The 288,358-nt window shown below is 42.8% G+C and overlaps 3 protein-coding genes and 1 pseudogene across 9 annotated transcripts; 1 reads left to right on the top strand and 3 right to left on the bottom strand.

The window, feature by feature from the left end:
* Positions 1 to 65,993: 65,993 nt before the first annotated feature.
* Positions 65,994 to 187,907, bottom strand: LOC147639249 (phospholipase D gamma 3-like). Its single transcript, XM_086788923.1, has 10 exons — positions 185,767 to 187,907; positions 168,547 to 168,663; positions 167,916 to 168,113; positions 167,515 to 167,787; positions 127,862 to 127,930; positions 127,599 to 127,746; positions 120,605 to 120,753; positions 86,342 to 86,515; positions 68,009 to 68,206; positions 65,994 to 66,462 (listed from the first exon to the last, which is right to left on the bottom strand). Exons 1-10 carry the CDS (start codon positions 187,444 to 187,446, stop codon positions 66,169 to 66,171), a joined length of 3,300 nt encoding a protein of 1,099 aa, XP_086645049.1. The 5' UTR covers positions 187,447 to 187,907; the 3' UTR covers positions 65,994 to 66,168.
* A 29,874-nt stretch (positions 187,908 to 217,781) lies between these two features.
* LOC147639248 (25S ribosomal RNA) lies at positions 217,782 to 218,944 on the top strand (annotated as a pseudogene).
* A 20,639-nt stretch (positions 218,945 to 239,583) lies between these two features.
* Positions 239,584 to 242,143, bottom strand: LOC147639247 (uncharacterized). The gene is made up of 9 exons (XM_086788911.1): positions 242,030 to 242,143; positions 241,864 to 241,919; positions 241,588 to 241,673; positions 241,400 to 241,490; positions 241,133 to 241,290; positions 240,939 to 241,030; positions 240,690 to 240,866; positions 240,389 to 240,462; positions 239,584 to 240,301 (listed from the first exon to the last, which is right to left on the bottom strand). The coding sequence occupies exons 2-9, from the start codon at positions 241,899 to 241,901 to the stop codon at positions 240,226 to 240,228; spliced, it is 792 nt and encodes a 263-aa protein (XP_086645037.1). The 5' UTR covers positions 241,902 to 241,919; positions 242,030 to 242,143; the 3' UTR covers positions 239,584 to 240,225.
* Positions 242,144 to 260,552: 18,409 nt separating this feature from the next.
* Positions 260,553 to 283,806, bottom strand: LOC147639246 (uncharacterized). Of its 7 annotated transcripts, XM_086788874.1 has the most exons (17): positions 283,537 to 283,675; positions 283,145 to 283,189; positions 282,517 to 283,114; positions 282,281 to 282,410; positions 281,983 to 282,184; positions 281,725 to 281,811; positions 281,504 to 281,563; positions 281,279 to 281,365; positions 263,029 to 263,100; positions 262,863 to 262,918; positions 262,587 to 262,672; positions 262,386 to 262,476; positions 262,119 to 262,276; positions 261,925 to 262,016; positions 261,676 to 261,852; positions 261,386 to 261,459; positions 260,553 to 261,298 (listed from the first exon to the last, which is right to left on the bottom strand). In XM_086788874.1, exons 3-17 carry the CDS (start codon positions 283,058 to 283,060, stop codon positions 261,223 to 261,225), a joined length of 1,992 nt encoding a protein of 663 aa, XP_086645000.1. In that variant the 5' UTR covers positions 283,061 to 283,114; positions 283,145 to 283,189; positions 283,537 to 283,675; the 3' UTR covers positions 260,553 to 261,222. The 7 variants fall into 7 exon arrangements, with proteins under 7 accessions (XP_086645000.1, XP_086644990.1, XP_086645013.1 ...); XM_086788864.1 differs by having other exon boundaries at positions 282,517 to 283,189; positions 283,537 to 283,806; XM_086788887.1 differs by having other exon boundaries at positions 261,766 to 261,852; positions 282,517 to 283,189; positions 283,537 to 283,806.
* Between the last annotated feature and the right edge of the window lie 4,552 nt (positions 283,807 to 288,358).

The raw sequence follows: 288,358 nt of genomic DNA, 5'->3' as shown, positions 1-288,358 counted from the left end.
AATTCCGAGCTAGACTAGGGCCCAAGCCATACAGCCACTCCTTGCCTAGATATACGTCTGCTATGGCTAAGTGCATGACCTGAAAGTCAAGCGGAGCCTCGTAGTCCTGCATAGATAATGGGACTCCCAATACTACGATATTCCATACCGTTTTGTCATATCCGTTGGCTAGGCCAATAGTATACTCATGATCACTCCGGGTCTCAGTCAACCCCAACTTCTTGATTAACGAGTAGTTCAAGAAGTTGTGGCTAGCTCCATCATCAATAAAAACTGTGACTCTACGGCCACCTATGGTGCCATACATGCGCACCATGTCATGCGGACCTACAATAGGCTGCCACATCGCTGGTGTCACTGAACAAGCGTGATGCTCATCACAATGACACACTGTCACCTCTCTGAACTCTGCGGAACTGAGAGGGAGTCTCTGCACTGTATGCAACTGCCTAGAAGATTTACCATCTTTTTTGGACTCGTTGCCACTCGTGCTGGCTTTAGGCTTTGGACACTCAGCCTTCGTGTGCCCTACTTCATTGCAATTAAAGCAGCGATTTTCCTTTCGCGCTTTAATATATTGCTCTTTCTTTTGGATTTTGGTGTCTCTTTTCTTCCTCGATGGTCGCGGGTTTTTAGACCAATGACCACCCTGTCCTTCCTGGTCCGTCCTATCCCCTTGTTTATCACTGCGGAACCCTTTTCTTTTGAGGCCTGACCTCCTCTTTTCACTACCCTCGGCCCTGCTAGAACCACCACGCGCACTACGGCGCTTAATGTCATCAAATATCTATGCATATTTAATTGCCTCTGCTAAGTCTTTAGGCTGTAAGGGCTCTACGTACTCAAGGTAATCATCTTTGAGGCCTCTCTTAAAGCCTCGCAATGTCTAGAATGTATCGATTCCCTTTAGCTTGGGTACTATCTCCCTGTAGTCTGAGATGTACTGAGTTAGGGATTTGTTCTCCATTGAGCACTTATCCCATAACTCCCAGCTTCTCTCTGCCTCATTAACAGGCAAAAATTCTTTTCGAAACATCGTTTCAAATTCCGTCCAAGTGGCAGGGCGAGTTGTCAAACTCATCCACCACTTGTACGCTTTGCCGGTTAATGAGAGGCTAGCCTCTACGGGCTGTATCCGGCTAGGCTGCTGTCGCTCGCATCGCGTGCAAATCTGACCACTTCGCTAGAAACATATTGACCGAGTCCTTGTTTCTCTCCTTCTCCTCGCCACCAAAACTAAGCGGCTTTAAGTCTTTTAATAAGCTGTTGCTACGGACGGCCCCGCAGGCGCATCGGCCTGTACTCCTGCAACCACTGGCGAGGCTACGCTCACCCGTGCCGTAGGAGCTCAGCTACCACGAGGAGTCGGAGTACTAGCCGAGGCGGCTGTCAGTGCATCTAACCGTGTGGAGATGCTCTGTAGCATCATGACTAAATCAGCCTGGACTTTACCTATATTGTTCAGTTTGGCATTAAGATATTTAAACAGTCCACTAGAGAGCTCCGTCTCTGTCAGGACGTCAGAGCAGGGTCCAATAGGTCATAATCATCGTCGTCGTACTCCAAGAGGTCCTCCTCGGTCCCCTCGGCGACGTCGGTGTTCATGTCCTCTGGCTTATCGGCCAGAAAGGGGTCATCTGCTAATGCGACCGCTGCGGGCTCGCGGGGTCCTAAGGCGGGGTCAATAGACGAGGAGGGCGCTGGCGGATCACGCGTGATCGACGAGCGCACTCCGGACCGAACAACGGTCGGGCGTGTACGACCTGATAATTCGGTCAGGGTCAAACCCACGACCGAGGACAAGAGACCTGAAAAACCTAGAGAGAAGGCGGTGGGGACACACTACGTCTAGCAGACATCTTTAATTCTTGCAAAAAACAATGCGAGAACTCGAAAATTACTAAAAAAAACGCTAATAAAATGAGCAGTGGTGGAGAGAGAATAGTCACCCCCCTTTACGGTGGCCTGTCGATTTGTGTTTCCTGCGAGTCTCTACAAGCGTCGCTAGTCTGGGATGCTCCGATCCACGAGAAAAAAATGCCTTCCAAAAATGTCTTGGCCGCCTCCCTCCACACACTCCATTGTGGAGATAAGGGTGAGAAGATGAATGGTTGAAAACCATCGAGTGGGCCCCCGGTCACGCGCGGACTCTGACGACCCCATCGAACCACGCTCTGATACCAGTGTTAGATATCCGTAACGTCGCTATGGGCGTTACCACAGGAGGGGACGGCCTCTGGCTCACCACCCAGCCATAGAGGAAGAATGAGGATTTCCCCTCATCCCCCAGGCTATATAGTGTGTGGCCTGCCGTCCACACTAGCCTGGCTGCCCATGACTCCGCATGGGCGTCCTCTCCCACTGAACCCCGGACATGGCCATCCGGTCTGCCGTCGGTCAAACAGGCGTTACAGCCTACGTGACAATTGATTACTTTCAAGCACCATCACTAGCAATAACAAACAAAGCCCCAAAAGTAGCCTTCAAAACTGTTGAGAGATGTAATCGTGGTGTTGTGTGTATGTGGGAAAGCACCCTAGAGGTGCAAGATATTCTGGCAAGATAAGAATGCCACATGTAATATTGTATGGTGTGTGAGTGTTGACCAAAAGAGTGGAAAAGGGAGTGCCACATGGATGATGATGTGTAAAGCGGGATAAGGCTAGAAAGCCTATATCATGGTTCACTTGAGATAAAGCAATAGAATTGAGTGTTAAGTGCGCAATCTCTCTCTCTCTATCTCTCTCATGGAGTTTTTAGTGTGGTTTAATCCACCCTAATTATGTTGCTTAATCTATGTCTATCACCATGATCAATCCCATTTTTGGATTGTTAACATGGTATCAGAGCTTGGGTGAGCTCTTAATCATGGTGAATATTTATGTATAGTTTTTCTTGGTTATGAGTTCTTTGATTAAGCATTATTTTCAGTTATTATGAAAAAAAATTATGCACACTCATATTATCATTTGGATTTGCATTTGTGAGGATTTGAGAGGAGATTTGCAACAAGGAGGTTGCATAGAAGCTGCCCAAGGGAGTTGCAAATGGGAGTTTTGCAACATGGAAATCTTGCTCATCATCATGGAAGCTGAAAATGGAGATTTCAGCAAGTGTGAAGACTAGGGAGTCTTCGGTGTCATCAAGAAAGCTGCCAAGGAGATTTGAGAAGGTATTTTTGGTGATTTTGCCTCTCTAATTTGGTATTTGAGCATGGAAGAATGTTCATATATTTAAGAAGGGTTGCTGATTTGTGGGATGAGAAGATCCCATGGTTCTTTGCATTTGGGCAAAGAGTGTAAGAGGTGCAAGCTTGTCAACTTGGTGGCAAGCTATAATGGGTTGATTGCAGCTCATGTTGGAGCATGTTGAAAGGGCATGGCTCACAGAGTTGCTCATGGAAGATGGGCAACAATGGTGAAAGCACTTAATAGCTTTCACATGTTTGGCACCTAGAGATTTCTTGTGAGAAATCTAGTTGAAGAAGCACCCTTGGAATCTGTTGCATGTCAAGAGGAGGAACATGCAAGTTGGAGAGTGCTTTAACGAGAAGCACTATGTTGCTGCAAAATGTTGGTTGCTGTTTTTTGATGCTCATAAAGGGGTGAGCATATGGTGAATGCTTCATGGAAGGAAGCACAAAGTAGTGCACAACATGTTAGAAGCTTGGAAAGCAAGCATGAAGAAGAGAGAATGCCCTCAATTTGAACAACAAAATGAAGAAGCCATGTAGATGGCTGTGGAAACCTCTTTACCGAGAGGCTTGCAAAGGCAAAGCATTTGCAGCAAGAAGAGGCTATGAGGAAAGTTAAAAGAATGTTGAATCAATAGTTGAAAGCAACAAGTGTGTGACAAAGAAGGCAATGGATTAGTCCGGTTGAAACCATGGCGATGTGTCTTGGAGGTGCTGCAGTCCAAGGAGATCAAGGGATGGGTCTCGACCAAGTCAACAATGCAGCAACAGCTTGATACTGTAGCTGGTAGTGCAACAACTATTGAAGAAATATGTGATATTGAAGAAATAGGTGATGTGGAAGAATACGGAGCAATAGATGCAGGAGCTCTGCATCTGAGACTTGCGCTTATAGAAAAACCTTAAGGTGGAGTGTAGCCCGAGAGAGAGGTGCAGCAGCTTATGGAGTGGAGAGTTGAGGATGCAGTTTTTGCAGAGGGAAACACAACCGCCTATGCTGCTCAATTTCAACATCAACGAGAAACAAGACAGAGGCTGGAGCAAGAAGTCGTGCACACGACAAACATAAGTAAAGCAATAGATTGCAAGGTCGCCCATGGAACCTGTGGTACAATGAGAGAGAAGGCAAAGCCTATAGCTAGACTCTGGCGAGTTGCAGAGGAGTGGGTCTCGTAGAGCGAAGAACACCGTGTTGTGCATAGAAAGCCGCGTGGGTAGCTGCAGAGAAGGATAGTTGATTTTGGCGCGTTGCACCAGTCAGCAATGCAAAACAATTTAATTGTTGAAGTTTTGAAAACCTTTAACTAAGCATCCATTCACACAAGAGTTAAGGTTAACGCTTGTTCACACACACTTGGGTTCGCTGTTGCCCGGCTTTAGTCACCCAAAAGGCATTGTATTTGTTTCACCCATGATTATGAGATTGGTAACCGTACCCGAGCAAGCTCAAAATGGTCATTGTAATGTGTGCATGAGCGATGCACGTGTGAGGTGCATGCGCATGGGTTGGTTCCCACCCGAACTTCTATGTTCAAATCCTCAGACTCAGTGGTTCCGTTGTGAGCGAGTTGGCTCAAAACGGACTTGGTGTCTAACATGGTAGACACGCGCACACATGATTGGTTGATGGACACTCCAATGTATCATTGAGGGGGAGTGTTGAAAGGTAGCAATTGCGTTTGTGCAATGCTACATTGATATGGGTGATGGATGATGGGTGAGTTGTGGAACACCTCGATTAAGAGGGGGTGTTGAGAGATGTAATCGTGGTGTTGTGTGTATGTGGGAAAGCACCCTAGAGGTGCAAGATATTGTGGCAAGATAAGAATGCCACATGTAATATTGTATGGTGTGTGAGTGTTGACCAAAAGAGTGGAAAAGGGAGTGCCACATGGATGATGATGTGTAAAGTGGGATAAGGCTAGAAAGCCTATATCATTGTATGGTTCACTTGAGATAAAGCAATAGAATTGAGTGTTGAGTGTGCAATCTCTCTCTCTCTTGTTATGGAGTTCTTAGTGTGGTTTAATCCACCTTAATTATGTTGCTTAATCATTGTCTATCATCATGATCAATCCCATTTTAGGATTGTTAACAAAAAGAATCATAGGATCTCTCTACTCCTTAGTTCAAATTCAGACATAGCATCACTGCAAATAGAGTTGCACCTCTTTAATAGCAACCTTTCTCCCAAGGCAATGTGCAAGTAAAAATTTGTAACTAGGTTCATCTTTAACCTAATCTATTCTAGGTGCATGCACAACTGGCACAACAAGGTTCACAAGCGACCCATATGAGCAGGTAGTGACGTTACCCATGCTGGAGCTGAAGTAAAAGATGAGAAGCTACTAGCTACACACATGGTACTTTGGACAATGGGCTTTCAATTCATGGAAATATCAATCTTCAATGAATCTCCCCTCTTTCTTTATGTAATGTCTTGTCCCACCTGTTTAAATTACAGCAATGTGATGAGCTATGGTGGATCAAATACTAGAATCAACATCATTAACAAAGTGATTAGAAAATAATTAAGATGTGATTAGTGAGTAATTAACAAATAGCTTAATGTAGGCATGGATAATAAAAAACCAGCAAATTCTCATTAGGCCAATGCCTCAATTTATAGTGTTTACATCAAAGCATCTAATCCCAATTTATAGTGTTCATCAAAGCATCTAATCCCACTGATTTCTCCTTGATTCACTCCACCTCTTCACTTTTCCCAGAATATCTCCCAGAATATCTTCACACTTCCTAAATCTTCTCATGCTACCCTTTATTATCTCCCAATAGATTCTTCTCACCTTTTCATAGGTTCTTTCACGTTTACACATTCTCTTTTACAGCCTAAGGGTTTGTTCCCGCACACGCCCTATTCACTTGTATATTTCAACACCTCCCCCTCAAGTGAATACTCCTAGCACACCTGGACCCTATACCAAGTTTCTCTCTTACTTGATAGTCCGCGACCAGTGTCTAGCACTCCTCCCCTCAAGTTAACTTAGCACACCTGGACCCTGTACCAAGTTTCTCTCTTACTTGATAGCCCGCGACCAGTGCCTCAAGTCCCTAAACTCATAGTCCTTGACACACACTCTCTCTCTATGTGTCCAAGGCTACTACAAAGTGCCCGCGACCTTGACTAAAGTGCTCACACATACATCTATCTACCACGTGGCCTACATCATTGGTGGCTCAGAGGTGGTTTTACTTTGTTGGGGCACGTTACATTGGGTTGTGGGGTCTCTCTCTCTCTCTCTCTCTCTCAGAGATTTTCACATGGCTCCTCACTTCTTGGAGCCTCACATCTTCTCTTGTCTTCAGTCTTCTTGTTGTGGTAGCTTCTCTTCATGCGTCCATGTCTTCCTCTTCTTTCAGTCTTCTTGTGGCAGCTTCTCTTCTCGTGTCCATGTCTTCCTTCAATGCTTGCTTTAGATCTTCTTCTCGGTGTGGATCCTCTTCTTGGAAAGAGATGTTCTTCGTCTTTCATGGCTGGGGCCATGAGCTTGTTTGTCAGGTCTTCTTGCTCCATGTGAGCAACATGTTTAAATGTTTTGTTAACAGTTCTTTTGGGCTTTTGATGTTTATCTTGTATCATTATGCAATGCAAACCCAAATTTATGCGGGAGGTCTTACCTCTTGCCTTATTCTGGACAAGGGCAGTGTCTGATCTCATTTTTACACTAATGTAATGTGCCCAATACATAATGCGTATAGCATTCATTCTTATGCACATTCCCAAATGCAACTTTGGCTGTGATTAATCTTGATTTTGAGTGAGATTTACAGACATTAACCAAGGGTTAAATGCAAAATGATGATTACCACAAATTTATGAGCATATTTTTACCAGAAATTACATTTAAATCAAGGGTAACCAATTTGTACGGAATGGTTGGAGTATCAAACCAACTCCGAATTGTAATATGAAGTTATAGGGATCTGTATCAGATACCTAATGGTTAATTTGAACCCTCAAATGCACCAAAATATAGTGATTAGCATTGATTAATCATTGATTTAGCAAATTAATCCTCTGTTTTGTGTGCAGAAAATAGAGTATGCGGGGAGTCCAGATCTGGTGCCTTAGACTTCAAATGAGCTCAAATGCTTTCAAGGCCATCAATAGCAATGAGTCTAGTAGAGGATTAAGCCAATAAACACAAGATTTGACCAAATATTGAATGCTTAATCTTTGTTTTACCAAAGTCACCTCTGCAGATTTGATGAAGAGCTTGGATCTCACTGTAGACTTGATCAAATCAATTTCTGACTTCACCAACTTGTAGAGCATGTTTCAAAACCCCTGGAGCTATGAGGAATTAGAGCAATTTGATTGGATGAAGACAAGATCTGCAATCTTCTCAGAAAAAACTACGCCTGCTAAAATCGCGATTTCTCCTGCATCCGGCGGCGGTTTGCTGCGTTGTTTCGACTAGATGGAGCACAAGGGTATTGGGTATCTATGGCTAGAAGCAATGGGCCTAATTTGATGTGTGCAAGGAGCTAGAGCTCCTCCACCAGCTGGGGGTACAGAGGTGAGTTGAAAAATAACTAAAAATTTGATTAATTTCTAATTATCTACTAATCCTAATTAACTAGATAATGGGCTCATAAACTTGATGAATTCTAGGCTTGGCTCTGATACCATGTTGAAATTACAGCAATGTGATGAGCTATGGTGGATCAAATATTAGAATCAACATCATTAACAAAGTGATTAGTAAATAATTAAGATATGATTAGTGAGTAATTAACAAATAGCTTAATGTAGGCATGGATAATCAAAAACCAGCAAATTCTCATTAGGCCAATGCCTCAATTTATAGTGTTTACATCAAAGCATCTAATCCCGCTGATTTCTCCTTGATTCACTCCACCTCTTTTGCTTGATTCTCTCCACCTCTTCACTTTTCCCAGAATATCTCCACACTTCCTAAATCTTCTCATGCTACCCTTTATTCTCTCCCAGTAGATTCTTCTCACCTTTTCACAGGTTCTTTCATATTTACACATTCTCTTTTACAGCCTCTAACCAAGGGCTTGTTCCCGCACACACCCTATTCACTTGTATATTTCAACACCACCAACCTTCCCTTATTGAACTCCAAGAATTTGTCACATTTCTCAAGAGTGTTGGATAGTAATGCCATAATGTGGATGAAAAGGAGGTAGGCCAACCAAAGCATGACATAGGAGTTTGTAAAACACATGCATAGCTAAAGTCAAAGAACCATTGCTAGAAAAAATGAAAATTTTTTATTGACGGAGAGATAAAAGGAGGACAAGAAGTAGTAGTATGTGCAAAACCCAAGGGTGCAGGGGATGTATGGATAGTTTTGTGAGGCATAGCTCATGTGCCCCTCCCTCTCAGAGCTATGCGAGAACTAGTCCATCTTGCAAGTGTTGTGAGGAGTGTTGATTTTTGTGCTTATTAGATGGACAAGATAGCCCACCATCCATAGGATCGCTCATGGATGATGAATGGGTGGAGATTGTAAGTAACCTAAGGATATGTGGAATTAATCACAAGACCATTTGTCCAACCGGTCATGGGCCCTAAGAGGTGGAGTTTCTGCACAATCACAAAGAGTTTCTTCGCTATAGTAGCCAATCCAATGGAGATGAACATAATAAAATTAGGGGAAAATATTAATGCTCTCTCTCTCTCTCTCTCTCTCTCTCTCTCTCTCTCCTTGCTTAGTCTACAACTTTACTTGTTTGATGGTTTTCTATTTGCTTATTCTTTTGGTTATGTTGTATCTTGCACTTGCTCATTCATGGGTTCTCATGGGGTAGTGCATGAATGTTTAGCTATGCCAATTTTGGGGGCCAATTTGCCAGAAAGATGTATTGTTGTTGTAACTTAAGGTTGCATGAACAAGTAATCATCTAGGTACCACCATATCTTAGGGTAGTTTGCATGCTAGAATAGCTTGATGCCAATTGGGTACTGCCATGTCACATGAGTGCTAACAAAAGAAGGATTAATCTTGGATTAGTGCTAACATACATATCAAGCAGTATATCCAACATTGGCTTTGTCCCAAGCCTCAAGTCTTTGTCTAGGAGTGGACACATCACACTACCCTCGAGGCCATGGCAACATTTAAGACAAATTAGAGGAGCCACATGTGAGCTTCATTCTAGGTATACAGATAGCGAACCACATTTAAACACTTATTATGCTTTTGCAAAGTGAACCACATTTAGCATACATATCAAGCATTATCTCCAACACTGGCTTTCTCCCAAGGCTTTCTCCCAATCCTCAAGTCTTTGTCTAGGAATGGACACATCACACTACCCTCGAGGCCACGGTAACATTGAGGACAAACTAGAGGAATCACATTTAGCAAACATATCAAATAGGATCTCCAACATTTAGCATACATATCAAGTAGTATCTCCAACATTGGCTTTGTCCCAAGCCACAAGTCTTTGTGTAGGAGTGGACACATCACATTACCCTCAAACAAATTAGAGGAACCACACGTGAGCTTCATTCTGGTCTTTTTTATACAGAAGGTTGATCTACTTGCACTATTGGACTTCTTTACAAGTTTTGTCCCAAGCCTCAACAAGTATCATGCCATTGTGGGCTCCAACATTGGTTTGGTGTTTGCCATATATGACCTCCTGTCAGTTTCAAGCATCTAAAAGCAGTGTTGAGCCTGATCACTCACACCTCCTTTCCCCTTGAGAGTTGGATTTGCATTTGTCTTGTGTAGGATTTGAGGTTTTTAGGTTGAGAGATATGGCCACTATAGTGTCATCTTGATGCCTTTTAGGTGGCTTTGGAACTCATGGTGGAGGTAGAGATGAGAGATTCATGGTGTTACCATGCTACACCAAGACATGAGGGAAAAGAGGGGCATTGAGGTGTCTTGTTCCCAAGACATTTGGGGAAAATTGAGGTGTCTTGTTCCTGAGACATTGGAGGAAAATTGCTAAGGATTTAGGTAGCTAAGAGAGCACTCAACCCAAGGGCTGTTTTCTACCCTCAACTAGCCTTGTTGTGGAGGGGAGCCCGAGGGGAGGGGGAGTCAATGAACCTACATAGACAATTGGTCAATTCTAGCCCTCCATAAGTCCCCCATATGCCCATATCATACCTTTGCAAGATCCCATGCTTGTACATCTACCCAAGTATGTATGCCCAAGGTAGCTTACAAATAAGAAAATGCAAGTGGAGGCACATTGGGAACACAATGGGAACACAATGCATTGGTGTTCCTGCTACATTGGGAACATAATGCATTGGTGTTCATGTAACTATTTCTTTAACTAATTTGCTTATGGGCTATTGAACTTGGATGCAGTATTAGTAGTGGTGTTCATGTTTCTCTTTATGAGCTTTGCAATGCTAGGACCCAAGATGCATTGGTGTTCTGCAACTATTTACTTGACTAATTTGCTTATGGTTGTTGGACTGGGATGCAGTAGTAGTGGTGATCGTGTTTCTCTTAATAAGCTTTGCAATGCTAGGACCAAGCTAAGGTGCTTTACCTCTTGGAATGCGTGCTACATTATACAAGGTTAATGTGCCCTTAAATCCTTCACCATCTAGCTAGCTAGCATGCTTTAACTCTGCTAGGTTGGTTAGCACGGCATGGCATCCAAGGATTTCTCATCAAACTCCTATATGTGGAAAAAACAAGTGCTTTAATGCATTGATCATTAATTGTCATTGAATGGTTTAAAAATTGACAAAAAAATAAGTGCTTTAATGTCGTGATCATTGTGACTTACAGTACTATAGGTGCCCATTTGGCTGCCTCCTTGGAGTACAAGTTCCCCCCTCCTCCTGCATGATGTCCATGGTGGACTTGAGTGGAATTGACTTGGGGTGGGGGAAGGGGGATTGTAAGAAGTCCCATGGTGGACTTGACTAGAATGGACTCCACAATCTAAGTGTCGACATGCTGGAATGCCAACATGTGGACACTTAGATTGACTTAGGGTGGGGGAGGGGGGACTATAAGCAGTCTCATGGTGGACCCGAGTAGAGTGGACTCCACAATCTAAGTGTCCACATGCTAGGGTGCCAGCATTATAAAAAGCACATGGTAGATTTGGATGGATGTATGAAGGAGTATTTTATCTAAGTGTCCATGGGGTGGACTTGGGTGGATGTGTGGAGGACTATTTTCTCCAAAGGTTATTGTGTTTGGATGCCACTCTCTCCCCCCCAAAATGCCCCTTCGGTGTCTTGATCATGTTTCCGATATGGGAAACCTCCTCCTCTATTTTTCTTATAGTGTTACAAATTCGCCTCCTTTTGTGGTGTGGTTATACTAGCACTAATACATTGGATCCCATTAGAAATCCATAGTTAAGCATGCTTAATTCCAGAATAGTACTAGGATGGGTGACCTCTCAGATAGGACTCTTTTTGGGTCTTGACACTGCACCCCCCACTCTCCCGGGGAGCCATGCTATCACACCTCATAGCCCCCTACCCGAGTTGTGCCTTGACACCATCCTGCAACCCGTGCCATGCCATCATAGCCCCCCCCTCACTCCCTCGTGGAGCCAAAATAGTTCTAAGATGGGTGACCTCTTGCGAAGTCCTAGTGCTACACCCATTTTGGGCATGATCACTCACAATGTGTGTTTTCTATGGGTGTGTGTGTGTGTGTGTGTGTGTGTGAGAGAGAGAGAGAGAGAGAGAGAGAGAGAGAGAGAGAGAGAGAGAGAGAGAGAAGAAAGAAAGATTTTATTAACGTTTTTAAAAGTTTGTGTGTGTGTGTGTGTGTGTGTGTGTGTGTGAGAGAGAGAGAGAGAGAGAGAGAGAGAGAGAGAGAGAGAGAGAGAGAGAGAGAGAGAGAGAGAGAGAGATTTTATTAACGTCTTCCAAAAGACCGAACTCGGCCTATAAGACAAATCAGTGTACCTGTGTGGGGTATCCTCTGTCATCCCAACAAAATGAAAAAGTACTAAACTAAAAAGCTGAATCTGGGTGTGCAATAAGTACAATGAGTGGGGGAGGGGATGGAGCTCTACTACTAGGAGAATGCTAAGCTGTATGCATGGAGTATACAATCATGATATGCAATCTAGCTAGCTCCATCTTGTACCATACTGGGGGTATAAAATGGTATACATCAATGAAGGGGGTGTCCACAGCTCCCTGAAGAACATGCCTGGGTCTGCTCTGAAGCGAGCCAGTCGCTCCGCACCCTCTCTGTGAAACTGAGCTCTGATCTTTGTCATCTCTTTCGTATAGGCGTGGTGTTCGAAAGCCAGGTGTCCTCTGTCTCCTGCGGACTCTGAGTGTCTCTGCTCTCTGGAGAGTAATTCCCTACCGTGTAGGGGCTGGGAGTGGGGTGGATCTCTGAAAAAATATAGTAATTTGTGTCTGTCGTCCCCCCTCTGGAGCTGTTTGAGCTTGTAATTATGTCTCTCTGTGATGCTGTATGTCTAGAATGAATCTCCCCAGTATGCGCTAGTCTGCTGCCTCAAAGATCTAGCATAGGGAATGTGGCTCTCTAAATAAATGGGATATCTCTCTCTGATGGTTGTATATGCTCTGCATCTGCATACATAATGCTCCTCACTCTCCACCTCCTCTCTGCACAATCTGCATACCCTCTCCTCTCAGGGGATCCGTGCTGCTCTGCCAGTCTCTGGTTATGCAGGATGTCTAGGGCGATTCATTCTTATGGAAGTGGAGTTTATGGATGAAAAATTATGGCTTGTGGGCTTTTATGTGCCTAATGGTATTGCACGTCATCAGTTGCAGGTGTTACAAAAATTTTGAGGCCATGTAATCTCTGTTGGGGTGTTAGCTTAGGAGTGTTGTATGTTCAATATTCAAAAACTTGCTTGCTATTATGGGATTCATAATGCATCATATTTTAGGGAGAAGTTGTGGAACCTAGAATCATTGTTGGTTGATTTGAACCAGGTGGTTCAAGAGGACGGTTCTTGCCTTGACATCAGGATAGCTATTGATCGGTTGTCCCATCAGGTTTTTGCATTACACGAGAATCAATATGTGAGATATAAGCTAATGGCTTGAATGGATGCCCTAATAGATTCTAATTGTTAGTCACATACGTTCTTTTGCTCATTCGTAGAGCAAAAGCATGCACGTGAGAATATTGTCAGGATGCAAGATAGGCAAGGAGTATTGATTACTGATCCTACCTGTGTTCTAGATGTGTGTATGGACTTTTATTGCCATTTATTAGGTGTGTAGGAGGTCATATCTCATGATGTAATTACAGCTAGAGAGTCTTTGTTTCACTTGGTTTGTCACCAGGTATCAGATGTTTCTACAAATGAATTAGAAAGAGAGATTTCTACGAATGAGGTGGAAGATGTGTTGAAGAATTTGCCTAAAGGAAAAAGTCCAGGATGGGACGGGCTCCCAAATGAGCTTTTTACGAAGTATGTTGATGAGTTGAAGGTTCCTCTCGCTTCTATTTTTCAGGAGGTGTGGAATACAGGTATCATGCGTGTGCGAGTTGTAAGATTGGGCTTGCAAGTTTATTGCTGCCTAAAGTTCCATCCCTAGTTAATCTACATCAATAGAGACCAATCACATTGATATGGAGACCAATCACATTGATATGGGGACCATGTATAAGATATTTACAAAGGTCGTGGCCAATAGGTTGCAGTGATTTCTTCATACTTTGATTCATCCAAGGCAATATGGATTTATTAAAGGTCAGAATATTTTGCATAATATAATGAATATACAAATTATAATTGATTATGCAAGGGCTTCGAGGCAAGAGGTGGTTATGATTTAACTGGATATTGAAAAGGCTTATGATCACGTTAGTTGGACTTTTCTTTCATGCTTATGTAGGCTATAGGATTTGGCCCTCCCATGTCTTATTTGATTTATACTATTAGCCAATATGCAGTGGCTAGGCTTATGAATAATGGTGACTGAGCCCATTCATTTGATGAGATTGGTCACGCCGCAGGGATGCCCACTTAGTTCTCTCTTGTTTACAATTGTTACACATCCAATCTTATCTTGGCGACTGGATAACCTAGTGGAGGATGGTGAAGTTGTAGGGCTTACTCTTCCAAGCGGAGAGAAAATGGTCAGTCATGCATTGGTAGATGATTCTTTCATGTTACTCAAGGCTCAAAGAGATAATGTTCAGAAGGCTATGGCTGTTTGGGATGATTTTGGTCTTGCTTCAGGGTTATACATTAATATGTAAAAATATGCTCTAATAAGCTATACCGAGAGCAATTTGCTTGGTTTGGGATAGAATGGATAGGTCATACAAAGGGTATGCATCACATGCCACATGGGTTATTGGATTGGATTTGATGTTGTTTCAAAGGCTTTGTTGGCATGGATTTCTGCAAGGATAATGATAAGTTTGTGTATTGAAAATCTCAGGGTTGGCCTATGCATGTTCGGCTCAAAGTGGCACAATCCATTGTGATTAGCATGATATCTTTTTTCTTGCCTTTATTGCCATGGATGGGCAAAGCTTTGCATTAGACACAACAATCAATTAGATTTATGCTATGGAAAAGAGTAGGAAATAATCTAGGGCAGTCGTGGACTTCTTAGGAACATGTTACTACTCCGAGAGAAGAGGAGTGGAGGGGCAACCCTATCAGATGTCAAATTACATATGGTCGCTACTAGGAGATGACATTTATTGCAAGATATGTGTGTGTCTCAAGAGCCATGGGTGGTAATGGCTAAGGCCCTCATAGAGGAGGTCACACTTGTGCATGGTAATACCGGGATTGATGGTACATCGTGGGATGTAGTGGATGGTTCCCAACAGGTTCGAGTGGTGGCTTCAGCTCTCCTTTCTCATTTGATGATCTCATGGAAGGAGGTGTTGGCACACACTAAATGGAAGCCTTCAGATCAGCGGTTGTAGTTGAATTCTATGGGGCAGGTGAGGTGTTGGCTAGTTCACGACTTTTTGAGTGGCCTGACAAACTTGTTGAGCGGCCAAAATTCAATAGAATGGCTTGATTGGGACTAGTGAGAATTATGGATGCTTTGTTACGCATAGAGGTCGCTTTATTGTCTTTTAGAAAAATCCATCAATATTTTCGAGTTCCATGTGGATATGTACAATTATGGGAGAAGGTGAGGGCAACACCCACACCATTTGGTGATATTCCTCAGTTGGAGGATTAGCAACCTTGGTTAGATTGGGCATTTTGAAAGCCTTAGGATATTGTCCAGCATACAACAAATCAAGTGTACCATATGATGGTGGAAGATAAGCATTGGATCACTGAGAAGGTTAATAGGGTATGGAACATCAGGAAAAGTAGGGCGGTGTGGAAGGAAGTAATATTACAAGGCTGGTGGTCTAAGATTCCATATCAAGGGAAGGTGTTCCTATGGCACATGCTAGTTAGAGGCCTACCACATTGGGGGACCAATTACGAAAGTGGAAGATTGCTTTTGGTAGTTGTGTGTTTTGTACTACATGCTTGGAAACATGCCCACATCTTTTCATTTCATGTCCATTGGAAAAGAAGGTGTGGGATTTCCTTTCTTGCGTATGGATTCTGTTAACATATAGGCTCTTAAAGGTTAAAGAATTGATTTTGGCAAGATTTCGAATGGACTAGATAACCTAGAACATTCAGTTTTCTTTCATTTTTTCAGGGTGGATAGGTTTGTGGCATATCTAATTAACTAGGAATGCCTTCATATTTGATGAAAAAGTTGGTATTACAAATTACATAGGTTTTATAAAAGGGCTACTATTGTGGGAAGTCTCTTTCTTGTGGTCAACTCATTTGGTGGAGAATGACACGGCTATATATTGGATGAGGGTACTCCTAGCTACACCTGTGGTTTGGAGTAATTAGTGAGGGAAAGCTAGTACATCACCTGGCAGCCATGTAATTCCACTTTGGACAGCAAAGGCACATTTGGCTGGATTCAGGGTTAATCTAGAGAGTCTGCATTTGGCCAAGCATAGTTGTAGGTACATCAAATGTTGAGATGATTTGCCAAAAAGCACTGAAATCGTCAATGAATACCCACATGAAAGTGGTTAGAAAATCGACAAAAATTTCATTGACCATGCGCTGAAATGTAGTGGGAGCATTCTTGAGGCCAAAGGTCATGACGTGTGATGCAAAGGCTCCCCATTCTATGATAAAAGTTGTTTTCTGCCAATCTTCCGAGGCCATTTGAACTTGATTATATCCACTGAACCCATCTAGGAATGAGTACATCTCATGGCCTGCTACAACATCAAGAAAAGAATCCGAGAGAGAGAGATTACAAAGCTTAGTTCACAATGTGAAGTGTATGTGATTCCATATTGTCAAGAATACTAGAATAAGCTAAAGCACATCAAAACTAACTTATGTTGGCCAAAACATAAAATAATCCTTGGTTTTACTTGACTAGCTCCACTAGATCCTTTCCTATGATACAAGGAGTAAGTTTTACTTGACTAGCTCCTTTCCTATGATACATGGAGTAAGTTTTACTTGACTAGCTCCTTTCCTATGATACATGGAGTAAGTTTCACACTATGTTGGCCAAAACTTAAAATACTTCTTGGTTTCACTTAGGCTCCACTAGCTCTTTTCCTATGATACAATAAAGGCTATTGACGTTCCCATTAACATTTAATTTCAATGATGGGTTGCTTCAGTAGCATCACCATGTTACAAAAGATAATGGCACCCAAAAGTGGTGGGTAATGTTAAACTAGAATGGTTAACATTAGCATCGATACCCAATGCTGCCCATGGAATTTCAAAAAAGGATTTTAGATACTATTGGCTCATTTAAATGGGTTTCTTAATGGTCTAAAAACAAATATATATTATTAGTGCATTATAAGAATTTAAGGCTTTTTGTGAGGCTAATACATTTAGAAAAAAATTTCCCACTTCTACTTCTCACCCATTACAAGAATGTAGTGTCAAGCAAGCATTTTTGTGCTGAGGCTAATACACTTAGAAAAAAATTTCCCACTTCTACTTCTGTAAGAAGAAGACCCACTCATTACATGGAGTAGACAACAAGGGTGTAGGTCACCATCCTAGAATCTCATGAAGAGAGAAGCTCACCATGGAAGCTTGAGCCATAGGCATCAAGGTAGTTGTATTTGATATAAGAGTCAAGTTATCTAAAGGTTGTCAAAAGATACCTTACTATGAGCCATTTTCTTATATACCTTGGCCCATTTTACACTCACTTATTATGCCCATGCCCATAAGCCTAGGCCCCAAAGCCCAACATATGAACTCGTCCAAGAGCCCATGGCCTCCACCACATTACAAACCATCCCCACCCATATATGTTTCATCCTCAAAACATGCTTCTACTTCATTGATATGAGGATGATGCTTAAGAGCTTCAGAATCTCATGTGATGCTCCCCGAATAACCTCCAAAACATAGCACCACATAGTATACATTCCCCCCATGAAGTGCATATATCAATAACATCCCTATTGATGAGCATCATTTTGGCCTCCAAACAGGGAATTACAAAAAATTTCTAGTAGGCAAATTCACTGTTATGCCTCCTCATTCTCGACCCATTAAATGCACATAAGAGATAAAGACAACCATGTAATCCCCTGGGTCAAATGGAAATCCATGTACCTCTCACAACAAGAAGTTATGGAGGTGGAGAAGAAAGCCCACAAACTCACACTTACTCTCTCACTCACACACAAGAGATAGAGGAAAGAAGAAGAAGGAAGAGCTCTCAATTCCCACACAAGGTAAGTGTCCATTCTCATTAGATGAGTTATCATTTATACAAACTTATTAAGTGGCCAAGCACCTGGGCACGAGCAGCTAAGTAATTCTATCATCTAGTGTGTGCTAGACTACTAGTATACACGTGGACTCGATGCTTGAAATTACACTTAGCTCGGTCATCCCTTGTTTACATCGTGTGTAACTCATTAGAGAAGAAAAATCATAAGTTATGCATTAAGTGCAAGAAAACTGCTCGGGGGTGGACAAAATTACAAAGTGATTCACATTAATTGATGCTAATCACTTGTAATGACTCCGAACGCTTTGAAGAAATTCCAATAGGGCCCGTTGAAGCCATCTGCCTAGTTAACTGCCATAAATGGGATTAACGTCTCCCCCTGCGCGCCTGATGTAGGTCCATCCTCGGGCCTATGCAATTAAGTGCAAGTCAAGGGGTTGGTCATGTGTTGATGTAGAAGAAGCTATGGACATGGAAGTTTGACCTGAAAGATTGTCCATGTGTCGATGAAATGTGTCACGAACCTTTGATGCAACTAGATTGGTTGCTTGTAAATGTCAGCTTTTAAGATATTGATTTGTGAAGGTAGAGGGTTTGAACTTTGGATAATTAAAGATACAGTGAGGATTCATGTTCCTCTTATTTGTGAATTCCTTTAGCAATTTGCTTCTTTCAATCATAGTGAGAAAGTACTGATAATGAGATGCAACCCACAAATTATCTTCTACCCCAAAACCCATAAAACTTTGACAGGGGTTTGATTTAAAATTTGAAAATGTTCCCACTTTCGTGGGGAGTTCTTATGACCCTTTTCCCTTCTGATTAAAGGTAGTCAAAAATCTTGGGAGTTGGAGACTCACAAGATACCCCTCCCCTTGCCTAAACGTTTCACACTCTTCCATGAGTGTGGAAGCAAATTAGAAATAAAGATTTGAGGTTGGGATTTGAAAAGAAATTCTTATGGGAACAAGGATAGTTCCAGAGCAAGACGTCAGATGTAATTTTGGTCCACAAATGGTATTGTCTAAAAATAAACAGTCAAATTTTTTGCTGTAGAAACATGACCTCATTGGTTTTGGATATGAAATTCCAAATTATGCAAGAGTTTCCCAATGAGTATGAGCAAAAACTAATTGGTTTGGAAAAAAATAGTCAAATTTCCAATATTGACCCAAAAATATGCTGTTTGGGGTCTCAGCTACCTAGTGTAAGGTATGGCAGATGACCTTTAATGGGTATGAGATTTGGTAGGCCTCTGGAGGGTATCAAGACTTACATAAAATTGATTTAACTTTGTGACTAGCCCTCATCATTTGTGTTAAGCAGCTAATTCTGAATTTATGCAAAATAGTCTGATTTAGCATAAAATGCTAAAAATAGTCAATGAATGGTCTCAGATGGGGACTAGGTTTTGCATTCCTATGTGGAACATGATTATGGACTATCATTCCAAATATTGTCATTCTAGTCATGCATCACATAAAATTTTAAATTCCAGTGAATTTACAAGCTTTGCCGAAATTTGAAAAAGTTTGACAGAACCTCCCCATATTTGCTATACATTGTAATTATGATTGAAATATGTAAAAGTAGGATATACAAATTTCATAGACTTAACCTTTAATGACCAGCCATGAATTGAAAATAAAAAACAATGATTAATGCAATTCAACTTAATTTTTGGCTGAAAAAATATTTTTTTTCATAGAAATTTACAAAAAATAGTAAATCAAAGGCAACAACAGATTGAAAAGCATAAGCAAGGCTGAAAATATTTTGAGAATTGATAATTAATTTAGGTTTAGGTTAAGCCCAAAAAATTTGATTGAAATCAATTGAAAAATTCAATTTTATGAAAATATGCAAAAGAGAGCTTAAATCTAGTTAATCGGCTTACAAGGCCCATAGTTTGATGCTAATTAGCAAGTAGTTTTGCAATTCGGGGCTGAGGAGAGTGAAGAAGCAAATAAATTTTCTTTATGCAAGCTTCAAGTTTAAAATCTTCAAAATCAGAGTATGCAGGCATGCATAGTGTGCCGACATGCTAGGAGCATTCTGGGCTTAGTAGAGTGAAGAATTCAAGTGTTTGAGGGCAAAAAGTATGCAAAGAAGATTAGGTAGGGTGAAGGGAAGCACTAGACTCTTTATGGTTGTTTATTGAACAACTTTTGATAATTAACTAAACTCTCATGCAAAAATTATTTTTATGGCCAAAAATTTTAGTAAAATAGCAAGAATTGCTGAAAATAGCCAAAATAGCCCAAAAATCATCAAAATCAATCAAAAAGTGGGAAGTGAGAGAAGGCCATTAATTAAGCTTTAAAAATATTAATTACCATCATTAATCCCAAAGAATAGGCCATTAAATACGAAATATTGAGCTTACAGCCTTATAAAACGGGTCCCGCCTCTAGTGTCCGGAATTTGATGAGATTTGGCAAGATCATTGGTCATGTTGAATTGTTACGGGATTAAAAATCTTGTATCCATTTGACTCCATTAGCAACTTTAATTTACCAAGTGAAACATGGCCAGGTCGTGATTTGTAGATAATGTCTAGTGTGTCCAGGCAAGAATTGAGCAGCTTCAAGAATGCCCTATTTTTAGCAAGTGGCATGTGAGATTTTTTGTATTTTTAGGTTGTTGTATGGAAACTCCTCATACAAATTTGTAGAGTCATCTGGTGTATGCTAAGCCATTAACCACTTAAGTGTGAACATGGTTTTTGCTTCCTGGGGCGTTTTCTTTGTTATCCTCCAAAGCATACATGGTTTCACTGAATTACTATTTATAGTAGCCTTGGTTGGTCGAAATAGTCAAAGATTTGATACAGTGTAACTACAAGATGTCCGACACACTGCTGTGTCAGACCACATACCAAACTAACTCCATCTACATCCTCAAATGAGCAGGCGTGGACATCTGATGAGATAGTAGCATGTAATTTGCCAATCTATGCTCGGAGACTATATCAACAACAACCCCATTAAATAGGCCAGATATGTCCATTTGATTTGAGGCCTGATTTGTGGCTAGTCTGGTATATGAAGATCAGCAAGTTAGATGCCTGCAACAAATTGATATGTAGAAGGACTATTTTTTACCAATCGTTGGGGATAGGCACTTGGGCATGATGACCAGGCTTGGCCTTTTGCATGTACATAGTGCAAAAAATTCAGAACTGATGTGGTTGGCTAGATGAAACCACTCCGAAAGCCTTCAAATTTGATATGCTTGTAGGTTCTAGCATGTATGAGACCTATGAAGAAGTTTCTAATCATTTGAGTATTACAAGACCATTTCTAGGCTAGGTGTAAACAACTTTTTGGCTCTAAAGACAGTATGTGAAAACTGGGTTCTAGACCTACTTGGTATGCTGCCATATTTGTTCTAGATTTGAAATGCCTATAGGTTAGACATCAAACAATATGTGTACAAGCTCTAGTAGGATTCCGACATCTAGAAGACTGCTTTTTCACCAAGCGTGGAGAGATCACTGCTTGATGCCTATACGTTAGACATCAAACAATATGTTTACAAGCTCTAGTAGGATTCTGACATCTAGAAGGCTGCTTTTTCACCAGGCGTGGATAGATCATTGGCCTTGATGCCTAATTTTGTGCATAATCTTGAATACTATCGTATAAACCTACCATTGGTTGATATCTCTGTTTGTGAGCATCAGATTTGAGTAAGATTCAATATCATGCAAGTTTAGGATGTAATTCAAACCTGTGGAAAACCTTATCTAATTCTAGCTTCAATCAACTACTAAAAAAAGCAGTCGTAAATAACTTTTGGTTTGTCATGATGACTCAATGTTCTAATCTTTGCAGAGGGGGTACTTTGAGATGTTGAAAATTGTACTTACTCTTGTTTGTTTGATAAGATATTTGATTTTCTACAAGTTTAGACAGCTATAAATCAATGTATGAAGTCTTTCTGGCATCTTAGGTGCAAAAGGGCCTCTTTTGACCAGGCGTGGACATCTGTTTAGGCCTTGTGACATATTTTGTCAGAATCCACTCAGTAGTATTCACTTAGATGCCAATAAAAAATTGACATACATAGGGTTGTCCAAATTGGACAAGATTTGATATCCACATAGTATATATGATGTAGGAGGTATTTAGTTGTTTACAACACATACAAGTCATCAGGATGGTATAGCCCAATTTTGGAAAACTGTCCTTTTACTAGCTCAAAAACTATTTTTTTAAAAACATCTTACACTTGTCCAAATGACTCAAGCCCTGATTACTGGCTTCTATTTACTTGGTAGATTCCTTGTGTAAGATATTACCCAATTTGATCAGTATTAATGGTAGCAAACTGCCAGGTGGGAACATCTTTTTATCTGTTTTGATGACTGGCTAAAAATAGCATCAAAGCATATCCAATGTGACCAAAAACTGATATGTGGCATCTCCATGCATTGGGGAACATAACTTTGAAATCTCATGGAAAACTGTCCTTTTACTAGCTCAAAAACTATTTTTTTAAAACATCTTACACTTGTCCAAATGACTCAAGCCGCCCTGATTACTGGCTTCTATTTACTTGGTAGATTCCTTGTGTAAGATATTACCCAATTTGATCAGTATTAATGGTAGCAAACTGCTAGGTGGGAACATCTTTTTATCTGTTTTGATGACTGGCTAAAAATAGCATCAACCAATGTGACCAAAAACTGATATGTGGCATCTCCATGCATTGGGGAACATAACTTTGAAATCTCATGTGAAACTAACATGGGCCAAGCATAGAACCACATATTTCACTAATTTTAGACTCAATCGGCAAAATTTGGCTGTTAGTGTATGGGCTATTAGCACGTTGTCGTGCCATGGCACGTCTATGATGTGAAACCGTGCATGTGAGGCCGTCAAATACACATCCAGATGTATGGGGATAAGTGCCATGACGAATCATTATATGATGCTTGAGTATATATGTTCATACTGTAGATAAGGTTCAATAAGATGAGCTGAGGCTGAGCCAGGTTTTGAAGCCTTTGACAGTGTGGTGTGAATTGTGGAGGATTTTTTTATGCTTATGGAGAATTTTGGAGCTAGCAGATATATTGTGCCTTGATAGGACTGGATTTTGCTTGTGACATTAGCACTGAGACAGAGAACTTAATGGTGCATATTGGTCGGGATCTTGATCGTATGCTTTAAATGGCAAAATCATATGCACAATAAGGATGCTAAATGGAGCTAAGGCGTGAGAAAAACCTTTAGAAAGGTTATGGTATAAAGGTGAAAAAGAGTTGATTATATATATATATATATATATATATATATATATATATATAGGGTCAACACTCCATAACAATGAAAGAAAGGGAAACAATAGGTGCATTGAGGATTTTAACCTTAATGCTAAGGTTATGTTTTATAACCTTAGTGCTAAGGTTAACAAAGCATTGGGGAATTTCTGGAAAGAGCGCAGCTTTTAATGGTATATACAGCTGGCAAAAGCTGGCGGGTATGGGCACCGAAATCGCCGCGGGAAAGAGAAAAAACGCCGGAGCTTCACGGCGGGAACCAGTGTGGAAAAAAGAGGTATGCAGCGTTGAGGAACAGCGTCGTGGAGACCAGAGAATTTCAAGGGAATACTCTACCTTCTGTGCGTAGCTTTTAGGTGCTAGAAATGAAGAGAAATTCAAGTGCTACACAATGATGTGCCTTTTGGAAATTCAGAATTTTCAGTTAGCAGCAGAGGGCTCTGTTTCGCCATTTCTTCTTCCTCCGTGTACCGGCGCTGAAGCGGCCATCTTTGATTAATAAAAACAAAGGAAAAATCGACGTTTTCACCTTTCGCTTATTTCAGATAAGCATAATTTAAAACTTACCTTATTACTTAGAAAAAGGGCATGGTAAATAAGCCTTTAAAGGTTTTGGAATATATGGGCAAAGGTTGATGAACGAGATATAAATTTTGGAGAACTGAAGTTTGTAAAATCATGGAAGATGGCCTTGTGACTGCTTGACTGAGTTTTGGAAATTATGTATATGAAATAGCTATGCCGTATTCTATCTTTTGCTTGTGAAATGTTAGAATATTAAGGCAGGTTTTCAGGTGAAAAAGAGTATCATGATTTAATGGTTCTGAGGGCACTGGATGAAATGGATGTAGCTGGCCACATGTATATTGGAAAAATTAGAAAGCTTTATCATGCCCACATGTGAATGGTTCAAAGGGATTTTATGCAATTCTGTGCAATCATCTGAATGAATTCAAGGATGTATTGAGAGAAGTGGATACATGTATTTGTCATTGGAAATAATGATGTTCAATACTCCTTGGGAAATCTTGTACGTGAAATACCTTGTTGGATTTGACATTCACTCTCACAGCTAGAAGTTTCGTACTTTCCTGGCTGTACCGCACACTTCACGACATCTTTTGGTGAACCCGACGTGAAACTGCTGGGGTGAGAGTGTAGTGAAACATATAGGGAAGCTATGGCTGAGAATTCTGAGGGCCAGGGGGTTCATTTTGACCCTGGAGTTATGCAGATGTTCCAAATGTTTTCCATGTACATGCAACAGCAACAAGCTGCTGAGAGGGGACAGATTTCCATGACCAAAGCCTTACAATCAATTGTGAAAAAGGTAGATCAATTTGATGGGAAGGACATTACAAAGTATCTGCGCAATTATATAAAGGAGATGGAGCTAAATAGGGTGACCGAGGAGGATATGGTTCGAAGTTTCGAGTTGGTATGCGTTCCTGAAATAAGAGAGCGCATAAAAGGATTGCAGACAGCACAGGGTGGCAGAAATTGGGAAGAATTCAAACTTGCTTTAAAGGATGAATACTTCATGGAGGATTCTGAGCGAGTGACCAAACGAACTTTTTTGGAATGGGTCACAAAACCTAAAATGGGAATTTCTGCCACAGAATTGCTAAGGGAGTTTGAGAAGCGTTATGCCCAGTTGTCAAGAATAGAGCGTGCAACTTTGGACAGAGAAAAGACAGAGCTCTTCTTGCAGGCAGCTGGGAAAGATCTCCAGGAGACATTGGAAATCCTCCTTGAGGATAAAAATATAGAGCAAGGATTAAAGAGTGATTGGAATGATGTTGAGGATGCAGTCACTATGTTAGCAAAGCGGCAGCGGAGGAGGGATAAAATGGTGATGGGATCTGCAACCCCCATAGCTGCTGTTACCCCTGAGAGTTTATCCAAGCCAGCTGCCACAATTCCTAAGATAGATGGGCCGATGGATGAGCTTATCAAGGGTATGCGTGATTTAAAATTGAAGATGTCCAGGATCGAAGAAAAAGGTCTACCATTGGGGCAGGCTTCTATGCAAAGGCCTCAAATCAAAGAAGGGTTTACATATAGATGCATATGGTGTGATGACCCAGAGCATGCAAAGAAGGATTGTACCAGCTATAAAGAAGCTCTTAAAAATCAACTTGTGTTCTTCAAAGATGGGAAAATCCATCTTACAGAGACTGGTCTTCCGTTGAGTACAAACTTTGGGAAAGGAGGGATGAAAAAGCTGGTAGAGGATATGGTTGCTAGTAATGCCATTTCTATGGTCGAGGCAGCAACCTATGGATTAAAGGTTGGTCAACAAAAGCAGGGATTTGAGAATGATGAGGATTATGAGAATGAGAATTTTTGGCCGTCAACAATGGAATTAATTGCATCAAGGAAAGTGTCAAAGCAAGCTTTGCATGAGGCAGGTGATTGTATACGCCTTGAGACTGGCTGGGAGGAGCCTGTGGATTCTTTATCCATTCATGCCTATATTGCCAAATGCCAAAATAATGAGGCACAGGTAGAGGAGAAACGTAAAAGGGAAAATGAGGAAGGAGGGCCATCAAAAAGAGTTACACGTGGAAGTGAAAAGAAGGATCCTGGGCCATCACATATGCCTCCACAGCAAAGCAGACCTCCACATGATGTTTCAATGGAAGAAGTGCCAGTTAAAATGAAGGAGAAGGGTAAAGGGAAAAGTCCACTCTACAAGCTTCAATCTGATATTGAAGTTGCAACAGATCTCAAAAAGGTGCTTGAAGAGAGAATTCTAAACAGCAGGGTGGAATTCACACTAGGGGAAGTCTTGGGGATTGCAAAGAAAGAATTTCATGATGAGATAATTGATATTATACGAAGAAAAAGGCAGTCCATAATTGAATCTATTCCATCACAAGGGGAAGCAAGCACTTCTAAGACTCATGGTGTACAGGTACAGAAAAAGGAAGAGAGAGAAAATGTGGTGGAATGTAATCACTCTGCTGATGGGGCACGACAAGTGCGTTTTGTGGAAGAGGATGACGAAAAAGAAGTTCTTACAAAAAGTCATTACTCCAGGAGCCATTGGGCAAGAGCCACTACTGAAACCCTTGTCAAGATAGGTGATTTGGAAGAGCCATATGTCGCTCTAATTGATCATGGGTCTGAAATAAATCTTATGGCTAAAAATCTCTACAACAAATGTAAGTGGCCAATGGATGTGGATCATGGGTGGATGATTAAAGCAGCTAATAATTCATCTGGAGAGCTTTATGCAGCATGTCCAAATGTAAGGGTAACTATAGGGGATGTGAAGGATGATCAGAATTTCTTTGTTCAGGAGATGTCATCGTATCCCCTCATTCTTGGGCAACCCTACATTACAGCTGTAAGGATGGAAACAAAGGTTTTGGATGATGGTTCAGCTTATGCAAGAATAAGGAGTAAAGATGGCAAAAAGGCTGTTCAGTTTTTGACAGTTTGCATTAATCATGAAAGGAATCGTGAATTTCTTAGGGCACAGTCACTCCCAAAGATAAACAGAGAGTTTATGAATTACAGGGAGATGAGGGATTTTGGCCAGGTGCCATTGTAAAGCGGGATTCCAATGGTACAAGGGGAAATGAGTTCTCGCAGGACTCAATCAATGTAAATAGTTTTTCAGCAAATTTTCAGGGATTCTCCAGCTATGGGTCACTGGTTTTTGTAAAAAGCAAGGATTTAAAGCGTGGCATGCAAAAACATATACAAAATGAACAAAAAAGTTTTGAGCAGTGTGGTCTTTTGGAGAAGAATGAGTTTATTTCAGGGGTGCTTGATGAGGTGTCATTTATAGATACTATGGATGTACTTTTTGATATGAGAAGAGCATGCTTACAGGGTGGAAATGAAATGATAAAGGTGTCATCTGTGGAGATGTATGATATAATCCAGGAATTTGAGGGGGTGGAATGTAAAAACATGAATTGTGAGATGGATGCTCATGTTGATACAAAGTACAAAACGGTTGCAAAAAAGGTGAAGCCAGTTGCCTTGCCCTTGCCACCAGGAAGCAAGGAGAAGATAGATGAAGCTTCTATGCAGCCAAATCTTAGAGATCCGAAGAAAATTGGGCATAAATTTACTCTAGAAACTCTGAAAGAGCTGAATATTGGTGAGAGGGATTTTCTGTTGCCAGTTGAAAGGGAATGCTTTGAGGAGATGCTTGTAAAACATGGGAAAGCTTTTGCCTTTCAGCCGCATGAGATTGGTTGTGTTGATCCAAGTGTAACAGCACCAATGGTGATCTTTACTGTTCCACATGTGCCCTGGAACCTGCGGCCAATTCCAGTACCAAAGGCTCTCTTGCCAAAGTTGATGGAATTACTAAAGGAAAAGATCAGAATGGGAATCTTGGAGCCTTCATGTGCCCCATATTCCAACAGATGGTTTACTGTACCAAAGAAAAATGGGACATTGCGCTTTATTCAAGACATGCAACCTGTAAACAAAGTCACAATCAGGAATGTGGGAGCAGGTCCAATTGTGGATGAGTTTGCAGAAGCATTTGCAGGGAAAGCTATATACTCTATGGGTGATTTGTATTCGGGATATGATCAGTTCCAGCTGGATATGCAAAGCAGGGACTTGACCACAATGAGAACTCCTTTGGGATTAGTAAGGATGTGTACCTTACCACAGGGAGCCACTAACTCAGTGGCACATATGATGAATGGAATGAATAAAGTCTTACGGGACTTCATACCACAAAAAACTATGCCATTTTTGGATGATGTGCCAATAAAGGGTTGTGAGGAGAAAGACAAAGATGGGGATTTGGATTCAAAAGGGTGCCGCAAGTTTGTGGCAAATCATATAAAGGATTGTGACATGATTCTATCCAGGCTTGAAGAAGTGAATCTTACTTTATCTGGGCAGAAATCAGTGTTTGGGGTTGGTGAAGTGCTAATAGTGGGACATCTTTGTAGTACTAGTGGACGCCGTCCTTGTCCAGCCAAGATAGACGCAATACAAAGAATGAAGGAAATATGCATTAATGTTACAGAGCTGAGGAGATTTCTTGGAGCATGCGTCTTTTATGTTATTTGGATCCCACACTATGCACATGTAGCAGATCCTCTTTATCAGCTTTTGAGGAAAAATCAAAAATTTTTGTGGAGTGCAGTACATATTAAAGCTATGCGGAAGCTGAAATATTTGCTCCAATCATCACCCATTTTGAGAAAGGCAGATTATGAGTGTGGCAGGCCTGTGATTGTTACAGTTGATACTAGTCCTACTGGGATTGGATGGGCAGTAGGGCAAGATGATGAGGATGATCATAGGTATGTAATTAGATTTGGAGCAAAGGTATTAAGCTTTCGACAGCGAAAGTATCCACAGATCAAGAGAGAATTATGGGGGATAGTCACTGCTCTAAAATGTGAAAAAGAATATCTTATTGGGGCATCTGTACTTGTGGAGACTGATTGCTTGCCACTTCTTGGGATGATAGCAAGTTGTACCACTCCAGATATTGCTATGCTTAGGTGGATTGCTTATATCAAGTCACTAAATCCTGAGTTTGAGCATATTGCGGGAAAAGATAATCCAGTTGCAGATATGTTATCAAGAGCCAGGTATGAAGATGAGGAAGAGATGGTTAGTGACATTGATGATGTGGGTACAAAGTTTTATACTACAGCATATGTAAAGGGGGATCATATTTGCTTATCAAATGCACTTGAGTCTTTTATTGAGGAAATATATGAAGGGGATTGGTTGCTTATTGGTCAATATTTGAGCACTCTGACAAGGCAAGAGAATTGGTCTGACTCAGAATTTAAGAGGATCCGCAGAAAAGCATATGGTTACTTTCTAAAGGATGGGTATCTCTGGAAACATCCTAAACAGAGGAATGCTATGCCACAGAGAGTCATATGTGATAAAGAGACTCAAGGGAAGCTTGTGAAAGAATTCCATGAGAGTCTCTGGGCTGGGCATAGAAGTGTATGGGCCACCTTTACCAAAATAAAGGAAAAATATTGGTGGAGAGGAATGTACAAGGATATTTCCCAATATGTGGAAACATGCATAGTATGCCAAATGTACTCAAATGTGAGGCATCGTGATGGCTTGCAACCAACCTACCCACCTGCCATGCACTACAAGTGGGTAGTGGATCTAGTTACAATGCCTTTGGGAATTTGGCAGATGCGGTATATAGCACTTGCAAGAGAAGATTTGACAAATCAGGTAGAAGGGCGTGCTCTTAGAACAAAGAGTACGGAAGCAGTATGCAAATTTCTCTTGGAAGATGTGATCTGCCGATATGGTTGTGTTGGGAAAATAATAGCTGATAGGGGAGAGCTAGATGTTGAAGAAGCAAGGGAATTCTTCTCTAGAATTGGTATCAAACTGTCTCTAACATGTGCTTACAATCCTGAGGGCAATGGGAAAAGTGAGCGAGGACATCCTCCAATCATTAAAGCTTTGGCTAAGGCATGCAGAGAAAGGATGAGAGTGTGGCCAAAGCTGCTACCATATGCCTTGTGGGCTGACCGTACAACTCATAGCTCAGTGACAGGATACATGCCTGCTGAATTAATGTATGGTCAGAAGCCAGTGATGCCAGTTGAAGAAGTAATTCTAACTTGGAATGTATTGCCCTGGATGGAAGGATTGAGCAGAGATGACCTCCTTGCATTGAGAATAAGACAGTTGGAGAGGAGGCCTGAAGATGTAGAGCTTGCTAAAGCTCGCCTGAAAGATGCAAGGTTGAAAAATAAAGAAAGATTTGATAGTAGACACAGACTCCGGCCAAAACCTATTGAAGAAGGTGATTGGGTTCTAATGTATGATAGTAGCCTTGACAACCAATTCACTGTTCAAAGAAAATTTGCAAAAAGATGGTTTGGCCCTTACATTGTCAGGCATGTGCATGGAAATGCCACATATACTCTGTGTGAGCTTGATGGAACAGAAGTAAAGAATCTTGTGGCTGGCAAAAGAATCAAGATATTTAAAAGAAGGCATGATGGTGATCCTTTTGATTCACAAGAGATTCAGGATGAGAAGCTTGATAGTGAAAGTATGGATATGGTTGAAGAGGAAGAGGATGATCTTCCTGGAACTGCAGAAGATGAAGACGACATCCAGCTATATGTGGATCTTGATGATGATTTGGCACATACCAGAGGATGTGCAGGTTTAGAGGGGGTGGATGTCGTGCCATGGCACGTCTATGATGTGAAACCGTGCATGTGAGGCCGTCAAATACACATCCAGATGTATGGGGATAAGTGCCATGACGAATCATTATATGATGCTTGAGTATATATGTTCATACTGTAGATAAGGTTCAATAAGATGAGCTGAGGCTGAGCCAGGTTTTGAAGCCTTTGACAGTGTGGTGTGAATTGTGGAGGATTTTTTTATGCTTATGGAGAATTTTGGAGCTAGCAGATATATTGTGCCTTGATAGGACTGGATTTTGCTTGTGACATTAGCACTGAGACAGAGAACTTAATGGTGCATATTGGTCGGGATCTTGATCGTATGCTTTAAATGGCAAAATCATATGCACAATAAGGATGCTAAATGGAGCTAAGGCGTGAGAAAAACCTTTAGAAAGGTTATGGTATAAAGGTGAAAAAGAGTTGATTATATATATATATATATATATATATATATATATATATATATATATATATATATATATATATATATATATATAGGGTCAACACTCCATAACAATGGAAGAAAGGGAAACAATAGGTGCATTGAGGATTTTAACCTTAATGCTAAGGTTATGTTTTATAACCTTAGTGCTAAGGTTAACAAAGCATTGGGGAATTTCTGGAAAGAGCGCAGCTTTTAATGGTATATACAGCTGGCAAAAGCTGGCGGGTATGGGCACCGAAATCGCCGCGGGAAAGAGAAAAAACGCCGGAGCTTCACGGCGGGAACCAGTGTGGAAAAAAGAGGTATGCAGCGTTGAGGAACAGCGTCGTGGAGACCAGAGAATTTCAAGGGAATACTCTACCTTCTGTGCGTAGCTTTTAGGTGCTAGAAATGAAGAGAAATTCAAGTGCTACACAATGATGTGCCTTTTGGAAATTCAGAATTTTCAGTTAGCAGCAGAGGGCTCTGTTTCGCCATTTCTTCTTCCTCCGTGTACCGGCGCTGAAGCGGCCATCTTTGATTAATAAAAACAAAGGAAAAATCGACGTTTTCACCTTTCGCTTATTTCAGATAAGCATAATTTAAAACTTACCTTATTACTTAGAAAAAGGGCATGGTAAATAAGCCTTTAAAGGTTTTGGAATATATGGGCAAAGGTTGATGAACGAGATATAAATTTTGGAGAACTGAAGTTTGTAAAATCATGGAAGATGGCCTTGTGACTGCTTGACTGAGTTTTGGAAATTATGTATATGAAATAGCTATGCCGTATTCTATCTTTTGCTTGTGAAATGTTAGAATATTAAGGCAGGTTTTCAGGTGAAAAAGAGTATCATGATTTAATGGTTCTGAGGGCACTGGATGAAATGGATGTAGCTGGCCACATGTATATTGGAAAAATTAGAAAGCTTTATCATGCCCACATGTGAATGGTTCAAAGGGATTTTATGCAATTCTGTGCAATCATCTGAATGAATTCAAGGATGTATTGAGAGAAGTGGATACATGTATTTGTCATTGGAAATAATGATGTTCAATACTCCTTGGGAAATCTTGTACGTGAAATACCTTGTTGGATTTGACATTCACTCTCACAGCTAGAAGTTTCGTACTTTCCTGGCTGTACCGCACACTTCACGACAACGTACCCCAGAGTGTCCAATGAAGTTGATATTTGGCACAAGGCTAGTTCAAGTTGATATAAACTCACGTACTCACCTGCGTTTGATTTTGATATTGTTAAGGCCTTCTTTCTGCTAGGTGTGAACAACTTTTTACAAGGGAATGCATCTGGAGAAACATGGCTTCTCAACCTATTTGAACAGCTTGGAAAAATGGCATTATTTTCTTATATTGATTTAAGATTTGGCATGTGCCTAGCCTGGGGGTTTGTTTCCACACATGTGTAGGCATGCTGTCAACTGAGATCATCTTCCCCCTCTTTTCACCAGGCGTGGACAGACAATTGCTCTTGGGTGTTCTTGCATATAGGTTGTTGCCCGGAACATGTATTTTCACTTGTTGAATTGCCTAGGTTGCCCGTAAACTGCCAGAATTTGGTATACATGTAGTTCCACACTGTAGATGCACATATGTTTATGAGCAGGGTAGAAATTAACGACGGGAAGGTCATATTTTTACCAAGCATGGACATCTTCTACAAATTTAGCTCAACAGGTGTCTGGTGCCCAGTTCGACTACTCTAAAAACATGCTAAATTTATCTGAATTGGAATGGGATTTTGTATGCACCTAGAACAGATGTTTGGCAGCCGACATACCAGTTTGTGCATCAAACAAGGCAACGGAAGGCTGAATTTTTATTCAGGCGTGGACATTTGTTGGGGCTTGGTGTCTATTATGCCCGACCAGTGCTTAGAAGTTGTCCTAGCCTCCGTTGACTTGCTTACTTGAGTCGGAATGGTTTAAAACTTTATCTGCTTGTGAATTATGATTAGATTGTGGACTTTGCGGACTTTGCAAAAGCTTGCTAAAAATTGAATAATTAATGTCCATCAAATGTCCAGGTGTGAACATCTTTTTACCTTTTTTGACGTGTTTTTGCTCTAAGTCCCACATGTGACCTATTAGTGTAGCCATCTTTTTGCCTTTGCAAGATCAAGTTGTCTTCTCCCAACCGACCTGTAGCCTATTTTTCAGCAGCCACTTCCCTTATCACTTCTAATGTGATTCCTCTTTTATTGAATGTATATAACTAAGTATCTGTGGGTTTCCATGTAACTGCAGCTAACTTCCAAGTGGGCATCCACTTGAACATTGTTCCCCAATAGCTCTTGCTATTATTAGTGACATGTATAACTTTAGTTTGCTACCTCTTTTGATTTCTTTGAGGTTTCAAAAGAGGGCTCCATTTAAAAGAGCAAAGTAACCAGTGGTGGAGCAGAGTTACTTTGCTACCTCTTTTGATTTCTTTGAGGTTTCACTGCTAGAGGTCTCAATTGATCCTTTGTTGACAAGTGATGTACTTGTTTTTTGGAAACCCAAAAGTAAGTTTTATGCTTAGGCGAATATGGATTCACTAAATGTTTTTGTGCCACCCATCCGTATCCATTTACCATTGCATTGGGCATGTCTACATTTAGAAGAACTGAGACTTCAAGAGATTCATTAGCGGCGGGAACTGGAAAGGTTTCAGCTTCAAGGGGCAACAATGTCATCAAATCTGGCTCTGATCTGCTATACTTACTATAATCTTCCCTTCTGTATCTAACATGTCGTGCTTAGGTTCCCTTACTCTACTGAGCTGGACCATATTGTTGGCATATCATTAGTTAGATATATAGTTGTTACTCCCAAGGGGAGCATCATTCTCATGGTATGATCTTTCTAGTTAGGGTTGGATTTGAACTTTGCCATCCAGTTTTGGTTTCGGCTCAATATGATCTCTTCTGACATCTCACCTACATTGATAACATAAGATTACCCAAGAGAGATTGTGAGAGTGTCGGGTCAATCAACTTGGTGCAAATGGTGAGAGAATCCCCTAGAAGCAAATTGTGTTGCTCCTTGGCCCCCTTTGCTTCGATTTGTAACAAAAACCACTTTCTTGCAGGCTATGTACACAGGGTATCTCTACGAGCAGTCCCGAGCTTGTTGACTAGTATGGGCTCACATGCAGTGGTGGAAAACCCATAGCAACAAGGGAGATGAAGGGAATCAAGAAAAACGTTTTGTTTTGGCTCTCTGTAAGTGAGTTTTAGCAAATAAAAGCTCACTTTCATACATAAATAGCTTTTTATGTTTTAAAATAAGCAAAAATCTAAAAAAGCATGAAAAATGTCCAAAATAGCTAGAAAATCATCAAAAGTAATCCCAAAGCTAGAAATCATATTTGGTCGCTAATTAAGCTCAAGAAATAATTAATTATCCTAATTATTTTCAAAATTGTGCTAAATTTAACAGGCCACTAAATTTAGTTGAGATGGGTTGTCGGATACTAATGAGATTTCAGGTGTGCATAGCCCTTGATGAGTAGACTCCAGATATGAAATCTTGTAGCCATTGGAGATCTGTAACTAGCCCAAAACAGCAGCTTCCTCATCTGATAACTACTATGGACCAATAGTGAAAGATGAGTCCGATGGGCTATTGGCACATAGCCTGAAACTATGGTTAATTATTCCGTATGGGTCCAAGATTTGGTGTGTCAATGAAGTGTACATCAAATATGTATCAAATATGTACTGGACAAGATCATGTTCACTTTTAAGAACATATGAACCTTTTTCCAGGTACGCTAAATTTGGAGTCTGACTCATATTTACATCACGGCACTAAGTTGCTTGCCAAGCACTGTAATACTATTTTAAGTATGTAAATAGGGTCAGAATAGCTGGGGGTTTGACACAAGGCAAGTTCACAATACAATTCTTGCATGTGCAAGACCATGTTAGACTCTGACTACATCCGCCTGCCAAAAATAGCAAACGTGGACCCCTTCCTCATATATGTAGCATGCATATTGAAAAATTTGTTCGGGGCACACTTTGATTGCTTCAGAAACATTGGTGCATGTAGATTGAAAAAAATTGTTTAGGGCACACTTTGATTGCTTCAAAAACATTGGTGCATGTGTCGGATGGGAACAAGATTTAATATGCTTGTAGACCAGTGTACTAACTAGACATATACCAAGTCTTATCTGCATCTGAGGTCACAAAGCCCCCTTTTTTTCCAAATGTGGACCCCCTCTAGGCTAGTAGTGCTACAGTTTGCCAGATCACCTGTTTGAAGTAGGTTTGTCTGTTGGATGCACAAACAATGTCCGATGAGGTCAAAGTTTGATATGTAAGTGCTTTGGTATGTGATGAAGCTTTATGCATAGCCCCTGGAGTTTGGTCAATTCTAAGGTCATGCTTTTCCAAAATGTGGACCCCTATATGCTTATGTTTGGCATCATGTCAAATCTTTGCCCAGGAGCACTATAGACAAGATGATTTTGGTGCCAAACTTTCCCCTGGAATAGTATGGAGTTTGACATGCTTGTAGTCAGGGAAATTGACTACCTATGTATGAGAGTCTATAGAGCAAACAGAGGTCAATAAGGGCCCTGTAGAAGCAAATGTGGACCCCCTCTGGGGAGGACAACAACTGGTGGAAACAATGCCCTCGTGTATACGTGAAACCTTCCATAGGTGGTTTGACTTGGGTAGAATGATCAGAATGGATCAAAATTTGTAATGCTGGCCCTAACACCCTATTATCTGAATTTTACTTGTATTGAATCAATTGAGTAAGGTTACAGTGTGTTTTTAGCTAAAAATTACAGTTTGGCTTCCAAAAATAGAAGAATTTTACTTTTTCTATTTTGAGCATGGTCCCATGGGCCAAATGTCATAGGATGGAAACTAGGGATGGTTCTTGCCACCCTAAACAAGTGTACAAGATTTGGTTCAAATTGGGTGTCAGATCTAATGTTATCTTATGCGTTGATGTGAACAAGTTTTGTGCCAATCAATTACTAAAATAGACCTTCCATTGTCCCAATATTTACCAAACTTGGTACAGAGCATTAGGACACAGTTCATAATCCTCATGTGAAATCTCACTGAAAATGGACACGCATAAGGCCAATATCCAGAGTACTGCCCTTAATTAGAGCCCAGAACCAAATATTTGCATGTGAATAGGAACTTAAGAGAGCAACTCCAATTTGCACCTGGCCAAATACATTTCGGTCAATTTACAAGTATTTAGCCAAGGTACATAACATGTCGGGGCCCCAATTGGAATAGTCTGAAAACATAGCAAACATGATCAAATAGACTTAAGACCTGACATGTAGCAAGTCCAGTGAACAATTTGCACACTTACCAGAGGGCACTACTTAATGTTGATTAGAAGACCCTGTTTTGCGCAAACGTGGACCCCTGACCAGACCATCTGCAAATTGCCCAAAAATTGATGTTTTTACCTATTTATTGGCCTATTGTAGTAGCTAGGTAATCTGGAAGGGAACCATGCTTGATAGGCGCATGGAAGCCTATGTGCAATGCACATATCTGTAATGAGCATAGGGCAACCGGAGTAGACTACGGTCAAATTTTTACCAAACGTGAGCTTTTACTAAGCTGGGGCTGAAAATAATGTCTGGGGCCCTATTCGGCAGCTTAAAAAGGTCCTTCAGTTGACCAGAATAGTGTCTTGAGGGCAATGAGATATCCAAAAGGTTGTTCCAACTAGAACACCTTGATGAGACTAGACTTCATGCAACCTACTGGTTGTATGTTGAAAAGCTTTGAAGAAAGAAATGGTTTGAAAACCACTTAAGCAAAAAAGAATTCAAGGAAGGTGACTTAGTATTGATGTACGCTGTTAAAGAAACAAACGGAAACTCAAGATGTTGGGCATGGGTCCATTTAGAATTTGTGAGCTCACTAATTCTGGCTTGGCCACATTAGAAACCTTATATGGAATACCTTTTGACTCCTATGTAAATGGGAGAAAATTACGTAGGTTTTATGGACCACTTATGGAAACCATGCTCACAACAATCCATGAAGCTAAACAAAGGAAACAAGAGGAGATAGAGAAACAAAGGCTAGCTTGGCTAAAAGCTAAATCTCATGTGCCGAGAAGACTAAACAACAATCTAACATGTTATCAATTCAAACCAGCCACATGGCTAGCAATAACTGGGAAAATGATGATCATATACCATCAGGACAAGTGTACCTTGTATTCCTTGCCATGAACAAACTATCTCCTTCATCATATTTACTTGACACGGGAGTTGATTTAAGCCTTATGTCTTATGAAACTTGGGATAGAATGGGTAAACCAACACTTCAAGATTTGGGTCTAGCCTTGAGTTCGTTCAATGGTCGTGTGTCCAAGTGCCTCAGCTTGTTCAAAGTATCTTATTATATCAACAATGATCTTGTGGAAGGTATTTTTCATGTCATGAATGTAGGAGAAATGAAAGAAGAAGTCATACTATGTAGGAATTGGATGGCATGATATGTCTTAGACATTCCTTGGAGAGCTCTAAATGGGTTATCATAAACATCCCCATGACAAGTAAGTATTTCTCCCTTAATCCTAAGATTAATCTCTCATTCGTGTGGGCATGGCACTTATGTGAGCATTTCCTTGGTGAGTGGGAGGATAAGCTTAACATTGGCATCCTTTTCCCATTTTGAACAATAGCAAGTAGCTACTATAATGTACCTTTCTCAAGTGGACTTAGCTGCACAACTAATAGGTCCAACAAAATCCATTCCCCACTTTTGGAAGACTTGTAGAGAGTAGACTACAATCAAGGGCATACGATCCTTGCCATGAGTAATGGAAAATCTTTGGCATTCTTTACATCTCTTGACAAATTTTGAGGTATCACCAAATAGGGTTGGCCACCATAGGCCTGATTGAAGCGCTTTTTGTGAAGTAGTTTCTGTGGCAAAATGTCCACCGCGTAGTCCACTATGAGCTTCCTCAAGGATACTACATAGTCAGACTCTAGCATGCATTTATGAAGAACTCTGTCCTTGCCTAACCGATATAATTGTCCCGCAATTAGTTGATACCAATCATCTTGCTTGTTCTTCAGATAGTTCAGAGTTCATTGGTAGTCTAGTTGTTTAAAACTTTCACAATGTCAAAGCTCCTTTTAGGAACTATGTCTATTTGAAATAGATATGCACCAGGCAAGTCATCATCAACACCTATAGGAGGTTCATCATTAGTTACTCTGGATAGATGATCTGGAAGCACATGTGATGATCCTTTCCTCACAATGATAGAGAAGTTAAATTCCATGAGGATCAATAGCCACCTAGTGATCCTTGTAGGTGGTACAAGGTTTGTTAACCAAATAGAGAAGGGCTTGATGGTCTAGAATGAACACAAATTTGTTTGCCACCAACAAATTGTGTCTAAACTTCTTAATTGTATAAACCATACCTAAGCCTTCCCTTTATATGGTCCTATAGTTTTTCTCAGCCTCATTTAATTGTCTACTTGAAAAGCTTATAGGGAAATCCATTTTGTGTTCACCTGTTTGGGCAAGTATACATCCAATAGCATAGGCGGAGGCATCAATGTTGTGTACATGAAAAATCACATCCCAACAAGGATTCCGAAGAATAGGGACTGACGCAAGCGTCTTCTTCAATTTTTCATAAGATTCTTGGCATTCCTCAGTCCAGACAAAAACTATCAATAGTTTGTACAGTGGTCGGGTTATATCAGCATACATGACCCATAAAGCTTTGTACTCCTTTGGCATTTGTAGGAGGAGGTAGTTCTAGAATTACTTTGATCTTGATACCGTTAAAAGTAGAGATCTCTCTCTCTCTCTTAGATACAATATGTCCAAGGATTATGCCATGTTTGACCATAAACAGTGAATCGTATCGCTTTTCCTTCTCAAGTGACGATTCTTAGTTCTAGGAATTCATTCCTAACCAGGAAATCGAAACTTCCAAAAAAAGAAATAAAATGTCACAGGAATGCTTGAATCCTTTCCTTGAGATCCTTGGTGAATCCCCTCAAAAAACTCTGAGCAAACCAATGCCACGTGAATGGGGAAGAGTCCTAGAGGACACTACAATATTGAAAAGACACTACATGGCTTCCTTAAGCAAGCATGTGTGTATGGATGAAGCCTATAGGGTCTTTAATCTAGTACCTTGTGAAGGATCTTGCAATGTAAACCCCTTGAATCCCGTAGTTTTCAAGATCGAAAATCTAGATTTGGGATTCTATTTTAATAAAGACGTTTGGGAGAACATGTATCTTCCTTGTGAAGAACCTGAAATCGAGCAAGTCACGATTGAGCTTATAGCCAAAGCTCGTGAATTCTCAATTGTAAGTGACTCTGTGCCAACGAAATCAGGATTTGGTGAATCCTTACCTTGAAAAGTAAAGGTAAAGAAGTTGTGCAAGATGCACAATCCAAAGGCACCTGGAGTATTGGTGCAACCAGTGGATTTCCAGAGTTTACATATACTCCAGGACGAATCAACCCTGAGTATGCATCTGCACTGCCAGTTAGAAAAATGGTAAGAGAAGAGGGAATTCACATCGAGGAGAGAAGGGACCTATTCCATACTCTTATGTTCATAGAATAGTACCTCCTTTATCATATGGTGAGTTTACCTTTGCCCCTACCTTTGCAGCTAGCACAAGACTACCCACTACCACATTTGAACCAATCCATATGACTCAACCTATTGGGAGTGGGAATGTAGACCCATTATATGTTACCCCCCCAAGAGTTCACAGTACTCAAACTGGGGTGGTTTTTTAGACTGTGGATAAACATGCACGAGAGGGACTAGATGCACCAGTTTCACAGGGCAATAAAGCTCCTCCCGTAGGGATGCTATCAGTCGATGATGCTATCAGTCGATGATGCCATAAGAATGGCCGAAGCTATTGCTAGAGCAGTAGCAGGCAGTAGAGAACCAGCTGTCAAACTTTACTTGTGTGCTCCTTTACCTCGAGAACCTGAGTGAGATAGGACAATATCCAAGGTTTAGAGTGTGTCAAAATCAATTACCAAGTTTAGTGGCACGGGTGATGCCCATGGTCATATTAAAACTTTCAAGCAAGTAAGTGAAGCAAGTATAAATGATAATCCTACAAAGATGAGAGCGTTTGGCTTCACACTTGAACAAGGTGCAGCTAAATGGTTTCGAACTTTGGAACTAGAAAGCAAGGCTACCTATGAGGACTTGAAACAATCCTTCCTTATTGCTTATGCAAAAACTAGAGCCAAATGGAGTTCTGTTAATCAATTGAACACTTTGAAGAAAAAGGATAGTGAATCTGTAAGGAATACATCAACCGAGAAAAGTACTTTTATAACCGTTTGTGAGCTTGAGGAAAGGCTCAGCCAGACCCAGTTGATCTCTTTATTCCTAGAAGGTTTACAGAGCGATAAGCTTCATGATGCCCTCAATGCTTAAAGACATATGATGTTCAATGAATGTGACTTAGATGCCATTGATTATGATGATAATTTAATGGGACCTCCAAAGGAAATTAATGGTTCTGAAGCATCATTCAAGAATCCTTCTAGAAGTGGATCTCAAAGCCATAAAACTGATGAAAAGAAGGAGTATGCAAAGTTGGTGCGACGACTGATGAAGTAACTCAAGGATGAGTTTAAACTAGTTCCAAAAGAGACGGGCAATCCCATCTCTATCCGCGTAGGGAAATGGTTTGGTGTGCATACTGTAAAGCAAATCATATACGACTATAGAATGCCCACATCTCAAACCAAGAACTAACCTGTGGTGTGTATATTGTGCTCGCATGGGTAACCATGACACCAACGGGTGTTACCGACTCAATCCCACTTTAAGGATTAATCAAGCAGCTGGAGCTCCTACTTTACTAGCTCCACAAAGACCAATGGTGTTACCTACACCATAATTACAATCCCAGAGTCCAATGCAGGCAGGGGGAGGTACAAACCCTTTACCACCTCCAGTCTTGCCACCATAACCAATCCCTCCTAGGGTGACCCCAATGCATCAAATGGTGGCAGAGCCCAAAATTAACATGGAGAACTTTACCATGGAACCTAGCTATGATTCTCCTATTGAAATTTTAGAAAACAAGGAATACCTAGTCACACCTGGCTATACCATGGTTAACTCCAAGGAGTATACCGCCTTATTAAATATGATTATTATAGCCAACAAAATCAAGGACATCAACTCCCTCACTCGAAGAGCTCCACTCTCTTACTACGCTTGCTAGAGGTCCACATATAAAAGCCAAATGTCCTAACAGAGCATATAAGGATGCTCCTATAGTTGTTATTCTTACTCCTTTGGAGAGGTGGTGTCTAGGGTGTGGAGTAGATCACCTACTCAAGGATTTCCCCTACAAAACACAATAGTTTGCTAGTACTAGCAATCCTTTAGGGCAGACTACTAGATTGAATATGATGTGTGTACTATGAAATCGAGATGCTGAATAATTTTTTCTAAGTTCTGTCCATGCTGTGACTACAAGGGCTCAAGCCCAAAATGATAAATTTGGGAATATGGAAGCTTCGACTTCCAAGAGTGATAAGGGAAAGAAATCTACGATGGTTGGCAATGGAAAAGACAAAGTTAAAATTATAGATGGAACAAGTTCATCATCCATTGAGTCTCTTCCTTTGATCCCTGAGGATGAGGACTTGCAGTTTGTGAAAAAATCAATGGAGAATAGCTATGCAATTTGTGAAAAAATCAATGGAGAATATAGCTTTGAGGCTCACCCTCAAAAGTTTTCTAAGAAGCTTAAGCAATACATGAATCCTGTTAAGGAAAAAGAACAAATTGCTGTTAAGATGGTTCAAAATCCTTAACAAGAGTTAGAAAGTGTTTATGGACTAGTTAGCGCTCCAAAACCAATTCCTCCACCTTCACTGTCTATCATTCCCGAGTCAAGAAGTGAAGTCTTGCATAACTATGCAACGTTGATAGTTCCAGAATTTGAAGAGTTAAACCTCTTTGAACTGCCCAATGACGGCAATGCCGAAGAAATGCCATTGGGAAATACACAAGGACAATTAGAAAACTTGATAAACCCTATTCTCGATCATCAAGATCATCAAGATCAGCCAGAGTCTCATGATTTTTGGTTGAATCTTAGAAATAGATCTCCTCCAAGATCTAGAGTTCCCTCTATTATTAATGTCACTGAACCTCTTGAAGGGTTAGTAAAAGGATCTATTCCCATTCTTCCTAATTACCTAGAGAGTGGTGAGAACTCTGAGGATGGGTGTGGAAAAGAAAGATGATTCCCACAAGTAACTGCAAGATCTATGAGATTTCCAAGGCTTGCTAGAAAGGTGAGAACCACAAAATAGCCTAGGACATCTAACATGTTGCAATCCCTCTTGTCAACACCTATTAAGATGACATTGGGGGGATTTTTACAAGGCAATCCTACCTTGTGGGGGTCTGTAAAACATTGGTAAAAGAACAAATGCCCAATTGAGTTATTGGACATGGATTCTCAGGGAGAATTTAATATTGATAGGTATGATAATTCCGACTCGTGAGTGATGACCAAAGTATTCCTGAGGTACCCATCAACAAACTTGGGCAGTATCAATACTACGAAGGGGAGGATACTAATGCAACCATTCCTATTTCTATAAAGAAATTCAAGTCTCTACCATTCTTGATGGTGGAGTTGGTGTTAGTATCGCAACTAAAGCCTGTTGGATGAGATGGGGTGAACCTCCTTTAGAACCTATAGGTGTATCAGTCAAGATGGCTGATGGCTCTATTGACAAGCCTCTTTTAGTAAGATCAGTCGCATGACTATGGATGCCTATGGTATGCGCTTTTCCCATACATTTTTAATCATGGATTTCTAGCATCTTACCAAATAAAGCATAATATTGGGAAGGCCATTTATGAGGCAATTTACGAATGATGCATGACTAGGGTATGAACCATATTTACCTCCGAAAGAATGAAGAAATCATTCGGGTAGATTTGATGAGTCATAAAGCCCATCCACTGAGTCAAACTCCTTTGGAGCTGGACTGAGATACTACATCTCATACTGAAAAGTCTACAGAAAGAAGCATATGTATGGTGTGCAAGCATAAGGCTGCAAAACTAGAAAGTAGAATCTTTGTTGAAAAGGAAAAGCTCATTGACGAGGGAATAGACATTGGTCTAAGGAAAGTTGAAGTAAGAGTTTCACAACAGAAAGAGATTGCTTCTATTTCGGACCCCACTTACTGTGAGAACTAGGTGCAATTGTTGGCTACGATAGACATAGTTCCTAACAAGATGGGAACAAAATTTTTGAATGCCAATAATGAGGAGATATCTCTTTACATGCCAATAATGAGGAGATATCTCTTTACATGTTGACTGCTTCTTTGCAAGATGGTGATCCTATTGCTTTTTCCCTATTGGGACAAGTTCGGATGAGGAAATTTCTAAGTGAATTCGTAAAGCCAAGAAGAAGCTTAGAAAAATACAAAAAAGGCCAGTCACTATCAACCCTATACCCCAGAGCTAGAAAATGAAAAGCATTTCCTTCAGTATGTTGGGGACATGGTATCCTTTGATGAATTGACTGAAACCTTAGGTGATGAGCTGAACCAGCTCGTTCCAATTCATAAAATAGAGGCGGCACCTCTTAGTCTAATAGCTAGTTCTGAGTCTACACTTTTCTTGCTGCCTTTACTTGCAATACATAGAGATGTATACTAATCTGTGTAGATGTGTACTACTCCAATACATTTATAATCTTTGTTTGCAACAAGAAAGTGACAAGATTAGAAAGATTTGACCAAGAATCACTTAATGTTCTGTTTCTGCATCAAGATTTGATTTCAACACAATAAACTTTTGCATTTAATCTATAAACTGCTCTATTCTGCACTGTAGATCTGCAATTTAATTGTACTCTACATTATTCTTGAAAATTTGCACCAATCCTTGAAAATTTGTATCAACTGCACATAAAATCTTGAAATCCATACCAACATTCTACACACTTTCTTGAAACTGTATCAAATTTCTGCATACTTGCTTGCGAAAATGCGCCAAATTTCTACACAACAATCTGAAAACTTTACACAGCAACCTTGATTTTTTGCACCATAATCTTCTTCTTGTAATCTTTCTCCAAGAACTCAAAGATTTAGCAATCTAGGGTTTGATCTTGAAGAAATAAGGGCTTAAAGGATTGATATTTGAAACTGTAGGCTCTCTAATCAAGGCAATGCAAAAAAATCATTCAAAATTGGTTGCTAAAATCTCTGTAAACTCTAATTTCAAAAATCAAAAAAATTTCAAGAAATTAAGATCAAGAAGCTCAAGAAATTAAATAGTAAAGTGGATTAGGGTTTTGAAAATAGTGATAAATACAAATTAAAAAATAATTAACACAAATTTCATTGCTAATCTTATCAAAAGAAGAAATTAGCAAATTTAAAAACTATGTAAAAATTAATTTTGAAAATGATTAACACTAATCTTGATCAAGAAAATGCATTTCAAAAAAATTGGATTAATAATAATCCAAAAATAATTATCACTAATCAAGATCAAGAAAATATATTCTAAAATTTGGATTAAGCATAATTTAAAAATTATTATCACTAATCACTCCCTAAGTAAGGATCTAAGCCAAGAGCTTTGATACCAATTGAAATGGAGTGATCATAAAGCTCACATTAGGGACAAATCATCATGGATTAATACAAGATTAAGGATAATCTCATACAATTGCCATGATGCCTAAGTGAGTTAACCTCCCACTAAGAGGATGGCTATCAACCTTGCCATGAGCCCTAGACCATGAGTGGCCATCTCCAAGAAAGGAGCCAAGATGTCAAAAGGTTCAAAAAGATTTCAAAAGGTAAAAGGTACAATGATAGTCCATGAGCCCCCCTTTTATATTTGAGTCCATGACCAAGGCCCTAGACCTAAAGTAAAGGTGTTGCTTCATTACACCACATCACAATAATCATGCTAGGAGCACACCTACATTAGGCCAAGAGGGGTCAAGGTATTGGAGGACGAGTGCCTTTCTATGACATCCACACAATAATCCATAAACCTATATGGTACCTTCACAGGCTTCCACAAAAAAACAACACATGAATATAATGCCCAAACAATAATTTAAAGACATGGATTCAAGAAACATGGATCATATTCATATTTGAAACAATGTAAACCATTGAAATCTTGACAAGAAATCACAACTCTTCAATCAAAACTCCGAGCAAGTCGAATTTCTCCGGCTACATATATCCTGGCAAGGTCTTCTCAAGATTTTTCCCATTCTAGCTTCTCGAGATTATTCCAAAGAGAGTCTTCCTCGTACAATAAAGGTCTCTAAGGTCAACTGCTCATTTCTTGTATTTGTAAAACAGAAAATATGTTGAGATCTTTAAGAGTCTTATGGTGGTCACACTTCAGTGCACTTCTATTCACATAAACTAAGGAGGCATCTTTTACTTTGAATTTCCCAAAAATATCTTACCAATTTCAAATTTAGATTTTTCTTTTGATAAATAGCCCATGAAGGGCTCTTTTAAACCAAGTATAATGTAAAGAGATAAATTTTTTTTAATAAAAGAAAAGGAATTTTAGTTTTTTATGCGTCACTGTGTAGAAGGCAGAGTATGAAGCATCATGAAGCTATAGGTAAAACTAACCGGGCAATGGACATCAACGGCGCAGACGTCCAGCTCTGATACCATATTATCAAAATAATGTGCTTTACGCGCTAATCTAACCAAGGTGGATTATCAAGCATATTACTCATGATAAGATTGTAATCAAATATTAAGCATCCTAAGTTAGCACTTAATCATGGAGATGAAGCAAAGAGACACGATTACTAATAAGGATAAAAGGCTAAAGTAAAAATATGCCTCATCATTTGACTCTTAATGAGATAATGTGAGAATAACCTTAGGAGAACAAGCACATTTTAGAGCATTATTTCTAACTGCTTCATCCCCTCTTGTGTGCAACTTGTTTGCACTAATTTTATTAATAAAAAATTGGTTTCACTTGACTCTTAATGAGATAATGTGAGAATAACCTTAGGAGAACAAGCACATGTTTAGAGAATTATTTCTAACAGGTTCATCCCCTCTTGTGTGTAACTTGTTTTCACTAAGTTTATTGATAACAAATCGGTTTCACTTGAGTCTTATTTCTACTATAGTTTCTGTTCCGAAAAATTGGGTATATATTTGTACATCTTGGGGTAGATAATGTGCATCCAATGTCCTTAATTTATGGGGGTAATTAGGATTTTCTCACTCAAACTCTAGGATAATTATTGATTTAATCTACATTTAAAAATTAATTATCCAAGTTCCTCTAAAAATATTATTTTTGTTGCAATGGTTTATCTAAATTAAATGCTAATTCACTAATAAATCTACATGTGTATGTGTACTAGGGTTTTTATCTCTCTTTATAATGATTACTTCACACCTATGCTATCTCTCCTAATTTAAGGTAGGATTAGTTCTTTTAACCTAGGCTATCTCTCCTAATTTAAGGTAGGATTAGTTCTTTTAACCTAGTCTCTTAGATTAATCTAGGTAGACATAAATTTATATCATCCATGGTAAAAAAATTCTAATGTCCTTATTTGCTTTCTAGGATAAGGTGCAGAACCTTAGCTTATTCTAAAAATTCAAATAAATACCCAAACTTTATCTACTTCAATTTATTGACTGTTTCCACTTTTTGAGATGCTCAGTCCAAAGGTGAAGTGATCTTGGCATATTGAGGGATGAAATCCGATACCCTATTTAGCTTAAGAATCTAGATATTCAATAGGATTGGTGAAGAAGGTACACTTACTCTTTTTAGCAAAAAATTATGATTTCTGAGGGTTTCCATGACTTTACACACATGCTTCGCATGATTGACAACATTTTTGGAGTAGACTAGAATGTCATTAAGAAAGACCTACAAAATCATCCATATTCTCTTTTTTAAAGATCTCTTACATTAACTCATTGAAGGTAGCAAGGACCATTTTTTATCCGAATGGCAATATTGTAAATTCATTAAAGAAGACTTACAAAATCATCCAAATGCTTTTTGAAGATCTCTTGCATATTAATTAATTAAAGGTAGTAGGGGTATTTGTTAATCCAAATGGCATTACTATAAACTCATATCGAATATTAAAGATAGTCTTAGGAATACCGTGCTCTTTAATCCCTAATCTGATAGTACCATGACCTTAAGTCAATCTTTGTAAATATTTAGGCATCATGTAGTCAAGCTTAAAGCACATCTATCGTGGGAATATGATATTTACTCTTGATGGGTTACCTGATTCAATCCTCGATATGCAATGCAAAGCCTGAAATCTCTATCCTTCTTAAGTATGGGCACACCTCATGAGGATGCACTGGGTCAAAAAAAGCCCATATCCAAAAGTCACTTCAATTGTTCCTTGAGTTCAATTGCTTCTAGAATAGCCATCTTATACCCTCTTCTTACAATTGGTTAAGCTCTAGGTATCAACTTATCTAATGACTTGGGGGGATTTCACTCAAGTCCTCAAGAAATATGTCGGCATACTCACTTAACCATTTGAGTTTCTTAGTATATGTTATCTTGCCTACAAGATTTAGCTTAACAACATAAATTGCATGATTTTTTTTGAGTCCCTTTAATAATTTAGATGCCTTTAAAAATTTTAAGGTAGGAGCTCTAGTTACTCCAATCCCTTACACCTTATTCCCATGAAGATTCCTGAAGGAAATAGTCCCCTTGTATATGATGATGAATATTAGTCCGATTTTGAGTAAGCCAGCTCATCCCACAAATTCGTCATACGTGTCAAAGGAAAAAATTATGAACTTACATATGTGCCCTTTCCTAAAGTGAAAAAGGGAAATTTTGATGTCACCTAGGGGTAAGAATTTCATGTGGTCCACTGGCCTTAGAGCCTTGGCTTTGGTATTGTCCTCGACTCCTCTTTGGTTTAGGTAACGTGGAATTGGTTGGAGAAGGGGGTGATAAGGACTTTTGGTAGGCTCTAGTCCTGTCCCTAACTCCTCTTTGGTTTAGGTGACATGGAATTGGTTGGAGGAGGGGGTTGATAAGGACTTCTCGTAGGCTATTTACTTTGGAAAAGCTTGTGCAAAATCTTTATCCATAATCTTCTTATTGCTTCTACTATCGATGAGGGCTTCACATTCTTCACCAATCTATCTAATGGAGGATCCAAACTTTGGACAAATTGATGAAGAAGAGTTTCATAATCCATCAATAGGATCATAGATAACAAGAGTCGCATTAAGACTGATGGTCTGTTTCAATGGATTTCCCTACTTGAGATAATTTCAAGAATTCATTCATCTTTTCCTCCTAGAATACTAGGGGACAAAACCTTTATTGGAGGTATGCCTTCATATCGTCCCATCTGAGTTGATCTTGATTCAAATGTTTGGAGGTATGCCTTCATATCGTCCCATCTAAGTTGATCTTGATTCAAATGTTTGGACTTAATATGATTTCTCCAACTATTTTAGGTGATAACGATTATCTTGGGCCACGCAAGGGCCATCTTGATGTAGTTATTATACCTTGCTATGTCAAAGTATTTTTCCATGGAATCAGCCCAGTTCAAACCAATTCTCTCCGAGATTATTTCCTTCTCCTTGGAATGGCCCTAGTGGAGTGCGTCTTTGACATCATTATCTTGTTATAGTCATTATAACTTGCTATGTCAAAGTATTCGTCCATGGAATTAGCCCAGTTCAAATCCATTCTCTCCCCGAGATTATTTCCTTCTCCTCGGAATGGCCTTGGTGGAGTGCGTCTTTGACATCATTGTCCAATGCCTCTACTTTAGGTACAACGTCCTAGCTAAATATTCATCTAGGGTAAAGAGGCTTGTGCCATGAATCTTATATTCCTTCACAAAATTTAAACTTTCTATAATTATCTCTAAACTTAGATTTGAGGCATTTATATGAAAGATAGTCTTTATTTATCTCCATAGTAAATTTCTCTTTATCCTTATCCCGTTGATGTTGCCACATGAATATGAAATGATAAGGTTGCATGAAATAATATTCTCTACAATTAAGATAATAGGTTGCAACTATTACTATCACTAGTCATATGCTCAAATGGCCTCAAGATGCTAACATCTATTCGATGTGAATATTTCAAGATATTTATGCCTTTTCAAATCAATACACATGTCTACAAATCACTTCAGAGCACTTTTAATAATTGATGATATGACTAACTAACCTATCAATATTAATTGCAAAAAAGGACTTTAAAATTTGAAAAGAAAGAGATAAAACAAGATAAAATCATATATTATCATCAATAGACAACCACTTAAATGGGTAAGCCCATATTGGCTTATCATTCTTCTTTCAATTGGCTAACCAATGTAGCATCTGCTCCGTGTGTGAGTAAACATAATTACTCACCTCACCACATCAACATCCTTCTAAGTGCATCTCTGGATGGGGGGGCATGTGGCAAAATCCTAGTCAATGGTCCAATCCAATCACTTGGATTTCCCTTAAAAGGTGCAAGCATAATAAATTATTCTCACAGTGACACTCGTTTAAACATCACCAACAACGAACCCCTCTCTTCACCATAAAATCCCACATCTCTTGATGAGAAGCATACGATAACATAATTCTTTGATGCATCTCCAATGATTTTGACTTCAACAACTGCTACATCAAGAGTTTGCTTGACTCACTTTAATGCACTTCATTGTATATCTTCTAGTAAGAGCGTAAAATATATTTATACATAAAAAGAGAAAAAACACACATGATGAAGATGGGATGAAGATAGAAAGATAGGTCCTGGAAAAAGAGAGAAATTAATACCCAAGAATCTACGTTTGCATTGATTTAATGTATCAAATCAGGAACTGCAATTTACTCTCTTGTTTTGATGATTATGTTAATGTTCCTCTAGACCCCCCAATCCCTTCTCTCCATTGCTAACAAATCTTAGAATCACTGCTAACTTATTATTCTATGTAAACCTACTTGTGATTTTTTTAAAAATCACTCATCTCAGAAATCCCTACATGTTTACTAACTTCATCATTTACTAAGACTTCCCCATTTCTTCTATAGGAACATTCATGTAGCAATCATCAATAAAATAACTTCTCAATTTTTCCCACAAACAATGTATTATACTCTTGATTGTTCGCAAGGATGCAATATGGCATCTAGAAGGGGGGAATGTTAACCCATTTTAAGGTTAACAGGAGTTTCCACTATAATTCTACATCAAATAGCAAAGATGGAGACACCAAATAGGAGTTTTAGGCTTAACAAGAGTTTTTACTTTGCTCTACATTAAATAGCAAAGATGGAGACACCAAAAGCATGCATGATTATATGGAGTTTCCACTACAATTCTACATGAAATAGCAAAGATGGAGACACCAAAAGAGTGAATGATTAATATATGAAGTTATGGTTTCTAAATCTACAACTTGGACAGGCGCTCAAAAATAGTCTATTGAAATATTATGGCAATTGTTTGCTCCAAGAGCATGTGGCAAACAAGATAGAATGGATTCCATGTGAATTAACAAGATAGAATGGAGTCCATGTGAATTTACTTTATGTATTTATTATGAGATTAAGCATTGTATAAAAAATAGGCCACTTATGAGCTTTAGATGCTTGGTCGACCACCATAATTTAAGTATGTGTGAATACTTATGGCCTTGTATATAAGTCACTTTCTCTCAAAATGCAACATAATCTCCCATTATGCAATATACTTAAGGCCTTATATATAAGTTATTTTCTCTCATAATGTAATATAATCTCCCATTGTATATATGTCACTTTCTCTCATGATGCAATATACTCTCCCATTCTAGAGGAATAACGGCCATTGGACATTCATGCAACAAGCATCAATAAAATAACTACTCAAAGTTTCCCATAAACAAAGTATTCTACGCGATCATAAGGACATGATAGACATCAAGGAGGGGGGAGTGTTAACCTCTATAATTCCACATCAAGTAACAAAGATAGAGATACCAAAAGTATGTATGATCAATCTATGAAGCAATGATGTCCGAACATAAAACTTGGATAGGCACCTAGAAATAATTCGACAAAATACTTATGGGTGATTCTCGCTCTAAGAGCATATGTCAACTAGCCAGAATGGATTCCTTGTGAATGTGTTATGAGATTAAGCATTATGTAAATAATAAGCTAGTTATGAACCTTGGATGCTAAGTCGGCCACAATTTAAGGATGTGTACTTTATGCATGTGTTATGAGATTAAGCATTATGTAAATAATAAGCTAGTTATGAGCCTTGGATGCTAAGTCGGCCACAATTTAAGGATGTGTAAATACTTATGGCCTTGTATATAAGTCACTTCCTCTTATAATGTAATATACTCTCCCATTATGTAATAGAGTCTTGCTCTTACTAACCTTCTTGCTAATTACATTCTCTAATGCATGCTAGTGAGTGTGTATGAGTGATTCAAGGTGAGAGAAGGGACAATGACTCATAGTCCAAACGTGGCGACATAATAGCAGTCGCGAGAGATGATAAAAATTTCTACCACCCACGGAGGTGTGGAGTTCTTGAAGCTGTGTACTTTAAGAAAGATCCCCATAACGGTTATTGATCGTGAAGGTAAGCTCTTGTAGATGTGTTTCTAGGAGTGACTAGAACAAGCCATAACACATGGATGGCTCATGTTCCTAGATGTTCTGTTTTGTTCCTCCCACTTACCTCTGTGTTTCATCAGATTATTTCTTCACAAATCTCCTTGCTTCTTGAGGTAGATTCGAAAGAGTCTAGCATTCTAAAAATGGAGAACTCTAATTAAACATTGGTCATTTGCTAGGATAAAAGGCTTGGTAGGTTTGAGGAATCGTGAAATTGTAGTCCAACCAGTCACTATCGAACTTGGTTCTTGTTTAGGTTAAAATCTTGTTTTTCTTGATCCTAGAGGGTATTACATTTTTATGTTTCCTAAGCTTCTATTTCACTCATCATTTTTACTTCTCTCTTTATCCTTTTTTTGACTCTTGAAAGTGTTATGGTGGATATAGCTTCCTCTACTTCTCTTGTTTCTTTATGTTGGTAGTTGCAACTTGAATAGTTATATCTCATAACTAGGATAATATCTATGGCCTCTTTAATTTTGTGGTTGACATCTCTGTATATGCCACCTTAGGTATGATGTCTCTCTCCACATTCTCTAGATTTATGGAGGGTGTGATTATCAGTCTATTTTTTATTCTTAGAGTTAGATTGTCCTTTTCCCAATCATGTAAAAATTGGGCTATCAAAAGCCATGAACATTTAAGTAGCATTGGGTGTGATGTATCCACATCCATTATAATGAGTGTCACACAAAACTCCATCCCATCACTATTATTATTTGCTTAATCATCCCTAGGGGTTGTATTGGTTTGCCACCTTTACTTCAAAGGGAGATTTTCTTAATTCCTTTAATTTTAGCATCCTTTGAGTATATGCATTAAGAATATTCACCCTAATAGCACCATCAATAATGAATCCTTCTCTTTTATGTCCATTCTGTTGTGTATTGTGTGATAGTGGGAAGTACATAATCATGAATTGGGGTATATTTCCTTCTTTCTAACACCTCAGGGTTATCATATAAGATCTTCTCTATGCAAGGTCCTTTCTCTTTTCGAGCTATTTTGGGACCTTCTTCCTTGAGAACCTTCACTATTACCTCAATTTTTCTTTCTTTGGGTTCCCTCTTTCATTTCTAGGTGTTCTCTTTTTTTAACCTTTATGAGGGACCTACTCCTTGACTCCTCATACAAGCCATTTTGATGAGCTACTCCTTGTCTCCTTAGATATTCCAAACACCTTGAAGCCATTTTGATGAGTTGCCCAATTGTGATAGATAGCTTTAGGCTTTTGAACTGCTCCCAAGTAGCCTTATTTTGCATACCCCTTCATTTCCTTGATCCCTTCTTCTTCCTAGGTGATCACTCCTTGGTCTTTTTTTCTGTCAAGATGTCACTACTCTCCTCATCATTGCACTCAGTTTCATTACTCAAAGTTTTGAGGGCCATACTTTTGCTTGCATTCTTGGGGTTTCCTATGTTTTTCTATTTTCTTTTCCTATCAGTGGGTTTTACTCTTTTGAGATATCTTTGGGTGTCCTTGCGCCATGCTTTTACTTGAATTTTTGGGGCTTCTTATGTTTTTCTCTGTTTCTTCTCTTTTCATTGGGTGTTACTCTCTCTTTTGAGTTCTTTTTGGGTGTCCTTCCTCCTCCTTTATCTTTTACTTTTTCTTCTTAAATTTTGTGCCTTGGTGATTATGTATTATTTCCTTCTTCCTGCCCTCTCACTTTAGTGAGATCTGTTGTTGAAATTTTGCTATTTTTTAAAACTATATTTTAATTTAGTCCCCCCACCCATACCTCCTTTCTTGGTCTATATTTCCTCTTAGACTACCCACCCTTTTTTGTCAAGTTAGCTTATTTTTTAAAACTATATTTTAATTTAGCCCCCCACCCATACCTCCTTTCTTGGTCTAATATTTCCTCTTAGACTACCCATCCTTTTTTGTCAAGTTAGCTTATTCTTTTATCCTATCTTCTTTTATATTACTTGGGAATTCCTTCCATCTTGTCTCTTAGGCCATATTCATGTGCTTCCATTTATCTCTTTTCTATCATTGTCCTTAAGGTTTCTACTTGTCTCCCCCAATGTTATTACCTACTAGTTGTTGTCTGTTCACCTCTCTTCTTTAGAGTACCGATCCATCTCACCTTTACTACCTCCTTTTCCTCCCTTTGAATTATTGTATACATTGATTTCCTTTCTTGGCTAGCTTCCTCTGCTTATTTTATACATTTATTTCTTTAGCTAACTTCCTTTACTTTTCTTTTGTCTATGTTCTTTATTTTTGTCTCTTTTCCATTAGAGTTTGCTCCTTGTACTTTTCTTGGCTAACTTCCTCTACTCTTATTTTGTACATGTTCTTATTTTTGGTTTCTTTTTCCATCTTCCTTGTGCTTTTCTCACTTTCTTATTTCCTTCCTCCTCAGCATCTTTTGTCTTATCTCCAAGTGTGATTTTTCTACCCTTCCTTTTGTTAGCTCTATTCCTTCTTCTTGCACTTCCATATGGATTCCTTTGTTTCTTGTTGTTATTATTACTGCTTGATTTTTCTCCTCTACCCATCTTGGAAATGCTTTTTTCTCGGATGCCCTCACTTTCTTGGGTACGTGTTTGAGGCCTTGTTAATGCTCTTGTTTGGATATTTCTATGATGACTAGACTTACTCTAGGATCTTTAGCATGAGGGTTTTGTTCTTTTCCATGGATAGTCTACCTTAAAGTACCCTAGCTCCTCACGTTAAAAGAATCAGTGGTTTGTTTGATTGTTATCCCATGCATTACCTTAGTAGTTGTGGGTGGATTCCCACTTCCTAATCAACCATTGGTATATACACACTGTCTTGTCTTGCCACGATTTGGACATTGTGGTTGCTTTCTCTCTAACATTTTTTTAAATACCAAAATGCCCTTGTAGGGTGGCCTACTTTTATAATTGAGGTTACCACACCTATCTGTCCTCTTTTTTCACATATTTTACACCATCATTCACTTTCTTTTAGTGGGATCCTTCTTTTTCTTTTTCTTTTTAGTTCTTTACTTCTCATTTATCCCCTTAATGTTAAATTCTCGACCAAATTTTGTTTTCCTTTATGTCTTTACACTTTTAGCCTTCCTTTAAGTATTCCTTTAAACTAGATTCCTCACTATCATTGAGTTCTCTCTTCTATTTCACTTTCTTCTTTTGACTTATTTCTATATTCAAATCCACCCCCAGCTTTTTGGATGTTGTCTTGAGATTTCATGGAGACTTACAACATGGTACAAACCCAAGAGTCATGAAATCAAATCCATGATACACTTAAGGGACAAAAACAAAGCTTGAGCCATGCAAAATGTATCATCTATATCTGTAAATAATGAAAGTATTAATAAATACTTTTATAATCTAATATCTCTCACAAAAATATGTCTAGTACTCTCTCTCTCTCTCTCTCTCTCTCTCTCTCTCTCTCAAAGTATAAAGAACTACAATGACTTGACTGACATAATAAAAAAGAAACCTTTTTTCAAAATTGAAGGAGTTAGAGCTGTAAATACTGAAGCGATGAGCAGCTATGTGAGGGATGAAATATGTCCATGGATGTAGTGTAGATAGAGAGATATGGGTAGAGATAAAGAGAACAAAGCTCAAGAGAGAGATTGTATAGCACGTGCAATGTTATGCTATGATTAGATGTGTTAAAGTTTCACAAAGAGGCTCTCTTAGATTATATCACTTCTTATCTCAAGAAGGTATAATATCTAGATATTATCTAAATCACTCATAGGGAGTGTTCAAACATACTAACACTCATAGGGATTCACACAAAAGAGACTTTGAATCCCAACAATCCCCCCTTCACAAATACGGTGGTGTTATGAGGAATAACCTTCATATTTAAGGTGATTTGTGCTCACTGGCACCACATGACACAAAAAATCACAATGGCCATACCTGATGTGATACAACAAGTCACAGTTAAGCCTACAAATGGAGCTTGATCATTCATAGGATTCTTTAGCTTCCAGAACTACCTTCCATTGACTTCAACCATGGATAGTATAGGAATAAACCCTTTTATAAAATAAGGTGTTACAAACATATAAGAGAGAAAACAATACAAGGATTATTTAATGGGACATCCCTAGCAGAGAACCCTTGACTCAAACATAAAGATTCATGGAAAAATATTTTTTCTCGGTAAGAGAAAATCCTTTAGTACTTGGAGCCCGTAGAGGAAGTTAACATTGGTGGATCTGTAAATGGGGAAGTAGCAAGGCCAGGGCTGCTCTGGAGATGAGCAGTGTTGATGCCAAATCTTGGTGCCACCAAGATCATGCAAGGCAGTTCCACTGCCTCTGATATCCATATGGGTGGGTGACAATAACTGATGCAAGAAGCATCAAATTTGAGAGAAAATGTCAATTTTTGGGAAAGCCCCAAAAATCAAACATTATGGGCTCTTTAATTTTGATGTAGATGGCCAATTTTGGGAAAAGTTTGAAAATGTAAAAGGTGTAAACCCTTCAATTTTAGCTCAAGAGGAAAATTTGAGCAAAATCCCTAAATTTTAAGTTTTTACATACTTCAATTTCTGATGAAGAGAGCAATTTTTGTAAAAGCCCTAATTTTTCTCTGATATTGTATCTTCAATTTGATGTACAGAAATTAAAAATTTAAAAAAAACCCCAAATTTTAAGCATCAATCAGACGATTTTACAATCAACTTTGAAAAGCCCTAATTTTTTAAAATTTCTCTAATGCTCCATACTATGTGTGCCTTTGTGTGTAGGTCAGCCCCTTGGCTACATTTTTTTTGTATGTAGGTGACAATGGAACTAACTTACAAATAGCTACTATTACTACAGGTGATGCTGAACTAGCAATGGTAGACAAAGGAACCAAGCAAAGCTAATAGTGGTGGGATACAAGGTAGTGAAGGCGCAATGCCAATAAGGGCGACAGCCTCACGCACGCCTAAAACTTGAAGGTTGTAATAGGCATTAAAGCTATTTTAGCCTTCAAAAGGTGAAGGCTACCACTAAAAAGATGCTTGCAAATAGAGGTCATAAAAGTAAATTTTCCTTAATAGTGGCCTTCAAATGAAGGCCAAGATAGCAGCTAGGCCTTGAATTTTGAGATCTAGGATAGGGTTGCAAATTTTAGGCATGGAGACATGGATGGTTGTTACTAGCTAGCAATGAGCTAAGCAAATGGGAAAGAGTTGAGGTAGGCCACGTTGGGGAGCTATGTGGGATGAAAGATGTCCATGGATTTGGTGTAGATAGAGGGAGAGGGGTAGAGAGAGGAAGAGAACAAAGCTTAAGAGAGAGACTATATTGCACATACAATGTAATGTTATGATTAGATGTGTTAAATTTTCACAAAGTACAATGCGTTTATAGCCTTAGAGGCTCTGGATGATATACTTGCTTATGTCAAGAAAGTATAATATCTAGATATTATACTTGCTTATGTCAAGCAAGTATAATATCTGGATATTAACTAAATCACTCATAGGGAGTGTTCACACACAAGAGACTCTGAATCCCAATAAAAATGAATAACAAGGTCTTTATTTACAAAGCAGTTGGCGCTAATACTTCATGAAACGGACAATTGAATTGAAAAATAGATACAACTTCTAGGTCTTAATATGCAATAGTAAGAGAAAGAAAGGATGTTGTGAACAAAAAAAATAGTAGTGGAGAACCATAGCTAGAAATAATGTTGTGAACAAAAACACAATTATGAGTGAGGTTTGCTTCCGCACAACTCCTCACAATCAACTACTTATCCCTATTAACCATTAGTTCATGTTATATGTGTTTGAGAAAAAAGATTCATTTTCTTGATTTGTTAGCCTAAAGCTCCACAAATTCTAGCAAAGAGATCAATGATAATATTTATAGGATCCATGAAGGTGGAAAGTAACCACCTACAAAGGATACACATACATATCATAAACACAAATTTTTAACAAGTTATTATAGGATCCATGCAGTGAGAAACCACCAAGGATACAAACACACATTATAGACACACTTGTCTAATAAGTTATCACTATAGGATCCATGAAGCGGCATAAGCAACCATCTACAAAGGATACAAACACACATTATAAAAACACACTTTCTCCATAAAACAAGGCCTTGCCAATAACACATAACAATGCTCTTCTTGGCTACTATAAATGAGTTAGAATTGACTTCCCCTAGAAATTCTATCCATATATGGAACTTATTTTCCATTTTGATTAAAAAAAGTCCCATAATCAAATCAGTAATGTATAGAACTCCACCACATATACATCACATGCGTAATCAAAAGGTATTATTTTCATATGCATCACATGCACAATCAAAAGGCATTATTTTCATATACATATTTACACAAAGAAAGGAAATTTATGTAAATGTATATACTCAAAATTATGCACAAAATCATAAAGAAATATGAAATTTACTTATTGCCCTGATGTAGATAATAATACCTCTTCCTCACCCTCTTTACATGATTGGCATCAACCAAGATTTTGAGGGATACATATGTTTTTGGGGAAGTACTTTAGTAGGCCACATGTTTTTGGGGAAAAATTTAGTAGGCCACATGTTTTTGGGGAAATTCTTTAGCAGGCCACATGTAACAAACCAACATTTATATGGTATAAATTTGTTAGGAACTTGGTAAGAAATCGGCATCTATATGGTAGAAATTTTCTTATGAAATTGGTAGGAGATTCTAAAAGATAAGACAAGCCTTTGGATCTTTCCATTCCTTACTCTTTAAACTATCACTTAGGTGTACTAGCACTAGATTAAAGGGAGGGTGACAACAGTTCTACTACTATTATCTCATGTGACAATGATTCTATCTAATTCTACTCCTATTATCTCCTTCTAATTCCCAGTTATACCTACAGTATTTGATGGCTAGTCCATTGTCTTGGGGCCTTTTTACACTACCCAAATTCCATCTACTTGATTTCCTTATACTTATAGCTAAAGTGAACTAAGAACTGGAAGATATGAACACAAGTGTGAGTATGACTACAAGGTATTTGTGTTAGTGAAAGTATACAAGTGGCTAGAAGTAATAGTGTAAGAGGGAGTGCAAGTGAAAGTGCAAGATGGTTGCGAGTGTCAATGCAACAAGATGGTTACAAGCATGTGAAAATGCAAGTTTGTGTATGACTATAATTACAAGTGGGAGTGTGACTGCAAGTGTGAGTGAATGATGGTGAAAGTTGTGAATCAATCCAACTTAAGGAGAATAATGGCAAGCCTGCTTTACTCTCCTCCCTCCTCCTCCCTTGTCGGGATGCTATGCTACCTTTTATACATATTTCTTCTTTAATCCTTCTAGAAACACAAGGAAAAATGCAGTGGGAGATCTCTCTCCTAATGGAGTCTTCTAAGACTTCTTCCTACTCTTCCCTCCTTCTCCACACATTCTCTACTTGGCTTTTCTTCTCTCTTGTGATTCACTTCCTCTCATCTCCCATGTTTCATTCACTTCCCATCTCTAGGTCACTTCATCCTAATTTGAAACTTTAGCCCAAATTCACCCACTTAAGAGAATGTGTGGAAGCTTCCCACACTCTCATAAACTTTAATCTTCAACTTTTTTCCACTTCCCTCAACAAGCAAAACCTAGAACACACATAAGCTAGAATATAAACCTAGTTTCTCCATGAATAAGAAAGTACAAGCACCATAACATAAGCATGAAAATAAGAGCATGACCAAGAGGAAAGTAGAGAACTAGAGCTCTTCAAGTTGAAAATAGAATATAAAGGTCTATTAAGCTTTAGGATTTTAACTTATCTCTATAACTTACATTATGGGAATTCATACTTGTACACTACCTAAAAATCACTTATTCCATAGTCTAGTCTTTAGCTTCTTATGCTCCTAGCTTCTGAATATAAGAAATAATAGCAAAAGAACATTATTGGGCGTCATCACATGTGCCTAAAAATAAAGTGATTTGTTTCCTTGAAGCTCAAAGTAAAAAATGGCTTCTGGTTACATTGTGATGGATTACATTGGATATGCCACTTTCATATTCCGCTAGACATCCCTCTCTTGTATTATCCATATCCAAACTATCAGTAAGTCATTGGGTGTTCCAATCCTTAAGCATCTTTGGTTGATGTTGTAGACTTGTAATCCAATGTAAATGACCACCATGTGCAACCATCTCATGCATGCATCCATGAATTAGATGCAATCCTTTTGATAAGGCTCAAAATCTTACACCCATTTATCTTATGATCTCCTTGTATCCTTGGTACTTATACTGACCTTTGACTCTTGACTTAATCAATGTGTTGAGTGGGTAAACATCACCCCCTTCTTGGCTAACATCCAACTTCTTAGATGTGACACTTAGGGATACCAAGCCAAGTTATCTCAATGTTGATAGGACTATTGGCACTTGGCAACGGTAGACTTCATGTAATTATTCTCAGTGATGTGGCGACTTGTCCACTGATGAGACCAAGGTCCATATTCATGGAGACTTATCCACGTAAGAGAAGATGGATATATTATGTAGGTTTTCAATGATATCAAACAATCTCATTTAGATCTCGATTATGCGAATTGGTGAAGTGTCTCCAATTACTCTTCCTTGGTCTCAAATGGGATCATTAACTTCCATTAAATTCAACTGGGATCATTAACTTCAATTAAATTCAAGTGGCTCCAATGAAATGGAATACTTCCTTGAGACTCAGATTTCAACAGATAGAATAAATTTGTATAGGTTAAATTTATATCTTGTGTCTACAAAATGATGGTAGCATTAAAAGTTAGTTTAAAAATCTAAAAATATTATGATTTTAAAGAAGTATTTTGTTATGTATTAGAAAACAAATAAATACTCTTTTCTAGCGAGGTTGTTGATAATATGTCTGCAAAATAAAAAAATTTCTCGCCATGTAAAGTTTTCCATGCATTAATTTTATTAAATATAAATTTAACTTTTTTATTTCTAGTATGTATGTTGTCAATAGACTATTCAAATAATTATCATTTCAAATATTACAGACCGTTATATGTAAAGGAGATACGGGGGACAACATAAAGGCTTTATAGTCTTATCAAGTTGAGAATATGCATTTTTTTTAAAAAAGGCAACGCTTATTTACATTTATTTGTTGACCCAAAAATGTATATAAATAAATGAAAAGCGCAGGTGATATTCAACTACAATGCCAAATTCACATTTATGGAAAATCACGGTTGATTTTCAAGACAACATAAAGGCTTTATAGTCTTACTAACTGCAAAATATGCATTTTTATTAACTTTAAAAAATGTAAATAAATAAATTAAAATAAATAAATACAGAGTGCGTATCACTCGAATGTATTAATTTATTTTTCTGCATATAGCGTACAGAAATATACCATACAATATTTGTAGCCTTATTCAGTGGAACATAGACATTTTAAAAAAAAGGAACATTTGTTTATTGATTCACACATGTGGACAACCAACCGCATGCACATTTTTTAAAAATGTAAATAAATAAATCAAAATAAATAAATACAAAGTGCGTATCACTCGAATGCATTAATTTATTTTCCTGCATAGCCTGCATAGCAGACAGAAACATACCATACAATATTTGTAGCCTTATTAAGTGGAACTATTTTTGTAAACTGCAGGATCGACATATTCAGATAAGAAAGACAAAAATCCAGAGACATCCGAACCATCAGTTCACAAGATACCTGAATTCCCAACAGAGAAAAAAACAAGATTGTTTGAGGTGTTTGTGACTATAGGTATTGGGAATGGTGATATTAAATTGTCTTCCTAGGAACCATTAGAAGAATTCATTAGAATGGAATGCCTAAAAGGCCTTTTTGCTTTAAGAAAGGGTGCACATTGAATCGCTTACACTTTCAAATGGTGGCTAGTTTAATGGCACCATCGTTGATTAGCATAGACAAAACCATACAGAGGTACTTGGGTTGGGATCTGTTTAAGCCTAAAGGAGGCTTGGTGATGTGCAGAGGCCTTCGACAGATTAAGATGCACACACTAGAAGGAATGATAGGCCATTGTATGAAGGATTTGCACAAGCCACACTTTAAATTTTTCTCACACTAACATTTCAAGCAAAGAGATAACAAGAGGTAGACAGCTATATGCTTTGTATGGCCAGGCAAACTTAAAAAATAAGGTCTGCCTCTCGCTTGTAAACTTATTTGAGAGAGCCTACGTATATATGGACAACTACATAGCTAATAAATTAGTAGCCTCATTACAAAGCACACTTTTGAAGATGGTCGTAAGGGTAAATACTACTTGGCTGCTTCATGGGTCATTCCCAAAACCGGTTCCGGTTTCGGCATGAGTAGGCAAAGATTGGCTGCTGTTTGGAAAGTAATGAAACTCCCTCATCTCATTCAATGTATCGACATCGAAGAAATTTTCTTCTGCGAAGAACCCCATAAGATATTTCAACCAGATGAATCCAGCACCTCAAGCCCAACATGAAGATGAAGACAGTGACAACACTGAAGAAGAACAATATGTGAACAACAACGAACTGGGAACTCAAAACACAACAACCTGATTGTGGTTGATGATGATGATGTGCCAAAAAATCACAACAAGACTACAACACATCATTCCTTTTCGTGTGGGAAAGGACTGCAGACTTCAAAAGATGGACATAGTTTTGTACCTCTATCTCCTAAAGTATGTAAATACGTGGTCCTTAGTGAGGAAGATGGTTGTTTTCTGTAGCTCTCTGAGAAAAGTTAATTTCAAAGTATGCAATGTACAGTGCTCTGCTTGTAATTAAATCGTTCCACTTGATGTATAATACAAGTCAATTTTTTTCCAAATCTTGCTTTTCTTTTTATTATCGAATAGACTAATATTGTTCTACCTACGACCGGATTCCGATTACACTCTAAAACAACACAATCCCTTTGTTAAATTGTGGATAAACACCAAACTCCAAATCCTTACGAAACCTAAAGTAACTAACTTTCCTAACCTTAGAGAAACTAATGTTCTTTGCATTTCGTGCGCCGACATGCACCCACAAAAAAATTAATTAATAGTTTTGAGTGAATATGAATAGGGTAATGTTGAATCATCCCCTATTTTATAGCCCTGAACAATATCAAATCATTACATGTAACAACAGAATGGAATGTTTGGTTTAAAAACATGTCTATTGTCGACTGGGACCATGATGAAACAAACTTTGTGGTCTCTCGACCATACCTTTGACCATTCATAAAGATAATCTCCATTGAATATTCTAAGCAATAATTGGTAGAGATAATGTGCCTTAACCCAAACGTACCTCTCAAGCAGAACCTAGCACACGCATAAGCTAAAATAAAAACCTAGTTGCTCCATGAATAAGAGAGTACAAGAACCATAATTCATAAGCATGAACAAGAGGAAAGTAGAGAACTAGAGCTCTTTAAGTTGAAAATAGCATATAAAGGTCTATAAGCTTTATTTTTATCTATAGCTGGCGTTGTTTTACGAGCATTCATTCTTGTACACTACCTAAAAATCACTTATTCCATAGTCTAGTCTTTAGCTCCTTATGCTCCTAGCTTCTAAAATGGCATAAGAACATTATTGGTCATACTCTAAAAATCACTTATTCCATAGTCTAGTCTTTAGATCCATATGCTTCTTTAGATCCATATGCTTCTAGCTTCTAAATAAGAAATAATAGCATAAGAACATATTGGAAGAACATTATTGGGCATACCTAGTGCCATCCCATGTGCCTAAAATTAAAGTAATTTGTTTCCTTGAAGCTCAAAACCGAAAATGTTTTTTGGTCACATCGTCATGCATTACATTGGATATGCCACTTTCATATTCTGCTAGACATCCCACTTTTGTACTGTCTGCATATTGGTCGACTAGATTGTTAATACGTCATTGGGTGTTCCAATCCTTAGGAATCTTTGGTTGATGTTGCAGACTTGTAATCCAACTTGAATGAACACCATGTGCATCCATGAATTAGATACTATCCTTTTGATGATAAGGCTCCAAATCTTGCACCCATTTATCTTATGACCTCCTTGTATCCTTGGTACTTATACTAACCTTTGACTCTTGACCCGATCAATGTGTTGAGTGGGTAAACATCACCCCCTTCTTGGCTAACATCCAAATTCTTAGGTGTGACACTTAGGGATAGCAAGCCAAGTTACGTCAATGTAGACTTCATGTAATTATTTATAGTGATGTGGTCTAATGAGACCAAGGTTCATAATAATGAAGATTTATCCATCCAAGAGAAGATGGGTATGTTGTGTAGGTTTTTTGTGATATCAAGAAATCTCATTTAGGTCTCGATTATACGAATTGGTGAAGTGGCTCCAAATACTATTACTTGGTCTCAAAATGTAATCATTAACTTCAATTAAGGTCAAGTCACCCCATTGAAATGGAATACTTGAGACTATGGTTAACAGAAAGAATTAATTTGTATAGGTTGAATTTATATCGTGTGTCTATAAAATGACAATAGCACTAGGTTGATAATGTGTGCAAAATAAAATATATCTCGCCATGTAAAGTTATCCATGCATTAATTTTATTAAATAGGAATTTAAATTTTTAACTTCTAACTATAATATATATGTTGTCAATTTTAAATCAGAGATATGAAATTGCATCTTTGATTTAAACTTGACAAATTAAAAGTCGGAGCAGAAACCTTAGCTCTCATGCCACCCCTAAAAACTTCTTGATAAAAATATTGGGTTCTAAAATTGGCCTCCCTCAAGGTTTCCCTTGGGTATTTATATGTTTTTTTGTTTTCCATTTAAAAAAACTTTGTTCTCAAGCTATATTTACAATGTTTTTTCATCAAAAACAGCTATGCCATTTCGAAATTACAAGATAAATCCATTTTCATAACATTAGTCTACATCTAAGAACAATTCTCCAAACATCCTCATGTTTCAATTCATCTCCAAGATATTCAAATTTGAGTCTAAATGATTGGGTTCTTGGGTCTAGTTCTTGGATCTTGGCTCTTTTCTAACATCCATGCTAATCTTTGCCTTGAGCCCAAACAATTGCCATATAAACAAAGATTTGAGTCTAAATCTTTGAGTCCAAATATTTGGGCTCTTCATGGATATTGCCCTAGGTATCCTTAAGTGTCAAACTAGCTCGATAAGATTTGGATTCAAGTCTAAACCTTTGGGTTTCTTGAGTTTTCAACTATGAGAAATTAAATGTAATCTAGAACTGTGATGAAATAAATATATTATTATTGAACACATTTGGCTTCATTTCTAATTAATGCAGATGCCTAAGTGTGAAGGAGAAAAACTCAAGGATTCGAAAGATAAGCTAGCCAAAACAAAAAGAGTTGTTCTTTGATGGAGTCACAAAATCTAGAGAACATGGTTGGGAAGCATTTTTTTGTCAATTATAATCATTAGTTTAAATATTTTTTCTCCGTCTGTTTTCACTTACCCTTCAAAAATTTTACTAGTAAAAAACACCTTAATTTCATACTCATTTGTTAAATGATCTGATTGCACACTATTTAAAATGAGTCTTAAATATCTCCTCCATTTGGAATGGCAAGTCACACATACTAAGTTGGTCTTGTGCAATTAGTCCCTCCATTTGGAATGGTAAGTCACTCATACTAACTTCGTCTTGTGTAATTAGTCCCTCCATTTGGAATGGTAGGTCCCCCATACAAACTTGGTCTTGCATAATTATCCCTCACAAATATTTAACCTCATTAGAAAAACCATTTTAATTGTCCAATTGTACACTATTTAAAATGAGTCCTTAGATATCTCCTCCATTTGGAATGGTAAGTTCCCCATACAATCTTGGTCTTGTGTAATTAGCCCTTCATTTGGAAAGGTAAGTCCCCCATACATACTTGGTCTTGTGTAATTAGCCCTCATAATGATTTAACCTTATTAGCAAAACCATTTCGAGTGCCCAATCTTTTGAAAATGTGAACCCAAAACACTTGGAGTGCCTAGTCTCTTAACATAAGTTTTAAAAGCCCTCCTCCTTCTCCCTAACCCCACCCCCTTCATAATTAACTTTTCAGTTTATGTCCTACACCCACACAACTATTGGAATTAAACACGAAGTACTAAACCTCAATAAGTTTTAATTTATGTCTAACATCATTGGAGTGCTCAATCTATTGGAGTTTAACTTAAGTCCTAAATTTATGTCTAAAGTGCTCAATCTTTTAGAAATGAGCCTACGTATATATATATATATATACATATATATATATATATATATATATGTATACATATATACATATATGTATATATATATATATGTATATATATATTATATATATACATATATACATATATGTATATATATATATATGTATATATATATTATATGTATATATGTATACATATATATATATATGTATACATATATGTATATATATATATATATATATATATATACATATATGTATACATATATGTATATATGTATACATATATATATACACACACACACACACACACACACACACACACACACACAATACTCGCATCAATGTGAGCTTTGTTACGGAAAAGAAAAGAGACCAAATCATGCTGAAGCCACCACCTTATCATCCCATGATACAGCTTCGTGTGAAGATGGTAACTTCACATTCTTTACAATATACATGTGGAGGACACCTCTTAAACAAAACCTGGCTTAATCCCTTTCTAAGACGTGGTCACGATGTCAAATTATCTGGCAAATTTGTGCTAATACCAAGAATCTTCCCTCCCACATCAGGGAAGACCTCAAAGTTTGGTAATGAAACCACCTTTCCAGTCTTTTCCACTTTGATTGGATATGGCAAAAGGTGTCCTTTCATCTCTGTCACTTCCTCGGCACTGAATTGCTTCCAGTATCGCTCTGTTAGAGCTTGTACCTTCTTTACACATTCTGAACTCCATGGCTCCATAAAACAGCTCTCACTCGCTTGCAAGTGCTCGGCCCAAAGTGACATTCGGTAACCATGAACCTGATCACCACGATCACGCAACAAAAAAAACATGATGATAGGAATTAGTCAACTTGCAACACCATCACCGTAATGAACTTCTTACATCTTAACATGGTCTGCCTGACGTGTGTTGATACTTTTGGTGTCAATATTCTGCAAGCCCATCTGGGTTTTTGTACAAAAGATTGTAAACTACTTGAATGCAACTCATACAACCAATAGGTTTCATTGTGCAAGGTTAACCATAGATTGCTGCAGTCTTGAGACACGTGTGTGCATGTGTGCGCGCTTCTGCCTGTGTTTCTTGTATGTGTTTCTTAAGTAACCTTGGTCTCTCGCATTGTATCTGTACTTTGCTCTTTGCTCCAAAGAGAAGCACATGAAGGATTCAAAGCTCAAAGAAGGTGACTGAATGGATTAATCTGGAGATCCACAAGCAGCCCCTTTTAAGGGTTTTTCTAAGCTTGCACAGTAGTAGAGACCATTAAAGATAGAACCTCAGTGATGTACCTTTTTGGCTGGAGTTACCGATCAATTGGCACATGCATCCACTATTCCATGGGAGAAATTGGGCATCATGGCCCAAATTTGGTATCACCATTATATGAGATTGTAGATGATGAACACTTTCGGGAGGTGCTACTTCAGAGCAGATCATCTTGCATCAGTTTAAGAGGGGAACTAGAAAGAAGACATTGTAGCACCTGCTGAAGTTCAAGAGGTATCTGGTGCCTCATGCAATTTGATTTGAAAGAGCCAATTCACTACTGCCTCACTTGAGTTGCTGCAAGTTTATCAGAAAGCTACATGGGTGAGGTCACCTGTAAATGATGGTGGGAGTGTGACAGGCATCACACCTCAGAGTGCTCACACAGTGCAGTTCAGCCACTTACTAGGCATCTGAACACTAAATCAGGTTGCAGTAGAGGGAAGCCTTTACCAGGGGAAGGCTGCCCAAGAAAGAGTTGTGGGTATGTTCACACTCTGCAAAACAAGAGGTCAACGTGCAGGGCCGACAGGTAGTGGGCTGCAGCGCAGATAACTTGGACAGGTATAGCATGGGCGGCCATGGGCAAAAAACGGCTGTATGTCGAGAAGTAGCAAGTTCAAACACTCAGGCAAACCAGTATTATTGCTGGTTGTAGAAGAAATAAGGAAGACGACCAGCCTTGTGGGGTACGTAACAGACAATAAGCTATATACACATTGTTAGACCAGGCATCCCTTAATCTGTGTAACTTATCCAATGTTGAACTCTTTAATCTCTCAAGCTTTCCATGCTTTAGTCATAGAATTAAAAAATAATTACAACTTTCATGTATTTCAGGCACAGAAGAAGTAGCCACTAGAATTCAGGACTTTAAACTTAATAAACACGTGCAAACCCATCTCTGTACCTTCTACCTCTTGGAGGGTTGCAGTCTGCTCCCAAGCAGGCATTTCTTTTTCTACTAACGGAAATCTTGGGAAAAAATATTACTAGAACAAAAAAAATGTGCTCTTCACATATACAAGAGAGGGCTAGCTATTCTATTGTATGCAGCAAGCTTAAAAGAAGGTTCACCTGGCCTCTAGGAGGAGCATGAATGTGGGCCCATGTATGATAAGGCTGATAAGCACCCATAGCAATCTCTGTATCCCTTGACCCACCCATGGAACGCTGGTTGATATTGGCTGAGCCAATGATGACATATTCATCATCCACAATCATCCCTTTTGCATGGACATAAATCATGAAGCGTCTGCTCTTCAAAGCTTTGGCCTGGATGCAACAAAATCGGCATTATTTAAATTGCATTACATGCCCAAGTTATATGATGATGAAGGCAGCCTAATATGAAAACACAACTTTATCTGATGTTCGGAGTGGAAGTTCACAGAAACAACAACACGTACAGTAGCATGTATGCAGGAAATTACGAAGGTCTCACAACCCACCTACCCTCGAGCTTTCTTTCTTCATACTGGGTCTAAACCCAACCCTATAAACTACATTGCCTTGTTCGCTAAGCCCTCTAGGTTCTCTCTCAAACCAGCAGAGGTAACATGATGGGGGCTGCCCAAGTTATATGATGAAGACAGCCTAATCTGAAAACACAACTTTATTTGATGTTCAGAGTGGCAGTTCACAGAACATATACAACAGATGCAGAGCTTTGGCATGCTCGGTTTGGTCACCTAAACTTTGCTAGTCTTCTATGCCTGCAAAGGCATGCTGTGGTCTCTCCGTTGCCGGCACTCGATGCATATGTCAAACATGTTTGTGAGGGTTACATTTTAGGCAAAATGCATTGGGCACCATTTCCCAAGGATGGTTCAGTGAGGGCTGCTCAAAAATTGCAGCTCAAACAGTGGACACCATCCATTCGAGGTCATCTCTACTTCGTTATGTTCATGCATGAGCTTACCAGATTCAATTGGGTCTATGCTATGAAGCAGAAGTCAAAGGTATTTATGTGCTTTAAGCACTTTCAGCTCATGGCTGAAAATGTCTTTGGATGTAAGATTCGGATATTACGTATAGAGGGAGGGGGGGAATACATGTCCAAAGAGTTCAATGCATATTTGTCAGAAAGAGGCATTCAACATCAATGTACCGTGCCCTGTACACCTCAGCACAATGGTGTATCTGAGAAATAGGTCTCTCATGGAGATGGCAAGATGATGGTCAAAGGCCAAAGCTTGCCTCACAAGTTTTGGATGGAAGCTATCATGTGTGCAGCCTATGTTCTTACCAGACGTCCAACCAAGCTTTGCAGAACATCACTCCTTATGAAGCTTTCAGAGCACGAGATGGATTTCCACAAACATGCAGGCACACGGCTTTAGCCCAGCATTTGAGGACAGATTTGCAGCCAGTCTCTTGCATGCTCGGGATCATCTCACACCATCCCTTCAAGAGTCAGCTCTAGTAGCCTTTGAGGAGCGGCTCCGTCAGCCTCTAATCTGGAATCCCCTGGTCCATCTGCCTAGTGGTCACATGCTTGGAGCTCGCCCGCACGTATCATGGGGAGCTTTGAGCATGGGCCTCGCTAGGTCACTTGGAGATTGGCTTACATTCAGACAGATGCCCCCAAAGGCTCAGGAGAGAGGCCTTACTGGGATCCGGGGCAGAGACCGACTCAACCACAACATCGACGACTCCATCCCTCCACATTGGCTGGCCCCGATACCGGACCCTCCTCCGCAGTGGTTTGGGAGTGTTCTCACCAAGCACGATATACCCCTAGGAGTTGATGGCGCGGACGAGAGCTCCACCTTACTGACCTTCTCTATTGAGCTTCATGGTAGACTGGAGAGAGCAGAGACCCCCTTAGAGGACCTCAAGGGATGCACCTTGCACGGGGTGAGGGTGATTGTTTTTCATGCACATGAGTGGCACATCGACTCTCCACCAGCCAAGGTGGCCAGAGGGAGACTTTGGCGGTTATGGATTTGGGAGGGCCAGCCTCTCACGAGGTTCTAGTGGGACCTGGGAGAGTGGACATGGCAGAATCCAGAGGACAATGAGGAGACACCTAGCACCCCCTTCTTTGCTTACATTGCACAATTGGTCTGCAGGATACAAATGTCAGAGGTGGAGGGCACTCTAGCAGCAAGAGCACATTGGCAATCCCAAGGCCTCCTGCCACACACTCTCTCAAATTTATGGAAGTGGCTGTGAACCATGGAAGATCACTCTTTTCATGTGGCAGCTGGCACATAGGAGTTTAGTAGTTGGCACTTGGTTCGCTATTGGGGGTAGGCCAACATTATGTCAGAGGTGTGGTCATCCCCAGGAGTCTCAACGTCATTGTCTTTGGGATTGCCCGAAGGCTCAAGAAGTTTGGCAGAGGATCCTACACATTTTCACTGTGGATCAGGCTCCCACCCGTATTGTTACATAGGGCACAATTGCTTGGGCCACTGAGGCCGCAATCATCATGCCATATGAGGGGGAAGGTGGGGGACTAGCCCTTCAAGTCTCCCACCTTTGTATTTCTACAATGCCAGTTCCAGCTCCTCCTACAGATCGCTCGACTCTAGGTTCTAGCCAAAGATGAGAGATTTGTAGCAGTATAGCTACGTGGCATATATGGAGAGCTCCATGCAGCGAAGCCATTGAAGGCACCCTCACCCCGCCTGCAGAGTCTATCCCGAGTATCTGGCTCGATATCATTCATACCCTCCAAGGTCACTGGTGGGGGCAACTTCAAGGTGGCTCAGACTGCATGAGGAAGCGTTGGGAGGCCTTCCTGAGAGGATCTGGCGGCACGACCCATTTCTTACAGATAGTGGTGGTGAGCCCACTTGGCATTATAGACCACCAGTGTGGTTGTTGCCCCCTCCCCCCATTGTACGAGATAGCCTTCTTCTCCTAGAGCAACTAGCCGGAGGAGAAGTGCATCCTCCCTCTTTGTTCATCTTGACTCTCGTTTCCCATTTGGGGACGGATTTGTACTTAGCCATTTTGGCTGTTTTTTCTCAGTAACTAATAGAATTATCTTTTTCCTGGAAAAAAAAAGCATGGGTCCACATACACACACTCATAAGGAGTGTTCACACATACACTCATAGGGAATGTTCACATAGAAGCTCCGAATATCCATCATCCTATACAAAGTGCTAAACTCTTCGACGGAATCAACTATACATCTGAAATGCACCCTAAGGAAACCCACTATCATCTGAGCATGCAAAAAATAACTCTAGAACAAATGCCAACCAAAATTTGCTATGATCTTGGACGAGAGGACATACATGAGCCAATTCTGGAAAATCAAGTATAGGTCATTATCGTCATGCTGTATATATTACACATCTGCATAGCATGCCCCCCTTAGTTAAAATCTCTGGCACTAAAGCCCAGTACCCATCGAGCCCATAAGATAAACCAGAACTTAGGTCTATCCTCTATCATCCAGTCTCGAAAGGGAATATCTATTCTACAGAACCAAAATCTACACATTCTATAATTACCAGTAAAATCAGCAATAAACCTAGTGCACCTCAAGGAAAAAACACCTAGCACCATGGCCCATCCTCACTCACCATGCTGACAAAAAAAAAGTTAACCATGGTCATAGAGAACCCTTATCAGTGTAATTTTCTTGACAAAAGTCAAGAGAAGCTTTCCTCATGGGTCAAACTCATAAGAGTATCTAAAAGAATAACTACCCACATGAAGCCACACTGAACCCCCAATCTAAACTCTGTCAATCTCTGTTAGAAGATGATAATAAAACCACCCTCGAGATCCTGTGTAGTACATCCAAGAAATGTGCTGGATCAAATACATGATCTAAAGTTTTTTTTTTTTTTTTTCCGAGAAAAGATCCTTTCATTAGTTATGTAAAAAACGCCCGTAGGGCTACAAAGGAGATCTCTCCTGCTCCTAACAGAGAGAAGAGCAGTGAATACATCATGGCAGCCCGGGAGACTCTCCCTAGGTGCTGCAAAATACAAGCATCAGTCTAAAGGACTGAGCGGCTAAATCATACAATGGGGGGGGGAAAGAGCCAAACAGGTGGCCTGTAGTGCCAACGGGGGGATCCCGTGTGTAGGGTGTAGAACGGGCCGCAGCGCCAAGTGGTATGAAAGGCCTGGCGCCGTAAGATCGCCTCATCCGAGTCTCCCCGGATGCGGTCGTACTGTCCTCGCAGGGTGTGGATCAACTCCTGCCAAATCCCCCGAACAGTCTCTGCTGGTGGCTCTAATCTCCCCTCAAAGGCCGTAAAGCACCGGGCCCTCCAGGTGAACCAGATGGTGAGGCTGCTGAGGAGCTCCCATCGTAAATCCCTCTCCTGTGTCCAGCTGGCGGACGAGAAATCCGGTGCCGGAACCAGGCGAGGCTGGCCCCTAATAAATCTGATGGCCTGACTGCCCTGCTCCATCTCATAGCCCATAGCAGGCCCTGACGAAGTCGACCAAGCAGCGGCACCCCACGTAAACATACCCTCTGGAGAGAGGGGGGCCAGAATACGCAGCATCCGCAGCCAAATCTGCTGTGCCTGAGGGCAGTCCCAAAGGCAGTGTCTCTGTGTCTCCATAGGGTGGCCACATCGGACGCAGGCCGCCGGAAGACCGCTGTAAACAAGCCAAGTGCCAACTGCTGAGCCCCTGTGGGCGACCAGCCACTGAAAAGCCGAGATCCTGCGGTCCTGTCGACTAGCCCAGAGCCGAGCCCAGAAATCCTCCAGGAACTCCTGTGATAGTCCCTGCAATCGCCAATGCCCCGCTGCCGCTGGAGAAACCGTCCTCCTCGCCGTCAAAATATGCCGTCCCAGCCGAACAGTATACTGGAAAAATGTGATCTCTGTGGCCTCAAGGGATGCATAAGGATCATGCCACTCGTACTCTCCGGGGTCCCACTGTAGCCGGGCCAAGGGGCGCGCGGCATATGCCCAAATGCGCCAATCCGGGAGCACGTCAGCAGGGTTGGGGTCAATATGCCACTTCCGAGAAGCGGCAGCCACTACCCGAATCCTCTGAAAGGTGCACTCTGCAACCAAAGGCGACTCCACCTCCACTCTCTGGAGTCTGCCCTCATCCTGAATCTTATAGTAGAGGCATCTGCCATCCTCAGTGCTAGCTCTGACAGCAATCAGGATCTCCAACTGTGTAAAGGCTCCCATCCACCGTGGGGCCACTGGCTCGAGAGGTGTGAACCACTCCTCTGAAAGTGCCTCCTGAATATCATCCCTCATAATCAACCCCCCTCTGAAGTGACTCAGCCTCTCCACCTGGGTCTCCTCTGGTAGACTGCAGAAAGCCTGCCAGTCTCCAAAACTACGAGCTGGGCCTGCCGCTAAAGGTCCCCAGGCTAGACGAGGCCGAGAACCCAGCATATGACCCTGCTCTGTACGAACCGCTGGGCTCCAGATGAGCGGCTGCCTGGCCCGCTCCTCAACACAAGAAGGAGGCCGCTGAGAGAGCCCCGGTCTCAGCAGCTCCCAAGCTCTCAGGATACTCAAAGCAAATCTGTCCTCCCATCCTCTACTGAGGCCTGTCCTCCTCATCTCTATGAAGATCCAGCGAATCTCTGGTGCCCAAGTACCCCCTGCAGGAGGCGCCCAGGCCTGCAGTCGCTGCAAGAGGAGCTCTTTCCAAGGCTCAGCGCCTGGAAGCAACCCCCGAACAATAAGCTTCCCCAATAAGGCTCTACTCTGATCGACTGGATCTATAATGCCCAAACCGCCCCGAGCCAGCGGAAGTGTAATAACTGCCCATGCAACCTTTGCCCGAGCTGGCTGACCGTCCCGCCCAGACCACAGAAAGTTCCTGATCAGCCTCTGTACCTGGCTGATGCAGGAGCTCGAGAAAATCCAGCAAGACGTAATGTACCACATAGTCGCTAACAGCACCTGATTTGCCACCACCACCCTCCCAGCCAAGGATAGTCGAGCTGTACTCCAATACAATAGCTTCTTCCGAATGCTCAGAAGAAGCGGGGCAATCTGCTGCTCAGGTGACAAATCGAGGCCAATCTGGCATCCCAAATACCGCACTGCTGTGCCGGGAGGAATCCATCTAAAACCGGGGTCCGGACTCCATGCCGGAGTGGGAGCACTACTGATCCAAAAGGCCACTGTCTTGCGCCAATTGATCAATGCTCCCGAAGCTGCACTAAAAACCTGGAGCGACTGCTCTGCCCGAATAAGATTGGCCTCTTGGCCATGCAAAAATAAGCCCGTGTCGTCTGCAAACTCAGCATCAAGCAAATCCTCCCCCCGGACTGGGAGCTGAAGTCCTCTCAAACCAACCTCCTCTGCCGACAAATACATACTCATAGCCTCCGCAAAGAAGAGAAAAAGGAAAGGGGCGAGAGGACACCCCTGACGGACTGATCTGGTCAGCTCAAAACTCGGCCCCCGACCTCCTGCAATCAGCACCTGGCTGCGAGCTGTGGAATACAAAGCTGCCACCCCTCTGATCCATCCTGGCTCAAAGCCCAGGCGTAGCATAGTGCCCTCTAAGAATCCCCAATCAACTCTATCGTATGCCTTCTCAAAATCGAGAAGCATCACGACCAAGTCCTCGCCAAGAAACCTAGCTCGGGCCGTCGCCTCCCGGAAAGTAAAGATGTTGTCAAGGATACTGCGCTCCTTGACAAATCCTGTCTGAGTAGCATGAATCAACTCCCCCAGGAAGGGCTGGATCCTCAAACTCAAGGCCTTTGCCAAGACCTTATAGACAGTATTGAGGATCGTAATAGGCCTCCAATGCCGAATATCATCTGATACTCCCTCTCCCTTGGGGATAAGATAGATCAAGCCCTCTGAAAAGCTCTGCGGCATCACCCCAGTGTCCAAAACATGCTGAAAGCCCCTGCGGAGGCCTGGCCCCAAAAGGTCCCAATAGCGCATAAAAAAGGCCGGCGTCAGTCCGTCCTCCCCTGGGCAACTATGTCACGGCAGGACCCTCAAGGCCTCGGCAAGCTCAGTCTCTGACAGAGGCGCACCTAGAACTGTGCGCATATAGTCTGTGACCCTCCTCTGCACATGGGCCCACACAGTCTGTCTGCATACATCTCGATCCTCAGTGGCTGGCTCCGCTGAAAGCAAGTCACTATAAAAAGCAGTGGCAATGGCTCTGATCTCCCCGAGCTCAGTAGCTATCGATCCATCTGGTCTACCAAGCTGGCGAATCCCTGCTCGCGCATGACGGGGTCCAGTGATCTCAAAAAACTCCCCAGTCACTCTATCACCAAGCTGCGTCCACTGAGAGGCCTGACGACGATAGTAAAACTCATGTCTCTGCTCCTCTGCCTCTCTAACCTCCTGGCGGGCCTGGCTCAGCTGGGACGCCACCCACTCACATGCTGGCTGCTGCTCCTGAAGGCGCTGTAGCGAAGCAAGGCTGCGTCTCAGCCGTTGCTCCCGCTCGCGAATCTCTCCCAGTCGTGTCAAAGCTGCAGCGTGCAGAAAAGAGCTAAGATCAATGAGTCCCTGGGCACACTGGCCCGCTGCATCCTGGTCAGAGCACTGACTATCATGCCAGATCCTCTCAATGTCCTCAGCGAGACTGGGGTCTGCAAGTACCCGCTCTGGGATCCTCAACTGCAAGCTGGGCTCCCGTGTCCCCTCCTCCAAAGTCAATATAACTGGCGCATGATCTGAAAATGAGGTGCCAGCAAGAATGCCGACGGAGCCCCCTCGCTCCCCCAACCAATCGCCCACATAAAAGCGATCAATCCGAGATAGATTAGTCCCTCCCTGCCGGCGATCCGACCGAGAGAAACTTAGACTGTCCTGAGACCGGGAGAAAGCCCCATGCTGCCATGCATCAGTGATCCTCAGTGACATGCAAAACCGGTCCCAAGCTGCAAGCTCCGTGCCGTGCACTGTAACATGACTGCCTCCCACCCTATCTGCCGGGTCCTCAAGCATGTTGAAGTCTCCCCCAACACACCAATGTGCGGCCTCTGGCAATGCATCTGTAACCTGAGTCCAGAACTCTGCTCTGGCACTAGCATGATTGGGCGCATAGATGTTGAGCACACCCAATAGCTCATCATGCATCCGCAGAATGACATACTGTGCTCTACCAGGCACAATGATCCCTCGATCCACAATGGCCTGCCGCCATGCATCTGCAATAACCATGCATACTCCTCCCTGTCCACCCAAAGGACCAAACCCTGCAGACCAGAAAGTGTCCCATCTACCAGGCATCACCGAACCATATCTCCGGATCCTGCTCTCACCCAAGTGGTGCTCCTGCATCATCAGAATGTCAATGCTGCCACCAACCAGGCATCTCTGTAGCTCCTGCCTCAAGCAGCCTCGATAGCGTATAAAGTGTGCTCCGCCAAGGCCCTGTACATTCCATGAGATGATCCTCATGGATGTCCTACTGAGGTGGATGCTGTCTCAGCCGTGCGGCGAGCCTTCGCAAGCGGCTTGGATGGAGAGTAGTCCCCATCCGAACGGCTGCGAGTCTGCCCACCCGGTGTACTGCAAGAATCCCGGATCAGGCGCCAGTGGCTGTGACCCATGGCGACTGCCTCCTGCTCTGACATAGTAACCTCGTGGATACTCACATATCCTGGGTCGCGTGCCAAATCTGCAACTATGCGCACGACCAAATGCCGAATCCCGGATGTATCCACACTCCCGGGATCCAAGAAAAAATGAGCCAACTCCCAAAGTCGGCCTATCACATCTGTAACCTCCAAATCGCTCATGTGATGAGAAAACTCAACTGCCTGAGTCTTCAACGTGCTGTCCACTCCCGGTCACAAGGTCCACAGAGGGGGAACGAGAAGGCCACCGCTGAGTCTAGTGCCTCCTCCCCGCGGGCCGGAGGTATCACTACATGCACTCGGATGGGTGCTGGCTCATGGGGGCCCTCTGCTCCAAAAAGCCGTGTAAAGGTATAATCAAACGCCTCCGAGCGCTGTCGAATGCCGAGGCGACTCAGCCGACTGCGGATAGATGACATCCGTGAGGCCCTAATCGGCATAGGTCTCCTCTGTGATGCTCGAGCGAGGTCAGTGCTCAGCGCCCTCCGGACTGCAGGTGAGCGCCAGGGAACTGCCAGGACCTCCCGGGAAGGCGAGGCGGGCGGAGGGGGAGGAGGGGGAGGCGAGGGAGGAGGAGAGGGAGCCGCTGCCGAGACCGGAGCGGGGGCGGGAGGAGGCGATGGTGGACGCGAGGCGGTGGGAGGGGGTGGGTGTGGGGGAGGTGAAGGAGGGGGAGCTGGCATCTCCTGGTCCTCGGTCGCTGCAGGGGTCTCCTCCTGAAGGGGAGCAAATCTGTTCCTCACAGGAACCCAGTGAGGCTGAGACTGTGGCTGCTGCTGCAGCGGTATCTGGGCGCGCTGCTGTGGCTGTCTCCCTCGACGGCGCCCCTGTCCAGGCTGCCACTCCGAGGTCTCTGTGGCCTGAGCAGGTGTCCCTGAGGCAGCCTGCCGAGCCGAATCTGTGGTTGGACGGGCCATCCGTGGCCTGCTGCTGTGGTGAGGGTCGAGGTCTCCTGCGAGGGCAGGCCTTGGCCAAATGACCGACCTGCCTGCAAATGAAGCACTGGTTCGGGAGCCCCGAGAACTCCACTCTCTGATCTATCCACCCCCCCCCTATCCTAGGTAGCTGAATGACCTTAGGAAGGGAGGAGATGTCAGATACCAACACTCTGACCGAAGGTAGCCCAGCTGCTCTGGCCACCACTGAAGCTGCTGAGGGGCCCGTCTCAAGAACCGAGCCCACCAATGCTCCGAGCCTGGAGAGGAGCGGAAGATACTCCCGGCGGAGACTAGGGAAACAAACTGTAATATGGAAGAGGCGCTCTCCCTGCTCCGCCGCAGCTGGGTCAAATCCATGCTGCCAAGGCCTGAAGAAAGCCCGAGCACCCCTGATATCCAGAGGACTCATGGCAAGGACCTTGGCAACGCTCTGGGCGGCCTCGAACTCGATCTGATAATGTCCCCGGCCCAAGAGCTGTACATCCAGGATCTTGCCCACATCTGCAAGAAGGCGAGCCTGAAGTAGATCCCTGATCTCCCCTCTGCTGGGGCGAGTGCCGACTATACGGCAGATGGTGGAGTGAGCCTGAAGGCGTTCCACCTCTGCGGTGAGGCTCGCTTCCTCTTCCGGCGAAAGAGAAAGCCTGATGGGGATGACCTCGGGGGCGGGCGAGGGGGCTGCGGAAGAGTCCCTCTGAGGCGAGGCGGGAGGAGTCTCCATCAGAGTCTGAAGCTCAAGCGAAGGCGAGGCGAAAGCGGAAAACCTGCAAGAAGCGGCCTGCACACCAAGAGGTGGAAGGACGGATGACGATGAGGAAAAAAAACAAAAACACCCCCCAAGGGGTGAGAAGCAGCACGACAGAGGAGGGAGGGGGGGGGGGGGGGGGGAAACGGAGGAGAGGCCCAGAGGGGGGGGGCGGCGACAACGCGAGAAGGAGGGGGGCGGGGCGCTGCTGATGGGAGGCGGGCGTGAAGAGGCGAAGAGGCGGGGGGGCGAACTGGCGGCAGCGGGGAGGGAGGGCGAACAGGCGGCAGCGGGGAGGGAGGGCGAAATGGCGAAGAGGGGAGGGGGGGCGAACTGGCGAAGAGGGGGGGGAGGGCGCAGCAGCGAGGAAGGAGGGGGGGGGCGAAGCGGCGAGCAGAGGGGAGCAAGCGGGGGGCGGAAAGAAGAAAGGCTGCGAGGAGGGGGGGGGGAGCGATGGCGCGCAGAGCAGGGGGAGGCGGGAGCTTCAGCGAGCGGGCTCGGAACACTCTCTTTATCTACATGATCTAAAGTTACTCCAAGTAAACTCTACATAGGCAAGATAAATGATCATACATGAAAGTAATAAGTAACTACAAGTAGTCACCTATCTGGTCACTAGCACTCGGTTATGATATACACGGATTACAATCGTAGCAACTGCCCTGACGAAATTCCTTCGTCGAGGCGTCCTAATTGGAATTTATCTATCCAGAACTAACTGATGATATTCATGGATGCACGAAGGAACTAACGATCATGACAACTACCAACAAAATAAAACCAAGATAGTCCATAGCACCGTCCAAGTCATGCTATTGATCCTTCGCATCAACTCATGATGTATACTAGGTAGCTTGCAATCACAAGGATCCAAATATGTGTCCACCACCCTGTACCATTCAGGTCACAGAATAAGTATCAAAGCAACCCTAACACAGAGAGGCTGACAAGGCATTGATGTTGAGATTTCCAGGTATTTCTCTCATCATCTCTCTTTCCCTAAAATGAAATGGTATGTTGAAGTTTGGACAAGGATTTGTTGGCATCAAGGATTGCAAGTTGCTGTGTGTTAGAGAAATGGGAAAAAGCAGTGTTTGTATGTGTGTGTTTGGGCTTAGAGCGAGTACCCGAGAGAGGGCTGAGGGCAGAGAAGGCTGGGCAGCAGGCGCCTATGGGAAACCAAGTGTGGCTACCCTAGGCAGCCCTGCTATTGCCTTAGCCTAGCCATGCCGGCAGCAGCCAGCATACAGGCTGGAAAAAAGCCAGTGCACAGGCTGACTGTAGCCACCAGAACAGCCAAGAAGGGTGCAAATCCATGGCGGTGGAGAGCTCAGATGCTGTGTGCAGAGAAGCAGGGCTGTATGCAAAGAAAAAACAGCAGAAAGTAGGTGCAAGAAAGCAACATCAGATATGCACAGAAAGCAGGCTGCAAACGCTTTTTGCTAAAGATACTCGATGGTTGGTTTTAGACTTTAGAAAAAGCTTCATCATTTTTTTTTAAATGTGGAAAGCAGATTTTGGGAAGGTCTTTACAGTTGGTATCAAGATACATCCATCCATCACATGCTCAAATCTGCAAATCTGGTCATCTACAAGTTTGGCCATCATATCGAACTCATCACCCCACTCAAAATTTAGCCCGGAACTGAGCCTAAAATTCAGAACCTAAAATCGACTTATCCACAATCTTCCTCCCAATCCGCAGCCCTGTGAGGAACTCTTGTATCCTGCAGGCTGCAACTATAGCCCGCACCAACATGCTTTCCAGCAGATAGTCCATACGTGGCTCATACCCTTGCTTCTCTCTTGGCTTTGCACACCCACATGAAACTTGACCTACATGGCATCTTGCGCTAAGGTTCCCACATACAAAAAAAAAAGACAGCCATGGAACACAATTCTGCATACACCCTCTCTCCACGCGCTCTCTCTCTTTCCTAACTTCAGGCCACACGATTCAAACATGAGTGACAGAAAACTATAACAAAGCACCATACCTTTTCAACCGATATCAAAACCCCTAGATAGTGTCATGTCCTCGACTCATTTGACGTTACCCAACGATAAATCCATTGAGATACTTTATCATTTGTCCTTAGACCTCTGGTATCCCAAGAGGATGAAGTAAACCACCTTGCCTAAGGCAATCATCCTTATTCACTTGGCATTGGTTACACTTCTTTACATAATCCTCCACATATGACTGCATCTATGGCCAATAGAAATATCTCGTCTAACGCAAGAGTTCTTTGAATGCCTAGGTGGCCTGCACTTGGAACATCATGACACTCAAAGTGAATTCTCCTTGGTAGATCATTAGGCACATAGACCTTATCTTTTTGCATTAATAATCCATTGTGAATGGAATACTATTGAAACACCTTCCCTTCAGCATGGTTCATCTAGGTATCTCGACATCCCAGATCTCTTGAGCTGCCATCGGTCTAAACAAGCTGACAGATCTTTCCAAAGAAATGATCTCCTTGGCAAAGCCCCTAAAGAGAAAGATAGAGATCAGTCGGAATCTCAGCTACCAACAAGGCCTTAGGAATCCCACTAGGAACCTACCTAGCTTTGCGACCACACAAATCGCCTTGGTCACAAATGTATTTTAAGGAATGACGGTCAGTCCACATAACAAACTTGGAACCTGCATAGGAGGAAGCTCATGCACCATACCTTGCTTCTGCAAGCGTACAAGGGATGGGAAATTCAAGTGACCAAACCGAGCACGCCATAACTCAGTGTCACTCAAGACACAGAAGGTGGATGCAACCATAGCATCATGAGAATGAGTACTCATGTCATACATATCAAGCTTATACAAGCCACTGCATAATGTCCCAAAAAGCATAAGAGAAGCTCAATCTCTTCTGTCATACACTAAGCAACAATGGTCACAAAACTGAACCTAAATAATGTAAGGGCTGAAACAGAAATGAGATTCTTCTTAATGCCTGGTACATATAAAGTGTCACTAAGAGTAAAATTGTCCCCATTACATGCTATTAGCTCCACATTGCCAATGCCTTTAATGGAGTAAGAGGCATCATTGGCACACATACCTATGCCACCTGGAGGTGAATCTTGCAAAGTGGCAAATAGATCCCTACAAGAAGTGATGTGCTTAGAAGCACCACTATCAAAGTACCAATCTCCAGCTGAGATAGACATACAAGAAGCAAGCAAAGTGCACGTAACTACTAATGCATAGCAGCAGCCAAACCTTGCTGCTTCTTTTTCTTTTCACTCTCAATGCGCTTCCTGCATTCCTCAATGAGATGGCCAGGTTTTTTGCAATAGTACTATCTCTTCTTTTTCTTGGTTTCACCTTCTTTAGACAAGGTAGAATCTGAATGGGCAGGTGTTTTGCCCTTAGGCTTACCACTAGATGAAGCCCCATATGTACCTTTGTTTTGATCAAAGGCACCAAATGCCTGATCAGCAAAAAGCATAGTACTCCTGTTAGAACGAGACTGCTCTTCCTGCAATAAGAGAGTCACCAACTCATCAAAGGTATACAAGTTTGGATTACCCTTCATGAGTAGACGAAGAGTTATAGCAAAACCCCGATAGGATTCTGGCAAACCCTGAAGCACTGTAGATACAAGTGAACCCGAGTGACCTCATCAATGTTGATAAGCTACTCTCACAAATCCTTGATGCGGGTAAGGAACTTGTCCATTGAATCACCCTCATCCATATGCTCAGACTCAATCTTCTTGCGAAGATAGGCAACACGAGCCTCATTGTTGCGAACCTAATACAAAGAAGCAAGTACATCCCATGCACCCTTGGCAGAAATGCATGAACGAATGTGCGGTATAACCTGCCTTTTGCATGAAAGGGCAATCAAAGCATGTGCCTAAGCATCCTTGGCATCCCATCTTAGCTGTTCTGGAGTGGGTGGCAAAGGTGCAAAAGATGTAGCACCACCTAAAGATACATCATCACCTGCATCAATAGTGCCTGCTCGTGCAGGAACAATAGGCCTGACATCAGCCCCTAATACATAGACCCATAAATTCTTTGCAACTAGTACATGTTTCATCATATATGCCCACATAGGATAGTTGGTGCCATCCAACTTATCATCAATGGAGAGCATACCAAACAAATCACTAGTATTCCCAGACATGGCTATCACAAATGCGTACAAACAGGTAGTGTGACTGAATCAAGGTGTCAAATGCAATATGATTCAAGTGTACCACTGTGTTTGCTCAATATATAAGCATAAACCACATCAACCGGAATGCAAAAAATCTCCACAGTGATCCAATGCTGAGACACCTGAAAAATTGGGGGAAATGCCCCAAATGTGTCTTTATCACCTGTACCAATGTTGTAGCACCCAGGGAAATGCCCCAATGCCAAGGGAATGTACCTGTAATGCCAAAAATGCCTGCAAATGTCTATAATAGACCTACAAATAGTGTCAATTTCTGCAAAATCCCCAAATTTCTCATGTAATGACATACCAAATCTGCTAAAATCAATGCCAATGTTGCAATTACAAGCTCAATGGTTAAAAGCCCCAAAATTAATAAAATTAACTTTGCTAATTTTCTAGCAATTTCTAAATTTTGAACAAAATTACAGAAAAAAAATCAGTAACAAATTACTGAGCGTGCATTGGGCGGCTTCAAGAAGTCGGGTGACGGGCAGCAGATACAGTCAAGCAGGTACAGGCGGCAACGCACTGTCTGGCATCAAGTACAGGCGATGCAAGGCGGTGCAAGACAGGTACAATCGACAGCACAGAGCAACAACGCTGGTACAATTGAGCGGCACAGGGTAGGCGTAGGGCGGTGCAAGACATGTACAGTCGGCGTCACAGGGCAACAGTTGCAAGAAGGCACAGGCCAGCAGCTTATCCTAACGGCGCTTACAAGCTGAAGAGGGTGAGTGGCGTACAATAGATTGAAGCAAGAGCAGAGGGCAGCCAAAGGAAACCCTAACCTGCTCTGATACCAATGTTGGGGTTGGGGGAGCTTGCCTATACACAAACACACACACATGCAGAGAGCTTGAACAAGGAAACGTGTGACAGATGGAGCTGCTAGAAACGTACTCAATAATGATGATAACGTACAAAGTACAATGGGTACATAAAAGCCTAGGGCAAGGTGCCCAACACACATAAGTGTGTTCACATGGGGAAAAAAACCTCTGTCAAGCCACAGGGAAAAAGTGCTCGTGAGTAAGCTAGGTTCACACCTCAACTAGCCGAGAGTGGCCGGACGGACATGACCAACAGCATCAAGGCAAGGTTCACCGATGTTTTCCTTGATCGGTTGGTAGATCATAAGATGATTTGATTCCAGGTTTCTGCCTATGATACCTTACAAGATGAACCAACTAGAGGAGGAGATTGCACAACAGTTGTCGAAATATCTCAGACGGAACAAATTCGCAAAAGTAGATCTCCCTAGGGAGATCCTGTGCTTTTGAAGCACAAGAAGTATAAAAATTGATGGATATGCATGAATATAAAAAGTCGAATAAGATTGTTACGATAAAGAATAGGTATCCCTTTTCCCAAGACGGATGATTTGATGGCTAGGTTGAAGTGCTACCGACTTTTTGAAGATTGACCTTGGTATTGGTTCTTACCAGTTATAGCTAAGGAAGTTGTCTTTAAGACGAGATTTTGTAAGCGGTATGGCTATCACGAGTTTCTCGTATTACCTTTTGGGCTCGTGAATGCTCATACTATTTTCTTTTAGCGAATGATGAATGATCTCTTTCGAGATTATTTGAGGAGATTCGTTGTGGTATTCTAAGACAATATTATGGGGATTTTAGTCGTACTCTTAAGGGGCATGTTGAAAATCTCCAGGTCGTCTTGGGGATTCTAAGACGTGAGCGAATATACGCCAAAATCTAAGTGGGAGTTCTTTGCAAGGAACTCATATACCTAGGTCATCGGATTTCCAGACACTATATAAGCACATTGGATCCAGATGGTGTTGGACCGGCCAATTCCTCAAACTGTGAGGCAACTTCGGGCATCTCTAAGATTCACTGAGAAAGTCACTAAGGGATTATTCGAATTTGATTGTTCCTTTCAAAGGTCTACCTATAGGTTGGACCGTGCCATAAGATGGATGTTTCCTTACAACAAGACCAAGATTGGGGGAAGGATTGATCACCCTAACTCAACCTTATGGTATAAAGGAAACTTTATATGTGGTATATCCTAGTGGTCAGGGATGCTAGGATCTACAACATGTAAAGTTTCCCAATGCATCTATATTTCTAACCTGGCATGTCCTATTCCTAATGGGATAGTTAACCTAGGATCAAGGAAAGGAAGGCGCAGTAGGTAGAACTTGTGTAGGATTTTGACATGGAAATAAAGTGTAGAAAGGGTAGTTTGAACTCGGTTACGAATGACTTAAATACGATTGAGGAGGCGAATCTTTTGAGTTTTACCAAGGTTAGTGATGATTTGTATGATTCCTTGAGAGTACTATGTTAGACCAATGGGAAATCCAGTTGATATCCGCAACAGGTCCAAGCAAGGAGCTCCATTCTTAGACCACGACTGAGGGGTCGTGCCACTTGTCAAGGTGGCCAGTAATTAGTACTTTATTCAGAAGGGTGGTTGTTCCGGGATGATAGAGTTTGTGTACCAGAGTGTGCTGAGTTTAGGAGATGGCTTCTCTTTAAATGTCGCGATGCTCCAACAACCAACGTATGATTTAGTAAAACGGATGTTTTACCGGCCTAAGATTAAGGTGGAACTTAATATTAATGCAAGTGCCATCAAATTGGTGCATAAGAGAGGGCCAAATTATCGTATCCTGGATACTATAATTGCCATGTGGGAAGGTATGGAATATGCCAAATGCAATAATCATGACTCGATATTTTTTGAAATAGACTTTGAAAAAGCTTATGATAAGCTTGAATGGCCATATGTCTTACAATCCCTGCAGGACATGGGGTTGGGCATCCCCAACCACACACACCCCCCCAACTCCCCCCCCCCCTCTGCGCAGGGGCCCGAGGTGAAGGTCTACACATCAAACTTAATGACAGGTGGAAGCAATTGATGGACCCCAAACAGTGGCATCTCAGATTCACACAGCTCTGGAACAAAGCCATACCTGAAAAAAAGAGTTGCATGTTATGTTTAATTATGCATCATGCAGTCTGGACTGGTTCTAGAGCCTTGCAACTTGGCATCTCTGATGGGATATGTAAAAGATAAGGAAGTTGAATTTATTCATAACATGTTCATAACATGCAAAGCCAATAAAAAGTTATGGGAGCTTGCCTACTCCCTTATTCAGCCTGTTCACAACTACAGCCCTAGTTGGAACGAAATCCTTCTAGGTGGAGCCTATGTAGTATGGGATGTTGTCTGTCACTTGGAATGTCATTGGAGCTGAATGTCTATGGGCTATTTGGATTACTAAAAATTCTACAGTTTTAAAGGTCCCCTCATTAACCCATTATGTGTGCATAATTCTGATCTCTTGTCCCAGATAAATCTACTGTAGCCAAGGACAATCAAAACAAGATTGAAGAGCTGTGGAAGCAGGCCTTAGCAGAGCTGAACACTTGTACTAATGGCCTCACTGTTCTCGGCCAACAGACCCATGAAGATGCTGCTACTAGACTCCACAAGCTCCAACATCAGAACTATTATAGTCATTCCAGAGAGATGGATCTGCTGCATCATGCCACAGCCCTTACTATGGCTCAGCAATGCCTGGATAAAAACTGAACCAGATCAGATTACCTTGCCTCTGGATGTTTGTCACGTCTGCCTATTTTGAGTCCCCCTCTGTTTTAGAGTTAGCGTGCCTCTACCGTTCTTTCTCAGCTAGTTCTTATATTCAGCTTTTTGATTCAGTCTATGTAACTGAGCCTCTTCTTTTTTTGCCTCTTCTTATAATATAGCTTATCCTCCTTTTTTCCCTTTTTTTTCTTTCTAAAGAAAGATAAACTTATGTGATGTGTGTTTATTGTAACAGGCAAGCTATCTTCTTTAGAAGAAGTTTCTTATAACAAAACATGACATTTCACAAGAGAGGAGCTCTCATCACACTTAGACCATTAACTTCAACAAAATAAAATCATGAAATGCTGAGAAAATTCCATTTCACCAAACAAAACAGCACATTTGGCACGTGTGACTCAAGTGATCAAAAGAACATTAGCATTCAAACAGATACTCATTGAAGCATGAGCAATTACCTGACTGCTGCCTTCAGCAGGTGGTACTGAGGGAGATGGCTCGTTTTCTCTTTTCAGCTCACGGTTTCCCAAGCAAAAGAAGTTCAAAAAATCAGTCGGATAATGTGTTTCTTCCAACTGTTCCTCTTTCAAAGCCTCAGCAATTAGCGTGTACATCATCTCCATTGTTTGGCTCTGTTCAAGTGAGGAAGCACTGAACCTTTTAGACATGTTTTAGCAGCAACGAGTGAAACTATGCTACAGACAGAACACTGAAAGTATAGTTCTGACAGCATAAGCCTTGAAATATGTGGAGCACATGCTGATTTTTTTTTTTTAATGGAGGATACTGTTTCCACACCCGCAAATGGAAAATGGCATCATAGATTACAGGTGGTCAGTTGCGAGCACACGTGCACACACATACAGATGCATAAAAGTTTGCAAAGAGCATGTGCCCTAATACCACCTGTAAATGATCCTAAGCCCATGTGCCTAGGCCCATCCCATGTGCATGTGCATCCTAAAAACACTTTGTTACAAACAAGAATACCTCCTAGAAAAGCTCCTCCGCCTCTAGTTTTGTCAATGAAGTCTAAGATCTCATATATGTGAAGTCCAAAGAGGGTCTTAGATAGTAGGCATCCATGTTTCACTCCGATGGTGCTAGAGACCTCCTCAAATAGTCCTCCCGGGCATCTTACCCTGCCAATAAGGCGGGGAGTGGGAGTGGGGAAAGACGCTGGAGGGGTGTCCGGGCAGGGGAGAGGGGCTGGGCACGAAGGAGGAGGGATCACAACACACTGAGGGGGAAAACGAGGGGAGTGGGGGGAGGGGGGCCACCTCCACCAAAACCCCAAGAATCGAAGACTGAGAGCCTGGCATTGGCACCTTCTAGGTGCCGCCCACCACCTCATCCTCAGAAAAATGCTCATAACAGTTACCTGTACCACAGGGACCAACCTGCCTGATGCTTTGGCTGACAGCGGCGACCATGCTGCTAGGCGTCTGGGAGGCCGATGTGCCAGCTGCCACCAACCAACATCCTCCCCTTGCATCTCCTCGGCATTGGGCTAACTAGGGCGTCTTCGACGGGCCTGATGGCATGGGCGTGTGCAAGCAAGGTGCCCCATCTGCATACGCACAAAACACTGGCCAGGGAGTCCAGAACACTCAACCTGCTGCAGCAGAGGGCCCTTCTCCAAGCTTGGAAGTGCCATAACCTGTGGGAGAGGCTATGCAAACTCTGCTGAAGGAATCCCAACTGCCCTGGCTACCACCAAGGCAACAATTTTGGGGTACTCCAGAATGTCCACACATCCGACCAATTGAGCGGAGCAGAGGGTGACAATACTCCTTCTTGAAGCCGGGGAAGCGGTCGAAGCTGTAGAGCCATCTAGCAAAAAACGCTTGAGCATTCGTATCCCGATGGGGCTCTGCTGCAACACTCAATCTGCCACTGCTGCGGGTGAGTCAAACTCCACCTAAGAGTAGCCAAGCCCAAGAAAATGAGTCATCGATCATTTTGTCCAGCTCGCCAATGAGGGTTGCCTGGAGCAAATCACCGATCTGTCCACACGTAGGGCTGCTCCCTATGATCTTGCAAACTAGGGAAGTGTCACCATTTGGCCACCCAAGTGGTCCACCCGTGCTTTCTCATCATGTATGTACATTGGAATGGTGTCCATGGCAGTTGTTTATGCCGGGGATTGATGCCACTCATGTGATATTGTGGACTTGGCTTTCCGTTGGGACTTGTGCCTCTGTGTACATGCCCGGAAATGCCTGGTGGATTGGTGTTCCATTGGGTCTGGTACTTTGTGTACTTGCCTGGAGCACGTCTATTTTGGTATAGTTTCATGAACGGGAATTGTCCATACCAATGCTACATTGCATAGCATCTTTATGTCCTTGCTTGCGATTGAAATTGCATGTTGTTTTCATGCTTGCTTGACCAATGTGTAGTTCCGGGTAAGGGGACGCCCGCCCGCGAACCGTGCGTGTGAAACTGTTTGCTGACATGGTTATGTGGCATGTGACATATGGTAAGTATTGGTCATAAACTTGGCCTTAGGAGTTAGCACTGATTTATAAGTGAGTGTATACACACTTCATTAAGTTTTGGGCGACCAAAACTCACTTATAAATTATGACCAGCCCAGTGTTCACACACACTGATGTCCCGAGGTGGACATAACCCAATGTCCACCACCCAGACCTTATCCCCTTTGTACAAAGGGAGTAACCAGCCATGTGTCCACTCTAGCTTGCTCCACAAAGCACCTCCCTGCCGCCTACACTGGACAACTCACCACCTCACTCTTCCTCCTCTCTCTAGTAATTGGCACCTCCTTCATGAGGACTGTTGGGCTGCATTTTCTGCACTTTTTTTCCTTCCCAACTCCATTTCCAAGCTTGCTAAGGTGTTTCTTAAGCTTCCAAGAGTGTTTCCGGGTACTAATTACTCTCCTACACACTCCCAATGACTGAAATTCAGTAAAACAGCTCTCTTTATTGCTGTAGTTTCTGGTCTTTTTGCTGAAAACCCTAATTTCAGCCCTCCTTTTTCAAGTTGAACCATAGGGGAAGCTTTCCCAAGGTTCCCTTCATCCTCTTGAAGACTTTTGTCGCAAAGAAATGCGACAAATCAAAGAGCTCATCACTCCAAGGACTTCCGTTGTCATCAACTCTACTTGCAATTGGTAAGCTTTAATGCTTAAATATGGAAGCAAGTGGCAGGAGGAAGGAACCGGATTACAAGATCACATACCTTGTGTAGTGTTCTCTTGTCGTACGTGCTCTCTTGCAGATTGTTGCTACCATGTATTGGTGGAACAATAGAGAGCAGATGGTAGCGAACATAGGCACTTGAGAGGGTAGTGTGCGTTGCAAGTTTACATCGACAACCACTTGTTTGCAATACTGTATTCATATGCATTGGTATGAAAATCTGGCCAGAAATGGCCATGACACTATGTACTTGATTCTCCCAAGATCGATATACTATTTGAGGGAGGGATCGGCCGTTCCAGCTCATTGTGTGTCTCTTGTCAATTCAGCAAATTACTTCTTGTATTTGAGCAAGTGTCCATCAAATCTTAGTGTATTTAAGTGTATTGATTAGCATTGTGTTCAACCAAGTCACATTGGTATCAGAGCATACGGTTCTCTTTCACTTCTATCGTGAGAGACGATATCACCGTGAACACTAGCTATCTCTACACTTGGAACATTATGGACAGGCATACAATGAATGTTGGAGATGCTAACACAAGAGGCAGGGACAATGAAATGCATGCCTCGAATGCTTTACACATGAGCAAACTCATGTGGTGCACAATAGGAAACATAAATATGTGGGACAGCCGTCCCATGGCAAAGAGAAGATGCAAGAAGAAGAGTCCATAGTCTTGAGGGCTGAACTTACTCGTATGCAGGCTCTTCTCCATGCACAACAAGAAGAATTAAATCTCTACCACCGCAAGGATCCATTGGTACATGACCGTTTGAAGGCCAAGAAAGCTAAATCTTATATGGATCATGCAATGGCAATGATTGCTCAAGAGTTGCACATGCAACCGAGGGATGCAGCACGTGCATACTTGGCTCGTACCGAGGATGTCTATGCAGAAAAGGCAACCATCCCACATGTCTTGGAATCCCCACAGCTGCCCGAACAAGAACTTATGTCTAAGAGGATGAATCTCCATGCTATGGGAGAGGAACAATCAGTGACTTCACGCCATGCAAGAATACCTTATGTAGCCCGTGAAGGATACAATGTTTACGGTAGTCGTCAAAATGTATGTCAAATGCCATTGCCGGCTGAAAATGTGCATGCACAACACATGCAACATAGGCTGCAATTTTCTGTTGGTGCAAGTATTCTGCGTATCTCTCATGCCACTCATGCCTTCAAGTGTGCTCGTGAGGGAGAAGCTATGGCCGAAAATGTACCAATGCATGTTGAGGGGCCAGCCATGACTCATGCTTATAGGACACATGTATCTATGCCTTATGCATCACCTTTTAGTCCTAAAATGATGCCAGTCACAAGGGCTGTCCCAATGGACAAACATGGGGGAAAACATGTTGAGATGCAGGCATATGCATCAAAGTCTCGTGACTTCAAAGCTGGAGACAAATCTGTGAAGTTTGATGCATATCATGGGAACTATGATGTATCAAAGGCACTTGCTTTTATTGCCCAATTTGATATTGCTTTCAGTGATGAGGATTTCACTCAGAAATCCATGATCCGGCATGTAAGCATGTTCATGAAAGACACTGCTGCCCATTGGTGGGTCACGGAGAAACTCTCACCGAATCCTGTTAGATCATGGGAAGAGTTTAAGAAGAGGTTCTATGCTCAATTCTTACCTATCAATGCATTGAATGAGATAACAATGAAGTGGGATTGGGTGAAGCAAAATAAGGAGAAATCAGTGAATGCAAAGGTACAAAAGTTTTGGAAAGTACTTTTGAAGGTGTGTCTCCATTTATGCATGTCACCGAGGCGGAAAGAAAGAGAAGGTTTCAATCGGCGGGATTGCAACCTGTGTACAAAGCGGGAATACAAATGTATCCTGGTCACACCTTACACCAATTAATCGCAGCTGCCGTTGCCACTGCCACTGCCACTGAGCAATTGGAACTCAAATTGAGTCGATCCAATAAGGCTAAACCCTCATTTCAAGGCAAAGAGAGGGCTGTCCAAAACCTGCAAAATAATGGACAGCCACCTAAAAAGGACCAAAACCAAGATAAAAATGGTCCAAAGGCATGGATCTCGCTCGCTGAAGCTCCCCGCCTCACCCTGCTCTGCGCACCCTCGCTCCCCCCCCCTCCTCGCGCCTGTTTTCCTTCCGCCCCCCGCTTGCTTCCCTCTGCTCGCCGCTGCGCCCCCCCTCTCCTTCCTCGCTGCTGCGCCGCCCCCCCCTCCTTCCTCGCCGCTGCGCCCCCCTCTTCGCCATTTCGCCGCCTGTTCGCCATCTCCCCCCCGCTGCCGCCTATTCGCCATCCCCCCCCCCCCGCTGCCGCCTGGTCGCCCCCCCGCCTCTTCGCCTGCTCTCGCCGCCTCCATTCAACAGCGCCCCGCCTCCCTCCTTCTCGCGTTGTCGCCGCCCCCCCCCCTCTGGGCCTCTCCTTTTTTCGCCGCCCCCCCCTTCCCTCCTTTGTCGTGCTGCTTTTCACCCCTTGGGGGTTTTTGTTTTTTTTCCCTCTTCGTCTTCCGTCCTTCCGCCTCTTGGTGTGCAGCCCGCTTCTTGCAGGTTTTCCGCTTTCGCCTCGCCTTCGCTTGAGCTTCAGACTCTGATGGAGACTCCTCCCGCCTCGTCTCAGAGGGACTCTTCCGCAGCCCCCTCGCCCGCCACCGAGGTCCTCCCCATCAGGCTTTCTCTTTCGCCGGAAGAGAAAGCGAGCCTCACCGCAGAGGTGGAACGCCTTCAGGCTCACTCCACCATCTGCCGTATAGTCGGCACTCGCCCCAGCAGAGGGGAGATCAGGGATCTACTTCAGGCTCGCCTTCTTGCAGATGTGGGCAAGATCCTTGATGTACAGCTCTTGGGCCGGGGACATTATCAGATCGAGTTCGAGGCCGCCCAGAGCGTTGCCAAGGTCCTTGCCATGAGTCCTCTGGATATCAGGGGTGCTCGGGCTTTCTTCAGGCCTTGGCAGCATGGATTTGACCCAGCTGCGGCGGAGCAGGGAGAGCGCCTCTTCCATATTACAGTTTGTTTCCCTGGTCTCCGCCGGGAGTATCTTCCGCTCCTCTCCAGGCTCGGAGCACTGGTGGGCTCGGTTCTTGAGACGGGCCCCTCAGCAGCTTCAGTGGTGGCCAGAGCAGCTGGGCTACCTTCGGTCAGAGTGTTAGTATCTGACATCTCCTCCCTTCCTAAGGTCATTCAGCTACCTAGGATAGGGGGGGGGGTGGATAGATCAGAGAGTGGAGTTCTCGGGGCTCCCGAACCAGTGCTTCATTTGCAGGCAGGTCGGTCATTTGGCCAAGGCCTGCCCTCGCAGGAGACCTCGGCCCTCACCACAGCAGCAGGCCACGGATGGCCCGCCCACAGATTCGGCTCGGCAGGCTGCCTCAGGGACACCTGCTCAGGCCACAGAGACCTCGGAGTGGCAGCCTGGACAGGGGCGCCGTCGAGGGAGACAGCCACAGCAGCACGCCCAGGTACCGCTGCAGCAGCAGCCACAGTCTCAGCCTCACTGGGTTCCCGTGAGGAACAGATTTGCTCCCCTTCAGGAGGAGACCCCTGCAGCGACCGAGGACCAGGAGATGCCAGCTCCCCCTCCTTCACCTCCCCCACACCCATCCCCTCCCACCGCCTCGCTTCCACCATCGCCTCCTCCCGCCCCCGCTCCGGTCTCGGCAGCGGCTCCCTCTCCTCCTCCCTCGCCTCCCCCTCCTCCCCCTCCGCCCGCCTCGCCTTCCCGGGAGGTCCTGGCAGCTCCCTGGCGCTCACCTGCAGTCCGGAGGGCGCTGAGCACTGACCTCGCTCGAGCATCTCAGAGGAGACCTATGCCGATTAGGGCCTCACGGATTTCATCTATTCGTAGTCGGCTGAGTCGCCTCGGCATTCGACAGCGCTCGGCGGCGTTTGATTATACCTTCACACGGCTTTTTGGAGCAGAGGGCCCCCATGAGCCAGCACCCATCCGAGTGCATGTAGTGATACCTCCGGCCCGCGGGGAGGAGGCACTAGACTCAGCAGTGGCCTTCTCGTTCCCTCTTTGTGGACCTTGTGACCGGGAGTGGACTCTAGAGCTCGCTCTCAGCACGTTGAAGACTCAGGTAGTTGAGTTTTCTCATCACATGAGCGATTTGGAGGTTACAGATGTGCTAGGCCGACTTTGGGAGTTGGCTCATTTTGTCTTGGATCCCGGGAGTGTGGATACATCCGGGATTCGGCATTTGGTCGTGCGCATAGTTGCAGATTTGGCGCGCGACCCAGGATATGTGAGCATTCACGAGGTTACTATGTCAGAGCAGGAGGCAGTCGCCATGGGTCACAGCCACTGGCGCCTGATCCGGGATTCTTGCAGTACACCGGGTGGGCAGACTCGCAGCCGTTCGGACGGGGACTATTCTCCATCCAAGCCGCTTGCGAAGGCCCGCCGTAAGGCTGAGACAGCATCCACCTCAGTAGGACATCCATGAGGATCATCTCATGGAATGTACAGGGCCTTGGCGGAGCACACTTTATACGCTATCGAGGCTGCTTGAGGCAGGAGCTACAGAGATGTCTGGTTGGTGGCAGCATTGACATTCTGATGATGCAGGAGCACCACTTGGGTGAGAGCAGGATCCGGAGATATGGTTCGGTGATGCCTGGTAGATGGGACACTTTCTAGTCTGCAGGGTTTGGTCCGTTGGGTGGACAGGGAGGAGTATGCATGGTTATTGCAGATGCATGGCGGCAGGCCATTGTGGACCGAGGGATCATTGTGCCTGGTAGAGCACAGTATGTCATTCTGAGGATGCATGATGAGCTATTGGGTGTGCTCAACATCTATGCGCCCAATCATGCTAGTGCCAGAGCAGAGTTCTGGACTCAGGTTACAGATGCATTGCCAGAGGCCGCACATTGGTGTGTTGGGGGAGACTTCAACATGCTTGAGGACCCGGCAGATAGGGTGGGAGGCAGTCATGTTACAGTGCACGGCACGGAGCTTGCAGCTTGGGACCGGTTTTGTATGACACTGAGGATCACTGATGCATGGCAGCATGGGGCTTTCTCCCGGTCTCAGGACAGTCTTAGTTTCTCTCGGTCGGATCGCCGGCAGGGAGGGACTAATCTATCTCGGATTGATCGCTTTTATGTGGGCGATTGGTTGGGGGAGCGAGGGGGCTCCGTCGGCATTCTTGCTGGCACCTCATTTTCAGATCATGCGCCAGTTATACTGACTTTGGAGGAGGGGACACGGGAGCCCAGCTTGCAGTTGAGGATCCCAGAGAGGGTACTTGCAGACCCAGTCTCGCTGAGGACATTGAGAGGATCTGGCATGATAGTCAGTGCTCTGACCAGGATGCAGCGGGCCAGTGTGCCCAGGGACTCATTGATCTTAGCTCTTTTCTACACGCTGCAGCTTTGACACGACTGGGAGAGATTCGCGAGCGGGAGCAACGGCTGAGACGCAGCCTTGCTTCGCTACAGCGCCTTCAGGAGCAGCAGCCTGCATGTGAGTGGGTGGCGTCCCAGTTGAGCCAGGCACGTCAGGAGGTTAGAGAGGCAGAGGAGCAGAGACATGAGTTTTACTATCGTCGTCAGGCCTCTCAGTGGACGCAGCTTGGTGATAGAGTGACTGGGGAGTTTTTTGAGATCACTGGACCCCGTCATGCGCGAGCAGGGGTTCGCCAGCTTGCTAGACCGGATGGATCGATAGCTACTGAGCTCGGGGAGATCAGAGCCATTGCCACTGCCTTTTATCGTGACTTGCTTTCAGCGGAGCCAGCCACTGAGGATCGAGATGTATGCAGACAGACTGTTTGGGCCCATGTGCAGAGGAGGGTCACAGACCATATGCGCACAGTTCTAGGTGCGCCTCTGTCAGAGATTGAGCTTGCCGAGGCCTTGAGGGTCCTGCCGCGACATAGTTGCCCAGGGGAGGACGGACTGACACCGGCCTTTTTTATGCGCTATTGGGACCTTTTGGGGCCAGGCCTCCGCAGGGGCTTTCAGCATGTTTTGGACACTGGGGTGATGCCGCAGAGCTTTTCAGAGGGTTTGATCTATCTTATCCCCAAGGGGGAGGGAGTATCGGATGACATTCGGCATTGGAGGCCTATTACGATCCTCAATACTGTATACAAGGTCTTGGCAAAGGCCTTGAGTTTGAGGATCCAGCCCTTCCTGGGGGAGTTGATTCATGCTACTCAGACAGGATTTGTCAAGGAGCGCAGTATCCTTGACAACATCTTTACTTTCTGGGAGGCGACGGCCCGAGCTAGGTTTCTTGGCGAGGACTTGGTCGTGATGCTTCTCGATTTTGAGAAGGCATACGATAGAGTTGATTGGGGATTCTTAGAGGGCACTATGCTACGCCTGGGCTTTGAGCCAGGATGGATCAGAGGGGTGGCAGCTTTGTATTCCACAGCTTGCAGCCAGGTGCTGATTGCAGGAGGTCGGGGGCCGAGTTTTGAGCTGACCAGATCAGTCCGTCAGGGGTGTCCTCTCGCCCCTTTCCTTTTTCTCTTCTTTGCGGAGGCTATGAGTATGTATTTGACGGCAGAGGAGGTTGGTTTGAGAGGACTTCAGCTCCCAGTCCGGGGGGAGGATTTGCTTGATGCTGAGTTTGCAGACGATACGGGCTTATTTTTGCATGGCCAAGAGGCCAATCTTATTCGGGCAGAGCAGTCGCTCCAGGTTTTTAGTGCAGCTTCGGGAGCATTGATCAATTGGCGCAAGACAGTGGCCTTTTGGATCAGTAGTGCTCCCACTCCGGCATGGAGTCCGGACCCCGGTTTTAGATGGATTCCTCCCGGCACAGCAGTGCGGTATTTGGGATGCCAGATTGGCCTCGATTTGTCACCTGAGCAGCAGATTGCCCCGCTTCTTCTGAGCATTCGGAAGAAGCTATTGTATTGGAGTACAGCTCGACTATCCTTGGCTGGGAGGGTGGTGGTGGCAAATCAGGTGCTGTTAGCGACTATGTGGTACATTACGTCTTGCTGGATTTTTTCGAGCTCTTGCATCAGCCAGGTACAGAGGCTGATCAGGAACTTTCTGTGGTCTGGGCGGGACGGTCAGCCAGCTCGGGCAAAGGTTGCATGGGCAGTTATTACACTCCCGCTGGCTCAGGGCGGTTTGGGCATTATAGATCCAGTCGATCAGAGTAGAGCCTTATTGGGGAAGCTTATTGTTCGGGGGTTGCTTCCAGGCGCTGAGCCTTGGAAAGAGCTCCTCTTGCAGCGATTGCAGGCCCGGGCGCCTCCTGCAGGGGGTACTTGGGCACCAGAGATTCGCTGGATATTCATAGAGATGAGGAGGACAGGCCTCAGTAGAGGATGGGAGGACAGATTTGCTTTGAGTATCCTGAGAGCTTGGGAGCTGCTGAGACCGGGGCTCTCTCAGCGGCCTCCGTCTTGTGTTGAGGAGCGGGCCAGGCAGCCGCTCATCTGGAGCCCAGCGGTTCGTACAGAGCAGGGTCATATGCTGGGTTCTCGGCCTCGTCTAGCCTGGGGACCTTTAGCGGCAGGCCCAGCTCGTAGTTTTGGAGACTGGCAGGCTTTCTGCAGTCTACCAGAGGAGACCCAGGTGGAGAGGCTGAGTCACTTCAGAGGGGGGTTGATTATGAGGGATGATATTCAGGAGGCACTTTCAGAGGAGTGGTTCACACCTCTCGAGCCAGTGGCCCCACGGTGGATGGGTGCCTCCACACAGTTGGAGATCCTGATTGCTGTCAGAGCTAGCACTGAGGATGGCAGATGCCTCTATTATGAGATTCAGGATGAGGGCCGACTCCAGAGAGTGGAGGTGGAGTCGCCTTTGGTTGCAGAGTGCACCTTTCAGAGGATTCGGGTAGTGGCTGCCGCTTCTCGGAAGTGGCATATTGACCCCGACCCTGCTGACGTGCTCTCGGATTGGCGTATATGGGCATATGCAGCGCGCCCCTTGGCCCGGCTACAGTGGGACCCCGGAGAGTACGAGTGGCATGATCCTTATGCATCCCTTGAGGCCACAGAGATCACATTTTTCCAGTATACTGTTCGGCTGGGACGGCATATTTTGACGGCGAGGAGGACGGTTTCTCCAGCGGCAGCGGGGCATTGGCGATTGCAGGGACTATCACAGGAGTTCTTGGAGGATTTCTGGGCTCGACTCTGGGCTAGTCGACAGGCCCGCAGGATCTCGGCTTTTCAGTGGCTGGTCGCCCACAGGGGCTCAGCAGTTGGCACTTGGCTTGTTTATAGCGGTCTTCCGGCGGCCTGCGTCCGATGCGGCCACCCTATGGAGACACAGAGACATTGCCTTTGGGACTGCCCTCAGGCACAGCAGATTTGGCTGCGGATGCTGCGTATTCTAGCCCCCCTCTCTCTAGAGGGTATGTTTACGTGGGGTGCCGCTGCTTGGTCGACTTCGTCAGGGCCTGCTATGGGCTATGAGATGGAGCAGGGCAGTCAGGCCATCAGATTTATTAGGGGCCAGCCTCGCCTGGTTCCGGCACCGGATTTCTCGTCCGACAGCTGGACACAGGAGAGGGATTTACGATGGGAGCTCCTCAGCAGCCTCACCATCTGGTTCACCTGGAGGGCCCGGTGCTTCACGGCCTTTGAGGGGAGATTAGAGCCAGCAGCAGAGACTGTTCGGGGGATTTGGCAGGAGTTGATCCACACCCTGCGAGGACAGTACGACCACATCCGGGGAGACTCGGATGAGGCGATTTTACGGCGCCAGGCCTTTCATACCACTTGGCACTGCGGCCCGTTCTACACCCTACACACGGGATCCCCCCGTTGGCACTACAGGCCACCTGTTTGGCTCTTCCCCCCCCCATTGTATGATTTAGCCGCTCAGTCCTTTAGACTGATGCTTGTATTTTGCAGCACCTAGGGAGAGTCTCCCGGGCTGCCATGATGTATTCACTGCTCTTCTCTCTGTTAGGAGCAGGAGAGATCTCTTTTGTAGCCCTACGGGCGTTTTTTTTACATAACTAATGAAAGGATCTTTTCTCGGAAAAAAAAAAAAATGGTCCAAAGGCAGAAAATAACACTACCAAGAAGTGTCCCTTCAAACTCACAGACTATGGTCTCACTCCGGAGCAGAAAAAGCAATATATGAGCAAGGGAAAATGCTTTACTTGTGGTAGCACCAAGCATATTGCAAAGGCATGCCCAAACAAGAAGAAGCGTGATAATGCAAATGCATCAAAGCCTAACGTGCATATGGTTCCGGATATGCAGGGCAACACTTCACATGATAGCAAAGACAGGATTGTATGTAAAGCTTGGGGACAACTTAAGGATCAGCCCGCTTTGTTCATGTTTGATGATTGTGCATCTGAGAATTTCATATCTACACAGATGGCAGCTGCTTTGGGTACTGACGTGGAGGACATGGGTCCTCAAATTGAAGCAGGGGCTGCCTTTGTTGGTAGAGAAGTGCAAGTCATGCCTATTATTGGCAAGTTGCGCATACACATTCAAGACTATGTGGATCATGAGGATTTTCTTGTGGCGCCTTTGAATGGTTGTGATGTATTGCTTGGAAAGCCTTGGCATATACGTATTGATCCGTGCAAGGCTTACAAGACCAACACGATCACCTTCATGCATAAAGGCCGAGAGCATGTAATTGATGCTGGTGAAGAGGGTGATACCATTCCCCTTATATCTCATGCACAAATTAAGAAAGTAATGAAAAAGAGTGTTTTTGCGTACTTGATTTTTGTACGGGATCATGTTGAGGAAAATAATGTACATGTAAACACTCTTAGTAATGATAGGCTAAAATTCTTGCAAAGAGTACAATGATTGTTTTGCTGATGACTTAGCAAATGAGTTGCCACCCGCACGACCGGAAGATCATCGCATTGATCTTGGACCGGGTAGCTCACCACCTAATAGGCCAGCCTATCGTGTAAGTGCATTCCAAAAAGAGAAGATCATGAAGCAGGTGAATGAGCTTCTTGAGAAGGGTTTGGTTCAACCAACCTCTTCCCCATATTGTTCACCCGTCCTCTTGGTTCAAAAGAAGGATGGATCCTTTCGTATGTGTGTGGAGGCTTTAGCCGAATTGATCTCAAGAGTGGGTATCATCAAGTGCGTGTAGTGTCTAAGGATGAACACAAAACTGCTTTCAGGATAGCATTTGGGCTTTATGAGTATCTTGTTATGGCTTTTGGTTTTACGAATGCCCTGGCTACATTCAATAGAATGATGGATCGCATATTCCGTGGGTACAAAAAATTTACAAGTGTCTTCTTTGATGACATCCTAGTCTTCTCGAAGACCAAAGAAGAGCATAGAGCTCATTTGGCCATTGTTTTTGAAGAACTCCATAAGCATAAACTCTTCATAAATGCAAAGAAGAGTGAGTTCTTCTTGTCAGAGATACATTATCTTGGGCATATTGTGTCCAAAGATGGAGTGCGGATGGATCTTGCAAAAATTGATGCAATTCGGAATTGGCCCGAATTGAGTCCGGTGCATGAAATCCGTACTTTCCTTCGATTATGCTCTTACTACCGCAGGTTTATTCGGCACTTTGTATGGATTGCTTCTCCTTTGCGTGATTTGACAAAGAAGAAGGCCACATTCAAATGGACTAATATAGAGAGGGATGCATTCCTCAAATTGAAAGATGCAACTACTCATGGTCTAGTGTTGATCATTCCGGATTTGCAAAAGCCTTTTAGTGTGGAATGTGATGCATCTGGAAATTGCATAGAAGCTGTCCTTAATCAAAAGGGACATGCCATGGCTTATGAGAGCCGTAGATTGCATGATATAGAGCTATCTCTTGGCATTTATGAGAAAGAGCTCTTGGCTGTAACTCATGCACTTACTATATGGAAACATTACCTTCTTAGGACTGATTTCACTGTGAAGACAGATCACCAGAGTTCGAGGTATTTTCTTACCCAAACTAAGTTGTCAGAGAAGTATATGAGGATGGCCAATTTCCTCTCTGTGTCTCATTTTCAGATCTGGAAAGAAGAATGTAGTGGCCGATGCATTGTCACGAAAGTCGTATGTAGCAACTATCTTGGTTGCATCTCATGGGGACTTGTCTGCCATGCGTGATTTGTATCATACGGATGCTGATTTTGCCACTATTTGGGTTGATTTGATGGCTAGTCATGCACATCCTCATATGTGATCAAAGAGGGTTATCTCATGAAAGATAATTGCCTATGTGTGGTATCTGACATGAGGCAAAAGGTTTTGGATGAGTGCCATGCTCCTCCATATGCTAGTCATAGAGGCATAATGCCTACTACGCACATGATTGAGCGGTATTTCTTTTGGCCAAGTATGCGGAAGGACATAGAGACACATGTACATGCATGTATCACCTGTCAAAAGGAAAAATTTGATAGGCAAAAGACACCAGGTTTGCTTCAGCCATTGCCTATTCCCACACAACCATGGGAAAGTATTACAATGGATTTCATTATGGACTTGCCACGGACCCAACACGGTAACGATGCAATTTGGACAATTCTGGACAGGTTTAGCAAGCAAGCTCACTTCTTGCCGGTCAAAAAGACCATCAAAGCTGAGCATATGGTTAAAATATATCTTGCAAAGTGTTCAAGCATCATGGAATGCCGAAGTCCATTGTGGGGGATAGAGATCCCTGGACTACAAGTCTCTTTTGGCGGGCCTTATTTGATAACATGGGCACCAAATTGGACTTCTCATCAGCTTATCACCCTCAAACGGATGGGCAAAGTGAGGCTGTAAATTCAGCCGTGTTGGATCTCTTGAAATGTTATGTGGCGGATCAGAAGTCTTCTTGGGAGAAGTACTTACCTTTTGTGGAATTTGCATACCACAACAGCATGCATGCATCTACGGGAAAGGCCCCGTTTGAGATTATTTATGGTAAGGTGGTTTTGCCACCCATCCTTCGCACAAAGGATGAGATATTTGCAACTAATGAGTATGTAAGAGACTTGGATATTACTTTTGCTCAGGTGCGGACAGCCATTGCAAGGTCATAAGACAAGCATAAAAAGGCTACCGACAAGCATAGAAGGCAATTGGATGTTAAAGAGAATGATTGAGTATTGCTAAAATTTGAGAAACCAAGACTTGCAAAGAGGCCTGGCAAAGAGGGTGCATATCCAAAGCTTTTGCAACCAAGTACTATGGGCCTTTTTGAGTGATCGAGAAGATCAATGAAGTGGCTTTCAGATTGGCATTACCTAGTCATTGGCACATACACATTGCTTTTCATGTGAGTCTCCTTTGCAAGTATATAGGGCCGGAGCCCAATGAAACGGTCATTGAGGATCCACCAGAAGTGGATGAACTTAAGGAGATCTTGCAGCCAGAGCAGATTGTGTATCACAAGGAATGCAAGCTTGCTACAGGCAAAGTTGTCACGTGTTACCTTGTGAAGTTTAAGAACTATCTTCCCATTGTGCTAAATGGGTAGATGAAAAGTTCTTCAAAGATTGCCCGAATGTGCTTCAGACATATTTGGATGCTTTTCAATTGTGGACAACTGTCTAGAAGCCTGACCAATGTGTAGTTCCGGATAAGGGAACGCCCACCCGTGAACCGTGCGTGTGAAACTGTCTGCTGACATGGTTATGTGGCATGTGACAGGTGGTAAGTATTGGTCATAAACCTAGCCTTAGGAGTTAGCACTAATTTATAAGTGAGTGTGTACACACTTTGTAACTCGCAGCGGCGGTGCCCGGGGGACTAGGGCCTTTGACACACTTGTTGATACCATCAATGCATATTAAAACATTTAAACATGGCCACAACCTTAACACATATCCATCATCACTTTGCATAAAACATAAAGCTGGACAAAACATCCACAAATGCTGAAAATGGAGCTTGCACGTGTGACACCGCATAGAGGCCGGAATGGGCCGACCCCCCCCTTGGAGTATTTTATTACCCAAGGAGAATAATATCATGTACAAGCTTTGAGGGCCTTACTCTCCCCACGGGAGATGCCGGATTATCCACATACAAATGCCATAACACAGCCCAACACGAGGCAACCAAGCCGAAACATAGGCTGTAGAAATGCCGAGCCAACAACATAATCCATATACCTCCGTGTGGGTACTGATTCTTCCCCAAAAACCACAGGTCTTCATGCAATAGAAAGGGTACAGCAAGTACAACTCTCCATTCAGCCGGTACAGCAGGTACAATGGCTGGTACAGCCGGTACAGTGGCTGGTACAGCAGGTACAACAAGTACAAATGCTGGTACAGCAGGTACAATGGCTGGAACAGCAAGTATAGTGGCTGGTACAATCGGTACGGTGGCTGGTACAGCAGGTACAGTAAGTACAATGGCTGGTACAGCCAGTACAGTGGCTGGTATAGCAAGTACATTGGCTGGTACAGCCGGTACGGTGGCTGGTACAGTAGGTACAGCAAGTACAAATGCTGGTACAACACATACAATGGCTAGAAAATCATAATAAATGATTGAATACCCTTGCCTTTAGTATTTCTTCGCGATGGAAGCCTCCAAAACAATCCCCAACAGCCGGTATTCTTCATGGGCAGCCTTCAAGAGAGAGAGAAAGAGAGTAGCCATCATTAGAGAAACCTTCAACGGTGGTAGAGGCTAGTGTGCAGCAAGACAGCCTCTATTAATGAAGAGAGAGGGCTCCAATTTATAGATTTGGGCCTCCCATGAGCTAAAATGGCAAGAGAAGGCTACAATGACAAGTGGAGAGCCACACAATAGCTGAAATGACAAGTGTGAGGCCACTTGTCTCACTTTGATCCTTTTTCTAACAAGTGTCAGGCCACTTGTCTCACTTTGGTCCACTTTCTTGCCACATGTCCCAATCTAAGAGATGGGTCCTTCCATAATCTTTACCTCTAAAAATATCCCAATTGGTAGACATTCTGTCAAAGGCACTTTGCCAACTCTTGGTATCTGCTCAATTCCAGATGTAATGATGCGAACAGAATTTCCATCGGAGTCGGGCCAAAAATAGCAACTCTCCTAAATTTTAGGAGTGTGGTCCTTTGTATTCTAGGATAATCCCCCATTCCCAAAGCTTGTACTTTCCAAATATTTAAACATCCTGGAGTCCACCAGACCCCTTTCAGACTGGGAAATGTCCAGGTTGGTGACATCCTCCCCAACTTCTTAAAAGTTGTCCGCAACTTTAAGCTTCAAGCCATATATTCAAGATATAATCATGTCCCATCGATTGGGGGAGACGAGACAGTCTCAAAAATCCAATATAACTGAAGAATCCATGTCCCAAAGAAATGAGCGAGACTAAATAAGTCTCCATAATACCAATATCAAAATCATGTCCCAAGATAAATGGGTGAGACAAAACAGTCCCATAAGTCCAGATAGCATAATCCATGTCCCAAGTAAATGGGCGAGACAAATCAGTCCCATAAGTCCAGATATCATAATCCATGTCCCAAGTAAATGGGCGAGACAAATCAGTCCCATAAGTCCAGATATCATAATCCATGTCCCAAGTAAATGGGCGAGACAAATCAGTCCCATAAGTCCAGATATCATAATCCATGTCCCAAGTAAATGGGCGAGACAAAATAAGTCTCCTGCCAACAAGACATCGGTCCACATGACCCTTGGCATAGACATAAGTCCCGTCATGTCCACTTTACCACTTGCACTCCGTGTTGGTACTTTGACCACACACCTTGGATGAGAAGTGAGCTTACAAGAGACACACAATGAGCCAAAACGGCCGACCCCTCCCTTGAGTAAATTGTATTACTATTGGAGAAATTCAATACATAGCTTCACGGGCATCCGTTGCCAAATCCTCCATGCCAATGCATATGAAATTCAGCATTTAGAAAACAATGGTATGTCGATGTAGATCACCAAGGAGCTGCCTTGACGCCCGGCCCGACTTCAGTGCCCATATTCTCTACCATTGGCTCTATGTTCTACCAAGCAAGGTAGCAACATCTTGAAGAGCACTTAGAACAAGAGAAATACTACACAGGGCGGCTAAACAAGGAGTCCTGAAAACAATCACTCGCAGGCATAGATAACCTGGTGTTCCATACGCCTTTCTGCTACACATAGTTTATAGGCATTTCGGCCACCAACTCACACTACCCTCTCAAGTGCCCATGTTCCCTTCCATCTGCTCTCTATTGTTCCACCCACACATGGTAGAAACAATCTTCAAGAGACAAGAGAACACTACACAGGGTATGTTGTGCTTGTCACTACCCTTTGAAGTGCCCATGTTCCCTTCCATCTGCTCTCTATTGTTCCACCCTCACATGGTAGAAACAATCTTCAAGAGAGCACGTAGGACAAGAGAACACTACACAGGGTATGTGAGTCATGAGTTCCATAATTCCAATGCATCCCAAATAAAGGGAGCCAAAAAGAATAATCCATCCCAGTAAAAGAGAGCCATAAACATAATCCATAAACCTAAGGATGGATCCAAATTCCTAGAAAAGAAGTCCAGGAATCCATACACCTGTATACCATAATCCTTGTATACCATAACTCTTACCACATACTCCGTGCTAACCACACACCTTGGAGTAGAGGTGAACTTAATCCATAAAAGCATCATATCCATGAGATAACCAAAGATTTCTTCTCTATAAACTCGAACAGATTCGTCCATAGAAATTGCCTGTTAAGCCCAATATCTATATAAATCTCGTCCAAGAAAGAAATCTCCATAGATATATTCCATTCCAATAAAGGGAGCCATGAAAAGAATTCATCCCATTAAAGGGAGCCATAAACAATGTTTCCCTGAAACCATCTCAAGGCAAACAACAACACCTTTCTCCTTGCATAGCTATACAAGGGTTAGTGAACATCAAAAACACTTCATAGCAAAAGCACTAACTTTGCAAACTCAAAGTATACTTAGCTTTTCTTTTCCAGGTTGGTCATGAAGCCAAAAGAAATATCTCGTCACCATATCCTTAAGATATCCTGAGATATATCTCCATATAGCTTGCCTGTAAGCTTGATAATATAATCCACAATATCCATATGGAAAGAGTGCGAAACGTGTGCACATAAAGCCAACTTCACACTTCCACGATAAAATTCTGTGAATTCATAAATCCTTAGATCAACAAGCTGTCTACTGCTCATGCTCTTGCTTCATAAGCTATGAAGCGGCTGGCCATCCTTAACAGCAATGATGGTAAGTGTGGTCCCCACTTGAGATCTTTTCTCTTCCTTATTGATAGAAGGAAGCCTCCGCTTCCAAGAAAGCCTATGCTCTGATACCAATGTAACTCGCAGCGGCAGTGCCCGGGGGACTAGGGCCTTTGACACACTTGTTGATACCATCAATGCATATTAAAACATTTAAACATGGCCACAGCCTTAACACATATCCATCATCACTTTGCATAAAACATAAAGCTGGACAAAACATCCACAAATGCTGAAAATGGAGCTTGCACGTGTGACACCGCATAGAGGCCGGAATGGGCCGACCCCCCCCTTGGAGTATTTTATTACCCAAGGAGAATAATATCATGTACAAGCTTTGAGGGCCTTACTCTCCCCACGGGAGATGCCGGATTATCCACATACAAATGCCATAACACAGCCCAACACGAGGCAACCAAGCCGGAACATAGGCTGTAGAAATGCCGAGCCAACAATATAATCCATATACCTCCGTGTGGGTACTGATTCTTCCCCAAAAACCACGGGTCTTCATGCAATAGAAAGGGTACAGCAAGTACAACTCTCCATTCAGCCGGTACAGCAGGTACAATGGCTGGTACAGCCGGTACAGTGGCTGGTACAGCAGGTACAACAAGTACAAATGCTGGTACAGCAGGTACAATGGCTGGAACAGCAAGTATAGTGGCTGGTACAGTCGGTACGGTGGCTGGTACAGTAGGTACAGCAAGTACATTGGCTGGTACAGCCGGTACGGTGGCTGGTACAGCCGGTACGGTGGCTGGTACAGTAGGTACAGCAAGTACAAATGCTGGTACAACACATACAATGGCTAGAAAATCATAATAAATGATTGAATACCCTTGCCTTTAGTATTTCTTCGCGATGGAAGCCTCCAAAACAGTCCCCAACAGCCGGTATTCTTCATGGGCAGCCTTCAAGAGAGAGAGAAAGAGAGTAGCCATCATTAGAGAAACCTTCAACGGTGGTAGAGGCTAGTGTGCAGCAAGACAGCCTCTATTAATGAAGAGAGAGGGCTCCAATTTATAGAATTGGGCCTCCCATGAGCTAAAATGGCAAAAGAAGGCTACAATGACAAGTGGAGAGCCACACAATAGCTGAAATGACAAGTGTGAGGCCACTTGTCTCACTTTGATCCTTTTTCTAACAAGTGTCAGGCCACTTGTCTCACTTTGGTCCACTTTCTTGCCACATGTCCCAATCTAAGAGATGGGTCCTTCCATAATCTTTACCTCTAAAAATATCCCAACTGGTAGACATTCTGTCAAAGGCACTTTGCCAACTCTTGGTATCTGCTCAATTCCAGATGTAATGATGCGAACAGAATTTCCATCGGAGTCGGGCCAAAAATAGCAACTCTCCTAAATTTTAGGAGTGTGGTCCTTTGTATTCTAGGATAATCCCCCATTCCCAAAGCTTGTACTTTCCAAATATTTAAACATCCTGGAGTCCACCAGACCCCTTTCAGACTGGAAAATGTCCAAGTTGGTGACACACTTCATTAAGTTTTGGGCGACCAAAACTCACTTATAAATTATGACCAGCCCGATGTTCACACACACTGATGTCTTCAGATGGACATAACCCAATGTCCACCGCCCAGACCTTATCCCCTTTGTACAAAGGGAGTAACCAGCCATGTGTACACTCTAGCTTGCTCCACAAAGCACCTACCTGCCACCTACACTGGCGCCTCCTTCATGAGGGCTGTTGGGCTGCATTTTCTGCACTTTTTTTCCTTCCCAACTCCGTTTCCAAGCTTGCTAAGGTGTTTCTCAAGCTTCCAAGAGTGTTTCCGGGTGCTAATCACTTTCCTACACACTCCCAATGACTGAAATTCAGCAAAACAGCTCTCTTTATTGCTGTAATTTCTGGTCTTTTTGCTGAAAACCCTGATTTCAACCCTCCTTTTTCAAGTTGAACCATAGGGGAAGCTTTCCCAAGGTTCCCTTCATCCTCTTGAAGACTTTTGTCGCAAAAAAATGCGACAAATCAAAGATCTCATCACTCCAAGGACTTCCATTGCGAATACTTCCGCTGTCATCAACTCTACTTGCAATTGGTAAGCTTTAATGCTTAAATATGCAAGCAAGTAACAAGAGGGAGGAACCGGATTACAAGATCACATACCCTGTGTAGTGTTCTCTTGTCCTACGTGCTCTCTTGCAGATTGTTGCTACCATGTGTTGGTGGAACAATAGAGATGAGACGGTAGGGAACATGGACACTTGAGAGGGTAGTGTGAGTTGCAAGTTTACATTGACAACCACTTGTTTGCATTACTGTATTCATATGCATTGGTATGGAAATCTGGTTAGAAATGCCCATGACACTATGTACTTGATTCTCCCAAGATCGATATACTTTATTTGAGGGAGGGTCGGCCATTCCGGCTCCTTGTGTGCCTCTTGTCAATTCAGCAAATTACTTCTTGTATTTGAGCAAGTGTCCATCAAGTCTTAGTGTATTTAAGTGTATTGATTAGCATTGTGTTCAACCAAGTCACAGGAAGAGGCAGCAAAGGAGGCAACAGTAGAAGCCAAGAGCTGGAGGTCCACGTTTTGAAAGACGACAAGAGGCGGCGGTCTTGGTAGGGGATGACGAAGTGGCTGCAATAGAGTCCTCGTGTATGGGAAAGATCCACACAGGTCGACTCTTGCGGAAAGGAAAAGTAACCCAAGAGCAGTCCCTGTGCTAAGAAGACACAGGAGAGAGGGGGACAACAGAAGGAGAAAACAAGGGCGGAGGGAAGCGGCGGGAGATGGCTCAGAAGGGGAGGAGGGGCGGTGGACAAGGCGAAGGAGCAAAGGCTAGCACGAAGGGGCGCAACGGAGGAGGGAGACGGACGTCGAGTCTAGGAGGCGGGCAGCAAGAGGAGGCGGGGGTAGCAGCGGAAGGCGGGGGCACCAGCGGAAGGCAGGGGCAGCACCAGAGGAGGCAAGAGCAGCAGCCGAGGGGGGTGGGGTGGGGTGGGGTGTGCGGGGGGGGAGCTCCAGCTTGATGCTCCTTCCTGTGTTTCAAATCAAAGCTTCTGCTCATAAGTTGAATTCCAATTGCTCAAAGAAATCACATTAACAGCATAACAAATAAAGAAAGTAGCATACGTCACGCTTTTACAAATGCAACCTCCTCTGCAGTCAAAACTAGTCGACAAATGTTGAAATTGTCTGCCATTGCAATAGTGAATGGACAGGAGTCGCTGAACTGACGGGTGAGCTTGCGCTGCTGATTTTCCTGCCCCCGCCTGCCCCTCTGCTGCCCCCGCCTGCCCTGCCCTCCCCTCCCGCTGCTCCCGCCTGCCCTTCTGCAGCCCCCTGCCTGCCCTCTGCTGTCTTCGCCTGCATTTCTTCATCCCCCGCCAGCCCTTCTGCTGTCCCCACCTCCCCCTCTGCATTCCCCGCTTGCCCCTCTGCTGCCCCCACCTGCCCCACTGCCTTTGCTACCCCAGCTGCTCCTGCCCTTCTGCTCCTGCCTTTGCCCCCCTCTTCTGCACCCGCCTCTCTATCAGCAGCAATTTTACCTGGATTCAAGTCAGCCGCCCATTTTTTTGATTGGCTTTATGGCTTCTTCTGCCACAGTCAATCTTTCGTCACCCCCATTGGCCGGGAGAATCATCAATTTTTCACAAGACGAGCTCACCTCTCTTCAGCACGACATTGACCTTGAGGTCCAAACTACCCTTGTTGCGAGAGTTTATGGTTCCCACCCTTCTCGTTCACAGGCCCACGAATGGCTTCTAGCAGCTCTCCCTTCGGAGCTAATTGTGCACTTTCAGGATACTCGTTTACTTGGTCGAGGCTTCTTCAAGGTGGACTTTCATTCTTCAGAAGCTAATTCTCAGGCTTTGGCTAGCAGCCCCTTTCCTCTTGGTCCTAGAAAGATTTTCTTCTTTCAATACCACGTGGGCTTTGATCCAGTGGTGGAGGATCAGCGCCTTACCCCAGTCTTATTACGGTTCCCTACTCTTCCTCGGTCCTATTGGAAGCTTTTAGCTTCCATAGGGGAATCCTTTGGCCAAGTTCTAGAGGTACCAATCCTCCCGAGCTCTCCCGCCTCAGCTTCCGCGACCGTTACCGCCACTCTTGATGGTGTACCCCGGGTCCTTGTGCTTGTTCCTCCTCACAGGAGGATGCTGCATTACAGTTACAAGATGATTGCACCCTTCAAGATAATGTTGCACATTCTCATTGTCATGGTACCTCTCCAGTTCTGAGGACTAGCCCTGGCTTTTCCCCAGATTGGGAGAGAGAGGTAAGGTTTACATCATCAGACTTTCCCTCCCTTACCTATGCGAGACGTACTTCCGCCTCCAAAGGGGGTCCTTCGTCGACCACGAGATCTGGTCGTTCCTACTCTGAGTCTTTATGAGGATTGTCTCTTGGAACATTCAGGGTCTTGGGGGTTTTTTTCCACGTCGACGAAAACAAATTGTAAAAACTTAGCTTCATTGTGCAGTAACAAGTGGACCTATGGATATATTGCTCTTGCAAGAGCATAAACTGGATGCTAGTCAATGTGGGAGATCAGGCAAGCTTCTCTCAGGACACACCTTTTGGTCACTGGCTGTTGGTACCAAGGGTGGTGTTTGTATCTCTGTTTCAGCTTTGATCTTGCCTTGCATCATTGGACATGGTGTCATTTTGCCTGCGAGAGCGCAGTGGATCCTTCTTATGCAAGGTACTACACGCATTGGTATTCTCAACCTCTATGCTCCTAACCATAGAGGTGAGAGGATTGCCTTTTGGAAATCTCTCACTACATTGATGCCTCTTGCCGACCATTGGATTATTGGTGGGGATTTTAACATGGTTGAGATGCCAACGGATAAAAGAGGTGGACATGAGGGCTGGTGTATCCTCTTGAAAGAGCGTCTTGAGAGAGGTTTATACTCTCCATTCATGGTAGAGATTGTTGGCATGAGGATGACATTTTGAGGAGTCCATCCACTCTTCTTTATTCATGGTCTAACAAGAGAAGAGATGTAGGATGTATCTATGTACGGTTAGACAGATTTTATGTGGATGATTGGGTGCTTGACAGAGGTGGACATACTTTGATTGCTACAGGCACCTCCAAATCAGATCATTGCCCAGTGGTTTTATGTATTAGATATCCGAATTGCCATGGATCAGCACCCCATGTACGCATCCCTGATCATTTGTTTTCAGATGCAGAACTATCGCGTCGTATGCTGGATATTGGGAGATCTCATGACTTCTTACAAGCCTCTCAAAGCCTGGCCTCTGCTCTCTGTGACATTAGTGACTTTTATCATACATGTGCCCTGTTTAAGAGGCAAGAGGGCATGGACCTAGAATGGGCTATTAGACGTAGGTTGGCTGCCTTGCAGAAAGAGCACGAGAAACATCCTCATGCTCAATGGGTTGCAGATTCTTTATGTACTATTAGAGCAGAACTTCATCACTCTCTTGAGCAGCGTGCGGAGTACCATTTCCATGCCCAGGAATCCTTTTGGACACAGATGGGTGGCAGATGTAACAAACATTTCTTTGCTTCTCACGGCCCATCTCATGCCAGAGATAGTGTCAGACAGTTGCAGGATTCACAAGGCACTCTTCACTCAGATCCTCTCATGGTTAGACAGATTGCCACCGATTTCTACTGCCAGCTTCTTAGTGCTGAGCCGTATTCTGATCTGAGACACAGGGCACAGAGGAAGGTTTGGAATGCATTGCCACATTTGATCACCGAGGAGATGTGCGATGTCTGGATGCCCCTTTTTCTATGCAGAAGTTCAGTCATGCTCTTCATGCCTTACCTCATGGTAAGTGTCCAAGGGAGGATGGCCTCTCCCCTATTTTTTTTACTACTTTTTGGGATGAGATTGGGGCTGAGATAACATCGGCTTTGCAGGAGATGTGGGACACAGGTTCTATGCCTTCTTCTATCACTGAGGGGCTTATTTATCTTATTCCTAAGAGAGGGGATAAGACATTGATTGGCCAGTGGAGACCTATCACCTTACTTGGGACTGCCTATAAGATTTTTGCTAAGGCAGTGAGCATCAGATTGCAGCCAATTTTGCAGGATGTTATTCATGATACCCAGAATGGATTCTTACACGGTAGGAGCATCTTTGATAACATTTTCTCGTTTTGGGAGGCCGTCAAATGGGCTAAAGCGAGCAATCAGCCCTTAGCCATTCTGCTCTTGGATTTTGAGAAGGCCTTTGATAGAGTGGATTGGGACTTTCTTAAGGGTACTCTTAGTCATATGGACTTCTCTCAGAGATGGATCAAGCGAGTTTGATGCATGTATCGTGATGCCCACAGTAAAGTTCTTGCTTGCGGTGATAGAGGGAGCGGTTTTAGATTTCTCGCTCAGTACGACAGGGCTGCCCATTAGCCCCTTTATTATATATCATAGTAGCAGAGGCCATGAGCATCTTTCTCCGCTCCACTGCTGGTATTTCAGGATTGAGGTTGCCTCTTCGTAGTCATGAGGAGTTAGTTGACTCTGAGTTAGTTGATGACACAACCCTGTTTTTGGAGGCTTCACATATATGCTTATGTTCCTTCTCGGTAGCACTAGAGGAGTTTTGTTTGGCAGCAGGGGCACTCATTAATTGGCACAAATCTTTTGGTTTTTGGGTTAGTGATTCACCAAGAGTTGATTGGGGTGCAGAGCTTGGTTTTACTTGGATCAACAGAGGATATACTGCTAGATATTTGGGATGCCAAGTTGGGATTGATATTTCTCCTGCACAGCAGTTTGCTCCGGTACCTATGAGTATCCTGAAGAAGCTCCTCCATTGGAGCTCCAGGAGATTAGATTTAGCCTCCAGAGCTTTGGTGGCTAATCAGGTTTTGCTTGCCTCAGCTTGGTTTATTGCCTCTTGTTGGTGCTTCTCTCGTGCGTGCATTGGCCAATTGCAGAGATTGATCCGCAATTTTCTCTGGTCGGGCTTGGATGGCACCTCAGACACTCGTGCCAAGGTTGCTTGGCTCACAGTTATTCAGCCCAAAAGAGAGGGGTGCTTGAATATTATCGATCCGGATGTTCAATGCAGGGCATTGCTTTGCAAACTTGTGGTCAGAGGTTTCCTACCAAGCACTGAGCCTTGGAAGGATTTTTTCTTGTCTCAAATTGCCAGATGTACACCTAGGGTCAGGAGAGACTGGATGCCCAACACACGTTTTTTGTTCACAAAGGCTGATATTAGGGCACTGTACAATGGTTACACAGCCAAGCAGCAGTTACACAGATTGACATTTCAAATGACACTCTATCTGACAATTGAGATAATCAGAATTTACACAGAACTTCATTCACACATCACAGACATTTCTCTGTCTACATCACTGCATATCTACTGCACTCAAGTATGAATTACACAGAAGATCTGAAACACAGAATAAGACAAACAGATTGACAAACTGCATCTGCTATTCTGGAATCCGCCCATAGCTACATGTATCCGCCAAAAAACACACACGATTACATAACTGAACATTTGCCGTGCTATGAATAGCTACGACCTTCTACTTCCAAGATTCCAAAAGTCATCAAAATAGACAAACATAAAAAATAGACTAAAGACCATACATATGATAAAAGTAATTCCTCCTAAGGTCTAGCCTAAACACCTAGCACAGCTCGGTGGCTTGAGCCAAAGGCTGACCTCGGACCCACAGTCCCTTGATCCGCTTAGCCACTTTCTTTATCAGCAGCCTCCGATGACTTCTTTACTGCATCCTCTGTTCCGCCTTCCGCTGCTTGACATTCGACTAAATCCGGCTCCGCCTCCTTGTCTTCAATCAGCACTACTACCTTCTCAGCATCCTCCTTTCCGCGCGCTTTATCATCCACATTCTGCTTATCCAACGCCTCCAAAGACATCTGCATCTTCGCCTCCTGCTTTGCTGCTTCTACCTACATCTGCAACTCTGCAATCTTTGCCTTCAATTCTGCATTCTCTGCTCGAACCAAATGCTCTCCTGCAGCCTCAAACCAGACTTTGAATTTGTCAATGGGCGTTGCCATATGCTCCTGAAACAATCTTGCTGTCTGGCCCCAAAGCTCTTTGATGTATTCAAACACCTCTGTCCTCAATGAATCCGCATCCGCTTCAGCCATCAGTACTCCTGTAACTCCAGCCTGGTGACATCTCCCCTGACAAAATTGCTTCAAAACTCCACAATATGAACACCCATTGCACTTTTCCACAATCCTCCATCCGCATCCAATCCGCATTCCGCTGCAACTCCGCAGCCATATGTCATCATTTCTGCCTTGACAATCAGTCACATCCGCTGAATCTTCCACTAGAACTTCGGGCACAACATCTACCCATTTGACTGCTATCTCCTCAGCTTTATTCACCATCCAATGAGGGATTTCAGGGACCTTTCCATAGAACTTCTTCAGTCGGAATCCATTTACTGGTTTCAGAACTGGAGTCCCAAACACATCCTTCAGCCTAAAAGTACCTTGCCCCAATTCTTCAACAATCTGATAAGGCCCAAAATACCTCAACTTCAGCTTACCCGGATGTGGTCCCAGCTTTGAGTTGTATAGCATCACCCAGTCGCCTTTCTGAAATATCTTGAATTTCACCTACCTTGAAATCCATGCTTGTCTTCTGTTCTGAAATATCTTGAATTTCACCTACCTTGAAATCCATGCTTGTCTTCTGTTCTGACTTATTTCCACTGCATAAGCACTCTGAATCCGATCTTCTTCCAACTTCAGCAACTCTCTTTGTCAATGCAAAACTAAATCCTCTGGGCTCAGCCTATGCTGTACGACTAACCTCAAGCTTGGAACTACATATTCCATTGGAACAACTGCTTAAATCCCATAAACTAGCTTGAAAGGTGTCATTCCTGTTGCAACTTTGTATGCTGTACGGAATGACCACAATGCTGAATCCAACTTGTCATCCCAATCAGACCTATTCTCTGCCACTATCTTTTTCAGGATCCTTACCAACACTTTGTTGGTACTCTCTACTTGCCCATTCGCTTGCGGATGATAGGGGGTTGCATGATCATATGCTTGCTTGTCAATTCTTTAATGACTGAATTCAGAAAATGCACACCCTGATCTGACACTAATTCAATTGGACATCCAAATCTTGTCATAATGTGCTTGTACAAGAATTTGGCCACACTTGCTGCTTTGTTGTCCCTGAAAGGTATTGCTTCTACCCACTTTGTGGCATAATCTGTTGCAACCAGAATGTATCTTGCTCCTGGCCTGCTAGCTTTTGGCTTTATGGGACCAACAAAATCTAATCCCCACTTCTAGAATGGCTCAAGTGGCAATACAGGGTGATCCTGCATCCTATCCATTGAAGTTGGTCGTCCAATCTTCTGACATTGCAAACATTCCCTAGCAAACTGATGTGCATCCTTAAGCAACGATGGCCACCACAAACCTGCTTGCATAATTTTTCTTCCTGTAATCTCTCCTGAAAAATGTCCTCCAGCTGTTCCATGATGTGCCTCCTACAAAACCGCCTTTTGCTCCTCATTCGGAACACATCTTCTAATGACTTGATCTGCTCCTTTCCTATACAATGCTCCAGCAATAATTAAGAATGGCCTACTCCGCAAAGCAAACTTCTTCCTTTGATCTGTTGACATAATAGAAGGCAACACTCCATCTGTCAAAAACTGTACCATTTGGTCATACCAGTTGTCAAAAGCTTGCCCCTGTATTTGAAACAATTCCGCATCTGGAAGCTGATCTGACACTCCAGGAGTCTCCTGCACATGCTCCAATCTGCTAAGATAATCCGCCACCGCATGTTTGTTTCCTGGTGTATGCAACACTGTATAATCAAATTCTTGTAGCAAAAGCATCCATCTGGCAAGTCTGCCTTCCAGCTTTGGCTTCTTCACCAAGAAAATGGGCGCTTGATGATCCACATGAAAGATCACTTTATTCCCTAGCAAATAATGCCTGAATTTTTCCAATGCAAAAATCATCCCCAAAGCTTCTCGCTCAGTGACCGTGTAATTCTTTTCAGCCGGTTTCAGTATCCTACTGGCATAATACACTGGTCTGAACCATCCTCGGATCTTCTCCTGCATCAAAACTGCTCCGACCGCCATATCCGATGCATCCACGAAAACATGAAATGGTAGCTGCCAATGTAGTGGTTGGATGATAGGGGAAACCACAAGCATCTTTTTCATGATCTGAAATGCCTTCTCTTGAGCATCTCCCCATACAAACTCAACATCTTTCTTTGTTAGATGCGTCAAAGGTGCACTAACATCCGCCAAATACCGCAAATACCGGTTATGCCACTTAATCTGCCCCATGAATCTTGACACCGCCTTCAAGTTGTCAGGTGCTACTGCCTTCTGAATTGCACTTATCTTGTCAGAATCAATTGACATACCTTCCTGTGAGATGATGTGACCCAGCAATTTCCCTCTCTGCACTGCAATTGCACACTTGTAAGGATTTAAAGACATCCGAAACAGTCGGCATCTCTCCAAACATTTCCTAAGATACTCCAGATGCTTTGCCTTCTCTCCAAACACAGAAAAGTCATCCATGAAAATCCGCATGAAGTCTATCAAGTATGGCTCAAAGGTTTTGAAGCTGCTTTTGAAAATGATGGTGGTCCATTTTTCAATCCAAACCTCATCACTATATATGCAATTGCTCCCCATTCAGTTATAAATGCCGTCTTGGCGACATCCTCTTCAGCCATCCGGATCTGATTGTACCCTAAAAATCCATCAAGAAAGCTGTACATCTCATGCCCTGCTACATCATCTAGAATTGAATCCACAAATGGCAATGGAAATGGATCTGCAATTGTTGCTGTATTCAGCTTCCTATAATCCACACACACCCGAATTTTGCCTGACTTCTTTGGAACAACCACTATTGGTGACAGCCATTCTGCCTGATCTATTGGGACAATGAAACCCACTTGCAAAAGCTTATCTAACTCCTCCTTCACCTGCTTTGCATAATTCAGATTCATCCTGTAGCGCTGCTGAATTACTGGCACTGCATCTTTCTTCAAATTATCTTATACACTCCTGGATCCATGCCTTTCAAGTTAGAATAATCCCAAGCAAATACATCCATAAACTCCTACAACAACTTCCTAAGATCCTCCTTGAGTTTGTCATCCAAGTTGACACTGACTTTGACAATTTTTGGACTGACTTCAGATCCCAAATTCAAATCTTACAAATCATCCTCTTTTACCCTTGAAACCTTTTCCATCAGCTTATCATACAAGTCTGCTCTGGTTATTGCCTCCTTTGGTGCAACCTCCCCTTCTGAACATTCCAAATCCTCCTTCAACTTTAGCTGATGAGAAACTATTGACTCCTGAATCGGATTCTGCTCTACATCCAAATTCTCTGACTTACTAGATGACTCCTTGGCTGACTTCTTAGATTCCTCCTAAAAAACATACTTTTGCACAATCCTTTTCACATCAACTTCAAACACTGGTACCACACTGGGATTAGCTTCCAGAAAACATGCTTCCTCCTCATCTTCAATTGTGGTGCAGGTAACTGTGGTAACTGCTCATTTGGTGGTTGCTGATTCCATCCTTGTGGATTCCACCCTTGTTGATTCCAATTTTGCTGACTCCAATTTGGTGGCTGTTGCCAACCTTGCTTTGCTGATTCCAATTTCCTCCCCATGGTCTAGAATTCTGAAATCCGCCAAATCTTGGTCGGAACCCTTGATTGAAATTTCCTCTAAATGGCCTATTTTGATTAAAAGGTTGTCTCCATCCAGAAAATTGTTGTTGCTACCTTTGCCATCCCGAATTGTTAAACGGCCTCTGCTGTCCTGCAGCATCTGGAAACACTCCACTTGCCTGGGCCAAATTCTGTTGAATCTTTTGCTGAACCCGCTCCGGAATTTGTCCTCTGAAGTTTGGGTTGTACCAGCAGTTAGTTGTCAAATGACCATCCTTGTCACAAATATCACAATGAGCCTTCTTGCTACCTGACTCCTGCTTGACCCCCATTTCCTTCAACTTCTTCTCCACCATCTTCTGAACTACACTCCCCTTGGACTTTTCTTTACCCTTCTTCTTATGCTTCCTCTTCTTATCTCCTTTATCTGAACCAGAATCTGAGTTTGAATCGGAATCGGAATCTGAACTGCTACTTGCTTCTGGATCGGAATCCGAATCTGTATCTGAATCAGAACCATCATCACTGCTGTCATCCAAATATTTCTTCTTCTTCTTCCCCTTCTTTCACTTCCTTTTCACCCTAGAACTCTTCTTTGAGGAACTCGGATTTATTACTCCAAACCTCTTCTCTGCTCTTGTTGCAGTATCCACCAAAGCATCAAAACCAACTCCGACATCTACTCCTGCTACTGCATTCCGCAATTCTTTCCTCAACCCCTGCATGTAATATCCAGCCAACATTTCATTTGTAGGCCTCTATGCATTTCTAAGTCTCTTCAAATACTGATTAAACTTCTGAGTGTAATCCTCCACAAACATTTTCCTCTGCTTAATCTCTTTGATTTTTGTAAGCACATCATTCGGAGTTTTCTCCTTCCAAAATCTATTCAAAAATGCATTTCTCAAATCTCCATAGTCTGCAAAGCACCCTACATTGAAATTACTCAACCACTGCATGGCTTTTCCCTCAAGCGTCGCTTGGAATTGTCGCATCTTGGCTTGCGCGTCATACACTCCGTCAAATCCTCTGGCCTACCACCTTGTCTCGAATTGAGCTACGTAGCAATCAGAGTCTTGTTTAGACTTCCCGAACTTGACGCGTAAATCTGCTCTAGCTGCTGCTGCCATATTCCTTAGCGTATTTGGGGTTAAATGCCCTGCTGATGATGATGTTGATGCTGTATGTAATGAAGGGCGTATTGGTACACCTCTTTGAATATCCAAAGGGTCAAACTGCAATTGTCTTCTCACCAAGAATGCCTGCTGCAACACCACTCCTCCAACAAAAGTCGGATCCAATTGCCTAACTTCTCCAGGTTCATTGAAAAGTCCTCCATAATTTTCTATATCCTCCAATTCCTCTGCACCCAGGTCTGACTCATCCTCCGAATTGTCACTTTGCATCCCACTATCTTCACCACCGTCATGCCCTTCTGCACTCTGGTCATTCTCTTGCTGCTGCACACCTCGCTACCTCGCTGCCAATCTTGTGAAATACGGATGAACAGGCTGCTGTGAATTCTCCAGAACGAACAATCATTCAATATCTGACTTCCAAAAACCATAACTGTCAGTGTAACTACCACCAAAACCACTGCTCGGCATCATTTCTAGCACTCGTCCTTCTCAAAGAAGAGAGCAAACTCGACCATGAACACCCTTCATAAGCACCGTGATCGCCAGTGTACAATGGTTTACACAGCCAAGCAGCAGTTACACAGTTTGACATTTCAAATGACACTCTATCTGACAATTGAGATAATAAAAATTTACACAGAACTTCATTCACACATCACAGACATTTCTCTGTTCACCTCACTGCATATCTACTGCACTCAAGTATGAATTACACAGAAGATCTGAAACACAGAATAAGACAAACAGATTGACAAACTGCATCTGCTATTCTGGAATCCGCCCATAGCTACATGTATCCGCCAAAAAACACACATGATTACATAACTGAACATCTGTTGTGCTATGAATAGCTACGACCTTCTACTTCCAAGATTCCAAAAGTCATCAAAATAGACAAACGTCAAAGATAGACTAAAGACCATACATATGATAAAAGTAATTCCTCCTAAGGTCTAGCCTAAACAGGCACCATCTTCCCCTCTTATTGCAGCCATTGTCAGAGCATGGAGAAGCATGAGATATTTTTTGCGACAAAGGCTTCCTAGGTCTTTGGACGAGGCTGACCGACAACCTATTATGTGGAACGAGTTCATTAGGGATGAGGCTGGTCGGCTACTTGGTGCATCTCGTTATATGCAATGGTCAGGATGGGAGAGATGCGCATACACTGTTCTTGCTTGGAAGACCTTTAAGAGTCTTCCGGAGGATCGGAGAGTTGCATCCACTCAGCATCTTAGGGGCTCTCGCATTCGTATTGATCAGATTGATGCAGCTATTCCGCATGAGTGGCTTTCTGGGACCTTTCACGGAGACTATCATCCGAGTTGGCGGGGAGTTTTTTCGAGGATAGGCATACCTCTGCAGGTCATTGCTCTGCCAGGCCAGGAGGATACAGATTTCCTCATGTATTCTATCATGCCTGGTGGGAGATTGAGGAGATGTAGTATGGAGGAGATCATACCAAACACTAGGCTTATTCCAGTGAGGATTGTTGGTCGCTCGGGGAAGCACTGGTTCATTGACTCTTCTCCTCAGATAGTGACTCATGGCTCTTGGTGTTTGTGGCTATATGGTGGTAGTCCTATCAGATATCTTCAGTGGGATCCTGGAGAGTGGGAGTGGATTGATGCCTTCGATCCTTTGAAAAGCCTTCCTTTTTTCAATTTCACTGTTCGGAATGCCAGGCTTCTCCTCACTCGACAGATGCATAGGATCCCTACGCTCAGGCCTCATTGGGAGAGCTATGATATTTCTCCAGTGATACAGCGCACATATTGGCATAGACTTTGGCACTCATACAGAAGGAGCCAGATCTCTCATTTCTTTTGGTTATTCTTACATGGTGGTCTCCCCACCAATCAATGGAGATCAGTTTACGGTGTAGCACCTTCCTGTCCTAGATGTGCAGCAGATTCTGAGTCCGTACAACATTGTCTATGGGGACGCAGCATTGCACAGCAGATTTGGGGTCCTGTAGCCCAACTTACGGGCAAATTGAGTGGCCGAGGCATGCATGTGACTTGGGGGGCAGTTGCTTGGCTCTCCCAATCCGGTCCGCAACTTTATGAGGGCAGTGGTACAGATTCTGTTTTTTTCATTCGTAGAGGTGTTGCCTAGCATGGTTTATTGCAGGATGTTCCTCACTCTGATTATACACCCCCTAGACAGAGGATTGACACCAGTTGGGAGATTATTGCCAGTATTACGGCATGGCAGATCTGGAGAGCTAGATGCACGGAGGCTATTGAGGGTGTCCAGATTTTTGGGTCTCAGTGCATTAGTACTATATGGGGTGATATCATCCACACTCTTATGGCTACTTTGGCTCGCATTCAAGGGCCCTCTCGTTCTGCGCAGGCGAAGCGTGTGATATTTATGCGGGAATGGGACCATGGCATCTTCTTTTCCTCTAGTACCACAAGTCTTACATGGCAACATGATGCTCCTCAGTGGTTGAAATCACCTTACATATTGGGGTGATTCTATTCTCTTCCGGCTTATAGCTGTGATTGTTGTATGTTTTTCTCATACTTAATAGAAGTCTCTTTCTGAAAAAACAAAGGTCTGCCATTTAATTACATACAAAACCAAATGTCCTTTTACGGTTCAACTAGTGACACACTGTAATGGCATGATCTTGTACCTGGAAAAACAGGATTTCTTGGACAGCACGGGTGTTGGGATCACCTTCAGGCCACATTGGTATGACTACATAAACAGCAAAGGGTTGTCGGGCCTTGATCTTGCTTATAATCTTCAAAGCCAGTTCAATAGGAACAAGATGATTTGCACCTGCTCAAGTAGCATTAGACACTTTCAGTAGTTTGCCTAGCTCTATTTCATCCTAGCAGAGAGCTTTTCAACAAGATGATTTACACCTGCTCGAGTAGCATTAGACTGTCCAGTAATTTACCCAGCTTAATTGCATCCTAGCAGAAAGCTTGCAATTCTTACAAACAATCTCAATCACAATCAAAATAGTTTGTTCATACTTTACTTGATACAACAAACAAAGATATCAAATCCTTACAATAAAAAGAAAAAAAAAATCAAAACAATTATGACCATTTCTAACACACTCCTGACATTCTTCTGAAAAAATCTGTGAAGCTTGCTGCGTTACCATGTTTACAAAAACATAAATTAATCCCATGGGTCTAAGGCAAGCCCTCAATTTTTTTGAATAGGGGTTGCCAGCGTACTCTTACTTTGTTCTCCTATAAATTTCAGTTCTACCCTACTCACAAGTCTCTTTTTACTCTCCCATTTTCCTCATGCTCTCTAGTTTTTGTTTTCTTTTGTACCATGAAGAGATTAGATGGACATTATTGTATCACTCTTGGTCTCATAGACCCACTGGGTCTTTTGAAGACGTTTAATTTAACTTTCTTTCTCTTTCTATCTTCCCTACTCTTTTTCTGTCAGAGTCATGGGTTGGCAGGGGAGTAATCTCAACCATCGAATCAGCCTGCAAGAATTCCCAAAATTGACATCTCCTACACTCTTTTTTTTGTAATGATTATTTCGATTACTAGTGGGAAACCTCAGAATGAGGAAAACCCACAAAAAGCATCATATACAAGAAATGCCAGAGTTCATAGTGAACAGGGGCATGATCAAAATATATCCGTGAAAAGGCTATACAATGATGGGTCAATCTCATGTAGAGAGAGACAATCATAAAGGGATTGATGTAAAGATTCTTTGAAATAGTGAAAGCCTTGAATGGGCCGCTCACCAAAAACAGCCCGATTCCTGGAGTACCAAATCGTCCACATGGCCCAGTAACGAAGCCAATCAAAAAAAGCCCTATACTGTCTGAGAGCAGGAGAAAAAATACCAAACAACCAAAAATGTTTCCCAAAAGAAGCAGAAGGGAAACGAGCTCGAAGAAGAGCCGTTATATGATCCAGCAAAAGTTTAGTTGCATTACAATTCCACATCAGATGGAGAATTGTTTCATCATGCGCTCCACAAACACAACAATCTGAAGATGTCACATGGTGCCTTGCCAGGAAAGAGCCAATGCTTTTAAACATATTTGGACCCGATTGGATAGATGGTATTTACTCCATGCGGATCAATTTGATGATTATATCTGTAAAATGTGGATAGATCGGACACTTTGTCTTTCAGATCATGCCCCCTTATGGCTTGGACTATATTTTGATATGCCATGTGATGAATTTTTGGCTTCCCGGGCTCGACTGCTCATCTTAAATCATAGCTATTTGCAACATGATCATTTTAAAGAAATGGTTCTCCATGCTTTGGTACCACTTTACCATCAGATTTATGAGGACATTGATATTGCGTGGTTCCATTTTGTTCATCGCATGCAAGCTGTGATTATTGACTATGGGCGGTCTTATATGCATGATATTCGTGAAGCAGTCTTGCAGGCAAAACAAACATGTGAATGCCTCACTGCTACTGCTCAACAAAGGCTTCTCCTACAGTGTGAGCAAGATAATTTATTGCAGGCAAAGAATGTTATTATGCTAAACGAGCAGCGTAAATTACAAAAATGGATGGTTCGCTCTCGTCAAAGGGCATTGCTGGATAAAGGTTGCTCTTCTAAACAATTTTTCAAAAGTTTGCATCAGTCCAGGGAGAAAGAGAATATTCGCAGAGTTAAAAAGTCAGATGGCCAATGGTCTGATTCTATGCAAGAGTTGGCTGACTTGGCTAAATGCTATTTCTCGACATCTCCTACACTCACCCATCACCACCATCATTAACATTCTGTGACTGCTGACCTGCCATGATCCCCTGTGCTCACCTCTCAACCCGTGTCTGTCAAAATGTGCACTGTTATCTTGCCAAGCTCAGTCATGAACGAGGACTGTGATGGTTGGAAATGGGAGTGGGTCAACTTTTCCCCCAAAAAATGGGTTGCCACACTTTCTGCACTTTCTTGAAAGGCAAAATTTCCCCACGCCCATTCTCTACACCATCCCCTTTTTTTTCATCTGTTCTTGCTACAGGTGGTACCAGAACTACACTTCCTAGACTATTTTCTGGTGCCATTCCTCTTCCTTCAAAACCATGTAGCTTCTAGTTAAAAAGAGAATGGTTATCCGAAAGAAACTATAATTCCAGCATCTTTAGCCAGAATTCATTGTCATGAACGCTCATATGGCAATGGAAGGTCGCTGGAAGATCCCTGGAGTTTGTAAAGATCCGAAATCTGATCACAATTTTGTCTCCACTAAATGCCGATTCTGAATATTAATTTCTTACTCGTATCCAAATTTTTGACCTTAAATCTCAACTCTTTAATTTTTTTTGGACCTCAAAGTGCCCTCTAGAATTTCAATCTGGCTTCAGGTTTCAATCCCTCTTAATATGCTCATTCAAAATGTGTACTTGATGACAAGAAATCATATGGCTTTCACCTGCCAACTCTCTGGAGGGGACTATACCGAGATTTGGACTCTCGCCTGCCTGGATTCGGGGAGTTGCAGCCCTACACGGGAACCCAGAGCCAGGTTCTTCTCCAGGGCGGGGAGGAGAGCGCTTTGCCATTTCCCGCTCAGTGTGCCAGGGCTGCTCACTTGCTCCATTCCTCATCTTTTTCGTGCCTAAGGAAACAAGCTCCTTTCTTTGAGAGCAGGATACAGGCCTCCAGGGGTTGCGCTTGCCATTCGCACTATGGAGGAGTTGCTGGATGCAAAGTTTGCAAATGACACCGCTGCCTACCTGGGGTCGGTAGGAAACTCTGTGGCTTTGCAGCAGCGGTTGAGTAGTTCTGCCTGGCTTCAGGAGCAGGGATCAACTGGCACAAGTCGTGTGGCTTCTAGGTTAGTAGCACTACCAGCCCAACTTGGCAACCTCAGATGGATCCCTCACGGCACAGCTGTGCGGATTGGCTTCTCTCGCAAAGATCCCCCGAACATCCCATGGATGGCCTCTTCCACCTGCACCAGAGTTCTCATGGTGGTTTTTGGTTATTCACATGGCCACCTCATCAGCATTCATGAGGTCGGACCCGGGCATCCTCCTAACAGCATCCCAGTGTCCCATGATGCCCTCCCCTCCTCAGCGGGTCCGCTTTGTGGGCCGCAAGGGGAGGAAGTGGGGCACAGATCCCCCCCCCCCCCCCCCCCCCCCCCCCTTTGAGGTCAAAGGCATCGCATCCTAGCACTTATGGCTTTGGGAAAATAGCGCATTGGCTCATGTACAGTGGGATCCCGGGGAGAGTGGCAGTGGGGAGACCCATCGATTCAGGATCCCAAGGCGGCCACTCCATTCTTTGATTACTCTTCCCGGCTTGGCCGTCAGATTCTCCTCCAGACCACAGATGGCACCCCGGCAGCGCAACAGCACTGGGATGCCCAGGGAGTCCCGGCTACTTTCATTGAGGATTTTTGGCAGACTCTGACTCTGGAGCAGCTTCTGTCCCCAGAAGATCTCCTTCTTTCTCTAGTGCTTAGCCCATCAGAGCTTAGTTGTGAACACATGGCTGGTGATCATTGGCAGACCAGCAAGCTCTTGCCGCCACTACAAGGCAGCCCTATGGAGAACCACAGACATTGCCTGTGGGATTTCCCCCAGGCACACACAGTAGGTATGGCAGTACATCCTCCGCCTATTTACCTTCAATTCAAGCACCGCCCACACCGTCACAAGGGGGGTTGTAGTTTGGGTTTACAGAGGCAGGCAAGGCCCTACTTTATGAGGATGATGGACGAGGCGTTCCATTGAGTCTCACCAACATGTGCATCTTTGTGACGACTATAGCGGCAGTTCCGAAACAGCCCTCAACTCCACATTCGCACACTAGCTTGCGATGGGAGATTACCACTAGCATTGCAGCTTGGCACATTTGGCGAGCCCGGTGAAGCAAGGCCATCGATGCAAGTTGAGGTCATCCATTCCATCTGAGTGGACCTTGTACAGATCCTTCGAAGCCGTTTTGAGTGCTTGACCGGTGATTTGGAGCGCATGCAGCAGCAACATGAAGCTTTCTTCCATGCCTGGACCCCCAGACCCTTCCTATCAAGGGAATACAGAGGAGTTTCTTGGCACTACAGGCCCTGAGTGCAGCTTTTTCCTTGGCCTCCAGACGTAGCCTCCCTCCGATAGAGCAGCCAGCCGAGGAGGGAGCCCCCCTTTCTTATCTCATATGTATATTTGGACTGCTCTTTAGCGGTGTTGTATTCAGCCAAACAGCTGGTTTTTTCTTTATAACTAATAGAAGGATCTTTCTTTCTTTCTTTGGAGAAAAAAAAAGGGCCACCTGTGCAAGCTCTAGATTGGACTCATGCTAAGCGTTTGGCTTCCCAGCATGATTGCCTTCTTGAACTGGTTTCTGAGTATTCATCCTTCCTATTGATAATCTCACTGCTTTAAAACACCTCTTGTACAATGGCCACCACCATGTCTTGGCTGCATATCAGCCTGCTTCCCGCATTCTTTTTCATAATGATCCATCTTACCACAGTTCTTGCACTTGCCCTTTTTGTAGCTACCTTCTTGGTTTGTGTGAGCATTTGATGAAGAATTTCAGGGAGGAGAAACTACAACTACCACCATTACCGCTTCCAATTGAAGAGAGGATCTAAGTGAGCAACTCAACTTTGAGGCAATAAAAGTGAGAGGTTGAATGAATAAAATGAACAAAAGTACAAACTTATAAGGGTGTAAACCCTAACCCTAAAAAGTGATCACCTAGCACTAATAACATGGCACTTCAAATACCCTAGACCTCTAGAGCACCGTTGGTTGAGGTGCTTTACTAAATTCAAAATCTTAATATGACGCCTACATCTCTTCCTACCACCCTAAATGTATTGGTTACACGTTATCTTGGTCGTTGTTACGTACTTGCTAACCACATCACTAGCAAGCCTAATCTTGGGTTAGTGGACCTTGAGGATTGGTGTAGCATGCTAGAATAACATGGACTAAGGGTTTAATAGAGGATCCCATAAGTTATAAGCTATTATTAAGTTGACGGCTACTTATAAGTGGACTTATGGCTATTAAGTGGGGTGAGCCTATTCAGATTGTATTGTTACTCTTGAGCTCTCTTGAGAGTGTTGTGGGAGGCCAAAAACCCTAGGACTTGGCTTGGGACTCAATCCACGGTGGAATCTTAGCCTATGGCCTCGGGGGTGGTCTACAGACCCAGACCTACGGTTGGGAGGTGAGCTAGCCTGCACCTCTTCTGTTTGGTACTTCTCTTGTTTATATTACGTACTTGCTAACCACATGGTTAGAGAGCCTAATCTTGGGTTAGGGGCATGGTCACCATGAAACTCATTTCGGTGGCTTTGAAACTCGTTTCACGTTTCAGTGTTGAAACGTTTCATGTGCACATTTAAACCATATCGTTTCATGTGGGGAAAAAGGAGGTGATTTTGTGTGCTTTTTAGCTTTTATAATTCTTTCTTTCCTTCTTTTTCCTATTTGTTCTTTTCTCTTCTGTTTTGTATGTCTTCTTTGTTTACTGATGATAATATGCTAATATCATCTTATAACTATTGGCCAATATCTTCACATTTTATGTATATGATCGTTTCGGTCCAACGTTTCATTGTCCACCTACCTGGTGTTGAAACATTTTGTTCCAAAATAAATCGTTTCAGCATCGTTTCGTTTTGAGAGTGAAACGTTTCACAGTGACCTTGGTTAGGGGACCTTCCAGACTGGTACAACATGCTATGATTACTTGGGTTAAGGTTTATAAGTTATAGCTATTTATGAGTCAACAATTATTTATAGGTTGACTGAGGCTATATAAGTGGGGTGAGCCTATTGTGTGGACTACCGTATTGTTTTGTATCCTACTAGGATGGTCTATGGATTTAGACCTACCATTGTGAGATGAGCTAGCCTACCCCCTTCTATTTGGTACTAATCTTGTTGCTTGTGTTAGAGATCTTGGGGGGATCTTACAATCATAGGCCATAGTAACCTAGAACAGACAACACGACCACTTAAGAATTATTCCAACAAAAGGGGGCCAAAGACCACACGTCACAAACTCTATTCCCAAATATACTAATGTCAATTTTGTCGCTGTGATTGTTGTTCTAACTAGGCCTTCTTGATCTCTAAATCCAAGCAAAGCATAGCAATCATTGAAATGCAAGGCACCATCTGAGCACTCTTAAACATCTTAAGGACAAGCTTGTTCAATTGGCTCTTGAGTCTTACATAGAGCGTGAAAATCTTGTCATTATCACATCGAATTGTCTTCCTTCCACCTATTCAATTTTTCATTGTGCAAGAAAGAAGATTTCAATGAGTTAACTACTTTGAATGAGAAGAAAGAGCTTTACTACACTAGGTTCAACACAGCTACATCAATCCCCATGAGTTGGCAGCAGGGTAAAATATCAAGATGTGGCAACAAAGGTATGGCAATCCCAACTAATGGTATTCACCACCTTCAAAGAGATGGCTTACTCATTGAAACATACTATGGACACACCCACCTACAAGTTCTTTGCAAGAGAGCATTGACCAAGGAGGGCAGCTTATTTAGAAATCTCCACAAAATTGAGAATCACATTTATGTGGTACCCTTAATCAAGGCTTTGCAACACTTGAATCTTCGCAGTTTTTGAATTATGCGCTAAAAAAAACTTAGAAAAATATAACAATCAACCAATGAATTGTGGACAGACCGGCATTTTTATAGCTTGGCCACGCAAAGGATGAGCCAAGAAAGTACTGATTTTCAATGTAGATAAAATGTTGAGCAGAGCGTATGGCCTTGATGTAGGCTGTATGGATGCTCATATCTACAGCAATGTTTTTACGACCAACAAGGTTCTGAAAATATCAAAAGCTTAAATTATTTTTGATGCAGAAAATAAATCAATAATTGAATCAGCCAGCTCCAAGGAAAAGTACTGTCATATTAAAAAAATTTGTGAAAATCTTGCACCTGTGCCTCTGCCTCTGTGGCATTTTTTGGGAAACCTTTTACGGAGCCTGAATCAATTGATCTAAAAACCTGCATTTAACAACCTTCTCAAATCTCTCTCTCTCTCTCTCTCTCTCTCTCTCATTTTCTAGGTGCCAGTAGTATCATCTTTATTTTTCATTTTCTGGGTTTTTTTATCCAGACATTGTATCAGATCCACCATGATGTAACTTTTGGTCTCATAGGTCATTATGGCCTTTTGAAGACGTTAATATAACATTTCATTTCTGTGTGTGTGTGTGTGTGTGTGTGTGTGTGTGTGTGTGTGTGTTCTGGCTATGGCGTGACCTTCAGCCCCACTACTGTTCATGCTTCGCGCAGGTAACTCCTCTTCGCCACCCTGTGCAGTCCCACCATAACTCTCTTCGCCGCCCCTGTTCTGGCTGCTTGTGCGCTGCGTGCACCTGGCTTCCTCCGGCCACCTTTTCCATGTGCTGCATGCACCTAGCTCCCTCCGGTGGCCGGCCACCCTTTCCCACCATCTTCTCTCTTTGCCACCCTGTGCAGTCCCGCCATAACTCTCTTCGCCGCCCCTATTCTGGCTACAGTGTGACCTTCAGCCACCTTCGCCACCCCTGGACCCTATTCTGACTGCTCGTGCACTGCGCGCCCTGTTCTGCCCTTTTCACACCCATGCGCTGCGCGCACTTGGCTCCCTCTGGCCACCCTTTCCCACCCACCCATGCCACCTGGCTCCCTCCGGCCACCGTTTCCTGCCATCTTCTCCCTCTTCGCCACCCTGTCCAGTCCCACCATAACTCTCTTCGCCGCCCCTGTTCTGGCTATGGCATGACCTTCAGCCACCTTCGCCGCCCCTGGACCCTGTTCTGGCTGCTCGTACGCTGCGCGCCCTGTTCTTCCCTTTTCGCACCCATGCGCTGCGCGCACCTGCCTCCCGGCATCTTCTCTCTCTTCACCACCCTGTGCTGGAACTACAGGCATACAGGGAAGAACTATTGGCTCTCAAGGAGACTAAGGAGAAGAAGGAAAGAGAAATGGTCTATTCCCGAGGCTTTCTCCGTGGAGATTGCACACAACTTAAGGATGCAAATGCCAAAGTCCAGTCGGCATTGGAGGAGCTCCGAGGGGAGGTGGATACCCTCCGAAAAGAACTTAATGATTGCAAAAATGGAATTCGGGAGGAAGGAGAGTTCACACCTCTCTTGCAAGAAGTGGAACAAGAGGTTGAGAAAGGGTGGACTGAAGTGACTAAAAAGCACCTGCCACTAACCCACCCCTACACCTACCATCATCCCTGATACTTTGGAGGAAGAGAAGAAACGACGAATGCAGGCGCTCAACATAATCTTCAAAAATTTCCCACATACATGTGACCATTTACATTACATACATCAAGTGACACCAATTCCATCATTTCAAGGTGTCTCTTTATCTCCTGAAAACCTGCTTTTAAATTCCAACAACTCACAAACAAAAGATGACATATGGCATATCTATAACATGCTCATGTGATTCTAAGAAACTCCATGACTTGCATTTCAAAAATCCATTCGAGTAGAAAGCAAAATCCAATTTCCAAAACGGGTGTCTGGCATGAAGGAAGGGGCCTCAGCAAAAGATGATGCTATAAACTTGTGCCACAAGCTAGGAGTGGAGGGACCCCCTCCCTTCACAGATGTTTGGAGAGCAGGGAAGGATACTACTCAAGAGCGTCTTTTGCTCTTAAGGTTCCCAAATTCAGCTAGCAGACAGTTTGTCCTTGAAAGGCGCATAGTCTTGAAAGGAGAGAAGATCTATCTAGACAATGATCTCACTCCCACATAGGTAGCTCATCAGAGGGTGAGCATGGTCCAGGTACACGAGCCCCACAAGGCGGGTACATGGGCTGTCTACAGAGACCGCCGTGTCATCATTACCGAGAGGCGTCCCAAATAGGGACGCGGAGCCTGTGGAACCCAATGCCTGCAGTTAGCAGTTTGGAACTGCAATGGTGCACTTTGGTCCGACCCGGGAGGGGGGGGGGGGTGACAGGCAGAGATATTATCTTCTACACAGAGACACATCAGAGTCCTGAAAGGGGCTTCCCACACGTCGCTGGATACCAGTGGGAGTCAGCATACAGAGGAAACCTGCACTTCACAAGGGGTATGAGGATCCAGAGGAGTGGCCGTATTGTTCAGGATACACTTACAGCAGACGATCCAGGTGGTCCGGAGAGATGAGGAGGTGAGATACATGTGGCTGAGACTGCAGATTAGCGTAGACAGGATTATCTACATCGCGATCTATTACTTTGCCCCGGAGACATCACGCTATGCACACCAGGGGGAGTCACCATACCTACCACTCCATGAGGATATCACGGAGTTTTCCAGTTTGGGTGAAGTTTTCCTACTTGGAGACTTCAACGCCAGAACTGGCAGTTGCCAGACCCCACTCTTTGACTTGGATGATCCCATCATTCTTCAGGAGCTGGTATGACAATGAGTGCCAGACCACACGTTCTCCCCTTGAGCGGGAGAGAGTGAGCAGACAGATCACAAAGCGCAAAGCTCAGTGTATCTTCCACTCTCTTACTCGTCGCAAGAAGCGGCAATATATAAGACAGCACGAGGATGACTTACTGGTATTCCTATGCCCATGCCGTATACCATATACCTAACCAGCCCCCGTTTCCCTCACCACCAGAACCCCGACCCACCACATCCACCCAAGCTGAGTAATGGGCGGGCGCGTGACCATGAGGGGTTGCTTGCTGAGCATCTATCGCACATTTGTGACACACTCGTGCCCCTCCTGGCCCATATGTTCAATCGAGCTCTTTGCGATGGCTTTCATCTTCATGGACCACTAACACCATTTCCCCCATACTCAAAGCCGGAGACACCTGGATCCAGGGAATTACAGGACTCACGATTGGCCATACAGTGGCCAAGCTTTATGGATCAATATTGGAGATGGAGCTCAGTACATTAGCAGAGAGACATGGATACAAAGCCCCAGGTCAGGCAGGATTTCGAAGGACTTTATCCACCCTTGACCAGATCTTCACTCTCTAGGCCATCATTGAGGAGGCTAAGGCACGGCGCAATCGGGTTTACTGCTGCTTTGTGGACTTCCAGAAAGTCTTCGACATGTTGTCTCAGGACCGGCTTCTTCACCACCTCCAGACTCTAGAGGTACCAGAAAATATGATTTGGGGCATCATTGCCCTTTATGAGTCCATCGTTGGATGGATCTGGGCTCCAGGAGGTATGTCAGAGGAGATCTACAGCACCCTTGGGGTGAAGCAGGACTGTCCACTCTCTCCTACTCTATACGGCATTTGCATAAATGAGATCATGGATTTTATTGCACAGATATGTGGGACTGGTACCCCCCTGGCAGGCGTTATGATTCGCATCCTCCTCTATGCTGATGATATTGTCCTCTCTGACTTAGCGGAGGGACTCCAGAGACACTTAGATGCATTACAGCAGTTCTCTTTACAACGAGGCCTCTCAGTTAATCTTGGGTAAACCAACGTCACGATCTTTAATACCTCACGTCCTGCAGCTATGCTAGAGAGAGTTTCACATACATGCAGCCCCCATGGTAATTGATGCCCTTTTTCAGAGATTGCTTACATTCAGGGACATGGATCAGCACAAGCTACCAAGACTCATATGGGAGTCATCTAGGCGGTTGGCACCTCAAGGGGAGAGCCAAGCTTGGTTCTCAGGGGTCACTACATGGTTCTCAGCACATGGGCTTCAGATGGAGCGCCTCCCACCACTGCAATACAATCTTGATGCACCAACATTCCGTCTCATACATAAGGAGATGAACCGGGTGATCAGGACAGATATCCTCAGTTTGCACATTCATGCTACATGGATTGCATCTTCAGAGTTACCTACAAAGATGCAGTTCTACAGAGATCACTTCTTGAGGCTCACACATGATGGGTTTATATAGAGAGCACCTACCTCGATGTTCACATGTCACATGCTATGAGGATAGCGATTGGCTCGATACGTGTCTTCCCACCACCTCGGCAGTGGAGACTGGTAAAGAAGAGGGCATACCTAGGGGGAGCCAGATTTGCAGACTCTGCCTCACTGGAGTCAAGGCTGAGGAGCACCATATCTGTCACCATTTGTCCATCTCCATTTCTGGAGCCACTTCTATGGGACTGTCACTCCATACAGCGGCCAGATTTGTGCCATGTTCACATGGGGCCAGGCTAGTTGTATGGTATCACATGGACGGGAGCCAGATCAGTGCCACCCGTGTGCGACCAGTGATGCGTCACATGGACGGGAACCGGTTTCGTGTCACCCATGTGTGATTTGCTTCGTGCTGTATGGACGGGAGCCAGTTGGTGCCACCCGTGTATAGCCAAGATGGTGTCTTACCTATGGGACTGTCACTCCATAGGAAGACCAGGACATATTTATTTCTATTTGTCGCGCCAGTTTTGTGCCCGACAGAAACCTCCTGTACAAGTTTCATGAAAGCGAGATTTCGTCCACTATTTGTGCACATGTATTTATGCCTGCATGCATAAATTTGTTTTTACATGACTTGTTTGCGTGTGTCTGCCTCTTATGCTGTGCCAATACATTGGACGGGGACACCCCCAATGTACCGTGGAATGCTGTTTGCTGACTTGGTGGTGTGGCGTGTGAACAGGTGGTAAGTACTGTCATTTTGCCCCTTTTAAAATGTAAAATCCATAAGCTATGGTTAACTTTAATGTTTATAAGCTAATGTGTTCACACACATTTAAAGTTGGGCTGGACATTTACTTTCTAGTGTGGGTGCCCATAAGTGTTAATTATGTATTAAGGTATTATAACCTTTGATAAGCCTTTTTGCATGGAACATTATTGGAAACTACCCACGTGTGAAGTTGGTCTTTTCTCTCCATCACCTGCTCTCTTTCTCCATCGCCTTCTTACGGCTGCCCACGCCTAAATTTGCTGGTTGTACCTGCCTACTTCCCATTGCCTGCTGTAAGTGTTGTTGTGGTACTTGCCTGTTATACCCGTGTGCTGTCCCTACTGTCCACACCTGTACCAGCCCTGTTGTACCCGCCTGAAGCTGCCCACGTGTACTTGCTGGCTGCCCCTGGTGTACTTGTTGTACCTGCTGCAAGTACAGGTACCTGCATAGTTCTTGGCTGGTTGTACCTACACACGTGTGAAGTGCCTAAAGTGCTTGATTGTACCTGCTACAAATTGTACCGGTTGTATCTGGATTGTACTCACCGTACCAGGTGCTCTCATATTCTTTTTCTCATTTGAATAAATCTGAAATTTGCTAATTTAAATCCAGAAAATGCTTTAAGTTGTGTAGTGCAGGAGCATGGCATGTATATGCTGACCATGTTCAGGAAATTCTTCCTAGTGTGGCTAGTATATTTCCTTGTGTGGTGTTGTTAACCGCACTCCCAAAGCTTCTGAGAGCCAGTGAAGGTTAGACTCACCAGGGAATTTGGGAGCAAAGCTCATTGGGGAGAACCAGGCCACGTTCCCTCGGCGGTGTACCCTTGGCTTGCGTTAGTACAGGCGTGCCTGTTGGTGCACGGTACCGGAAGACCAGTGAAAGGCAAGTGTCCACCCAGTCAAGGTGGGAATGAGCCTGTGATTTGGGGCTACTCCGCCCAACACCTCTTCGTCGACTTGAACCAGTTCTATTTAGTTGTTTTCACTCCCTTGTGGAGAAATCTGGCCTGTCAGGCCCGTGACACTTGTACAAATATAAATACTCCAAGAAATACAAAAAGTATTAGGGGGGGGGGGGGGGGCTTTCCGGCCCCAGTGCTGGTGTCATTTGTATTTTCAGTATTTCCAAAATATGTGTATATTGTCTTCCGATCTATAGGCCTCCTGTAGGGAGCTGCCACATTGGTATCACAGCCCGGTCGTCTCTCTTTCTCAAGAGGAGACACGGAGTTTTGAGATCGGAAGCAAGCACTAACACTTAATTCAATGGACATCCAGGGCAACCCATTGGAAGTGCCGAATTCGAGGGACCAATCAAGTGCTTCACGGGATTCCGATGCATTGCATGGAAGGCATAAGCCTCTTGAGAAGGAAAGAAAGAAAGAAAGAAAGATTTATTAACGTCTTCCAAAAGGCCGAACTCGGCCTATGAGACAAATCAGCGTACCTGTGTGGGGTATCCTCTGTCATCCCAACAAAACGAAAAAGTACTGAGCTTTAAAAAAAAGCTGAATCTAGGTGTGCAACAAGTACAATGAGTGGGGGGCAGGGGATGGAGCTCTACTACTAGGAGAATGCAAAGCTATATGCATGGAGTATACAATCATGATATGCAACCTAGCTAGCTCCATCCTGTACCATACTGGGGGTATAAAATGGTATACATCAATGAAGGGGGTGTCCACAGCTCCCTGAAGAACATGCCTGGTCTGCTTTGAAGCGAGCCAGTCGCTCCGCAACCTCTCTGTGAAACTCAGCTCTGATCTCTGTCATCTCTCTCTGGTATAGACGTGGTGTCCAAAAGCCACGTGTCCTCTGTCTCCTGTGGGCTCTGAGTGTCTCTGCTCTCTGGAGAGTAATTCCCTACTGTGTAGGGACTGGGAGTGGGATGGATCTCTGAAAAAATGTAGTAATCTGTGTCTGTCGTCCCCCCTCTGGAGCTGTCTGAGCCTGTAATGATGTCTCTCTGTGACGTTGTATGTCTAGAATGAATCTCCCCAGTATGCGTTGGTCTGCTGCCTCAAAAATCTGGCGTAGGGAATGTGGCTCTCTGAATAAAATGGGATATCTCTCTCTGATGGCTGTATATGCTCTGCATCTGCATACATAATGCTCCTCACTCTCCACCTCCTCTCTGCACAATTTGCACACCCTTTCCTCTCGGGGGATCCCTGCTGCTCTGCCAGTCTCGATCTCCAATCGATGTGATGAAACTCTAAGCTGACCAATAGCCACTCGGGAGCCGTGTGGTAAAAAGCCCTCCATGTATCTAGGCCTCTCTATAAATCCATCATCAATGATACTCATGAAGTGATCTCTGTAGTATAGCATCTTTGGTGGAAGAGGCTATGTAGGCGATATCCATGTCTCTCGCGTATAGAGCTGCCATAGGTCCTGTCTCCGTCTCACTATGAGAGAGACGGATATGTGGTGCATCCCTGTCATACTGGAATGGTGGCAGATGATCCATGTCTAGGCCATGCTGTGAGAACCAATGTGTGACCTGTGCATACCATGATCCTCTGTCTCCTGCCTCAGTCTAGATGCCTCAAAAGCTCTGTATGACAACCTGTGGCATCTCTCTGAATCTGTCCAGCAGGCATATAGTCTGGAATATGGCCTCTACCATCATAGGAGGCACAGCAAACTCTGCTCAAATAATGTCATGAGGTACAGACGGTTTGCTGCGTATCATGCGTGCCATCATGAAGGCCTGTTGTCTCTCTATCTGTGTCCACCAATGGGTAGCAAGGCCTGGCGCCCATACCGCTGCTCCATACATCAGTGCCGGTGTGACTAATGTGTCAAATAGCCACCCCTTCGTCCGGGGCTCCTCAAAATGCGCTTGGTGGCACTATCTCTCTAGCATAGCCAATGCTGCATATGATGCCTCTAAGGTGCTAGCTTTTGTGGCACAGTTTGATATTGCTTTTAGTGATGAGGACTTCACTGAGAAGTCCAAAATTTGTCATGCAAGCATGTTCTTGAAGGGGACAGTTGCCCATTGGTGGATCACTGAAAAGACCACCAAAGATCCCATTGCACTTGGAAAGAGTTTAAGGACAGATTTTATGCCCAATTCTTGCCTCCTAATGCAGAGTAAACTCTCACCCAAAAGTGGGATAGACTTGAGCAAAAGGATAATGAAAGTGTGCAACAGTATGTCAATAAGTTTTGGAAAGTGTTGCTTGAGGTAACTCCCTTTATGCAAATCTCCGAGGATGAAAGAAAGAGGAAGTTTCGCTCCGGATTGCAACCGGCTTATCGTTCGGACATTGAATTGCACCCGAAACATACTCTGCAACAGCTTATAGCCTCTGCTCTTGCTACAGAGCAATTGGTGCTCAAAATTAAGCAAGATCAAGGGGGTTCTAAGGGCAAAGAGAAGGCTGTCCCAAACCTGCAAAAAGGTGGACAGCCACCTAAAAAGAGCATCCAGGATGTCCAGAAGGGAGGTAAAGTTGAAAATACCTCATCCAAGAATCATGGGCCAAAGAAGAACAAATTTGGCTTGACCCCCGAGCAAAGGAAGCAATATGCAAAGGAGGGGAAATGCTTTTCTTGTGGCAGCAAAGAGCATATGTTTAGACAATGCCCTAACCGCAAACCAAAGCATGAGGACAAGCAAACCAAGGCAAATGTGCATGCAGTTCCCGATGTGCAAGGAAACACAAAGCATGATGGAAAAGAGAGGATGGTATGCAAAGCATGGGGTCAAATCAAGGATCAGCCCGCACTATTTATGTTTGATGATTGTGAAACAGATAACTTTATCTCTATTCAAATGGCAGTCGCCTTGGGTATTGAGGTTGAGGACATGGGACCTCAAATTGAAGCAGAAGCTGCCTTTGTTGGTAAAGAGGTGTAGGTTACCCCACTTATTGGGAAGTTGCGCATACATATCCAGGGTTACCTTGATCATGAGCAATTCTTGGTTGCACCACTTAATGATGTGATGTATTGCTTGGCAAGCCATGGCATCATAGGCTTGAGCCCCGCAAAGAGTACAAGGCAAACAGGATTTCCTTTATGCATAGAGGACTTATTGGGAAGTTGCGCATACATATCCAGGGTTACCTTGATAATGAGCATTTCTTGGTTACACCACTTAATGGATGTGATGTATTGCTTGGCAAGCCATGGCATCATAGGCTTGAGCCCCGCAAAGAGTACAAGGCAAACGAGCATAGAGGCCGCATGCATGTTATTGATGCTGGCAAGGAAGGAGATTCTATTCCACTTGTATCTCACATCCAGATTAATAAAGCAATGAAAAAGAGTCTTTCTGCGTACTTGGTTTTTGTTCGTGATAGCATTGAACCAAGAAGTCATCAAAATGTGGATGTTTTGACTTAAGATAGGCTGAATTTTCTTCATGCATATAAAGATTGTTTTGCTAATGCATTGCCAGGTGAACTACCTCCTCAAAGGCCCGAGGATCATCGCATAGATCTTGTGCCAGGTAGTTCTCCACCTAACAAACCCGCATATCATGTGAGTGCCGCACAAGAAGAAGAGATCATGAAGCAGGTTAATGAGCTTTTGGAGAAAGGTTTGGTTCAGCCAAGTTCCTCACCTTATTGCTCTCCCGTGCTTCTTGTTCAAAAGAACATTCTGGATAAGCTTGATTGCTCAGCTTGTTTCAGCCGTATTGATTTGATGATCTCACGAAGAAGAAAGCCACTTTTAAATAGACTCCAAAGGAGCAGGATCCCTTCTTGCAACTCAAGAATGCTATCATATGTGGACCCGTATTGATTGTTCCCGACTTGCAAAGGTCATTCATATCAAGAAGGTCATGCAGTTGCATATGAGAGCCGTCGATTGCATGATGCCGAGCTTCATATGGATATCTATGAGAAAGAGCTCTTGGCTGTAATTCATGCCTTAAAGATATGGAAACATTATCTTCTTGGGGCTGAATTTGTAGTCAAAACAGATCATCAAAGCTTGAGATACTTTCTGTCTCAAACAAAGCATTCGGAGAAGCAAATGAGAATGGCAAACTTTCTTTCCATGTTTCATTTTCAGATTGTACATACTCTGGGAAAGAAAAATGTGGTGGCAGATGCATTATCCAGGAGGCCTTATGTGGTTGCAGTTTCAGTAGCCTCTCATGGGGACTTATCTGCCATGCGAGATTTGTATCATTTGGATGCTGATTTTTGCATATATGGACTGATTTAATGGCTGGTCACTCACATGCCTCTTATGTGATCAAAGAGGGTTATCTTATGAAGGATAACTGCTTGTGTGTGGTGAAGAAAATGCATCCAAAGGTTATGGAGGAATGTCACGCTCCACCTTATGCTGGTCATAGAGGTATCATGCTACTACACGCATGATTGAGAGATATTTCTTTTGGCCAAGCATGCGTAAAGACATTGAGGCATATATACGTGCATGTCTTACTTACCAAAAGGCGAAATTTGACAGGCAAAAGCCTCCAGGTTTGCATGACGAATTTTGGACTTCTCAGTGAAGTCCTCATCACTAAAAGCAATATCAAACTGTGCCACAAAAGTTAGCACCTTAGAGGCATCATACTCTCCATGAAAGGCATCAAATTTCATGGACTTGTCCCCTACCTTGAACTCCTTGAGCTTCTTGGGATGTGGTACATGTTCTTCTCTTTTTCTCTTCCCCTTATCCAACGGGGCAGCTCTCTCTGCACAAGCTTCATGGGCAATGATGGGTGTTCCACTAGCCAAAGTGACATGGGACTTTGATTCTTGTGGCCCCACTGCATGTGACCTCGTTGATAAATGCCTTGTCTCGCCACGAGACAACTCAATAGACAAGGTCTTTTGGCTTGCATGTCGACCACTGTCCCCATGATGTACATACCTAGAATCCAAATGGCCTTGAGCATGCATAAATCTGTTTCCTCCTGTGCCATGAGGAGTGGATGCATGGAGAGGTGACCGATACTTCTTCTTTATGCAAGTATGATCTCAACCTTTGAGAGGCTGGGTCTCCATGCTGCAAACGGGGTGGATTCTTGAACATAAGCTGTCCATTCTCTCCCTCTTTAAGGTCACCCTTGCGGATAAGATAAGAGAGTGCCAACTCCCTTGGCTTCTTACCCACTTCTCGAGCCATAGACTCAAAAGTCATGTCCACCATAGCATCAACTTTCTTGGCTTCTATGACACTTTGTACATGGGAGTCCTCATGCAAGAATTTCAGCTCTTTCTCTTTTGCCTGCAGGAGCCTCTTCATGTGCTCCAACTCAGCCCTCAATGCATTGGGCTCTTCCTCGTGCATGGGTTCTTTACCACGTGATGGCTGTCCCATGTATGCACTATCATAGACTCTCTCAAGAGGCTTATGCCTTCCATGCAATACATCGGAATCCCATGAGCACTTGATTGGCCCATCGAATTCAGCACTTCCAATGGGTTACCCTGGCTGTCCATTGAATTAAGTGTTCATGCTTGCTTCCGATCTCAAAACTCCGTGTCTCCTCTTAAGAAAGAGAGACGACCGGGCTATGATACCAATGTGACCGCTGCCTACAATAGGCCTACAGATCGGAAAACAATATACACATATTTAGAACACTTAATTTAACTGTCATTAAACAATGGAAACAACATCAGCAACACAAATACTGGAAATACTGAAAATACAAATGACACTAGCACTGGGGCCGGAAAGGGCCGGCCCCCTCTCAATACTTTTTGTATTTCTTGGAGTATTTATATTTGTACAAGTGTCACGGGCCTAACAGGCCAGATTTCTCCACAAGGGAGTGAAAACAACCAAATAGAACTGGTTCAAGTCGATTAAGAGGTGTTGGGCGGAGTAGCCCCAAATCACAGGCTCATTTCCCCCTTCACTGTGTGGACACCTATCTTTCACTGGTCTTCCGGGACCGTGCACCAACAGGCATGCCCGTGCTAATGCAGGCCAAGGGTACACCGCGGAGGGAACGTCGCCTGGTTCTCCCCAATGAGCTTTGCTCCTGAATTCCCTGGTGAGTCTAACCTTCACTAGCTCTCAAAAGCTCTGAAAGCGCGGTTAACAACACCACACAGGGAAATATACTAGCCACACCAGGAAAAATTTCCTGAACATGGTCAGCATATACATGCCATGGTCCTGCACTACACAACTTAAAGCATTTTCTGAATTTAAATTAGCAAATTTCAGATTTATTCAAATGAGAAAAAGAATACGAGAGCACCTGGTATGGTGAGTACAATCCAGATACAACCGGTACACTTTCTATAGCAGGTACAATCAAGCACTTTAGGTACTTCACACGTGTGCAGGTACAACCAGCCATGAACTATGCAAGTACCTATACTTGCAGCAGGTACAACAGGTACACCAGGGGCAGCCAGCAGGTACAGCAAGTACACCATGGGCAACCAGCAAGTACACGTGGGCAGCTTCAAGTGGGTACAACAGGGCTGGTACAGGCATGGACAGCAGGGACAGCACACAGGTACAGCAGGCAGGTACCATAGAAGCACTTACAACAGGCGATGGGGAGTAGGCGGGTACAGCTAGCAAATTCAAGCATGGGCAGCCGTAAGGAGGCAATGGAGAAAGAGAGTAGGTGATGGAGAGAAAAGACCACCAACTTCACACGTGGGCAGTTTCCAATAATGTTCCATGCAAAAAGGCTTATCAAAGGTTATAATACCTTAATACATAATTAACACTTATGGGCACCCACACTAGAAAGTAAATGTCCAGCCCAACTTTAAATGTGTGTGAGCACATTAGCTTATAAACATTAAAGTTAACCATAGCTTATGGATTTTACATTTTAAAAGGGACAAAATGACAATACTTACCACCTGTTCACACGCCACACCACCAAGTCAGCAAACAGCATTCCACGGTACACTCGGGGCGTCCGTGTCCAGTGTACTGGCACGGCATAACAGGCAGACATGCAAACAAGTCATGCAAAAACAAATTTATGCATGCAGGCATAAATGCATGTGCAAAAATAGTGGACGAAATCTCCCTTTCATGAAACTTGTACAAGAGGTTCCTGTTAGGCACAAAACTGGCGCGACAAATCTAAAAAAATATGTCCTGGTCTTCCTATGGAGTGACAGTCCCATAGGTAAGACACCATCCTGGCTATACACGGGTGGCACCAACAGGCTCCTGTCCAGACAACACGAAGCAAATCACACACGGGTGACACGAAACCGGTTCCCGTCCATGTGACGCAACACTGGTCGCACACGGGTGGCACTGATCTGGCTCCCGTCCATGTGACACCATAAAACTGGCCCTTTCACATGGGACACTGACCTGGCCCCATGTGAACATGGCACAAATCTGGCCGCTCTATGGAGTGACAGTCCCATAGAAGTGGCTCCAAAAATGGAGATGGACCAAATGGTGACAATATCTGCCATTGTCTAGTTTATTATGAGATACGAGGGAGACAGGGATTCGGTCCACTGACTCGGATCATTGATTACTCTGACCAGCGATGCTTAGGTCTCTTTCTACTTGAGCTTCACACACACAAAGAGTCCCTTCTCATAGAGCTTCGCACCCCCTGGACCTCGGCAACAGCCCATTATCAGTTTCTTCCAAACACGCTAAGGATGATGAGAAGTTCGATCCCACCACGCAGCCACCAGCTCGAGCCCTTCCTAATACAAATCCCACACCGCCATGGGGAGTCGTCCTCGCCCGAGCCAATACTTTACAGCAGGCTAGACGCCCACCTCCACCCAAACGCCCATCATCTACCTCCGTAAGCACAAATGCGGTCATCCAAGATCTGATGCACATATCGCCCTGTCTCAATCCACAGCTGGTGTGATGAGGTCCGGATCTGTCCAATGGCACAATGTATCCCATGTGATAGGTGTACATCCATGTACGCCGGGCGGGTGATAAAATCATCCGGTGAGAGGTGTAGAAAATGGCTCTTGTAATGAGCCATTTTCGTGCCCAAGGGCTCAAGGGGGCTAGTCCATGTCCTCTCTGTGTCCACTCTGATGATATCCATCCTGATCACGTGGTTTTGTTCTGAGCGGGTGAGATCCAAAAATGGACAATCCAGACTGTACTGAAAGGGTGGTAGTGCCTCTATCCACAAACCATGTAGGTCAAACCATGATCTCATCGGAGCATACAAACAATGAGTATCTCCATCCTCTGCCAACTTTATGGATGAGGTCAATGCCAATCGGGAGTACCTCTGCTGAGGGAGCTCCCATAGCCGCTGTAAAAAGGTAACTGCCTGGAATAGGGCCTCGGTTACTATTGGTGGGGCACCTAGCTCAGCCCGAACAATCTCATGTGGTACTGATGATTTGCTCCGAATCATGCGGTCAATCATCATAATCAGTGGTCTCTCCATTTGCCTCCATCCCTCATCTGTCCCTCTCTCAGATCTGTGATGTATACTGGGCCCCCAAATTGGAGCTCCGTATAGGAGGGTCAGTGTGACAAGCGTATCAAATAGCCACAATTTGGTGCATGGCTCCTGAAACCGTATGTGTGCACACTGCCTCTCAAGTGCCCCCAAGGCTACATGCCCTCGAGCTAATCTAGCTGTTGTTGCCTCCTTCAGGGAGAAACGCGGTCCTATGAAAGTAACTCCCAAGTAGACATATGACCTGAGGTACTCTACCGGCTCCCTCGGAAAGTGAACTGAGGCTCTGATCTCGTCACCCATGCCTGTGTGGTGTTAAACACCATAACCTTGGTTTTCCCAAGGTTCACTGCCAGATCTCTATCCGCACAGAAAGCCTATAATGCATCCAAGTGTCTCTGTAATCCCTCCGGAGAGTCTGAGATTAGAACAATATCATCAGCATATAACAAGATGGAAACGACACCCCTGCCAGGCATGCCCCTGGGCCTCCCAATCTATCTACATAATCAGAGACCGCATCAATGTACAGTCCAAAGAGGGTGGGCGATAGCGGGCATCCCTGCTTCACCCCTATCGTGTTGGTCACCCTATCAGATAGTCCGCCTGGAGCTCGGACTCTGCCTGTCTCACAGACTCATACAAAGCATATATCCCCCACTGCATATCCTCGGGTACCTCAATGTCATGCAATCTGTGCATAAGCCTTGCACGTGGTACGATATCGAAGGCTTTGCGGAAGTCCACAAAGCAGCAGTATATCCTTCTCTTCTGTGCCCTGCCCTCTTCAATAAGTGCCAGAAGTGTCAGTATGTGATCCAAGGTAGTAAATCCTCTCCTAAAGCCAGCCTGTCCATGTGCTCGAAGACCATGCCTCTCTGCCCATCGGCTCAGCTCCGACTCCAATATAGAGCCATATAATTTGTCCAAGTAATGACCAATCATGATCGTCTTGTAGTTGCCTGGTACCATGGGGTCCCCACTCTTAAAGAGTGGTACAATGATATGCTCTGTCCAGCTTGTCGGGAAACTCTCACAAATGGCACGATTAAACACATGTACGATGAGCGGAGCCAAAGTGTCTCGTGCATATGAGAAGTGCTCTCCAACTAGCCCATCATGATCCTGTGCCTTTCCATTCTGTAACCTGTCTATCGCATCTAGCACCATCCGCATAGTAAAAAAGGTGCTGCTAGCCGGTCTAGCTCCCAGTGGAGGGGGGGTGGGGGGCTGTCCTGGTGCATCATATAGCTCTCTAGCATAAGTATGCCATGCCTCAGGTGCAGTAATCGGAGTACCAAGCTGTCTCTCCTGAAACATCTTCCATGCCCTCTTGCTGTCCTTCCCCAAGAAGAGTTGGTAGATCGCCTCCTCTAGCTTAGCCAGATAGGCTCGTTTCTTCCTCCGCACAAGGCGCCGAAAGATCATCCTGGCCTGTCTATGCGTGTGAGACCCAATGGCAATCTCACGCTGTAGCTGTGCTCGTGTCTCACGACACTCATCATCATACCAACTGTTCTGTGGGGCAGTGCTGCAGGGGTGGGTGGAAGGGATCATAGTGCAGGGAAACGCATATGAGGCGGATGCATGTAGTACACCTGCCAATCCTCTCGTGATCTCGTCCAGAGGGCTATGCGGGTCTAAAGCGAACAAGCCATCAAATACTGCATCTCGATAAACCCCAACTGTCTCACGTGTAAACTGATATCTCGGGTACCTAGGTAGATGAGTGGCTGGCCCATCTCTCGGGGATCTACCTACTAGTGTGAAACTCAGGTATGCATGATCAGCTGCTATGCCAATGGGCCTACTGGAAATCGTGAAACCCCGCACATCAGGTATCAATGAAGGAGATCTCATCAAGTAGTCCACTATGCTCGCTCCCCCTTTAGAGTTCCAATGTGTGAGAGCATCTGATCCTTCCCATCTCGAGAAGCCATTGTATATGACCAACCCATGTGCACTTCCGAGTGTAAGAAAATGCCTGCCATAATCTGTAATCTCCCCCTCATCCTGTGCTAATCTCTGCAACTCTACATCCTCTGCCGTGATCTCAAGGTACATAGCCTCTTGAGTATCATACAACTGTCTGCTCTGTGCCTGTACGTGCATTAAAGTCTCCCAATAGTAATATGTCCCCCATGCTGGCAAACCTCATGATATCATCATATAGTGGTATATAGGGCGACTCTCCTGATGGTGCAAACCTACAGTGTGCTGGGGGAAAGTAGCGTACCGCCACATATAGCTCGCAGAGCCCCTCTCTGCATATTCGGACCCACATGTACCTCGCATCTGCATCTCTATGTACCACATGTATTTTGTCACGAAGCTCCTCCCTGTAAAGTATTGCCACTCCTCCAGATCCTCTCGTACCTCCCACTGTGTGTGACTGAGGGCGGAAAACTGATTCCCATCTATAACCCCGGACGTCAGGAAGCCTCTTGTTTGTGCACTGATGGGTCTCCGTATACATAGCAATATCACTGTGTCTCAAAGTATCCTCAAAGTATCCTGCATCTGTTCTAAGGGCTCCGTTGCAATTCCACACCGTGAATCGCAAGGTCTCATAGGCCGCGCACCGTCAAGCGAGCCTCCTCTCCGTAATGACGACTTGGCCATATCTGTATACCGCCCATTTCCCCTCTTTCCTTGCCTCAAGCACACGCGGCATGTCTTCCTTCCGGTGTGCTATCTGTGCCGGTGTAAGGTCCTCATCCAAATAAATCTTTTCCCCCTTAAGGGCCATCCTTTTGGAGAGGAAGGCCTTCTTCTTCTCCAAGTCACCAAACCTGATGATCAATATCTTCGCCCTGGTTTCATCTCTGCCTACTCGCCATGCTCCGGTAATGGGTACATCAATGGCTCCAATCTTTTGCATCCTCTTGGGGATTTCCCTTATCTTCCCACCCAACTACACGTACATGTAAGACACGTGCCCATCTCTTGGCTTCCTCTTCCAATGTGACATTCATCACCTCTACTTTATTGACTGGTGTATCCTTCTGTTTTTTTACTACTTCAATCCATGGCTTGACTTCCTCACTTTGTTTCTTTGTGGCACTAGCAATTTCAGCCGATGAATGCATTTCCTTCTCACCTGCAGCCACTTTTGCCTTACATGATTCCAAAGTATTTTGCATTTCTGTGATGTCTTTTTCGCAGTCAGCCATACATGTCTTCAAAGTGCCTTCGTACAATGCAACTGTTGTGCCAATCTCTCGGAGCATGTCATCCTTCCATTTCTGCATCTCTTTTTTCATTTCCGTGTGCATCGAAACTTGGGCTAATTCCATCTCAACCCGTGCTTGGGCTTGCATTTCAATTGGACATATATCTCTTCCTTCAGCGTTTCGTATATCACTTTCCTTTGGGCATGCATCTGCTCGGTCCATTCCTTTTCAAGCTCCTGTCGCATGGTGTTCATCTCTATCCTTATGTGAAGCTGTAGCTCCTCATAAAGGGCCTCATCTTGTCGGGCCATCTTCGTAATCCTTCATGAGCCAGGGACATGATTCCTTCCCTCAGTCTTCTGCGATAGGCATTTGGTGCCTTGGTGGGGGTGTGAAAGGTTGTCTCACCATCTTGTTCCCCCTCCAGGGGTTGAGACATGTTTTCCCCTAGAGGCGTGCAGGTGGGTGCGCATAGAGCAGGCGCACAGGTCAAGCCCGCCAGCCTTCTCACACCAAAAAGTCTTACCATGTGCAGTCCAGACCTGTCGCCAAAGAGAGAGAATATCGTTTCTGTCCTGTGTGCCCAACCGACCCGCTTTTTCAAAGAACAACCACCCACGTATGCTGCAGCCCGACTGTGTGCCGAAGGAGAGGATCAGCCAGTCGCATGTGTGCCTCTGTGTCTCCTGCCCCTTCACAAGAGCGAGAGTGAGAATTCAATGTGAAGAAATGAAATGTTATATTAACGTCTTCAAAAGGCCATAATGACCTATGAGACCAAAAAGTTACATCATGGTGGATCTGATACAATGTCTGGATAAAAAACCAGAAAAAGAAAAATAAAGATGATACTACTCGCACCTAGATGAAACTGGAACTGGAAGGTAAACAGAAACCCTTATAGGGTGTGAATATAGTGAAGGCCGCCCGGGGGGGGGGGGGGGTTACGCTATGGAGGTGAGAGAGAGAGAGAGAGAGAGTTCTGCCCAATTGCACCTGCACCTGACTGTTTGCAAGGGGGGAGAGAGAGAGAGAGAGAGAGAGAGAGAGAGCGTTCTGCCCAACTGCACCTGACTGTTTGCAAGGGGGGAGAGAGAGAGAGAGAGAGAGCGTTCTGCCCAACTGCACCTGACTGTTTGCAAGGGGGGAGAGAGAGAGAGAGAGACAGAGAGTGGGTAAGAGAGAGAGAGAGAGAGAGAGAGAGACTTGAGCATGTGCGGGAGAGAGAGAGAGAGAGACTTGAGGAGAGCGAGAGAAGGGAGAAACCCGGAGTGGGGGGAGAGAGAGAGGGAGGCGGGAGAGGGAGGCGACATAGGTTCGAAGAGAGAGGGAGGCGACAGCCGGCAGCGACGAGCAGGGGCGAGCAAGTAGTTGTCGCCCTTAGCAGATAGTCGCCATCAGCAGGCAGTCGTCACCCCCAGCAGATAGTCGCCATCAGCAAGCCGCTAAGCAGAGATACGATTGCTGAATTAGGGTTTGCAGGCAGCAGTGGAAGAAGATTAAAGATAAAAAAAATAAAAAAAAATAAAAAAAATAAAAAAAAATTCAGGTTTGCAGGTTTTCTCAAGGGTGCAGCAAGGGTTCAAGCAACTATTCAAGGGTTTGCAGGTGCTGAATTAGGGTTTGAGAGAACGGGTTTTCTTTGCTTTTGTACATGGATTTGGATGACCCGGCTGCTGCTGTTGGTGGCATGGCTGCCAATAGCCTTAACATGGATCTTATTGAGGAGATGATCAAGAAGGATGTGGGTTATGCTTCAGATGCCTCGGAGCAACAAAAACGTCAAAGGCTTGATGTTGATGCAAGCTACACTCCGGTGAATGTTGGAGAGAATGCAGAGGAAAGTTCTCAGGTACCTTCTCCGGAGTTTGAACGTTTGCTGCAGATCACTGGTGAGCTTCTGCAAGAATATGTGAAGGCAAATAGCGTGCAAATGGCTGCAGTAGATAATGGTGATGTGGCTGATGTATGCATGGAGACTCCTTTGTTGCTACAACAGCTAGCAGATTTTCATGATCGTGCTGCTATCTTCTTCTTTACTAGACGTATTCCGTTGTTGCCTCGTCTTAGAGCATGGTTGGACCGCTTGGTGTCGCCTGAGGCACTTGAGGAGATTTATGATGGTCCGAGAGGCTTTTATGAAATACTTTTTCGCACTTCGGAAGCCGATAGGGCAGTCTTGGAGCATGTGCCACTCTTTTTGGATGGGCAGTTGGTTCATGTGGTTCCGTGGAAGCCTATGGCAGAGTACCAAGATATGTTGCGCCAGGCTTGCCCAGTTTGGGTTGAAGTGAAACAATTCCCACCAATGTTTTGGCGTGTTTTACCAGGTCTCATGCGAGGTATCGGTGATGTCTTGGTGGTGCCTCGAATGACATCTAGAAACCGAAATCGTCTATGCATGTTGTGGGATACTGGGAGACCTAGGCCGACACATTTGCGTGTCAATATGGCTGGGCTGCAACCTTTAATGTATGAATTGAGGTGGGATACATTTGCTGGCCACTGTTTCAAATGTGGTGAGATGGGCCACTTTGTCTCCGAATGTCCTAAGAAAGAACAAGTTGTTGCTACCAAGGATATCGTTGATGGGCAGTTGCCCGTGGAAAATGAGCATGATGCTCCTTTACATGATGCCCAGCACATGGATGTACATGTGGATGTTCAGAATGAGGTTGAGCAGCCATGGGTGGAAGTACATGGTAAAAAGACACGATTTGTTGCCCCGCGGGGGGATTTCTCAGATGCTGTTTGGCGGGGGCCTTTGCGTACTCATCAGGGGCCCTTACATACATATGCTCGTCGCCCTTTGGGTTCAGGTGCCCAGCAACAGACCAGGATTGAGAGGCCAGGAGGCCAACTTTCTCAGGGTACAGGGGCTCTTGGGGTGGATAGAGTAGAACGCTATCCTATTAGAAGTCGCCTAACAAAAGAAGTACAACAACAATTCCCTCTTGTGTTTGGTTCGAAGGGTGAGGTCATCTCGCCATGGGATGGTCATTACCCTTCGGCACATGCTCGGGAACTCCAAGGGCAGTCTGAGATCACAAATACCATGTCTAAAAATGCAATGCTTCAAAAGGTTCGTGATTTGGCAGATTGTCCTGGGCCTAGTACACGGCCTTGTTGATTCCTTTTCTAGGAAGGCTTATGAAAATTGTACAATGGAATGTAAAGGGTATTTCTTCGCGCCAAAAGCAGTTCAGGCTTTGGCGTACAACTTTTTGTCATGGTTGGGATGTTTTGTGTGCAGTTGAGCATAAGCAGCATAAGTTTGCTGACAAAGCCTATGTATATAAGGGGTTTCATGTTTTCTACAACAGACATCCCGCTTCGTAGTTAGGTGTTATGTTTGTTGTTCGTTCGCAGTTTCAGCCTTCTCTTGTGATTCAAGATGTTCATGGAAGATTTCTAGTGATACAGATTGTTTGGGATGATACGCCTTTATGGTTGTTAGGGGTGTATGCTCCAAATAATGCTCGTGCACGCCGTTTGCTTTGGAATGACTTGTGTGCTCTTTCAATCTCTCATCCTGGCTTTGTGATGGGAGACTTTAATATGTGTGTCTCCAGGGAGCAAGCCACGTCGCCTCATTCTGTAATGGATGGCCCGGAGAGAATGGCGTCGGAAGCTTTTGCAGCAAGGTCGCTAAAACAAGACATGTGGTCTTGGTTGCATCCAGATGAAAGGGGTTACACTTATGCCTCACAACAGTTTCGGGGCACTTATGCTAGATTGGATAGGATGTATATTTTACATCAAGATCTCTTTTTGCCAGAGGTTCTTACTATGATGGTTGATTAGCAACAGGTTTTGTCGGATCATTGGGGCCGCTTGTGTTTGAAATGGTCTATCATCCTGTGGATGCATATAAAGGCTTGTTGGGACGCTTGCCTTTGCGCTTAAATCACACTTTTTTGGAGCATGAAGTTTTTGATGTTTATATGCGTCAGTTGATATGACATTTCTCCACAAGAGTATCCATGGCTGATTATCATGCTTGGCCAGTGTTCCTTACCAACACTCGGAAATTAGCGCGGCATTATGATCTTGCTAATGCCTCTATACAAAAACAGCATGTGGCTCTTCTTGAGTCGCTTTTAAAGGGCTTGCAGGCGTTCATGTTTACTGACTCTATGGATGCTGAAGTTGTGGATGCCATAGAATGGCTGAAAAAGGAGCTATCTAGGGTGCAGGAAGCACAATATGTTCGCTTTAAACTACTTGCACGTCTTGATGCTTTGCGGGATGCTAACTGTCAATCTCATCGCTTCTATGATAAGTTGCATCAAAAACATATGCGTGAGAATATTGTTAGACTGATGGATGCCCAAGGCAACCTTGTTACTCAACCTTCTGAGGTTATTCAGCATTGCATCAGGTTTTATGAAGATTTGCTACCCCTCGAGAGGATGTCTCGCCGGCTGTCCTGGCTGCAAGGGAGTCATTGTTTGCTGAAGTACGATATCAAGTTGACCCTGATGTGGCGGTTCAGCTTGATGCTCCTGTTACTCAAGGGTAAGTGGAAGCTGTTCTCTCCAAACTTTCCATGGGAAAGAGCCCTGGTTGGGATGGTTTGACAAATGAGTTTTTCCGAAAATATGTTGATCAGCTTGCAGAGCCTTTGACGCTTATTTGTCAAAGGGTTTGGGATGAGGGATATATGCCTGCCGATTGGAAGTTGGGCATACTTCGTTTATTGCCCAAAGTCCCTTCGCCTACTTCTTTGGCTCAATGGCGCCCGATCTCACTTATGGGTATTATGTATAAAATCTTTACAAAGATTTTTGCCCAATCGCTTGCAGAAGGTGCTTCCTACTCTTATTCATCCATATCAATATGGATTTGTGCATGGCAGGAATATTTTGCATAATATTCTTAATGTTCAAATTGGAGTGGATTATGCCAAGGCAAAGAAGCAAGAGATTGTGATGGTGCAGCTGGATCTTGAAAAAGCTTTTCATCATGTCAACTGGTCTTTCCTTTCTCAGTTAATGACAGCCATGGGCTTTGGTCCCAAAATGGCTAATTTGGTGCATTTACTTGGCTCTGGCTCTATCACGTGGATTATGCTCAATGGAGGACTTTCGGATGGTATTTCTCTCACCCGTTCTCTCTGGCAGGGCTGTCCTCTTAGCCCTCTTTTCTTTGCCATTGCCACTCATCCTATGTTATCTCGCCTAGATGCTATGGCATCGCATGGTGAAGTGGTTGGTTTGCATCTCCCTCATGGCAAGCAATTGGTTGCTCAAGCCCTTGCGGATGACACTTTTTTGTTTCTCAGGGCCGAAAAAGCCAATATAGACAATGGAAGCTTGGAATAATTTTGCATTGGCTTCTGGGCTGAAAATAAATTCAACAAAGTCAGCCCTCATTGTATGCACGGAATTTGATCTTGAGGCATTAGGGTGGCAAGGCCGTGTGGTGCATACAGGAGACATTGTTCGTCATCTTGGGTATCCGGTGGGTGTGGATGTGGTGCATACAGGAGACATTGTTCGTCATCTTGGGTATCCGGTGGGTGTGGATGTGGACCCCCAAGCGCTTCTTGCTTGGATTTCTGCTCGGATCTCGGATAAATTTGTGTATTGGAAAGCTCAAGGGTGGCCTATGCACGTGAGGGTTAAGGTAGCTCGGGTTATTATGCTTAGCATGATTTCCTATTTTTGCCTTTGCTACCTTGCACGCACAAATCTCTTCTCCGTTTGGTTGCTTCCATTCGGTTTATGCTGTGGAAGAGGCAAGGAAATATTATGGGTCAAACATGGATAGCTTGGAATCACATTACGACGCCCTAAAGAATGGGTGGGGCTGCTTTACTGGATGTCCGCTTCCATATGGTGGCGCGTAGGTGGGTGCTTTTTCAGGATATGTGTTTGCAGGAGCAGCCTTGGGTATTCATGGCTCGTGACTTGATTGAGTTGGAGGGATTGTCACATGGACGGACACGTGTGCAGGCTTCATGGTGGGACATTGTGAATGCAGCTCATCCTGTCCGTATTCGCTCATCTCACATTTTATCGCATATTCTCCTTTCTTGGCATGCAGTTCTACTATTGGCTCGGTGGGATCCTGGTCATGAAAGACTACTTTTGAACTCTTTGCAGTTCGAAACATTTGTGGAGTCGCGTGTCATTGTTTGGCCAGACAGAGATGCTTCACGCATACGACTCAACCGCATGGTCAGGTTGGGCTTGGTTAGAATCCGAGATGCTGTGATACCTAGTCGTGTGACAGGCCATATTCGTTTCGTCGTATTCGGCAGCACTTTAGGGTTCCTCGAACATTTCAGCCACTATGGGTTGACATTATGCATGCAGTTGAGCCTTTTACTCCATTGCCTCGGCCATCTGCAGATCAGCCTTGGCTTGATTGGGCACTATGTAAATCTGGTGACTTGATATCACTCTCAGCTAACCAGGTCTATCATAAGCTCGTATCAGAGAAAGATTGGGATTCAGCCAAGGCCAATAAGCTGTGGGGATTGCACAAGTCTAAATCATGGTGGCAGAAAACTCTAATGCGTGGTTGGCAGTCTAAACTCCCTTACCAAGGTAAGGTTTTCATTTGGAGGATGTTGGTGGGAGGGTTACCTACACGGGATCAGCTCAGCCGTCGTAAAATTACATTGGCCTCTTGCTTCTTCTGCACGACATGCACTGAAACAGTTATGCATCTGTTCATGAGTTGTCCAATGGCCCGTCAGATTTGGTCTTTTGTCTCTCGCGTTTGGGAGGCAGTAGAGAGGTCTACTGTTTCGGCTCATCAGTGGATATTTGGGATTTGTCCTCAAGTCATTACTTCGGACAGTCACCTTGTGATATTCCATTTCCTTAGATGGACAGGACTTTGGCATATTTGGACTACACGGAATGGGTTCATCTTTGATTCCTTGTCTGGAATATATGGGCACATTCTACGTATCCGCGGTTTGCTGCTTTGGCAGTTTTCTTCTCTTCTCTCAGCTCAGCTACTGGATGCAGATGTTATTTCGTTATGGTCTACGGCGGCTCGGCTGGCTCATCTTTGATGCTTTTATCTGGGATGCTTATTTGGCTAGGAGGCTTTCTTATTAGTGTACAGGTTTGCATGGTCATGATCCTTTAGAGGATCTTTTGTGGGGGGTTTTTTGGGGCCATAGGTTCTGTGTGAGCCATGTGGCTGATGTACATTTTTACATATAATATAAAACACCATTTCACGAAAAAAAAAGAGAGAGACAGAGAGTTTGAGAGAGGAGAACTAGAGGAGGATTCATAGAGTGCAAGCGATGATGTTTTCACACATGATCAGGAGTAAGCCCCCTTTGTACCACATGAGATAATCTTGGCTGAGTTGGGACCAATGTTGCATAGAAACACGTTTCGTACCTAGTAGAAACGTACAAAATGTTTCGTACTGTACGAAACGAATTTTTTGCAACCTGATTTTAATAATTTCATACAACACGTCCCCATCGCTTCGTACCTTTTTTTCCCGTGCGCGTTTTCCAGAGGTGGTTCCAACGCCGGAATAGCTCGGAACAGACACATACTTGGCATGCTTTTGAAAATGGTTTGTGCCGTTTTGGAAACGGTGTTCCCATTTTTGGAACAGCTGTTCAATGTGACGGCCTGGCATACAACGGCCATCATGCAACGATTTAAGCTACCAAAGGTACCTAATATAGTACGTAAGGTACTAAAGTACCTTCAAACGGGTACTTACCCCATTGATAAGTGCTGAATGAAAAAAAAAGGGTTTGCTAATTTATGTGCATTGGCCGCCCCTCTTGGGATTGAACACAAACTCGAGTGCCTTCAAAGTTCACAGGCTGTCCTTGAATCCTTCTCACAAACCGTACATAGCAGTGAGCAGTGTGTTCCTCCTCCTCTTCATCACTTTCATCTTCTTCTCCTTCAGTCCTCAATCATTCAATGGCACCTAGAGTTTAGGCAGCAAGCGGTCCAAGCAAGCTACTTGGTCATGGTGGGAAGAGGTGGACTGTGATGAGACATATGCAAGTAGAGGTGCCAAAAAATGGAAGTGCAGGTATTGCAAGCAAGTAGAGGTGCCAATCGTGTGCGAGCTCATTTGATGCATGAACCTAGCCATGATGTGGCCTTTTGCCAATAAGTTCCAACAGAGAAGAAGGGGTGGCAGGAAAAGCTCCATGCATAGGTGTTTCAAGCTCCACCTACAAAGTATGTGGCTATAAATCCCTCTTTTTTCCTTCTAGTGCATCCAGTGGTACTTATGCGTGGGCTCTTGGGCTTTTGTTGTTGCCATAGCACCACCATCTCACGAGGTGGCCACGGAACTATTCTTGGTTCATGGGATCCTCGGAAGCAAGAAGCTATGGATGCTGCAATGGCCAGGTTTTTCTTTCATGATCATATTGCATTCAATGTGGCAAGATCAACATATTTCCAAGAGATGGTCCGTGCAATTGTTGGATTTGGACCCACATATACTCCTCCATCATCAGAGACTTTGAGGTCTTTGCTAAAAAAGGAGAAAAGAGGCCATTGATGCAACATCAAAGAATATTTGTGTTGGGTGGAAGAGGAATGGGATGTCTCTTATCACTGATTGATGGTTGGAGTGACTCTCACTCTAAGCATGCTACAATAATGTGATTCATGATGCATTTTGGGCTGATTTGGTCCATCTTAATGTTGTTGTGAAGCCCTTCATTCACACGTTAAGGATTGCGGACAGCAAGCAACCTTGCATTGGCAAGGTTTATGAGGGCATGGACAAGATCATAGAACGCATTAGAGAGGTGAAGCCTAATGAGGGAAGGCAAGAGGAGTTGAAAGCACTTTCCCAAACTCAATGGGATAACTATCATTCACCCTTGCGTGCAGTTGGTTTTGTGCTAGATCCAAAGTTCCAGGGGTGTGGCCAAGAGACTGATAAGGAGGTCATAGATGGCTGGGAGAAAGTATTGGGCAAATTGATGCTAGATCCTTCCCAAAGGAGGTCTATCAAAGATCAATTATCAATTTATAAAAGTAGGCAAGGAAGATTTGGTTCAGTAGATGCGCAGAGAAACAGATGCATCGTGGGTGCTGCCTTATGGTGGGAGGATTATGAACCAAGGACTCCTTAGCTCTAGTATCTTGCCATTCGTATTTTAAGACAATGAGCTAGTTTCTCTCCTATTGAGCAATTGTGCAGTGTATTTAGCCACATTGCCTCAAAGAAGCGGAACTGACTTGCTACACAAAGAACTAATGATTTGGTTTATGTCTATGCAAATCTGCGACTACTAAGTCAGCTCTATAGTCCACAGGCAAAGGGTTTCGGTAGTGCCCACCCTTCTCTAGATTCAGATGATGATGCAATGTAGATGGACATGGGCCATGATGATGAGATTGGGAGCTCATCCAAAACAATTGATGATGATTTACTTGTTGATCTTGACATTTGATATGTAGTACTTCATCTTTAGGTTTTCTATTATTTGACATTTGGAATTTGCTCGTGTGCATTGCATCTATGTTTGTAGCTCCTGCGCATTGCGCCTCTCTTTGTATTTCTTGAAGTTTCAGAAGTTGATTATGAAATGTGGATCTACTTCTGTTTTTCTTGAGTACTCGAGTCTCATGATCAATGGTTATGTATAATGTATCGTGTTTGTTATATTTTAAATTAAATATCAATAGCTTTTAATACAATATTTTATTTTATTTTATTATTAATATTATTATTATTATTATTGTGTGTGTATGTATGTATGTATGTGTCAAGGTAGTTTCAAACACATGAAACGGCACGAGTTTAGTACGTGGTATAGAACGTTGCCAACCGATAAAGTACGTCAAAAATGTTACATACATTACAATGTTAAAATCATATATATGTGTGTGTCTGTGTGAGAGATTAGTCAAGAAAGCTCGAAATCTATATCTAATATCCTTTGATAGACAAGGACTGATGTGTCAACACACGTCACATTCTAGCATTTCAGCCTATCTAAGAATTTCAAAATTAGCACTCACAACATAAACAATGTCTAGACATACCCAAATACACCATGATTGGAATTTGACAATTCAAGTAGATAGTAGAAATAAATGATAAATCAAAATCAAATGACAATGTCACATCTGTTTGATGTCATGAGCCCAAACGGGCTATACAAAGCGATCGCCAAACATAATAAACTTAAAAAACGTTTGTGTTTTGGTTTCTTCTCCCATGTCCTTTTTTGGCGATCGCCAAACAAAGGGATCGCCTAAAAAGGACATGGGGGAAGAAACCAAAACACAAACGTTTTTTAAGTTTAAAACGTTTGGAAGTCCAAAAAGTACTGAATAATAAAAAACGGGTTTTAAATGCAACCTTGGTATGTGTTGACATGGCGTTCCTGTTCCCGTTTCCTAATCCCTATATGTCGTTCCCATTCTCGTTCTAGTTCCCGTTGCATTGTGACTATGATCCAATTGCCGCCTTCTCCTTAGGCAAAGCCACCAAATCCCATGTCTCATTTGCATCCATCTCTTCATCCATGGCATCGTCCCAATTTATGTCCAAGTACCTTCTCAAAACATGTGGACTCTTATCTCTTGTAATGTTTTGACCATATACACATAATGATGGGTTGTATTCCCATCACATCTCAACCTGTCCACTGGGGATATCTCACCCTCGTAGACTTGCGTACACCTGGATCATTGCCAGATGTTCTTAACACTGCTTTGGCTCTTTGTATACCAGGTGTAACAACAGTCAGGACCCCAAACTCCTCATCAAGGCTCTGTTCTGAGCCACTATTCCCATCAACAAAGAAATGGCCTGCTGAAAAACATCAAGCATTATGAAAGGCTAATCCACCTTCTTTTTTTCTTGTCATGATACACGTGAATTTGTTGAATTTTCAGCACCTATAGCAATACCACCAAATGATGTGTCAAAATTCTTGGCATTCTGTCTAACCTTCTAACGAGGGTCTAACAATAGATCCACTACTAGAGGACTCTCCTAGTCCACTAAGCACATGTGATTATTTCTCTCCATTTGTTGTGCAACCACATTGTTATTTACGTAAGCCTCTAGAATCCTTCGCTAATGTGTACCATCTCATCAAACTCAACATCCCTACTAACTCTTATGTCATGCGTAGTGGGGTTATAACATCTATAACCTTTCAGCTCAAGGGAATATCCAATAAAGATACATGTTTCTACCTTGGGATCCCGATTGCTTCTCACATCATCTAGTACATGTATATATGCAATGCACCCAAACACTTTCAAGTGTGCCAAATCTGGTTTTCTACCATTAAATTTATGTCAAAGCGTCATGCCATGAACTGTTGCGGGTTCTATTCATAATATAAACTGCAGTTCCTCAAACCCCCTCAGTTGGCGGCCCCTGGACTTCCAGTGTACGATAGATCTTCACGAAGGCCTGATCCCAAGGCTTGAGCACCACTTTTGAGGACAGATTTGCAGCCAGTTTGATAAGAGCTTGGGGTCGCCTCAAGCCAACCCTTAAGCAGCACCCCCCCCCCCACCCCCCGGCGCGCAGCCTCGGTTGAGGGGGGACTCTGCCAGCCGCCGCTGATCTGGAACCGCCTCTTCAAGATGCCCAGCGGTAGGCATGCGTTCTCACACAGCCAAGGGCCCCCTCAACTCTGGTCCAGCCTAGTCTCTTGACGAGTGGACTAGTTTCAGGCGGCTTCCTCAGGAGGCTCAGGACAGATGCCTCATTGAGATCCAAGGCAAAGAGCGAATAGTCCTCAACTTGCACACCCCCCCTCTAGGACCCCTCCCCTCCCCAATGGCTGGGAGCTTACACATGCCACAACATCCATCTGGCGGTACTCGAATCAAACGGGGGACCAACTCTCATTTTCTCCATAGGGTGTCAGAGACGTCTGACCCTCTCCCCAGCAAAGGACTTTAGCGGTAGCTCACTTGAAAGGGTCCAGATCATCAGCTTCCATGAGCAGCGCTGGCACATCAACACCCCCCCCCCCCCCCGACACAAGTAGCCCGAGACAAATCTTGGAGACTCTGGCTCTGGGAGGGCCAATCTTTGACTCGGATTCGGTGGGACCCTGGTGAGTGGGGGTGGACAGACCCCTTTAGCCCAGAGAGCCCCTTTTTTCACTACTCAGCAAGGCTAGGCCACTGGATCCAGATGCATGAGATTGACAGTACTCCCACTTCAGTAGACCACTGGTCCTCCCAAGACATCTCACCCAACTTCCTCAGAGACTACTCGAAGCGACTGTGGAACAGCTTCTGCCTAAGAAGGTCACTCTTTTCCTTTGGCAAGCTGCTCACAGAAGTTTGGCACTTGGCACGTGGCTGACCATTGGTGGTCGTCTTGCACAGTGCATGAAGTGCACCCACCCACAAGAGTTGCAACGCCATTGCCTTTGGGACTGCCCAAAGCGCAGCAAGTGTGGCTAAGGATTCTTCACCACCTCTCAGACTTCTTCCCGTATCATCACTTGGGGGAAAGTTGCCTAGGTGACAGAGTTAGGCCCCGCCCTCTACTATGAGGAGACAGTGGATGGTCAGGCCCTCAGGCTCACCCATTGCAAGATAGAGTCTATCCCCACCCCCAACTCTTCAGTAGAGGCCTGGTCCCCCGGCACTTGTCAAAGGTGGGAGATCATCATCATCCTAGTGCCCAAGACACGTGCCTGCCCAAACCTCAGAAATGAGAATAACCCCATTGGGCATGATTAGAATCATAGAAATAAGAGGCTTTTGCATGGTCACCTAAAAATAGATGTAGTTGTTGCCAGTTTTAGTTAAGAAAAGCAGAGGCTAGGAGCTGAGCTGATGATCGTACTTTTTTTAGAAAAGGAGGAGCTTTTGCATGCATGGGATAGGGACAGCCGAGAGAGAGGGGTGAAGAACCAAGATTTGGTGAAAAGCTCTGTAAAAAGCTTGTTAGGAGAGTGCTTTTGGGTGTTCTGTTTTTGTGGATCGAAGGTCGTTGAGGCGATAACGATCGTTTGGAAGAAGACACAGGAGTAGTTTGAGGAGGCTTGATGTCTAGAGCAGAGGGTGCAAAAGGAAGCAGAGGAACTTTTAGGAGGTTGAGGTGCGGGAGTGCAACTCGATTAGAACTTGGATCAATCCAGTGCTTTGCTCAATTGTTCCTTTCTATGCTTGAAGATGGAGACGTGTAGAACTGGCTGTAGATTCCATTGATGTTTGTACCTGTGAAGATGAAGACATAGGTCTAAAGAGTTGTTGCTGGGATATACTTGTGGAGGATCCCTCAGGCTTTTGGGGCTTCTTCTCTTTTTGTTTGAACCCCATGTCTCAGCGTTGTTGAGATTGGCTCGATTTCATCTATATGCAACATGCTTGAGTGTGAGTTTTAATCCTATGAGTTGGATTGATGAGTTTTTATGCTCTAGTGTTATATTTGTGTTGTTTTGATGGAATTTGTCGAGAGGAATCAATTGTGAGTGAAAGTCACTGTTAGAACTTAGTACAGAATCAGAACTGAGTCAGATAGCTTTAATTTTGAGTCAGCAACGTCTGACAGTGTCAGATAAAGTCAATTGTGCATCAAGGGAGATCAGCTGGAGGAGTAGAAGGGTAGATATGATCCTTTTGGGTTGAAGGGAAGTGGTTCTGGGTTTGGTCTGACGGTCAGAGGACTGTTAATAGCAATCAATCAGATTGATTTGTGGGCTGAAAGTCTTCCAGAGTCAGTAGACAATCAGCTGCTGTCAATTTTGAGTCAGTTGTGTTGAATCTTTGTGGGATCTGAGGTATTTGAGGGTGTGGAAGTGTCCAAGGACACTGGAGTGGAGAGATCTGATTAGGTTGAGTCAGCTGAATTAGTCACGTCAGATTTGAGTCAGCAAGGAGTGCTAATAGGTTCAGTGAGGTTCTGAGGCAAGCATTTGCAGGTTGCTGACGCTAGAGGACATTTTGGAAACCATGAGGACATATATCTGACTGAGGTCAGCAACAGGTATCTGATTCAAGTTACAGTCAGCAACTGATCAACTGGGTGTCAGTTGAGAGATTTTTTGGTCAGCTGGTTGTTAAAGGAGGTCAACTGAAGAGTTAGGAGTGAAGATCAGAGTTGTGGGAGGTCACCTGGGAGGACAATTGGAGGAGTTGCCTTGGGGTTGTGATTTTGGTGTTCCTCACATCTGATTCCAGCATATATTCTTCTTGTGTGACTACTCGTGGTGATATAGAGGCCATCACCCAGAACCATCACATGTTTTGGGACAGAGTATCTAAGATATGTGTTTTGATGGTGTTGTGGTGCTAGCATATAGTGTCCTCCCTACGGTGGTGTGTTGGGACGAGCTATAGAGGCAGACTCCCCCGACGCATCATTGTTTTGGTGCCCCCGCTGAGGAGGACTTTGAAAGCACCCTTCAGATTATTTGCAAGCCTGGAAGAATTCTCAGCAGTCGAGATGGCTGCTATGATGACCTATCCTTTGTTTCATGGCCATGCTGGTGAAGATCCAGAAGAATTCTAGGCAGGGATGGAACTTACAACCTTTACGTTTGGTAAGGAGAGGGATGATGATAAGCTGACTTTGCTGACTATGATGTTGAAAGGTGATGCTAAAACATGGTTGCAACCATGGAGAGCCCAGCCAACCCAAGGGCAAAAATATGAGGATATCAAGGTGGCTTTGGTGCAGCACTACAAGTAGAGTGAATCCCCTAATGCCTTATGGCCGGAGATTCAAAACTTAAAGCATAATTTATCTTATATTTTTGACAGGTTTGTAGATCACTTTGAAGACTTGTGGGGAAGGTGGGACAACTCCCTGGGAGTAGAGCACCCACCAATTCTTCTAAAGAAGGACATGTTCATCCAGTCTCTTCATGCAAATCTGAGGGAGAAGGTGGAACTAAAGAGGCCAAGGACTTTTGAAGAAGCTTTGAGTATTGCCCAAGTTGAAGGAAGACCAATCATGCCCGGGGAGAGAAGAGCAGAAGAAGGGAGAATTGCTCCAGTGGTTCCAATAGTCACAGACCAGCTCATGCAGGGAATCACCCATCAGACTTAGCAGATGGAGAACCTCAATTTAAATCTTATGCAAGGGGGCAGTAATGCTCCTAGGGTAGGAGACAAGGATGGAAGAGGAGGAGCTAATATGAATGTACAGTGCTTCAATTGTATGGAGAGAGGCCATATTTCTCCTCACTGTCCTTACCCCAAGAGGATGGGAGGTGACATCTACCCTTTGCCACCCAGGAGACAAGACAAACAGGATGCTAGGAGGGAAGAGGAGATGCCGGACCAACAGGTACCACAGGCTCAAAAATAGCCAGGGAATGGTCCTAGATCGAGAGAGATAAACCTGATTGGGATGGATGAAGAGGTGGATGTCTTAGCCAATAAGAGGAGTCGGGACTAGAGGGACAGCGGTTGAGGATGAGCCAGGACCTTCTAGACGGAAGAAGGGGAAGCAGGTGGAAGATCATCCCAAGGAGGGTAAGAAAAAGACCAAATCCAAGACATGTTGGCATGCAGAACTTCCCCTTAGGTGCTCATGAGGAGGCTTATGATCTAATGAGAGATCTTCAGCAGAAAGGACCTACTCTGACCTGGCTCCAGCTCTTACAATTATGTCCCAGACTTAGGAGAATGTGGAGTAAATTGGTTAGCATCAGAAGCTCCGAGAAAGAGAAGAAGGAAGGAATCCAGATTAATGTGGTGAAAGTGAAAGGAGATAAAGAATATTTGCCAATCATGGATGCCTGGGTGAATGATCACATACCCATTGTGTATATGGATGGTCGTGCACAGGTATGTGTGATGACACAACAGACGATTGGGGTTGAAGGTAGGTGCACCCTCTGAATTCAGAGTCAGAATGGCTAACAGTGCAAGGGTCAGATGCCTAGGGATTGTGAAGAAGCTACAGGTGAATGTACTGGGACAAGAGGCTGAATTGGATGTACATGTGATGCCAGCCAAGTCAAAAGCTTACCCACTTATTCTTGGGAGGCCATGGCTGATTGCTATGAGGGCACGACAAGACTGGTGGAGAGGGCATTTGATTTTGGGGCTGGACCAACCTGTAAGGAGGCAAATTAGGTATTGTATGACCAGGGGAAGGGAGCTGATTCAGGACAGCAGTACATCAGAGGAAGAGGATGAGGAAACAAGCTCTGCACAAGACTCAGAAACTGAGGAAATTAGCTCCGTAGATGATGGGGAAGAGGTCCAATTATTAGAGCCAGATTTAGACCTTTTGTGCATGTCTGTGCAGCTATGTGCAGAAGAAGGAAAGAGGCTAAAGTCTGAAACTGAAGTGCAGCCAAGTAGGGAAGAGGTTTTGCAAAAGATGTTGGCCAAGGACCTGACTGAGGCAGAGAAGGGAGAGTATATGGGCATGCTGCAGAAATTTCCAGATTTGTTTATCCCTTCTTACACACAGGTTAGAGGAGTATCTGCAGTACAACATCAAATCCAGTTGAAGCTAGGAGCCAAGCCAAGTAGTCCAGAGGCTGAGGAGGTTGGGAATCATACAGCAGCAAGTGCTGAAAGAAGAGGTAGATAAGCTGTTAAAGGCAAGGTTTATTTTCCCGGTGGATAACTCTCAGTGGGCTTTCCCAATGGTCATTACTCCAAAAAAGAATGGCAAATGGAGGGTGTGTGTGGATTTCAAACCCCTAAATGCTGTGACTAAAAGAGATCACTATCCATTACCTTTCCAGAATGAGATTTTGGACAGTGTTGCTGGACATGCGAGATACAGTGTGTGTGATGGGTATTCATGGTATTTTCAGATTTCTATTGCTCCAGAGGATCAAAGAAAAACTACTTTCATCACCCCATGGGGATGCTTTGCTTACGCGGTCATGCCCTTTGGACTGACAAATGCTCCAGCAAACCTTTCAGAGATTCACGAACCTGATGTTTGAGCCTTATCTGGGATCTTTCATCGGCGTTTTTATTGATGACTTTTGCATCTATAGTGGCAGGAGGGTTCATTTTGAGAAACTGGAACTAGCTCTAGGGGGAATTGACGATTTGGGAGGTCGATTCAATCCAAACAAGTGTCATTTGGCTCAAGCCAAGGTTTCTCTTCTTGGCCATGTAGTACTAATCTGAGAATGGGATTGAAGCTGATCCGGAAAAGGTTAAAGCTTTGCTATTACTGGATGCTCCTTAGGATGTGAAACAACTGCTAACCTTCACCCATAAGGTGCCAGGTTTATTTTTCTTTTGTCCCAAGCTCTGTATCCTTTGCAGCAAGCATCCCAGAGGGATCAAGGAGGAAGAGGCTTTCATGCAAGTGAAAGAGATTCTGAGTACCCTACCAGTGATTATGCCTCCTGACTGGGGGACAGTTTTTTGTGAACCCAAGTATGTTGTTACAAGAAGGGAAAGAGCATTCATACATGAGACTTGTGTACTTGCAAGCAAGTCTAAAACACAAAGGGAGATGTCAGAATATGCAGCGGAGATGAAGACAAAATCTGAAAACTCAAGAGCAAGTGCACTACAGAAAAACACAGCAATAGAGAAGGAGAGAGAGGGAGAGGCGTGTAACTCTGCTATATACACAAGAAATCCCGAAATGTTGAATACAAGATGTGTGGGGGCAAGGGGCCATTTTATATGGCCCCTATGATCCAGTCGGCCAGTAGCAAGGACAGCCGACAGCCACAAGAGGACACCTGACCTGCTGAACTCCCAGTCGGCCAGCTACAGAGAGAGAAGGAGGGAGCAGCAGGACCAATCGGCCATCACCTCGATCAATCCAAGAACCACAGGACAACCTCCCACACCTGGTAAAAATAGGGAAAAATATGGAGAGTGGCGAAAAATGAGAAAACACCTAAATCGGGCGGGCACACCCACAACAGAGGCTCTAGTGTAAATATACAGACAGGAGATGACTGCTAACACCCCCTCTTAGCACCTAGAGTGCCGCCGGAGCAAACCTGAGATAAAGACTTTGTGAAGAGGTCCACCACACTGTCCTCGGTCGAACAGAACTCTAGCAAGATGTTATCAGCAATGATCGTTTCACGAACAAAATCCCTCTAGATGACCGTGGATTCCACCAGTGGAAACCCAATCCTACCAAGTAACCTCTGCAACCTCATCATCCCATTACCTTCCATATGCCGTAGTTGTTCCCATCCAACTGACGGTCCACTGGGAACGTGGGGAGTGTCGTGATCTTCACATGCTTCTCAGCCATCTCAAGTAAATCTGCCATTGCGGGGATGTTACTGAAAAGGGTGGGTGGGTGGGAAAAAAAAGAACTTAAACCTACAAGTGGCTGTCAGCAAATCAGCCCGCCTTCCTCTTGCTTCTCCTCTTCCCTAACAGTCCAAAACAGTCCACCAATTAGCAACAAAACAGCCCCTCTTGCTCACACAGTTCCCAAGATCTATCAAGAGCCTAGGGCTCTAATACCATGTCAAAATATGCAGCTGAGATGAAGACAAAATCTAAAAACTCAAGAACAAGTGCACTGCAGAAAAACACAGCAGTAGAGAAGGAGAGAGAGAGGCGTGTAACTCTACTATATACACAAGAAATCCCGAAATGCTGAATACAAGATGTGTGGGGCAAGGGGCCATTTTATATGGCCCCTATGATCCAGTCGGCTAGTAGCAAAAAGGACAGCCAACAGCCACAAGAGGACACCTGACCTGCTGAACTCCCAGTCGGCCAACTTCTGTCAGTCGGCCAGCACACGTGTGAAGTCGGCTAGCTACAGAGAGAAGGGGGAAGCAGCAGGACCAGTCGTCCCCAAGAACCACAAGACAGCCTCCCACACCTGGTAAAATAGGGAAAAATATGGAGAGTGAGGAAAAATAAGAAAACACCTAAATCGGGCAGACACACCCACAACAAAGGCCCTAGTGTAAATATACAAACAGGAGATGACTGCTAACAATTCAGAGGTAGAGTAAGTCATGGTGGCTGCACCATCCTAACCCATTATTCTCTTCTCCCTCATCTTATCCAATCTGATATCCCTTCCAGGAGGTTATCCAAATGGTTGATAGAATTGCAAGAGTTCCACTTTACCTGTATGGTGGAGGACAGCACCAGAGCTACATTGGCTAACATCTTGACATATAGACAGAACCCTGTGGTATTGAAGAGGAGACAATAGCGGAGAAGAAAGTGACCAGATGGAAGGACCCAAAAATAGCGGAGAAGAAAGTGACCAGATGGAAGAAAGTGACCAGATGGCTGCCAAATGCTTGTACTTTGTTCTTTGATGGGGCTTTCAAGAGGAGCTCAGGAATGGCAATTGGAGGCATTGTTCTATTGGATCCAAAGGGCAAAGAGGTGTTTAAAGAGGGGATAAAGCTGCAGGTACAGACCAGCAATGAAGATGAGTATGCAACCTTGGAATATGGACTTCAACAATGCATAAAGAAGGGGATCAATAGGCTCATCATCAAAGGGGACAGCCTGCTGGTTATTAGGCAGCTTCAAGCTGTTTGGAAGGCCAAAAACCCCAAACTAAAGGAGTGGAATTTCCAGATAAAAAGGATGCTACTCAGATTCCAAGAAGTACAAATTCAGCTTGTAAAGAGGGAGTTGAATAAGGCTGCAGATGCACTGGCAAAAGAGGAGTTGGGCAAGGACTTAGATATACATGCCATTGCTGTTGCCCATCCCAAGAGATAGAAGATTTTTTACATACAGGCCATGCACCTTCACGTATATCCAAGAGGCTGAAGTATGGATTCATAAGGAAAGCCTTGCAGTACATCATTATGAATGATCAGCTGTACATGAAGGGAAAAGACTTGATTTTGAGGAGAGTTCCTAGCAGGGAGGAGATTTTTGCCATTTTGGCCCCCTTCCATGAAGGTGTGTTTGGGGGACATTTTGCCCTGAAGCTAACACTTAGGAAAATCTTAAAAGCTGGATATGTTTGGCTTGGCTTAAGGAGGGATGTATATCATTGGTGCAAGAGTTGTGCGCTCTGTCAAAAGCAAGGCAAAAGAGTTTTGCAGTATGAGCTGAGGAAGAGCATTGTATCCTATGGAGCTTTTGAAAAGTGGGGATTGAATGCCATTGGTCCTTTGCCCACTACTACTAGGGGTAACACTTACATACTGACTGGAGTGGATTATCTCACAAGATGGGCTAAAGCCAGGTGTGAGAAACATAACTGCTAAAGCGGTAGCCAAGTTTGTGTTTGAGGACATATGTGCCAGGTTTGGCATGCCTTTGGAGCTGTTGACTGATCACGGGCTAGGATTTAGAGGAGAGGTAGTACAAGAACTGATGACCCTAGCGCCCAAGACACGTGCCTGCCCAAACCTCAAAAATGAGAATAAGCCCATTGGGCATGATTAGAACCATAGCAATAAGAGGCTTTTGCATGGCCACCTAAAACTAAAAGTAGTTGTTGCCAGTTTTAGTTAAGAAAAGGAGAGGCTAGGAGCTGACTAATGATCGCACTTTTTTTAGAAAAGGAGGAGCTTTTGCATGCATGGGGTAGGGACAGCAGAGAGGAGAGAGGGGTGAAGAGCCAAGATCTGGAGAAAAGCTCTGTAAAAAGCTTGTTAGGAGAGTGCTTTTGGGTGTTCTATTTTTGTGGGTCGAAGGTCTTTGAGGCGATAACGATCATTTGGAAGAAGACACGAGAGTAGTGTGAGGAGGCTTGGATTTGTCCAGAGCACAAAGGAAGTAAAGAATCTTTTAGAAGGTTGAGGTGCCCTAGGATCTCGTTAGAACTTGGATCGATCCAGTGCCTTGCTCAATTGTTCCTTTCTGTACTTGAAGATGGAGATGTGTAGAAGTGGCTACAGATTCCATAGATGTTTATACCTATGAAGATGAAGACATAGGTCTAAAGAGTTGCTACTGGGATATACTTGTGGAGGATCCCTCAGGCTTTGGCATATGCAAAAGGCTTGATTGTGAGTTTTAATCCTATGAGTTGAATTGATGAGTTTTTATGCTCTAGTGTCACATTTGTGCTGCTTTGATGGAATTTGTTGAGAGGAATCAATTGCGAGTGAAAGTCTCTGTTAGTACAGAATCAAAACAGAGTTAAAAGCTTTAATTTTGAGTCAGCAGTGTCTCACAATGTCAGATAAAGTCAGTTGTGCATCAAGGGAGATCAGCTGGAGGTGTAGAAGGGTAGATATGATCCTTTTGGGTCGAAGGGAAGTGGTTCTGGGTTTGGTCTGACGGTCAATGGACTGTCAGCAGCAGTCAATTGGATTGATTTGTGGGTTGAAAGTGTTCCAGAGTCCATAGATAGTCAGCTGCTGTCAGTTTTGAGTCAGTTGTGTTGAATCTTTGTGGGATCTGATGTATTCGAGGGTGTGGAAGTGTTTGAGGACACTAGAGTGGAGAGATCTGATTCAGCTGAGTCAGCTGAATTAGTCAGGTCAAATTGGAGTCAGTAGGGGAGTGCTGACAGGTTCAATGAAGTTCTGAGAGACAACATTTGAAGGTTGCTAATGCTGAAGGACATTTTAGAAACCTGGAGCACATATATCTGACTGGGGTCAGCAATAGGTATCTGATTCAGGTCATAGTCAGCAACTAATCAGCTGGATGTCAGCTGAGAGATTTTTTCGTCAGCTGGTTGTCAGAGGAGGTCAGCTGAAGCGTAAGGAGTGAAGATCAGAGTTGTGGGAGGTCAGGTTTGATCTAGGAGGACAATTGGAGGAGTCATTTGAGTCAGTTAGATAGTGTTCAGGTGTCAATTTGAGTTAGCAAGACTGTAGAGGATATCAACAGAGTTGTAAAGTGCCTTGGAGTTGTAATTTTGGTGTTCCCCACATCTGATTCTAGTATATATTCTTCTTGTGTGGCTGCTGGTGGTAATATAGAGGCCATCACCTAGGACCATCACATGTTTTGGGACAGAGTGTCTAAAATATGTGTTTTGCTGGTGTTGTGGTGCTAGCATGTAGTGTCCTCCCTAGGTTGGTGTGTTGGGACGAGCTATAGAGGCAGACTCCCCCGATGCATCAGCAGCACGGCAAGTGGGGGAATCTACAAGAGATTCAAACCACATGCAGGGACATCAAGAGGCCTTTCTACACACCTGGCAGCAGGGCCCCTTCCTCTCCTTCAATGCCAGTGACCTTAATTGGCACTACAGGCCACCGGTTTGGCTTTCCCATCCCCACCCCCCTCTCTTCTGAGGTAGTTCCCTCCAAGAGCAAGCAGCCATGGAGGGGACTACCCTCACCAGTGTTTTTTCTCTCTTGAGGGTTCCGAGCGTGTACTTCGGCCTGCTGGCTGGTTTTTCATATAACTAATAGAAGGATCTATTTCTTAGGAAAAAAAATGTTAGTGTAAAAAACATTGTGTGACATGTCAAAATGGAATCAAGCCAACATCCTCATCTCCTCCATTATCACAAAATTTGAACTCACGAAAAATAGCCATGCATCGAAATACTCCATCGACATGAAATAAAATACATATGGCAAACCTTGTCCACATCTAGCAAATATACCTGAATATGCCAACTCTCAGGGTCAGTTTCCTCGGTCACATTTAAGGCTCCTTTACCTTGACCATCCTTTATTGCCCATGCCTTTTGATCAAAATCAATGAGGAAGTCTTCATGCCATCCACCAACTCTCTGCATCTTCAATCTGAACCCATGCCATTTGGCAACTTTTTTCCAACGTTGCTCAAAGTTCTGCAGAACATCATATGCAGCAGGCCCTTCAATTTTGCAATGTAGATCATGCCATGGCTGCCTTGGGCCTCCACTGTCAACTTTCTGCCAAGAGTTGATTGAGATTAATTGCACTCACCTAGCAATAATAAATCTCTGCCTTCAAAACTCTGTACCAACATGTATAAGAAAGATGTCTCCTACAATACTATCCAGAAGTTAAGGCTACTTACTGTTGGAAATGTGGGATTATGATAATCATCTTTGAAATCTGTATTCAGCCTACAAAAAAGAGTATGGTCTGGTGTATCATATCGTCCATCACAGAGATCAAGGCCACCTATAAATGCAGTCAACCTCCTCTTGTCTGGAGGGCCCTTTGTATCCATGATAACCAGCTTTTGATGATGAGTATAAATAGTTCCGACAACCTGCACCGCAAGGATAGCCATACCCAAAGGGACTTTTGAAATGCTTCCATAATACACTTTTGCGAAACATCTTTAATCCAGCCAGTTGCAGACTTCTTGTTTTTTCAAGAAAATACTATATTATATTAGGTGTCAAGATTTGAGCTCGCTAGCTAGGGGATGTGGTGCAGGCAATGGCTCACCGACCCCATTTGCAGGCTTCTAAGTTAAACGCATTGACTTTGCATAGAACCAAGATGTAGAATCCGAGTTCTCTATGCTGAATAGGTAGATGAATGGAATATTTAGCTCGCTAGCTAGGGGATGTGGTGCAGGTAATGGCTCACTGACCCCATTTGCACACTTCTAAGTTAAACGCATTGACTTTGCATAGAACCAAGATGTAGAATCCAAGTTCTCTATGCTGAATAGGTAGATGAATGGAATATTTTACCTGTTGTTTAACCCAGCTAAGCTTACTGTCAGCATATCGAGGAGCAAGCAGACACTTGACACCAGAATTCTTGAAAAATTTTCGTGTTTCTTCATCATGTGTTTTCATAACACCATCCTAGAAATAGAACACAGCAATAGCTTACAAGTCAGCACAGTTAAACAAGAAAACCTCCCTGGCTTCAATGAGATCTGCATGAGAAACACAAGTTTGCAATCAAGCAATGACTTTGCACCTCTAGCCCAACAAAAGAAAAAGGGGGGAAAAAAAGAACTAACAAACACTCATACAAAGATGTGGCAATGCTATCAAGATGTCTTACAAGAGTTAAGACTTTAAGTGTACTAGCATAATTTCCAGTTGGACCTTATTTTCTCATGCCTAAGATGTAAAATAAAACCAGCTGTGAAATCACAGCTGGCAAAAGGCCACAAATCATTGGCCAGCCTTGAGAAAGATTTTTTTTGGGCCCATTATCAGTAGGTCCAAGGCTCAAGCCAAGGCACTCTTTTTCATTCCCTTGTCCGTCTCTATCAAATAGGCTCCTCAGCTAGAGTGGAACCAGGTAGAGAGGCTACGAATTAGAAATCCTGCCTCGTGTGCAGTAAACCCTCGCCTAGTTATTGAGCAGCTCTGTGCTTGAACAGAGGGGTTGCATGTAGAAAGGTGCTGAAAGACAGCGGTATGTGTAATATGTGATAACGAGGTGGATACAGAGGAACATGCTATCGCCCAATGCTTAGCATACTATAAGATCCGAGTTCCAATGGGGGTTTGGTCCTCTATGTAGAGACATCAAGTATCATAAGTATTCTAAGTATTATAATTATTACAAGCATCATGATTGTATGGCTCTCTACTCACAAGAGATTCATAGACATAGAGAGAGACAGTTAGGAGAAAAATTGTGGACTGGAAGACGCCTCCCAGACTCTTGTTACTTCTTTCTTTCCAAGATTGGGCCAGCGCATAATGCAGAAGACATAATGACACAAGCACACAAAAGTGCCTAATAAGACCTCAAATGAGATAAAATCATGGATATGTTCAATGGGCACACATGGGGTGTTCACCATCGAGACCCTTTAAGGGATGCCTTAGACAAAAGAATCTACATGGAATATCAATTTTTCCATAACTGCACGACCTTCTTCTCCAAAACAAAGTGCTGAAGCGTGACAGCCCCTTCAATTCACCTCCCAACCTCAGCCAAAAGCTACCCGGTTCGAAGCCAATTAAATTCTGCCCTGCTGAAGTGACGTGAACCTGCACTGCTGCCCCCGCCTGCCCTCTGTTGCCTCCGCCTGCTTCTTTGCTGCTCCCGCCTGCCTCTGCTGCCTTCACCTGCCCAACTGCTGCCTTCGCAACCCCCCTTCGCCTGCCCAACTTCTGCCCTTCGCTAGCCTTTCCGTCCCCGCCTGCCCTTCAGCTGCCCCCGCTAGACCCTCTGCTGCCCCCCACCTGCCTTCGCCTGCCCCTTTTGCTGCACCCGCCAGCCCCCCTTTTGCTGCCCCGCCTGCCCTTCAGCTGCCCCCGTCAGCCCTTCGCCTGCCCCTTTTGCTGCCCCCGCCAGCCCCCCTTTTGCTGCCCCCGCCTCCCCCTTTGCTGCCCGCCCCCTGCTTTCTTCAGTCCCCGCCTGCCCCTCTGCTGCCCCCGCATGCCCCTTTGCCCTTGCTTCCCCAACTGCTCCCCGCCTTTGCCCCGCTTCCTCTGCTCCCATTTTCCCAAGAGCTTTTTTATCTAGATTCGAGTCTGCCGCCCACTTTTCTTGATTGGTCTTATGGCTTTTTCTACCGCAGCCAATCTCTCATCACCCCCACTGGCCGGGAGAATCATCAATTTTTCACAAGACGAGCCCACCTCTCTTCAGCACGACATTGACCTTGAGGTCCAGACTACCCTTGTTGCGAGAGTTTATGGTTCCCACCCCTCTCGTTCACAGGCCCGTGAATGGCTTCTAGCAGCTCTCCCTTCGGAGATGATTGTGCACTTTCAGGATACTCGTTTACTTGGTCGAGGCTTCTTCCAGGTGGACTTTCATTCTTCAGAAGCTACTTCTCACGCTTTGGCTAGCAGCCCCTTTCCTCTTGGTCCTAGGAAGATTTTCTTCTTTCAGTACCAGGTGGGCTTTGATCCAGTGGTGGAGGATCAGCGCCTTACCCCGGTCTCACTACGGTTCCTGCTCTTCCTCGGTCCTATTGGAAGCTTCTAGCTTTCATAGGGGCATCCTTTGGCCAGGTTCTAGAGGTCCGAGCTCTCCTGCCTCAACTTCCGCGGCCGTTACCGCCACTCTTGATAGTGTACCCCGGGTCCTTGTGCTTGTTCCTGATCCATCAATTACTGATGATCATGTTATGCTTCAGAGACCTGACGGATCTCATTTCCGCCAGAGGATGGAGATTGCAGGCAGACCTGACCAGTGTCGGATTTGTCGTCGACAGGGTCACATTACTAGAGATTGTCCCAGATCGAGGGGCCATGCTAGGAGGCGGCATGGTCCTGCCCATCAGAGGCCTTCTGTAGATGCCGAGACTCCAGCTGCTCCTTTGCCACAGCAGACCACACAGCGTTGGATTGTGGTTAGGGATGGCAGGCACCCTCGGACCCCCGTACCTGCCCCTTCACCCACACCCCTTGTGGAGCACCCTAACCCCTATGCAGCTCTTGCCTCACAGGATGTTGATCCTTTTTTGGAGGATGAGGCCTTGCAAGCACATGATCTGGATCCCTCACAGGAGGATGCTGCATTACAGTTACAGGATGATTGCACCCTTGAGGATGATGTTGCACATTCGCATTGTTATGGTACCTCTCTAGTTCTGAGGACTAGCCCTGGCTTTTCCCCAGAGTGGGAGAGAGAGGTAAGGTTTACATCGTCAGATTTTCCCTCCCTTACCTATGCGAGACGTACTTCCACCTCTAAAGGGGGTCCTTCGTCGACCACGAGATCTGGTCGTTCCTACTCTGAGTCTATGAGGATTGTCTCTTGGAACATTCAGGGTCTTGGGGGTTTTTTTCAGCGTTGACGGAAACAAATTGTAAAAACCCAACTTCATTGTGCAGTCACAGGTGGACCTATGGATATATTGCTCTTGCAAGAGCATAAACTGGATGCTAGTCAGTGTGGGAGATCAGGCAAGCTTCTCTCGGGACACACCTTTTGGTCACCGGCTGGTACCAAGGGTGGTGTTTGTATCTCTGTTTCAACTTTGATCTTGCCTTGCATCATTGGACATGGTGTCATTTTGCTTGCGAGAGCGCAGTGGATCCTTCTTATGCAAGGTACTACACGCATTGGTATTCTCAACCTCTATGCTCCTAACCATAGAGGTGAGAGGATTGCCTTTTGGAAATCTCTCACTACATTGATGCCTCTTGCCGACCATTGGATTATTGGTGGGGATTTTAACATGGTTGAGATGCCAACGGATAAAAGAGGTGGACATGAGGGCTTGGTGCATCCTCTTGAAAAAGCGTCTTGGGAGAGGTTTATACTCTCCATTCATGGTAGAGATTGTTGGCATGAGGATGACATTTTGAGGAGTCCATCCACTCTTCTTTATTCATGGTCTAACAGGAGAAGAGATGTAGGACGTATCTATGCACGGTTAGACAGATTTTATGTGGATGATTGGGTGCTTGACAGAGGTGGACATACTTTGATTGCTACAGGCGCCTCCAAATCGGATCATTGCCCAGTGGTTTTATGTATTAGAGATCCGAATTGCCATGGATTAGCACCCCATGTATGCATCCCTGATCATTTGTTTTCAAATGCAGAACTATCGCGTCGTATGCTTGATATTTGGAGATCTCATGACTTCTTACAGGCCTCTCAAAGCCTGGCCTCTGCTCTCTATGATATTAGTGACTTTTATCACACGTGTAATATGCGGAAGCTTCGGAGAAGAATCGGTAACTTCAATACTCAGAATTCACCACTCTTCTCGCCATGGACATTAACGCACAAACTGAAAGGAGATGTGCAGAAAATAGCGAGAGAGAGAGAGGGAGAGGTGGAGAGGACACAGTATTAGGTCCCAACTACCCTCTATAGGACCCCCACCACGGATGGTGTATTTGCTTTATTAGAATGATGAGAAAATCTGAAAGAAAATACAGCAATCTTGGACCTTTTCTTGGCTGGGAATACCCTGCCCTTGACCTGAATCCTTCACCCCTTTGCTTAGCACCCTCTTGGTTTTGTCTAGCCTCTTATGCTTCAGCTCTTGGTGAAGAATGAGATGAATGAATGGGAATATGGACACTTCTATTTATACTACCCACACAAGAGCAGTCGGCCAGCATAGAACCAGGCGGCCAGCATTTAATGTCCCACGACTGTGAATATTCAGCAATAAATGCTGAATAAAATCCCATAAAATGCTGCGTTTTTTTCCTAAAAGGCTGGGCATGATGCGCCTGCTTCCAAAGGGCTGGGCACAGCTTTTGCCCACAATCCAAGGGCTGGGCAGCCTGTATGGGCTGCCCCATACTTGCCCTACAACCATGTAAAGGCTGTAATCTCCTGGAATCTGCCTTATTCTTGCCCTAGGACTGTCCTACAGCCCCTCCATGGCTGGTGGTTTCAGCCTGGGCCTTCTTGGCCCTCATGGGGGTGGTTCTACACCATTCCCATGCCCACACTAAGATCCGGGGTAGCCCTATGTGCTGGCCCCTTGTCCTAAGCATCAGTGATCTGGTATCCGGTACCATACCAGATACACAGAATCACTGACATCATTCTAGAGGGAGACTCACAGCGCGGACTGGCACTGTTTCATGTGCAGGACAGTGCACAGCTGACCTTGGACTCATGTGCAGGACAATGCACACCTGACCTCGGACGACTGAGATGGATCCCTGGCTGACTCGTCACGAACTGGGCTCACATGGGACCAATTCACCATCCCAGGTCCTGCACCTTCTGTACAGAAATGTCTACGTGGCATCCAAGTGCCGGATGCACGTGACATCCCCTTCTGCTTAACTTGACGGAAGCTGCATAGCCTCCAAATAATCCGTCAATAACGCCGGATAGTCTTCAAAAAACTCTTTGTCGAGCCATACCGCTTCATGGGTTCCTCGGTCCTGAAACTTTGTGAGGAACTGTCGTAGTCTTCGGCCTGAGCCATGCTTGAAACGGTGCAGAAGGATCTGTTCTGGAACCATAACTTCTGCTTCATCAACAATGTCTGGTTCCGTTTCGTCTTTGACCTCTGAAGGGGGTGGACCTGCATATGGGTTTAACCAACTGACATGAAATACATCGTGCATAGTCCAACTCGGAGGTAATTTTAACTACATAGACACCTCATTAATCTTTTTCCTCATGGGAAAAGGTCCGAAGCTCCTGAAAGACAAGTTTCATCCCAAGCTCCATAGGAGTGCTGATAGGCTTGCAATCCTGAAATTTGAACTTTTCCAGAAGTTTAGCAACATACCGAGATTGCAACAACCCAATGCCTCTGTTATCCTGCACAAACTGTATGCCCAAATAGTAGTGTACGAGCCCCAAATCAGACATGGCAAATGTCTATTGCAGTATCTCTTTAAAAGCTGCAATTTTGTCATCATTTGATTCCATGAGCAAAAGATCATCTACATAAAGACTGATGACCAGCAGATCTTTCTCTTCTTTCTTTACATACAAAGTGGCTTCTGATGGACTGTTCACAAAACCTTGAGTGAGCAGGAAAGCATCTATCTTTGCATACCAAGCTCGTGGAGCTTGTTTCAAACCATACAAGGCCTTTTTCAGCCTGCATACTTTCCCTTCATGACCATGTTCTGCAAAACCTATGGGCTGATGTACATAAACTTCCTCCTCGAGCTCCCCATGTAGGAAAGCAGTCTTGATGTCCAACTGATGAACAACCCAACCACGATGTGCAGCCAATGCAATGACACTCCTATCGACATACGGGATGTAGGAGCAAATGTCTCCTCATAATCAATGCCCTTCTTCTGTGCATAGCCCTTTGCAACTAGACGGGCTTTGTACCTGTCAATGGATCCATCTGCATGTCTTTTCAACTTATAGACCCACTTAGTACCAATGGCTTTCTTGCCTTTGGGCAGATCAACCAAATCCCATGTTTGATTCTTTTTAATAGAATCAAGTTCATCCTGCATGGCTTTGTTCCAATGCACATTGTCTCGTGCATCCACAAATGAATCAGGCTCATCATCATCCTGTAAACTAGCTGCCATAACCATATTTAAATCCATGATGTGTGCATGGTCCGTGTCTCCCTACGAGTACGGCCAGCAAGAGCAGCATCTAGATGGCTGTCTTGTAATGTCCTCAAATACCATCTAGGTATATGTCTGACCTGTGGAGCCTGTTGCTCCATGTTTGGCTCAACTTCTAGCTCAATCTCCTGCTGAATTTCTGCACCACCTTCATGATTAGCTGGCGGTCCTGCACCCTCATGGGTTGGATCACCAACTGTGGAATGAAACTCCATAGGTAGTAGGCCTTCAAATACATCATTTTCAGCCTGATTTGCATCATGACTAGCCATGGATAATTCTGATTTTTCATCAAAAATCACATCCCGACTAGTGAATATCTTCTTGGACAGTGGGTCATATAACCGGTAGCCCTTGCTCTCACGGCTATACCCAACAAAAATACATTTTGTGGCTTTATCATCCAACTTCCTCCTCAACTCTTTGGGTATGTGTGCATATGCAAGACACCCAAAAGTACGAAAATGTGATACCGAAGGCTTGTGGCCATGCCAAGCCTCAAGGAGTAATGGAAACCAATGCCTTTGTGGGACATCGATTCAAAATATGACAAGCACACATAACAGCTTCCACCCAAAAACATGTGGTAGCTTCTTTGCCTTTAACATACATCTGGCCATCTCCATGAGTGACCGATTCTTCCTTTCTGCAACCCCATTTTGCTGTGGAGTATAAGGAGTAGTATACTGATGCTTGATACCTCTACTCTCAAGAAAGGAATTCAACATGTGTGACACATATTCCCCCCCTCGGTCAGAACGGAGAGTCTTAACCTTGCATCTTGACTCTGTTTCAGCAAGTGCTACAAAGGCCAAAAATGCATCATATACCTGTGATTTCTGTGTCAACGGATAGACCCAGCATATACGAGAGAAGTAATTAATAAATGTAGCAAAATAGAAGCAACCTCCTAATGACTTCGTCTGCATGGGACCACAAAGATCACTGTGTATAAGCTACAACTTTGCAGTTGCTCGTAGAGCCTGATCACGTGGAAAGGAAAACCGATGCATTTTTCCCAAAATACAACCTTCACATATGTGATCTGGAGGCTTCTCCATAAGAGGTAGGTCTGTCAACATGTTATGTCGCTGCATAAGCATAAGACTACCAAAATTTACATGCCCCATGCGAGCATGCCATAACTCCGCATCAACCATAGCTGGAGTAAGAGTGAATGCATTATAAGCAGACTGATCCACTGGCTGAAATGCATCCAACTGATAGAGTCCATGAAATAATGTACCAGTAAGCATCAAGGTCAAGGCATTAGCTTTGTCTCTGACCATGCATTTGTCATCATCAAAGTTGACTTGCATACCACACTGTGCTAAAGAAGAAATGGACAACACATTCTTCTTTATCCCTGGTACATATAAGGCATCTGTAAGGCGAAGAATAGAGCCATCATGAGCTGAATCTCCCCAACGCCACGAACTGGATATGAAGCATTATTGGCACACTGAACGGTCTTGCCAACAGGGGCAGGGCATACATTACAAACAAATCCCTGCGAGATGTGATATGCTTTGAAGCACCACTATCAAAATACCAAGTACATGCATGCTCAGTCACACTGAGTGCCTGTGAAGACCAAGAGGCATCATAACTGCATGTGTAGAAACAGTAATCCCTGTCTTCAACAAAGGAAGCAGTCTCCGGAGGAGCTTTAGAGGTATCTTTTATAGACAACCCAGACTCCTTCTCCTTCTCCTTCTCTTTGGCAATCCTCTTCCTACACTCTGTGATGTAGTGACCTGGCTTCTTACAATAATGGCATTTGCCCTTCTTCTTGGACTGTCCATCACCTTTCTTGGTATCCTGAGATGAACCACCATCACCTGAATTCTGATTTGAACTCTTTGGCTAAAACTTGCCTTTCCCTTTTCGATCTGTTACACAAATGCTTGTTCAGCACTTGTGTTCATGTTCATGTTCTTCCTGATTTGCTCTTCCTGTAACAAGAGAGCAACAAGTTCCTGATACTTTAGGGGCTCAATAGCATTCCTCATGCTGAGGTTCAAAGAGGTATGAAAAGCCAAGTAGGATCTTGGCAAAGAGTTTAAGATGGTGGATACAAGCTGTCTCAGGAATAATCTCATCCACATTGATGAGTTGCTCTCTCAAATCCTGCAGCTTGTTCAAGTGGCTAGACATATCATCTCCTTCATGCATCTTCTGATTTTCCAGCTCTCTTTTCAAAAATGAGATCCGTGCCTCATTACAAGCAGCATACATCTGCTCCAAAGTCACCCATGCATTCCGTGAAGAGCCAGCTGAACGAATATGAGGTATAATAGACCTCTGTACTGACAATGCAATAAGTGATAAGGCTTGTGCATCTTTGGCATCCCATGTCTTCTGAGCATTTGTTCTTTGAACAGGCAGTGGCTGACCTGGTGCCTGTGCCTGTTGTCCTCTTCCACGAGCACCCCCTTGGGGAGGAGTCTCTGGAGCCAATGGACCTGGACGTGGTTCATCACCACTAACAAAATCCCAAAGACCTTTTGCCACGAGCACATTTCTCAGCATGAAACTCCACAAGGAGTAATTCATGCCATCCAGCTTGTCTTCCTTAGACAAGTACGTGAACACATCACTCTGCTGTTGATTTGCCAATATGCCAGTGCACAATGTTGTACCTGTGTATCAAAAAACCCAACAGCAACAACCCTGAAAGCAACTGTACTTCACTAAGTACAATTGACCCAAATATGCTTGCACTCTCAATCCTCTGAATGTGCAAAACAATGCACCACTGATTGAGTAGAGCAACAAAAGTGGCTCACACTGTGCCAAAATGCCCAAAAAATGCCCAAAATTTTTGCACCCAAAGCCTTGCAAAAAGCCTGTAGAGGTTTCTTTGCAAGAAAATCTCCCTGTATCTGCCAGAAAAACTTTCACAGAGAAAATGCCCAAATTTCAAAACATGTAAAGCTGTAAATTTTTACTCATGTGATTTTGCAGGTACTTGTCGGCTGTAGGCTGTACAGAACAAGTGTACGGAACAGTGTACAGAGGAGAAGCAGGTGCTGGTCGACTGCTGTCTGCTGTACGGAATAGCTGTACGGAACAACTGTCGCCTGTATGGACAGGCAGGTGCTGGTCTGCTACTACAGGTATACACAGCAAGTGCTGGTCGCCTGTTGTCTGCTGTACGGAGCAGGCTGGTCGATCAGTGTACGGAGCAGTGTACGGAGCATACTACTGTACGGAGCAGTGTACGGAACAGGGCAGGCGCCTGTACGGAGCAGGGCAGTCTGGAATAGCTATAGGGACTGTACGGCTATCTGCGCTGGAGTGGTTGCAGCTGAAGGCGACTAACTGTACGGGCAGCTGATGGCGAGGGACTGTACGGACAGCTAGGCGAACATGCTCTGATACCAAAATGTAGGGTTGAGCTGTTAGGATTTAGGGTTTTGGAAGGTACACTAACAGGAAACGTGAGTGAGAGAGAGGAACACGTTTGCTCATATATTGATCATAATAAAATGATGTGACCTAAAGTGTGTTCACATGGTCCGGTCATAAATAGTGCCAGGTGGACCAAATCACTTATAAACCTTTATAAGTGAAACTAAGCTAAATTGGGGGGAAAAAACCTCCACTAATTGAAGTAAAAAGTGCCCCAGCAACCTACTGATGATCACTAGCACTCCCCTGGGTGCATACACAGCATAAAACCCAACACTCCACATCAATGTCATGCTGTTCAACCGTAGCTGAAAATACCAGTATGTCGTCCAAAAATATGAACACACACTGTCCAATCAAATCCCGGAAAACACGCATCATCATGCGGTTAAATGTAGCTGGGGCGTTCGTCAAGCCAAATGGCATGACCACAAATTCATAGTGGGCCCGTTCTGTTCGGAAGGCTGTCTTGGGGATGTCCCCCTCCACAATCCGCACCTCGTGGTACCCACTCTTTAAATCCAGTTTTGATAACACCTGTGCTCCATTCAGCCTCTCGAGAATATAGTCAATTCGAGGCATCGGGAATCTGCTCTTGATAGTCAACTTGTTGAGTGCACGATAATCAACACACAAACGGGAAGACCCATCTTTCTTCTTGACAAACAAAATCGGTGCTGCAAATGGCGACACGCTGGGGCGGATGAAGCCAGCTTGCAACAATTCTTGGAGTTGGCGGTCCAACTCCGATTCCATTGCCTTGGAAAGGCGATACGAAAACTTGCTCGGGGGTTCCGAACCTGGGAGGAGGTCAATCCTGTGATCCTCCGGTCTGGACGGGGGGAGCTGGGGAGAGAGGCTGTCCCGAAGAAAAATCTTCTGGAACTTTTCGTGGAAAACCAAGTACTTCTCGGAAGCACTGGCCACCATCTGGGCTGTCTGGATGTAAATCATCGCACACTGTGCGCCTTTCCTGACTGCTCACTTAGCCTACAAGTGGCTTATGAGCGGAAAGTTCGGAATACCTGGCTCACACTTAATGGTCACTGGGGCATTTGACACATTCCGATTGATCTAGAACGTGTGCTTGTTCCACTTAACATCAGGGAGAAACTTGTGAAACCACTGAATACCCAAAATTATGTCTGCTCCTACAAGAGGGGCAACCATAAAATCACGCACAAACTCTATGCCCTGAATCACTAACTTAGCACCTAGAGCTTCATACTTGACGCTCGTTATCATACCTGTGCTAAAACCCTCAACCTATTTGTCCACCGAAGTCAGCTCGAAACAGACACGCCTAGCGGCCTATTCCATGACCACATCCTCCGTGCTGCCGCTGTCAAACAAGACAACGACTCTCTGGCCACCTATGTAGCCAAGGACTTGAGCAATTCGTTGAGCTCATACTCCTGGTCATGGGCGCCCTTCTGCTTATCTTCGAGCTCCCGGCTAATAATTGCTCCAACTGAAGCACCGGGGTTTGAAGAACTAGGGCTAGCCACTGGGGTCTATGTGGGAGCTGAGCTCACCACCACGGAAGCTGTGGAGGCGGCGGCGGCGGGCTTTGGAAGCTTCTTCGGACAATCCCGAGAAGTGTGTCCTTTTGTATGACAAAAGAAACCTCTACCCTCCTTGTACTGAGAAAGCTCCTCAGCACTTAACTTGCCACCAGTCTTGCCTGCCTCCGCTTTCTGGTCTGGAGTAAGCTTAGACGCATTGTTCGAGTTCTTGGAGCCAGAGGCTCCCGGGCTCTGTCCTGGGGAAGACCCCGTCTGGTTCTGGCTTTTGCCCCCCGAGGCGTTAGCCCTGGGAGAAGCTGACTGGGAAGTCTTGGGCTTGCCACCATTATGTTTCATGTCTGCACTCTGCGCAAGCGAGAGTGCGTCTTCAAAGGTGGCTGGCCTAAACATACGCACCTCCCAGTAGTGGGGCGGTAGAAACCGCTGCTTAAGGTCGCGGACAAATTCGTCCCATACATAAGCTGCCATACCTGTTCTAGTGTGGGCATGAGCCCACTGAGTCCACCAAGAAATAGCCTCACCTTCCAAGTACCAACTCGCTAAGATCACTTTGTCAGTATCTATTTTCCTAACTGCAGCAGGAGATGGAAAACGCGACACTGGAGAGCGGGTACGCCCCTCCAGAGCCAAGATCTGCGCCTTCTGCTCATCCAACTTGGATGTCTGTTCTGCGATTGCTCGCATCATCTGCTAGAACATGTCTGTGACACTCAAGCCTGGTGCCCTAGCTGGGCTGCCTGGTGCACTCTGGTCCCATGGTTCTTGGTCTCTCTCGTCGTCGAAGCTCGCCATAGCAGGAAAATGCAATTCCTTTCCGAAACGCAATCTAACCATCCACTATCTATGTGGGAGACTTCCAGAGGCTTCCGGAGGCTAAAAGCCAACCGTCCTTCGAGGGACAGGAGTCACTCCGAAAGGGGTAGTCCACCGGCGTCTAAAAACCAACCAAACGAGCGAGAGAAAATTCTGGTTTCTTTGTTGAATCTTTGTACTTGAAGTAGGCTCTGATACCACTGTAATATGCGGAAGCTTCGGAGAAGAATCGGTACCTTCAATACTCAGAATTCAGCACTCTTTTCGCGACGGACATTAACGCACAAACTGAAAGGAGATGTGCAGAACATAGAGAGAGAGGGAGAGGGAGAGGTGGAGAGGACACAGTATTGGGTCCCAATTACTCTCTGTAGGGCCCCCACCACGGATGGTGTATTTGCTTTATTAGAATGATGAGAAAATCTGAAAGAAAATACAGCAATCTTGGACCTTTTCTTGGCTGGGAATACCCTGCCCTTGACCTGAATCCTTCACCCCTTTGCTTAGCACCCTCTTGGCTTTGTCTAGCCTCTTATGCTTGAGCTCTTGGTGGAGAATGAGATGAATGAATGGGATTATGGACACTTCTATTTATACTACCCACACAGGAGCAGTCGGCCAGCATAGAACCAAGCGGCCAGCATTTAATGTCCCACGACTGTGAATATTCAGCAATAAATGCTGAATAAAATCCCATAAAATGCTGCGGTTTTTTCCTAAAAGGCTGGGCATGATGCGCCTGCTTGTAGAGGACTGGGCACAGCTTTTGCCCACAATCCAAGGGCTGGGCAGCCTGTATGGGCTGCCCCATACTTGCCCTACAGCCATGTAAAGGCTGTAATCTCCTGGAATCTGCCTTATTCTTGCCCTAGGACTGTCCTACAGCCCCTCCATGGCTGGTGGTTTCAGCCTAGGCCTTCCTGGCCCTCATGGGGGTGGTTCTACACCATTCCCATGTCCACACTAAGATCCACATACCAGATACACAGAATCACTGACATCATTCTAGAGGGAGACTCACAGCGCGAGGGAGACTCACAGCGCGGACTGGCACTGTTTCGTGTGCAGGACAGTGCACACTTGACCTTGGACTCATGTGCAAGACAATGCACACCTGACCTCGGACGACTGAGATGGATCCCTGGCTGACTCGTCCCGGACTGGGCTCACATGGGACCAGTTCACCATCCCAGGTCCTGCACCTTCTGTATAGAAATGTCTACGTGGCATCCAAGTGCGGGATGCACGTGACACATGTGTCCTGTCTAAGAGGCAAGAGGCCTTGGACCTAGAAAGGGCTATTAGACGTAGATTGGCTGCCTTGCAGAAAGAGCACAAGAAACATCCTCATGCTCAATGGGTTGCACATTCTTTATATACTATTAGAGCATAACTTCATCACTCTCTTGAGCAGCGCGCGGAGTACCGTTTCCATGCCCAGGAATCCTTTTGGACACAGATGGGTGGCAGATGTAACAAACATTTCTTTGCTTCTCACGGCCCATCTCATGCCAGAGATAGTGTCAGGCAGTTGCAGGATTCACATGGCACTCTTCACTCAGATCCTCTTATGGTTAGACAAATTGCCACCGATTTGTATTGCCAGCTTCTTAGTGCTGAGCCGCATTCTGATCTGAGACATAGGGCACAGAGGAAGGTTTGGAATGCATTGCCACATTTGATCACCGAGGAGATGTGTGCCGCTCTGGATGCCCCTTTTTCTATGCAGGAGTTCAGTCATGCTCTTCATGCCTTACCTCATGGTAAGTGTCCAGGGGAGGATGGCCTCTCCCCTGTTTTTTTCACTAGTTTTTGGGATGAGATTGGGGCTGAGATTACATCGGATTTGCAGGAGATGTGGGACACACGTTCTATGCCTTCTTCTCTCACTGAGGGGCTTATTTATCTGATTCCTAAGAGCAGAGATAAGACATTGATTGGTCAGTGGAGACCTAACACCTTACTTGGGACTGCCTATAAGATTCTTGCTAAGGCAGTGAGCATCAAGTTGCAGCCAATTTCGCAGGATGTTATTCATGATACCCAGAATGGATTCTTACACGACAGGAGCATCTTTGATAACATTTTCTCGTTTTGGGAGGCCGTCGAATGGGCTAAAGCGAGCAATCAGCCCTTAGCCATTCTGCTCTTGGATTTTGAGAAGGCCTATGATAGAGCGGATTGGGACTTCCTTGAGGGTACTCTTAGTCATATGGGCTTCTCTGAGAGATGGATCAAGGGAGTTTCATGCATGTATCGTGATGCCCACAGTAGAGTTCTTGCTTGCGGTGATAGAGGAGAGCGGTTTCAGATTTCTCGCTCAGTACGACACGGCTCCCCATTAGCCCCTTTATTATATATCATAGTAGCAGAGGCCATGAGCATCTTTCTCCGCTCCACTGCTGGTATTTCAGGATTGAGGTTGCCTCTTCGTAGTCATGAGGAGTTGGTTGACTCTGAGTTAGCTAATGACACAGCCCTGTTTTTGGAGGCTTCACATATATGCTTATGTTCCTTCCGGGTAGCACGAGGAGTTCTATTTGGCAGCAAGGGCACTCATTAATTGGCACAAATCTGTTGGTTTTTGAGTTAGTGATTCACCGAGAGTTGATTGGGGTGCACACCTTGGTTTTACTTGGATCAACAGAGGATGCACTGCTAGATATTCGGGATGCCAAGTTGGGATTGATATTTCTCCTGCAGAGCAGTTTGCTCCGGAAGAAGCTCCTCCATTGGAGCTCTAGGAGATTAGATTTAGCCTCCAGAGCTTTGGTGGCTAATCAGGTTTTGCTTGCCTCAGCTTGGTTTATTGCCTCTTGTTGGTGCTTCTCTCGTGCGTGCATTGGCCAATTGCGGAGATTGATCCGCAATTTTCTCTGGTCGGGCTTGGATGGCACCTCAGACACTCGTGCTAGGGTAGCTTGGCTCACAGTTATTCAGCCCCAAAGAGAGGGGGGCTTGTATATTATCGATCCGGATGTTCAATGCAGGGCGTTGCTTTGCAAACTTGTGGTCAGAGGTTTCCTACCAGGCACTGAGCCTTGGAAGGATTTTTTCTTGTCTCAGATTTCCAGATGTACACCCAGGATCGGAAGAGACTGGATGCCCAACACACGTTTTTTGTTCACAGAGGCTGATAATAGGGCACCATCTTCCCCTCTTATTGCAGCCATTGTCAGAGCATGGAGAAGCATGAGATATTTTTTGCGACAAAGGCTTCCTAGGTCTTTGGACGAGGCTGACTGACAACCTATTGTGTGGAACTAGTTCATTAAGGATGGCTGGTCGGCCACTTGGTGCATCTCGTTATATGCAATGGTCAGGATGGGAGAGATGCGCTTACACAGTTCTTGCTTGGAAGACCTTTAAGAGTCTTCCGGAGGATCGGAGAGTTGCATCCACTCAACATCTTAGGGGCTCTCGCATTCGTATTGATCAAATTGATGCAGCTATTCCGCATGAGTGGCTTTCTAGGACCTTTCACGGAGACTATCATCCAAGTTGGCGGGGAGTTTTTTCAAGGATAGGCATACCATTGCAGGTCATTGCTCTACCAAGCCAGGAGGATACAGATTTCCTCATTTATTCTATCATGCCTGGTGGGAGATTGAGGAGATGTAGTATGGAGGAGATCATCCCAGATACTAGGCTTAGTCCAGTGAGGATTGTTAGTTGCTCGGGGAAGCATTGGTTCATTGACCCTTCTCCTCAGATAGTGACTCATGGCTCTTTGTGTTTGTGGCTATATGGTGGCAGTCCTATCAGATATCTTCAGTGGGATCCAGGAGAGTGGGAGTGGATTAATGCCTTCGATCCTTTGAAAAGCCTTCCTTTTTTCAGTTTCACTGTTCAGAATGCCAGGCTTCTCCTCACTCGACAGATGCATAGGATCCCTACTCTCAGGCCTCATTGGGAGAGCTATGATATTTCTCCAGTGATACAGCGCAGATATTGGCATGGACTTTGGCACTCATACAGAAGGAGCCAGGTCTCTCATTTCTTTTGGTTATTCTTACATGGTGGTTTCCCCACCAATCAGTGGAGATCAATTTTCGGTGTAGCACCTTCTTGTCCTAGATGTGCGGCGGCAGAGCTCTCTTTTTTGTTTTGGAAAGTGCTTTTTTGCTTAATTTTTAGCTTAATTTGTTGTTTGGGTTATTGTTAATGTGGTTTTTAATGTTCTGAAGGCTTGCACATAGTTTATATCAGGCTTAGTTTGCATCCATTTCATCAAACAATGCAATAGAATGTAATTTTTAGTTAATAATAGCTCTCTTTAGTGTCCGTACAACATTGTCTATGGGGACGCAGCATTGCATAGTAGATTTGGGATCCTGTAGCCCAATTTATGGGCAAATTGAGTGGCCGAGCCATGCATGTGACTTGGGGGGCAGTTGCTTGGCTCTCCTAGTCCAGTCCGCAACTTTTTTATGAGGGCAGTGGTACAAATTCTGTTTTTTTCATTCGTAGAGGTATTGCCCAGCATGGTTTATTGCAGGATGTTCCTCACTCTGATTATACACCCCCTAGACAGAGGATTGACACCAGTTGGGAGATTATTGCCAGTATTACAACAAGGCAGATCTCAAGAGCTAGATGCACGGAGGCTATTGAGGGTGTCCAGATTTTTGGGTCTCAGCGCGTTAGTACTATATGGGGTATATGGGGTGATATCATCCATACTCTTATGGCTACTTGGGCTCGCATTCAGGGGGCCCTCTTGTTCTGCACAGGCGAAGCATGTGATATTTATGCGGGAATGGGACCATGGCATCTTCTTTTTCTCTAGTACCACAGGTCTTACATGGCATCATGATGCTCCTCAGTGATTGAAATCACCTTACATATTGGGGTGATTCTATTCTCTTCCGGCTTATAGCTATGATTGTTGTATGTTTTTCTCATACTTAATAGAAGTCTCTTTCTGAGAAAAGAAAAAAAAAAAGAATCTACATGCAATACTTTGGCTTTATGCAGATGTCAATAAATCCCTCACTCACACAACCCCCACCCCCCCACCCCGCCAAAAAGCAAAAACAAAACAAAAAAGGAAGAGGTGGGGAGGGAGGCGATTCCAAAAATCCAATCCTTGCAGCATTATGACTAAACCAGTAAAACTAAAGCATAGGTTTGGACCATATGCGTTAAACATGCAAAATTAAATGGTTATCACAGAAGCTGTTTAAAAAAAGCTTTCAAGAGAGTGGCATACATTGTTAATGATGGCATGTGACGTTTTGTCATCCCATACTAGCAGTAACACACGAACACCTCCACTTTGAGCTTTCCATTTTAATAACTCCCCCAAGTCTTTGTAAGCTGCCTCATTCCTCTGTTTGTCCTTATCCCTAACAAGCTTTATTTTAGTGTATATAGACCACCCGGCAATGTAAATAAGATGTTGAGCATCTACAATGGCTTGGCATATATCCTCCCAACAGCTCCTATGTTCAAATTTCATCCCTCCCTCAAGCTTAATCTCTGGGAGAGACTTGTCTGCCACATGAGCATCCTGGTAAAGTGTCAAACGGCCACCTCTCCGGAGAGGAAAGTAGGTTTTTGGAACCCCTACATAAGGAGGACCTGCACCAGCCCCATATCTGTATAATGGATCTTGATCAACTGGGCAATAATTCAATGATATTTTTAGCTGAGCACCTGGCTTGCAAGGCTTTCCATCCTTGTTCAGTAAATTGAAGAACTGTCCTTGGATTGGCTTGGATAAAATCAGCCCTGCTGGTATTTTGACTTCCCCAATATACTGGGCTCCTACCATATCATTGTCTTTTACAACCAGTTCAATATCTGCCACTTTGTGAGCCACATCTACTACAAAATGCTCTTCCCATACAGGGTCTTGGTTATTGCTGATAACAGTGGTCCTTGCAAGTGTTGCACCCTTTAAAACCAGACTCACATATGGATCACTTGTGATCCTCTTTGAGATGCTCTCCCGCAATCTTGGGAGAGCTTGATGGCGCGGTTCAAGCACAGTCAGCAGGCATTGCCTCAAGCTCTCTGAAAAGGTGTCCAGATTTGGTAAGTTTGTTGCCGAATGGATCCAGACGTCCAATGACCCATACAGCAGATAGTATTTCAATGAGCGTAACTCTCCTGAATATGGCATGAGGGCTCCATTGGCGGCCATATCATGTGGGAAGTAGCAATGGCTTGAGCCACAAGACTGACTGAGGGAGTGCGGACGCTGTTGACCTGCGAAGGAATGCTCTGTTGAAGAAAAGCTTCCCTCAGCTTGCCAGTATGATGAATCTCCACGCCCGTTATCTATGTGAAAAGGGAGAGATGGGGAAGTGAACTGAGAAGATGAGTAATGTGGCTTGTAGGAGTAGGCCGGCTCCACGGCATGTGGCAAAGGATGGGTAGCAGGTTGCGAGGTGCTAGGGGGACAGTAATGTGGACTCGAAGGATAGGTGGAAGGATTGGCCGTCCCCACAGCATGTGGCAAAGGGTAAGGGGATGGCTCATCAAGTGAAGGGTAAGCAAGAGGGGCGTAAGCTTGGGGGTAAAGGGATCCTGAGGGGTGGGAAGAGGGGTTTTTTACTGGGCTATGGAATTTATTGTTAGGGTATACTGATGGAGAGTTCAATGAAAAATCTACAGAGCCCTGTGTTGGTTGTGGTTGTGATGGTGGTGGTGGCGGCGATGGATACAATGGAGGAGGGTATGTGTGATGATAGTTTGATGTGCTGCCCACATGAGAATAATAAGGGTTAGGGGGAGGGGGATAAGCGAAGGAATGGTGGCTTTGTTCTGCCCAATAAGGTGCTGCAGGCCAACCCTGAGAATGTTCATTGTCAGCAGGATAAGGGTGCCCGCCACTCACAACATAGGTATTGTGGCCAGAATCCCATCGGCCTGAGCTGCTCTGCATAACTTGTTGGAGAAGAACGCCAAGAGAAAGAGAAACACCTGGTACGCCAAGATAGAAAGGGCGAGCTATGGTTTTTTTTACGGTTTTTTGAGCTTGTGGGCTCTGATCGAGGCTGCAACTGGCAATTCGACCGATTCCCGACAAAACCTACCAAAATACAAGGAATTCTTCGCCTGAACTGCCGGAAATTCCACCGAGTCTGCCCAAACGACGTGATTCCGACAACCCTAATGAAATTTAGTCAAGAGTCCGAAGTCGTTCGGAAGCAAAGCTGTAGAAAGCGGATGTGGAGGAAATGAAGCCAAAGGGTGAGCTTAGTTCGCAAGACAAGCCGCGTCCTCTTGCACGCGCAGCCGCCACGCTCGATAGTTTCTGAGTTGAATAGTTTTCCTTTCGCTCATTTTTTTAAACGTAGGAGCCATTCAAAAAGAAATATGTGTAAAGTCGCCCTTCCGTTTCATATAAAAATACATCGAACATTACAACCCAATAAAATGATGCCAATCTTAACACACTTTAACCCTGCTTCAAAACAATCTTCGGACAACTAGATTATCTTTCTTTGGAAGCCTATACCCCTCGCCTCCATCTAGCAAAATAGATGCAAGATAAAAACATTAGTATTGAAGGTATAATTATCGTTGAAAAAAAGAAGGATAAGGAAAGAACCTTACAAAACTCATTTGGTGGATCAATATTTGAGGTGAACAGCGTTTGAATAGGCTTGTAAACAGCTAATCGAAAAATTCTGTACTGTCCAATGCCTATGCACGAAAAATTTAACTTATCAGGCTTTTCATAGTCCACAAACATTACACGTACATGAAGTTGATCCGCAATCTTAGATTGTAAATTCCCAAGGAGCCCAAAGCTCTCGTTTGTAAGTATCTCGACCATACAAACCTAACAATAATTTGGGTTCTAAAAAATAAAGATATTCCCTGTTGCAAAACAAATATTTCAATAAAAATATAAATTAATCAAATAAAACACAGAAGCTATATAAAAAAGAAAGTTTCTATATATATATATATATATATATATACCGTAAAACACCAGTGCTCTCTAATAGTTTGATAATTAGAGATGATGTTGCTTGTCCTTCCCAAAATGGAGGGTTTATAATTCAGCCATGAATATTAAATAGATCTTGAAAAATAATAATACCTATATTATAGCAAACGTCCAAAAATTCACCTTCAATATCTTATCCATCACCATAGATGAACGAAAATGATCTCCTTGCCACATCCATCCTAAGTAATATACCCTGGATATCAAATATAACTCTCTCTCTCTCTCTCTCTTTATATATATGTATATACATGTGTGTGTGTGTGTGTGTGTGTGTGTGTGTGTGTGTGTGTGTGTGTGTGTGTGCGCGCGTGCTCAATAGCTTGAGCCAAGCAAGGGATAATATAATAGCACTATATATAAAAGCAATCCAAAGCAAACAAAGACTGCACATGACACATCTTTGCAAACATTCCCTATTCAAATGCTTACTTCATTGTACAAAGATGTGTATAAATGTAGTCTCTAACATTTGTAAGCTACCATTTACATTTACATTCTTCGGCATGCCATTTACAAAACCTTCTTGTAAACAACATTAGTTGTGAAAACTTCATTTGAACCTTCTATGCCGCTTTCATATTCCACAATATGCTTTACACACACTTTCAATGCATCGGATGATCTAACACGTGATATAGCAACGTATAGCTACCCATGTGTGAATACTTATGTGGCCAGATAAAGTCCCAATACACTCAATGTTTGTCCTTGGGACTTATTTATTGACATACCAAAAGCTAACCTAACAAGAAATTTCTCCTTCTCATGTCAAAAGGCAATTGAAGCATAGTTGGCATAAATGTTATCCTAGGAATAAAGACTCTATCTCCAATGTTTGTGCCTGTAATGATTTCTGCTTCTATCACGTTTGAGTTAAATTGCTTGCATATCAATCTGGTACCATTATAAAGTCCCCGTCTCGAGGGTCCAAATTGCGGAGCAGCATGATAGGGTCATTAGGTAAGGGTAACCACCACCTAACTGTTCATAAACTCAATTGGATACAGTATTGTGTCATTCTCGCAAAGAAACAACAAAATCTACATTGAGGTATTCTCTTTCAAGACCGAGCACTCAAGGCGAGTTCATTGATCTCATCAACCTCTAGATTTCTTAGTGCAAGAATAGCACGGTCTTTGAAGAAGCATGCATAATCCTCCACTCTCTGAAGATCTTTGTATACCCATTCTACTAAACTCAAAATAGAGTTACCATGGATCAACATTTGTGGTGGAATTACCACTTTGCCTTCATTGTTTGGCTGACCTATAGTGCCATCCCCAATTTGTAATGTCTATTTGACAAATTCATATTCTATACCATAATAAGCACTCTGTCTAACCCGCATGTTTTGGGTGAGCTTTAAAATACTCACATATCTCCAAATATGTGACCGGCATAACATTGCATCAACAATATCCTCACGTGATCCCTTTGGCACAACAGGTAAGATTTTCTGAAGTCACCACCAAAGAACATAACTTTTTCGCCAAACATTGTATCACTTTGCATAATGTCTTTCAATGTCTTGTCCAGTGCTTCATATGCATGCCGATGCATCATTGGGGCCTCATTCCCAAATGATTAACCTTGCAAGTTTCAACACCTCAACCAATGCGCTATTAGCTTTGATTCCACATGTGCTGGAAGCATTGAGCATCAATGGGATTCTAAAATGTGAGCTGTACGACCATTTGAGAGTAACAATGCAGCTATTCGAAACGATGCAAGGCAACTCGTTTCTCTCCACACAATCGAGATAGCAAGGCATTGTAAAGTAGGTTTTGCCTAATCCACCTAGTCCATCAAGGAAAAAACACCACCCTGTTCAAAGAAACAACTCTAAGAATAGTATCAAATGCCCTTGATTGACAACTATTAAGACTCCCTTCCATGGAAACAGACAAAGCAGCCTGCTGAACAGAATCAAACATCATCTCTTCCATCAACAAACCATTGTTGACAGTGGCAACACTTCATCTATCTGGAATAGGAAACCCTTCAAAATCAGCTAACTGCTTTCCATATTGTTGTAAGAGATCTTGCATGTGCAACAAAGCTTGATTCTTTGTTATAGAATGACAAATACCAACATCGACACACCCTCTCTGCTCTGCAAGGAATGAAAAAAAATCTTCTGAAAGTTCGGCGGAGAATTTATCCCAAAGCTGTCCAGGGTATATAGGCTCACAAAAAAGCATTATAATGACAAACAATTAACACAGCTGGAATCCTGTATTCTGAATTACAGCTTCTTGGAGACACATATACCACTCCTTATCACTCTCAGCATCCCTCTGGCTTCACATGCAGCTTTAAAACATGGATACAAATGTCCATTCACTGTTCGCAAGTCCTCAAAAGATTTATACCCTTTGCACACTATGAGTAGCATGCGTAGGTAATATTGCTCACCTGCACTCGGACTAACATTATACATACGTCCGATCATATTTTCCCTTTTCCTTTTAGTCCATGAGCGAAGAGCCGAATTCTACACCCACTTGCGAGGGAAATCAACATATAGTAAGCTATTTGCATCCGTATACAATTGATTGGCTTTGAACCATTCGGTGAGAAATGTTCTTTGGTTTCTGTCACAACTAATCGCATCACGTAAGTTATCATGGTCATTGAAAAGCACATTATTGTACATCAGGAGATGAACATGTAACCTTTGTATATCAGGCTTTTCATCGTGCAAATCATATTGATATATGCGCTAGCATGCCTCTAACGCTGAAACGTACCGTGCATCCAGATATTGACTAACCTCATCAATAACCCCATTTATGTTTTGCAATTCTATAGTAGCTCTATCATGTCCTTTGTATACATACTTATACAAATACTTTACAACTGTAATGGTAGAGCATACTTCTATGTTAATATGGGCTTTGTACCTTAAAAAGAGAAAAGGGTTATATGGAACAACCCATCGACTATCCACCCTATGTGGAAAAGGGTTATATGGAACAACCCATCGACTATCCACCCTATGATTCTTCACCTGGATGAAACCACCATCGTCTCGTCGCATGTAAGTTGGATACCCATTGTCATCAACAATAGTAGTCTCACAAAAATTCCAAGGATATACCGATGTTTGCAACTTCCGTTAACCATGCAAGGAGAGCGCATATTTAGTTCACCACATGGTCTATGGACATTACAATGACTAATTATGTTGTGCAACTCTAGAAACATCACTTTGTCTCATCAGGAAGTTCAACACATACCAACATATCATAGTAAGGGATCTCAATCGGTTTACTTTCACTTTCCAATATCAATAATATATGTACATGTGGCAAGCCTCTTTTTTTAAATTCAATAATAGAAACAAATCCTAATACCCTTCCAAATATTGAATTTTTTCACCAATAAGTGCATCATATCCTTATGCTTCTGATAAAAGACCCGTGCAGTTAAGTCGGGTCAATCCTGGGCAACTTGACCCAGCAATAAAGCATTGGTTATTTCGTCCCACTTGGGATTGCAAGTAAAGGTGATAAACAAGTCAGGTTTACCCATCTTCCTAATAATAGCCATTGAATCTTGGTACAATTGATGCATATATCTAGGCTCCCTAGTATATGTAGATGACAGTACTACCCTGCGTCCAGCAATGCCTGCAGAGACTCTATTAACCCCATCACTTAAATTTACCATATCTGCAAGACCCTGGTATACTTCAGCATGCAATGCTGAAGTATACCATATCTGCAAGACCCTGGTATACTTCAGCATGCAATGCTTTCTGGTTCTTGCATATCCATACTAATCTAGATTCTTCCATGCTACTATATGCATCAACAATGTACTGTTACAGAAGACGACCACCGCGTAGAAGGCATGCATTTGTATCTTCCCTAATCTGTAGTCTATATGCATAATATTGTCATTGAGTTACAGTCTTTGTCTCCTCATTTGAGCCTTCTCTATTCCTACCATTAAATGGAATTCCAACATGCCAACCATCCTCTCCTCGAGGAAATAGAAGAACATATAATAGAGGCATATATGAGCGATGCAAGTTAGATATTTTTTTATAGCACCTATGCGTGATATTATTTGAATATCTCTATGCTCCACATAAAAATCATCTCCTTGACCCGGCATGATAGCTGCTACCTCACTTTCTGTACGAGGGACCAAGTATTGCCTTGAGGTTGATCGCGCGAGTGTGATGACCATTCTCAAATCTGCATGTGGACTTGACAGCAACATTTCTCTCATTGAACGAAGTGCACGGGCATATGGATTATGTCCATACATCATTGTTTGCAACCTTTCAAGAATGATATGATTTAAAGAGGGCATCCCATGAAGTCTATTCCCTAATTCATGCTCTGTATCATACACATAAAGCTGAGCAAATCGAGGAGCCGCATCTCGTGTTTCATCAGGTAAAACAGAACCAACACGATGATAGGTGGTGCCATGGATTCGAAAATTAAATACTTCTCCCCCCTAGTAGTGAACTGACTATCCAAGTGAATACCCAGTGAAACGAATGCCAAGGCATTATTATAAGAGCGTATATTCTTATAATAATGCCAAGGCATTATTATAAGAGCGTATATTCTTTCTGTATTCTTTGCTTGCATTATCATTACCACGTAACAACTCCACCAATGAAGGCGATGGATTTTTCAATGGTAGTAAAGAGACCTTCCCACTTCCACAACAGTGTTTGCCCACATACTCTCCAAGCTTTCTTGATGCCTCACACTTCCAAATTATTGCACCACAAAAATGGCACTTATGAGAAAGGGCTCCTATAATGAGTGAAGAGTACAATCTCCAGAATATACCACCATAGTTGTTGGGTGCTTAACATTTTGAGGCAAAGAAAACACCCGCCTTATAGAGTGGCATACAGATTTAATATCTTTCACATCACCAACAACAAACGTTATAGAATGAAAATTATCATCCACCATAGGTAGCTCATTTAAATCAAATGACCAAGGACCTCACTCCATATCTCTATATGTCTGACCATTGTGATGTTCATTGATAGGTTCTTGAAGAACCGTAGCATTGAGAATTGCTCTGTCATCACTTGAATCCAAGTGGATTCTGCCATGGAGTTCTCTATGCTCCTCATTTTCAACCCTTCCAAATGTTTCAATTCCACCTAGGTTAAAGTAATCCGTAAGATTAGAAACATTTTGCTTTCGAATGCAACCCCTTGTCTGTGATCGTTTACGGCGAGTCATGCGTGTTGCATCCAAAATGCAAAGCCGATAAACTTGGTTCAAACTCAAGTATGCACAGCTCCTAACCATCTTCAATCTCCTTTAAAACACAAAATAACGAATACTACTTTTCTTAACTTCAAAAAAAACAACACAACACTTGAGATAGACATAGAGAGAGATAATGACATAGATTAACAGTGATATATATATATATATATATATATATATATATATATAGAGAGAGAGAGAGAGAGAGAGAGAGAGAGAGAGAGAGACAGAGTTTAAACATGAGAGATGGAAAATAAGAGCCGAGAACAAAATAGAAGAGAACAATATTAAATTTGAGAGAGAGAAATTTCATATATATCGCCAAAATGGAGAGCCAAATCTAAAAGTTACAACATAATTTGTCCCTTGATCAAAAAACATCATTTCTCTTACAAAGTCTCTAGGCAACTACCTTGGTTTCTAAAACACGGCACATCTTTTTCATAATTGCATTGAGCCGATTAACAGATATCTTTAGACTCAATATCTTCAAGCCTAATGTACACACTTGATCTTTTAGAGAATTTACATGTTCTTTACATTGCCCATTACATCCACATAGACATTCCCCAATTTCAACATGCATGTTCTCTATGAAAGAAATCATGTCTAGTTGGTTTGTCTCCATGCGACCACTACTGTCATGGACACGATGGAGATGATGAGTCAACTCATCTCTTAACGTATCTCCCCTTTGGTTGCCACTTCCATGAATCTCATCCCAAAGGGCATCTAAGTACTCCTTGCAAGTAACCGAATTTTTCTCTGTGCACTCGCATATATCCGCTTCCTTGTTGAGTAAAACTCCATTAAGATCACGTATAAGTGCATGTTTCTTTATGGTGATTGCACGAGGAATATTTTCTGCATACGATACATAAGAATGATAACACTTTAATGTGTTTACATACTTAACAATGTTAAAACAAGTGATCCTATATTATCAATGAGAGCTAATTACAACAAAACATCCACAAGTTTACTTTCGTTTCATGCTCCTATACTCATCTATGACGATGGCTCCTAGACTTGATTGCATTTCCCTATTGATTGGTGAAGATTGAAATACTAATCTATCTCCATCTCTCTCAAAAGAATATAAACTTCCTAGAGGCCTACTCTTTTGTGTATCGGAACGTAGCTCTGATACACAAAAGAATATAAACTTCTTAGAGGCCTACTCTTTTGTGTATCAGAACGTAGCTCCTCAACACATTGCTCTATTTCTTGCGCACTTAGAGGCCTACTCTTTTGTGTATCGGAACGTAGCTCCTCAACACATTGCTCTATTTCTTGCGCACTCAACTTGTGATTGTTAGAAGCAGCTGTACCTGCAAAAACAACTCTCGCTGAGAAACATACTTTTTAACACACAAATTTTTTGAATAAATCATCTTAAATAACATCCTATTGAAAAAGATATACCTTTAGTTTTCTTGGCACCCTCTGCCCGCAGAGTCCTTGATTTCAACTATTCTTTCTTTATTCATAGCATATGTAGCCTCGTCAATTTCTTCAACACCCTCTGCCATAGAATCCTTGATTTCAACTATTTTCCCTTTATTCGTAGCATATGTAGCCTCATCAATTTGTTCGACAATCTCTTCTTGTCTCTCCTTGGTTGCAAAAGTCTCTTGAAGCTCTTCATTAACTTTATCTTTATTCTCACTAACCTCAACATTAACTTGCAAATCAAGAATGTCCTTAGTCTCTTAAGTCCTATCACTTGAAGGCCTTGAAGATGTTTGCAAAGCTGAATCATCGATGTGATCCACCTCTGTTGGAATTAGGGTTGCAGGAATGCACACACAACTTCAAGAAGATGAGGAAGCTTGAGCACAACACAGTAGTGTATTATGAGTGCCAAAAATGAAAGATCACAAGCCCTAGAAGATAATGGGCGTATATACAATGCACGGGGGAAAAAACCTCCTAGTGAGGGAAAAAGTGCCCCGGCGGTCCTAAGTGTGTTCACACACATCACTACTATAATATGGTAACAAATCCCCCCTGGAGTGATGCGGTGAACAAGAGCTAGCACTCATGTATAGGGAAGTGTCTAGCTATGTGGACGAATCCACAAAAGGGAGTAAGCCCAAAGCTTTGCGAAAAGCTTCGAACTTCTCACGAGGCAGAGCCTTTGTGAAAAGGTCTGCAAGGTTATCCTGTGTTGGCACATAAGCCAAACTGATCTCTCCTGCAGAGAGTCTCTCCCTGACATAATGGTAGTGCACCTCAATGTGCTTCGTACGAGCATGGAACACTGGGTTCCGCGCAACTGCCAATGCGCTCTGACTGTCAGTGAAGATGGTGGTGGCAGATGGCTGCCCAACACCCAAATCAGCCATAAGGCGTCTGAGCCACACACACTCAACCGTAGCTGTGAAAGCTGCCCTGTACTCAGCTTCACAACTAGAAGTGGCCACAGTAGGCTGCTTCTTGCTCAACCATGATATGCATGAGCTTCCAAGCATGAAGCAAAAACCACTCGTGGACACGCGTGTGTCATAACAACCAGCCCAGTCAGAATCTGAAAAAACATGTAAATCTGGCGGCAATGATCCCCCCTTGGAATAAAACAACCCAAGATGCCGAGTACCACTCAAATAGCGAAAGATACGCTTCACTGCCTGCCAATGCTTAATGCCTGGGCTATGCATAAATCTGCTCACCTGTGAGACTGCAAACTGAATGTCTGGCCTCGTAATGCATACATAAATGAGGCAACCAACAGCTGTCTGATAGAGTGTGACATCAAAGTGATCTCCAGCATCATGAAGACTCAACTTCAAACCTGTCTCCATTGGAGTAGCAATAGGCTTGCAGTCTTCAAGGCCAAATCTCCGCAACAATGTTTCAATATACTTTGTCTGACACAAAGCAATACCTCCATCACACTGCTTAAATTGTATCCCCAAATAATGATGCAAATGCCCCAAATCTGACATCTCAAAAGAGGCATTCAAATCAGCCTTAAAATCAGCAATATGACTCTCATTTGGTCCTGTGAGCAGCATGTCATCGACATAGAGAGCAATGATTAGATGTACACCATCCACACGTTTAACATACAAAGTGCTTTCTGTTGGACTATTCTGAAACCCATGTGCAGTCAAATATGCATGTATTTTTTCATACCAAGCTCGTGGAGCTTGCTTTAAACCATATAAAGCCTTTTTTAACCTGCACACTTTGTTTTCCTGCCCTCTTTGAACAAAACCACGAGGCTGCGATACATACACCTCCTCATGCAAATCTCCATTTAAGAACACAGTCTTTATGTCCAGCTGATGTACATTCCAACCATTATGAGCTGCTAATGCACAGATGCTACGAACAGTGGTCATACGACATGTGGGAGCAAAAGTCTCATCAAAATCAATGCCCTTCTCTTGAGCATAACCTTTTGCAACAAGCCTAGCCTTATGGCGATCCACTGTGCCATCAGGCTTACGCTTCAATTTGTATACCCACTTAGTGCCAATGGCCTTCTTGCCAGGGGGCAAGTCACATAAAGACCATGTACTATTCTTCATAATAGCATCGTATTTTGCTTGCATAGCAGCCATCCAATTTTCTGAACTTTGTGCCTCATCAAATGAAACAGGCTCACTTTCATCGCACATACTAGAAACAGCCAATGCATAACAATCTGACGCATAAGAGGCACCATGAGAGCCAGAACGAGTGCGACTAGACAAAGGGGCATCCAACTTGCTGTCACGCAAAGTCTGCACCAGCCATCTAGGCATATTCCTAGAGCCCTCAATCTCTTGTCTCTCATCCTCAAGTGCATCATGCACATCTGCATCAGATATAGGCTGATCTGTGCCATCATTTAAAACCTGCATAGGCTGAAAAACTACCTCATGAGGTATTGCACTTGACTGTGCACCACTGAAAAGAGGCAACAATGTATCATAGACATCACGTGAGCTGATATCTGTCTCCTTAGTACATGAAACCAAGGGCTGAACTGCATCTTCCACAAATACTACATCACGGCTAACCAAAATGCGCTTTGTTTGTGGATGATACAAACGATAGCCTTTGCTCTCAGCACTATATCCAACAAAAATACATTTGACAGCTTTGTCATCCAATTTTCTGCGATGTTGCACAGGCACTAATGCATATGCCAGGCAACCAAAAACACGTAAATGGCCAACAGATGGCTTGCGGCTATGCCAAGCCTCATATGGAGTGACAACCTGTAATGCTTTGGTGGGACACCTGTTTAGTACATAAGTGGCACACATGACAGCCTCAAGCCAAAAACCATGTGGTAGACTTTGACTCTTAACCATACATCTTGCCATTTCCATGAGAGACCTGTTTTTTCTCTCAGCCACACCATTTTGCTGTGGTGTATACGGCACTGTACATTGGTGTTTTATCCCACGCTCAGCCAGAAATGCATTAAATTCTGAAGACATATACTCCCCCCCTCGATCTGAACAGAGGGTGCCCATCTTACTTTCTGACACATTTTCAGCCATAACCAAAAACTGTTTGAAGCACAAAAACACTTCGGACTTTGCCTTCAAAGGATATACCCATGCATGCCTGGTAAAATCATCAATGAAAGTCACGAAGTAAAGGTAGTTTCCAAATGATGGAGTTTGCATGGGACCACAAACATCACTGTGAACAAGCTGCAATCTGCGTTCAGCTCTCACTGATCCATCTTTGGGAAAGGAAGCACGCTGCATTTTACCCAATATGCAGCCCTCACAAACATGCTTGACAGGTGCCTCAAGCTTAGGCAAAGAAGACACCATTTCAGATTTCTGCAGGCGCAGCAAACTTGCAAAATTCAGATGACCAAAACGTGCATGCCACAGTTTTGCATTTGAAATAGCCTGCGTATCCATAATAGCACATGCTGAATCCTCTACACATTTGCCATCCATATTGAGCTTATACAGCCCTCGACATAGTGAACCAGATGCTACAATGATGTCACCACAAGAGAGATCATGAACAGTACATCTGTCATCCACAAATTTTACAACCAAACCTGTTTTGGCAAATGCGGAGACTGACAGCAGATTCTTTTTGATCCCTGGCACATACAATGCATCAAAAAGTGTAAAGGTGTTGCCATTTGCAACATTCAGCACAATCTGTCCAACTCCTTCAACGGGATAAGAGGAGTTATTGGCACAAGTGACAGTATTCCCTGTGGGAGCAGACTCAAGGAAAGTGAATAAACTGCGCTGCGAGGTGATATGCTTAGTGGCACCACTGTCAAAGTACCATACATCTGAATCTACTGCAGACATACATGTGTCATGCAAAGATGGGTCATAACTGCACTGCGCATTGAATGCCCATTCTGTATCTAGCACAACATTAGCAGATTCATTGTTAGAAGGAGAGGCATCTGCAACAGCCATACCAGCCTCTTTCTTCTTAGCCTCTTTCGCAGCCAGCTTAGGACACGCTTTGATGACATGATCATTTCCCTTACAGTACTTGCAAAATGTCTTCTGTTTGTCACCCTTCTTCTCATCTTTGTCTTCCTTCTTTGGTTGCGCAGCATTTGCAGATTTCTGCTTACTAGAAGAAAAGCCAGCTTTACCTTTCCCGCTTCTCTGACTAGCAACGAAAGCTTGATCTGCGACACGCATAATATTCCTGTTTTGCCTTGACTGGTCTTCTTGCAGCAAAACAGAAACTAACTCCTCAAATGATAAGGCATTGGGATTGCCTTTCATCATCAAGCGAAGAGTGGAAGCAAAACCCTGATAAGAATCTGGTAGACCATTCAAAACAGTCTGCACAAGTGAACTGTCTGACAGGATTTCATCTGCAGAAATGAGCTGCTCTTTGAAATCCTTGATCTTTGTCAAAAAGCTATCCATAGAATCACCTTCGTTCATATGCTCACTCTCCAACTGTTTTCGGAGATAAGCAACACGAGCCTCATTTCTTGCCTGATACAATGTGGCAAGTACATCCCAAGCATCCTTAGAAGTCCTGCAGGAGCGAATATGTGGGATAATGGTACGTTTGACAGACAGCGCAATCAAGGCATGAGCCTGCGCATCTCTACCATCCCAACGAATCTGCTCTCCTGAAAGTGGTGGTTCTCGAACAGCTGCTACAGCACTTGTGCCTGCACCATCATCAACAGTACCTGTTTCTGATGTGTTTGCAGCATTCCCAGCCACAATAGGACGTGCATCAATACCCTGCACAATGTTCCATAACCCCTTTGCTACCAATACATGTCGCATCATATATGCCCACAATGGATAGTTGGTGCCATCCAACTTATCCTCAGCAGCCAACATGCGGAATACATCATTGTTGTCAGCCATGGCCAATGACTGTACTACTAGATGTAAATGCTGTCTGTAAGAGGTAAACCTGTATAAAATCGACCTGTGCTATGTAGCACAGCCCAAAACAGACGAATGGGCACCTGTCCTGCAGATTTTAATCTTGACAGAAAATCTGCACAGTAGGACGATTTTGCCTGCGCAGTACTTGGAATGCAAAAACGGAGGGCGAAATGACTTCAGATCAAAATTCTGAAACGAACGAGCCCTACGGGCTCGTCCACGGCATATACTAACCTGCAGACGCTCGTGAAACCTCGTTGCAATTGGAGGAGATGAAGCGGCAGGTGCCGGTGATGCTGCCCGGGAGGAGGAAGCCTGCTCTGATACCAATTGTTGGAATTAGGGTTGCAGGAATGCACACACAACTTCAAGAAGATGAGGAAGCTTGAGCACAACACAGTAGTGTATTATGAGTGCCAAAAATGAAAGATCACAAGCCCTAGAAGATAATGGGCGTATATACAATGCACGGGGGAAAAAACCTCCTAGTGAGGGAAAAAGTGCCCCGGCGGTCCTAAGTGTGTTCACACACATCACTACTATAATATGGTAACAACCTCCACCATGTTGTCTTCATTATTTCTAGCATTTGAATCATGAGAGTTGATCTCTCTAGTAGGGCTTTCATGATGATGTTCTAGTTGAGCAATGTTATCTTGGTCTTTCCCTTCTTTGTATATATCTGTAAGATTAAAATAAAATGCTATTACTTTTAGGATTTAAATAATACACCAAGGCTAATACAATACTAGTCATTTTTATATCTACACATATACTTTGTATCCAAACTTAGATTACTCAACATTGAGTGATGTACCATAATGAATTAGGAACCATATTACCTGCCAAGACTTTCACACAAGGGTCAAACTTGAGTTTGAGCCTCACTTACAAGGGCAAAGTAAATATCGCTCAACTTGAGATTGTGCCTTGTGTTGGAAGACATCCCCAAGGTTGGACATAAGTGGAGGTATGGCTCAAACTTAAGTTTGAGCCTCACCGCTACACTAGGATATGGATTAAGTGTAATTTCTTAATAGTAAGTGTGCCTCATCATTTGTATTAGGCTCAAACTTAATTTTGAGCCTCACTGCTACACTAGGATATGGAGTAATTTCTTAATAGTAAGTGTGCATCATCATTTGTACCACACGTTGGCATGAAATCAAGGATAATTAGAATAGAAATATTCACTTTAATAGAAAAATGTTAAAAATGAATCCAAAAAAGCCAATGTATTAATCAAAAGACTAATAATTATTTCAACAAATCCACACTTTGAACAAGACCTATGATAATATTGGTTGTTGATAAGCTCCTTTCAATGATCACCATTCGTTGTACATTCATAAGCACTATCAGTGCACTTTTCTACCTTTCTTTGGTTGAGAGCTTGATGTGCTATGAGTATGGAAAGCCTTGTTGACATCTGTATCCCCTATCTTCTCAATGGCTATAGCAACCCCAACATTTGAAGCTTCCATGGCTTTTGCAGTATCCAATATATCATCACCATTCCCACCTTCATCATCATTTTCATGCCTTCCAATATCTTCAAAATTGTCTTTGGCATCCTCATTGAATAGAGCATCATTCCCTTGGTCCTCTTCATTCCTTTGCCCTGCATCTTCAAAGTCTATAGCATCCCCAACTTCTTTATCATCATCTGTGTCATTTTTGTTGTTGTCAATATCATCACCTTCGTCTTCCTCCTTTGTACTTGTGTTATATGTACATTATGTGTGCTATGTTATATGCACATTATGTGTGCATATACTAGGAGGCTAACCCACATTAGGCTTGTGAGCATAGGAGCATGGGAACAAGCTCTAGTGGAGCATGGGTTAGGACTAACCTTAAGGGTTAAGGGTTAAGGTTAGGGTCATGCATCCAAGGGTCACACATGGGAAATGGAAAGTCAAGAGTCACTTGAGGGCCCTCCTATATAATAGGGGCATGGGGCACACTCAAGGGAGGCTTGGGGGCTTGGGGGCTTGGAGGCTTATGCTATGGTCTCTTGTGTAGAGGTCCATATCTACTCATCTACCATTTCACACTATAGCTACATGCTATTGGATTGGAGTTATACCTCTTGATGGTATGGGACATCAAGGTAGAGGTATGATATATTTCATTTATAATTCATGTGTGCATCCCTTGGACTCAGGGGTGGTTGGGTGTGGTTGAGTTTATACCTAATTTATGCATGTTTATGCATAACAATTATCTAGAGAGATCTTAGGGTTTTAACAGTGGTATCAGAGCAATCTCTATTTAATTGTTGTTGAATTTTTTAAAGTAAATTTTAATATTTGCTAATAAAAATATTATTTTATTGATTTATGTTTGATGAATTGCATGTGGATCGTCGATATGGCAATTGGAATGCGTGTTACTACAATTCAATGGACGAATCGACGTTGGGGGGGAATTCCGTGAGTTTAATGCTATTTTTTATGGTTTAAAATAAGCATTAATAGAATTTTTTACAAAAATACCACATATTTTATGGTGGATATTTTTTGGTAGAATGGAAATCCTAAAATTCTAGAATTTTTTAAAAAAATTTCTAATTTTTTAGAAATTTTTTGAGCATTTTTATGATTAAAAATGTATTTTTTATACATTTTTGTAAGTTTTTTCCGCGGGTATGCAATCAAATTTCTATCTATTTTCTGCTGAAATGCAGTAGGGGACAGCATGTTGATGCATGAAATGCTCTCTCGTGTGCGTGGGGTCCTCTCCACCTCTCAAATCTGATTTTTTCTTCTTTTTTCTGTGAGAAATTCTCTTAAAAAGGATTTTTTTAAACATTAGTCATAATTAATGTTAATTATGATTAAGTAATGTTTAATTAAAAACTTTAATCAAATGATTAAAGTTAACCCCTCTGTTAACAGAGAGGGGAGGAGAGAAAGAAATGGAATTAAGTAGGAGAGGAGTGAAGGAGTGGAGATGGAGAGGAAATTGTTTTTATTTTCCTCTTCCAACCCCTCTGTTAACAGAGAGGGGAGGAGAGAAAGAAATGGAATTAAGTAGGAGAGGAGTGAAGGAGTGGAGATGGAGAGGAAATTGTTTTTATTTTCCTCTCCCATCTTTTCTACGCGCAGGCGGGAGGGGGGGTTGCGCTACAGCCAGCCAGCGAAAAATTGCCCCCCCCTAAAAAAAATCAAAAGGCCAAAAGCTTGATTAAAACTTATTTAAATTTTTTTATTTTTTTAAAAAAATAAGTTTTTTTATTATTAAAACAAAAAGCTTTTGATAATATTTCAAAAAAAAGCTTGATAAAAGCTTGAAAAATATGGGATTTGAGAAAAAAAATCTCTGAAAATTTCTTCTTGAAACTTTTAGGCTTTTCATCTTCCGGAAAATCTTTGGCTTTCCGCTTTCCCAAAACCTTTTGGCTTTCCGAATTCCGAAAAAACTTTTGACCTTCCGTATTCTGGAAACTTTTGACCTTTCACATTTTGATTTTTTTTGTCTTTTCATTTTCCCAAAACTTTTGGCTTTTCGTATTTCGGGAAAACCATTGGAATTCTGAAATTTTTTGACCGTTTGTATTTTAAATGCGTTCGAGGCAATTTAAAAATTTAAAAAATTTCTTAAAAATTAGTGGAAAATAAAACAAAATTATTTTAAATTTCAAAAAAATGTGGGGTTGGTGTTTGGCATGTGGTGTGTCCATTCGGGCGCCCGTGACCATTCAAATTCTTTTAAAATATATTTTTTGATCCAAAAATTTAGAAAATCCATTAAAATTAAAATTTTTTATTGGATTTGAGAATTGTCCGGACGGAATTGGAAATTTCGTAAATGATGGGATTCTTAGGGAAAATTAGAAATATTCTAGAAATTATTTTTAGAAATCTTAAAAATTTGATATTTTTAAAATATCAATGGTATTTTGGTAAATTAAATTGCTAAATTTTTTTTTGGAAAAATATAGGTTTGGAATGCCATAAGATAGGTTTGGTGAAATTCAAAATTATCATATTTTGAGGTCCTAGAAAATTAGGGAAAATTAGAAAAAAATCATGATAATTATTTTTCTCGAGAATTTAATATTTTCGAGGGTTATTTAATGTTGAAGTACACTTTTTCGTGCTGACATTAGATAGATGCGGGTTATTCATATATTATTAATACGATTATATCTCGTATTAATGGATATTTATGTTTGGATTAATTCTAAACGATGTATTCATGATTTTTTACCATTGTTTAGCCATTCTTTTTGGACATGTTCCTTAATTTCTTTTGATGGCTATAATTTGCATTCAAAGTGTGTTTCACCTTTGACACTTTTCCATGATATCTTATTTTGCACTTGTTTAAGTGTGGATTGTGCTTAATTTCTTAAGCCTAAAACAAATTCTATCATGGGTCAGTTGATCGGTTTGTTTTGGTGGATTTTATTGGATGTTTTTCAAGTTTTATATGGACTCATCAGGTTCTACCTAGATCACTTGTGTCTAGGGGTTTTTTATTGAGTGTTACACACATGTGTTTCACTTTCTTACTTTGGATTTTTATTTGAACAACACAACGTTCATATGCTCCAGATTGATGAGTTGGCCACCAATTTTAATGCTTCTTTTGGCATGATTTATGTTGATTAGATGGTATGCATTGATTTTTATGATCAACTATGGTTTTCATGGATTTAAGGAGCTTCTATGCTTTTATCCATGGTTTTATAAGGATCTTTTGATCTTTTGGATAATTTCATGTGCCTTGAAGGTAGCATTTGCCTTCGTTTTTTGCACATAATTTTGGAGTATATTTCTTATACTCTTGTATATATTCCAACTCGGATACCTAGTTGCTTATGTATCTAGGTAAGTTATTTTTCTACCCTAACTTTATTGTGTTTTGGGTAGTTATCATTAGAAAGGCGCCAATAATTCAAAATTCTTTTCTAATGATGTACTCGATAAAGGTATTTCTTGATGTAGTCTCAAGTATATAGAGACAGGTTTAGTATGTGAAAGTCTGGATAAGGCCATCTTATTCCTTTTATACAGGATTTTATTCATATTTCCTAGATGGCATACTAGGGAGTTTCAAATTGTTAAGGTATGTATGGGTGGTATCATGGTGGTATTATCTTATGGGATAATTTGGGCTCAAGATTGTTGCTTTGCTTACATAACTTAGCATGTTGTCCTCAACATCCAAAAATAATCTCATTTTCTAAATTCACTAGAAGTTATAGTGTGGGCATTCTCTAGATAAACTTCTTTTATCTTTAGCCTGCATGTTTTGATGAGGGTAATCTCATCGGCATTTTCACTTGTTGAAATCTCTTTCTTTAGAGTTCAAACAAGTTTATCTTGTTGTGTTCGGATAAGGAAATTTGGATTCTTCCTTTGTTGGCATTTCTTTCTCTAGTTCCATAATTTAGGTGATTTATACAGTCAACCTGATGGTTTACGGATGGACATATGTGACTCATCGAGACGCTAATGACTCTCTATGTTGATATGGGTAACTCGGGACGTCGATTATTCCATATGCAGATGTGGGTATGTCGAGGCGCCGATGAATCCCTGGTTTCTGCTGTTATAATGCCATGTTTTCCTACTTTATTCCCAATGGTTTACAATGAGAAAGTTACTTTGAATGTAAATTGCTCTGATCATCCGTAGTCTGATGGGCAAACAGAGCGTATGAATCAGATTATAGTGAATATGCTTCGTGCATATGTCTCTAGAAAATCATCATATTGAAAAAAATATCTTCCAATGATGGAATTTGCCTATAACAGTTTTGAATATACGGCTATTGGTTTTAGTCTGTGCATTGATGTTGGTCTTAAGAACATCGAGCTTGATGCATCGAGGGATTTCTTGCGAGATATGCAGGAAATGCTAACCAAAGCTTGGGATTCTATCAGGAGTGCTCAGGATAGAGTACGATTACATCTCGGTCTTTTGAACCAGGAGCTTCCTAAAGATTCTCAGACTTTGTCAATAGAAAAATGCTCGAATTTATCTCCTAGATATTGTGGTCCATTTTCGAGTTATACCTCGGATTGGCACGGTTGCGTTTGAACTTAAAACTACCTCCACATGTTAGAGTTCATCCAGTCTTTCATATCAATAGATTGAAAGGGAAACTGGGAGGTGAGGATAACACAGTTACTCCTCAAGAACTCGTTGAAGTCGAAGAATTATCCTATGTTCCACATGAACCTGATAAGGTACATGAATTCAGGGAAAGGAAACTTTGTAGTTGACTTATCCCTAACGTTAAAATTAGGTGGAAAGATAGGGGAATAGAGGATTCGACTTGGGAGTCGGTTGAGATTGTTCAACGCAGTTCTCCTTCTTTTCATTGCAAGAGTGCAATGTTTTGAGAGAGGGGAAGTATGTTATATGTACATTATGTGTGCTATGTTATATGCACATTATGTGTGCATATACTAGGAGGCTAACCCACATTAGGCTTGTGAGCATGGGAGCATGGGAACAAGCTCTAGTGGAGCATGGGTTAGGACTAACCTTAAGGGTTAAGGTTAGGGTCAGGCATCCAAGGGTCACACATGGGTTAGGACTAACCTTAAGGTTAGGGTCAGGCATCCAAGGGTCACACATGGGAAATGGAAAGTCAAGAGTCACTTGAGGGCCCTCTTATATAATAGGGGCATGGGGCACACTCAAGGGAGGCTTGGAGCCTTAGGGGCTTGGAGGCTTATGCTATGGTCTCTTATGTAGAGGTCCATATCTACTCATCTACCATTTCACACTATAGCTACATGCTATTGGATTGGAGTTATACCTCTTGATGGTATGGGACATCAAGGTAGGGGTATGATGTATTTCATTTATAATTCATGTGTGCATCCCTTGGGCTCGGGGGTGGTTGTGTGGTTGAGTTTATGCCTGATTTATGCATGTTTATGCATAACAATTATCTAGAGAGATCTTAGGGTTTTAACAGCTTGGCGGGTCATCAATGTGAAGATTTTGAAGGTTCTCTTTTTCTGCATCATCTAGTGTTTGCTTTTTTGTGCCGCCACTTGCACCACACCACTCTTGCAAGGACGAGTGACCGTCTAAAAGAGCAAAGCACTTTGATTCTAATGCCATCGCTTCCAAATCATCTTTGCATAAAGCAATACATCGTCTCTTCTTTAGCAAGCTCTCCTCTAGCACAACTCCACCACAATATATCTCTACAACATAGCTGTGTTCAGGATAAAACCCTATGATGAGACCGTCAATAAAGCCTTTGTCGATGAATTCTCTATTTTGGCCACTAGAGCCTGAGATGAATACATTTTTTGTAAGAACCTTATCAATGGCCTCAAACTTGTCAACCTTGCTGATGAAAAGAATAACAGTTGCAATCTCAACTGTTCCAGATGTCCAGGCATCATCTTTTTGTGTGTGGATCACGCCAAATTCATAGTGCACCTTTGTTGACTGGCTAGAAATCCCTTCGATAAGCATTCCAATGGTGATGAAATCAACAAAACACATAAGAATATATTCATATTGTGAGTTTAGTGTGTTCAAAGCAAGTGCCAACTTGGAGAAAAATTCTGACGAGAGCTACTCCTTTGTACCATCATGATTGCCAGTTGAAATGGTACATGCTCTTCACTACATAAGGCTATAATCTTTGTCATATCAAAACCCACCTCCCTAATTGTCCAAGGAATAGACTCTTGTTGAGATACAATAGCTACTCCTTTGTACCATCATGTAGGTCCATGATTGCCAGTTGAAATGGTACATGCTCTTCACTACAGAAGGCTATAATCTTTGTCATATCAAAACCCACCTCCCTAATTGTCCAAGGAATAGACTCTTGTTGAGATACAATACCCATAGATGCTCTATATAGGTGATTGAGTAAAGTTACTACACTTTTTGAAAGTGAAGGATTTTTTTTTGAACGATTGAGAGAGTCCCTAACAAAGGACTGGTTGTAGCTCCTCAATTGATTATACTCATACTCCCCTAGCTTATATGTCTCACACACCTGTTCCCAAGTCATCTTTTCCCTTGTCAGATCAAAATAGAAGGCAGATATTGCATCTTTGAGCACTCGATCTGTTTTTAGCTTCCAAGCCATCTCCTCCATATCCATTCTTTGATGGGTTTGCTTTCCCTTCTTAAGCAATATTCTATTGTCAAGAAGTGATGTTTGAAGGTCCAAAACTTCACTCCTTTGAAGGGCTAAAATGCACCTAAACAACGTTAGGCCGAGCGTGACTGTTCCTGGTGCCTGCTGAATTTGCCCACTCTTCAAAGTTGGAAGTTTGGGATTTTGATCAAGACCTTTAGTTTGAGTTTTGCCCTTTGTATTTGGTAGCAAGCCTTTTGCATATAGCCTCATGATCTTAACCCAATTCTGCCATACATCATCAGCACATAGAAGCAAGTGTAAATCATTTTTGACAAAATTCTTATGTAGTGTGTGCTTCGTGGTCTCCACAAAGTGGCCTCCACAAAGGCCTGCAAAGTTGCAAAGTAAGAAGTTAGTCCCCTTACTATAGATATCACAAAATATTAGGAGGAATCATGCATCTATGGGTTTTCAATCATTTGGAGCTTATGCTCAAACTTGAGTTTGAGCCTCACTTGCCAGTGCTAAACTAGTATATAATGGTGATGCTCGATCTTAGGTTTGAGCGTCACCTCCGCATGCAAATCTAGCACTTGCAAGTGAGGCTCCAACTTAAGTTCGAGCCACAATTAGATATGCAAGTGCTACACCATCATAGAGAGGTGAGGCTTGAAGTTCAATTTCAAACCAAACTATTAAGTTTATGCAGTTTGAGAAGAAGCCTCACGTGCATCTTTCTTATGCTACTGCTACACTTGAAACTATAGATCCGTAAAAGATATTATGAAAAGTAAAGAAGAAGTAATGTATGTCTATGATTTACCAAGATATAGCAAAGAATCAAAAGAGTATGACTCGTCCATCTTGGGTTGATTGACACCACGCAAAGGTTTACTAGGACGACCGTTTGCATGCCATTGTGCTTGAGGTTGTAGAAGTTGATCGAGGAATGGCTCCTTTTGCATTGACTTTGCAAAAGATAAATTTGCATCCTTGGAAATGTCACGAGAAATCTTGGGCGGGCAATTTACAATTATCTTTGATCTCCTGAACCTAAATTGTTGACGCAGTTGAGGGGTCACTTTAGCCATATTTAGAGCCTGCAAGCTTTTTGCAGCACTAATGGAGTGTTGACCAGAGATAATCCAATATTCAACTTTATGAATATCTTCTTTTGTGAGTTTATCAAGGGGTTGTTTTGTAGCACGATTACAGGGCATCAAAATTGCAAGTATCTCCTCTTGCTTTGGGTCGTCCTCAATAAAGTCTTGGGTCAAAATACGAACCCAATCCTTATTTAACCTTCTATACACATAGTTTGAAGGAGCAAGATAACATTTCATCACATCAATGCTGAAGACCTCATTTAGACAAAGGGATAATATCCCTTCTTTATTTCTAATGAGATCATTGCTTTGTTGCCCTTGTTTGGAGTCTCAACCTCCATTAGCTTGTCATCGGGGCTCAAACTCAAGTTCGAGCCTTAAGTCCGGGGTACACTAGCATGGAGAACGAGAGCAAAGCTCAAACTCAAGTTCGAGCCTTAAGGCCGGGGTACACTAGCATGGAGAACGAAGGCTCGATCTGAAGTTCGAGCCTTAAGGCTGGGGTGCACTAGCATGGAGAGCAAAGGCTTAAACTCAAGTTCGAGCGTGAAGGCCGGGGCACACTAGCATGGAGAACGAAGGCCCAATCTGAAGTTCGAGACTTAAGGCTGGGGTGCACTAGCATGGAGAGCAAAGGCCCAAAGTCAAGTTCTTCGAGCCTTAAGGCCGGGGTACACTAGCATGGAGAACGAAGGCTCAATCTGAAGTTCGAGCCTTAAGGTCGGGGTGCACTAGCATGGAGAGCAAAGGCTCAAACTCAAGTTTGAGCCTTAAGACCGGGGTGCACTAGCATGGAGAGCAAAGGCTCAAACTCAAGTTCGAGCCTTAAGGCCGGGGTACACTAGCATGGAGAACGAAGGCTCAATCTGAAGTTCAAGCCTTAAGGCCGGGGTGCACTAGCATGGAGAGCAAAGGCTCAATTTGAAGTTCGAGCCTTAAGGTCGGGGTGCACTAGCATGGACAGCAAAGGCTCAAACTCAAGTTCGAGCCTTAAAACCGGGGTGCACTAGCATGGAGAGCAAAGGCTCAAACTCAAGTTCGAGCCTTAAGGCCGGGGTACACTAGCATGGAGAACGAAGGCTCAATCTGAAGTTCGAGTCTTAAGGCACTGGGGTGCACTAGCATGGAGGGCAAAGGCTCAAACTCAAGTTTGAGCCTTAAGACCGGGGTACACTAGCATGGAGAGAAAAGGCTCACTCTGAAGTTCGAGCCTTAAGGCGGGGTGCACTAGCATGGAGAGCAAAGGCTCAAACTCAAGTTCGAGCCTTAAGACCGGGGTGCACTAGCATGGAGAGCAAAGGCTCAAACTCAAGTTCGAGCCTTAAGGCCGGGGTGCACTAGCATGGAGAGCAAAGGCTCAAACTCAAGTTCGAGCCTTAAGGCCGGGGTGCACTAGCATGGAGAACGAAGGCTCAATCTGAAGTTCGAGCGTTAAGGCCAGGGTGCACTAGCATGGAAAGCAAAGGCTCAAACTCAAGTTCGAGCCTTAAGACCGGGGTGCACTAGCATGGAGAGCAAAGGAGCAAAGGCTCAAACTCAAGTTCGAGCCTTAAGGCCGGGGTGCCCTAGCATGGAGAGCAAAGACTCATACTCAAGTTCGAGCCTTAAGGCCGGGGTACACTAACATGGAGAACAAAGACTCAATCTAGGTCGAGAGTTAACACATAAGTTCTATGTAGGGAAGGCTCGAACTTAAGGTGGAGTCTATATCCAAGTTGTGCACTCAGATATGTGACACATATACCATGTTTATATAGGGAACCCTTGTCATTTAGATTATATAATGTGCACAAAGATCACTTTTACAGGTTCTCGACATATGTGAAGATACAAAAGAGAGCAGCAAGAAGTGCAAACAATCTACGACGAGCAACGATTAATAAATGGCACACTTAGTGTGCAATCAAGTAAGCGTTTATATTGATATAGACAATCCATTAAAGAAGGACTTACTTGTGCATAAAGTATTCAATTAGATGAGGGAACACACAAAACGCAGATGGGCGCACGAAAGTCTCCGATGTCGCACACAGACGTGACGGATGCTTGAAGTCTTCGATGGCGTGTGGGCGTGATGGTTTTGCAGGAAACAGAGGGCGAAACCAACGCAGACGTGTCGATTGCGGGAGGAAAAGAAACTGTTTGAAATGTAGGAGGATGCAAGGCTGAGCGAGTACTTCAGAGACAAGAAACAGAGATGATTATTGCATACGATGGCGATTTACGAGCACTGTACGCTCACCACACAGAATCACGTTCGCTCACCACACAGAATCACTTGGGGTGCAGAATCGTGTTTAGGGTTCGCAGGTCCTTTGGTTTGGTTCAAACGCGCGAGGTCGACCGGACACTTTGTTTCTAATTAAGGCGAGACATTCTTTTTTTTTAACATGGATGGGACGTGTGAGGTCTATTGGACACTTTGTTTCTAATTAAGGCGAGATATTCTTTTTTTTTTACATGGATGGGACATTCTTTTTTTTACATGGATGGGAAATTTGAATTTCAAAGTTGGGGGGAAGGGGGAAATTTGAATTTCAAATGAGAGGGGAGGGGCGGGGCGGGAGTTAGGAGGGAAATTTGAATTCGCTGAACGAGAGGGGCGTGGGCGTCGATTGGCCGAGTGGGAGAGGAGCGCGGCGGGGCAGGCATCGAGCAGCCCTGCTGAACGACGAGAGGGGCGGGGCGGGGCGGGGCAGCCGTGCAGCACGGGAGAGGAGCAACGAGAGTGGCGGGGCGGGAGAGGAGCATCGAGCACGAGAGGGGTGGGGCGAGGCAGCCGTGTGGCACGGGAGAGGAGCATCGAGCGCGGCGGGGCGACCGGGCGGCGCGGGCGTCAATTAGCTGAGGAGCATAGGAGAGGAGGCCGATTGGCCGTGCGGAGCACGGGAGAGGAGCATCGTCCTAGTGCGGCAGAAAGAAGGTTTCGGTTTCAATTTCTTCCCCAAGCCCAAGCCCAAGCCCAGGTCCCAGGTATTTTGATTATAGTTAGTTTCACTTTTGTTTATATACCCTTCTTCACCCACACCCCACTTGTTCTCTGGGATTATCCTAGCTTCCCTCTCTATTCCTACTTGCTTGTGTAATAGACAAGGCTCAAACTCAAGTTTCAGCCTTGAGCTTGAGCTTGAGCTTGAGATTTCTTCTTTTCTTCCCTCTTTCCCCATACACCCAAATATACTTATAAACTATGCGATTAAAAATTCAACTAAAATCTATATAATGCATAATGGCTCAAACTTGAGTTTGAGCCTCATGAAGGAGAAGAGTCTCAAATCCAATGTCCATTTGCTCATTTCCATGTCACATTCTCTTCACTAGCATATTGTTTCTCTCTATTGCTTTCTCTTTGCCTTTGCTGCTGTTGTAACCACTCACCTTTGCCTTTTGTAGCTATGAAACATTGAAGGCTAATTGACACCATACCTTGACTCAATATCCCAATGAAACAGTGTGGCCAGATGCAGCGGGTGATGAAGCCTACCTCTTGGGAAACTAGCATATACATGAGGTGAGGATTATCACTTCAATTGGGACCTCTTAATAGCAAACTAGCATATGAAGGTGAGGCTCAAATTTCGGTTGAAGCCTCCAAGCAAACTAGCATCTGTGGGTTGAGGTTCAAACTTTACTTTCAGCTTCCTAGAAGCGAACTAGCATCCGCGGGTGAGGCTCAAATTTTTGTTGGAGGAGCCTATCCTTCTAGCTAACATATGCAAACTAATATATTATGCAAGTGAGGATGATAACTTTAACTGGAGCCTCCTAGCAAACTAACATATGATGGTGAGGCTCATGGAGCCTTCTACTAACAAGCTAGCATATGCAAGCAAGGCTCAAGCTTTAGATGGAGCCTAGCCTCCTAGCAAACTAGCATTGATAGGTGAGATTCAAACTTTGGTTGGAGCCTGAACTCATGTTGAGATTGAATTACATTTATAGTTTTGTGTACTACCATAAAAAACATCGCTTCAATCTTTCTTATTGAGATCTTGATTTTCTCAGGGATTGCAGGGTCTAAAACAAGGTGCTTCAGTGTTTCTAATTGATGGTTCTGCAAGGAAGGCACACGGGGTTATTCATTCCATTGATGCATCTCAAACATGTGGTTTTCAATTCATTGGTGAGACATGTGCAGCAATACATGTTCAACAAAGCTTTGATGACACATTTCTCATTCCATTTGCCACAATGGATGCAAGAACAATGTCTCAAGCAGTTGGAAGCATCATCAAATGGCCATTAGTCAACCTTGTTATGGACAAAGACATTACTAATACCAAAGAGGATAATTTTGCGGAACTTCTTGTTGATCAAGTAGATCACTTTATAGATAGGGAGAGCTGGAAAGAGAAAAGTGTCATCCTCTGGGATGACAACAGATCTACAAAACTTGGCAATGGAGTAGTATTGCTGGTCCACCCATACGAGGCTATAAATTGTAGTGAACTAGGGGAGAGTATCTTGGGTGTCATTATAGAAGGATCTTTGCATCCGAGTTCAACTTGTGTTTTAGGTCTGAATTTGGTTAGTTGGCCGATCATGCAACTCACATTTGAGAATGGTGAACCATTAGTGAAGGACACAGAATCTTCTTCTATTGATGAGGGTATTCAAGATCACTTCATGCAAAAAAATATTGATAGCCTAAACAATTCAAGTGATGAAAAAGAGGATGATGATGTAGAGGGCAACGATGGCGATAGTTCTGATGAGACAGACACCATGATGCCATGATCACTGACTATGATATCATTAAAGGGACATATAAGAAAAGGAGCTATGTCCATAGGGTAAGGGTAATGAAAAATTACGATAAAACCCATGGAGCTAGCAAAAAATGTGATGTTGCAAACATTCACAACATCGCAAACCATTGATTGTGTGAGAAGTGATGTTGTCAATTTGGAGATAGATCCAAAATCATGCAAGCTAGGGTACACTTTTGGGACAGAGCTATAGTACATGATACACATTTGTACTGGATTGCATGGGCATGGCCTATAGACAAGGTCAAGATGACGAGTGCTTTGAGTTCACATTTGATGGGAAGAAGGTTTGTAGTAACGCATGGTATGTAATGCATGGCATTGGTAAGTCAACATTCTATATAGGCTCATAAAGAAGTTCTTGAATGGTGCATGTAATGTCAGTCATGGCAACAGTGGGATAATACGGAAGGGCATGACACATGTTGAGATGACAAAATCAATCATACAGGGCTTCATAGATAATAATGCCGATCAAATGCCACATAGGTCAAGGACAACTATGCATGGAGCCCGCGAGACCCAATGTGTTCTACCAGCAATGTACAAACAGGTGGACATATTGCGTGAAGTGAATGACACACTTGTCTCATTCGAATACTGGCCACTGTCACAACCATCATTCTCAAGATTATGAAACACAGAGTTTAAGACAGCAGCTAGTTTATCAAAAACCAACACCTTCTCAAAATGCAACATTTGTACGGCAATCAAGGTCAAGTTGGAATCAACAAAAAATCAAGAGGAGCGTGCTAGATACATGGCACAAAGAAGGGCACACATGTTGCAGCAAATGAGTTGTAGAAAGGAGCTCTTCCAAAATGAACCCAAATAGGTATTTGTGTATTATACATGATAAGATGGGGACCAGAGCAAGACTGCCATACCACAAATTAAACGAGTTCCTAAATCTCTCAATGGGGTTGAGAGGCTTCCAGTATCCTTAACAGGAATGCTCACTCATGGACATGGACAAATAACTTATGGTCACTTTGCCTTGGGGTTATGGCCAAGTGATCCCAACTTCATAATTTCATCTCTCTCAAAATGTTTAAGAAACTTAGAAAGAGGAGAGCAACACATGTATGGTGACTTGAGCTCACAAAACTTAGATGCAGAACCACGAACAGATCTTTTTTATTGTGTTTTGTCTACTATGGCCCTGTATCAGCATATGGAAGTGCTGAAGGAGAGAAACGCATATTGCAAGAGCAGAGCATTAAGGATGCAGATACAGAGACACGTGTAGAAACAAATGTGGATACAGAGGGAAATTGTTCTTCACATATGCAGTCAGTCTTTTAGGGGCAATGGCAATGCCTCAAGTTTAATGCCATCAAATTCAAGGACATTTTTAAAGAGATTGCCAAGGACGTTGTTGTTGAAACTTGACCATTATGGTTCTGAAAATAAGAATCGTTATGTATTTGCCTATCTATCCCTATTGGTTGCACGAGGAGTGTTTGACATGGTGTAGCTTGGTTTTCTTATGGTTGGTCATACTTATGAAGATATTGATGCATTGTTTAGTCACTTCTCTGAGAAGTTGAGGAAACAAACCATTTTCACATTTCCACATTTGATGAAGATCTTTAATGAGTGTGTTAGCATGCATCCAGCACCCTTTCTCCTACAAAAGGTGGCAGACTTCAAAGGCTTTGTCAAGGGATGCTCACATGATGGAGTCGATAGCTTGATTGGACATTCAAAGCCATTGCAATTCAGGTTTTATATGAGTGATGGAATACCTTTGATGCAATACAAAGTACACCCCAAAAATGTTGATTGGTTACCAGAAAGCGGTATAGAGTTATGGAAGAGAAATGACCAGGGAGGACCCAAGCTTCCTGAAGGTTTTCCAAAAGTATTGCCACCGTTTGAGTATGTTGAGGAAAATGAGAAGGTTGTGGAGGGCTTAAAAAAACATGTCAATTTGGTGGAAAAAGCACTTGCAAGAAAAAGGAAAGAGCACTTGCAAGAGAAAGGAAAGAGCACTTGCAAGAGAAAGGAGACCAAAGTGATTATGCTAAGTGGATCAATCCGGTTCTTGCCTATTGGGAGAATCTTATGCTAAACATGCAAACCCCTAGTGCAAGGGAAGACATTGGATTTCATGACTTTTGGCCAAGGAGTGTATGCGAAAAAGCTGAGCCTCTTAACCTTCAAGTGGAGGATGATGTAGATGAAAGGGTTGATGTAAATGAGGACCATTATTGTGGTCCAATGCACAACAGACCTGCTGAAGAGTTCAACCCGACTCTTGATGTGTCTAAAGGAGATTTTGTGCTTGTACAACCTTGTGATGCAAATTACCCAATATGGTTGGGAGTGACAACAAGTGATGTTGATCAAAGCAACAACTCGATAAACTACCTACAAGTTCAGATACAATATTGGGCACCAATTTCAAAGAAGAAGAATGCAAGTGATGTGGAGGTTTATAAGGATTGCTGGAACAAGTATTGGCGAGAGAAAAGAAATGATCCTCAGCGCTGGGAAGATACTAGCTGCATCATTTGGGCATGGAAGCCCAAGGGTGGATGACTTCCACAGAAAACCAAGATTCCAAAGGCTATAATACTCAAGGCCAAACAGAATCAATTGAATCAACATGAAAGTGAGGCACCATCACACGTTAGTGCAGTTGAGCAAGAATGATTTGTTAGCACATGGGCAACTAGCTTCGTAATCTTTTAGCAAATGTTGTATGAAGCTACCAAACTCATAGTTCAATCATTATTCAGATTGTAAGGCTTTCTTAAGCTTTTAGATTTATGGTTCACCCATTGTTCAAGAATTTTGATTCAATACAGATGGTGATCTTTTTAATTCTATCAACTAGTCTTTCTTACAACTTAAAGTTACATTGAATATCCTTTCTTTGTTAAAGTTTCTATGTTTGATGGTCAACTGGAGGCTATGTGATATAAACAATCTTAATTCTTGGTGTGCATGTGTGTGTGTGTGTGCAGGCAAATTTACATCCCACCAACATCATATATACTTGTTACAAATGTACAATAGTACATAAATCATATCACATTATTCAAATGCTTGTTGAGAGCATCCAATAATAAATCTTGCATATCGCACAGTAAACATTGTATTGGTTCTAACAAAGACTTGTCCCAAAATTGTGCATATTTCCCAAAATTCCTAAATTTGAGTTTTTACCAACTTTTTCAACGGAATGCACTTCAATATTTTCCTAAAAATGAAGCGCTTTTCCTCAAAGCTCCTACATCTACTACCCACAATGTAAAAGCCATCTAATAATCCCAATGCCTCTTTAATTAAGAGGAGCTTGAGATTGTCATCTAGCCTATAAGGGTCCAAGACTATATAAATATATCAAGGATTAATATCATCCCACCCGTCAAAGCCAAGAACTTCCCATTTTGGGCTATAGTGATACCCAAAAGAGCCCAATTGTGGCATCTCCTCAAAGAAGATCGCATCCAACAATTTGTTATTGTCATAGGTCAACTTCAAGATATTTAAGACATGTCTCTGCATGAAACATAATCAAGTTATATATTAATAGTAATCATGATTTTTTTAATACCTAGAGATAGAGAGAAATAATTAAGACAATGTCCGATGCGTCCCCAATAGCTGGTGAAAATCTAGAGGAGCGAATGCTAATCATGCTTGGTCGTACTCATAATTGCATCAGGTCTCCAAGGTGAACAACCTCTAGTCGATAGAATAATGTAGGTAAGGAAAGTAGGTAAAATGGACCCATAACTTTGAGAAAAGGATTGGCTCTAAGAGGGCTAGGTCTAGGGGTCTATGATTTGACCCCAGACGCTATTGAGGGTCTACTCGAGCTGCCGAAATGCAATGAGGGCAGTTTAGGCGATGGGCATAGAATGTTGTCCCCCTCGTGGAGCAGTCCTCACATTAGCAGAGTGAACCGTCTCAAAATTGGCATGTACAAACAAGTAAATCCAGCTGTTTAATTAAAACAAAGCATTGTGATGGTCCTCACCATGAATGTTGATGTAATGTGGTTTTTGCCAAGTGCCCTAATTGAATATCGTCCCCCCTCGTGTGGTGTTCCTTTCATCAGCAGTGAACTGAATTAGAAGTAGAATGTATGGACAAGGGAAATCTGCCTATTTAATTAAAACAAAGCATTGCGATGGTCTCCACAATGAATGTTTATGCAATGTTATTTTTGTTGAGTGCTCTAACTGTCAACCAAGAAGTTCAACCAAGCATGGGTAAATGGTGGGAGTAATTATGACTCTCTTAAGGCAGCCAAATTCCTCATAATCTAGTTGATGTTGCGCATGAATGGATTAACGAGATTCCCACTATTCCTATTTACTATCTAGCTAAATTATAGCCAAGGGAACATGCTAGGAAAAATTAGTGGGGAAAGAAGACCCTATTAAGCTCCGACTATATGAAATGACTTAAGAGGTGTAGAATAAGTGGGAGCCTTTGAAATACCACTACTTTTAATGTTATTTTACTTATACCATGAGGTGGAGTTTGAGGTTTAGCCCCTACTTTTGGTCTTAAGGAGCCCTCACACACTAATCCAAGTGGAATACATTATCAGGTGGGGAGTTTGGTTAGGGCAACACATCCGTGTTAGAAGATAATGCAAGCATCCTAATGAGATGAGCTTAATGAGAACAACAATCTTGTGTGGAACAAAAGGGTAAATGCTCATTTGATTTTGATTTTTAGTACAAATATAAACTATGAAAGCATGGCCTATTGATCCTTTAGACTTTCAAAATTTGAAGCTAGAGGTGTCAAAAAAGTTATCACACAGGATAACTAGCTTTTTTTTTTAAAAATCCCATCTCGCCCATACCAAGGTGCAAGCTTGCCATACCGACGAATGGGGGAGGTAAGGTTCTTTTCAAAAAAAAATCCAAATTCAGCTCAACTTGAGAGAGAGAGAGAGAGAGAGAGTGAGAGAGTGAGAGAGAGAGAATTTGGGAAAAATAATTGGGGAAAGAAAGGTAAACAAAAACTTGATTTAGATATATATATATATATATATATATATATATATAGAGAGAGAGAGAGAGAGAGAGAGAGAGAGAGAGAGAGAGAGAGAGAGAGAGAGAGAGAGAGAGAGAGAGAGAGAGAGAGCTTTAAAATTTTGATTTTCAAAAAAGCCATCTCCCCTGGTGAGCTCGCCACTTGGGATGGGAGAGGATGTTTTTTTTTTCCTTTCTTTCCCCAATTATTTTAAACCCACCTCCGCCTGTTGAGCTCGCCACTTGGGATGGGAGAGGAGGTTTTTGTTTACCTTTCTTCCCCTAATGATTTTTCCCAAATTCTCCCTCCCTCCCCCCCCCCCCCCCCTCTCTCTCTCTCTCAAATTGGAGAAGGACACAAAGAGAGTGAGCTTAATTTGGAAATTTAAAATAATAATAAATCCCACCTTGCTACTATCCCAAGTGGCGAGCTTGCCACTTGGGATGGGAGAGAGAGAGAGAGAGAGAGAGAGAGAGAGAGAGAGAGAGAGAGAGAGGTGAGCTAATTTTTTTTTAAATTAAAAAAATCCCTACATCCCCCATCCCAAGTGATGAGCACGCCAGTCAAGATGGGTAGCTCATATTCACCTATGAATATGCATGGATATCACTGATATTAATTATTAAAATTAATTTCTATGCAAAGAAAGATGCATAATGAAAATTTTTATTATAAAAGTGTTGTTTTCATTGAATTTAATTTCTATACATAGAAAGATGTAGAATGGAAATTTTTATTATAAAAGTGTTATTTTCATTGAATTTAATTTTATGCATAGAAAGATGCATAAAGGATTTATTTTTATTTCAAAAGTGTTATTCTTATTAAAATTGGTTTTATGCATAAAGGATTTATTTTTATTTCAAAAGTGTTACTTTCATTAAAATTAGTTTTATGCATAGAAAGATGCATAAAGGATTTATTTTTATTTCAAAAGTGTTACTTTCATTAAAATTGGTTTTATGAATAGAAAGATGCATAAAAGATTTATTTTTATTTCAAAAGTGTTATTCTCATTAAAATTGGTCTTATGCATGGAAAGATGCATAAAGGATTTATTTTTATTTCAAAAGTGTTACTTTCATTAAAATTGATTTTATGCATAGAAAGATGCATAAAAGATTTCTTTTTATTTCAAAAGTGTTATTCTCATTAAAATTGATTTTATGCATAGAAAGATGCATAAAGGATTTATTTTTATTTCAAAAGTGTTACTCATTAAAATTGATTTTATGCATTATTTCAAAAGTGTTACTTTCATTAAAATTGATTTTATGCATAGAAAGATGCATAAAAGATTTATTTTTATTTCAAAAGTGTTACTCTCATTAAAATTGATTTTATGGATAGAAAGATGCATACACGATTTATTTTTATTTCAAAAGTGTTATTTCATTAAATTTGATTTTATGCATAGAAAGATGCAAAAAGGGTTTATTTTTACTTCAAAAGTGTTACTTTCATTAAAATTGGTTTTATGCATAGAAAGATGCATAAAGGATTTATTTTTATTTCAAAAGTGTTGCTTTCATTAAAATTGGTTTTATGCATAGAAGGATGCATAAAGGATTTAATTTTATTTCAAAAGTGTTATTTTTCTTAAATTTAAATTTATGCATAAATAGATGCGTAAAGAATCTTTATATAAAAAATTAGAATTCTCTTAAATTCTATGTTTAATTCTATGAATGGATGTGATGTGAATAGAGGTGATGAGATGTGAGGTGAATAGATGTGATGAGAATCAGATAGATGTGAATGAATGGATGGATGGATGTGATGTGAATAGAGGTGATGAGATGTGAGGTGAATAGATGTGATGAGAATCAGATAGATGTGAATGAATGGATGGATGGATGTGATGTGAATAGAGGTGATGAGATGTGAGGTGAATAGATGTGATGAGATATGATGAGAATCAGATAGATGTGAATGAATGGATGGATGGATGTGATGTGAATAGAGGTGATGAGATGTGAGGTGAATAGATGTGATGAGAATAAGATAGATGTGAATGAATGGATGGATGGATGTGATGTGAATAGAGGTAATGAGATGTGAGGTGAATAGATGTGATGAGAATCAGATAGATGTGAATGAATGGATGGATGGATGTGATGTGAATAGAGGTGATGATATGTGAGGTGAATAGATGTGATGAGAATCAGATAGATGTGAATGAATGGATGGATGGATGTGATGTGAATAGAGGTGATGATATGTGAGGTGAATAGATGTGATGAGAATCAGATAGATGTGAATGAATGGATGGATGGATGTGATGTGAATAGAGGTGATGAGATGTTAGGTGAATAGATGTGATGAGATGTGAGGTGAATAGATGTGATGAGATGTAATGAGAATCAGATAGATGTGAATGAATGGATGGGATGTGATGTTATGTGAATCAAGATGTAAATAAATGATATGGGATATGAGTGGACGATATGTGATGAAAATGGATGTGAATGTATAAGTGAAGAATTGATGTGAATGTATATGTGAAGAATGGATGTGGATGTATGTGAAAGAATGGATGTGGACATGTATGTGAAAGAATGGATGTGAATGTGTATGTGAAAGAATGTGTATGTGAAGAATGGATGTGAATGAGTATGTGAAAGAATGGATGTGGATGTATGTGAAAGAATAGATATAGATGTGTATGTGAAAGAATGTGATGTGATGTGTCATGAATATATGTGGATGTGAAGTGATAGATATAAATGTATAGATAGATGTGAGAAGTCGTACTACCTGTGAACGATTAGATGGATGTGGATGAATGAGATGAGATGTGTATGAATGAGATATGATGTGGATAGAAGTGATGTGAGATAATGTGGATAGAATGTATGTGATGGGATGGTTATGAGAATGTATGTGGTGGATGTGAACGAATAAATGTGATGGATACGAATGAATGTGATGTGATGTGTGATGTGGACGAATATGATGTGATGAGATGTGGATATGGATATGGGTAGATGCGAGTGGATGAGATCTGTGCGGATAAATGAGAAAAGATGTGATGAGATGGAAAATGATGTGATGAGAATGGGAATACATATGAAATAAATGAGGATTGATGTGGAACAATATGGAAAGACGAGAGTTTGTTATAGAAATTGTATTTATGACATGTTTTTAAATGATTGTTTTATGTCAAGAATGCTGGGGAAGCATTTTGACCGTCTTGTGAATGAGGTCATGGAGACCTAATCTGTTAAAGTTGCAACAGTTGACGGAGAGTCATTGGAGGACGTCTCATGTAGCAAGGTCGACCGAGGTCTTGACCAGCCTCGGTTCGATTAAAATGGTGAGCTTCTGGTACGGTGCATGAGGGACCAAGGAAGCGGCCTATGAGTGAAGCGCTAGGTCACCTGCGAAGGATGCTAGAGGGTGCTGACCATACGGTGCTCGAGCTCTGGGTCGCTGACGATACCCACGCGTGCATCGAGGAAGATATTGGAACAAGGAGTAAGAGTTGTTTTCTGAATTCGGGCATGGATCTTGTTGATTGACCTTGCTCATCCGTTGGTTGATCTTTCAATGGAGATTCCATTTTGATATGTGAATATATTGCCGAGTACTATGAGCCCCTGAGTGAGTGGACAGGTGGTGAGCGTTCTGGTTGTTGGCCAATGCTGCCATAGGTAGACCGATGAAGGAATGATTGGAATTAAGGATTCAACCAAAGATTTTGAGGATTATGATCAGTGACACTATGATTTCATTAAATGGTTGTTTTAAAGACAGCTGAATCTGTGAAAAAAAAAAAGCAATTTCATATTGGGTGTATAAGTGGTGTGACTAGTTTTAAGTTTGCATGAATATCCGGCTAGGGGGCCTGGGAGCTCTTTTCCCTGGTACCCGGCACAAAACCTAACCAAATTCCTATGAGAATTAGATAAATGTGAATGAATGTATGGATGGATGTGAGGTGAATAGAGGTGATGAGATGTGAGGTGAATAGATGTGATGAGAATCAGATAGATGTGAATGAATGGATAGGTGGATGTGATGTGAATAGAGGTGATGAGATGTGAGGTGAATAGATGTGATGAGATGTGATGAGAATCAGATAGATGTGAATGAATGGATGGATGGATGTGATGAGAATCAGATAGATGTGAATGAATGGATGGATGGATGTGATGAGAATCAGATAGATGTGAATGAATGGATGGATGGATGTGATGTGAATAGAGGTGATGAGATGTGAGGTGAATAGATGTGAATCAGATAGATGTGAATGAATGGATGGGATGTGATGTCATGTGAATCAGGATGTAAATGAATGATATGGGATATGAGTGGATGATATGTGATGAAAATTGAAAACGGATTTGTTCTCTAGGATAGCTTGTGGAACACTTGAGAAATTCAACACATAAATTCAACCATGAAAACACATGCTTTGCAGGTTTCAACAAAATCAAATAAATTGAACAAAAGCATAGCAAACATAATACTTAGCTCCAAGACAAATATGCTGGGTGCAATCTTCCTCCCCCTTGTGTGTGGCCTTCCCCACACAAGAGTATTTTTATTAGCTTTAAACCAAAAATAGGCCATAGCCCCCAAAAATATACAAAGTGTGCTTTTAGAGAGCACGACACTCTTCCACAACAAAAATAGAGTGTCCCAAAAATTGGGGCTAGGGTAAAGCCTTTAGGCTTTAATAAATTTAACATTATAAATGTATTTTTTCCAATGTATCAAAATGGAAAAATCAACTACTAAGGTTACAAGCTACGCTTGTAAAAATAAATATGATGCGCATAAGAAACATTCTCCTCGACATTATTCATCAATCCTCGTAATCTTCATCACCTGAAAATATAAGCCTAATTAATAATTAAATTAATCCCACAAATATTAAGCAGGCACAAACCATCACCAACTCATGACTACCAGGCGTAAGTACACCAGGAATCACCCTGCCATACAAACCTAACTGAAATAATCATAGACGACCCCAAGCATACGTCATATACCGCACGTATTAATATTTGTAGTGGTGTCACCCACGATATTAACCTAGCCGGCATGACGCAAGAGTAACCTAGGCGTCCCCAAATTACTCAAGAGGGGAAAATAATATTCTCAAAGAGGACTTAAAATATATTCTCATGACATCCCTCTTGCTTGAGTTTGCAATTGCCCTCAATTGCAGGTTTGCTGGGTTTGAAAAGAACGAAGGATCTCAGGATAAGCTCGGAAAAATTTCTCGGGCATCCATTTTGCATCTTCTTGAGGATGTTTTTTGAATGTCAAAAGATATTTGATGTATTGGTTCCCAGTTCTTGTTGTTGTCGTCTCTTGATCAATAATAGCATCAGGAACTAAGACTTCTTCCTCTCCTTGAACAAGAGGTGGTTCCTCATAAATTGGGTGAGAAGGAAGTGTTCCTCGAAAGGGTTTCAAGAGATGAATATGGAAAGAGTTGTGGATATTCCAATTAGATGGCAACTCTAGTCTATAGGCCACATTGTTAATCTTTTCAATAATTTTAAATGGTCCATAGTATCTAGGTGCAAGTTTAATTGCAGGGAATTTTTCCACACTCTTCAATCATCTCTTCTCAATTCTCAAAAGTACATAATCACCTTCTTGGAATGAAAAATCTTTACGCTTCCTATTTTCTTGAAATGTATACTTCTCTTGAGCTCTTGCAATACAATCACGCACTTCAGATAAAATGCGATCAAAGTCTCGAGTATATTGGTCAGCAGCTTCAATCTTATGGGAGAGTCTAGTAGCCGGAATAGGCAAAGCTCTACCATAGATAATCTCAAATGGTGCTCGACCAGTAGCAGAATGAGGAGTATTATTATAAGCAAATTGGAGTAGATGTATGTACTTATCCCATGAACTAGGTTGCTGGGAAACATAGGCTCTAAGCATATCCAAGATAGTGCTATTCGGTCTGTCCATTTGATTCAGGATGAAAAGCCGTAGAAAAATCTAACTTAGTGCCTAAGTTTGAGAAAAGAGCAATCCAAAAGTGACTACAAAATTTGAATCTCTATCAGAAACTATCACTTTGGGTAGACCATGATGAACAAAGATTTGCTTGACAAATATGGTCGCAGCTTGCTGAGAAGTTAGTGTCTTTTTACATGGAATGAAATAGGCTTGCTTACTAAACCTGTCCACTATTGTCCAAATCATGTCATGATGACTGGAAGTAGTAGGAAAGCCTGTAATGAAGTCTACAGACACTTGTTGCCATGGTCGGTCTGGAAAGGGTAAAGGCATAAGCAATCCCAAAGCTTTGCCTTTGTAGCTTTTAATTGATTGACAAATGTTACACTTAGCTACAAATTTTGCTACATCATTTTTCAAATGAGGCCAAAAGAATTCTCGAGAAACTACTTGAAGAGTTGCGGAAACTCCTCTATGTCCCATGAATGGTGGTTGGTGCATCTCTTCCAAGACAAGTTGTCTATAGGGTTGAGTAACACATAATCTTTTCTCAAAGAAAAGATAGCCATCATTATGAGAATAATTTCCTTGAGGAGTCCAATTGTTTTCACGCAATTTGATCCATATCTCAGAAAAATCTGGATCTACTTCATAAGTTTCTTTCATAAGTACAAATGGTTCACTTTCAATAGCGGAAATGTTGTTTATATGTGGTCTTCTACTTAAAGCATCGGCAACAACATTTTCCTTTCCAGGTTGGTATTGAATCATGGGTTGAATACTTTGTATGAAAGATGCCCATTTGATGTGCCTATCTGAAATAAGGGGTTGCGAAAGCAAATACCTAATGCTTTGTTGATCAGTCTTGATAATAAATTCTGAACCCATTAGGTAATGCTTCCAAATCTTCAAGGCATGCACAACTGCTGCTAATTCCTTGTCATATGTACTATAATTTGTTTCAGCAGGTTTTAGCTTTCGACTTTCATAGGCAATAGGATGGTTGTCTTGCATAAGCACAGCACCAAAACCTTTGCCACTAGCATCAGTTACTACCACAAAGAATGGTCTTTGAAAGTCAGGTAGTATAAGAACTGGTGCATGAGTTAATGCATCCTTCAGTACTAGAAAAGATTTATCTTGACTTTCGGTCCAATGGAAAAATGTAGTTTTCTTGAGAAGTTCCGTCAAAGGATGTGCAATATAAGCGAAATTCTTGACAAACTTCCTATAGTAACTACATAGACCTAGAAAAGATCAAAGGTCATGAATGTCTCGAGGTGTAGGCCAAGAGGCTATACACTCAATCTTCTTAGGATCCACACGGATTCCTTCAGCTGACACTATATGGCCTAAGTATTCAATCTCTTTTTGAAAGAAAGAACTCTTTTCAGGATTGACATACAATTCATTTTCTCTCAAAAGGTTAAACACTTGCTCCAAGTGTTGCTCATGCTCTTGACGATTCTCACTGAAAACAAGAATATCATCAAAGAACACCACAACAAAGCTTTGAAACTTTAGGAAAATGCGATTCATCATACGACGGAATGTAGCTGGAGCATTGGTCAAACCAAATGGCATAACCAAAAACTCATAATGGCCAGTCTGGGTTCTAAATGCAGTCTTGAATATGTCTGACACTCAGTCATGCGTACTTGATGATAACCAGACTTTAAGTCAATCTTGCTAAATACCTTTGAACCTCTAAGCTTATCAAGTAAGTCATCTACCCTAGGGATAGGGTATTTGTTCTTGACAGTGATTTTGTTCAATGCTCGGTAGTCAACACACATTCGGAAAGTTCCATTCTTCTTCTTAACAAGAAGGACTGGAGCTCCAAAGGGTGAACTACTAGGTCTAATAAGGCCTCTTTCTAACAAATCCTCGATTTGTTTTTGGATTTCTTTTTGCTCTAAATTGTTGACTCTATAAGGAGCTTTACAAGGTGGAGAGTTGCCTGGCAATAAGTCAATACTATGGTCTTCAGGCCTAGACTTAGGTAATCCTGGAGACAAATCTTCCATAAAACAATCCCTGAATTTGGAGATATAAGGATCAAGTTTTGGACTTTCGGATGTGTTAAACTCAGCGCTAAGCTAGTTAACCCAAACCATATAAGTCTTCTCCCTTTTCCTAAGAGCTCGCTTTACTTGAGTATGACTCAATAAAGGGGTCGTCTCTCCTTTGACTAGACATTGGAGGAAAATATTTTCATTGTCCTTCCTTACACAAATACTATGTGTATCATAGTCTATAATAGGGTTGTACATATGTCTCCAAGGCATACCCAATATTACATCTACGCCTTGTAAAGGTGCAACTAAGAAATCTCTTTTTTCTGTTAAGGAATTGATGCTTAAAGTTAAACCTTTCACCTCTTGCATGCAATTATACTTGGTTTCAGTAAATGCAGCTTTAACTCTATAATGTGTAGGTGAAGGTTGAATGTTTAAAGCTCTAATTGCCTTTTCAGAAATAAACTCATGAGTGCTACCATCGTCATGCAAAATAATAACTTCATGCTCATTAATTTTTCCTTTTATTTTGAGTAGCGAATGAGCTTGAGGCTTACCTTCTGCTTCTGAATAGTCGGGGTCAGAGTTACCCTCTTGCTTGAGCGATTCATCTTCATTGTAATGGTTAGGTCGAATTTCCTTCGTTTCGCACAAGTCCCGAGCAATTCCGAGTGATTTAGGAGACTTGGGCTAGTCGAAATGCTGAAGAAATAATTTTTTGCACCTTGAACACTGCTCAAACAATTCTGAAAACTTGGCCAAACCTTTGTAATAATTTTTGAGAGTTTTTAGAATTTTTCAAAAATTATTTTGGAATTTTCTGGCATTTATTTATCCTTTTTAAGCCTCTTTGAGCCCTGAAAAATCAATTTTCTGCATCCAAAAATCTGAAAATTACAATTCTTTGGAATTTTCCTTGAAATAGGAAAATAGGTAGTGTGAAAGCTCCAAAAGTTGATGTGACATGCATTGGGCTTGGGAAAAGTAGAATTGGATTAAGTTGAGGATTTGGCTTAATTGAGATTAAGTAATTAGTAGCTTAATTGATTTTTGTGGTCTTCTTCTCACGTTTTTTTGCCCGTGAGGCTGCAAATCGGCGCCTCAAATTTGCTTGATTTTATTTATTTTTCATGGCTTAAAACTCACACAGCATGCAGTCCGTCCATTATAGGTTGCTTCTACCTTGAACCTTTGCAAAAACTGAGCAAAGCACATGAGGTTTTTGGCTATAGGGAATCCATCTATATGGTTGGATTTGAAATTCATGAAGCTTTGAGCAAAACCACTTTTTGATGAAGAAGAATGGTTTTGGGAAGAGGTAAGTGGGTTCGAGAAGTAGAGCTAGTTTGAGAATTTGATTTTTGGTTAAAGACCACAAACCCTTCTTTTGCCCACCGATTAAAAGCCTGCAACTTTCTTGAGAGTTGTGTTGATGAAGACCTTTCCCACCTTTCCATAAATTTCCTAGCCCAAGCTCTGATACCACTGAAAACGGAATCGTTCTCTAGGATAGCTTGTGGAACACTTGAGAAATTCAACACATAAATTCAATTATGAAAACACATGCTTTGTAGGTTTCAACAAAATCAAATAAATTGAACAAAAGCATAGCAAACATAATACTTAGCTCCAAGACAAACATGCTGGGTGCAATCTTCCCCCCCCCTTGTGTGTGGCCTTCCCCACACAAGAGTATTTTTATTAGCTTTCAACCAAAAATAGGCCAAGTCCCCCAAAAATATACAAAGTGTGCTTTTAGAGAGCACGACACTCTTCCACAACAAAAATAGTGTCCCAAAAATTGGGGCTAGGGTAAAGCCTTTAGGCTTTAATAAATTCAACATTATAAATGTATTTTTCCCAATGTATCAAAATGGAAAAATCAACTACTAAGGTTACAAGCTACGCTTGTAAAAATAAATATGATGCGCATAAGAAACATTCTCCTCGACATTATTCATCAATTCTCGTAATCTTCATCACTTGAAAATATAAGCCCAATTAATAATTAAATTAATCCCACAAATATTAAACAGGCACAAACCATCACCAACTCATGACTACCAGGCGTAAGTACCCCAGGAATCACCCTGCTATACAAACCTAACTGAAATAATCATAGACGGCCCCAAGCATACGTCATATACCGCACGTATTAATATTTATAGTGGTGTCACCCACGATATTAACCTAGCCGGCATGACACAAGAGTAACCTAGGCATCTCCAAATTACTCAAGAGGGAAAAATAATATTCTTAAAGAGGACTTAAAATATATTCTCATGACAAAAATGGATGTGAATGTATAAGTGAAGAACGGATGTGAATGTATAAGTGAAGAACGGATGTGAATGTATATGTGAAGAACGGATGTGGATGTATGTGAAAGAATGGATGTGGATATGTATGTGAAAGAATGGATGTGGATGTGTATGTGAAAGAATGGATATAGATGTGTATGTGAAAGAATGTGATGTGATGTGTCATGAATATATGTGGATGTGAAGTGATAGATATGAATGTATAGATAGATGTGAGAAGTCATACCTGTGAATGATTAGATGGATGTGGATGAATGAGATGAGATGTGTATGAATGAGATATGATGTGGATAGAAGTGATGTGAGATAATGTGGATAGAATGTATGTGATGGGATGGTTATGAGAATGTATGTGGTGGATATGAACGAATAAATGTGATGGATATGAATGAATGTGATGTGATGTGTGATGTGAACGAATATGATGTGATGAGATGTGGATATGGGTAGATGCGAGTGGATGAGATCTGATACGGATAAATGAGAAAAGATGTGATGAGAATGGGAATACATATGAAATAAATGAGGATTGATGTGGAGGAACAATATGGAAAGATGAGAGTTCGTTATAGAAACTGTATTTATGACATGTTTTTAAATGACTGTTTTATGTCAAGAATGATGGGGAAGCATTTTGACCGTCTTGTGAATGAGGTCGTGGAGACCTAATCTGTTAAAGTTGCAATAGCTGACGAAGAGTCATTGGAGGACGTCTCGTGTAGCAAGGTCGACCGAGGTCTTGACCAGCCTCGGTTCGATTAAAATGGTGAGCTTCCGGTACGGCGGATGAGGGACCAAGGAAGCGGCCTATGAGTGAAGCGCTAGGTCACCCTACGAAGGATCCTAGAGGGTGCTGACCATACGGTGCTCGGGCTCTGAGTCGCCGACGATACCCACGCGTGCGTCAAGGAAGATATTGGAACAAGGAGTAAGAGTTGTTTTCTGAATTCGGGCATGGATCTTGTTGATTGACCTTGCTGGTCCTCAAAACGGATGAGTCCATGGCTCTTTTATATGGATCTGTTGGTTGATCTTGCTGATCTTCAACGAAGATTCCATTTTGATATGTGAATATATTGCCGAGTACTATGAGCTAGGAACCATCGAAAAGGCCCCTGAGTGGATAGGTGGTGAGTGCTCTGGTTGCCAATGATGCCATAGGTACACCGATGAAGGAATGATTGGAATTAAGGATTCAACCGGTGATTTTGAGGATTATGATCAGTGACACTATTATTTCATTAAATGATTATTTTAAAGACAGCTGATTCTGTTAAAAAGGCAATTTCATATTGGGTGTGTAAGTGGTGTGACTAGTTTTAAGTTTGCATGAATATCCAGCTAGGGGACCCAGGAACTCTTTTCCATGGTACCCGAGACAAAACCTAGCCAAATTCCTAATTGGATCCCATCACTACAGTGGTTGGGCGGTTGGCTAACCCACGGGACTGGATGGGGTTAGGCTGGACTGATGGATCCCTAAAATGAGACTCAATTCTGTTATGGTACGATAGATGAAGTAAATCCCGGATAAAAATTGTTCTATGGAAAAAAATCAACGGCTGTGCGTCTTAATGAGGAAAAAAGCGTTGGTCTCTATGATCCAAGTGCAATCTTTTCCTTGATCTGACTATGGGACTTACGAGTTCAGTCAAATCAGTTCAGTTAGTTAAGGCTCTTGACTATGTTAGAGTAAAAATATCTTGGAGGAATCGCCCGTGCTTTCCGGGCGAGGAAAGTTTTTTCGGGTTCGGTTTTGGAAGAACTGAGGAATTAGTCTCTTGTCCAGATATCCGTAGGCGAGGCCCCGAGTGAGGGACCCTACCCCATGCAAGAAGTGCTACTTCCGCTGCTAGCATCCCTGAATTCGTTGCGTGGTGGGGACAGGGATCTTTCAAAACATTTACTCTTGGTGAAACATAGATATGCAAGACTTTTGAAAATTCTTAAATAAGGAGGTACTATGGTGTCAAGCTATCAAGCATGGTACCACACTAATCAAGTTCCTCTGGGGGTGAACTTACAAATTGAGGCTGCCTACAACATTTTTAATCGTGACTCTTGAGGTCAAACAAAAACACTTTGCAAGTGCCTTTGAGGAGCTCCTTGGCAAGGCCAAGTTTACCTTTCTTTGGAAAAACAGCCTAGTGTAAAGCAAGCAGTAAAGCATTGCATTTATAAGTGGGTAACAAACACCAGTAGATTATTTTACACAATTTTCAATGCATTGAAGGTGGTAATTATTTCTCAATAGATGGTTGCTCTCGTTCCTAGAGAGGAACGACGAACTAGAGGCAAACTAGAGGTAATTTCACTACCATGCTGAGCGAGCACTAGATCTTAGGAGACAATGTACACGAAGTTATAATCCGGGGATTTTTTGGGACCTTGGAGTGTTTAGAATGTGCCCTTGGTGATTGGATTTCCAACAATGATGATAAATATCTAGCAGACTTCATAACATATGATATTCATATATAAACTTTCATAATGTACTTAGGGCAAGAAGCCCCCACAAGTCAAAAGCTGACAGAGAGAGAAGGAGATAAAGGAGGAGGAGAGCAAGAGGGTTGTGTGTGTGCGCGTGTGTGCATGCATGCATGCATGTGTGTGTGTGTGTGTGTGTGTGTGTGTGTGTGTGTGAGAGAGAGAGAGAGAGAGAGAGAGAGAGAGAGAGAGAGAGAGAGAGAGGAGGAGGAGGAGAAGAGGATAGATGTAGAGAGAGAGAGAGAGAAGAAGAAGAAGAAGAAGAAGAAGAAGAGGATATAGGTAGATGGAGAGATAGAAAGAGAAGAAGAAGAAGAAGAAGAAGAAGAGGATATAGGTAGATGGAGAGATAGAAAGAGAAGAAGAACAAAAACAGGGTATAGGTAGATTGAGAGAGAGAGAGAAGAAGAAGAAGAAGAAGAAGAAGAAGAGTAAAGAGAGAAGAAGAAGAAGAAGAGTAGAGAGAGAGAGAGAGAGAGAGAGAGAGAGAGAGAGAGAGAGAGAGAGAGAATAGAGATATAAAGGAAGAGAGGGGGGAGAGAGAGAGACCAAATAAGGAGGGAGAGGGAGAGAGAGAGAGAGAGCAGATAAGGAGGAAGAAGGAGACTAGTTTAGCACCTGTTAGCTCATCATCGAGTTCATTGTCTTTGAGCACTCTTGTAAGCAAAACATCCTCCATCTAGATTCTGTCTAGATTGCATCATCAAAGCTCCTTATCGGAGCATACAAATGGGTAGATAACCATCAGTTGATAATTGAAGTTTGCAAGTAGTAATATTGTTTATTGTCCACTTCTTTCTCCAATTTTGTGCTTTGTATTGTGTTGATCCTGCTTCCTATTGTGTATTCTTACAAGGTATCAAAGCTTAGGCTTTAAGAAAAGCATGTTTTGGCAATTTGATATTTGAAGGCAGATTTGGAGAAATGGCCCGATCTAGAAATAACGTAACCGCTCGTGCCTGTCCTCCACCATTTGGTGATAGAAAGTTGGATAGGACAAATTATACTCTCTAGAAGCTCAAGAGATTAGGTCTATTCTTGAGTTGTGGGAAATGACAAACTAGGGTTGATGTTATGCTAGGTCCGGATCCACCAGATCCACCATAGACCTACTTCTAGATCTGCTCTTGATTTGGCATTGAGGCGAAGGAATGCAGATACATTATGTGACATCGTCACCGGCATCATTAATTTAGTGGATGACCCTGATTTAGCATACTACCACAACTTTAAAGCATGACAAGTTCTTAAGAACTAGTATAAGATGACGAATTAGATAAGGATTCAAAACCTTGAGAATTAGCTTACAGAGGCATTCTCAAGGAGCACCAACAAAGAATTTCATATCATGAATAAATAATCTACAAAATCAAATGAGAAGCACCAACAAAGCATTTCATATCATGAATAAAGAATCTACAAAATCAGATGAGGATGGTGGGAAGGATCACTAAGTCCAGTGAGAAGAACTTGCATGAAGATGTAGTAAAGTTGTACCCCTAAAGTATGGCAGTTTGGTAAACTCACTAAACACGTAGGTGCACAACCTGTCTCTTACTTTTGAGGAATTAGGCGCAATTCTAGTGGAGAGGAGAAGATGTGTTTTAAAGCCAAAGATGACAATGGCATTGTACCAAATGCAAAGAAAGGCAAGGGGAAGGGCTCTAGTAACCACGATGCTTCTGAGAGGAAAAAAAATCAAAGGCATAGTGTTTTTACTACGATAAGCTTGGTCATATGATCAAATCATGTAGACTAAAGAAAGCAAATGAGAAGAATGGCACTTTGAAGCCTTGAAGGAGTCTAGGACTAGTGCTGAAGAAAAATTAGAGCTATTTGTTCAAATATAAGAAATCTATGCAAAGGTATATCATTCCTTAGCGTTCTATGGCTCATAGATTATCGACAATGGAGCATCTCAACAAATGACCAATCAAAGGGCTAGTATACCTTCCTCAAGCCTATGGGGGAATCCATTTTGGTAGCGGTTAGGAATGATACCAAATGCCTAGCCATGGTTTCAGGTACCGGTTCTTTTGTTTCTAGTAATGGTGATACTAAGAAGTTGTTGGATGTCCTTATGTGCCAAACATCAAGAGGAATCTATTGTCTGTGACCATAACTTGAAAGTTCTCTTCAATAAGCCTATTGCATTCATCATAGACGCCAAAATGAAAGTGTTATTAGAAAAGATATGTGGTGTAACAACTTATATAAGTTGTTGGATTTATAGTCCAAGCGGATGCCATGATAAGCAAGCTGTAGTATGAGAGATTTGGGCACATGATCTTTGTAGTCTAAGAAGAGATGCAAAGGTCTCGGACTGTGGCATATCTACTAGTATTTTGAGAGATGTCGGATGTGTGTGAAGCTTATATGATGGGCAAGTAGCATCATTATGCATTTCCATAAAAAAGCAAGAATTTTGCAAAGGCTTTGAATCTAGAGCTTGTACATGTAGATCTTTGTGATAAAATGCCCCACTGGATTATTTTAGAAGGAAGATGTGGTGTATTTCTTTTAAAATAAGGTTGAAGATTTTGGAAACTCAAAATATGGTATAGCTCAGTATAGAATGAGATAGAAAAGAGGCTAAAGAAGTTTCAAACAGATCAAGGAGGAGAATTCACATCAAGTGAGTTTAACACCTACTACAAGAAGCATGTGATCAAGAGATATTTGACAGTTACTCATACTTCACAATAAAATGGTATTGTAGAGCATGACAATTGTGGAGATGGTATGCAGTACACTCAAAGGCAAAGGAATGTCAAAATCTTTTTGGGTTAAACACCATAGTGCATATCCTTAATAGGAGTTACGCAAAGGTAATGAAGGGCATGACACCTTAAGAGGCTTATTCTGGCAAGAAGCTGTCAGTTGCATATTTCAGGACATTTGGGTGTGACTATTTTATGCATGTTCCAGACTCAGCTAGAACCAACTAGGATTCCAAGAGCAAGAAGTGTTAGGGTATATTATGGACTCAAAGGGGCGTTACCGACTATACAACCTGGAGGTAAAGAAAATAATTGACAGCCACCGTAATGTGGTGTTTGAGGAACATCCTCAAACAACCTGGAGGTAAAGAAAATAATTGATAGCCACCGTAATGTGGTGTTTGAGGAACATCCTCATTAGTAGGTGGAGGAGAAAGCTCCATCCACCTACCCTTCAATGAAGAAGTAGCCTAGCAATGTTGACAAGGCCCACCCCCACCAATGATAGTACCAACTCCACAAGAGGTGGATTCATCAGATGATGAAGAAGAGAAGCCTGCAATACCACGTAAGGGGCCATATCCTAAATGGGTGAAGCAACTCTTGGATAGGAAAGCTCTGCTACTAGCAATCATAAAAGATCCATGAGCAGTTCACAGATCCAAGAAAATAGAGGAGCAAAAAAGGGCCTCCTCTCACATTGTCAATATGGCCGTGATGGCTAAGATAATGAAAGTACATAAGCCAACAAGCTTAGAGAAAGCATTAGAAGATCCAAACTAGAGGGGGGCCATACATTCAAAGTATGAATCAAATTTCAAGGTTGATTTTTGACACTCCTTTTGGATGTTTTTGGGTTTATTGAACACTTATGGAAGGAAAATTAAAAGTTGTCCGTCATAAATGAAGGGTGCTTTTTCAACCCAACGTGGAGTGGTTTTAGTAAGCCAACAAATAGTTTTCTTATATAAACATATATATATATATATATATATATATATATATATATATATATATATATAATGTATGTTTTGCTATGTGTAATTGAAATTAAAGCTTAGAAGCTACACATAAACCTTGCAAATCTAAATGTACATTGTAGACTACAATTGGAAATCTTATAAAATTAAAATTTATTGTAATATTTAATCCACATAATCTACAATGGTGCGCCTAGCTTTTATTATGAAAAAATTCCCAAGCTTAGCTAATAGAGCGCTACGCGGCACTCTGGCCTCTGGGGCCTTATAGCTGGCAGGCTATGTGAAGAGTGAAAAGTTGAAATTGTGGTAATGCAGCTTGCCTTGGCCATGGCTTATGAACAGTGAATCCTGACTCTAGAGTTTTGACACGTGTGCTGCTTCTCACTCAATCTATTTCACTGTTCACATTTTGCACTCACACGAGTCAGAATCCCCCATTCACATTTCACTTGATAGATTTACAATAGTGACTTATGTCAATTATATATTTAGCTTATTATAAGTATGTACATTTGGATTAGGTGTTGGTTAAAAATTTCACATGGCTCCTAAAAAGAAGATGCAAAACATAATTAGCTCAATGTTCGGATGGAATGTGCCCTCTAGAAATACCCAAGTAAATGTAGATGCTCAAATTATAGCCAATGAAAGAGACTTCGATTTGAATGAGGAAAGTAATAAAGATTTAGAGTTGACTGGTGTTGATCTGGTTAATCAATCCATATCATGTAAAGGTAGTATTTCTCAAAAAGAGGGTCCTAAATAAGAGTTTCGTAAAGAGTGAAGGGACAAATTCCCTTGGTTAAGGAATATTTTATGAGAAGACAAACCTATCTGAAATGTCAGTGAAATGTGAGTGGTGTGAACACTACAAAATGCCTAGTCTTTGGGAAATTGGAAATGGTTGTGTTACCAATTAATATGATGCCATTAGATCTCATGCCGCTTCTAGTGGCCACAAAATCACAATGGCAAAGTGGTCATGTGAAATGGACAAACAAAAAAACCCATTGCTATGCATGCTGGTGAGATGGATGATGTAAATAAGGCCTGAGTCATTACAACTATGAAGCTTATGTATTTCATTGCTCAAAGGGATTCAACTCTATAGCTACATATGAAGATTTATGTAGTCTTGCCATGTCTTTAAAGGTTCCTACTATGTCAAAAAGTATGGAGTACTCCTCATATATAGTCAATATGATGGATATCGATTTCGTTGTAGTCATTCAACTACTAGAGATGCAAACAATCTCCTTGCTAGGAGACTTCTTATTACCCAATTATGCTTGATAAGAGCACCAACTAGGGATTAGAGCTGCGTTTAATTATGTATGTTACATATTTAAAATCTAAGGGTTTAGGATCAAAGCATTTTGAGTACTTGGGTCTCTTGAAAATTGCAAATGGAAAGGGCATAATGCTTTAAAAGAGTTTTAATGTAAAAGAGGTCTATGCAAACAAAAGATGGTAGGCGCAGCTACCAATGGTGCCTTTGCCACATGACGGGATGTGAAGTAGGATTTGTAACTCTAATGAAGAAGGATGTGCCTAACTTGATACTGGTGCATTGCATTGCACATCGTGAAGCCTTTGCCACATGACGGGATGTGAAGTAGGATTTGTAACTCTAATGAAGAAGGATGTGCCTAACTTGATACTGGTGCATTGCATTGCACATCGTGAAGCCTTAGCTATTGTCCATGCTTCAAAAAGGATTCATAAGCTCGTGTTTGCCAAAAAGCTCGCGGGTATACTCTTGGGTCAATAATTCAAGAAAGAGAAATAGTGAGCTAATGGATCTCTTGGATATTATACAACTTGATGCACATTGACAGAGTTGGACTTCTTGAGTTTGAAAATGCAAGAAGATAATGTGAACTTGACTCCTATCGGTAGTGCAATTAATGTTACCCATCAATAAATTGAAGCGCTTTAAGGGGAGCTTTTGTACAAGCTACAATATATCCTTCACCATTCTTGAAATGTGTAAGATTTGGATATTTAGAAATTATTTAGAATTGTGCATCATCATGACCTATGCTTTATACAGATTCCTAAAATGAAAGAAAAGAAAGACAGGGAAGCTAAGCACAATGAGGCCACAAATGCTAGGCCATGTATAGATGGATCCATTCAAGTTGCATTGCAATGACCAAAGACTATTCCATCATTTGTGGATGGGTTAAATGCTGGTTTTGGTAATCTCCTTCTATTTAATGCAGCAAAGTTTTTCAGTCCTTATCATTATGGTCAAGATGAAACCACAAGAGAAGGAAATGCAAAGCAGTGGTTTGATAAACTTTTGCAACATCTTTAGTTTAGCAATGATCCATCATTCTTGTTGATTGATAAAAAGGCATGCGAATGAGTTGATACTATGCAAGATGCATAGGGAACCTTTTCAAGATGAGGGATTGGCATGATATCTTTCCCAACATGTTGAAACTATGGCAAGAAATTCTTGTTATCCATGATGCACGGTGGCATGTGAGAGGCAAAGTATAACATGATAGAGGATGGAATGTGAACCAGGCTGACAATTAAGACTCTCAATGATCTAGTGAGAGTGTCATTGATGAGATAGGGCTGATGTTAGACAATGTTGAATTTGATTGAATCTTCAAGTTTTGAAAGGATGCAAAGGAAGGTAAGATCTATGATGTTTGATTTTGCAGAATGCCCTGAGAAAATTATGCTTTGAGGTCCTTCACAGTTATGCCTTCCTCCCTTCTATAAGTAAATGGAGTTAAAATCCATGTAACTTTATTTCATGGCGCAAGTTTTTTTTTATGTAAGTTTTTATTTGGAAGTTAAAAGTTTATATTTTGTTCACACATTCTACATATATACAATACAAAAAAATTTAAGTAAAAGTTTTTTTACCATTTAGTTTCATTATCTATGTTGATGCCAACAGTAAAAAATTGTGTAATTTGCAGATGGATAAAGCATACTCTAAAAGTTCATAATAATAACAAATTTTTGGAGGTTGTTTTTATTTTTTATTTTAAAAACGTCACTTGAAGGACAATATTTTTACCTATAACCCATCCTCAATTGTTTTCATGGGCATACCTTAAGGCTCCTGAGTTTGGTACCTTGGCCAATGCTCAAATATCTTAGTTTGCAGTGTAATTTTCTAGACTGAAATTTAAAACTCCGTTGCTTTTAAAATCTTGTACAGTTTTAAATCCAAGCATTTGTATCATTTCTACTGATTTTCAAGTCTAAATTCACGTTAAGCCTAAGCATTGCCGTTAATTTTAAGGGTGGAAAAAAAACACTTTCATGCCGCTGTCGACTGCTGACCAATCCGCCGCTCGCGTCTCGTAGATCATTCCTTCTTTTCCCTCTTCTTCTCCGCCTTCCTCGATAGCTCCCACAGGTGCGTCAGACCGCCCCTGGTCTTACTTATCCACTCTCATGGCAGCAGCCGCTCCATCTGCCCCGTCCGAGGCCATCTCCAACTACACATTTTCCGATGCTCACCTTCATCTTCCGCCTCCGCCTGCTCGCCACTTCTTAAAACATGTATTTGATGTAGCTAGGGTTTTGTTTTGGATGCCATACTAACTTCTCTTCCTATCTATCTCAAGTACACTTTCGACAAAGGCTGTCTCATGATCACCTTGTTCGTGCAAGTTTTTGTCTATGTCATTCTTGATGTAGGGAGCCATGTTATCTCGAATACTTGCTGATACAAATCCCCTTATTCCAATTGGAGTGTGTTATCGGCTATGGCTTGTGGTTTACTTTCTGCTACATGTTTCAAGTGTTGACACTACCGTCCATAACCTATGTTTGGTCAACCTTCACAGTGAACACCAGAAGTTTGGCCGGTAAAACTACACTTCAATGCCATTTAATTCTAGCACTGCCCCGAAGGCAGTTGCATGATCTCCAAAGCCACGGATAACAATCACGAAGACGATTATTTTTTAACCACCCTGCAGCAGCTCCAATTATAAAAGTTTTATCTCAGGTATGTAAAGCCTCATGAGTCAAGTAGATTCGTCTTGTCAACTTAGGATGTCATCTTTCATCAATAAAAGTCACCACTATATGATAACCAAAGCTTGATTGAGCCTCTACATGACAGCACTCTCAATGCTGATGAGCTAATCAGTAGAAAATTCCAAAGGCAAGTGTCTCCGTCAGTTCAAAAGTCCAAGAACAAGTGACTCTGTGAGTTCAAAAAGTCCAAAAAGACCTGTGACAAGAGTCACACATGGACCAGGCTATGCTCCATCACATAGATCTGATAGGCAGTTGATAAGCTTATAGCTGAATTTTATGTATTTCGATGAGATACAGGAACAACAAAGCAGCAGCCTTAATTTAAAGAAAACCATCAAAACAAAGAGCTACATTTTCACCCTTCACCAAGGGGTATTAATTACTATCCTAAGAATAAAGAATAATGGCACCGCTCTTTCCACTACACATGAAGTCCCCGAAAACACGGAGACTAGCACTATGAACACTGAAAAAATGACTTTACAGTAGACCAGGGTCCTCTTCAGAGAAAAACATTGTAAAGTAACCACCACTGGAGAAGATCAGTGTGCTGGTACAGATGAGGTAATCAGAACACCCTGACCTGATTTTGTTACAAGTTGAGCTTCAGGGGTAATTCATGTGTTACACTGGCTGTAAACCACGATTCCTTAGTTGCATCATCAAACCACACCTTGTCCAAGCATAGCTTGGGCAACTTGTCCAAATGCAAAAATGTTTGCGCCATGGACTAGCAGCCTGTCCCAACAACTTAGAAAGTAAAGAAAGGCTCACACAGCACCAAGTTAAGCCAAATAATGTCAAAAGGGTGACACAGATGCATACTCGGGATTATGTCTTGGAATACCATAGTCAAATGCTGCTTTGATGCACTTCTGATAATTATCCCTCATAAATCCCTGTCACCATCGAAAGTGAGGACATATAGCAAATATCTACAGTATTATTCAAAGAGTCATCCAAACCCTTTTTATACAGAAACCATATTATCAATCAGAACAAGCAACCTAAGACAACATGACAGGCTTCCTTCATTAGTCAAATGGCATCTTTGAGGAGCGCATGCACACAGCATGTGCCCATGCGCACAACAATAATATAAAATTACTAGCTTTTGCATGTATACCTGCAAACGAGCATCGAACTCATCCAGAGAATACTGCATTTGCCCACCCGCACAACAATAATATAAAATTACTAGCTTTTGCATGTATACCTGCAAACGAGCATCGAACTCATCCAGAGAATACTGCATTTGTATCTCACTTTGACTGTGTGTTGCCTCCAATGCTACAACAGCAAGCTGAATGAAAAGAAGGCAATAAGCAATGGGACAAGAAAATATATAGTCTGAAATAGAAATCCCTAAACTTACCCCTCCAGCACTTGCAGCTTTGCTCGGTACAATGAGAACACCTGATTTTCTAAATACATCAACTGCCTCCGATGTGCATGGCATAACTGAGCCTGTACCGGTAAGCATAAACTTAGAAACCTTGCTTAGCGTGTTACCTAATGTATAACAAAGACCTTCCTAATAGCTATGTATTGCTGATATTGTGCACTTGCCTTCTATCAGAAAATGGCATCCTGATGTAACAAGTGACAGAGCATCCGAGTGATTGAGCTCATTCTGTGATGCACAAGGGAAGGCCACATCACATCTTTCAGCCCATGGTTTACCTTCCTCACAGTATTTTGCCCTTGGGTAGCTTTTAAGATACTCTCTACCACAAAATAAAACATTCAGGAAGGCAAGTAGGCATTCAAGCAGCTCCAAAAAGAAACTACACCAATGAATCCAACAAAATCTTGCTCGATGCAAAGAATCTTTACCTTAAATTTTTCTCCTGCTGCCTTATTTGCTTAATATGATGCAGTTTGATGTCATCAAATCCATCTTCATCATATAGATATCCTTTACTATCTGTCAGAATGTAAAGACAAGCATATGAATGTGAAACAAATGAGGGACAAGGCAGACAAGCAAACAGCCCATACATGTGCAAGTGCTGTCCATTCACCTGAGACTGTGATTGGTAAAGCTCCCACGGCAAAGAGCTTTTCCACAACATGCAAAGCAACCTTCCCAGATCCGCTAACAGCACACCTGGAAAAAAAATGTACATGCATTTCTCTTACCGGCGCAAAACAGGAAATGTCAGCACCTAGTCCTTAAGGTTTCAGGGTTGCTAATCTAGGCAAACTTTAAGACTTTGCCCCTTTGATAAAGACTTCTACCTATACTACCTAGGCGGAACATTCCACTTGAGGATTTTGGTGTCAGAGAGATGATAAACCTCAGGCCTCTAAGTTCTTTGTTAAAGTCATCCAGCATAATTTTAGCAATGTGTACCTGCAGCATCCAATGCAGAACAAAGTCACTTCAACGAACTCAATAATAGAAGATTTTGAAATATTCCCATGCACATCAACAAAAGGAGAGCCAAAAAGTAAATAAACTACCAATCCATAGCCTGTCGCCTCTGTGCGTATACTAGAACCTGACCATAGACTTTTGGGACCAGAAAAATGACCCTGAAGCAAGTAAGAAGCATGCCCATTAGTTCTTTTGAAAAAAACCCATGTCACTCTTTTTGATTAATTCTTCAAAAAGCCTCGGCACTTTGAAATGTGCCCCCAACCCTAGCATTGCGCCATTACTTCCTGCAGCCAGCTGACATCTCCTCCTTTCATCATCAACGCTACATTTGTACATCAATAGAAATTTTTTAGGGATTTATTTGTCCTACGCTAGACCCCATTGTGATCCATGGTCCAGAGACATGTAAGGCACAAGCTACCAAGGTCACATCTAAAGCCTTAGGTGTCGATATGTGTCACTTAGCTCCCTTGGAGACAAAGCATTTAGGTCATCTTAGGATAGATGTATGTAGCAAGCATGCAGGTATCATAGGCTTGAGGCTAGCCTTAGGGCCAGCCATAAGTGGACTCCCATATGGGATGCCTAAGAGCCACATTAGGGGCCAGCCATGAGCCCTTGGCATAGAGGCCAGCCCTTGGCATAGTTGGCCAACATAGCCAACCATTGGAGAGACCATGTTCGCAAACAAAGCGACCACTTTTTTCCTCTTTAGGAGGTTTTTTTCCCCAAGCATGTATACACACTAGTCTGTGTAAGTCACCGTATCATGTCACTTCACTTGTACTTCACTCATTCTCATCAATCTACATTGGGTGTTGTGCTTCTCTCCGTCTCTCCTTGCTACATATGCGTGTGCAATGCTACCTTGGTGTCAACTCCAAGAATTGGTATCAGAGAAGGTTCTCTTGGCCCTCACCGCGTTATCTTCTCCTCCTCAAGTTGCTCTATTGATTATCTCAGATAGAGCTATCCTCTTAGAGTGGAGAAGGTATACGAGCAAAAGCAGTACCAAGTAGAGAACCGATGTTTTTTCTGCAATCATGAGAGGCATAGTAAGAGGGATTGTACCAAGTGGCACAAGTGCAAGCCACCAAGCAACCACCCTCTACAATGGCCACTGCCGAAGCTACACCTACACCTCTAACTTTAGTCCCTAATGTCGTACAACTTTTGCCCATTTTGAATTCAATGCCTCCAATGGTATTTAATGATAACCAAAAGGGTGAGGCTGCACGGCAAAAGAAAGGTCTGATCTATGCCTATGGCACAGATTGATGGTCCTCTTCGACATGGGCAGCTCTGAGGATGTCATCTCTCCATAGTTGGCTGCTAAGATTGCTTGTGGACGGATTTGCACCTGGTCTCTCCGCACATATCACTTAGCAACCTCAATAGTTTCAATTCCAAGTTCAAAAGGTTGCATTTCAATGAGACTTCATTGTTTCACCTCTCTTGGGATACAACATGCTTCTTGGTTTAGAGAGTTTGTGCCTATTCTTGATTCAGTCGATGTTTGGTCTACCTCGTCCTTGCGTTTGGCATTCCACACGTCAGCCATCATCAGTTAAGTTCTTGGTAAAGCCTGCGTTGTAAAGTTCTCCAAAGTTATAAAAGCACACTCCTACTTACAGGAAGGGACCCTTAAGTGGGTAGTTGGGACCCAGTATGGTGTCGACTCTCCATCTTCTCTTTCTATAGCTTTATCTAAACTAAAGTGGATTGCTTAAACTCACTCAAACATAAAGCTATAAAGAAAGCCCTGTTGTGTGTTTGACAATCATACCAGCTGCATGCTACAACATTCGTATCAAAGCATCAGGCCAACCTTGTGAAATCAAGGCTTTGGTGGATTATGCTGCTCCATGGCTGCAAGGAGGAGAGCTGGGAGTCTTATCTTTTGACTCAAACACAATCACACAGACTAACACACTGATGACACATGGCATGACTTATCTTATCCACTTATAAGGGTTCATTCACACCTAAGCAGGTGTTCACACACACATACATGAATAGGGATACACACACACATACTAGCTGTACTGTACGTGTATGAAACGAGTATCAAAGTACTGACTGGGATACGGTGCATCACGCTTTTCAACGACAGATACCTGCATACCCATATACACTATGCCAGGAAAAAACTTGACCTAACTCTTGTTCCATACAGCTCCATACAGTTCGGAACATATGGTGAGGATTTTTTATTTTTTTAAGGTTAGGTACGAGTTTTGTATATAGTTATGGAGCCTCACATTGAAACCTTATCCTTTCTTTTTATCCTACTAGTATTAGTATAGCACGTACTGTAAAAGAGGGTTCCCCTCTGGGGGTAGTTCACACATGGACACTTGGATACACACATGGACACTTACACACAGTTACACATGATGGTTACACATGAAGCTTCGAAATACCCAAGAAACCTCCCTTTGGTGCAAAGCTGATATGTTATGAAGTGGCCTTCATGCTTATGGTGATTTGGGCTCACAGGCACCACATGATGCAAAAGATCACAGAGGCCATACTTGACGTGATACAACAGATCACAATCAAGCCTGCAAATGGAGCTTGACGACACATAAGATTCCTCAACCCTTCTAGACTACCCCCTTGACTGAAAACAGAGTAATCGAGGAATTTACGAAGCCTTTTATAGCACAAGGCAATACAAACATTTAGGTGTAAAACACATGGAAAAATGTAAGTTGTAACGCATACACAAGATTATTTTTCAGATTTCGGGGGACATCCCAAGCAAAGAACCCGGACTTAAACACACTAAAAACAAGATATTACAATTTTCAAGGAAAATCATGGTGAAATTCTCCTTGATTGTTGGAAATAGGAATGCAGGAACGCGCATGCGTGCGCGCAGTGGAGAAGCTCAAGGGAGCACACAATGAGATGATAGATAGATAATAAATGTGTGTTGTATAAAGATAATAAGTATACCCCAAGATGAATGTATACTAGCATGGGAAAAAACCCTCCTAAAGAGGAAAAATTTCTCGGGCATCCATTTTGCATCTTCTTGAGGATGTTTTTTGAATGTCAAAAGATATTTGATGTATTGGTTCCCAGTTCTTCTTGTTGTTGTCGTCTCTTGATCAATAATAGCATCAGGAACTAAGACTTCTTCCTCTCCTTCAACAAGAGGTGGTTCCTCATAAATTGGGTGAGAAGGAAGTGTTCCTCGAAAGGGTTTCAAGAGATGAATATGGAAAGAGTTGTGGATATTCCAATTAGATGGCAACTCTAGTCTATAGGCCACATCGTTAATCTTTTCAATAATTTTAAATGGTCCATAGTATCTAGGTGCAAGTTTAATTGCAGGGAATTTTTCCACAGTCTTCAATCATCTCTTCTCAATTCTCAAAAGTACATAATCACCTTCTTGGAATGAAAAATCTTTACGCTTCCTATTTTCTTGAAATGTATACTTCTCTTGAGCTCTTGCAATACAATCACGCACTTCAGATAAAATGCGATCAGTCTCAGCAGCTTCAATCTTATGGGAGAGTCTAGTAGCCAGAATAGGCAAAGCTCTACCATAGATAATCTCAAATGGTGCTCGACCAGTAGAGCAGAATGAGGAGTATTATTATAAGCAAATTGGAGTAGATGTATGTACTTATCCCATGAACTAGGTTGCTGGGAAACATAGGCTCTAAGCATATCCAAGATAGTGCTATTTGTGACTTCGGTCTGTCCATTTGATTCAGGATGAAAAGCCGTAGAAAAATCTAACTTAGTGCCTAAGTTTGACAAAAGAGCAATCCAAAAGTGACTATAAAATTTGAATCTCTATCAGAAACTATCACTTTGGGATGATGAACAAAGATTTGCTTGACAAATATGGTCGCAGCTAGCTGAGAAGTTAGTGTCTTTTTACATGGAATGAAATAGGCTTGCTTACTAAACCTGTCCACTATTGTCCAAATCATGTCATGATGACTGGAAGTAGTAGGAAAGCCTGTAATGAAGTCCATAGACACTTGTTCCCATGGTCGGTCTGGAATGGGTAAAGGCATAAGCAATCCCAAAGCTTTGCCTTTGTAGCTTTTAATTGATTGACAAATGTTACACTTAGCTACAAATTTTGCTACATCATTTTTCAAACGAGGCCAAAAGAATTCTCGAGAAACTACTTGAAGTGTTGCGGAAACTCCTCTATGTCCCATGAATGGTGGTTGGTGCATCTCTTCCAAGACAAGTTGTCTAAGTAACACATAATCTTTTCTCAAAGAAAAGATAGCCATCATTATGAGAATAATTTCCTTGAGGATTCCAATTGTTTTCACGCAATTTGATCCATATCTCAGAAAAATCTGGATCTACTTCATAAGTTTCTTTCATAAGTACAAATGGTTCACTTTCAATAGCGGAAATGTTGTTGATATGTGGTCTTCTACTTAAAGCATCGGCAATAACATTTTCCTTTCCAGGTTGGTATTGAATCATGGGTTGGAAACTTTGTATGAAAGATGCCCATTTGATGTGCCTATCTAAAATAAGGGGTTGCGAAAGCAAATGCCTAATGCTTTGTTGATCAGTCTTGATAAGAAATTCTGAACCCATTAGGTAATGCTTCCAAATCTTCAAGGCATGCACAACTGCTGCTAATTCCTTGTCATATGTACTATAATTTGTTTCAGCAGGTTTTAGCTTTCGACTTTCATAGGCAATAGGATGGTTGTCTTGCATAAGCACAGCACCAAAACCTTTGCCACTAGCATCAGTTACTTACACAAAGAATGGTCTTTGAAAGTCAGGTAGTGTAAGAACTGGTGCATGAGTTAATGCATCTTTGAGTACTAGAAAAGATTTATCTTGACTTTTGATCCAATGGAAAAATGTAGTTTTCTTGAGAAGTTCCGTCAAAGGATGTGCAATATAAGCGAAATTCTTGACAAACTTCCTATAGTAACTACATAGACCTAGAAAAGATCTAAGGTCATGAATGTCTCGAGGTGTAGGCCAAGAGGCTATACACTCAATCTTCTTAGGATCCACACGGATTCCTTTAGCTGACACTATATGGCCTAAGTATTCAATCTCTTTTTGAAGAAAGAACTCTTTTCAGGATTGACATTACAATTCATTTTCTCTCAAAAGGTTAACACTTGGTCCAAGTGTTGCTCATGCTCTTGACGATTCTCACTGAAAACAAGAATATCATCAAAGAACACCACAACAAAGCTTTGAAACTTTAGGAAAATACGATTCATCATACGACTGAATGTAGCTGGAGCATTGGTCAAACCAAATGGCATAACCAAAAACTCATAATGGCTAGTCTGGGTTCTAAATGCAGTCTTGAATATGTCTGACTCAGTCATGCGTACTTGATGATAACCAGACTTTAAGTCAATCTTGCTAAAGACCTTTGAACCTCTAAGCTTATCAAGTAAGTCATCTACCCTAGGGATAGGGTATTTGTTCTTCACAGTGATTTTGTTCAATGCTCAGTAGTCAACACACATTCGAAAAGTTCCATTCTTCTTCTTAACAAGAAGGACTGGAGCTCCAAAGGGTGAACTACTAGATCTAATAAGGCCTCTTTCTAAGAAATCCTCGATTTGTTTTTGGATTTCTTTTTGCTCTAAATTGTTGACTCTATAAGGAGCTTTACAAGGTGGAGAGTTGCCTGGCAATAAGTCAATACTATAGTCTTCAGGCCTAGACTTAGGTAATCCTGGAGGCAAATCTTCCATAAAACAATCCCTAAATTTGGAGATATAAGGATCAAGTTTTGGACTTTTGGATGTATTAAACTCAGCGCTAAGCTGCTTAACCCAAACCATATAAGTCTTCTCCCTTTTCCTAAGAGCTCGCTTTACTTGAGTATGACTCAATAAAGGGCTCGTCTCTCCTTTGACTAGACATTGGAGGAAAATATTTTCATTGTCCTTCCTTACACAAATGCTATGTGTATCATAGTCTATAATAGGGTTGTACATATGTCTCCAAGGCATCATAATTCTGAAATGAAAAAGCTTTACGACTGATTTTAGAATCTTTCTGTGAATTTTGTGCTTGAAGTGTAGCATTGATAGCTCTTTCGATGATGTCATCTTCGTCATCATAAGATGGCAAAGAGTCACGCTTACGCCTTCGACTCGTGAGCTGTCGCTCCAATTCAATTCGCATCTCTCTCTCTTCTACAATTTGTTGTTGTAGAGATTGGAGTTGCTCTTGAATTGAAGGTAAAATAGGAAAATTTGCCATACTCAATTCTCCCGCAATTCGATTTGTGTTGAAACTAAACAAAAACTTTGGTTCAATGGTTGGGTCGAATTCCCTTCGTTTCGCACAAGTCCCGAGCAATTCCGAGTGATTTAGGAGACTTGGGCTAGTCGAAATGCTGAAGAAATAATTTTCTGCACATTGAACACTGCTCAAACAATTCTGAAAACTTGGCCAAACCTCTATAATAATTTTTGAGAATTTTTAAAAATTTTCAGAAATTATTTTGGAATTTTCTGGCATTTATTTGTCCTTTTTAAGCCTCTTTGAGCCCTGAAAAATCAATTTTCTGCATCCAAAATGTGAAAATTGCAATTCTTTGGAATTTCCCTTGAAATAGGAAAATAGGTAGTGTGAAAGCTCCAAAAGTTGATGTGACATGCATTGGGCTTGCAAAAAGTAGAATTGGATTAAGTTGAGGATTTGGCTTAATTGAGATTAAGTAATTAGTAGCTTAATTGATTTTTGTGGTCTTTTTCTCACGTTTTTTCGCCCGTGAGGCTGCAAATCGGCGCCTCAAATTTGCTTGATTTTATTTATTTTTCATGACTTAAAACTCACACAGCATGCAGTCCGTCCATTATAGGTTGCTTCTACCTTGAACCTTCGCAAAAACTGAGCAAAGCACATGAGGTTTTTGGCTATGGGGAATCCATCTATATGGTTGGATTTGAAATTCATGAAGCTTTGAGCAAAACCACTTTTTGATGAAGAAAAATGGTTTTGGGAAGAGGTAAGTGGGTTTGAGAAGTAGAGCTAGTTTGAGAATTTGAATTTTTGGTTAAAGACCACAAACCCTTCTTTTGCCCACCGGTTAAAAGCCTGCAACTTTCTTGAGAGTTGTGTTGATAAAGACCTTTCCCACCTTTCCACAAATCTCCTAGCCCAAGCTCTGATACCACTGAAAATGGAATCGTTCTCTAGGATAGCTTGTGGAACACTTGAGAAATTCAACACATAAATTCAACCATGAAAACACATGCTTTGCAGGTTTCAACAAAATCAAATAAATTGAACAAAAGCATAGCAAACATAATACTTAGCTCCAAGACAAACATGCTGGGTGCAATCTTCCCCCCCCTTGTGTGTGGCCTTCCCCACACAAGAGTATTTTTATTAGCTTTCAACCAAAAATAGGCCATAGTCCCCCAAAAATATACAAAGTGTGCTTTTAGAGAGCACGACACTCTTACACAACAAAAATAGAGTGTCCCAAAAATTGGGGCTAGGGTAAAGCCTTTAGGCTTTAATAAATTCAACATTATAAATGTATTTTTTCCAAAGTATCAAAATGGAAAAATCAACTACTAAGGTTACAAGCTACGCTTGTAAAAATAAATATGATGCGCATAAGAAACATTCTCCTCGACATTATTCATCAATCCTCGTAATCTTCATCACTTGAAAATATAAGCCCAATTAATATTTAAATTAATCCCACAAATATTAAACAGGCACAAACCATCACCAACTCATGACTACCAGGCGTAAGTATCCCAGGAATCACCCTGCTGTACAAACCTAACTGAAATAATCATAGACGGCCCCAAGCATACGTCATATACCGCACGTATTAATATTTATAGTGGTGTCACCCACGATATTAACCTAGCCAGCATGACGCAAGAGTAACCTAGGCGTCCCCAAATTACTCAAGAGGAAAAAATAATATTCTTAAAGAGGACTTAAAATATATTCTCATGACAAAAATGGATGTGAATGTATAAGTGAAGAATGGATGTGAATGTATAAGTGAAGAACGGATGTGGATGTATGTGAAGAATGGATGTGGATGTATGTGAAAGAATGGATGTGGATGTGTATGTGAAAGAATGGATATAGATGTGATGTGAAAGAATGGATATAGATATGTATGTGAAAGAATGTGATGTGATGTGTCATGAATATATGTGGATGTGAAGTGATAGATATGAATGTATAGATAGATGTGAGAAGTCGTACCTGTGAATGATTAGATGGATGTGGATGAATGAGATGAGATTTGTATGAATGAGATATGATGTGGATAGAAGTGATGTGAGATAATGTGGATAGAATGTATGTGATGGGATGGTTATGAGAATGTATGTGGTAGATATGAACGAATAAATGTGATGGATATGAATGAATGTGATGTGATGTGTGATGTGAACGAATATGATGTGATGAGATGTGGATATGGGTAGATGCGAGTGGATGAGATCTGATACGGATAAATGAGAAAAGATGTGATGAGAATGGGAATACATATGAAATAAATGAGGATTGATGTGGAGGAACAATATGGAAAGACGAGAATTCGTTATAGAAACTGTATTTATGACATGTTTTTAAATGACTGTTTTATGTCAAGAATGATGGGGAAGCATTTTGACCGTCTTGTGAATGAGGTCGTGGAGACCTAATCTGTTAAAGTTGCAACAGCTGACGAAGAGTCATTGGAGGACGTCTCGTGTAGCAAGGTCGGCCGAGGTCTTGACCAGCCTCGGTTCGATTAAAATGGTGAGCTTCCGGTAGGGCGGATGAGGGACCAAGGAAGCGGCCTATGAGTGAAGCGCTAGGTCACCTGCGAAGGATCCTAGAGGGTGCTGACCATACGGTGCTCGGGCTCTAAGTCGCCGACGATACCCACGTGTGCGTCAAGGAAGATATTGGAACAAGGAGTAAGAGTTGTTTTCTCAATTCGGGCATGGATCTGGTTGCTTGACCTTGCTGGTCCTCAACGGATGAGTCCATGGCTCTTTTATATGGATCTGTTGGTTGATCTTGCTGATCTTCAACGGAGATTCCATTTTGATATGTGAATATATTGCCGAGTACTATGAGCTAGGAACCATCGAAAAGGCCCCTGAGTGGACAGGTGGTGAGTGCTCTGGTTGCCAATGATGCCATAGGTACACCGATGAAGGAATGATTGGAATTAAGGATTCAACCGGTGATTTTGAGGATTATGATAAGTGACACTATTATTTCATTAAATGATTATTTTAAAGACAGCTGAATCTGTTAAAAAGGCAATTTCATATTGGGTGTGTAAGTGGTGTGACTAGTTTTAAGTTTGTATGAATATCTAGCTAGGGGGCCTAGGAACTCTTTTCCATGGTACCCGGGACAAAACCTAGCCAAATTCCTAATTGGATCCCATCACTACAGTGGTTGGGCGGTTGGCTAACCCACGGGACTGGATGGGGTTAGGCTGGACTGATGGATCCCTAAAATGAGACTCAATTCTATTATGGTACGATAGATGAAGTAAATCCCGGATAAAAATTGTTCTATGGAAAAGAATCAACGGCTGTGCGTCTTAATGAGGAAAAAAGCGTTGGTCTCTATGATCCAAGTGCAATCTTTTCCTTGATCTGACTATGGGACTTACGGGTTCAGTCAAATCAGTTCAGTTAGTTAAGGCTCTTGACTATGTTAGAGTAAAAATATCTTGGAGGAATCGTCCGTGCTTTCCAGGCAAGGGAAGTTTTTTCGGGTTCGGTTTTGGAAGAACCGAGGGATTAGTCTCTTGTCCAGATATCCGTAGGCGAGGCCCCAAGTGAGGGACCCTACCCCATATGCAAGAAGTGCTACTTCCGCTGCTAGCACCCCTGAATTTGTTGCATGGTGGGGACAGGGATCTTTCAAAACATTTACTCTTGGTGAAACATAGATATGCAAGACTTTTGAAAATTCTTAAATAAGGAGGTACTATGGTGTCAAGCTATCAAGCATGGTACCACACTAATCAAGTTCCTGTGGGGGTGAACTTACAAATTGAGGCTGCCTACAACATTTTTAATCGTGACTCTTGAGGTCAAACAAAAACACTTTGCAAGTGCCTTTGAGGAGCTCCTTGGCAAGGCCAGGTTTACCTTTCTTTGGAAAAACAGCCTAGTGTAAAGCAAGCAGTAAAGCATTGCATTTATAAGTGGGTAACAAACACCAGTAGATTATTTTACACAATTTTCAATGCATTGAAGGTGGTAATTATTTCTCAATAGATGGTTGCTCTCGTTCCTAGAGAGGAACGAACTAGAGGCAAACTAGAGGTAATTTCACTACCATGCTGAGCGAGCACTAGATCTTAGGAGACAATGTACACGAAGTTATAATCCGGGGATTTTTTGGGACCTTGAAGTGTTTAGAATGTGCCCTTGGTGGTTGGATTTCCAACATGATAAATATCTAGCATACTTCATAACTTATGATATTCATATATAAACTTTCATAATGTACTTAGGGCAAGAAGCCCCCACAAGTCAAAAGCTGACAGAGAGAGAAGGAGAGAAAGGAGGAGGAGAGCAAGAGGGTTGTGTGTGTGCGTGTGTGTGCATGCATGCATGTGTGTGTGTGTGTGTGTGTGTGTGTGTGTGTGTGTGAGAGAGAGAGAGAGAGAGAGAGAGAGAGAGAGAGAGAGAGAGGAGGAGGAGGAGGAGGAGGAGGAGAAGAGGATAGATGTAGAGAGAGAGAGAGAGAGAGAGAGAGAGAGAGAGAGAGAGAGAGAGAGAAGAAGAAGAAGAAGAAGAAGAGGATATAGGTAGATGGAGAGATAGAAAGAGAAGAAGAACAAAAAGAGGGTATAGGTAGATTGAGAGAGAGAGAGAGAGAGAGAGAGAGAGAGAGAGAGAGAGAGAGAGAGAGAGAAGAAGAAGAAGAAGAAGAAGAAGAAAAAGAAGAAGAAGAGTAAAGAGAGAAGAAGAAGAAGAAGAAGAGTAGAGAGAGAGAGAGAGAGAGAGAGAGAGAGAGAGAGAGAAAGAGAGAGAGAGAGAGAATAGAGATATAAAGGAAGAGAGGGGGGAGAGAGAGACCAAATAAGGAGGGAGAGGGAGAGAGAGAGGGGGAGAGAGAGAGAGAGAGAGCAGATAAGAAGGAAGAAGGAGACTAGTTTAGCACCTATTAGCTCATCATCGAGTTCATTGTCTTTGAGCACTCTTGTAAGCAAAACATCCTCCATCTAGATTCTGTCTAGATCGCATCATCAAAGCTCCTTATCGGAGCATACAAATGGGTAGATAACCATCAGTTGATAATTGAAGTTTGCAAGTAGTAATATTGTTTATTGTCCACTTCTTTCTCCAATTTTGTGCTTTGTATTGTGTTGATCCTACTTCCTATTGTGTATTCTTACAAGGTATCAAAGCTTAGGCTTTAAGAAAAGCATGTTTTGGCAATTTGATATTTGAAGGCAGATTTGGAGAAATGGCCCAATCTAGAAATAACGTAACCGCTCGTGCCTGTCCTCCACCATTTGGTGATAGAAAGTTGGATAGGACGAATTATACTCTCTAGAAGCTCAAGAGATTAGGTCTATTCGTGAGTTGTGGGAAATGACAAACTAGGGTTGATGTTATGCTAGGTCCGGATCCACCAGATCCACCATAGACCTACTTCTAGATCTGCTCTTGATTTGGCATCGAGGCGAAGGAATGCAGATACATTATGTGACATCGTCACCGGCGTCATTAATTCAGTGGATGACCCTGATTTAGCATACTACCACAACTTTTAAAGCATGACAAGTTCTTAAGAACTAGTATAAGATGAGGAATTAGATAAGGATTCAAAACCTTGAGAATTAGCTTACAGAGGCATTCTACACAAGGAGCACCAACAAAGAATTTCATATCATGAATAAATAATCTACAAAATCAAATGAGAAGCACCAACAAAGCATTTCATATCATGAATAAAGAATCTACAAAATCAGATGAGGATGGTGGGAAGGATCACTAAGTCCAGTGAGAAGAACTTGCATGAAGATGTAGTAAAGTTGTACCCCTAAAGTATGGCAGTTTGGTAAACTCACTAAACACATAGGTGCACAACTTGTCTCTTACTTTTGAGGAATTTGGCGCAATTCTAGTGGAGAGGAGAAGATGTGTTTTAAATCCAAAGATGACAATGGCGTCGTACCAAATGCAAAGAAAGGCAAGGGGAAGGGCTCTAGTAACCACGATGCTTCTGAGAGGAAAAAAATCAAAGGCAAAGTGTTTTTACTACGATAAGCTTGGTCATATGATCAAATCATGTAGACTAAAGAAAGCAAATGAGAAGAATGGCACTTTGAAGCCTTGAAGGAGTCTAGGACTAGTGCTGAAGAAAAATTAGAGCTATTTGTTCAAATATAAGAAATCTATGCAAAGGTATATCATTCCTTAGCGTTCTATGGCTCATAGATTATCGACAATGGAGCATCTCAACAAATGACCAATCAAAGGGCTAGTATACCTTCCTCAAGCCTATGGGGGAATCCATTTTGGTAGCGGTTAGGAATGATACCAAATGCCTAGCCATGGTTTCAGGTACCAGTTCTTTTGTTTCTAGTAATGGTGATACTAAGAAGTTGTTGGATGTCCTTATGTGCCAGACATCAAGAGGAATCTATTGTCTATGACCATAACTTGAAAGTTCTCTTCAATAAGCCTATTGCATTCATCATAGACGCCAAAATGAAAGTGTTATTAGAAATGATATGTGGTGTAACAACTTATATAAGTTGTTGGATTTATAGCCCAAGCAGATGCCATGATAAGCAAGCTGTAGTATGAGAGATTTGGGCACATGATCTTTGTAGTCTAAGAAGAGATGCAAAGTTCTCGGACTGTGGCATATCTACTAGTATTTTCAGAGATGTCGGATGTGTGTGAAGCTTATATGATGGGCAAGTAGCATCATTATGCATTTCCATAAGAAAGCAAGAATTTTGCAAAGGCTTTGAATCTAGAGCTTGTACATGTAGATCTTTGTGATAAAATGCCAACCACTGGATTATTTTAGAAGGAAGATGTGGTGTATTTTCTTTAAAATAAGGTTGAAGATTTTGGAAACTCAAAATATGGTATAGCTCAGTAGAGAATGAGATAGGAAAGAGGCTAAAGAAGTTTCAAACAGATCAAGGAGGAGAATTCACATCAAGTGAGTTTAACACCTACTACAAGGAGCATGTGATCAAGAGATATTTGACAGTTACTCATACTTCACAATAAAATGGTATTGTAGAGCATGACAATTGTGGAGATGGTATCCAGTACACTCAAAGGCAAAGGAATGTCAAAATCTTTTTGGGTTGAACACCATAGTGCATATCCTTAATAGGAGTTACGCAAAGGTAATGAAGGGCATGACACCTTAAGAGGCTTATTCTGGCAAGAAGCCGTCAGTTGCATATTTCAGGACATTTGGGTGTGACTATTTTATGCATGTTCCAGACTCATCTAGAACCAACTAGGATTCCAAGAGCAAGAACTGTTAGGGTATATTATGGACCCAAAGGGGGGTTACCGACTATACAACCTGGAGGTAAAGAAAATAATTGACAGCCACCATAATGTGGTGTTTGAGGAACATCCTCATTAGTAGGTGGAGGAGAAAGCTCCATCCACCTACCCTTCAATGAAGAAGTAGCCTAGCAATGTTGACAAGGCCCACCCCCACCAATGATAGTACCAACTCCACAAGAGGTGGATTCATCAGATGATGAAGAAGAGAAGCCTGCAATACCACGTAAGGGGCCATATCCTAAATGGGTGAAGCAACTCTTGGATAGGAAAGCTTTGCTACTAGCAATCATAAAAGATCCATGAGCAGTTCACAGATCCAAGAAAATAGAGGAGCAAAAAAGGGCCTCCTCTCACATTGTCAATATGGCCGTGATGGCTAAGATAATGAAAGTACATAAGCCAACAAGCTTAGAGAAAGCATTAGAAGATCCAAACTAGAGGGGGGCCATACATTCAAAGTATGAATCAAATTTCAAGGTTGATTTTTGACACTCCTTTTGGATGTTTTTGGGTTTATTGAACAATTATGGAAGGAAAATTAAAAGTTGTCCGTCATAAATGAAGGGTGCTTTTTCAACCCAACGTGGAGTGGTTTTAGTAAGCCAACAAATAGTTTTCTTATATAAACATACATATATATATATATATATATATATATATATAATGTATGTTTTGCTATGTGTAATTGAAATTAAAGCTTAGAAGCTACACATAAACCTTGCAAATCTAAATGTACATTGTAGACTACAATTGGAAATCTTATAAAATTAAAATTTATTGTAATATTTAATCCACATAATCTACAATGGTGCGCCTAGCTTTTATTATGAAAAAATTCCCAAGCTTAGCTAATAGAGCGCTACGCGGCACTCTGGCCTCTGGGGCCTTATAGCTGGCAGGCTATGTGAAGAGTGAAAAGTTGAAATTGTGGTAATGCAGCTTACCTTGGCCGTGGCTTATGAACAGTGAATCCTGACTCTAGAGTTTGGACACGTGTGAAGCTTCTCACTCACAATCTATTTCACTGTTCACATTTTGCACTCACACGAGTCAAAATCCCCGATTCACATTTCACTTGATAGATTTAGAATAGTGCCTTATGTCAATTATATATTTAGCTTATTATAAGTATGTACATTTGGATTAGGTGTTGGTTAAAAATTTCACATGGCTCCTAAAAAGAAGATGCAAAACATAATTAGCTCAATGTTCGGATGGAATGTGCCCTCTAGAAATACCCAAGTAAATGTAGATGCTCAAATTATAGCCAATGAAAGAGACTTCGATTTGAATGAGGAAAGTAATAAAGATTTAGAGTTGACTGGTGTTGATCTGGTTAATCCATATCATGTAAAGGTAGTATTTCTCAAAAAGAGGGTCCGAAATAAGAGTTTCGTAAAGAGTGAAGGGACAAATTCCCTTGGTTAAGGAATATTTTATGAGAAGACAAACCTATCTGAAATGTCAGTGAAATGTGAGTGGTGTGAACACTACGAAATGCCTAGTCTTTGGGAAATTGGGAATGGTTGTGTTACCAATTAATATGATGCCATTAGATCTCATGCCGCTTCTAGTGGCCACAAAATCACAATGGCAAAGTGGTCATGTGAAATGGACAAACAAAAAAACCCATTGCTATGCATGCTGGTGAGATGGATGATGTAAATAAGGCCTGAGTCATTACAACTATGAAGCTTATGTATTTCATTGCTCAAAGGGATTCAACTCTATAGCTACATATGAAGATTTATGTAGTCTTGCCATGTCTTTAAAGGTTCCTACTATGTCAAAAAGTATGGAGTACTCCTCATATATAGTCAATATGATGGATATCGATTTCGTTGTAGTCATTCAACTACTAGAGATGCAAACAATCTCCTTGCTAGGAGACTTCTTATTACTCAATTATGCTTGATAAGAGCACCAACTAGGGATTAGAGCTGCATTTAATTATGTATGTTACATATTTAAAATCTAAGGGTTTAGGATCAAAGCATTCTGAGTACTTGGGTCTCTTGAAATTGCAGATGGAAAGGGCATAATGCTTTAAAAGAATTTTAATGTAAAAGAGGTGTATGCAAACAAAAGATGGTAGGCGCAGCTACCAATTGTGCCTTTGCCACATGACGGGATGTGAAGTAGGATTTGTAACTCTAATGAAGAAGGATGTGCCTAACTTGATACTGGTGCATTGCATTGCACATCGTGAAGCCTTAGCTATTGTCCATGCTTCAAAAAGGATTCATAAGCTCGTGTTTGCCAAAAAGCTCGCGGGTATACTCTTGGGTCAATAATTCAAGAAAGAGAAATAGTGAGCTAATGGATCTCTTGGATATCATACAACTTGATGCACATCGTATTCTCCAAATTCATAGCATAAGATGGTGGTCACACAAGTGCAAGTTATCACAAGACTTGTTAGTTTGATGCCTGCTATTTTAGAGAGATAAAAGCGTCATTGAATGGTATGTATGACAAGCCAAGGATTTTTAGAGTGCATACTTATTTGCATATGCTTGCAGACGTGTTGACAGAGTTGGACTTCTTGAGTTTGAAAATGCAAGAAGATAATGTGAACTTGACTCCTATCGGTAGTGCAATTAATGTTACCCATCAATAAATTGAAGCGCTTTAAGGGGAGCTTTTGTACAAGCTACAATATATCCTTCACCATTCTTGAAATGTGTAACATTTGGATATTTAGAAATTATTTAGAATTGTGCATCATCATGACCTATGCTTTATACAGATTCCTAAAATGAAAGAAAAGAAAGACAGGGAAGCTAAGCACAATGAGGCCACAAATGCTAGGCCATGTATAGATGGATCCATTCAAGTTGCATTGCAATGACCAAAGACTATATTCCATCATTTGTGGATGGGTTAAATGCTGGTTTTGGTAATCTCCTATTTATTGCAACAAAGTTTTTCAGTCCTTATCATTATGGTCAAGATGAAACCACAAGAGAAGGAAATGCAAAGCAGTGGTTTGATAAACTTTTGCAACATCTTTAGTTAAGCAATGATCCATCATTCTTGTTGATTGATAAAAAGGCATGCGAATGAGTTGATACTATGCAAGATGCATAGGGAACCTTTTCAAGATGAGGGATTGGCATGATATCTTTCCCAACATGTTGAAACTATGGCAAGAAATTCTTGTTATCCATGATGCACGGTGGCATGTGAGAGGCAAAGTATAACATGATAGAGGATGGAATGTGAACCAGGCTGACAATTAAGACTCTCAATGATCTAGTGAGAGTGTCATTGATGAGATAGGGCTGATGTTAGACAATGTTGAATTTGATTGAATCTTCAAGTCTTGGAAGGATGCAAAGGAAGGTAAGATCTATGATGTTTGATTTTGTGGAATGCCCTGAGAAAATTATGCTTTGAGGTCCTTCATAGTTATGCCTTCCTCACTTCTATAAGTAAATGGAGTTAAAATCCATGTAACTTTATTTTATGGCACAAGTTTTTTTTTATGCAATTTTTTATTTGGAAGTTAAAAGTTTATATTTTGTTCACACATTCTACATATATACGATACCAAAAATTTTAAGTAAAAGTTTTTTTACCATTTAGTTTCATTATCTATGTTGATGCCAACAGTAAAAAATTGTGTAATTTGTAGATGGATAAAGCATACTCTAAAAGTTCATAATAATAACAAATTTTTGGAGGTTGTTTTTATTTTTATTTTAAAAACGTCACTTGAAGGACAATATTTTTACCTATAACCCATCCTCAATTGTTTTCATGGGCATACCTTAAGGCTCCTGAGTTTGGTACCTTGGCCAATGCTCAAATATCTTGGTTTGCAATGTAATTTTCTAGACTGAAATTTAAAACTCCGTTGCTTTTAAAATCTTGTACATTTTTAAATCCAAGCATTTGTATCATTTCTACTGATTTTCAAGTCTAAATTCACGTTAAGCCTAAGCATTGCCTTTAATGCTCCCACAGGTGCTCCCCTGGTCTTACTTATCCACTCTCATGGCAGCAGCCGCTCCATCTGCCCCGTCCGAGGCCATCTCCAACTACACATTTTCCGATGCTGACCTTCATCTTCCGCCTCCGCCTGCTCGCCACTTCTTAAAACATGTATTTGATGTAGCTAGGGTTTTGTTTTGGATGCCATAGTAACTTCTCTTCGTATCTATCTCAAGTACACTTTCGACAAAGGCTGTCTCATGATCACCTTGTTCGTGCAAGTTTTGTCTATGTCATGCTTGATGTAGGGAGCCATGTTATCTCGAATACTTGCTGATACAAATCCCCTTATTCCAATTGGAGTGTGTTATGGGCTATGGCTTGTGGTTTACTTTCTGCTACATGTTTCAAGTGTTGACACTACCGTCCATAACCTATGTTTCGTCAACCTTCACAGTGAACACCAGAAGTTGGGCGAAAAGAAGAAAACAAACGTCAGCTTCGCACAGAACTCTACTTTACTCCCTTAAAAGCACTTGTATTGTCACAACTGGGAGTGTTGGGAGTGAAGGTACATGAAGGCGCCTAAAGTGTTGGGAGTCATTTTTTTTAATTCTTGTATGACTGCTTAAACTTGGAGTGACACACATAGAGTGGTGTGTGTACATGTGAATGACCATTGTGGATGTTAGTTGCCCGTTGCCAACTCTTGTGCAATGTAAGTGCAAAGACTCAAAATTCAAAGAGAGAACATGGTCGCTCACAAAATTCTAGACCTTAGAGTCAAACATATAAGAAGCATACAGTACACAGAAGTATCATGTGACATTTTTTCCCCCCCAACCAATCGTTACAATGATGTATATATTAAATGTCAACTTTGTAACTAAAATGTATGAAAGCTTTTCTTTAAAATAAGAGCTAAGAGAATTCTCGAACAAATTTCTCTTTTCAGCCGGTAAAACTACAATTCAATGCCATTTATTTCTAGCACTGCCCCGAAGGCAGTTGCATGATCTCCAAAGCCACTTGCATGATCTCCAAAGCCACGGATAACAATCACGAAGACGATAATTTTTTAACCACCCTGCAGCAGCTCCAATTATAAAGTTTTATCTCAGGTATGTAAAGCCTCATGAGTCAAGTAGATTCGTCTTGTCAACTTAGGATGTCATCTTTCATCAATAAAAGTCACCACTATATGATAACCAAAGCTTGATTGAGCCTCTACATGACAGCACTCTCAATGCTGATGAGCTAATCAGTAGAAAATTCCAAAGGCAAGTGTCTCCGTCAGTTCAAAAGTCCAAGAACAAGCGACTCTGTGACTTCAAAAAGTCCAAAAAGACATGTGACAAGAGTCACACATGGACCAGGCTATGCTCCATCACATAGATCTGATAGGCAGTTGATAAGCTTATAGGTGAATTTTATGTATTTCGATGAGATACAGGAACAACAAAGCAGCAGCCTTAATTTAAAGAAAACCATCAAAACAAAGAGCTACATTTTCACCCTTCACCAAGGGGTATTAATTACTATCCTAAGAATAAAGAATAATGGCACCGCTCTTTCCACTACACATGAAGTCCCCGAGAACACGGAGACTAGCACTATGAACACTGAAAAAATGACTTTACAGTAGACCAGGGTCCTCTTTAGAGAAAAACATTGTAAAGTAACCACCACTGGAGAAGATCAGTGTGCTGGTACAGATGAGGAATCAGAACACCCTGACCTGATTTTGTTACAAGTTGAGCTTCAGGGGTAATTCATGTGTTACACTGGCTGTAAACCACGATTCCTTAGTTGCATCATCACACCACACCTTGTCCAAGCATAGCTTGGGCAACTTGTCCAAATGCAAAAATGTTTGCGCCATGGACTAGCAGCCTGTCCCAACAACTTAGAAAGTAAAGAAAGGCTCACACAGCACCAAGTTAAGCCAAATAATGTCAAAAGGGCGACACAGATGCATACTCGGGATTATGTCTTGGAATACCATAGTCAAATGCTGCTTTGATGCACTTCTGATAATTATCCCTCATAAATCCCTGTCACCATCAAAAGTGAGGACATATAGCAAATATCTACAGTATTATTCAAAGAGTCATCCATACAGAAACCATATTATCAATCAGAACAAGCAACCTAAGACAACATGACAGGCTTCCTTCATTAGTCAAATGGCATCTTTGAGGAGCGCATGCACACAGCATGTGCCCATGCGCACAACAATAATATAAAATTACTAGCTTTTGCATGTATACCTGCAAACGAGCATCGAACTCATCCAGAGAATACTGCATTTGCCCACCCGCACAACAATAATATAAAATTACTAGCTTTTGCATGTATACCTGCAAACGAGCATCGAACTCATCCAGAGAATACTGCATTTGTATCTCACTTTGACTGTGTGTTGCCTCCAATGCTACAACAGCAAGCTGAATGAAAAGAAGGCAATAAGCAATGGGACAAGAAAATATATAGTCTGAAATAGAAATCCCTAAACTTACCCCTCCAGCACTTGCAGCTTTGCTCGGTACAATGAGAACACCTGATTTTCTAAATACATCAACTGCCTCCGATGTGCATGGCATAACTGAGCCTGTACCGGTAAGCATAAACTTAGAAACCTTGCTTAGCGTGTTACCTAATGTATAACAAAGACCTTCCTAATAGCTATGTATTGCTGATATTGTGCACTTGCCTTCTATCAGAAAATGGCATCCTGATGTAACAAGTGACAGAGCATCCGAGTGATTGAGCTCATTCTGTGATGCACAAGGGAAGGCCACATCACATCTTTCAGCCCATGGTTTACCTTCCTCACAGTATTTTGCCCTTGGGTAGCTTTTAAGATACTCTCTACCACAAAATAAAACATTCAGGAAGGCAAGTAGGCATTCAAGCAGCTCCAAAAAGAAACTACACCAATGAATCCAACAAAATCTTGCTCGATGCAAAGAATCTTTACCTTAAATTTTTCTCCTGCTGCCTTATTTGCTTAATATGATGCAGTTTGATGTCATCAAATCCATCTTCATCATATAGATATCCTTTACTATCTGTCAGAATGTAAAAGACACTTCCACACGTAAGCATATGAATGTGAAACAAATGAGGGACAAGGCAGACAAGCAAACAGCCCATACATGTGCAAGTGCTGTCCATTCACCTGAGACTGTGATTGGTAAAGCTCCCACGGCAAAGAGCTTTTCCACAACATGCAAAGCAACCTTCCCAGATCCGCTAACAGCACACCTGGAAAAAAAATGTACATGCATTTCTCTTACCGGCGCAAAACAGGAAATGTCAGCACCTAGTCCTTAAGGTTTCAGGGTTGCTAATCTAGGCAAACTTTAAGACTTTGCCCCTTTGATAAAGACTTCTACCTATACTACCTAGGCGGAACATTCCACTTGAGGATTTTGGTGTCAGAGAGATGATAAACCTCAGGCCTCTAAGTTCTTTGTTAAAGTCATCCAGCATAATTTTAGCAATGTGTACCTGCAGCATCCAATGCAGAACAAAGTCACTTCAACGAACTCAATAATAGAAGATTTTGAAATATTCCCATGCACATCAACAAAAGGAGAGCCAAAAAGTAAATAAACTACCAATCCATAGCCTGTCGCCTCTGTGCGTATACTAGAACCTGACCATAGACTTTTGGGACCAGAAAAATGACCCTGAAGCAAGTAACAAGCATGCCCATTAGTTCTTTTGAAAAAAACCCATGTCACTCTTTTTGATTAATTCTTCAAAAAGCCTCGGCACTTTGAAATGTGCCCCCAACCCTAGCATTGCGCCATTACTTCCTGCAGCCAGCTGACATCTCCTCCTTTCATCATCAATGCTACATTTGTACATTTTTTTAGGGATTTATTTGTCCTACGCTAGACCCCATTGTGATCCATGGTCCAGAGACATGTAAGGCACAAGCTACCAAGGTCACATCTAAAGCCTTAGGTGTCGATATGTGTCACTTAGCTCCCTTGGAGACAAAGCATTTAGGTCATCTTAGGATAGATGTATGTAGCAAGCATGCAGGTATCATAGGCTTGACGCTAGCCTTAGGGCCAGCCATAAGTGGACTCCCATATGGGATGCCTAAGAGCCACATTAGGGGCCAGCCATGAGCCCTTGGCATAGAGGCCAGCCCTTGGCATAGTTGGCCAACATAGCCAACCATTGGAGAGACCATGTTCGCAAACAAAGCGACCAGCATGGCCACTTTTTTCCTCTTTAGGAGGTTTTTTTCCCCAAGCATGTATACACACTAGTCTGTGTAAGTGACCTTATCATGTCACTTCACTTGTACTTCACTCATTCTCATCAATCTACATTGGGTGTTGTGCTTCTCTCCGTCTCTCCTTGCTACATATGTGTGTGCAATGCTACCTTGGTGTCAACTCCAAGAATTGGTATCAGAGAAGGTTCTCTTGGCCCTCACCGCGTTATCTTCTCCTCCTCAAGTTGCTCTATTGATTATCTCAGATAGAGCTATCCTCTTAGGTGGAGACGGTATACGAGCAAAAGCAGTACCAAGTAGAGAACCGATGTTTTTTCTGCAATCATGAGAGGCATAGTAAGAGGGATTGTACCAAGTGGCACGAGTGCAAGCCACCAAGCAACCACCCTCTACAATGGCCACTGCCGAAGCTACACCTACACCTCTAACTTTAGTCCCTAATGTCGTACAACTTTTGCCCATTTTGAATTCAATACCTCCAATGGTATTTAATGATAACCAAAAGGGTGAGGCTGCACGGCAGAAGAAAGGTCTGATCTGTGCCTATGGCACAGATTGATGGTCCTCTTCGACATGGGCAGCTCTGAGGATGTCATCTCTCCATAGTTGGCTGCTAAGATTGCTTGTGGACGGATTTGCACCTGGTCTCTCCGCACATATCACTTAGCAACCTCAATAGTTTCAATTCCAAGTTCAAAAGGTTGCATTTCAATGAGACTTCATTGTTTCACCTCTCTTGGGGTACAACATGCTTCTTGGTTTAGAGAGTTTGTGCCTATTCTTGATTCAGTCGATGTTTGGTCTACCTCGTCCTTGCGTTTGGCATTCCACACGTCAACCATCATCAGTTAAGTTCTTGGTAAAGCCTGCGTTGTAAAGTTCTCCAAAGTTATAAAAGCACACTCCTACTTACAGGAAGGGACCCTTAAGTGGGTAGTTGGGACCCAGTATGGTGTCGACTCTCCATCTTCTCTTTCTATAGCTTTATCTAAACTAAAGTGGATTGCTTAAACTCACTCAAACATAAAGCTATAAAGAAAGCCCTGTTGTGTGTTTGACAATCATACCAGCTGCATGCTACAACATTCGTATCAAAGCATCAGGCCAACCTTGTGAAATCAAGGCTTTGGTGGATTATGCTGCTCCATGGCTGCAAGGAGGAGAGAGAGAGAGAGAGAGAATTCCTAGGCATGTCTTATGATTAATGTTGCTAAATCATCAAGTACAATGTTCCTTTTTGTAGGCTGGGAGTCTTATCTTTTGACTCAAACACAATCACACAGACTAACACACTGATGACACATGGCATGACTTATCTTATCCACTTATAAGGGTTCATTCACACCTAAGCAGGTGTTCACACACACATACATGAATAGGGATACACACACACATACTAGCTGTACTGTACGTGTATGAAACGAGTATCAAAGTACTGACTGGGATACGGTGCATCACGCTTTTCAACGACAGATACCTGCATACCCATATACACTATGCCAGGAAAAAACTTGACCTAACTCTTGTTCCATACAGCTCCATATAGTTCGGAACATATGGTGTGGATTTTTTATTTTTTTAAGGTTAGGTACGAGTTTTGTATGTAGTTATGGAGCCTCACATTGAAACCTTATCCTTTCTTTTTATCCTACTAGTATTAGTATAGCACGTACTGTAAAAGAGGGTTCCCCTCTGGGGGCAGTTCACACATGGACACGTGGATACACACATGGACACTTACACACACACAGTTACACATGATGGTTACACATGAAGCTTCGAAATACCCAAGAAACCCCCCTTTGGTGCAAAGCTGATATGTTATGAAGTGGCCTTCATGCTTATGGTGATTTGGGCTCACGGGCACCACATGATGCAAAAGATCACAGAGGCCATACTTGACGTGATACAACAGATCACAATCAAGCCTGCAAATGGAGCTTGACGACACATAAGATTCCTCAACCCTTCTAGACTACCCCCTTGACTGAAAACAGAGTAATCGAGGAATTTACGAAGCCTTTTATAGCACAAGGCAATACAAACATTTAGGTGTAAAACACATGGAAAAATGTAAGTTGTAACGCATACACAAGATTATTTTTCAGATTTCGGGGGACATCCCAAGCAGAGAACCCAGACTTAAACACACTAAAAACAAGATATTACAATTTCCAAGGAAAATCATGGTGAAATTCTCCCTTGATTGTTGAAAATAGGAATGCAAGAACGCGCATGCGTGCGCGCAGTGGAGAAGCTCAAGGGAGCACACAATGAGATGATAGATAGATAATAAATGTGTGTTGTATAAAGATAATAAGTATACCCCAAGATGAATGTATACTAGCATGGAAAAAAAACCTCCTAAAGAGGAAAAAAAGTAACCCGGCTGATCCGAGTGTGTTCACACACATCACTACCACATATGGCTACAAATCCCCCCCTAGGAGTGATAATGTGAACAAGGGGTGAGCTGGCACTAGAAGTATAGAGATGTGCCAAGCTCTTTGGACTGTGATAGGGAGCCCAGACTAGTCTCCACAGGGAAGTAAGTTTAAAGCTTTGCAAAAAGCTTCAAACTTCTCTCGTGGGAGAGCCTTCGTGAACTAATCTACCAAGGTGTCCTGTGTTGGCACATACGCCAAGCTGATTTTTCCTGCAGATCATCTCTCCCTGACATAATGATAGTGCACCTCTATGTGCTTTATGCGAGCATGAAAAAGTGGATTCCTCGCAACTGCCATAGCGCTCTGAAACTCGCGAGTGCCCGGGGGACTAGGGCCTTTGACACACTTCTTGATACCATCAATGCATATTAAAACATTTAAACATGGCCACAACCTTAACACATATCCATCATCACTTTGCATAAAACATAAAAGCTGGACAAAACATCCACAAATGCTGAAAATGGAGCTTGCACATGTGACACCACATAGAGGCCGCAATGGGCCGAACCCCCCCCCTCCCCCCCTTGGAGTATTTTATTACCCAAGGAGAATAATATCCCCAAAAACTACAAGTCTTCATGCAAGAGAATTGGTACAGCAAGTACAACTTTCCATTCAGCCGATACAAGTACAATGGCTGGTACAACCAGTACAGTGGCTGTTGGTACAGCAAGTATAGTGGCTGGTATAGCAAGTACAACAAGTACAAATGCTGGTACAGTAGGTACAATGGTTGGTACAAGCAAGTATAGCAAGCACAAGGACTGGTACAGCCAGTACAGTGGTTGGTACAGCAAGTGCAAGGGTTGGTACAACAAGTACAATGACTAGAAATCATAATAAATAATTAAATACCCTTGCCTTCAGTATTCCTTCGCGATGGAAGCCTCCATAACAGTCCCCAACAGCCGGTATTCTTCATGGGCAGCCTTCAAGAGAGAGAGAAAGAGAGTAGACATCATTAGGGCAGCCTGTAACAATGATAGAGGCTAGTGTGCAACAAGACAGCCTCTATTAATGAAGAGAGAGGGCTCCAATTTATAGATTTGGGCCTCCCATGAGCTAAAATGGCAAGAGAAGGCTACAATGACAAGTGGAGAGCCACACAATAGCTGAAGTGACAAGTGTGAGGCCACTTGTCTCACTTTGATCCACTTTCTAACAAGTGTCAGGCCACTTGTCTCACTTTGGTCCACTTTCTTGCCACATGTCCCAATCTAAGAGATGGGTCCTTCCATAAACTTTATCTCTAAAAATATCCCAACTCATAGACATTCTGTCATAGGCACTTTGCCAACTCTTGGTATCTGCTCAATTCGGGATGTAATGACACGAACAAAATTTCCATCGGAGTCGGGCCAAAAATAGCAACTCTCCTAAATTTTAGGAGTGTGGTCCTTTGTATTCCAAGGATAATCCCCCATTCCCAAAGCTTGTACTTTCTAAATATTTAGATATCCTGGAGTCCACCAAACCCCTTTCATACTGGGAAATGTCCAGGCTGGTGATACACTCTTAACTGTCAGTGAAGATGGTAGTGGTTGAGGACTCGCCAATACCCAAATCAACAATAAGATGCCTGAGCCAAACACACTCAACTGTAGCTGTAAACGTTGCCCTGTACTCAGCTTCACAGCTAGAAGTGGACACAATGGGCTGCTTCTTACTAAGCCATGATATACATGAATCACCAAGGCGAAGTAAAAACCACTCGTGGACACTCGTATGTCATAACATCTAGCCCAGTCTGAGTCTGTAAATACATGCAGCTGTGATTTACCCCCCTTGGAATAAAATAACCCAAAGTGCTTAGTGCCCTTTAGGTAATGGAACACCCGTTTGACAGACTACCAATGCTTGTGCTTGGGTTATGCATAAATCCGCTCAATATTGAGAAAACATATTGAAAGGTAAGCCTAGTGTTACACAAAAAGATAAGGCATCCAACAACTTCTTGATACAAGACAGCATCAAAGGAGTCACCTGCATCTTCAAGACTTAGTCGTAAACCCGGCTCCATAGGTGTAGCCACAGGTTTACAGTCTTCAAGATTGAACCTCTTCAACAATGCATCTATATATTTTCTCTACAGCATAACAATGCCATCATTACACTGCCAAAACTCAACACCCAAATAATAGTGCAACGGTCCAAGATCTGACATCTCAAAAGACTTCTCTAAATCAGCTGAAATATTATCATCATTAGGACCTACAAGCAGCATGTCATCAACGTATAACACGATGACCAATAAAACATCCTTAGTCCTCTTAACATAGAGGGTACTAACAGTTGGGCTGTTACAAAAATCCTATGCAACCAAGTATGTATGTATCTTTTTATACCATGCTCTCGAAGCCTGCTTAAGACCATATAAAGCTTTCTTTAATTTGCATACTTTTGATCTGAACGAAACTGTCACATGCACTCTGCACTGTAGTGCATGGTGACAAGATGGCTCATCATCATCAGTGCAACATTGTACAGTATTAGTATCCTTTAGGATGATATTTGACGTACGCCGTGATCCCATTGTAATCCTCAATCCAAGATATGTCAGGCACGAGCTACGTAGGTCATTCCTCAGCCATAGTGAGTCAGCCGGTCAATCAAGTTCCTTAACCCACTTGGAGAGAATCATTCGTGCATGTAGAGTCAATAGAAACCTTAGGGTTTGCATTAGAAAGCACTCTGCATATTGCATATCATTCATCCATTGCACATAGCTCATTGCAGAAGCCTTGAAATAGCATCTGGTATCCTTAGGATATTTATTAGCATTTATCTGGCATTTTTTTCATATTTTCCAGCATTATTTCAGCATTTAATGACCATTAACCATCATATGCAAGTCGTGTAGCCATTAGGCTACAGTCGGCCAGCCCTTCAGCCAACCGACCAGCCACTTATGGGCATATAAATAGGCTTGCTTTGCATTACTCATTCCATCTCATCATTCCTTGGAGTCAAGCGTTTCCCTTCAGCACAAGGACCATCAACGCATGAAGCATACAGCCCTACATCAACAAGACGCAGCATCCACAGCATTCAGCCAGTAGAAGCATATCAATACCTTGTGTTTTCAGCATACATACAGTTTTCAGCATTCACATATGGACAAGTTCAGAGCTTACCAAATCAATGCGTGGTTCTGCACCCGTGGGACTGATCGTACCAATCTGTACTTGACAAAGACTATCTGTACTTTCCTCCCTGCAACCACCTGACTGATATACCAACTATGCTCTAAAAAGCACCGCCTGGAGCTGGAGATGCACCGCCTGTTACTGTTCAGGACTGAACAGAACTGTACTTACCTGTACCTATCCGTACAAGTCAGCAGTACTTGACTATACCTGTCCGTACAGGACTCTACCTACAGTCGCCTGAATCTGCCCGCCTGCTGTCTGGACTCTGATCGCCTGCGCCGCCTGAACCAGATGATGCCCAGCAGACTATACCTGCTGTCGTACAGCAGACGCCGCCTGTACTGGCTGTACGGAACTGCAGCCTCCTACTCTGTCCGTACAGTACTGTCTGTACTGTTTTCAGCCTGCTGTCTGTATCTGCCAACGCCGCCTGAGCCAGTAACCAATAGTACTGCAGCCGCTGACTGTACGGCCTGCAGCCACGTGGTCTGTACGGCCTGTTTTCAGTACATCCTGCACTCTTCACAGCAAAACCAGCAACCCACACTCCTCAACGCAGCTAGTCGACAAGACTCTCTTCTCCTCCACGCAAGTTTTCTTGCACGCCTCCCAAAAGCAAGAGAGAGAGAGAGATGAGAGAGGCGTGTAACTCCAAAAGTGGAGTTGCCCCTCTCTCCAAAAATATCCTAGGCCCCTTACTTTAATATTCATTAAAGTTCCTAGGGGCCACTTATGCCTAGGGGCCACCCATGGATAAAACATTAAAAATATTAATGTTCTAGTCCCCCTTCACATTTGAAGATGTCCACACCTCATCACATTTTTCCGGGCACCCCAAATATAAATCATTTAATATTTATTTTGCTCAGCAACCACCATGCCCACACTTGTGCTGTTCCATTTTCACAGGGTCATGACACTTGTACTCTTTGCGGGGCTCAAGCCTATGATGTCGTGGCTTGCCCAACAATACACCACATCCATTTAGTGGTGCAACTAAGAAATGTTCATTATAAAGGTAGCCCTAGATATGTATGCGCAACTTCCCTATCAATGGGGTAACCTGCACCTCTTTACCAACAAATGTAGCTTCGGCTTCAATCTGAGGTCCCATGTTCTCAACCTCAATATCCAAGGCAGCTGCCGTTTGTATAGAGATGAAGTTATCGGTTGCACATTCATCAAACATGAATAAGGCGGACTAATCCTTGATTTGACCCCAAGCCTTGCATACCATCCGCTCTTTTGCATCATGATTTGTGTTTCCCTGCACATCAGGAACTGCATGTACATTAGCCTTGGTCTGCTTGTCCTCTGCTTTGGTTTGCGGTCAGGGCATTGTCGAAACATGTGCTATTTGCTGCCACAAGAAAAGCATTTTCCCTCCTTGGCATATTGCTCTCTTTGCTCCGGAGTCGAGCCGAATTTGTTCTTCTTTGGGCCCTGATCTTTAGATGAGGTATTTTCAGCTCTACCTCCCTTGTGGGTCTCCCGGAAGTTCTTTATAGGTGGCTGTCCACCTTTTTGCAGATTTGGGACAGCCTTGTCTTTCCCCTTGGAACCACCTTGATCCTGCTTAATTTTGAGCACCAATTGCTCCGTAGCAAGAGCAGAGGCTGTGAGCTGTTGCAAAGTATATTTCGGGTGCAATTCAATGCCCGAACAATAAGCTGGTTGCAATCCAGAGCGAAACTTCCTCTTTCTTTCATCCTCAGTGATTTGCATAAAAGGAGTTACCTCCAGCAACACTTTCCAAAACTTGTTGACATACTGTTGCACACTTTCATTATCTCTTTGCTCAAGTCTATCCCACTTTTGGGTGAGAGTTTGCTCCGCATTTGGTGGCAAGAACTGAGCATAGAATATGTCCTTAAATTCCTTCTAGGTGCAAATGGGGTACTTGGTGATCTTTTCAGTGATCCACCAATGAGCAGCGGTCCCCTTCAAAACAATGCTAGCATGGCGTACTTTAGACTTCTCAATGAAGTCCTCATCGCTAAAAGCAATGTCAAACTGTGCCACAAATGCTAACACTTTGGAAGCATCATGCTCTCCATGAAAAACATCAAACTTAGCAAACTTGTCACCTGCTTTAAATTCCTTGAGCTTTCTGGCATGAGGCTCATGGCTCTTTTTCTTTTCCCTTTATTCAACGGGGCAGCCCTATCTGCATGGGCTCCATGGGCCATCATGGAAGTTTCATGAAACGCGGTGGCATGTGCTCCACGAACTTGAGAATCAGATGCATGTGACTTTCCTGCATAAGGCAATGTCTCTCCATGAGACAACTCAGAAGGCAAAGCTCTTCTAGTGGCAGACCTGTCACCCCTACCATGGGATACATGTCTTGAATGCATGTGACCATCATGCCCTCCATGAGCACTAGCATACATATACCTGTCAAGCTTTGTGCCTTGTGGAGAAGATGCATGACGAGAGGTGACTGTCACCTCTTTCCTTTGCATAAAAGACCTCAACCTTTGAGATGCGGGATCTCCATGCTTCAAGCGAGGTGCATTTCTGAATTTCAGCTCTCCGTCTTCCCCCTCTTTGATGTCACCTTTCCGGAGGAGGTAGGAAAGTGCCAACTCCCTTGGTTTCTTGCCCACTTCCCGTGCCATGGACTCAAAAGTCACATCTACCATTGCATCGGCTTTCCTTGCTTCAATGGCACTTTGCACATGGGGATCTTCATGCAGAAATTTCAGCTCTTGCTCTTGTGCCTGCAAAAGCTTTCTCATATGCTCCATTTCAGCCCTCATTGCATCAGGCTCTTCTTCTTGCATGACTGTCTTTGCTCGAGACAGTTGTCCCTTTGAATCACTATCATTTACCCTTTCAAGGGGCTTGTGCCTTCCTCGTAGAGCATCAGAACCACGCGAGGCACTTGATGGGCCCCTCGAATTAGGCACTTCCAAAGGGTTGCCTTGGCTGTCCATTGTGTTAAGTGTGCTAGAAGCGGGGTGTCCAATACACAGGTTCGTTTCCCCAATGATCATGTGTGTGTCGGATGCTGAAAGATGGTCGTTTTTTGTAGATGTTGAAGGGGAGTTGAACCATCACAGCTGACCGGCTCCCCAAGGTTGCATGGGGGCGGCCAGTTCCATGGTGTGGTGTGGGTAGGTGGCCATGCACCCACCCCCACACACACTTAAGGGGCTAAGTGTGGCTCCCCACCTTGGCCCATATGTGGGAGCCCCTAATGGGTGCCCACTTTTAATGAAATGTGAACTTACAACCTTATAACATTAAAGGTTAGAAATAAAACTATTAAACCAACAAGTGCAATACACTTACCACCTGTTCACATACAACAAAACTCGTCAGAAGACAAAGCAAACTTCACGACTCACTGGCAGGCGTCCCCGCTTAGTAAGTGACACGTCAAATAGGCAAACACAAAAATACAAGTCATGCGAAAACAATTTCAAACATGCAAAACATGAGTGCATGTACAAATAGTATCATGGACATATCTCCCGTTCATGGAACAAGTACAAAATATCTGTCAGGCACAAAGATGGCACGACATAAAACATAAATCCTGGTCTTCCTATGGAGTGACAGTCCCATAGGTAAAACACAGTACCAGGCACGAGCCTCCCTATGGAGTAACAGTCCCATAGGTAAGACACGGCACAAATACGGGTTCTTCCATGGCGTGACAATCCCATGGATAGAACACCGTCTAGGTCATACACGGGTGGCACCGGTCTGGCTCCCGACCATACGACACCATCCTGCTAACACACGGGTGGCACCAGTCTGGCTCTCGTCCATATTAAGCAAAAATACTGGCCTCTTCACATGAGACACCGGCCTCGCCTCAAGTGAACGAGACACAAAACTGGAGATGGACCAAATGGTCGGCCAATTGGTGACACCATCTGTGTTATAGCTTGCACAAGTCTTTGCATTAGACCCATGCATTAGTAGATGTCCGATTCAAATGGGAAGATGAAGAGCACAAGGCATGGTATCACCAACCTGGACATTTCCCAGTATGAAAGGGGTCTGGTGGAATCCACATTTAGGAAGTACAAGCTTTGGGAATGGGGCATTATCCTGGAATACAAAGGATCACACTTCTAAAATTTAGGAGTTGCTATTTTTAGCCCAACTCTAATGGAAATTCTATTCGCATCATTACGTCTAGAATTGAGCAAATACCAAGAGTTGCCAAAGTACCTATGACAAATGGGTTACCAGTTGGGATATTTTTAGCGATAAAGTTTATGGAAGGACCCATCTCTTAGATTGGGACATGTGGCAAGAAAGTGGATCAAAGTGAGACAAGTGGCCTCACACTTGTCACTGCAGCTCTTGTGTCACTCTCTACTTGTCATCATAGCCTGCTCTTTCCATTTTCACTCATGGAGATTTCTTTCTTGGACAAGATTTATATAGATATTGGGCTTCCCAAGCAATTTCTATGGACGAATAATATTTGGATGTCTCATGGATATGATGCTTTCACCGATTTATCTTGCGTGGTATGGGACACGCACAGTAGTGGTCTTACTACATGGTAGTACTGTGATCGAAAGACATCATACTTTGGTGAGTTCATTGCAACTGTGTTGTTATACATGATTTTCTCACTATGTATATGCATTGGACTGGCATCCACGGCTATTTGTTTATGCTTATGCATAGTATGGACACCTGTCATGTGATACATTGTACATGCTTGTGCATGTGTACATGCAAGGAAACGCCTGGAGGATTGGCTTTCCACCGGGTCTAGTACCTCATGTACTTGCCTAGAAACGTCAATGTTTGGAGGATTGGCTTTCCACTGGGTAGGGTACTTCGTGTACTTGCCTAGAAACATCCTTTGGTATAGCTTCATGAACGGGAATTTGGTTGGTTAAGTACATGTGTGTATTCCTGTAAGGCCAATTGGCAAGGGATACCATGTCACCTGGTCCTAGTATGTGATGGAGGAAGGGTACTCTGAGAACTTGTGCATGAGCACTCTTTCTATACATTGTTTGGTATGCCGTTCTCATATAGTGGTTTTACAGTGCATATGTGACCACTCGTTATAGGAGAAAGATCGGAAGACAATATACACATATTTAGAACACTTAGTTTAATCGATATTAAACAATGGAAACAACATCAGCAACATAAATACTAGAAATATTGAAAATACAAATGCCACCAGCATTGGGGCCGGAAAGGGATGCCCCCCCCCCCCCCCCCCCCCCAATACTTATTGTATTTCTTGGAGTATTTATATTTGTACAAGTGTCACGGGCCTAAAAGGCCAGATTTCTCCACCAGGGAGTGAAAACAACCAAACAAACTGGTTCAAGTCGATGAAGACGTGTTGGTCGGAGTAGCCTCAAATCACAGGCTCATTCCCACCTTCACTGGGTGCACACCTGCCTTTCACTGGTCTTCCGAGACCGTGCACAAACAGGCACGCCCGTACTAACGCAAGCACAGTGGTACACCGCAGAGGGAACATTTCCTTGTTCTCCCAATTAAGCTTTGTACCGGTTTTTCCCCTAGGTTTTTGGCTAACCTTCACTGGCCCTCTAATCCTGAGGGCACGGTTAGCACATATACATAGGGGAATAACAAACCAACAAGAAAACTTCCACGAAATGGAAATGAAAAAGAAATTCCATGTGCCTGCACTACACAAACTTGTAGAACTTGAAATTTAAATTAAAATAATTAAATTTTACATAAATTTAAACATAGCACTTGGAGTAGCTTGTTGCAGATAAAACAATGGAAGAGTCCTTCCTCTATTTTGGAGCCTCGTACTTTGGTTCCATTAGCAGCAGTCTGTACAACTAGAAGGCGGTAGATAAGTCCATTCGCATCACCATATGCAAGTAGATCAACATTACCTGGTGTACACAAACCAGGAGCAGCAAGGCTGGAAGCTGAATATGTACGGGCAGCAGGTACAGCTCTTATTCAAGCAACAAGTGCTGTCCGGGCAGCAAGTACAGTAGGTACTGTTGGTACAGCTGGTACAGTTGGTACAGCTTCAGGCAGGTGCAAGAGAGGCAGCCGATTCAGCTTGCAGGTACAAGATGGCAGCCAGCACAGTTTGCAGGTATAAGAGAGGCAGCCAGCACAGTTTGCAGGTACAAGAAGGCAGCCGGTTCAGCTTGCAAGTACAAGATGGCAGCCAGCACTGTTTGTAGGTACAGTTCACGTACAACAGGCAGGCAGCAGCTAGGAGGCGGGTTGGGCACCGAATCTGGCCTTTGGAGAGAGAGGCAATGGAGGAAGAAACGCAGCCAACAGGCAATGATGAGAAAGAAAACCCACCAACCTCACACGTGGGAAATTTCTAAAAGTGTTCCATGCAAAGCCTTTTTTCAAAGGTTATAAAACCTTAAATCAATTTAACACTTTGGGCACCCTCAAAAACAAATGTCCAGCCCCTATTTAAAATGGGTGTGAACACATTACCTTATAAATATTAAGGTTTACCATACTTTATAGATTTTACCTTTTAAAAAGGCCAAAATGAAAATACTTACCACCTATTCACACGCCACACCACCAAGTCAACAAACAGCACTCCACTGGGGGGGCGTCCCCGTCCAGTGTACTAGCACGGCATAACAAGCAGACACGCAAACAAGTCATGCAAAAACAAATTTATGCATGCAGGCATAAATGCATGTGCACATATAATGGACGAAATCTCCCTTTCATGAAACTTGTACAAGAAGTTCATGTCGGGCACAAAACTGGCGCGACAGAAATATAAAGATATGTCCTGTTCTTCCTATGGAGTGATAGTCCCATAGGTAAGACGCCATCCTAGCCATACACGGGTGGCACCAACAAGCTCCCGTCCATACAGCATGGAGCAGGTCACACACAGGTGGCACGAAACTGGTTCCGTCCATGTGACATAGCACTGGTCACACACAAGTGGCACTAATCTGGCTCCCGCCATGTGACACCAAAAGATTGGCCCTTTCACATGGGAGACTGGCCTGGCTCCATGTGAACATGGCACAAATCTGGCCGCTCTATGGAGTGACAGTCCCATAGAAGTGGTTCCAAAAATGTAGATGGACCAAATGGTGACAGCATACTTGAGTTTATATGAGCATTCTTTATATATTGGTATGCCGTTCTCATATAGTGGTTTTACAATGCATATTTGAGTTTGGATATGGAGTTCCCTTGTGGACATCCTTTGGTTATGGACATCCATTGGTTATAGAGCTTCTTTATGGGCAGATGGACTTCCTTTGGATTATGGATCTTCTCCATGCATTGTTGGACTTCCGTATGGAAGTATGGTATACAGGTTTATGGTACACAAGTCTATGGATTGTTGGACTTCTTTTCTAGGGATTTGGATCCATCTTGAAGTTCGTGGATTATTCTTTTTGGCTCCCTTTACTTGGGATACATTGGACTTATGGAACTCATGGTTACTTCATGGATCAAGGATTTCTCTCTAGATCTCTATTGGTGGCCGAAATGCCTATAACCATGTGTAGCAGAAATGTTTATGGAGCACCAAGATAACCATGCCTGTAAGTGATTCTCATCTTATGCTTCACATTTGAGCATCTAGATTTCTATTGGTGGCCGAAATGCCTATAACTATGTGTAGCATAAATGTTTATGGAGCACCAAGGTAACTATGCCTGTAAGTGATTCTCATCTTATGTTTCACACTTGAGCATCCAAGGTGTGTGGTCAAATACCAACACGGAGTGCAAGTGGTAGAGTGGACATGACGCCTAATTGGCAAGGGACTTATGTCTACGCCAAGAGTCATGTGGACCGACGCCTTGTTGGCAGAGAACTTATGTCTACGCCAAGGATCAATAGACTGGAATTTGGTATTATGGAGACTTATTTTGTCTTGCGCATTTATTTTGGGACATAATTATGATAGTTGGAGTTATGGGACAGTTTTGTCTCGCCCATTTATTTGGGACATGGATTCTTTCAATTATATTGGATTTATGAGACTGTCTTGTCTCGCCCACTTGATAGGACATGATTATATCTTGGATATATGACTTGAAGTTTAGAGTTGCAAACAACTTTTAAGAAGCTGGGGAGGATGTCACAACCTCGGACATTTCCCAGTATGAAAGGGGTCTGGTGGACTCCACGATGTCTAAATATTTGGAAAGTAGAAGCTTTGAGAATGGGGGATTATCTTGGAATACAAAGGATCACACTCCTAAAATTTAGGAGTTGCTATTTTTGGCCCGACTCCGATGGAAATTCTGTTCACGTCATTGTATCTAGAATTGAGCAAATACCAAGAGTTGCCAAGCACATATTTTAGAAATAAAGTTTATGGAAGGACCCATCTCTTAGATTGGGACATGTGACAAGAAAATGAATCAAAGTGAGACAAGTGGCCTCACACTTCTTGCTTCAGCTCTCGTGTCACTCTCTACTTGTCATCATAGCTTGCTCTTTCCATTTTCACTCATAAATCTATAAATTGGAGCTCTCTCTCTTCATTTAGGGAGACTCTCTCTCTCTTCATTTGTACCTACTGTACTAGCCATTGTACCTACTGTACCAACCCCTATATCTGCTATACCAACCACTATACTACTTGTACCGACTGAATGGAGGACTGTACCTGCTGTTTCGAATATTGTACCTGTTGTACCAGCTCTATTGCATGAAGTTCCATGGTTTTTGGGGAAGAATCAATACCCATACAGAGGTATATGGATTATATTGTTGGCTTGGCATTTCTACAACCGGTGTGCCGGCTGAATTTTATGGTTGCCTCATGTTGGGCTGTATCATGGCATTCGTATATGGATAATCCGGCATCTCTTGTGGGGAGAATAAGGCCCTCGAAGCTTATACATGATATTTTCTCCTTGCGTAATAAAATACCATATGCGGTGTCAGCTGTGCACATCTCTCTTTTACAGTTCTGTGGATTAAGTGGCATATGTTCAAGGATATGGCCAATTTCAGTGTTTAATTGCATTAATGGTCAAGTGTTTTGCGAAAACCCCATCTGCTCTGAAAGTCACACACAAGATGGGAAGAAACACAAGGTTGGGGGGATGCCCTCGAAGCCTTTGCAATAGTAGAGACAAAGTTCGCAATGGCGAGTCCACCTGTGGTTGCAACTCAGCATGAGAGAGTTTCCCAAGGAGAGCTTTAAGAACCCGAAGTCATCCAGAAGTTTGAAATGGTGTAGAGCCAAGAAGAGGCACTCACCCAGTAGGATAGTCGACGTGCATGAGCAGCGAGCTCCCCTACCCCCCTACGAACACCTGTCTCCCCCTTCGCTACCGCCTCTTCTCATGCCCTCATAATGCCACTTGTCATAGTAATGCATACACACTTGCCCCAAATGTGTGTCCACACCACCATAAACCACATGTCAAATGCATACACACTTGCCCCAAAAGTGTGCAAAATATCCAAAATGTCCACCCTCATGAGTAATTTGTTTCACACCACATAAAAGATTGGCTACCCAACTTACATTGTATATGAAACCTTCCAAATACAAGATGCTCATATTATAACTTGTCCACCCACACCATAAGGAAATGTGAAAAGAGCCTATTTCGGTGTTGAATCCTTTTCCAAGTTTTCAAGATCTACCGGGTACGCTTCCCACGTGCAAGACCAAGCAAAGGAATATACACCTAGATGAATCCAGGAACATGCCCAAATTCACCTTATAAGAAAGTGCAATTTATAACCTCATGGTAGTCATCCACAAGACAATAAACCATCAACTCAATCATGCATAGTATGGACTAGATACTACGACATCCCCACTAACGTCATCAGTGCCCAATAATGGGTGTAGATCTTGATATCAATATATGCTCCCACACACACACACCCCGCGCGCACACAGCATACATTCATAGAAAGGACTGCATACTGAGTTTCTGTCAGAGCTCCGGAGATATAGGGCACACTCAGCCATAATGAAGCCTAACACCAAGGATCATAACAGATAGAAAGAATTATTACAACAAAAAGGTAGTTGATAGGGCATATGCACCACTAAAGATAGAAAGAATTAACACAATATCAACTGGCTGCAACTTGGATGAAAACTTCACAATGTGAAATTTGTATGTCCGCTAGTATAGCATAAAGATATCCTAGATGAATCCAGGAACATGCCCAAATTCACCTTATAAGAAAGTGCAATTTATAACCTCATGGTAGTCATCCACAAGACAATAAACATCAACTCCATCATGCCATAATCTGATTTTGGGTGCTTGGTGCCAGATTCTTCTATTGGATAATCCCCCATTCCCAAAGCTTGTACTTTCAAAATATTTAGACATACTAGAGAGTCTGTCAGAATGCGCAGCGGAAGACTAATGCACGTAGGAGACGCATCACCATCGAGCACCACGAACACCCCCAACGGGCACTGCAGCATCCCTCCACCGGGCTCCCATCTCCCGGTGAGCTGCCTCCCAAAACACCGGCCGGAGGAGATGATTATGACAAGGTGCCAATCTAGCCTATATATGGCTCTTCAACTTCCCATGCTTCCACTTATGGAATAATCCAAGGCACCTTCTAGCCATAGATCACAAGCTCGAAATCGCCAACCTTCCAACACCCTCCCTCGATTCGAGCTCCGCAAGCCATCGAGGCACAAGGGGGTCGCCCAAGACCACACACACCTGAGCCGCCCAGGACCACACGCGCCCGGGCTCTGATACCATGTCAGAATGCGCAGCGGAAGACTAACGCACATAGGAGACTTCCACTTATGGGATAATCCAAGGCACCTTCTAACACGCTCGAAATCGCCAACCTTCCAACACCCTCCCTCGATTCGAGCTCCACAAGCCACTGAGGCGCAAGGGGGTCGCCCAAGACCACACACGCCTGAGCCGCCCATGACCACACGCACCCGGTCTCTGATACCATGTCAGAATGCGCAGCGGAAGACTTACGCACGTAGGAGACGCATCACCATCGAGCACCACGAACACCCCCAACGAGCACTGCAGCATCCCTCCACCGGGCTCCCATCTCCCGGTGAGCTACCTCCCAAAACACCGGCCGGAGGAGATGATTATGACAAGGTGCCACTCTAGCCTATATATGGCTCTTCAACTTTCCATGCTTCCACTTATGGGATAATCCAAGGCACCTTCTAGCCATAGATCACATGCTCGAAATCGCCAACCTTCCAACAGAGTCCACCAGACCCCCTTCACACTAGGAAATGTCAAAGTTGGTGACAATGTCTTCCGACACTTCAAACGAGGGGCTTTCGAGTCAGGTTCACCAAAAATGCCAAGGCACGAAAATACACGATATGTCCCTTTTAAGCTTGGCTTTAAGCAATAGAAAGAAGAGCATAAGAATAAAACTCCCAAAAAAAAAACACAATATTCTCAAGAAAAGCACATTCTTCTATTGCTCCCCGAGAGTACAAATCTCCTCTTCTTAGTTATATTACATGACCCTCTAGATCCTTATATGCAAGTTTTGCTAGCAATAAAAGCTTTCCCAAGGGCCAAAACAACAAACTTTTTCTATGAAAAAAAGACATACACTTGCATACACACTAGTGCACACAACTCCATACAAAATATAAGTTCCCTAGACATCATAGCAAACGGAAAGGTTTCGATAATTTAGGACTCAAGAGACATGTTTCATAATGCTATACGTAGCATGAATGGTCCATATGCAAAGTTGGGATTCCTACTTTGAGCTTGAATTCTTCAAGTGAGGGGGTCAAAAAGCTTCTACCACTTCAGATCTCCCAAGTTCAAGTCCTTCAAAGAGGCAAGATAATCTATAAAGATTGATACATGAAGCTGTGCTTCTATTTTGTTTTAACCAAAGCATGAGACAGTGTCTCTTTGGCAAAAGATATATTAATAAAAAGACCAATAATAATAATGCTCTAGCTACTTTAGTGCTAACAAAAAAGGTTATACTCCAAAAACTCGTATCCATATAAGAGTGGTCAAAACCCAATTTAAATAACATAAACAAAAAGGTTGGTCAATAAGAATGAACAAAATACCTCATGGCGACCACTAAGACGCCGATACTGTCCAAAAAGGTATCCAATCTCCCTATGGCCAACTCCAATATCTTCAGAAGGATAATCCTATACCCAACTTACAAATTGCAATAAATAAAAAAGCATGCAATAAAGCTATAAAACGAAGGGCACATACATGCATGCTCGAATAAAAGCTCTCATGATAATGACTTTGCTACCCATTAAAAGGCCAAAGAGACACACCTTTGAAGGGCCAAGATGTGGATATAATGCATTCATGAAGCTTTGACAAAATCGCATCACCTGGTTCGCAACCCAAAACAAGCTCATGATTGTGCTGACTAGACTCTCATTCTACCCAAAGCTAGTAAACAACAAACCTTGTAGGTAAATAATATTTATCCAACAAGACAAGTCAAACAAGACGTGTAACACACACTTCTAAAACACCACCAAGGCCTAACCTCATTTTCAGATTTGCCCTTTGGATCAAAATCACTCCCACCACCAGCACCTCCAAACTCAAATGCCGCAAGCGCATTTTTAAGAGTCTGCAGCACAGACATGGAGCATTCAACTAGAACCATTCAATTGGAATATTGTATGCAATGATTGAGATCACACACCAAAGTACTAAACCTTGCCTATAATGATACTCCTTTAGCAGCATATATTAACAAGATCCCTATAGTGAATCAACTTTCACAAGCATGAGCTTATACCTGCTCAAGTCCCACAAACTTCATCACCCCTAAGTATACGTTAGGGTTAAACCGGATACCGCCCCTGTAGGGACCCAGACATTGATTAAACTGTACACGAAAACCACGGTTAACATGTGATTCTCCTTTGTCGTCAACCCAAGGTACTCTGAACATGATTACTCGTTCAGGTTCCAAAAACCGCTCCAACACTTGCACATACCTGTGGACAGATAAGAATACATAAAACTGTTAGACCAAATCCATAGCTCACCTGACATTTTTTACAAAACGGGTGATTGTAAATTAAGAAGCTTACTGGGGATGCTTGGACAAAACTGGTTCCAGAGAATGTACCACCTCCTGAACAGCTTGTACATACTCAACTTCATGGGGATCCCTCCGGATAACGGCTTCAACGATTGACTCAGCACTTTTAGATAGAAGTGCTTTTGATTCAATCCATAGGTTGCCACAGTATGAATCCAACAGTTCTAATTAAAAGCGAGTCCAAAATTGCAATACCAGCTCAAAAATCTACCACTCTAAACTCACCTTTAATGTAAAGAGGCCTTTCTAAAGCAGAAATGTTCTTGTCCTTGGATGCCATTTGCAGTCGGAGGGCCTCCTTGTGCAGCAAAGAATTGTTGTGCTCTTCCAGAGCACTCATCTGCATGTTGCGGCTACCTTCATTGCCATATGGATTCCTCCTATGTTTCCTTCCAAAATCTTTGCAGACCGAACAGAATATCCGATGGCTACCTTCATGGATGGCTACAAAGGCCCACTTGTAAGTATCAGCCCATTCATCCCTCCATTTTTTCACAACCTTCTTCTTCTTCCTTGGCGGCTGCGTGTCAAGCTGGCCATGTGCAGACATCAAAAGGTGCTTTTGTTCATCAGAATCATCAGGTTGATCATGTGGGACACCAACCATGGCGTGAGCCACATGGGAGAAGCTTGATTCCTCATCTCCTGGCCCCATTTCAAGGTCAATTTCTTCGCTGATCTCTCGCACTGCTGCAACCATGCCCTGTGGCCCCACAAGGGAGTGGTGACCACGCCGCAAGAGATTCAGGTCCTCAAAAGAAGCGTTCATCTTGAAAACAGAACAAAACTTCCAGCAAACTCTACTGAGCTGCCATGTACACAGCCATGTATGTCATCACATAACAGTACAGAGATGAGCTTCACATAACGGTACAGAGATGAGCTTCGAACCTCATTCCTGCATGAAAATGAAGCTTTGGTACCATTACAATATGATGCAACTTACATTCTTTAGCCACTGCAACGAAATAGTTGAAAAAGGGTATAGATGCAAAACCCTAATATAGCTACAGAATTGTGATGCAAAACCCTGTGCAGAGGTGTGTATAATTGAAGACTCCAACTGCAGGTGCATTAAACAAACATCAACCTGCTGCAAAATCTTAGCAGGATTCAGGCTGCTAAACTCACCAACTACTAATGTTGCATGTGTAGAACTGCCCCTACTTCAACCGCAACAAGACCCTACAACGACGACATGGTTGAAAACCCCTAAAAGACAACCACAAAAAACAAGAGCCAAACCTGATACTGAATACGAAGGAAAGTTTTCCAACAAAAGCAAATGTGAAGCGAAGGTTTCCATTAAAGCCCTTCTCGCTAGTCGGTCTCTAAATTCGGCACGTCATCGCTGCTAAAAAGTAGCGCTCTCTCTCTGGGCGTGGGGATTCTTGCAGTGCTTAGTACGTACGAAACCCCTATTTTCGAGGTAGATTTCTGTAAACGGGCTCCTTAAACCTGTGTTTTTTTGGTTGTTCACAAACGTCCGCCCCTGATTCTCCACACTGCCCAACAAAATGCAATATGCTCCCGGACAACGTTTGAAGTGTGTTATGGGTTGTCCCCATGAATGATGAAGTCTTAGAGAGGGTTCGGGAAAACAATTTTAGGGAAAAGGAACTAAATCCTTTTCACCACTAAATGAGAAGGAAATTGCTATTTTTGAGATGGTATTTTCTATGTGAACTTAGAAAATATAACTAAAACTTGTAAAATTTGAAAGGGTTTTATTTCCTTCTCATAAGAATTTGAGAAGGATTTCCGGAAGTTGAACAAGTTCTAGGCTAAAGCGAACCCATCTTTTCCCGAACCCTAGATCATGAAGATTGCCCATGGGTATAAAGCATCAAGGAAAAGACGTGATTGGGAGGTTCTTCAAAATTGAAGCTTCACTTTGTCGTCACCCAAATATGTCTTCCACATATGGCACGCACGCCTACCAAAGGCCAAGCACAATGGACCTACACAAATTGAAATCCAAGGCCTCCAATTCGCATCCACATTAGCCTCCACTTGGTGTTATATCCCTTAGAAGTTACACTTTGTAAACAAGAGAATGATTCTTGTTTGGCCTACCTTTCTTCTGGGCTTAGAGTGAGTGTGTAACAAGATGGGTGGAATCATCACAGCGATAACCATATTAAGTGTTCATGGTTAAGTAACCTTGTGAAGTGTTGTTCCAAATGTCGTTGATGGCCTCCAATAACATCCATATTACCGCCACTTAATGTTATGTCCCTTATAAATTACTACACTTTGTAAACAAGAGAGTGATTGTGTGTAATAGGATGGGTGGAATGGTTATACGAATAAGCATATTAAGTTCTCATGGTTAAGTAACCTTGCGAAATGTTGTTCCACAGTGGATATCACAACAAGAGAAGGAGAGAATAGTTGTATGTGAAGAGGAGAGAGAGAGTAGTGATAGGGGACCCGATGCAACAGCGCACTGTGCACAGTTCCAGTGCGCGATTACGTGATCGCGTGTGTATAGCCGCATATCATGAAAAAATAGGATACCCCTTCCCACACGGTGCACCACCTATTCTCCATCAAGCATCTCCTCCTTGGAGCTCGAATCTTGCCTGCCAAACCCTAGCTATGGCATGCCCTTGTCCTTATTATCAGGTTCTTCTCACAAGCGCTCACCTCTTCTCCCTCATAAGCCCTCACCTCTTCTCCCTCATATCTCTTCACAAGCAAAACCCTCTTCTCCCTTCACAAGCAAGAAAGGTCCCTCCTCTCCGCACCCTAGCTATGGCATGCCCTTATACCTTACCCTTGCTATCAAGCTCTTCTCACAAGCCCTTTTCCTCCCAAGCCATCACCTCTTCTCCCTCATCTCCCTTCACAAGCAAATCGTCTTCTCCCTTCACAAGCAAGAAAGGGCTCTCTCTATAAGCATCATAAGCATTAGGGTAATCTCAAGCTCTTGTCTTTTTTGTTCTTTAAGCTTTTTAATTGAAAATAAACTAATTAATAACATATTTTGTGTAGGGTTCACAAAGCTCTGCCCTCTTCTCATCACAAACAATACTCTTTTCCCTTCACAAGCAAGAAAACTGTCAAGACAACGAAATTATTGGGAACCTAGAGAGCTCGATCGTCCGGATAAGTCACAGGCGGGGCTTAGGGGAGCCAAAATGACCGGTAGGACTCAAGAGTGGCCGGACACTAGTGAGAGTGGATGGGCACATGTGAAGAGCTTACTAGCTAATAAAAGAGTGGAGTCCATGTATAGTGGTCGTGTGTTTATATTTGGCTATGGTTGGGAGGTGAAACGAAGGGCTCTCCGCACTCTTGATTAGAGAAGAAGGTCGCCTAATTGCTGGATACCTTCATATTGGTATTAGAGCTTACATCCTCAATCACTGAACGCTGCAGATAGGGGAGAAACTCGAAAGCGCTGAAGGCTAGGGAAGAAGCTAGAAAGCACTGAAGGCATGAAGACGTGGAGGGAGAGTTTGTCTCTCTGGCATGAAGACGTGGAGGGGAGGGGAGTTTGTATCTCTCTCCATCTCTCACTTGGTGGTATAAGTCCACCAGTCTACGGTGTACACAACACGCCAGCATAAAGAGAATGTGGGGGAGAGGGAGAGCTTCAAACCCTAGCAAGCAAACACACACACACACACAAGAGAGAGCAAGACACAAGAGAGAGATGGATAGCATAATTTTCTTCTATCTTCTTCTTCTCTACTCAACCAACATAACATGAAGATAAGAGTACACACTATATGGTTGGTACTCAACTATTACCATATACAAAGGTCGGTCCGTAATGTGAACCCGACTAAAATGAGGTGGCGCTATAACTATGCCAGTCTCTAGTAATCCAAAATGGCTATCACCCATAATTTCACCAACCATGCCAGTGATGTAGATGCGAAAGCTATCACCCAGGCGGGTCATCAATATCCGTCTCGTAGCACTAGTTGAGCTCGATATCTCAACACTCCCCCTCGAGCTCAACTCCACACACTGCACTCCAAGTAAGCTCCTAAACCTGTGGAGCTTCTCTGTGCCGAATGCCTGTGAAGATGTCAGCCACCTGATCCTCTGTGCTGACATATACCAGATCTACATCTCCTGCTAGAACCTTCTCCCTCACAAAGTGATAATGCACCTCAATGTGCTTCGTTCTAGCATGATATACTGGGTTATTAGCCAATTGTATGCTGCTCATGTTGTCACAATATATGACAACTGCCCTATCCACGGGCTCTCCCATGTCACCAAGTAGCTTCTGAAACCAAGCTACCTCACAAGCTGCCATAGCAACACCCATATACTATGCCTCTATACTCGACAAGGCAAGTGTTGGCTACTTCTTACTGCTCCAACTCACAGCAGCACTCCCAAATGAGAACATAAAACCACTAGTAGATCTCCTGTCTGCAATACTACCAGCCCAATCAGCATCTGTGTACCCATGCAATTGTATCTCTCTACTAGCCTCATAGAAAAGTACATAATCAATTGTGGACTTTATGTACCTGAGGATCCGTCTAGCTACATCCAAGTGTGGCTTCCTAGGGGCCTGCATAAGCTGACACAAGTCCAACAGCAGCATAGCTCAAATCTGGCCTTGTAATGGTCATGTAGATCAAACTACCCACTATGCGCCTATATGTAGTGGGGTCCTCCAAAAGCTCACCTGTATCTGTAGAAAGCTTTGTGTTATGCTCCAATGGCACTGAAATAGGCTTGTAGCCTGTCATACCATACTTGGACAACATGTCCAAGCTATACTACCTCTACAATAGCAAAATGCCATAAGGTGATCTCACCACCTCTATGCCCAAGAAATACCGCAGCTCACCCAAATCCTTCATCTCAAACTTCTACTTCGAAAGCATCCTGACATCATGTATGTCTGCATCACTATCACCAGTGATAATCAAGTCATCTACATAGATGACTAATAGCATGACCCCTCTATCTGTCTTTTTCACATATAGTGAAAAATCTACATTGGATATCTGAAATCCAATGGTAATAAGATACTCCCCGATCTTATTTGACCATGCTCTAGGTGCCTGCTTCAAGCCATACAAGGCTTTGCGTAACTTGCACACAAAATCTGGATGTGCTTCACTCTCATAACTTGATGCTAGTGATGTTGCAATAGGAGCATTCCTTTTACAAGGGGGGAAACTTATTGCATTTGAAAGTAAAAAGTTGGATAGATCTCAACAAAATTATTCAGCTTATAAAAGGGAGTTATATGCTATAATTCATGCCTTAAAGAAGTGGAGGCATTATTTATATGGTGCCAGATTTGAGATAATCTTTAATCATGAGACTATCAAATGGCTATCTAGTAAAAAAGAGTTGAAAGGACACAAAGCTCAATTGGCAGAGTTTCTCTAGGAGTTTAACTTTCAATTGAGATATAGAAAGGGACGTTATAATGTGGTAGCTGATTCATTGAGTCACATGCTCATGTGGTTAACGAGTTGAGTTTTACTCAAATGGCTATCTAGTTAAAAAGAGTTGAAAGGATGGCACCGTATTTTATATGAATGTCATGATAGTCCGAGTGTTGGTCATCCTGGAATACTGAAGACATTAAGAGACAATTTTATTACTATAGCTTAAGTAAGGACATCCAGGACTGTGTCTTAAAATGCCAAAAGTGCAAGGTCAATAAAGTAGAACGCCTAAAGGTAGGTGGCTTACTAAGTCCACTAGAGATCCCAAATGGCTAGTGGGAGAGTATCTCAATGGACTTTATAGCTAGATTACCTAAAACAAACAGAGGCCACGATTCGGTTTGGGTGGTCATGGATAGGTTGACTAAATGTGTCGGTTTATTCCGACAAAAATGACAGTGACTATGCCTCAGTTAACAAGGCTATTCATTGAAAATATCTATCGATAATATGGCTTACATGTCGATATAGTTAGAGATAGAGATACAAAGTTTAATAGTCATTTATGGCATGCTGTGTTCTAGAGATTGGACACCATGCTAAGTACGACTGGTCATCTCCTCAAAGTGATGGTCGAACCGAGGGAGTCAACCAAGTCTTGGAAGACATGCTACGAGTATATGTAAGCAAAA

This window comes from Cibotium barometz, chromosome 4, assembly GCF_041138505.1.
Source record: "Cibotium barometz isolate CiBa-2024 chromosome 4, ASM4113850v1, whole genome shotgun sequence".
In the NCBI taxonomy this organism is placed as follows: domain Eukaryota; kingdom Viridiplantae; phylum Streptophyta; class Polypodiopsida; order Cyatheales; family Cibotiaceae; genus Cibotium; species Cibotium barometz.
The sequence above is the reverse complement of the archived record's forward strand: the minus strand, read 5'-3'. Positions and strand labels throughout refer to the sequence as shown.

Excerpts from the sequence above, each read along its gene's own strand:
- LOC147639249 (XM_086788923.1), bottom strand. The coding sequence starts at position 187,446 with ATGCAGAGCAGCTCAGGCCGATGGGATTCTGGCCACAATACCTATGTT. Across the intron at positions 168,664-185,766 it reads CACATGCCATCATTAACAAT|GATGGTGTTATGAAAACACA; the intron begins GTATGCCACTCT and ends TTCTATTTCTAG. Across the intron at positions 66,463-68,008 it reads ATGCTCCTCCTAGAGGCCAG|GTTCATGGTTACCGAATGTC; the intron begins GTGAACCTTCTT and ends CGTGGTGATCAG.
- LOC147639247 (XM_086788911.1), bottom strand. The coding sequence starts at position 241,901 with ATGCTGGATGACTTTAACAAAGAACTTAGAGGCCTGAG. Across the intron at positions 241,491-241,587 it reads TTTACCAATCACAGTCTCAG|ATAGTAAAGGATATCTATAT; the intron begins GTGAATGGACAG and ends ACATTCTGACAG. Across the intron at positions 241,031-241,132 it reads ATGCCATTTTCTGATAGAAG|GCTCAGTTATGCCATGCACA; the intron begins GCAAGTGCACAA and ends TTACCGGTACAG.
- LOC147639246 (XM_086788847.1), bottom strand. The coding sequence starts at position 283,366 with ATGCACCTGCAGTTGGAGTCTTCAATTATACACACCTCTGCACAGGGT. Across the intron at positions 282,411-282,516 it reads AAGGCCTCTTTACATTAAAG|CACTTCTATCTAAAAGTGCT; the intron begins GTGAGTTTAGAG and ends TTGAATCAAAAG. Across the intron at positions 261,853-261,924 it reads AAGCTGCAAGTGCTGGAGGG|CTTGCTGTTGTAGCATTGGA; the intron begins GTAAGTTTAGGG and ends CTTTTCATTCAG.